The sequence below is a fragment of the Acomys russatus genome, chromosome 21, assembly GCF_903995435.1.
Source record: "Acomys russatus chromosome 21, mAcoRus1.1, whole genome shotgun sequence".
Taxonomy (NCBI): domain Eukaryota; kingdom Metazoa; phylum Chordata; class Mammalia; order Rodentia; family Muridae; genus Acomys; species Acomys russatus.
Window position 1 is genome coordinate 28,157,942 of NC_067157.1, and position 288,358 is coordinate 28,446,299.

Sequence of the window (288,358 nt, forward strand, 5' to 3'; positions counted from 1 at the left end):
TGCATGTCTGCTTTGCGCCCCGGGCACTGTTTCAGTGACTAGGAAAATGCTGATGAGCAAAGCACTTGCTCTATTAACATTTACAGTCTCAAGGGAGAGGCAGGAAACAAGCAAATGTGCATATTTAGAAATGTGGTAAGCCCCAGCAGGAAAGGGGATAGGTATGTGGGCCTTTGGGTACTACTTAATTTGGGGTAGCTAAGGAAAGCTTCCTAAAGAAGTGTTGGGGTACCGGAATGGTGTGAATAGAAAAACAAACAAACTCTCAACCAGGAGGAAAAGAGAATTGTATGACCCTGTGGTGGGAGCCAAGTGACAACCAGCTGGGCTGAAGCACAGTACGCAAAGCAGGGGGCGGAGTAGCTGGAGACGGAGAATGCAAGGTAGGCTCAACCCTAGCACACTTGAGGTTTACTGGGCTTTCTATACAGTCTAGCTTAGCTGCTCTAAAATATGTAACAGGCCCTTAGCACAGCTGAACCCATACACCTGCCAAAAAAAAAAAAAAAAACAAAAACAAAAACCAAAACCAGGAACAAGGACCAAATACATCAAAGACCTGGTCAATAGTTAAAGGATCCGAGAAAGTTCCTAAATGGCCTCACCTTGCTTTCTGGCATCTGTAAGAGCTTCTTGTTAAGTGTGTGTGTGTGTGTGTGTGTGTGTGTGTGTGTGTGTGTGTGTGTGTGTATTTTCTCTTTGGCCTTAAGAGCATCCATGCGTTCTCTGCTGGACCTAACCTCACAGCAGGAAGGGCCCAATGGTGGGCATCTTTTGGACCACTCGACAGATGATTTTATGCAGAGTTGGAGTTTATATGGTCTACTGTAAAGTTTTGTGTAAAAGAGAATGCTTTGGCCACTTTAGTTTGGATGAAGTAAGAAACTCCTGGTGGGTTCTCAGGAAAAAATAAATAAATGACATCAGCAAGATGGCTCAGTGAATACAAACAACTATGTGGGTTTGTGCTCCCAGTACCTATGTAAGAGTGAAAGGAGAAAACCAACTCTGCAAACTCATCCTCTGAACTCCACACGTGTGCTGTGGCATGCAACGTCTTCCCCCCTCCAATCCCCCAACCCCCACCCCAATGTGAGCACACACACACACACACACACACACACACACACACACACACACACACACCACATCACATTTAAAAATGAGTGTCATTTGATAAGTACTAGGAAGGAGAAACCCAGAAAAGCATGACAACATATCAGGGTCCTTTTTGTTTGTTTTGTTTTGTTTTTCAAGACAGGGTTTCTCTGTGTAGCCTTGGCTGACCAGGACTCACTTTGTAGACCAGGCTGGCCTTGAACTCACAGAGATCCGCCTGCTCTGCCTTTCAAGTGCTGAGATTAAAAGCATGCACCAGCAGCCCTGCTGGCTCAGGGTGTTGTTTTAAAAGCAATATTCAAGGAAGCTTCTTGGGTCAAAAATTGTCAATGTCCAAAAAGTGGGAGCAACATAAAATGCCCCCTTAAATAAATTGCCATACAAATGTGCTCTAACACAAGATGAATAATGTATATATTATTCATTCTAAAAAAAGGAAGAAAATTGTAATACAAGGTACAACATGAATGAGCATTATGCTAAATTAGTGGTTGTGGGTCACGACCCCCAAAAACCATGGGAAAACACAGACATGTATATTACTATTCGTAACAGTAGCATAATTACAGTAGTGAAGTAGCAAGAAAAACCATTTTGTGGTTGAGGGGGTCACCACAACATGAGGAACTGTATTAAAGTAGCTTTAGAAAGGTTGAGAATCGCTGTGCTAAATGAAACAGAAACAACAGGATAAACATGTGACCTCACATGTGATTTCTACACCGGCTACAGCCCTAGAGACAGAAGTGGGGTGGTAGCTTAGGGACTGGAAGGAAAGTGATGGAGAGATGGGGTATTCCTGGGTAGCACATGCAGCGATAGCTTGGGATGAAGAACAGAGGACAGTGCAGGTTGTATTGACAGTGTGAACACCACTAACTGCGCACACTCACCTCCAAAAATTGGCTAAAACATTAACTCTTATCATATATTTACTACTCTTTGTATCTAAGTAAATAATATAATGCCTATTATATATGCATTCCATGTCTGAAATTACAGAAAATGGGGAAAAAAAATCTCTTTACTTTTTGGATTTTTATTCCTGTGAACCCAAAATTTTTCTAATGAGCAACACCCCCCTCCCCCCTTTTTTATTTAAAGATAATTTTCTAAACTTTAGGTTTTGGTGGCAATGGTATCATGTGTATATAAAAGAAGCAGCTTAGGTATTCCAAAACAATTAACCAGGTTGGGGGGGGGACGAGCAAAGGAAAGCAGTTATGCAGTACCCGGTCCGAATGAAAGGGGGGTGGGGGTGGGGCTGGAGTGTATTTTCCCGTTGGCCTGCAATCTGCACCCTTACATGTGTTTACCTTGAGTCTTCCACTCAGTGCTAAGTCTCCATAGCACTAGGCATTCGCAGTTCTACACAGCTTTGCAGGGTAGCAACAGAAAATAAGGCCACCTCTCCTCCCAACCGTCAAACGGTTCTCGGCTTTTGCTGTCATGTTCAGTAACGAAACCAAACACGATATTGTGTGCTTAATGTGCAGTTCAATGTAACGTGTTTCCCTGTTTTGAAAGTAGAGCATTCCAGACCCCCAGATGCACTTGGTCCCAGGGGCCTTTAATCTCCAGTCCCATTTCTCTTCCTTCACTCTGACCACGCCACAAGCTAGGAGTGAGGAAAAGTAGGGACACAAAAGACTGCTGAAGTAGCCGCGACGCTAGTATGACAGTCTGTATAAAAATGGCCCTCCTAGGCCCATAGAGAGTGGACTATTAGGAGGTGTGGCCTTGTGGAGGAGGTGTGGCCTTGTGGAGGAGGTGTGGCTTTGTCGGAGGAGGTGTGGCTTTATCGGGAGAAGACGTTTAACTAGAGGGTGGACTTAGGTCTCAGAAGCTCAAGCCAAGCCTGGTGGCTCAGTTTTCCTTCCTGCTGCCTGGCAATAGGCAGCTCCCTCTCCATCACCACTCCACCATGCTTCCTGCCATGACCATAATGGACTAAACCTCTGGAACCGTAAGCCAGCCTCGATTAAATGTTTGCCTTTATAAGAGTTGCCGTGGTCAGGGTGTATCTACACAGCGATAGAAACCCTAAGACAGGCAGTAAGCCCTGCTGGGTGTGGGCAGGCTCTCCACGTTGACTCTTTCTCTGATGGGCTGATCTGAAAAAGCGGTTTCTTGCTAGCACATCCAGGCCCAGAAAGACAAACGGAAGTGGATGGGCTAGTAGGTCTAAGACACAAATGACAACAAGGAAAAGGGATCCCTACACTTTGCTGTAAGGAACGCAGTGATGGGGTTGCAAGCATTTGAAATGTCTGAAGTAGCCTCAAAAAAATAAAATAAAAAATAAACAAATAAATAAATAAAACTAGAAATGGAACCACCGTATCAATCAGCTACAGCACTCCTAGGCATTTGCCCTAAGGTGTCTTTATTTTATTGTGGAGACACTTGGACATCCATGTTTATTCACAATAGCTAAGAAATGGAATCAGCATAGACGTCCAAACAGCGGCAAATGGACAATGAAAACTGTCATACATGTACAGAATGGAATTTTATACTTCTATAAGGGAAAAATAAAATTTACAAGCAAACTGATGGAACTGAGGGAGAAAAAAAAAAAGATACTGCTTGAGATAATCCAGGCCCCAGAAGTCACACACTGCATGTTCTTTCTCATATGTGGACTTTATCTTTGAATCTTTAGATTGCTGGGTTTAGCTGGGAGTACCTGTAGAAGCTAGGAACTAATAACGGGGTCCTGCTGGGGGATTAGAGAAATATAAAAAGAGCTGGGATAGAAGAACTCAGCTACGTGAAGGCTAAAAGGAGAATTATGACGCTCAAAACGGCAGAGGAGGAAGGACAGACATCACTAACACTAAAGATGTTCGAAGAGGTGCCGCACACCTGTAATCCCAGTACTCCAGGAGGCAGAGGCAGGTGGATCTCTGTGAGTGGTGACTCCAGGACAGCCGAGGCTACACAGTGAAACCCTGTCTTGAAACAACAACAACAACAAAAACCAAAACAAAACCAAAAAAATGCACCGAAGGCTCATGGAAGAAGGGGCACTAAGATTGTCAGAGTCAGCAGCTGGGGAACACTCCTACAAGATTGTGTCTTCTGGATGTCACTGGTGTTAGGATTCTGCTTCAGTCCCCTACCTATGATGTCATTATTTACCTACCATGAGGGCGTGGCCCTGCCCAGGGCCATATAAAAGGACAAATCATCCACATGGCCCCCTTTCTCTCTTCCTCTATTCTGTCTCTTCCCTCTAACCTTCCTCTCCTCCTTCTCCTCCTTCTTCTTCCTTTCTCTGTCTCTCTCTCTCTCTGGGGTACCCCAGCCCCTTTCCTTCTCCCTCCATGCTCATTTAATAAACTCCTCTACAACATAATATCTGCTGCCTGGTACCTTGTATTGATACCTATTACCTGGTATCATTGTCTTGTTCTTATATATAACAACAGGCCTGTTGTGCTCATGAGCCCACAGTAACTATGGTTGTCTGCACAAGATAAGAGTGAGGTTCCATGGCCTGGGAGTCTTGCATATACCTCCTCCAAGCTAAGGAGATGTTAACAGTTGGTGACTGCTGGCCCCATTTGGGCTGAGCACGCCTGTAGAATTCTTCACACCCATGCACATTTGGGTAGCACTAACTTTTGACACAGTGGGACAGTTTAAAATCCAGAGAAGGAGGAGGAGTAGGGAGAGAAGGACATTAAGTTGGCAGGCTTTTAGGAGGGGATCTAGGAGGAGTTGTAGAGGAGTGTCAGCGTAAATATCAAATGCATTATATATATATAAAATTATAAATTAATAAATAATGAAAATGCATGAATATAAAAAGAACAGAAATAAAGACAATCTATAAATAATATTTTTTAAAATCCTGGGCCTAATGTGGTGCCTTTAATTCTAACACTTGGGAAGTAGAGGCAGACAAATCTCTCTATGAATTTGAAGCCAGCCTGGTTTACATAGAAGGTTCCAGACTAGCCAGGGAGACAATAAATAAACAAACAAACAAATAATAAATAAATAAATAAAATCCTATTACCATGAATTCTTCTCATATTCAATAGAATATTAATATTTTTGTTTTTAAAGGGATTGAACTGGGTCACGCAATTTAAAAATATGCAATTTAAAGCTATCATTGCCCAACCATACATATTTATGCAGTTTAGTAAATACCTAAATTTTTTTAAATACATAAAACTAATCATCTTACTAAAAAACCAAACCCAATAATTTTTTTTGCTAGCTTAACAAATTAATCAAGGTTTGACTATATAAGTAAGAAGAAAATATTGTATTGGTGAAAACATAAAACATGATTAAATCTTGCGTAGCTGGAACATCTTAAGTGAACCACTTTGCTAAATTGAATTTTCAGCTTGAGCAGCAACCCCCCCCCCCTTTCCTGTCTCAATGCTTGTCATTAGGTAACTGCCTTAAATTATTTTTTGGAATTAAACAGTATTTATGTAAAATCAAATTAATTTATAATATCTTCTGTACAGGTATGGATTGTGGGAAGCTTGGTGTGTGAGAACTGTAGGAGCTGTCAGCTGGCCCTCAGGCTTGGGGCTGCACTACACTCCTCTGGGCTTGGAGACGTCTACGCCACGTGGAAAAGGGAAGCACCCAGATAGAGGAAGACATTGCTGCTGAGCAGCTATGGCTCATCAAGAGCTGAACTCCATCCAGATCTTGCTTTGTGCATGTGTGCAGGGACCAAGCTTGGAACTGGGACCTGAGTCTCACCATCTTGGGTGATGCCCATACTGAATCATGGTGTGCCTGGGCATCATCTGTGGGCTTTTCTTGTGCAGCTTCGTGCACTAGCCAGGTATGTTAGTTCTACACCAAGGGATTTGGGGCAGAAAATACTGTGGCCTACAAGCGTCTTTCATAACATGCCACGGGTAGACTGGGTAGCAGAGCCATTCTTGAAGGCTGATAGGAATAGGAAGAGAGTCTATAATTCTGAAGGAAGGCCAACCCTGAGTCCCTGACCTGCTCAGAGGAAGTGGTTGAAAGAAAGAGTTCTATAGGGAGGCAAAGCAGCAGGCTTGGGTTCTCATTTATGCCAGGACTTTTCAGCTTATTCCATAAACAACAACAACAACAACTTTTGGGCGGAATGATACCATATAAACAGAAGTGAAGAATCTATTGACCGAAAGCCTACACAAGACAATGACTACAAGGATTTTAGAGGCTTTAACTTTATCACCACAGACACTGAAACTCCCTACACTTACTCTATGAGTGTACCAGGTCTGGAGAAGAACAGAAGTGAGCAACCCCAGCATGACTGATACTCAAAGCGGGAAGCAAGTGTGCTAGGACTGAGTATGTGAGCCAACTTCTTATTGATGTCTTCAAATTCAACAGGCTCAAGGGTTAGGCTTGCTTGTATGTGAGGTACTTGGAATTGTGCCTGCCCTCAGCAGAACCCCTTTCCCCAGAAAGTAGCCAACTCAATCAACTAGGGCTTCTAACCTTGGGATTTTAAGTAGAAAATACTAGAGAGTCACTATTAATCGTGGAGACAGAAATGCTTGTGTTGGTTTATTGACCAGGTATGGCATGTCTATGCTTAGTGAAGTGCTAACACACTTCTGCCTGACAAGAGATAGCCAACAACAAAGCAAAGGACTTTTTTTTTTTTTTTTTTTTACCTTCCTACTACTCACATTCTGGTAGGAGATAGACAAATAAATACATGCTATAGTTAATTGATTAGAAGCTATATGTCTTTTCAGTTGTGATCTCTGGAAGGTGAATGTGTCTCATGGCATCTATCTGAGAAGGAGTCATGAGAATCATTTTCCCATGAGATCTTAGTTACAGATGCTTAGAACCACAGATACAAATCATGTGCACTGTTGATACGAATAAGTAGAGCTTAAGTTCTGTTGAAAACATCCTTAAAAGATGCTACTCTTATCTGGCTCAAAGAGGAAAGTGGTTATGTAGGCAAAACAGGATCAGAGATAGAGCAAGGCCGCACACGTTTTGTACTAGAAATAAAAGGATCTTCCTCGGAGCAGGACCACAATCTCATACTTACAGCTTTCTAGGTTCTAGGACAGGAAGATGCCCACAAGCAAATGAAGCTGTGTTGCATTTTTTGTTACTGAAATACTGTGTGGAAAATGCATTGATATTGACAACTGAGAGTAAATCGGGAAATTAAGCTCTAAATGTGAAGCTTTGTTTCCTTCTTTTCTATTCTTTTTTTGGGGGTGGGGGTTGAGACATGGTTTCTCTGTGTAGCCCTAGCTGTACTGGAAATAGTGCTATATACCAGGCTGTTCTGGAACGTATAGAGATCCACCTCCCTCTGCCTCCTAAGTGTTGAAGGTATACACCACCACCACTAGTCTAGATGTTTTAATTATAACTGAATAGATATATGTTGTTTCTATTTTCCTTCTTATGTGTATGAAAGATGCATGAGTTGTGGGTTTGGGGTTGATTGTTTTTTTTGTTTTAAGTTTTTCTTTTGTTTTGGACTAAGTCTATGTATTTTCAATGAAGAAAACATAAAAAGTCTAAGTGATGAGAGATGTCAATACTATTTGTCAGAGTTTCATTTCATGAAGGTTGTGTAAAATAACAGCACAGTCTCGACTGATAAAATCTCAGTGTTGATGAAATTCAGGAGCCAGCTCCTGCCAGGACTGAGTTTCACAAAGGAAAGCAAACAGGTGGAGGGAGAGAGGGGAATGGGTGGGCTGTAGTGGTCAAAGAAGCCCTCCCTGGTCGAGAGCTTTGAAACTAGAAATAGCTCAGAAGGGAGCCTGCTGGCATGCAGGGAAGAAGTTCTCTACGCAGGACAAGAGTCGAACACAAAGGTGCTCCCTAGAGAACACTGGTAGAGTAAGAAAGCTGGCGAGCTTACGGGAGCTGGACTCAGCTAAGAGGGAGAGGGCCAATGGTCGGCTCCTGGAGACTTTGGGAGACCTTGGATTTTTACATTCAGTGTGATGAAAAGTCATTGTGAATTTTTAAAAATTTTAAACATTTGTATGTGTATATGTATGTGTGTGTGTGTAGCATGTGCGTGCTGGAGCCCATGGAGGTCAGACAAACCATTGTGTCCTCTAGAACTGGAGTTACACGCAGTTGAGCTGTTCTGAGTACCCAGGGAGGACCTGAGCCAGGTTCCCTGCAGGAGTAGTAAGTGCCCTTAGCTGTCGAGCCATCTCTCCAGCCTGATTGTCTTTCTTGGTTTTTTGTTTGTTTGTTTGGTTGGTTGGTTTTGTTTTTCCAGACAGGGTTTCTCTGTACACAGAGACAGCCTTGCCTGTCCTGGATTCACTTTGTAGACCAGGCTGGCCTTGAACTCACAGAGATGGGCCTGCTTCTTCCTCAAGTATTTTTGTATAATGAATACTCCATAAAAAAAATTCTAGGTGGCAACTTAAGAAGCTATTATAATGATTCATAGCACTTGGTATTATAGTATTAGTATTGGTGCAGTGATTAGATTTTTTTTGTGTTTGATTAGATTTTTTTGTTTTTGTTTTTGTTTCTCTGTGTGGCCCTGGCTGTCCTGGACTTACTTGTAGGCCAGGCTGGCCTTGAACTCAGAGATCCACCTGCCTCTGCCTCCCGAGCGCTGTGATTAAAGGTGTGCGCCACCACCACCTTGATTAGATTTTTAATGGCTTTTTTAATATAAAATTTTGGGGAGTAAGGCTGTGTGGTGGTAGTGCATGCTTTTAATTCCAGCACTTGGAAGGCAGAGGCAAGTGGAACTTTGTGAGTTCAAGGTCAGCCTGGTCTGTAAAGTAAGTCCAGGACAGCCAGGCCTATTACATAAAGAAACTCTGTCTGGGTGGAGGGGAATTCTTAGGGTTAGTGGTATATGAGAAAAAGAAATAATCAGCCATGGCTCCAAGGTGAAGTAGTGAGGTAGGCAAGGCTCCATGAGATCATTCTGTGAAGCGCGTTGGGAAGATGATTAACAGACTGAAAATTTAGGTACCTAAGGGAAAAAGTAAATATGGGTCCTGTGTAAACTCTGGCGTGATGGCAGTGTCTTGGGCTACATAAATTTACTTAGATGGCAGCAGACTGTAGACAGGACGTGAATTCATCAGACAGAACAAAATCATAGACAATGGACAAAGAAGCTATAAAAGATGGAAGCGGCCAGTGATTTGGGGACAATTCAGGAGGATTTAGATTTTTAAAAAAAGTTTTGAAAAAATGTTTTGGGCTAGAGAGATGGCACAGAGGTTAAGAGTACTGGCTGCTGTTCCAGAGGTCCTGAGTTCAATTTCCCGAACCACATGGTGGCTCACAACCATCAATAATTATATCTGGTGCCCTCTTCTAGTGTGTAGGTGTACATGGAGGCAGAACGCTGTATACATAGTAAATAAATACATCTTTAAAAAGGTTTTAAGATTATATTAACTCTGCCAATATTTCTGAGAAATCAATTAAGATGGGATCTGAGGGCTGACCTTTGGCTTAAGCAGCAAAAGCATCAGTGAAATATTTGACAGGAGCCGTGTCAGCAGGCTAGCTGTCAATTCATGAGAGAATGAAAGGTAAAGATGAGCCGGACACAAGAGAGAGAGAGAGAGAGAGAGAGAGAGAGAGAGAGAGAGAGAGAGAGAGAGAGAGAGAGAGAGCGAGCCCATAGGTAACTAACTTAGAAAGATGAGCAGGAAGGACATGGAAGGCTAACACATTTTTCCTTTCTCCATTTAAGAAAATTGGAACCTTCCTGAGGAGCCTTGAGTTGTGGTTGATGATGCACAAGAGCCAGTAAAGAAAAGGAACTGAAAAGAGCAGGGAATGGTGGCAGATGCCTGTAACACTTGGGAGCTGAAGACAGGGAGGTCAAGATTTCAAGGCTAGTCTGGCCTGTGTAAGCAGTTTAAAGCCAGCCTGGGGTACCTAAGAGCTCTTCTCAAACATCAACAGCAGCAGCAATCCATTAAAAGGAGAGATGGTATTCCACAAACATGTGGAAAACTCACACAGGAACCTTGGGAAGCTTGTGGACACGGCCCCGATTTGATGCAGAGACTTACTGCTGAATAAGCTCACCCTTGTTCTTTCTGAATCCTGGCTGGCTGGTTCAACTCAACTGATCTGGCTCCAACTCCTCTGTAAGCTGAATGATTCAAACTGCCTTCTCTCAGCTTCTGACTGAATTACTCTGCTTGGCCTCAAACTATAATGATCTGTTCCAATCTTCTGGCTCATTCTTTCTTTACCTGTGTCTATTTTATTCTCTCTTCATCCTCTCCCAGTAAAACTGTTAAACTGTCAACTGCCTTCTCTCTCTCTCTCTCTCTCTCTCTCTCTCTCTCTCTCTCTCTCTCTCTCTCTCTCTCTCCTGCTGCTGCTCCCTTTTAAGTAATCTCTCCTTCCTCTCTGTTCTTATGACATTTGGGCATATACTATTCAAATCTCAATCTGATTTATCACTTTCAAACATGGCTCCTTGTACCAACTAACTTTACCTTCATTGTTTGGGAGTAAAAGAGTGTAGTATGGGTGTCCCTGTATTCCAGCCAGAGTAGCCCATGTTGCTGGATTAAAATCCCTCTATATAGAATATTGAACACAGAGCCTTGTAGACCTGAGGAACTACTGAAACAACTTTAGTTCCCCCCCCCCCTCTCTCTCTCTCTCTCTCTCCATTGCCCTGTAAGTAGCTTCCCTTTCCTCTCTCTTCTCATGAGTGTTGGGCACATCCTATTTTGTCAAATCTTCGCTGATGAGTCACTTTCTTTTTATGGCACTCAATTAGACATCACTTTCAAATGTGGGTACTTCTTTCTACAAACTAACTTTACCTTCATTGTTTGGCATTAAAGGCACATGTACCACCATACCTGGACCTAAACTTTTCTTTACCTGAAACTTGCTCTATAGCAGACTGGTCTTGAACTCAGATCTGCTTGCCTCTGTCTCCTGGATTAAAGGGATATTTGTATTCCAGCTGGATCACACAGACCTAGAAGGGCTTTGCCAGAACAGCCATGTTCTGAATTAAAGTTTCCTCTCCACTGCTGCATTCAAGGAATACATCTTAACATCAAGAATAGAAATTGCCTCAGGGTAAAAGGAGAGAAAATTCCAAGAAAATGGAAATAAAAGGCGAGCTGGTGTAGCCATTTTAAGATCTGACAAAACAGACATCAAGGCAAGCTAATCAGGAGAGATAGGGAAGAGTGCTATGTACTCACCAAAGGAAAAATCCACCAAGAGGCTATTGAAGTTCTTAGCATCTATGGACCAAATACAAGGGCACCAAGTTCATAAAAGTAACCTACAGGCTGGAGAGATGGCTCAGCCCTTAAAGTCTAGGCTCACAACCGAAAATATAAAAGTAACCTACTACAGCCTAAATCATATATTGCCCCTAACACAGTGACAGTAGATTTCAATATTCACACTCACCAACAGACAGGCTACCCCAACAAAAACCACACAGAGAAATGCTGGAGCTAAGGCACATCTAACACAAAATAGGTCTAGCAGATATTTACAGAGCATTTCATTAAAACATAAACTACTATAACTTCTTAGCAGCCGATGGAGCTTTCCAAACCTAAACATGCAACTCAGACACAAAGCAAATCCTAACAGATTTTAAAAAATGGAAATAATATCCTGCATCCTATCTGAGCACCACAGATTAAAGCTGGATATCAACAACAATAGAAAAAACAAAAAGCTTACAAATGCATGGAAACTCAACAACTCAGTACTGAATGAAAAATGACTTGACACCACAGCTGAAAACCCTAGGGAAAAAAGAAATAACACTCAGAAGGAATAGACACACACACACACACACACACACACACACACACACACACACACACAAAATCAAATCAATAAATAAAAACAAATGAACATTAAAAATAAACCAATACAAAGAATCAATAGAACAAAGAGTTGTTCCTTTGAGAAAATGATTGACAACCCCTTAGCCAAATTAACTAAAAGGTAGAGAGAGAAGATCCAATATAAAAAAAAAATTAAAGACAAAGGGGGCACATAACAAGAGACATAGAAAAACAAAACAAAACAAAACAAGAGAACCATAAGGACATACATTAAAAACGTGTACTCCACCAAATTGGAAATTCTGAAAAAAAGGAATAATTTTCTCTATAATCACCTACAAAAGTCAAATTAAAATCACACAATCAATTTTAAAAGACCTATAACCACTAGTAAAATGCCATCAGTAGTTTAAAGTCTCTCAACAAAACCAAAATGCCCAGGGCCTGAGGTTTTAGGACAGAATAATACCAGACATTCAAAGAAGAGTTAACACCAATATTCCTTAAACCATTCCACAAACTAGAACTATAAGGAACATTGCCCAATTCTTTTTACTAGGGCACAGTTACCCTGAAAACTAAACAACATAAAGATTCAACAAGGAGAATTACATACCAACATTCTTATGAACATAGATGCAAGCACTCTTAATAAAATACTTGCAAACCAAATCCAATAACACATCAGAAAGATCATCCACCGTGATCAAGCAGGCTTCATCCCAGAGATGCAGAGATGGTTCAACATATATAAATCAATAAATGTTATTTACCATATAACAGAATAAAAGACAAAAGCCACATAATCATCTTATTAGATGGAGAAAGGGGCTTTGACAAAATCCAACACCCCTTCATGATAAAAGCCCAGAAAACCTATAGATGCAAGGGACAGACCTCAACATAATCAAGCAATTTACTGCAAGCCCACAGCCAACATCAACCTAAATGGAGAGAAACTCAAAACAGCTTCACTAAAATCAGTAACAAGACAAGGTTGTCCACTCTCGCCATACGTATTCAATATAGTGCTTGAAGTCCTAGCTAGAGCAATAAGAAAAGTGTAGGGGCGGGCGGGCAGATTCCAAATACTAAGGGAAGAAGTGAAAGTATCTGCAATTGCAGATGATATGATTGGGTACATAAGTAACGCTAAAAAGTCCCAGGAAACTCCTACAGCTAAAAAACAAACAAGCCTTTAAGCATAGTATCAGGATACAAAATTAACAAAGAAAAAATCAGTAGCTTTTCTATATACAAATGATAAACAGACTAAGAGAGAAAACAGGGAAATAATGCCCTGCTCAATAGCCTCAAAAAATATCTTGGTGTAACTCTAACCAAGCACATGAAAGACTTGTATGATAAAAACATTAAGCCACTGAAAAAACTTGAAGAAGCTATCAGAAGTTGGAAAGGTCTCCCATGCTCATGGATCAGTAGGACTAATAGAGGAAAAATAGCTAACATCAGATATAATCTATGGAATCAATGTAATCCCAGAGTAAAAAAAAAAAATCCAACATGATTCTTCATAGAAATTGAAAAGACAACTTTCAGCTTTATGTAGAAACACACACACACACACACACACACACACACACACACACACACACACACCAAAATAGCTCGGGAAATCTTTAATAATAAAAGACCTGCTGCATGTATCACCATCCTAGACCTATACAGAACTATCGGAGGAAAAAAAAAACAGCATATATTGGCACAGAAAATGGGCACATTGATCAATGGAACAGAACAGAAAACCCAAGCTGGGCATGGTGACACACACCTTTAATCCTAGCACTTGGGAGGCAGAGGCAAGCGGATTGCTGTGAGTTCAAGGCCCACCTGATCTACAAAGTGAGTCCAGGACAGCCAAGGCCACACCAAGAACCCTGTCTCAAAAAACAAAAAAAAAAAAAAAAAAAAAAAAGAAAGAAAAAAAAAAAAACCCAGAAATAAGTCTATACAACTATGGGCCCCTGATTTTCAGTAAAGAAGCCATAAATACACACTGGGAAAAGAGACCGCATCTTCAATAAATGGTGCTAAGCAAATTGTTTGCATGTGGAAGGCAAATAGATCGACACTTGTCACCCTGGACAAAACTCATCTCCAAATATATCAAAGGCCTCATCATAAACCAAATACACTGAACTTGATGGAAGAGAGAGGTGGGGGGATAGTTTTGAAGTCATTGGCACAGGATACAATGTCCTTAATAGACTGCCTTATATTAGCACAGGTATAAAAATCAACAGTTAATAAATGGACCTCAGAAACCTGAAATTTTTCTGTATATCAAGAACACTGGGCCAGGCGTGGTGGCACATGCTTTTAATCCTGGCACTCAGGAGGCAGAGGCAGGTGGATCACTGTGAGTTTGAGGCCAGCCTGGTCCACAAAATGAGTCCAGGACAGTCAAGGCCACACGGAGAGACTTTGTCTCAAAAAAAAAAAAAAAAAAAAGAGAAGAACCAACCAAATAAAAAAAAATTAAAAACAAAAACAAAAACAAAAACAAGAACACTGTCATTTGGACAAAGCAGCAGGCTACAGAATAGAAAACATTTTTACCAAACTACACGACAAATAGAAACAAACAACCCAATTTAAAAATGGGGTACAGACCAAAACAGAGAAGCCCTGAAAGAGAAAACACAAATGGCCGAGAAGTACTTAAACAAATGTTCAACATCCTTAGTCATCTGGGAAGTGCAAACCAAAACTACTTTGAAATTCATCATCTGCCAGTCAGCATGGCCAAGATCAATACAACAAATGGCAGCTTATGTTGGTGGAGACCGGAAGTAAGAACCCTCACCCACTGCCGGTGGGAGTGCAAACCCGTATGGCCACTATGGAAATGAGTGTGGCTGTGGGAGTTCCGCTGGAAGCTGAGAATCAATCTACATCAAGAACCAGTTCAACCACTCTTGGGAATATACTCAAAGGATGCTGCATCCTACTCCAGAAACACTCGCCCAACCATGTTCATTGATGCCCTATTCATAAACAGCCAGACTTTGGAAAGCACCTAGATGTCTGTCATTGGAGGGATGGACAGATGCAATGTGGTACATTTGCATTATTATTCAACTGTTGGAAAATGAGATCATGTAATGCACAGGTAAGTGCTTTGGTTGGAGCTGGGGGGTGGGGGGAACATCCTGGGTGACGTAAACCAGACCCAGAAATAGAAAGAGTATATGCATGTATTCACTTATATTCACTTAATAAGCTATTGATAAGCAATCTATAATCCATATAACCACAGAGACTGGGTACAGAGTAAGTACTAATGTAGAGGAATTGATCTCCCTAGGAAGGGAAAATGAATAGATATTTATGGATGGGCAGGATGAGGGTGGCTGGAATGGGAAGATCAAAAGGTTAGGGCTAGGGGCCAGAAGAGGAAGGTGAGGGAGGGAGGATGGAGCGGCACAACTAAAACTAAGAGTCATTTGAGGTGTACTATGGGCACCTACTACTCTAGAAGCTTTGTGTATGTATACACACACACACACACACACACACACACACACACACACACACACATATATTAATCACCAAATAATGGGAAAGACAAAAGTTCCAACTGGACATCTCTCATCACCCAATGAAGCTTCCAGTAGCACAAATAGGTCACATCTAATCCAGTTGTTGGCTAAAGGTTTTCCATGGGAACCCCCAAACAACCCAGCCTATTGCCAAAGCTGTTGTTTGCTCTCCACAAACTGATAGTAAGGCCCTATTACTGAAGGCAATATGTACGTAACTCATTGAATGTGCAGAAGGTGAGCTGCTGCCTGCACAGAGCCTTCACTCCTACACACTAATGGTCCTGATACTTGAAGTTACTCTTCATGCTACTGGAGGAAGGTAAACACCAACCCTGCTACAATCTCTTTGATCTACAATGGTCACCCGCCTGCAAGATATACTGGTGCAATAGTGACACAAAGCTTGTAGAAGTAACCAACCAATATTTGATTTGATTTAAGGCCCCCTCCATGAGTTGGAACCCATAACTGACACTGCTTGTGTGACCAGGAACCTGAGACTAGATGGACAAGCGGAGTAGGGAAAAACCAAATACTACTCTTCTGCTAAAGGAAGGTAGCAAAAAAAAAAAAAAAAAAAAAAAAAAAAAAATTTACTTTCAAAGACATTCTGCTATATTCATTGACTAGTTCCTTGATCAGTCATCATCAGAGAAATTTCCTGCAGCAGATGGGAGCAAATATAGAGGACCCATAACCAGGAAATATGCAAAGAGTGAAAAGGCCTTAGAAAAGTCTCTGCTCTAAATGGAGTATCTTCATCAGATCTCTTCCCTGGGGCAAAGGGAGTTCTGCAGAAAAGAAGGCAGAAAGATTGTAAGAGCCAGAAGGTATGGAGGACACCAAGGAAACAAAGCCTTCTAAATACAACAGGGCTGGTGGACATACGAACTCACATTGACTGTGGTAGCATGCAGAAGACCTGCATAGTAGTGTGCCAGATGGGGTCCCAGCCCTGGGAAAAGTAGACACAAATCTCTATCCTTCATCCAGAAGCTGTCTTCAATTAACAAACACTTGCAAATGAAAAATTAGGGTGTTTTTTTTCCAACAGAGTCTTCACTGTGGATATGAACCACTCTTAAGGAAAGGCCCCATGCCCAGGAGTAGATGGCCAAGACAAAGCAAAGCCAATGGTATCTTTGTAAGTTCTTTGTCTCATAATGTGTCTTAGTGTTCTATTGTTGTGAAGAGACACCATGACCATGATAACTCTTATCAAAGAAAGATTTTAATCAAGGCCTGTTAATAGATTCAGATGTTTAGTCCATTATCCTCATGGTGGGGAGCATTGGTAGTGTGCAGGCAGACATGATGGATGAGAATTCTACATCTGAATTTGCAGGCAGTTGGAGAAGAGAGGCACTGAGTCTGGCTTGAATATTTGAAACTCTAGCATCCATCTCTAGGAACGTTCTTTCTCCAACAAAGCCACACCCCCTAATCCCTATGAAGTAGTGCCACTCCCTGAAGATTAAGCATTCAAATATATGAGTCTATGGGGGCCATTCTGTTTAAACCAACACATGTTTGTCACAGCTTTATTTTAAACCTTAAGGTCCTTTGAATATATACGATGGTCTCTGATTTTGTGCCTTTATAGGATTTGTATGTGTGTGAAAATATATATCTCTATACCTATATGTGTTTCTTGTGCTTTTTCTTTGACTCTTTTACTTATGTTTGTTTTGTCCTATTCCAATTTGCTTTATCTTATTTTTCTTTACATCGTTGGATGTCTGTGGTTTTCTAGAGAGAGATAGAAAGGGTTTGAATCCAAATGAGAGGGGAGGTGAGGAAGAAGTTCAGCAAAGTTAAGGCGTGGGAAACCATAATCAGAATGTATTCTATGAAGAAAAGTCTATCTTTGATGAAAGGGAGAGAAATAAATTAGAAAATCACCCCCTATTCAGAAGCAGCCTTTCTCACACTAGGCTTGGATAATGGTTCATGTCTCTGTGCAAGCTGGAAAAAGGTTCTCCTGGATCTGCTCGTAGCTGTCACTCATGCTTCTGTGTGCAGCTCTCATGTGCTCACCACTGCGTCATAGCCCTGAGTAGGATGTCAAGAACCTCCCACATACAGGTGGTGGGGGATAGTGCTGTATTCACCTTGTTTCTTTCTTTCTTCCTCTCTCTGTCTCTGTCTCCTTCCTTCCTTCTTTATGTCATTCCTTTCTTACTATTTATGGTAGTTTGCATAGAAATGGCCCCCATAGACTCAAGTGCTTGAATGTTGGGCTCATAGTGAGTGGCCCTATTAAATAAATGGTAAGGCCTTTTTGGAGTAGGTGTGGCCTTGTTGGAGGAAGTGTGGAAGTGGTCTTTGTGGTCTCATATGTTCACAGTCTCCTGCTGCCTGTGGATCCAGATGTAGAACTCTCAGCTCCCTCTCCAGCACCATGTCTGCCTGCATGCTGCCATGCTTCTCACCTTTGAACTGTAAGCCAGCCTCCAAGGAAATGTTTTACTGTATAAGAGTTGCGGTGGTCATAGTGTCTCTTCACATCAAAGAAACCCCTAATTAAGACACTATTCTTGCAAATTAATGTGTTTTGTTTTTTAATCTAAGATTGATTTAATGCATCTGTGAACTTTGACAATAAAGAAGACCTAAACACCATGACAGTCGAGCCTCTCATACATACTGGTAGTACACAAGAGTTAACGATTACAGTAAAAAACATCGGCCTGCCTGAGAATCAGTCTAATCCACATATGAGTGAGTCCACACAGCTGGAAGTGTATTCTTAGTAGCTCTAAAGTGTGGCCCAGAGGTCTATTCTATTCTGTGCCACACACTTTGAGAATAGAGACACCTAAATGTGGGGAGGAGAATGTGGACACTTTCTGTAAAGGGCTCCATTGCAAATCCCTTGAGCTTTGAGGACTAAAGTTTTGCCATAGCTCTACCTCTACTGTAATGAATGGCATGGTGCACATTACCACAGACAGACATCGCTCAAAGAAGCAGACCTGTGATTCAATAAAGCTTCTCTTATGGCCATTCCTTCTCAATCATTAAAAAATTAAGTAACAATTAGCAGATTTCAGGCTATTCAAATATTGGACTCATATGCCATATTCTAGCCTCCGAGGTTACCATTTGATTTTCCCTGCCCACAGTCTATTGTACTTTTTCATAAATGCACCTCCACCTAGGGCAAATGGTAGAAAGACAGCCCTGCTCCCCATTCCTCGCAGACATTATGTAGCTATGGGTCACGATCTTCCAACCAAATGGTAGGCACATAATTCATGGTAGGTCATTTATGAGTTCTCTCCCAGGTGTCTTCTCTTAAGGCTTCATGCTATCACTTCCTCCCACGGTGGTATTCGTAATGTCTGCTCCCTAGCCACTGGAGACTATCAGCATCATCCCTTTACAGAGAATCATTTCCCCAATAGTGGTTTGCGTACATTTGAAGTGTTATATGTGTAACCTATGCCAGCTTATTCACTACCACCAACTCCAAGTTGGTACTCTAAAAAAAAAAATCAATCTGGACCCATGATTTTCTTTCCCACTACTACAGTGTGAAGCCATCATAGCGGAAGGCGATAAGATGGCATCAGTGAAAGAAAGACTTCCTGAGCCTGACGTGGCAGCCTGGCAAGTTCTGGCAATCTAGAGAGTTTTCCCAGATCCTGGCTCCTAAAGTGTGCCATGCTGCTCCCAAAGAAGACTTCAGCAGCACACTGTAGCCAGCAGCACCCAGTGACCAGCAGCTGGCCCTAGAGTGCAGAGCAGATAATGTTGTCACAGGATAGCCTAGTGCAATGTTCTCATCCTTCCTATTTTAATACAATTCTCCACGTTGCTGTGACTCCCCCGCTCCCGCGGCCTCCTATCCCCTGCCCCCTCCTTCCCCACCCCCCTCCCCACCCCCAGTCCCTCACCTCCTGCTCCCACCCCCCACCCCTGCCTCACATAAGAGTAGAGACCTACAGGTTGAGAACCGCTGCTCTAGTGAGACACGGTGACTCGTTGTCCTGACTTGGTAGATTTGCAGCAAATTCTACTGGTTTGGCATCATGATGAGTCCTAGGCATTTTAAAAAGGGAATCCCAATCGTTCTAATTTACCAATAAAGACTCAGGAGCCAGATGCTAGAGTGAAAACCTGCTAGGTCAGAGAGGCAGAGAAAGCACCTAGCTGACCATCCTACTCAGCTCACATGCCAGTGGAAAAAGCTCAACAGACTCACTAGCTCAGCTGACAGCCCAGGAGGAAAAGGCCAAAAATCCCAAGGCCAAAGACTTGCTAGCTCAAAGCTCAAAAGGCCAAAAGGAGCCAAGAAGATGAGGAGCTAAAGAGCTAAAAGCTAAAAGCTCCTTCTACTTCTACACGCTGTCTTATATACCCTTCAACTCAAAGGCCCTCCCATTCTTTAATTCCTGTCAGCTGGTTTCTTGCTCTGCCTCTTGACCTAGAGTAAACTTATATTAAGTCCTATGTACAGAAAGCTCTTGGATTAAAGGTATGTGCTAGGACTGGCTGAACCACACCTCAATCACCTCTTTACAATAAACAGAAAGTTCTTGGATTAAAGGTGTGTGTTAGGGCTCAGCCACAAGAAACAAAAGGCAGGTTTTTTACAGTTCACAATCTCAGGGATCACAACAGGATAAAATGTCCTGCAGCACCTAGGCTCCAGTCAGTCATGCCATGCCCATTTCCCCCAGCAGTCGGGCCATGGAGCTCTGCCTCACACATGTCCACTGCACAAGACAGTATTCCCCAGAAAGCTGATATTTCTGTATTCTTTAGAGTTCCTTTCTTACTGCAAATCTCTTGTGATGTTAATCCTTTAACAGAGTAATTCAGTGTGTGCAGGTGTGTCTGCCTCATGGTGGCAAGCATTCCACACCTGTGCAGTTCGGAGACCACCCTCAGGCGTTGGTGTTCACCTACCGCTCTGTTTGAGACACAATCTGTGTGTTGTTTGTCTATTGTCAACACTGGGCTAGGTGACCCATAATCTTCCAGGGATTCTCCTACCTGCTTCCTCGGTAGGAGAACTTTTACATGGATTCTAGGCACTCAAGCCCAGGTCCTTATGCTTGTGAGCTTAAATGAAACCCCAATAAACACTAGGAGCTGATACGGATGCAAACACACAAGAGTCTTTTAATTTTCAGCTTAAGCTGGGCCCACACTATCACTGACGCAGCGGATCAGGTGTGACGCTGAGTACAAGTAGGAAAGAACTTTTTATAGATTGTAGTGAGAAAGCAGGTAAGTGGGTTTCTAGCTCGGCAGGCGTCCTATTGATTATCTCTTAAACCAATTGATATTCATCTGCTACAAGTCCAGTATCAAAGCGTGAATAATTAACCTCCAAGGAATAACTCTTGAGAGACTGGGGGAATGTCTGAACTTTTAGTACTCTCCTGTTTTCCAGATGATTGGTTATTCTATAGCTCTGTGCGAAGTATATCTTTGTGGGTTTTTCTAGATCCAGAGTTCAAGAGTAGGTCACCCAGATACAGAAATGAAAATTTTAAGCAAAATGGAGTTACTTTGGTCGATCACTTTCATGCACTGAGCCATCTTCATCCTAGAATTAACAAGGTTTTATATTGAATTTTCCTTACTCAACCATCTATGTAGTTTTCATATCTTATTTCAATTCACACTTACATAATTATATTTATCTCCCAAAGGAGTGTACTGATTCCCTCTTTCAAACCAACCGTGTGTGAGAAACCAACACTTTACATTAGAAGGTATTTAATATTTGCACAGCTAATGGGGTTGAAATTATATGCCCTCCAATTTTTTAAATGCTTTCTATTTTTCACTAGGTTCCCATTATCCTAATGTCTACATCATGTTTTGTTTTAGCAACCAGCTGCCTGGCTCCTCTGGGCATCACTTGATTGTTACCTGGATACACAAAGTGCCTGGAAGCAGTAAGCTACGTTCTTTATAAATGAAAAGTTCTGGACGCAAATCTGATTCCATGTGACAATCCTCAGCTTCCTATGGCCTACACTTACAAAAGGCCCTCAACTACTTTCAGACTTTTCTCCTATATCTTTTAAAACTGCGAGCTCTCTCTACATATGTGTATGTACATGTGTGTGTGCTGATATGTATCTCTATGAACATAGTCATGCACACTTCATTAATATTTTAGAACCACTTAAGGAAAGAGGAATATGCCATGCTCCTTTCCACACAGACATGTCAGGATGCAGAGCTTCTGAACCAGAGCAATGTCTCATCTTAACAGTATAGTTAGTTTATTTACAAACAACAGGAAATTTAACAGTCGTTGTGTTATATGCCATATGCCAACATTTAAATTCTCCCCCTTCCCCCTAGTCCAGGATCTCATAAGAACAGAATTGCATTTAATTATATTGCTTTCACTTTCTTTAATCTGGAGGGGTTTCTCAGCCTCTGTGCCCCATACCTTTGATATTTTGGTATAATATGGGGCAGTTGTCTTCTAAAGTGTTCTTCAAGTTTGAGTATGTCCAATGTCTCCTTATCAGAAGATGCACGTTATGCATTATGTGACATTGTTGCCACAGAAATGATACAGTTTGTTCCTTAGAGCTGTGCACCATAAGGGATGAGAGTGTCAGGCTGTGTTGGGATTGTTCATGTTGACTTTGAACTCTTACTTAAAGGTGTGTCTGCCTCTCTATCTCTGGAAAGTCATCACCGCCTTCCTTTGAGTTAGTAAGGCATATGGGGAAATATTTGGTAGTGTATACTTATTATTCTGATCTTACCCTTTCTCAATAGCATCTTTACCTCTTCCTTCTAGGCAATAAGAAACCCAGTTCCCCCAAATATCAATATATTTACTCACCGGGATCTCATAACATAACAATACATTATCAGAAATGTCACCCTAATGCCACCCACTAGTCACCAGGTAAGGTTGAAGTCTTCTCTAGTTCCTTCTTCCCATCCTCCTGAAATTGCTCTCCATTCTACTGAAAATATAGAGCATTGTACCTAAAGTTCATTAAGCTATGTTTCATGTTATTATTGTTTTGATGCATATTTAAATATTATTTTTTCCTCCCACAAATAGTATTATATTATGTAAATCACTTCTAACTTTACACTTTTTGGTTAATTATGTTTCATAGAAATCTTGTGAGGTTCATATAGATCTCATTGTTTTTTATAGCATCACAATTTCCCATTGCCATTATGTGGATGTATAATAGTGCACTCAACCCATTTTTTATTTGAAGGCTTTTACTCATTTCAATATTCTGCAAATAAGATAATGTTTTAATAAGTATTGCACGTATAAAGTTTTAGTTTTGGAGTATGTCTTCAGGATAAATTCCTAAAATGTCATTTCAGTACTAAAGCACAAATGAATAAGTAGTTTTTAAAGGTGTAGCTGAGGCTTCTATTACAAAGTTAGCACTATATTGAATTCTCATGAGCACTATATGAATATCTGAGGCTAACGTTTGAAGCAAGTTTTTTCCCATACTGAGAAATCTAGCTTATAGAATAATGTAAAGGAAGGAAGGAAGGATTGGGAGAACGGATTGGGAGGTTGTGTTTAATGTGGTAATTTTCAACCATTAATTCCCACTGTACATTGTGAGAAGTAAGTAGAACACCAAGAAAGTTCAAAAACAGTTCAGCATATTTACTGAGACACACATGTGACATTTCAAACTGGAATGGAAAGTGTACGTGTGTGTGTGTGTGTGTGTGTGTGTGTGTGTGTGTGTGTGTTTGTGTGTGTGTCTGTGTTTAGCAAATGTTAATAGGCAAATGGTTTATTGTTTTCTCTAAAGGGAGGTGGGGCCCCAGATACCAATTGTACAACGGGCAATTCAGATCAGTTCCGATGGAAATAGCTGAAGAGCTTAGGCCAAATTAAGAAATGCCTTCTTTAAAACACAGCCTGGGACTAGAAGTAGTAGTGCATGCTTTAATCCCATCATGCAGAAGGCGGGATGGAGGAGGGGCTTGTGGTGTTCTACGCCTAGCTATTCATCATGGGTGGCTTCTGGAGGAGAGAGTCGAATTTCTTCAAGAATGCAGGCCTTGAGAGTTTACTAAAAATACAGCTGATATAAAGAAAGATAGATTAATGGTGAACTTCAAACTCCAGGCCTGCAAAAGCACATACACATTCAAGGAAAGTCATGTCATAACCGAAGATGGAGACAGAAATTATAACTATGGCAGCAAACACAATGGGATCTTAGATGTTTTAATCCTCTTAAATAATAAACGGGTTGAAACAAAGATAAGACTAGATTAGGAAGTTTCTAAAATAGGCAAAATCTAACTTTAGAGTAATAGTAAAATATACTTTTAGGTTTTTAGGGTAGAAGGACGACACTTAGTATTTGAAGGGAGACTGAAAAAATAAAGGTACATGCGATAATCTGTAGAAAAATAAAGCAGTAGTAAATTAATGTTACATATTTTTAAAGTATGTGGAAATGGAAGAGACAGAAAAAGGAAAAGGCAAAGGACAAAGGAAACAAACAAATAAACCCCTATGTGTTTATAGAGTTAGCGCTAATCACTGTGTTGATGGTTTTAAATGCTAATAGAATAAGCACTTCATTTAAAAAGCAGAAAAGGTCAGACACAAGGAAGAAAGACTGATTATATGCTGTCTATAAAGGAAAACACTACACACTTCCAGGAGAGGGTGTGCTATGCACATATAACCAGGTACAAAGCCAGAGGAACAACACTACCACCAAATAAAGGTCACATGACAAAGAGTATTAGAAAAGATAAAGGCTAGCTCATCTTGAAAACAGGAGGAGGATGATGACAAAAATACATACACCTAGCATTCAAGAAGCTAAAGTAGGAGACTCATACAGTCAAAGTCATTGTGGGCTACACGGTTAAAAAAATTCTTTTGAAAAAAACTGCAAAATGAAAAGAATAAATAAACCTCGACTGCATATGTAAGGCTGGAAATCTGTAGAGCTCAATCTGATTGGGTGAAGAGAACAATGAAAACTGACTCAGATACTCTTGTCTTAACACTGAAAAATCAATAGTTCAAGGCCAGCCTTAACTACAGTAGTGAAATTTGATAATTAGATAAAATGAGCAAATCACGAAAGACACAAAGTACCAAGTCTCACTCAAGAATAATCAAGTATTAAAAAAAACTTAGCCAGAATGCAGAAGGCTATTATTGACAGACTCTCCCTGACTCGTATTTACAGAGCACTGTAGCAAACCAGTACCAAACCATGTTCTTTTCCAGTGTCCACAGAACATGTCCCACATTCTCAGCTCCAGATGAAGGCACTGGGTTTAAATAGATTGGAAACACATATACCAACCCACTTTCCTTATTAGTCAGTGGTTTTGCTTTCTGCTCTTTCAGTTACCCACAGCCAACCACAGTCTAAAGTTATCAGATGGAAAGGTTCAGAAGTAAGAAATCTGTAAATGTTAAATCACATACTGTTCTGGGTGCTATAATAAAATATCCCACTGTCCAGCTCCATCTGCCCTGAAGATGAAGCAGCCTCAGTCCAGTGTGTCCGCATCACATATGCTATGTACATGTTGGTCACTTAGTGGTTCTCTCTGCTTCCTGATCAACTTTCACAGTATCACAATTCTTGTGTTTAAACAATTCTCATGTTATTGAATAAGGGCTCAGAAGTGCAAGAATAGCAAGGCCGGCAACTCAGATATGCCTGAGAGTCCAGAACTGTTGCTTCTAAGTGAAAAGGAGAGTGCTCTTGACTTACTAAAGGAGAAAAATAAATTGTATGCTAGGGTTGCTGAGCCCTGCGGTAAATTTAAATTCTTTTCATGTGCAATTGTGAAGAAAAAAGGGAAATCTGTGCTAGTTTTGCCAGAGGTCATGGCCACATAGCTTGATAAACATTGAGAGCAAAGCTGCATGATAGAGGTCAGCACTGTCTGTGGATTCATGCAGCTACTTGCCGAGAACACTTCATGGAATTAAAGAAGAGAAAACATTATCTGCAGTAGGCATGGGAGTACAGACCTGTAATCCTAGCCCTTGGGAAGTGAGACAGTAAGATCAAGAGTTCAAGACCCCTTTAGCTACAGAGTAAAAATTTGGTAATTAGATAAGGTGAAGAAATTCCATGAAAGACAGAAGGTACCAAGCACAGGGGAGTTAGGCATGCAGCACATGCCTTTCATCCCAGCCCTAGGAAAGCAGGGGGCAGTCTCTGTGAGACTGAAGCCATCCTTGAATATGTAATGAGACCCTGTCTCAAGTAAGTTAGTTACTTAAGTAAGTAGGTAAATAAGTAAGTAAGTGAAAGACTGGGGAGAGAATTTAGTGCTTAAAGTTTTTGCTGCACAAGAAACAAATGTCAGAACTGGATTTTGAAGCCCAGAACCAATGCAAACAGCCAACAGACATGGTGCTTTGCCTGTAGCTCCAGCACTGGGAATTACAGAGACAGGGTCCCAAGACTGAGTTGGCTAGCTAGACTTACTGTATCAGGAAGCTGGGGTTTAACTGAGAGACTCTGACTCAAACAATAAGATGGAGAGAGACCACAGAAGACACCATTGTCAACCTAGGACCTGCACACACACACACACACACACACACGCACACAGGTGTGTACACATATACACTTATGAACACACACAGGAACACCTAAAGATGCAAATATACATGCATGCATTATATACATTAAAAAGCACTAAATAGATAATCTAAACAGCACTGTATGTGTAAACAAATTGAATGTGTGATTTTAAATTTTCCAAAAACAACTGTCTGGATTCAGTAGCTGAGGCTACTGTAACTACTATAAAATATTCCTGAGCAACAAGGAATTTAACAGATTTTAATGGATGGAACTATTAACAGACATATATTAGGCTGGGCGTGGTGGTGCACTTCTTTAATCACAGCACTTGGGAAGCAGAAGCAGGAGGATCACTGTGAGTTCAAGGCCAGCCTGGTCTACAAAGTGAGTCTAGGACAGCCAAGGCCACACAGAGAAACCCTGTCTCGAAAAACCAAAAAAAACCAAACAAACAAACAAATCAAAACAAAAAAATACATACATTATATTCCAGCTAGTTGTAAATCAACTCATGAGAAAGCAACCTGTTATAAATCACAGAGAAATAAAGATGTATTTGAAATGAGCAAAAATGTAAATACAACTTACACAATACAGCCAGAGCAAGAGCAGGTCTGCCTTTACGTAACCATGCTAGAAAGGAATACACCACCAGGAAGCTAGACTAATGATTCATCTGAACTTTTTTTTTTTAAGTCAACTAGCATGAAAAGAAAAGGAAAGATAAGAGTAGATGTCCATTACATAGAAATGGTCAAACTACCAGAAAAATTAGACAACTAACAGCCCCTTGAAAATAGGAATGTAATTTGTAAACTGCTATTTAACCTGAGTAAGAAAAAGAAATCTCACACACACACACAAATAAATAAATAAATAACTAGATTACTAAAAACAAAAAATCCAAAAATAGAAGAAGAACTCTCCACAAAACCAACAGATTTCAAAAGAACCATAATGAAATATTATGATCTTTATTTTTAATTTAATAATTAGACAAAATGAGCAAATTTCATAGAAGAAGCAAAGTAACAAATTACTTAAGAGTAAATACAAATTCTAGGTAGCACTATATATCTTAACATATTGGATGTGTGACTTGAATCTTTCCACAAAGCTAGGCATGGTGGTGTACTCCTGTAATCCCAGCACTCAGGGAGGCAGAGGCAGGTGGATCATTGTGAGTTCCAGCTCAGCTTCAGAAATTGGTGTACCTTCTACTATATGAGAGAGAATCCAATTAGTTTTTTTTATAAACTGGACTTGCTTATTTAGGAGATATTTGTTATTCTTTTTTCCCAAACAATTGCTACAAGCTATTTTTTCAATCTTCATTAATTACCCATAATAAGGTAATTTCAGCATTAGTATAAGGTATTATAGTTTCTGCTGGGTCTGTTCCTGATGATTTACAAAGTCTTATTCTTCTTTTTATAATTAGATCAGAAACCTTTTCTTTTCTTTTCTTTTTTTCCCTCCAAGGCAAGGTTTCTCTGTGTAGCCTTGGCTGTCCTGGACTTACTTTGTAGACCAGGCTGGCCCATTTCAACATAAGTTTTTAGCATTTTATTCTGTGTGCTGAGAGGATCCATTCTAAAACATTGTATTTCCTCTGCATAATGAGTCCAATAGGGGAGTGAGTAGAAAGCAAGATAACTAGAATGTAGTTTGGGATCCAGGTGGTCCACATGTGCATCCTGCAGTTTTTGCTCTACCTTTCTCCACTTCAGCTGTCAGTCATCTAGGACAATTTAAGTTTGAATCACCTTGTAAAGTTTGAAACAAATCACTCAGCTCCTCCATAATTAATCCAATAGTAGGCTGCAATCAGTTGCTATCTCCCATTAAGTGTTTGTAACTGATTCTTCTGATCTGTACCTTTTGTGGTTGAATCTTTTGTTGACCTTTTCAAATCCTAGATAATTGATAGAATCTCCTCTCTGTATTTTTTTGGTGGAGCAATCTCTAAACCCCAACTAGTTGAAATCTTTTTTTGATTCATTAAACATTCTCTTTAATGTATTTGCATCAGAATCAGCCAACAAGATATAATCCATATAATGGTAATAATTTGTCAATGCAACTGGATAATAAAAATGCATACGACTTAGAAGATGAATAGGTGATATAATTATTATGCCAAAAATGGTGAAGAAACTGTAATAAAAAAATTAGGATAATTTATTTTAATAATAAGAGCATGGCAGGATATTACATCAATATGATAAAAATCAATAAAATATATTTCAGTAAGAACACTGGACAGTAGTTTAAAAAATATTATTCAGAGTTGGTACAGTGGTGAGTGCCTTTAATCCTAGCACATGGGTGGTGAGGGCAGGAAAAATGAGAGTTCAAAGCCAGTGAAAGGTACATGAAACCCTATCTTCCTCCCTACAAGAGATGATTGAGAATACAGGTCAATGTTTATTAGAATACTGGCAATTACCAGCAAATATGAGGCCCTGGGTTCAAATAGCAATACTACAAATATTAAATAAATAAATACTATTACAATAGTAGAAATATTAAAATATACCCAACAAAATAGTGCAGAAATTTTACAGACTGAAGAATATGAAATGGAAACTATCTAAATCTTTGGAAAGAAAAACATGGGGATGTGCTGAAAGGCCAAAACTTACTCACCTCAGTATTCATCTACAGATTCAGCTCTGGAACAGCTCAAGAGTTTCTGAAAACAAAATACGATGAGCTAGTTCTAAAACTTAATTAAAAGTTTGGACATGCAGACTAGTGGAAAGAACAGTCAATAGCATGTATGTGGCCCCAAGGTTAGATTTCCTAATAAACAAGACAAAATTCAGATAGCAATGCAAAGATGTCCAGTAGCCAAAATGATTTTGAAGCAGAACATTGGCAAGGTTTCATTTCAGGTTTCTTTCTTTAGTAACTATGTGAAGTAAGAGGAATTGGGCTGGGGTGGGGTGAGTAGCTGTGTGGATTGGTGGGATCGGGAAGCATGTGTAGAAGAAAGCCCATCATGTTTTCAAGCATGTTTTTCTATCATATTCTCAGAGTGGCCCAGCTGAGAAGAAAATATTTCAAGAAATAGTATTGGGGAGAAGGAATATCCATGTGAAACCAAAAATGAGGTTTCATCTCTACCTTGCTTTTAATAGAGAAGTTGACTTAAAATGGATCATCGGCGCCAGGTGTGGTGGCACACACCTTTAATCCCAGCACTCAAGAGGCAGAGGCAGGTAGATCGCTGTGAGCTTGAGGCCAGCTTGGTCCACAAAGAGAATCCAGAACAGCCAAGGCTACACAGAGAAACCCTATATAAAACACACACACACACACACACACACACACACACACACACACACACACACACACAAACCTACCAAACAAAAAAACCACAAAAGAAAAAACAGATCACGGGAGCATGAACCATAACAGCACTGAAGGAACACATGAGTTCTCAAGATCTTGAGGCGGTCAAAGATAGCATTCACAAGACAGAAAAACTCAGTAGCCAAAGCCACAGAACTGTGTCCCGGCTTGGTCTGGTGGTTTGTATTCTAATATTAACAATTTTGCTCCTGGAGGAGTCACTCACGTACCCACAAACGTTGCTATGTAACCTCACCTCCAAATAATCCCTGTCTGACCATTAAAATGCCTACACCTGGGCAGGGCAAAGGAGAGGCAGGTGGAGCTAAGGTTCTCAGGCTTGGAGGAGAGAAAGATTACAGGAGAGGGGGGGACAGACGAGGGGCAAGAGGGGCAGAACTGCCTTGCGTTAACATGGAGAGAAACATGTAACCAGGAGGAGCCTGCTCTGAGTATCAGTGATGGAGCGAAAACAGCCCTGATGAGAAACATGTGCAAGTATTTTGGGATTATGGATAGGAAATAACCAGGTAGGAATTATTAGAGCAATTGACATGGGATGTGGGGCTGGGAGGTAAGAAGGTGGTTTAGGGGTTAATACCTGCCCAGCCCCAGGTGAAATAAGGCTTATTTAAAATCTATTAGATGTCTGTGTCTTTTGTTGATAATGTAGCGGGATAGAAAACAACCACCGCAATAATTATATGGTTAATTAATAGTTATTCTGGAAGACTTAGACTTCATCAATGTTAAAACTATTTCTCATCTCCTTATTGATAAAAATAACAAAGTGCCAAAAAAAAAAAAAAAAAAAAAGATGAAAATAAATCAACTTGTGTGCTCTGAGGAGTAAAAGAAAAACAAGGAAACCAGACAGAAAAATCAAAATCGGAGAAAGTTGGGCCCAGGGGTCCCACTCAAACTAAGGCACCAACAAGGACAATACAGGCGGTAAACTTTAAACCCCTGCCCAGATCTAGCCAATGGTCAGAACATTCTCCACAGTTGAGTGGAGAGTGGGATATGACTTTCTCACGTACTCTGGTGCCTCACATTTGACCATGTCCCCTGGAGGGGGAGACCTGGTGGCACTCAGAGGAAGGACAGCACGTTACCAAGAAGAGACTTGATACCCTATGAGCATATACAGGGGGAGGGAATCCCCCTCAGGAACAGTCATAGGGGAGGGGAGTAAGGGGAAAATGGGAGGGAGGGAAGAATGGGAGGATACAAGGGATGGGATAAACATTGAGATGTAACAAGAATAAATTAATAAAAAAAAAAGTAAAAAAAGATTTGGAGAAGGGACTGAACCAGGGTGAGATCACTACTGTCTACCGTGCCTGTGGTTATTTGAAGTTCTTCTCAAACATAGACACACTTATAGAGTAGTGGGAGGGGCAGAGTCCCCCAGAAAACCCTGATGTTATTGGGGTCTCAGCTACTTTTCTATTGCCATTACAAACCACCAGGAAGGAGGTTTATTAAGGAACACACTTAACTTAGAGGCTCATGGTACCAGAGGGCTAGAGTCCATAACCATCTTATCAGGGGACACGGTAGGAGGCAGGAAGGCATGGCACTAGAGCAGTAGCTAAGACCTTACATCCTGACCCAGAAACATGAGGGTCAAAGCCTGCCAGTGACACACTTCCTCCAACAAGGTCTCCCCATTCAATACTTCCCAAACAGTTCGTCCAACTGGGGGCCACACTCTCAAATGTATGAGGCCACCGAGGCCATTTTCTTTCAAGCCATCAGACTCAGGCAGGAAGAGAAAGAAGAAGAGCCGTGCAAGGGAAAGAACCGGGAAGGAAGTCAACTAATTCTGTTTATGGACACTTAAAGAACTGCTGTCAGCCCTCAGAGTCATGGCACAGACCAAAAGCTGCAAAGCAAAAGCCCGGTGAAATCAACTGAGACACCACTCAAAGAAAGCACAAAAACATTAGCATCTGACCCCACCCCACCGAGGTTAAATGCCTACTAAAAAGAAAGGCCAGTATTCTCAGGATGGTAACAAAATCCCAAATCTACAACCTGAGAGTCACAATGTCCAAGATATAAACCCAAACTACTCATAAAAATCAGCAGAGGAGTATGTGATCCACTTTCAGGGGAAAAGACAATTAATAGACCCTGACCCTGGGGCTCTCATACAATAATACAAGACACTCACCATAGATCTGTAACTCTCACTGAGGTGAAGATGAACATGGTGAGATGAGTAAAAGGAGGACATTTTCATTACAGAAGTTGATCACATTTAAAAAGGACATAAGTGTTATAATTAAAAGCATATAGAAACTAGAGGTATGAGATAATGGTATAGTGCGTAGTTGTTAGCATTGCTGAAGCCCTAGATTGAATTCCTAGAATGCCCCCCTAAAACATGTTAAAAAATTATATATACACACACACATATATACATATATACATACATACGTATGTGTATATACATACATGCATATATACATATGTGTGTATATGTATGTATATATACATACATACATATATATATATACACAAAAATCTCACTGGATAGGTCAAAATCAGAGTACAGGTGGCAGAAAAAAAGTTAGTAGACTTTAATTTAGATAAATAGGAAGTTAAAGAGAAAGAGAAAGGTACATTTTATTTTTTAAAAGAGAAGGAAAAGAGGCTGAGGAAATAGCTCAGTAGATAAAAGCACGTGCTATGTGTGGCTCCTGAATGAGAACAGCCCCATAGGCTCATATATTGGTATCCTTGGTCCCCAGATTATGGAACTGTTTGGGAAGGGTTTGGGGGCGTGGCCTTGTTGGAGGAGGTTTTTCAATGGGGATGGATTTTGAGGTTTCAAAAGCCTACTCTTTCCCACTCACCTCTCTCTGCTTCTTTCTGTGCTTCATGCTTTGTAGACCAGGAGGTAAGCTCTCAGCTGCTACCTTGACGCCATGTCTGCCTGCCTGCTGCCATGCTCCCATAACCATAACCCTAACCGTCTGAGACTGTGAGGCCCCAGTTAACTCTTCTATAAGCTGACTTGGTCATGATGTCTTGTCACTGCCACTGAAAAGTAACTAAGATACCATGTAAGCACAAAAACCTGAGTTAGACTCCCCAGAACACATGGACGGCTGTATGCACAGCCTGAAAGTCTGTCAGAGACAGGAGATCTCTAGAAGTTCATGGAGCAGCGAAGCTGGTGTACACAGTGGGAGCATAACAAAGAGACCTTGTCTCAGACAAAATACAAGTAGAGGACTGACACCTGAGGTGTCCCTGACCTCTACACGGACACTCCCACTCACTCACACACATTAATGTGCACACACAGAGATTTTTTTATTTAAATTTTAAAAATGGGGAGAGAGATGGCTCAGTGGCTAAAGTGCTTGCTGTGCACTCAGGAGGACCTTTAGATTTCTAGCACCCAAGGACATGGTAGCGCCCATCTGTAATGCAGTGCTCGAGGATGAAGGCATGCAGGTAGTCTGCATGGCGATCTCCAGATTCAGCAAGAAATGCTTTCCAAGAATAAATAAAGGTGATGATTGTGATGATGATGGTGGTAGTTGTTGTTGTTGGTGATGATGATGATGATAGTGGTGGTGGTGATGATGATGATGATGACGATGATGTTAAGGGGCCACAGAAGAAGGCATTGCAATGTCAAATCTGACCTCTACACATGCCCTCATAAGTAAGCACATCTGCACACACAGGTGTGTGCACACATACCAAGCATGCCAAATGATCCATGACAAAAAGAAATGATGGCGCCTTGGAGACCTGTGAGGAAACAGCGAAAAGCTAATGGACATGGACATGTAATTAGAACCCAAGAAGGTTATGAAAGATGGAGTTGGAAAAAAAGCAAATAATGATTTTTTAAAATGTTATCAATTTTGTGAAGGACATAAATTAACACATTCAAGAAGCTCAGAGAATCCAAACAAGATAAATTTAAAGAAGAACTATGTCTAGACATATGATAATCAAATTGATAAAAGGCCATTTTGTCCCATCAGATAGGGCCATTAAAATGACACATCCATACAGAACAGCAATGATTTACGTGCCTGCAGACCTGTCATTAGGAAACACTGGAGCCGGATGACATGGACCAGCATCTGTAAAGTGATGAATGGAAAAATTAATACCAGCCGGCTTTCTATGACCAACTAAACACTCAGTATTTAAAATAAGATAGACTTTCAAATAAACACAGTGTAAAAGTATTCACTGCTGTCAGCCCTGAACTGTAAGACGTGCTAAAAGAGATGATCTGTAGACCAAAGTAAGTGACTCTATAAGGAGATCTGAATTTAAGAATCAAATAGCAAACACCAAAAATAATAAAGAGAAAAGTAAAAAGCTTTTTTCTTCTTCTTGGGTATTGTGGAATATTTTTTAGTTCTTTTAAAAGACATTACTCATTTGTGTGTGTGTGTGTGTGTGTGTGTGTGTGTGTGTGTGTGTGTGTGTGTGTAGTTCACTGCAGGAGTTGGTTCTCTCCTTCACCATATGGGTCCTGGGAATTAAAGCCATGTGCCTTTATTCACTGAACCATCTCCCATCCTTTTATAAGTTTTTATTTATTAACAAATAAACATACTTTGCACATATTAGGTCTTCTATAACTAAACTACATCACAAGATTCTAAAATTTATGTCCCACCCCCACCGCCAAATGCTAGGGACTCTAAGCATTTTAATATGCATATGACCTTTTAAGCCAAGAGCTATGGCACAATTATGGGTTGTTTTCACTATATGTATTGGTAGCACATAGAACATAAAAAAGACGTGCAGGAAGTAGCCTGTTGGAAAGCTTTCCTGTTTTTATATAGAATAGCTGTTATAGTTTGGATATGAAATATCCTGTATCTCGGGGCTTGGTTCCCAGCTGTCAATGTTGTCTGGGAGGTGGGTGTGGTTTTCTAGAGGAAGAAAGTCACTGTGCTTTGTCCTTAGGGGCTGTCCAGGTCTCCTCTTCCCTCCCCCCACCCCACACCTCCCTTGTTGCTTTCTTTTCTTCAGGAGGTGAGCAGCTTCAGCCACAGGCTCCTGACGCCATGATACTCTGGTACCTACCTCCCTCGGGGTCCAGAATCAACAGATCTGGAGGCTGTAGACCGAGACATTGAAAACAAGAGCCACAGTAAAACACTCCTGCTCTTAACTGTTTTACCAGGGAACTTGTCATAGACGAGAAATCCAACATGGTAGTTAACACAGTATCAATTTTATGCAGTAAAAATAAATTTTAAAACTTCATATGCGATAATCCCTAAATATGTGATCTGAAAAAGTGTATGTCACATGTTTTATCAAGGCTTGATGGTACATGCATGTAATCCTAGTGCTCAAAAGGCTGAGGCAAGAGGATTGCCTTGAGTTCAAGGCCAGTCAGGGTTACAGAGTGGGACCATGTCTCAAAATGGGGGCGGGGGAGATGTGTGTGGGTATCTTAAAATCAATAGAGGTGTTAAAATGAGATTGTAAGAAATGTTGAAATAATCCAAAAATGGGTTTTAAAGAAAGAGAGAAGGGAACAAGAAAATGAGGCAGAAAACAAATAATAAACTGTCTTTAAAAACCCAACCATATGAAAAATGATTGTTAACTGATAGGTGAAGCCTAAACACCAGTTAATTTTATCACGGGGTCAGATTAAGATACCACTAGGTGGAGCCGGCCGTGGTGGCACATGCCTTTAATCTCACCACTTGGGAGGCAGAGGCAGGTGGATCTTTGTGAGTTCGAGGACAGCCTGGTCTACAAGTAAGTCCATGACAGCCAAGGCTACACAGAGAAACTCTGTCTCGAAAAAACTAGAAAAAAAAAAAAAAGAAAGAAAGAAAAAAGAAAAAGTAACCCTTAGGTGATCTATTTAAATATAAAACACAATCATATTAAAAATAAATAGAAGGAAGGACATGCTATTCAAATAATAAGCAAAGCATGGGCACCTGATATGGTTCTAGGAGGTGGTTACATGGGCCACAGTAGGAGAAAGTTCCAGGGTCTTCCCCAGTGTTGCATGGAACCTGCTACAATAATGACCTTCTATGCAAGATGTGCCCAGTAGTGCGATACTGGCTTGAGCGTCATGGGATTAAATACTGTTTTCTAATGGAATCTGACACCTGCTCCACAGGAAGCTCATGCCTCACGCTGTAACCCTCGTCAGAAGCCCATGGTTCAGGAGGTCATAGGTTCTATGGGATAGCCTATTTCTTTTGGTTTTTTCGAGACAGGGTTTCTCTGTCTTAGCCTTGGCTGTTCTCAATTTGCTTTGTAGACCAGGCTGACCTTGAACTCAAAGATCCTCCTGCCTCTGCCTCTGGAGCGCTGGGATTAAAGGCGTGCGCCACCATGCCCGGCTCGAGAGCCTGTTTCTATTGGTTTCCTAAAAAGATATGTTATTGACCCGCCTTCTAAATATTTATGTTTACATTATACACTAATAAATAGTAGTGCTACTCTCAACTTTCATCTGAGAAGTTTCGTTCTGCAGCGGGCAGCAGTTAACAGGTCAAAACCAGTAATGAGCACTTAATCAATCCACAATTGGTTGAGCGGGCGTTTTTTATCCCCACCAAACATCCAGGGAACATCATGGAAAAGCAGAGCCGAAAGAATGTGAAAGCTGGAAGAGAGTGGAGAGGCCTGTGAAATGCTGCCTTCTGGACATGGACGTGGATGCTGCACCAACAAACAGCAGCTCTGTACAGACAAGATCAATCAACGTTCCAGCAGGCGGCGCTAATTGGACTCAATGGGCTATGAAGAAGGAGGGAGGGGAGAACATGGAAGCGAAGCGAGAGGACCACGTTGCGGGGAGATGGGAGGTAGCTGGGAGTGGACACATAAAGACACGTTATGTACATGTATGAAATTAACAATATTTTTTTAAAGCAAAGAATAGCTAAAAGAATGTGGAAATGGTTCTACAGATACGAGAAGATAATCTTCAAGGAAAACTATCAGCAACTACGAAGGGCATTTCATAATGGCAAAGGGGGCAATTACTTGGAAACAAATAAATGTGTGTGCCCATAATGACAGAACTTTAAAGCATATCATCGCAGAAAAACTCACTCAGTAGCAACACTCAGTAATAAAAATTGTTCAGATGGCGGATAAACATATAAAATGCTCACAATCATTAGCTGTTGTGGAAAAGCAAACTAACGTACCACCATGGTGCTACCGAACACTCACAGGATGGCTAAACTGATGGAGACTGATCACGCAAAGCATTAAGAAGACATGGCAGTTAGAATGTTCATGTAAGGCGCTGCAGCCACAATAACGAGTAATTTTGTGTTCTCTTAGAAAATATACAGTGACTATATAACCAAACAATTCCACTCCTAGATTTTTGGCTACAAGAAATAAAATCAAACACCTACACAATGGTTGCATGTGAATTAGTATAGATGTTTTATCAAGTCCCCAAATCTTAAGCTGAAACAGATGGTTAAAACCAAGCCAATGGATAAGACAATTAAGGTATGTTTATTAAAACATGGAACTCTTGAATCATAAGGAGTGAATGACTGATATTTGCACAACATATGAATCTCAAGAGACATTATGCTGAGTAGATTTAAGCACTCAGACACAAAAAAAGTATTTGCCATATGATCGTTTTTATGTGGAATTTTAGAATAGGTAAAACTAACTTAAATCGACAGAAAGCACATTTGTGGTTGCCTGCCAGGAAGTAAGACAAGATGGAATTTTCTATACGTTAGAAATGTTGCATTTCCTGTTTGGGGTGCTGGCTACGTGAGTATGTACATTTGTCAAAACTCATGAAAATATAGAATTGAGCACACTTGTCTTATGTAAGTCAGCCTCCATAAAGTTGAGCCAAGCATGAAAAGGTAGGTTAGTTAAGTTAGAATTTGGTTCTTATGAACTCTGTCACTTTTATTTATTTTTTTTAAAGAAGAAAGGAAGCAAGCATAATTCTTTTTCCCTCCTCCTTGGCCCACCCTAAATTAATTTGAATCTATTGTATAGTAAGCAGAAAATATAAGGCAGGGCTTGCTGGTGGCACACACCTTTAATCCCAGCTCTTGGGAGACAGAGGCAGGCAGATCACTGTAAGTTCAAGGCCAGCCTGGGCTACAAAGCAAGTCCAGGACAGCCAAGGCTACACAGAGAAACCCTGTCTCGAAAAACAAAAAAACAAAACAAACACTGTAAATTTAAATAATCTTCAAAGGGATAATTAATCACATGTATCATTCTGTAGACTGTTCTACAATACTGTCATATTAAGTTGATTTTATATATAATGTCTTAGGGTTACTGTTGCTGTGATGAAACACCAAAGCAAGCTGGGGAGGACAGGGTTAACTTGGCTTACACTTCCACAGGGCTGTTCATCATTGAAGAAAGTCAGGACAGGAACTCAAGCAGGGCTGGCACCTGGAGGCAGGAGCTGATGCAGAGGCCATGGAGGCTGCTGCTTAGTGTCTTCTTATATATTTCATGCCTGGAAAAACCACAATTTCTTAGATAGTCTCAAAACTCCATACAACTCATGTCACCATAAAAATAGCTTTGCCTGTGCTGACCATCACGGATTAGGCTATTGGTGTTACAGACATTCCTTTGTCCATGCTATTCAGTCTTACCACGGTCACCTTGCCTTTGGTCATTCAGTGCTGCCACCTGGCTCCTGCTACTTCAGAGCCCAGTAAAACCCACTGCATTTAATTCATCCAATGGATCAGCAGCTTCTCCAACCCTAATATCTGGCACAGAAGAAGGCAGACAAAAAAATCTCTTGAACTGTGGCAATGACCCTCTCACCACTTTGTGTCTTATAGGATTAGTGGCAGGCCTTCCCACTGTGGAAGATTAGGTTTTACACAGAATACCACTCTAGCATTGTAATTTCCCAGAACTTTAAAATCCCTTCATCGTCACTAAGCCAGGGGATCTCACGAATCTCCAGTTCCTTTTCAGTAGGTCATCTTTTCTCAAATGCTTCTGTCAAACATAAGCAAACTTTTGACGAACATGCTTAATTGTGTAAGCTTCTATATTAAATCTATAGTCTCCAGTTAGTGGGCGTATGTCAATAAACTCAGCCTGATCCAGTTTTATGTTCCTTCCACTATTATTCCACACCCTTAAAAATCCATTCCCACACATGTTCCCTAGACTTCTCCTTGAACGAGTTAGCAAACTCATTAAGACTTTAGCAGTGTAGCTCACCTCCACTTTCTATTCTCCTGTAAGTCTGGCTATAGGTCTAAAGCCAGCTTTTGGTGGGTCCCAAGGGACATGAGTATTATCTTGTCTGGCTTCAGAGAAAGTCTCTGCTGGTGTAGTCCACAATGAAGGGTTAATTTCCGCAGTCAAATGTAGAAAGGGCAATATTTCAGGTGGTGGGAGTGGAAGTGCATCTGCTGAAGGTGGAGAGACTATTTCTAACAGTGAAATAAGCCCTTGAGAATCTGAGGGTTCGAAGTTCTGGGCTTCAGTAGGGTCCTCCCACACACCTCCATCCCAAGTCACAGGATCCCACTCTTCACCAGTTAATGCCCTCGCTTTATCTGCCAACACCCTCTGAGGCTGGGACTTGAAATTTCACTGTAATTCAGCCCACCTTTTTTTTTTTTTCAGCCCACCTTATAATGAGGGCTTCATCTTGATATTCTGCAACTTGAGCTCTGTGACTGCTGAAGAGAAGATTCTCTACCAGGGCACCCTTAGAAACCCTTAGACTGCTTATATCCATCTGGATCCGGTCAGTTTTGTTGCTAAGCTCATTGGTGTCCTTCGCTGCGTTCTCAGATGCTAGAAGGGGGTTAATGTATTGCAGAGCTCACTCTTTTCCTTTGTCAGTTCATCCAGTGATGGTAGGAGCAGCCAACCATCATCTTCTGTTTCCTTGTTTTTCCCACAAACTATCAAAAGTTTTCCTAAGACAGAGTCACCAAATCTGTTACCTCTCACAATTGGTGAATCAGGATAATCAAGCGCATTTGTCTCCTGAAGTTTGTAAAATAGTTCACCCCATGGGCTTTCAGTACTCTCCGGCCTTTAGTAACTGGAACAGGCTTCAGTAACAACTGTAGGCATTGGCAAATTGGAAAGCCTATTCCAGATATACTTAAGCAACTTTTGTTGCTCTAGAGCCACTTCTGGTTCCAAAATCTGTATTAGTGAGTGTTCTCTAGAGCAGAGGCTCTCAACCTATAGGTCATGATCCCTTTGGGGGTTGAATGACTCTTTCACAGGGAATGCATCAGATACTCTGCATATCAAATATTTACATTATGATTCATAGCAGCAGTAAAACTCCAGTTATGACATATCAATGACAATAATTTTATGGTTAGGGGGTCACCACAACATGAGGACCTGTATTAAAGGGTCACAGCATGAGGAATGTTGAGAACCACTGCTATAGAGGTACAGAACTTATAAAATGAATATATATGGTATTTATTATATATACTTGTGTTTATTATATAGTAATTATCATATTATGCATATATATATATATGGTATTATTAGAATGGCTTACAGGCTGTGGTTTAGCTAGTCCAACAATGGCTGTCTTACTAACAGAAGGTCAGTAGTTGAAGCTGGAAACCTCAGCTAGTCTTCAGTATACTCAAAAATGCTAGGGAAGTACGCTCTAATGCCCTGAAGCAATGGACTTTCCAGTGAGAGCGAGAGCATGAGCAAGCAGGCAATGAGAGCTAGCTTCTTTCTTGCAAATCTTTTATGTATGCTGCCAGCAGAGATGTGGCCCAGATTAAAGGCGCCTATAGACCAAAGGTGTATCCTACCTCATAAGATCCAGATTAAAAGTGGGGCTCTCACTTCAAATATTTTAACTAAAAAAAATCCCTCCTAGGTATACCCAGTCACTTGGGCTTTAGTTAATTCCAGATGTAACCAAGAACAGCCATCACCACGTGTGTGTCGTGTGTGTGTGTGTGTGTGTGTGTGTGTGTGTGTGTGTGTGTGTAATCGCAATATACAATAATAATTAAGGAAAGATTAAGAAAGAAGAGGGCATGAATTTGAGGTGAGGGACATGGGAGGAGTTCAAAGAGGAAGAAGTGGGAAAACAATATAAATGCAATACTCACATATGAGATTTCCAAGAGAAATATTCTTTTTAGAATGTAATCTCAAGACACTTAACACAAGCAGTGCAATACCCTGGGTTCAATCCCGAGCATCGCCAAAATAACTAAATAAATGAATATTATATCAATGTATAAGAATAAACGACTTTAAAAAGAAGAGCTTTAATCTCACTTCCCACCCACAATTTAAAAAAAGAAAGAAAGAAAGAAATGGATTAGAAATTATAAAAAATGCGATGCTGGATGACAAAGGAAAGCGAGAAGAAGCTGTGTTTCTCTCTCTTCCTTTCCACCTTATTATGCTTCCTAATTTGAAAAGGCATAAATCTGCATAGACTCATAGCTATCTTTAATTTTACACAAAAGGAAACATTTACATTTGCAAGAAGGAAATTTACATTGCTTTATAGCTCTACTCTCTTATGGTCCGTTTCTTTAAGGGTCTTTCAATATTAATATAGCAGTATCTATGTATACAGGAAGTGTCTGATATAAGGATGTTTTATGTTTAATATTCCATCACATCCACATGCCCCAGTTTGTTTAACTAATCCCTTATCTTTGGAAACTCTGCTCGCTCTATTTTCTTCCAAACAATTGCTCCATCTTACACGTCAGCCTACAACTCTTTCACACTTTCATCCATGCTGAACATTATCCAAAGCCACACTATAAACTTGAAAGAAATAAAGCTCGATATAAAAATACAATTCAAGAAATTCAACTACCAACTGATGAGAACTTACTTTTTTTTTCCCCACTTAAAAAAAAAAAATCTCAGCCCAGTTCTATACTAGGTGAGTTAGCTTAATGCAGCGGCACTCTGCCTTCAACCTAACAACGCGAACCGGAAGTTAAAGGTGTGAGCACACTATCAGCAAAGGGAGAAGGTGAGAGAGGGAGGCTCCTGCCACTGGAGGGGCTGAGGCAGGAGAACCACCACCGGTTCAGAGCAGCTAGTGCTATCTTTCAGGAAGCCGTCTGAAAAACAACAAATAGAGAAAAGAATTTTAAAAATAATGTCTATTCTAAAACTCACGTTTTAGAAGAGCTGCACACAATTAGGCTGGGAGCAGAATGGCCTCCAGAGTACAGGCTATTTCTACTTGGATTTTGGAATTATAATAGCTACTGTTTGTTGCTGTTTAGTATATCCTGGGCAAGCAGCTGGTAGACTTCCGGTATATTCTCTAATTTAATCACCATAACAATCAGAGGTAGATGTGTTTCCTGGGCGTTTTATAGAAGACCAAACCTGTGTGAGATAGATTGCTCAACACTGCAGTTCCCCCCACAGCTCTTCCGTGGATGAGTCGATTATTAATTCTTGTAATGCTCCTGTGAAGTGAGCGGTCTGGCGGCCACCCTTCCGGGTGACACAATTAAGATACACAGGGCTTACATTCTCTGCTCAAGGTCACACCACCGGGGGGGGGGGGGGGGGGGCGGGGCGGGCTGACGGAACACGAATACAGACCCAGGGCGTTCTACTCAGAGCCCAAGTCGGTTGCATTGGTTGATTGGCCTTGGGAGGGAAATGGGCTGCAGACAAAGGAAAGAGCTGCAGAAGCCTGGCTGGCGGTGAAGGGTGGACTGGAGGGGCGGAGACTCAGAAGCACAGGAGAACACATCTGTGGGCGAGAATGGGATAAAGTGAATGGCTAATTGAATGCTTCAATCACGGCCCTCCTAACCTTCCCCTCTCTGAAGCATTTCACTCTTTTTAGTCAGAACTCTTAGCCAAGCCTTTATTTCTTTTCCTTTTGATTATTCTAGAGGCCTGCTTCTGGATGCTTCTGTTGGGAATGCGACCGTTCCTGTGTAACACGGACTTGAGGAAGGATGCCGCTAACACGTTCTGAATTTCAAAAAGTACTTCTCCCTTCCTCGATAGTGCACCAATCAAAGGAGACTAAAACAGTGGTTATCAAGCAGGTTGCAAGAGAAAACGCACCGAGCCACCCTCTAGTTTTTCCCCACTTGCACGGAGAGAGAAGTCCAACTGATACATTTCAACTGCCCTGCCATTTTTTTTCCCCTGCAGCATTGCCACTGATTGTCTGCTCCTGTAATTCCCTGCCATTGTAGCAGGCCGTGTCGCCTCCGCTGATTTTTCCTTCCTTCTCGAATCGGCCTTTCCATTCCCCTTGAACGGCGTCTCCTTCTTTGATGCCTTTAGATGCTCATCTACCCCAGGTTTACTCATCATCTTCTAAGTCTCCCCTCGTTCTTAGAATCTTTCCGATGTCAGACTGCAAAAAATAAGAGGACTTTGTCTCTTTCATTTACCGCGTTTCCATTTAGTACGTTGCTAAGCTTGCAGTAGCCTGATGGCTCTGGGCTATGACTTGCTTCTGAGAAGGTCACCTGGGTCAGATCTACCTACTTCCTTTTTCTCTGCAGACCTACAACGTCATGCTGTCTCTTTAGCTCTGATCTGGGCTTTGGTCCTTGACTGGTTTCATGCCTAACCAACTCTTGAACTATGGTACTTTCAACTGCTTTGTGGTTAATTTTCACAGAGCCAAATCTAGCCAATAGCAGCCTGTGTTAGTAGTTCCTAATTTTTTTTTTACATATTTCATTATACTGGGGTTCTTTAGACAATATTGACACCTTGCTCCTATTCACCCCAGGCATTATATGTTATTGGTATGGGATAACATGTTGAACATTGGGACATTATATTTATTTTATTTTATTTGCGTCTCAAAGACAGGACCTTGCTGTGTAGCCCAGGCTGGTCTAGACCAGGTATTTGTTTTGTTTTGTTCGTTTGTTTTTGAGACAGGGTTTCTCTGTGTAGCTGTGGCTATTCTGGAACTCACTTTGTAAACCAGGCTGGCCTCAAACTCATATAGCCTCTGTCTCCCCAGGGCTGGGATTAAAGGTGTGTACTAAGCTGGGCGGTGGTGGTGCACGCCTTTAATCCCAGCCCTTGGGAGGCAGAGGTAGGTGGATCGCTGTGAGTTCGAGGCCAGCCTGGTCTACAAAGCGAGTCCAGAACAGCCAAGGCTACACAGAGAAACCCTGTCTCGAAAAACCAAAAAAATAAAAAATAAAAGTGTACACCACCACACCTGACTTAACTAGGTGATTCTAGTTTTTATATATAGCAGACAATTTCAGACATGCAGTCTTCCCCAAGCATAGTGTTTCTAATAGCAAATGTGACAAATCAAGAAAGCGCTATTCTACAGTGCAGCTATCCACGACAACCTGTTTTTATACAGAATCCTAGGTCTTTCCTTAGACTTCAATCAGGTGCTTCTAGGAAATATCCTTTCTCATATGTCCCTAGAACAAAAAGAGCTTATGCTTGGGGTGGGCCTTCTTGACCGACTGCCACTGCTTGCCTTCCAGTACTTTAAATAGCACTTGTTGTACATTCCCCTGCCTCTAAAAGACAGTTTTTACAGGTTCTGTGCAGATTTTTTTCTTCTCAATATCAACATAGCCAAAACTGAATGTGCCACTGGAAGGCTTTATTCTTCTCTGCCTCTCACAGGTGAACACCACCTCCATCCATACAAACCCTTGAGCCAAGTTAGCACTTCAGACTTCCCCAGACCTCACAGCCATGCTCTTACCAAACTGATGGCATCACTGACTTCCTCTGCTTTGCAGACTACAGTGTTAGTTCAAACATGCCGACTTCCGCAAGCATAGTATTTCAAATAACATAACTGATCTTCCTTTGCCAAGATCTGTTTTCTCTAATGCATAAACTTTCTAAGATGCAAATATGGTCTAGTTGCTCCTTGTTTTTAAGTCTTTGAGTGGCAGCATTTGCTTTCAGGATAAAATGGAAACTTCTCGTCCTTTGTGGGTTTTGCTTCCAGGCTTCTCTCTTGGCACCATTTCCCCTCCATGTGAATCTCCTGGGACCTGGGTTTAAAAGGCTGAAATCAAACCATCGTTGAGCTAAACTTGAACAAGCCCAGGGTGATTCTGTTGTCTCATGAGTTTGAGAAACAGTCCTCAGACGCTCCTACTGCACCTCAGAGAGCCTTTGGGCATGCCAGATAGCTACACTGCAGGGAAGCAGCCGCAATGATGGGCTGGGCCCTTCTGCCAGCCTTACTGCTCAGCTCTCTCAAGAGCCCCTTCTAGAGTACGGTTTTTAGCTCCTGGCATGCCTAGCTTTTGGACTCTTCTTTTCTATTTGTGAATGGAAAAAACAAAAAACCAAAACCGGGCATGGTGGCTCACCTTTAATCCTAGGACTTGGGAGGCAGAGGCAGGCAGATCCCTGTTCCAGGCCAACCAGGTCTACAAAGCGAGCCTAGGACTGACAAGACAACACAGAGAAATTCTGTCTCGAAAACCTTAAATAAAAATAAAATAAAATAAAAAGGAAGAAAGTAAAGCAAAGAAAAGAAAAGGAAAGAAAGTACGAAAGAAAACAAAAACAAAAAAGCAACGCTTTGTAGTCATGCCTCTTCTGGATCTACAACTCCCCCACACCCACCTTATCTTTTTTTCCCTCTGGAATCTGAATTCCTTGCTGAGAGCCACAGGGTGCTTTTCTTTTCTTTCTTTTTTTTTTTTTTTTCTTTTCTTTTCTTTCTTCCCCCCACCCCAGGGTGTTTTTCTTTTGTTTTTGTTTCGTTTTCTTTTTAGACAGAGTCTCAAGTAGCCCAGGTTGGCCTCCAACTCTCCACATAGTCTAATCTATCCATAAACTCCTAATCCTCCGGCCTTACCTCCCAAGGCCTGGGATTACAGGCGCATGTTATCACAACCATCTTTCCTTCCCTCGTGATCCTCATATCCCAGTATGTTGGTTATTAGAATAAATGTTTGTTGATTGAATTGCTAGAAGGCAAAGATGGAGGAGACCATTATTAGGTAAGCAAAAGAAAACAGGCAACTAGGTGGCCAAAGGCATAGGCAGAGTAAATACCACAGACCACTGCAGGCATTTAAATCTAAGGCTTAAGGTTCTATGCCAGTTATTTAAAATGCGAGTAGATATCCAGAAAACATAAGCACAGGACCAGTCAGTTTAAATACAAGCAGTTGGTGTATGCTGATAGAGACAGAAAAGGAATTTATTAAGAGGGTGTTGCTTAGGCCCCAGAAGTACTAGGAACATCAAAACGTCAAGCTTCAGAAACAGGCAGGGATGCAACTAGAAATTACAAGCTTGGCTAAACAAAGGACAGTGGTTCTCAACCTTTCTACTACCACAATCCCTTAATACGGCTCCTCACGTTGTGGTGACATCCCCAGCAACAAAAGTGTTTTGTTATTACTTCATAACTATAATTTTCTGGAGCCGGAGCCAGAGCTAGGCTCGGTGGCGTAATCCCAGCACTCGGGAGGCAGAGGCCAGCTGATCTTTGTGAGTTCGAGGCCGGCCTGGTCTACAAAGTGAGTCCTGGACAGCCAAGGCTACAGAGAGAAACCCTGCCCCGAAAAACAAAACAAAAAGAATGTAGCCCAGCAGTAGTGGCACCTCTTTAAATCCCAGCTCTCGGGGAGGCTGTGGCAGGCAGATCTCTGAGTTGGAGGCCATCATGGTCTGCAGAGTGACAGCCAGGGCTACACATAGAAAAACCCTGTCTTCAAAATTCAAGGGAATAAAAATTGTAAGTATGTGATATCCAGGACATCCGATATGTAACCCCAAAGGGGGGCGGGACCCACAGGTGGAGAAACACTGCTCTCACTCCTCAGAACAGGGTGTTGCCAATAGCACTGCTGATGCCACCAGACCAGGTGTCCCACTCACCTGCTTGATTTGTCTTACTCACTCTCTCCAGGTCACACCCCGGCCTGGTTCAGGTGGGTGTGCTGAGGGCTGGCTGTATGTGATTCTACAACGCGCCATTCCAGGGTTCTGAGCATTGTCCTGCATCCACAGAGCCAAGAATCAGCTTTCAGTGAATTTTATAAATAAAGGCAAAAAATGGTCGTGGAGCACCATTAAGAACCATCTCTAATATTATATGGCATTATGTTGTAACCTTATCAGAATAGTGAAATTAACTAAGGTCTTGGTATCCAAACAAGAAATCAGAGTAAGTATATAATTTCTAGGCGATCACAAAGACAATTATGAACAAACTATTGGGTTCTGTTGACTCCTGAGGAGAGTGTCAGCATTCAGTACATACTAAGACATCAGGGACAAAGAAGAAACGTGGCATAGTAGTCCTTGGGGTTTTTCAAATATGGAGAATGAAAAAGGAAATTCCAAATACTGGAGCTAGAGCGGACAGGCTTGCAGCTTCAAGTTAGGACTCCGGCACCAAGGCTTTGCCATCATGGGAGAGACAGAATAGAAGCAAAAAAAAAAAAAACTGTGTGAAAATAAGAGCAAGTTCCGAGTACCTGCCTTATGTGTGGAAAAGAGTCGGGGATATGCTGGGTATGGTGGCACATGCCTTTAATCCCAGCACTCGGGAGGCAGGCGGATTGCTGTGCATTTGAGGCCAGCCTGGTCTACAAAAAGGAGTCTAGGACAGCCAAGGCTACACAGAGAAACTCTGTCTCGAAAAAAAAAAAGAGTCGGGGATAAGCAGTTCACATAAAATGCCAATCCTCTGTTCTTGACTTAAAGAGAAATCTTTCTGCTAATAAGAAAAAAAAGTATATAATTAACATTTTCAAGCCATATTAAAAATGCAAAAGCGAAAAAGATGAAACACCACTTGACCAAGAAGTAGGCACTGACAGACCAGATGCTTCTTCTAAGCACCCTGTATTCATGTGGGCAGACAATGCCAGAGTGAGGTGCTTCCTCCAGCAGAGGCTCCAAGGCAGGAGGATGGACAAAGAATTTCTGTCATAGTCTTGTTTATTCAAGCAATTTTAAATGTATTTAATAGAATAAAAAATAAAGGCGTAGTTGGGTTTCATAGTTTTTCACATTGTTTTCAAAAACAAAAGGAAAAAAAGAACCCAAACCAAAAACCTCTCTAAGTTTGAAAGTTTTTTAAGGGAATAGGGAAAGGAATAACTATCAACAGTAATGATATTGAAAATATGGCCTGGGAGGAAGTCCCTTTCTGTCAGAGGTCTAGTGCAGGGAAATGGGGTGGAAGAGGGAGGAAGGGTGGGACGGGAAGATACAAGTGAGGGGATAACATTAGGAATGGAATCTGAATAAAATATAATAAATTAAAAAATATATAGAAATCCACTCTTTTATAATCATTGTGTGTGTGTTTGCACGCGAAATGCGCGCGCAGGTACACACCTGTGTGGCTCTGTCTATCTGTCTGTCTGTGTTTGTTTGTGGAGGAGGGACAGAGAGAGAGAGAGAGAAAGCACTTAATTGGAGCTCCCTACACAAAGGATTTTGTTCCTCTCAGAAGCCATGGATTGAAATTAAATAAATTTAAAAATAAGTAAAATAGATAGTAGATAGATAGATAGATAGATAGATAGAAAGAAAGAGACAGACAGACAGACAGACAGACAGACAGCACAGGGCCAGGTATGGGATATCTCCTGTAGAGTCATTTCTCTTAGTTGCCCACCAGAAGTTGATAGCAAGACCCCATACACATTGGCCACAGTACAAGACAAGTCAAGTTAATATTGACCAGGAAGCTTCCTCCCTGGCAGCCAGTTATCATAATACTGGAAGATGCTATGTGGGCTGCTGGGGAGCCAGGAAGGCCATCAACAGTCTTACCCAGCTGTGAACCCTGTGTTACAAAAGGAAACAAGTACTCTCTGATTGTATTGAAGGCCAGCTCCAGAGTAGAAGACACAGTATAAACCTGGCCATGAATACATGGTTGGGGGGTTTATAGGCTCCAAGGGTGACCTTTCTACTGTTCTTCTCCTTAGTAGACATGGTACCAAACTGTTATCTAAATATGAATCCCTAGAGTCAAATTAATGAAACTTCAAAACCTCATTAGAGGTTGGGTGTGGTAGCACACCCTTTTAATCTCACCATTTGGGAGGCAGAGGCAGGAGGATCTCTGTGAGTTCAAGGCCAGCTTGATCTACAAAGCTAGTCCAAGACAGCCAAGGCTACACAGAGAAACCCTGTCTCAGGGGAAGAAAAAAGATCTCATTAGAGAACTTCCTTTCTTTGTACAATGAAGAGTGGCTAATGCAGAAACACACAATTGGTCCAAGGGCACAGAATAAATGTCAATGGTATTATTTTGCTACAAACGAGACATCTGCAACACTCAACAATAACACCATTAGGCTCAGGCACCATCACAGAAGGTCTGTAAGAGCCAGAGGATGGAGTGAAACTGTCTTCTGGACGTGAGGGAGCCATGACACTCATGAACTCACAGGGTCAAGCGAGTCAACATTTTGGTGTGGAGGGGGAAGAGGTTTGTGAGCCTCCACCCTTACCTGAGGAACTATGGACTGATGGTGGCTTCAGGGTCAGTTTTCATTAAGGATGTGGCTCTTTGTAGATGGACCATACGTGGTGGGTGGCATCATGCTCAGAAGTACATTGACAAACTGAGCTTGATGACTTATTAAAAGAAGAAGACACAAAGTTGAGATGGATACAAAAGTGGAGGTGGATCTGGGAAGAGTCAGGAGAGGGAGTAGGAAGTGATGGAGTACACAAAATATATTGTATGAAATTCTCAGGAGATAAAAATTCTTAATTTTATTAAAACATTTTTTTAAACTTTCAGTGAAGTGGTTTAGTTCTAGGCAGCAGCCGCTTGCTCACTGCTGGGGAAGACAATGATGTCAGCACCTTGCCTTTTGTCACCTGCCCCTCTCAATTTCCCACGTTGATGACCTTTTTTTTAAAAGATATTATCAACATTTACTGTTGTGATTCGTCCTATTTTCGAGTATTCTTTAGAGAAATAATGACTCAGCACTGATCCTTCTACTACTGCGTATCCAATGTCCATTTTTGTTGTTTGCATTTTTCCGGGGTACTGGGGATTGAATCTAAGGCCTTGCATATGCCAGACAAGAATGTTCCCTCTGTATCCCCAGGTCATATTAAAAAAAATTTTTTTTTCCATTTAATTCATTTCTTAATCCACTGAATGCTGGCAGAAACTTTCCTTTTCTCTGCAAGAAACTCAGTGTGTCTTATTCCCAGGGGGTCTTTCTTGTTTGACTATGTTCTTTTCTCATGCCTGTGGGAAAAAATTCTTGGTTCTAATTTTTAAGTTCAGAATTCTTTTCATATTTTATCATGTCTGACATTGGTAGTGCTGGAGAGAAGCGTGAGATGCCAAACCTTTTCTCTTTGAGGTGGTTATTTTTCTTCCTAGATGTTGAACTAATTCATTTTTATATTCCTAAGGCCAGTAAGTAGATCAGTAGATCAAAGACAACCTGGTGTTTAACATTTCATATCTAATTTTTATTGCAATTTTATGTTTGATTATTGCTCTCATGATTCTGGTAGTTCTGAGAAACTGTCTTCTGGAACTTTGAAAAGCTAGACAGTATAATGTGTCACGAAAACTGCCAGATGGCTTTTCTCACTCTTATCTTGGCTTCTAGGTCTATTGCCTTTGATTTTAATTCTTTGTTATAGTCAACCAAAACTAGTAACTGCTCTTGGACACCTTGGAGACATCCTATGTATTTAAATGTCTCTGTGAAGCTGGTGATGTAAAAAAAAGTGACGGGAGCAGAAATTCTTTTTCCTCAAAGGAGGAATGTGCTCAGTGGAAACTTGTAGTGAGAGCTGCACAAAGTAAGGAGGGTAGACCAGTTGTACTGCCAGCAAAATTACTTTCCTACAAGTCTTCTTCCTGCTTTGCTTTACTGACAGATGGATGATAAAGTCTGAACAGAACTTCCTTTATAAAATGGATAGATGAAGTAGAGTAGAGGCTGTGAAGTGAAAATACTTATTGTGGAGAATAAAGGGGAGTTTGGTAGGTACAATGCATGTTGGATGAGGCCATGTAATGACACCAAGATGATACTGTACCTTAGGAAAGATATGAGGTGGGCAGCCAGTGATGAAATACGTGGTGATGTTATGTTAGAAGCAATACAGATTCTCAGGGTCTTGAAGTCATTGTTTCTAACCCCTAGACCTTTGACATGTGAATGTTAGTATGAAGAAGCAGAGTAACTAGAAATTCTAGAGGACCATGGTAGGGCAGCTTGGCAGAAGGATGGTTTGTGGGAGTTTGTGACTTGTGGAAATATGTTTATCTGGTGATTTTGGTTAAGAAGTCTCTTTCTCACCCATGAACCACACAACTAGATACCATTTGAGATAGGCCTAAGTTTTTGCCTAATGCTGCCTATTAAGTGTTGGGTACTTTCCCTTGGATTACATTTCTTAACTTTAATGTGAAAATGTCACAGACATGAGGACAAGTCATAGAGGCTTTGCTTGACTAAGTTTCTGAGACCTCTGACTGTCCAGCATGATCTCTAGACATCCAGAACAGCTGTTGAGACTTTTCTTGACAAGATTCCAAAGATCTCCGGCTGATCACCACTGCCTTTAAATATTATGTATGGTCCAGGTGTAATTTTGCCTTAAAATTACTTTGAAATATGCTTTTTCTTCTAAAACCGTCTTTCTCTCCATTTCTCACTTTGAGAAATAGAGCCCTAATGACATTCACACAGGGAAAACTTTTTCTCACAGAGACTGTTGAAAGAAGATATCACTCAAAGGTTTGAGACAATGAGAGTTCTTGGCTCTCACTGTGTGCAGTCAGACAGAAACAGCTCGGTAGAAAGTTACAACCTTCACATAAGAGTACCTGGCTAGATACTGTTAGCTGTAGAAAAGTTTCTTTAGAATTTTCTTTGAAAGCAATAGAAGATCGCTTTGAATGTCATGCTTTACAGATGTTTTACAATAAAGGCCCCCTTGGCAGTTAGCCTTGGCTTAGATAGTACACTTGCTAGTTTGGGACTAGGAGTAAGTCAAGTTTTTTGTTTTTATTTTTGTTTGTTTGTTTGTTTTTAGAGAGCAATACAGCTCAAGCTATATTGCTATGACAATCATGTAAACACAATGGCTTTAGCCCAGGGAAATTTATGATAAAGCTTTCCCAAGTGTTGTTTAAGAAATAATAATCAAGTCATGCTGACCATTGCTTGGAAATTGATTGGTTTTTGCTATATGCTTTATTGTAGGTTATACAGAACTGTTTGTATTTCCTTGTTAGACTGTTCTCTTGCTTCTTTGGTTTTTAAGTGTTCTATTGGTTGTAAAAGATGAGAAAAATCATGATATAATCTATAATAAAAACAATTAAGCTTCACTTTAAATAAAGTACCGCGGTTGGCCCAAGGAGTAACAAAGAACTAGTAACAGCAAGCAACACAGAGAGACAGAAAAGTAAAGTTCTCCTGGGCTTTAAGACCTTTCAGTTTTGTACCACATATGCCTGGGTCTAGTATTTCCTTTTTCCTCCATTCTTCAACCTCTCAAAAGCTCGTTGCTATAGCTAGTTGTTCCCCAACAGTTGGGTTTCCATTAACTAGCTGTTTATTGCCTGCTCAATTCTTCCTACCATGGACCCACCAAGACTTTCTCTTCTTTCCTCTTCACTGTTTCCTGGAGCTGGTCTGTGGGATGGAAAGATCGCAATGTTTACACAGCAGTATTTCTCATATGATGGCCTGTTGTTTTCCAGATACAGCAGTGTGTTAGTATGATTTTTTAAAATAACTGTCCCGTTGGTGATGGAGTGAAAAATACTACTCCATTCTTCAACAGAGTGCCCAAGTTTGCCTGTGCTACCCACAGCTTATAATGGAAACCTGCTCTTGTTCTCTGAGCCTCCCCCCCCCCCCCCTTTAATTTACTGTGCTGCCAAGATGCTTTTAATTGCTAGTAGTTCTACACACATGCACACGCCAGGGGAATAAGCCTTGGTTGGAATGAGCTACTCTGATGGAGAGAAACAAGTCAGCAATTTTAGATCCTCTTTGGGCTCAGATGGCATTCACTAAAATATTAGGAGGTTAATTTAGATAAGTGATGTCAAGATCATGCATGCAGAGCTGGTATAGTGTCTGCCAGCATACAAATGTTTCAACCTTTTCAAGATATCTTTTTTCTCAACTACTTGCCTATATTCAAATGGTGAGAAATGTCCCATAATTATTTGAATTGCTCTCTTTTCTTGTAAAATGAAATCTATTGTAATCATAGGAGGCACACATCTCTTTATACACATGTACATCATGTGTTGATTGTACGCCCCGCCACACCCTATTCCTTCTATTCTTTGTTTTCTAAACCTTCTCTCCTCTAGTTTTCCCCCCCAGGCAACTTCGTGTCTACTTTTATTTAAAATACACCACAAATCAGAGAAAACATGTGATGTTTGGCTTTCCGAGACTGACCTGGTTTGTTTAATATGATTACTTCCTCAGATGAGGAGATGTGATGAGAGCCATTCCCAAGCCTTTCTAGCTCTTTCTGAACTCTCGCTGCCTGGTTCAACTCAGTTGTTCTGGTCCAAACTCCTCTCCAAACTGACTGATTCAAATTGAGTTCTCTTGATTTCTGACTGAATTGCTCTGCCTAGCCTCGAACTAATTCTGGCAAACGATCTTCTGGCTCCTTCTCAATCTCTGGCTCATTCTGTCTCCACCTGTGTCTACCTTGTTCTCTCTACAACCTGTCTCCAAAAAACTGTCCCAGGAAGAAACTCTTGGCAAAAACCCCTCCTTTCCCCCTATGCTGCTCGTAAGTAACTCTCTTTCCTGTCCTGTTCTTGTGAGAGCTGGGTGTATCCTTTCTTTGGCTCATTATGTCAAATACTTCTATGATTCTTCACTTTGTCTCCCCCTCAATTAGATGTCACTTTCTAACGTGGCTGCTTCTTTCTATAAGATAACCTTACCTTCATTATTTGGGATTAAAGATGTGCGCTAAGGGCATGCCTGTATTCCAGTCAGATTATATGATAATTCAGAGGTTGTCTGCATTCTTGTGGGACCACACAGATCTGAAAGGTCTTTGGATGTGCTCCTTTGACAGAGCAGCCATGTTATTTGATCAAAATTCCTCTATAATGTCTAGTTGCCTTCATTTTCCTGTTAGTGACATAACTTGATGCTTCTTTATGGATGAAAAAAGTTCCACTGTGTCTATGTACCACATTTTCCTTACCTCTTCTTCTGTGGCTAAATACTTAGATTGGTTCTGTGACATAATTGTTGTGAATGCTGTTGAAGTAAAAAATTGATGTGCAAGTGTCTCTCTGCTGTGTTGATATGTAGCCCTTTGGGGAAATGAATATAAAGGAGGTATAGCTGGGCCACAAGGTAAACCTTCTTCAGTTTCTTGAGAAGCTTCCATACATATCTATAAAGGCCAGAGTAGTTCCAGTGCATACAAGTTCCCTTTTGTCCACATCAAACTCAATGCTTGCTGTTTTCAACAGATTCAGGTAGGATCTTTAATGACATCACTAGCTAATAGGTTGCTAAAGATAACAGTAGCAAATACCCTCTGGGTACATATTTGGGTTCTCCAGGTCACCTAACCAGTTCCAATTACCTTCTAGATATTAGCCGCCTGTCAGGTCCCGCTTACTATCACACTTGAACGTTTGTTTACTATGGATAAAGTCAAGAGGAATGTGACATGTTTCCTACACTTTACTTCTACTACAGATGGATATAGGTAAGACACACAGAGGATGGCAAGAGTTTTTTCCTTGGTCAGTTTTAAACATTGGCATCACTCTCTGGAGACCCATGACTCTCTTGGTTTAAGACTGATTGCTTTAGATGCTAGAAGCACAAGGCAAATGAGGTTGGCCAAGGTCAGCATGCAGGTAACCATGCCTGCTTGTTTAGAGAAAATCACAGTCTATTCCAAACAACATGTTTATACATTTGTATGGGTTTGACACTTGGGAGTGTGAGTAGGACTTTGGAGGAAAGAAAAATCAATTAACAGAGTAATAATCAAGAGTGATTGGATGTTCTTTATTGTTTGAAATTACACACAGCTTTCTTCAGTTTTATTATCAAATTGGGGTGCAACTTGTAGCAAGATTCCTGCTCACTCTCCACGTCTAACATTTTCTCACTGCAGTTAGTATATGAGCCTAGCCGAAGACTCTAGGCTGAGTAGCCTTGAGAGCTGTGGGCCAAGAATTATCTTAGTATTGTCCCAGGGAGTCACTTTGAAACTTTGTAGCTATGCTGAACACTCTCTTTCTATAAATAAAGCTTGTCATCCAATTTTCCTCTGTCCAGCTTTTGAGTTTCTTATGCTTTTAAAAATCATATTAAAATTAATTGTAGAATGCCTAATTCATTTCCCTGGATTAAATTTAAAAATTAAAAAAAAAAAAAAAAAAGAAGAGTATGTAGTGAAATGTCTTTCACCTTTGGCCCCAATTATCCAGTGTTCTTCATTGGTGACAAATAATGTTACCAGTCTCTTTTCTAGTACTCAGAAACTTTTCTTATGCCAATGTGTCTCAATTTGCAAGTTGTAAATGTCTGAGAGTCCCTAAGATGTCCTGAGTATGTTCACGAAATCAAAATGACTTTCATTATGATACAAAACATCATTGGCCATTTTCACTCAGATTTTTTCTGGTGACATAAAGGTAGTAGTGACAAGTCTTTGAAGTGATCGAGGGTATAGCTTCCGTTTTTCTCCCTGCCACACACCCCAGAGAAGGATATGTTGCAATTTCACTACAGAATATCCTTGATGAAACAGGAAATATTAATGATTCTACTGCATTTTCACATAGTGTCTTCTGGGCATTTTGCCTGGTGCTAGAGGTAGCACACAGACAACACAATGGAGCAAGTCTGTGACTCAGGGAAATATATCTGCACGACTTGTGACTAAGTGAACCATCCACGGGTCACCATTTCTACTCAAGTAACCTGTGGCTACTTAGATGTCTGAAAAATATTTTTAAGTGAACAAAATAAACTTGTTATTTAAAAAATAATGTAAATACCTGTGACAATATTTTAGTTTTTAAGTAAAAATTAAAATTTTGTAAACCTTACATGCACCGCTATATATTCAACTGCTTTTCAATGTCTAACTTATTTTTTTTATTAAGTTGATGGAGACACAACAAAATGGATTCTTCATCTTGTGAGTGATTTGTGCTGATACTAGGAAGTGCTGAAAACCAGGAAGGACAAATATTTTCTAGATGAATAGTGCAAGTTCTTAATACCCCACCAAACTTTAAAAAGCTCTTCAAAGTGTAAGACAAACGGTGGATTTTTAAGGACCCAAGGGAATGGATCATACACGAGAGAGTATGGAGAGAACTTTGATGTGGTTTCAGAAACCACACTATAGCTACTCTTTAAGAGACTATAGCTGTCAAGTTATAGGGTGATGGAAATAAGGAGCATCCTCGATTAGCTGAAAAGATGTTTGGGATTCCCTGTTTTGCAGCATCCTATCTCTCTTCATGTATTTCAACCAGAATAACATAGGAAAGAGAACAAACTCAAAGGCACTTCTGATAGACAAGCATGCTGGGAGCGTTTTCAAGTCCACATTGGTCCTCTGTGTTTCATCCTTTGACAACTATCTTCTGATTTTGTTTGTGCCCATTTGCTGATGGGCAGGTTCGTTTCCGTGTTTCATTTTGCAGTCTTTTTCTATGTTCTTGATGTTTGCCCCATCTGATACAGGACTGGAACAGGTTCTCCCGCTCTGTAGGCCGCCTGGTCACTCTGCTGATGGCTTCCATTGCAGTCACATCTCTGGCTGGCTTCTTGTTCAGGTCCTGGATCGAGTTCATTTGCTTGATTGTATTTTCTCTCAGATTGTTCTTATTGGTAAGCTTGAAAATTTCACTTGCCGGCAAATTTCAGCATCTTTGAATTCAGTAGTTGAGAAGTTATGACCTCTAGAGGCTTTGTGCAGTTTTAGTTTTTCATATTTCTGGGCTATATCTGTGCGTCTGTTGGTTTTACCCTTCTGGTTTTACTTGGGTAACTAACTGTATTAAGCATCCAACTCTTAAGACTGTGACCTTCACTCATTACCCCTCTTGAGAGGTGAGCGCCCCCTGCTGTTAGTTGGGCTTTCTGCTCCCACCGCGCACACACCAGAGAGCAGTGGGGCTAGAGCTGGGTTTAGCTTGACTTCTTGATACTTCCCCACTGTTTTATCACCGCCTTCATAAATTTCTGGAGCTCTTCTTCTTCATCTCTTTGGAATAGAATCCATATATATACCCCCGTGTGTGTGTGTGTTTGTATAGTATTACATATATATATAAATATATGTATGTATATATGTGTATATATCCATCTCATATGGAGACAGCTTCCCCCTCCAAGTTCTTTATACAGAGCCAAGCTTCAATTTCTTGTTTAGTAAATAACATGAAAGATGACTCATACAACAATTTTTGTACAGTTATCCTGTCATCAAAAGACAAATAAATGTGAAAGTTATGCACCTGTTGCCCTCAACTGTCTGTGTCTCTATTCCTGCAATGTATTCTCCTTTGAAAACACAAAGCAGACTGCAGCTGCTCTTTGTTGCACCTGACTTTTGTGAGCAGTGCACCTTCAGAAGTGTGCCATGTCAGTGTGTGAGTGTGTGTATGTGTGTGTTAAAGAGTGGTACTGAATTCAGGGCCCATGATTGCTCTGCATTTGCTCTATCACTGAGCTATATCCTCGGTCCAAAAGTTTTTCTTCCTTATAGGCAATAATCCTACATGGGATAATTTATCTTCATGTTGTCTGTAAGGTCCATAGGATAGATGTATAGATGCTAGCCAAAAACTAAGTGCATTTGTAAATCATTATATATGTTGAAAGGCTAAAATATCATGCCTTGTTTTGTTTTGTTTTGTTTTCAGAAAATTAAGGACTATTATGGTCTTATAAAAATAGTCCACATCAATATCATAGGCAGGTTGTGGTCTTATGGAATTGACTAGTAAGTATATGTTTACATGTATGCAATTTACATGTTTGGAAGAAAAAAACTGAAGGTAAAAATAAAATTAAGCCATAAATTATGTTATATAAAATATATTGTTGACTGCCCTGTATCACAAGTGTGATTTGGGAGAAGTTATAAGTTTGAAGTGCTTGTATGGCTTCTAATTGAAGCACCATCTGAGGCAACCAGCACTGGCCATACCTAAGAATATAAGGTCCTAGTGTTCTCAAACTCCAGGTTCACAGTGGGCAGCAGAAAGGTGACACACTGCAGAAGATTTCAGAGCTGGTGGAGATGGCTTCCAGACAGTCTACTTCAGAGAAGCAGGAGCAACCCTTAAGTTCTTGTGTGGATGTTGGAGGACAGTGGCCCTTATTGTCCATTCCAGAAAATCTCACATAGTTGCTTGAAAGGAAAGGAAATTCTCTTTTTATTTCCACAGAGCTTCTGTGATGCTCTGTAACTGCTCGCTTTGTGGTGACAAGGTACTACATTTAACTTCCTAAGGAGAATGATGTTACATATCTTTAAAAAAATTGATTTATTTATTACACATGCAGTGTTTTGACCACATGTATGATTGCAAGCCAGAAGAGGGCATGAGATGGTTGTGAGCCACCATGTGGTTGCTGGGAAGTGAACTCAGGACCTTTGGAAGAATAGACAGTGCTCTTAGCCTCTGAGCCACGTCTCCAGCCCAAAGTTATCTATCTTATTTAACGCCTTACCCTTGGGACATAATCTAGTACCTGACATATAGAGGTTTCTCATAAATATGTGCTGAATTATTGAATAAGTAGAAGGACAGTTTGAGCTAGTATATGGGTTCTGCATATCTGACAATATTTATCTTAAAAACCTCATATCTCTTAGCAACGACTTTAAACAGTACTGTGATCATATTATTTGCTTTATTGGTTTATATGAAGTTTTAACAATTAAAACATTGTATTTCTGGTTCGGATGTATTATAGGTGAAAGAGTATAGACTGCTTCAGTTTCTTCTTTGATGACCTCCATGCTACTTGCCTTACTGGTCACCTAGTAACACCTTTGCCCAAGAGAAAGCGCAGTCTTCAAGTAGAAGTAGGATACATCATCTGAGAATATTAGCAGTCAATAAATTGGTATAATATTCATAGTATTCCTCAGTGAAAGTTAAACAGTATTCTTTTTCTGTAGGATGCCCAAATTCTATTTCTTTTCCTTGGTCTCTGAATTCCCTTAAGTCAGTGGTTCTCCACCTTCCTAATGCCACAACCCTTTAATATACTTCCTCATGTTGTAGTGACCTCCAACCACAAAATTTTTCCGTTGCTGCTTCATAACATAACAGTTTTCTACTGTTATGAATCATAATATAAATATCTGTGTTTTCTGGTGGTCTTAGGCAACCCTTTTGAAAGGGTCATTGGATGCCCTAAGGGGGTTGTGATCCACAGTTTGAGAGTTGCTGCCTTAAACTAACCAAAAAAAAAAAAAAAAAAAAAAAAGATATGAGGTCATTCATCGCAATATTTTTGTTTGTTTGTTTTTTCAAAACAAGGTTTCTCTATGTATCCTTGCTTGGTCTGGACTCTCTTTGTAGACCAGGCTAGCCTTGAACTCACAGAGATCTACTACCTACCTCTGCCTCTGGAGTGCTGGAATTAAAGGCGTGCACCACCATACCCAGCTTCATCACAATATTTTAATTATGAAAAATTTAGTTGTTTATAACTGAACATGTATGTTCAGTTATAAAAAGCAATGCAAAAGTAAGGAGAATTCCCTTCAGCATCAAGAAGCTATCTTGCTAACTTTTCTCTGTGGCCAGTTCCTTTATTTACTCTCACTACCATTTTAACAAAAATGCACCACTCTACCTTTTGTGTCCCCCTTTACTCTATCTTGATGTATAATCATACCCTTGAGGTTTGTTGAGCATGGTGGGGCACACCTTTAATCCCAGCACTTCAGGAGGCTGAGACAGGCTGATCTCTGTGAGCTCAAGGCCAGTTTGGTCTACAAAGTGAGTCCCCAGGACAGCCAACGCTGTTACACAGAGCAACCGCGTCTCAAAAAACCAAACCAACCAAACAACCAAACAACAACAAAACAAAATGAGCCTCTTGAGGTTGACCTTGGCTTTTGTCATTCCTTCTGGCAATAGTGACTCATGTACGTTGATTCTTGACGTATTTGTTGAATGCCTTGATATCTTTCACAGGGTCTTGGAAAAAACGAACTGTCTTGTGAAAGAACTACAGATAGGGTTGGGTGGCAAGACAGAGAGCAGTTCTAGACCTAAGAGCAGATAGCTCCAGGAGATAGCCAGAGGGGAAAAGGATATTCAATATTATAATTGGCAGGAATGGTGTTTTTCCAGTTACTAGGTGGGCTTAGAACAGGAATCTAAACTTTAGGGGACACCTTGTCAATACTTTGATTGCACCTCTGTGAGGTCCTCTCAGGGACATAGTTTATCTGTCCTCAGAGCTCTGGCCGCATAGGCAGTGAGATAAACGGGTTGCTATAAACACATGCCTGCGTACCTGCTCAGAAGACATTAGGAACAACAACAGCAAAAGAAAGCCTGTTGCATCACGAAGAGTTTTACTTTATAAGGAAAGATAGAAAAAAAGCAGAATTTATCAGAACAGGACTTGATGAGCCACCACACTCAAGGGAGCACTGAATGATGAAATGTTAGAGTCAAAAGCAAACAGCATTCAGGGGCTTGGCTTGTGTATTTTGAAGACATCTACCCACATATGCCCTGGCCACTGAGTCCAAGAATCAGACTGCTCCAATGGAGGCAAATTGGCCTCATTTTAATTACCCTAAAATTCTTTGTTGAGAATCCCAAGAAAGGACAGGCCCCAGGACACTTTGGAACAAGAAATATAGCTCCCTAAAGGGGAAGAGTTATGCTGTTAATGGGGGAGGGTGAGTAATAGGTTTAGCACATGAAAAGAAACCTACCCTGCAAAGGGCGTGAGGGAAGAAATGCAAAGATCTAAGCACAGAGCTTAGCTTCCTTCACTAAATAGGAACCATAAACATTCAGGACCTAAAAGCCCCACCTAGGCAGTAAGACTCAAAAACTCTGTTTCCTGAAGTTAAAAAGAGGAGTCTCAGCTTCTTGACAGGGAGAGTGGAGTGTGGGGTGGGAACTGGGGTAGGGAGCGGGAGAGTTCCCAGCACTCCAGGGGACAAGCCTAAGTCATTGTTGATACCTAGATGGATGTAATTAACATTATCAGAGTAATAGGACTTTACAGATACCCTAATCCTCCCTGGCTTTACATGTCAACTCTAGAGCTCTTGCGATATTTGGCCAATTCCTGTCTCTACCCGCTGAACTAGTAATACTCAGGCATCCCCAGTGCACTGGTACAGTTGTGGTGGGCTTTGTTTTGTTTGTGGTGCTGGGGTCCAACTGTGTATCTCAAGTGTGCTAAGCTGGCATTCTACCCTGAGCGGCACCCCCAGCCCCGGATTAGTTTCTGAGGTCAGGCTTCTCTGCCATCTTTCGGTTGGAGAGCGCCATCCCTCAGTCCACCCTATCAGAGGAAGGTGTCACTTCTGGCCCTGAACATCATTGACGGCTACAGTTAACTTCCTCTTCATTCTGTTCAACTCTGCAAGTATTTATTGAGCTCCATTATGTGCAATGAACTGTATTAAGTGCTTTGATAGATTAAAAAATGAATAGATAAGATGGAGTTCCTGACCTTAGGGTATTTTATTATCTCAAAAGAGAGACAAATGTTACAAGGACCAGATACAATACAGAGCAGGATTTGACAAGCGCTGAAATAGCTACCGAACAGACGAAAGCTTAATATTTCAAGTGTAGTTAACTGGGATTTTCCTGGCAGAGGTACGATGTGTGCCTTGCCTAATCACAGATGCTAACAGGACCATAAACATTTTGTTTGTTTCTGTTTCCCTGATGCCTGGCACAGTCCTTTGTTTTTAATCTCTACAATTAAAAATTAGCTTAAAATTTGTTTAAACCGTGATAAAACGCCACATAAATCTTTCCATTTTAACCATTTAACAGCAGTCTAGTGGCAGAAAAGGCATTCATAGTACTCTGCACCATTGGTTTATTGAAAGTTTTGTTCTTGCAAACTGAAAAGTCTTACCCATTAAATAATATATCTGTATGCTCCCTCCTCATAGGCCCTGCAATTGCCTCTCTGCTCCCGATCTCTAAGTATCTTCCAATTTTACTATTTTGCTGAGTAGAACCAAATTCTATTTGCCCTTTTCTGATTGGCTCATCTCACTTAGCATGGTATCTTAAAGGATTGTCTGAATTGTAGCATTTGTTCAAATCCCCCTCCTCTTTCAGGGTAGGTTATATTACATGTATATGTATATACATGTGCATTCTGTGTGTGTGTGTGTGTGTGGGTGGGTGGGTGGGTGCGTGTGTGTGTGTGTGTGTGTGTGTGTGTGTGTGTGTGTGTGTGTGTGTGTGTATTCCTCCCCACAACACACTCATACACATAGCCTTCTGTTAATAGATATTTGGGTAGATTGTTTTCATCCTTTGGCTATTAGAGATAGGAACATTTTCGTTTAGGTTTCTAGAAATACGAAACAGGAATGATGTACAAGTACCTGACTGAATGAGTTAAGACCTCTGTTTGTGGCATTGCCAGAAATCAAACTTTATAAGACATAGGAAATGCTCTACCATTGCGCTGCACTCTCAGCTGAGATAGGACAGAGGAAATACAGAAAACATAGCAGTGGTGGGTGGCAACACACTGGCTTACTTGGTGTAGACAGGTTCTGTGGTGTTCTGGCTTGAGATGGAAAGGTCTGAAGGACACTGAGGAGCATAACAAGATGACAAGTTTCTTCTAGTTGGGAAGGTTCATTTAAGAGCTGGGGCAGGTAAATGAGGAGCATCACTGAGGAGTATAAATTGTAGCAAAAAGTGTAGCTATAAATATAAGGTCATAATTTTGGCTGGAGACAAAGTAGGGCAGTGACAGAGGAAATAGTAAAAGGGGGAGGAAGGGTGGGGAGACATTATAGAGGAACACTCAATGGGATTTGTTGACCAACTGGATGTGGGGGACAGGAAGAGGAAGTCATTGTTAAACCCATGCCTGAGAGCTCAGTGGCATTGTAAACAGGGATGAAAAATGTGGACAGAAAAAACAAGCAGAAACTAGCTACCATGTGTTGACCTCACACTTATTACCTCATGTGAGCTGATAGTATGCCAGGAATGTAAGGATTCCTGTAAACGGGAGGAAACTCAACTTACATAGATGGTTATGACCTAATATCTATTTAGGAGCTAGGACAATGGACTGAGCCTCTGAACTATAAACTGGCCCCAATTAAACTCTTTATAAGAGTTACTGTGATCACGGTGTCTCTTCACAGCAAAAGGAACTCTAATAACTAAGACAGAAGTTTATACCAGAGACTGGTATATTGCTATGAAAGGTTGGGCCATGTTTATGGCTGGAGGAATGTGGATTTGGGAACTTTGGATTAGAAAAGCAGCTGAAGTCGTAGTCAGAATGTAATGGGTCATACTAGTAGGAACATGGAAGACAGTGGGCGCTGAAGGTGATTTGAACAGTGGGCCTGGCTTGGTAGGCTTCAGAGGAGAAGAATATTAGTATGCAGCCTAGAGACCCTTCTTGTGATGTTTTAGCAGAGAACATGGCTGCTTCCTGCCCTTGCCTCTGGGAAAAAAAAAAAATTGCCTGAGGCTAAATTGAAGAATTTTTGGATTAATAACTTTAGTAGAGCACATTTAAGAACAACCTAGCATCGACTATGTTGAATGACTATTGTTGGCCAGTCTTATGCGGATTTGTAATGAAAAAGAGCAAGCTGAGCAAGAAACACACACGCGCTCGCACGCACACACATACACAATTGGAGGAAAAAAAGGAGCACGAGGAAGTGAAAACAGATTAAGGAAAAGCCTGATGCTAAATGGAATAAAAGGAGTGATGAGCTCAGAGCAAGACCCCCACCCAGCTAAGTTTCCAAATTACGAAAAGGAATTAAAGAAACGTGACAAGAAATAAAAGAAAAGTTTAGGGCCAGGCATGGTGGTGCACACCATTAATCTCAGCACTCAGAAGGCAGAGGCTGTTAGACTTCTGGGTTCCAGACCAGCCTGGTTCACAGATCGAGTTTCAGAATAGCCAGGCTTAGGCAGTGAGGGAAACCATCAAAACCAGAGAGCTGGTGAGGATGTAATTGAACAAGGGGGGACCACGTTCCAGGCTCAGAAAAGCAACAGACCTTGGCAGCTTTGGCCACGTGGTTCTGGCTTTAGAGTCAAGGATAGAAGAAGGGGTCATGGAAGGAAGGCTGCTGAGGCCAGGCATGCAGGTGTCCCTGCTTGAAAGCCTAGAGAGGCCATTGTGTGATGCTGTGAGGGTGATGCCTGGATTGCCTTGGAGAGACCTCAGAGTGTTAGAGATGGCAGAGCTGTTGGATACCTGCTAAAAAAAAAGCTGCTAACAGGGAGTGGAAACAGCCCAAGAAGTGTGTTGCAGTCAACAAAAGACGAATGGAGTTGGAAATTTGAAAGGCATTTTACTTTCAGACCTCAAGATGCAGAGTTGGGAGTTTGACCAGGTGGCTTTGGGTCTTGTTTTGGTCCAGTGTTTCCTCACCTTGCTGCATCTCCTCCTTTTTGGAATAGTAATATATATTCTATGCCATTGTATGCATTGCATGCTGAGACTATGTGATTTTGATTTTCCAGGTAATTACAGTTAAGCGATTGCGTGCATCTCAGAAGAGACTTTGAATTTTGGACTTTTATGCAGGGCTCATATTGGTAGAGTGTGGGTGCTTTTGAGGTTGGAGTGAACGCATTTTTCGTTGTGACCTGGCTACAAGAAGCCTACAGGGGCTAGGGAGTGGAATGTGGTGGTTTGAGTGAAAACGGCCCTCAGAGGCTCATAGGATGTGGCACTAGGACGATGTGTGGCCTTGTTGGAGTAGAGTAGGTATGTCGCTGGGGCCAGGATTTGAGGTTTCAGATGCTCAAGGCAGGCCCAATGTCATTCCCTTTTCCTGCTGCCTGTGGATCCAGATGTAGAACTCTCAGCTCTTTCTCCAGCACCATGTCTGCCTGCACGCCGCCACGTGTCCTGCCATGATGACAATGGACTAAGCCTCTGAAATCCAAGCCAGTCGCAATGAAATGTTTTCCTTTATAAGAGTTGCCGTGGTCATGGTGTCTCTTCACAGCAATCGAAACCCTGGCTAAGGGAATGTCTTAGTTCCTGTTTTTGTTGTGACACAGATGCCTGAATAAAGCAACCTAAAGAAGGCAGGGAGGCAGCGAGATGGCTCAGTGAGTAAAGAAGGCAGGGAGGCAGCGAGATGGCTCAGTGAGTAAAGGTCCTTGTCAGGCTAAGTCTGAGGGTCTGAGTTCGATCCCTGGAACCTGAGCGAGTGTAGAATGAGAAAAACTGACCCCTGACCTCCCCTTCCCGTACACATACACCATGGTACACACACCCCTGTCATCTATACCCACAGTAATAAACAGACAAATAAACCCACTTTCAAAATGTTTTAAAAGGAAAGTCAGGTTTGCTTTGGCTCACGGTGAGAGAGAATGCAGCCCACCCTGGCAGAAATGTCATGGTAGCAGGATGAGGAAGCAGCAGGTCACATCGAAGCTAAAACCAGGAAGCAGAGGACAAGAAATGGCAGCTTCCGGTTCTAGTGCTCCTTTGACACAGTCCAGGACACCAGCGCCTGGAATGGTGCTACCCACATTTAAAGTGTGTGTGTGTGAGGCGGGGGGTCCCTACCTTAATTAACCAGGACTACAAACTTCCTCAGGGAAATACCCAGACATCTATTTCCACAGCAGATCTAGAATCTCTCAGGTTGTCAGCAAATATGAGTTACTACAGAGTAATTATACAAGGGTCAGAGCTCGGTTTCACAAGCACACTGTAGTAGGTCACAGTTCTTCCAAGAGACAGCAAGGAGGCGGCATGGATGGCCTCCAGAGGACTGATGGATAGGTAGATATAAGGCCAGAAAGGTTTCGTAGAAAATGAGTTCATGTGACTCTGAAGAAGTTGCACAAAAGACCAGTGCTATGTGTCTCAGAATGAGAAAAAGATGTCAGGACCAGGGAGGTCAGAGGTGGAATGTGGCCTGATGAGGGGTGGAGTGGTGATGGTGTAAGTTTTGGAGGGCAAAGATCAAAAATCCTGGAATTCTATTGTTTGAGAACAAGAGAAGACTCATGCATCCTGTCAGAGAGGAAGAGAGAGAGACGGACAGACAGAAACAGAGACAGAGAGACAGAGAGGGAGGGAGGGAGGGAGGGAGAGAGAGAGAGAGAGGAGAGAGAGAGGAGAGAGGAGAGAGAGAGAGAGAGAGAGAGAGAGAGGAGAGAGAGAGAGGAGAGAGAGAGAGAGAGAGAGAGAGAGAGAGAGAGAGAGAGAGAGAGAGAGAGAGCGAGAGAGAGAGAAACCAATCTGTTCTACCTGAGTCTCCTGATGTAGATAACTTGTGGGTCTTCTAACTCATGGAGCCTCTTCTCTGAAAATACCCTCGCAGAAACGCTCAGAACTAATTCTTTACAACTCCCTGAGAAATTGCTCAGTCCAGTCAGAATGCTAATTTAAATACCAAACACATATTCATCCGATGACAAGATGACAAGGGAAAGAGGGGCTGGGCCTATGAAACAAGAGAACACTAGAATAGCAAATTGACAGAGAAGCTGCAATGAAAGTCAGGTATAAAAGGGAGTCAACATCTCCAAAATCCTAAGTAGGAAGTGGACTGTGGTCAGTGGGTTTAATGTGTAGGATGTTGCAAGGGACTTTCCACAGAAGGAAGCACATGCAGAAATCTCCACGGTATTAAAAATGAGTAATAAGTAGGGAAACGAAGAAAGTAAGTGTGAACTACTTGTTCAAAAATCCTGGGGGTGGGCAGCCAGATGGCTCAGTGGTAACAAAAAATGGCTGCTGTGCAAGCCTGGACACCTGAGTTCAATCCCAAGAACCCACATAAAGGTGGACTAAGAAAGCCAACTCCACAAAGTTATCCTCTGACCTACATTGACACACCCAAGGAACAGACAAATGGGTGGACAGATAGATGGATAGGCAGACAGATGATGGACAGACAGACAGACAGATGTATGTTTTGATGGAGAGGAGAGATGGTTCTGTTCTTCAGAGCACTTGTTACTCGTGCAGAGGACGAGCACCTGTAACTCCAGCTCCAGGGGATCTGACATTTTCTTCTGACACATGGTGCACCTATATACATGCAGACGAAACATTCATACAAGTAGAATAACTAAATCTAAAAACAATAATAATTTAAAGGGTGTTGGAAGAAAAAAAAAGCGGGGGTGGGGAGTGGGAAAAGGAAGAGATTATGGTTCGGAGTTTGAAAGGATGTAGAAATGATGAAAAGTTTTTCTTCCTGTTTAAGACTTGGAAGGGAAAAAAATGGCTTTGGGCTATGAAAAAAATTCTGGAGAATAACAGCGTGGAAATTTTGAAAGGAGGATGAAAATCTATGGGTTAGAGAGAGGGAGTATTGGCGTTTTTACTGCTAGGATAGAACACTATGGCCAAAGCAACTTGGAGGGGAAAGGGTTTATTTCTGCTTGTATCACTGAAGGAAGTCAGTACAGGACAGGACCACAAACAGGGCAGAAACCTAGAGGCAGGTCCTGATGCAGAGGTCATAGAGGGGTGCTGCTAACTGCTTGCTCCTTGTGGCTTTCCAAGCCTCCTTCCTTGTAACACAGTGGCCCACCAGCCCAGGTGTGATACCACTCACAATGAGCTGGGTCTTCTCATATCAGATCATCAATCAAGAAAATGTATCATAATCTTACTCACAGGCCAATCTGGTATGTGTGTTACAGAGAGCATTTTCCTTTCTTTTTCTTTCTTTCTTTCTAGACAGAGTTTCTCTGTGTGTAGCCCTGGCTGTCCTGGAATCACTCTGTAGACCAGTCTGGCCTCGAACTCAGAGATCTGCCTGCCTCTGCCTCCCAAATGCTGGGATTAAAGATGTGTGCCACCACTGCCCAGTGGGGAGCATTTTCTTAATTGACGTTCCCTCTTCCAAAATGGTGGTTGTATCAAGTTGACATAAAGCTAGTCAGCACCGAGGATATGAAGCAAAAGCACATTAAAAGCATAGCATTGGTAAGAAATAAGAATACTGTTTCTCTGGGGATAAGAGAGAGTTTAGAAGTTAGAGAGAAATGTTAGAAGTATTTGATGAGGGAAAGAGGGGGGGCATCTAGTGAAGTGAGGGGACCCTCATTTGAAGGCTGATTTGGAGCTTTAAACTCCTTAACAGGGAGTCAACTAGGGCCAGATGGGCAGGTCTTCCTGCTTTACTGGCAGTTTCTCTGCATTAGTGACATTTCAATCCTAAGGACACTGACCAGGAGCCAGTGTGTGTTTGTTCTTTTAAAGCAGAGTGCGTTCATCCTTTTCTGAAACTCCAGAGTCATCTGTGATTGGGTTTGGGTATTTCAACATAGTGTTACACACACACACACACACACACACACACACACACACAGAGAGAGAGAGAGAGAGAGAGAGAGAGAGAGAGAGAGAGAGAGTTTTGCTGTATTTATGTCGCAAAGTCAGCATTTTCAAATACCAGATAAAGGAATTAGCAACTGGAACCAAGCCTCAGTTATCTTCTTAAGAAAGATAATGTGGGAATGTTTAAAACAAATATTTAGTTAAAAACCTGAACAGGCCCAGAGAGTATAAAGATATAATATAAATGCTAAATAAAGATAATCTATTCTGAACAGCAGGCTCCTTTGAAACAGGGCCTATGGATTCCATCAGTGCTCAGTTTACATGCTTTTAGAAACTTGCAGGATGTTCTTGCACATGAAGACTCCTATGGCATGATACCCAAGGCCTGGTGACCAGTGAGAAAGGAATAAGCAAGAGGATGATATAATAGTATGTATTGCAGTGTTCTTTTTTTTTTTTAATTTATTTTTTTATTGAAAAATAAAATCATTCATATTAGATCTCAATTGCTATCCCACTCTGTGCATCCTCCCATTCCTCCCTCCCTCCCGCTTTCACCCCATTCCCCTTCCCTATGACTGTGACTGATGGCGACCTCCTCCCCTTGAATATGATGCTAGGGTATCAAGTTTTTTCTTGGTAGTCTGCTATTCTTCCTTCGAGTGCCATCGGGCCTCCCTATCAAAGGGACATGGCCAAATAAGGGGCACCAGAGTTCGTGTGAAAGTCAGTCCCCCATCTCCACTTAACTGTGGAAAATATTCTGTCCCTTGGCTAGGTCTGGGTAGGGGTTTGATGATGACTGCACGTATTGTCCTTGGTTGGTACCATAGATCAAGCAGAACCCCTGGGCCCAGATCTGCCCATCATAGTGTTCTTCTTGTAGGTTTCTAGGACCCTCTGGATCCATCTTTTTCCCTATCTCCTATATTTCTTTCACCTTAGGATGTCCTCACCACTATCCCATTTTCCTGGTAAGTGAAGACTTTCATGAGACGTACCCCTTGGCCTAGTGTCCAGATATAAGTGAGTATATACTATTTGAGTCTCTCTGCTTCTGGGTTAGCTCACTCATTATGATAATTTCTATTTCAATCCATTTGTCCACAAATTTTGGAAATTCCTTGTTTTTAATAGCTGAGTAGTATTCCATAGTGTAAATGTACCACAGTTTCTTTATCCATTCTTCTACTGAGGGACATTTAGGCTGTTTCCATGTTCTGGCTATTATGAATAAAGCTGTTATGAACATGGTTGAGCATATGTCCCTGTTGTATGCTGAAGCATCTTCTGGGTATATTCCAAGGAATGGAATAGCTAGGTCTTGAGGAAGCCCTATTCCCAGTTTTTTGAGATAGTGCCAGATAGCTTTCCAAAGTGGCTGCATTAGACTGCATTCCCACCAGCAATGAAGGAGTGTTCCTCTTTCTCCATATCCTCCCCAGCATGTAGTGTCGCTAGAATTTTGATCTTGGCCATTCTGATGGGAGTAAGATGGAATCTCAGAGTTGTTTTGATTTGCATTTCTCTGATGACTAAAGATGTTGAGCATTTCTTTAAGTGTTTGTCAGACATTTGATATTCCTCTGTTGAGAATTCTCTGTTTAATTCTGAGCCCCATTTCTCAATTGGATTACTTGGTTTGGTGGTGTTTAATTTCTTGAGTTCTTTATATATTTTGGATATTAGACCTTTGTCAGATGTAGGGTTATTGTGCAGTGTTCTTTTAATTGCTTAACTGGTGTTAATTGCACACTCAGTAACAAAGTGACTGAGACTTCAGTTTGGCTCCTGGCTCCTGAGGTTTCACTTCCAGATGGTCAGCACACTACAAGAACAAATACACAAAGAACTTCAACAAGTACTTCTCAAATAAAAACGCACAGTCAACAGCTTTAAAAAAAAAAAAAAAAGCCAGAATTCAGCACCACTAATCATTTGTTTGATGGAATTAATGTGGAAGTAAGCAAGCTGCTCCTACACTCAAGTTAGGAAAACCATTAGCCAAAACTGAAAGGGCAGTGTAGGCCAGGATGTGGAGCATGTCCCCGCACACCAGGGAAATGTCACCTAGTAAGGTCATCACAGAAAACAGCATGGAAGTGGGGGAAAAGGTGAAATTAACCACACATGATCTACCCATGCTACAACTCAGCGTGTAGCCAAAAAAAAAAAAAAAAAAAAAAAAAAAAGTGAAGACAGTATGTGAAGGAGATTGATTACTCACTCTATTTTTTCTTTCTTTTTTTTGTTTGTTTGTTTGTTTTTGTTTTATTTTGGTTTGGTTTGGTTTTTCGAGACAGGGTTTCTCTGTGTAGCCTTGGCCATCCTGGACTCAGTTTGTAGACCAGGCTGGCCTCGAACTCAGAGCGATCTGCCTGCCTCTGCCTCCCGAGTGCTGGGATTAAAGGCGTGCGTCACCACGCCCAGCTCCAGTGTTTATTGTAGTACTGTTCATAATAGTTGACTTGTAGAATCAACTTGTATCCATCCACCAATAACCAGGTAAAGAAAATGTGATATGTGTGTATAGAATGCTATGCAGCCTTAGAAACTGGGAACTTGTTTTACTTGAGACAGTGTCATGATCTGAAGTTAAACCAACACAGAAAGATAAATATCAACTGTTCTTTTAGCAAAAAACTTCACATAAAAGCAGGGTTGAATTGTGATCTTCAGAGGGAGTGCTGGAGATTGGGCAGCTGCAGGTTAGTGAATACAGTGTTTCAGTTCAGACCAGGAGATCGTGGACAAGTGTGTGAAGTGATGGATACATTAATTAGCTTGACTCAATCACTCCACATTGATAAACATGCTAGAACAACTCATTGTGTTAGACAGCTTTTCATCTGTGACAAAACACCTGAGAAAACAGCTTCAGGGAGTAAATCTGTGTTGACTCACAGTTTCTGAGGGTTCAGCCTTCTCTCTCTCTCTCTCTCTCTCTCTCTCTCTCTCTCTCTCTCTCTCTCTCTCTCTCTCTTTCCTTCCTTCCTTCCATGCATCCATGTGTCTGTCTTTCTTTATTTTTTTCCCTGAGGACTAGTTTTATTGCTCTGGGAGTGAGATGAGGTAGAGTACAGGAGTGGTAGAAGAAGCTGCTGCCCTCAGGGTAGGCAGGACCCAGAGAAACAGAGAGGAAGAGGCAGGCGTAAGATGTTCCCTTCAAAGACATCTCCTCCTAAGCCACTTATGCCTGTCATGACTGCACCCTACAGTTTCCTTCACTTCCTTGAAGTCCATTCAACTGTGGATCCATAAAAGGATTAAATCATTGATCAGGTCAAACACAGGTATCCTGATCCAGTCACATCCCCAGTCCCTTTCCTCTGCACATTGCACATTACACTTCAGCACACAAGCCTTCAGGAGACTTTTCATAGTCAAAACACACACACACACACACACACACACACACACACACACACACACACAATATTTCCCAAAATCTGGTAAATATGACAAAAATGAGCAAGTCTCTAACATTTATTCATTACAACTGAATACTGAGAACTTTTTCTTGCATTATTCATAAAATTTCTGTAACACCCTCCTCGGTCGGCTAGGGATTGCCAATCATTTCATTATACAAACATAGAAAGGGGAGCAAAGGGGGGCTAGAGAGATGGCTCAGTGGTTAACAGTGCCGCCTGTTCTTCCAAAGGTCCTGAGTTCAATTCCTAGCAACCACAGGGTGGTTCACAACCATCTGTAACATCACGTGATGTGATGCCCTCCTCTGGCCTGCGCGTGTGCATGCAGGCAGAACATTGTATACATAATAATAAAGAAATAAATCTTAAAAAAAAAAAAAAAAGAAAAGAAAGAAAGAAAGAACGGAGAGCAAAGGTGGTACATAACTGGTCTACACTTCTTATTTAAAACAGGACCTTGCTATGTGGCCTCTGCAATGGTTTCAGTCTTGTGATTTTCTTGGCTGCACTTTGTTGTTGCCTTGGGATTACAGCTGTGTACCATAGTTGTTAGTGGTTTTTGTTTTTGTTTTTTGTTTTGGTTTTTTGAGGGAGAGGCGGACAGTTTTATTGATGACCATCAGAAGATCAGGTATGTGGGTGGGACAAGACCGGAGCTCAAGCTTTATGCTTTTCCTCTGGCCTTGTGGGTGCAAATTTCTCCTGTAGTTTCTTCCATGTGCTCTTATTCATCTCTTGAAACTCTTCCAAAGTGCCTGTGGACAGGAGTAGCTTGTATTCTTCCACAGACAGGTCACTGCAACTGGTGTCTCTGGGTCGACGGTACTTGTGTTTGAGTGCAGTCGTGCTGAGCTTTCATACACCTGATCACAGGCCTTGGCTTCTGCAATCTGGGTGTTCTCTCCCTCCTGAAAGGCTTGTGCTACCCGCTGCCGTAGGCGAGTGTCCAAGTCCTGGCCCTGTTTGCTCTTGTGCACTGGCCATTCCTCACTTAGCCTAAGGAAACGAAGGTAGCAAAGGTAGCTGGGAGCAGCCATCTTGGGCACCGCTTGGCCCGCCCCCAGGGAAGCTCTTGTTAGTATATTCCTCTGTCTGTGAGTGTTTTACCATTTGTAAGGCCTATTGACTACCGTCGTCTCTGGTAGCTATGGCTAAGTGTGGCTGGCGACTGTGAGCACTCTCTAGTGACTCCAGGTTACCCTCTCCATTCAGTTCTCGGATGAAATGCTAACTCCTGATCCAATCACCCGTGGCCAGGAAGCCAGGGCAAAAAGCAAAGATAATTCTGAATCAGATCACTAAGGGGATAATTGCAGACTACTGCCACTGATGGGTTCTGAAATCTGGCTTGTTCTCACTAATATTGCTTAGTACCCCGGCTTTGAGAGGTTTCCTTTTTAAAGTTTCCTTTTTAGTTTATTTATGTATTATCTTTACTTTTAGCAGAGCCAGGGATTGGCCAAATCCTTTGTGTGTGGCAGGCAACAGCTATTCCTCTAAGATACTTGAATTTGGCTTTGTTTACAGACAGACTCAACAGAGGCCAGACAGGTCTTGATTGAGCTATTGGTCCTTGTGACCCAAGTGCTGGGACATCTAGCATGCTCTCAGAATTTCAATGTTATTTCAGGGTCACAAGCTCTGTGCTAATAGCATATGCGCATGTGTCACAGAACCGGAATCCAGATTGGAATTAAAGTCTGTGGGAGCTGGGCAGGTGTGGTGGCAGTGCACACCTTTACTCCCAGCACTCAGGAGGCAGAGGCAGGCAGATCTCTGTGAGCTCAAGGCCAGCCTGGTCTACAAAGTGAGTCCATGACAGCCGAGGCTACACAGAGAAACCCTGTCTTGAAAAACCAAACAAAAAACAACAAACAAACAAACAAAACCATGCAGAACATATAAACTATTTCTGGAGGGCTCTCCTATGCTATGTTGGCTTTACAGAAGCTTTCGTTTTGAACACGGGCCTTGTGCAAGATGCCAGGAAATGTCACCCACAATACTGAGGCGCAGACTTGAGATGGCTGTATGTTTTGATTGTACTTACAATACTTTTTGCAAAGACTTTTTTTTTTTTTTTTGAGACAGGGTTTCACCGTGCATCCCTGGCTGTCCTGGACTCACTATGTAGACCAGGCTGGCCTCGAACTCATAGGGATTCGCCTGCCTCTGCCTCCCAAGTTCTGGGATTAAAGGCGTGTACCACCACGCCCTGCTTTCTTTTTTGTTTTTTGAGACAGGGTTTCTTTGTATAATAGCCTTGGCTATCCTGGACTCATTATGTAGACCAGGCCTGCCTCTGCCTCCCAAGTGCTGGAATTAAAGGCATGTACCACCACACCCAGGGAAAACAAGGACTTTTAATATTTTACTATTATCATCCCTCAGCATGTAAGTATCAAATTAGTATATCTTTGGATTGTGTCTTGTTAGAATGTTTGATTTTTTTTTTGTTTGTTTGTTTTCTGAGAGAGGGTTTCTCTGTGTGGCCTTGACTGTCCTGTACTCACTTTGTAGACCAGGTTGGCCTCGAATTCACAGTGATCCACCTTTCTCTGCCTCCCAAGTGCTGGGATTAATGGCGTGCACCACCACGCCCGGCTAGAATGTTTGATTTTTTTTTTTTTGGTTTTTTGAGACAGGGTCCCTCTGTGTAGCCTTGGCCATCCTGGACTCACTTTATAGACCAGGCTGGCCTCGAACTCACAGTGATCCGCCTGCCTCTGCCTCCCGAGTGCTGGGATTAAAGGCGTACGCCACCACACCCGGCTGAATGTTTGATTTTTAAGAGCTGCTATTTGCATTGTTGACTTGAATTTCATTAAGAATATTGCAAAGTAAAATTTTGTTTGGAATTAGGACAAATTTATTAAAAATGTCTGAAATGGCCCTAAACATATTTCTATCATTTTGCAGTACACATTTATGTGAAAAGATATTCTCAGTATTGGTGATTATGTAATCAAAATGTCAATAAACTCTGGAAAATTATGAAGTTGCCCTATGTCCCGCAATATTAAATATTCAGTTGAGATTTAATTCTTGATGTGGCAATGAACATGCACATTCACCTCACTAGTGTGCAGATCTGCTTTCATCTTTATAAATGGTATGGCTATAATACCAAAGAATTGTTTTTAAAACAAAATTCTATAATTTGTTATAAGTAAATGCTTGATTTGTATATCTATTTTACATACACATGGACCCCAGTTCCTGTAAAATATTTTGGAGCAAAAATGGGTTGCAAGCGGGGAAAGTCTAAGAGGAAGATCAAACTGAGTTGTTATAAATATCAGTAGAAAGAATCTGCCTGAAACCAATATTTACTTCCTTGGACTAACATAAAGCACACAGTTACCTAGGCAAAAAAAAAAAAAAAAAAAAAAAATCAATTATCTAATCACTCGATGCATACTTACAAGTAAGACAAACCAGTAAACCCCAGAATTTTTAGCAAGTTTTCTAGAAATATTCAATGAGTGGTGACCAATCACACATATTACATGAGGCCCTGGGCTAGGAAAAGCAGTCTGTGGATATAAAACAGATGACTCTAACTAGCTGTAGGGAAATGGAATCTCTGACCTTTGTCTCATTAGCACAGGCTTAAGCCCACGGAGTAAGCTCTCCAATGACCAGGTTCTGGTACCTGGAAGGTACATGATTCTTCACTCGTGACTTAAAGCACTCCCTGGGTTCCATGTCATTTGTACTAAAACGTGACGCGTTCCTGTTATTTAGGGAGGGGCAGAAGGACATGAGTTTTCAAGAGGCTCAAAATAGTCTTTTTCGATTGTCAAACTCAGGAGAGAAAGGAAGCCTCCAAAATGTGGATGGCCTGTTCCTTGTTTCCCAGTGGTGGTGGCCCAAGTGGGACAGTGCACAAGCACACTGGACCCCATTCTTAAGCATCTTTAAACTGTGTTGGGGTGGGGGCTTAGCTCATGGAGGAGGCTGTCTACCACAGGCCTGTGTTCAGAAGGCAGGACGTGCCTAGTGGTAGGGACAGGGAGTGAGTGCTTCTAACCTGGACGTCCATGCCCAGTGTGAGTTACAGGGTAGACCGTCAGGTGTTCTGAATGGCCTTCGCCTGGGACCTGTTGAGAAGCCTCAAATTGTTGTTGAAGAGTGACTGCTGTAATTTGTTGAAAATATTTTCCATGTAAAATTACCTTGGGTTCAGTATATCTAGGAATCTATATTTATATTTGGTATAAAAAATACAGAGACAAATAAGGGACCGAGGTAATCCCCTTGTTTGGGATGTCAGGAAGTGGTAGGCCTACATCTGAAAATCAGGTTTGGTATTCACACATTCTGAGATGTGGTGTGGTCGGATAAGCAAGAGGTGGAGAAGATTAAGTGATGCTGGCCAGAGCATAAAGTGTTCTCCAGAGAAAGGTAGGCGAACCTCTGAATGCAGGTAAAGAAGCTTCTGTATAATATGCTAATATTGCTTTTCTGAAGAACAAATGCTCCAGTGTCAATGTACTGACTACAATACTGTTATTTATTTATTTATTTATTTTTTTATTGATTGTTTTAGTTTTGGGTTTTTAAGACAAGGTTTCTCTGTGTAACATCCCTGGCTGTCCTGGATTCACTTTGTAGACCAGGCTGGCCTTGAACTCATAGCAATCCACCTGCCTCTGCCTCCCAAGTGCTGGGATTAAAGGTGTGTGCCACCATGCCCAGATCCTACAATACTGATTTCTATGAATAAAATTGGTATTTAGATTCTAATGGCATCTCTGTCTGTGATGGTGGCATTTAAGGATTTTTTTTTTTTTTTTTTTTCTGAGACAGGGTTTCTCTGTGTAGCTCTGGCTGTCCTCAAACTCGCTCTGCAGAGCAGGCTGGCCTCGAACTCATAGTAATCCACCTGCCTCTGCCTCCCAAGTGCTGGGATTAAAGACGTGTACCATCACCACACAGCTAGGAAATTTAAAAAATTTTTAATTTTATTATTTTGGCAGGGGAGGGAGGAGCAGTTTTTAAATTCCTTATTCTTGTGGGTCTTAAGGATCTTCACTATCTCCACTATCCTGGGCCACATTTTAGCATCATCTCCAGATGAAGTTTCTCACAGTGACTTCCGGAGCAAAGATACAGTGTCTGCCATCCCTGTTTCTGTTAGGCAGCCCTCACCAGTGCAGGTTCCCATTCCAGGCCTGCTCTCTCAACCCATGGATTTAATAGGCCTTCTCTGATTGGTTTTTCCTTCATAGACTCTTCTAGGATAACGGAGCATTAAACATCCTGGATGTGTGTCCTTCCTTGTTGCTATGGGTGCTCCTCAATTCTCGCTGCCACTGTATTTACTACAGTAACTTAGTTGCACACAAAGTTACTTTTGGGCACCTCTCCATCTCAGGCACTTTGCAGGAAGTAGAGGGTGGGCGTGATTGCAAACACCTACTGTCCCTACACTTAGGAAACTGAGGTAGTGGGACTGCTGGGAAACTAAGGCCAGCCTGGGTTTCCATATAGGATCCTATACCAAAAACCAAACTGAAAACCTAATTAAACAAACAAACAAAGAAAGGGCTATAGAATCGATGTCTATGAAAACATAGACACAATAAATATAGAAATATCACCTAACATTAGCTAGTGAATGACTTCATGATGCCGGTTTAGAAAGAAGAATTTGAAATCAATTTTTATTTTCTTGGGGCAAGGTCTTAGGTTAAGACAAAAACTCAGGGTCCCCTTTTTCTTTCTCTTGTAGTCTGCCTTGGGCCGTTTCACTTTTTTGTTATTGAAGAGTTGGGAAGAAAAGGGCTGAAGCGGAAATTCCTGTCTGCTAATGAAGCTGTCCTGGCAAGGCCTTCAAGCAGGTTGGACATAATGACAGGAATCAGTCGTCAGGTGGTGGTCTGAGATTCTGAACAGCTCTCATTGACAGGACCTTCCGCGCTGCACCCCCCCGCCCCCCAACCAGTGGTTGTTTAACACGGGAAGCTTATATTTATGTACTCTTTTAAGCTCTTCAGCGTTAGTTAGCGCCGGTGTTCGGAAGCACATGTTAAGCCACGTGCCTCCGTTTGGGGGTCTTGAAAGCTGGTCTCTCCAGTAGTGGCAGCAGTACATGGCGGTCCTGCTTCTTGATGGCCACCTCACGGGCCCCAAGAAAGAATTTAAGAGTTTATTTTCTGAAACTAGTTCAAGGAACATTCCTTGAGTGAAAGAAAAAAAAAATTTCAATCAAGAATAATCTTACTTACATTTTAGAGGAAGACTTTTTAATACGAAATTTCCATCTGTGGTATATTTAAATTCTAGGCCTCAGGCAACAATCGCAGAGACAGGCCCCTGTACCCTTTAGTAGACGCAAAACAAACAGTACACACTGGAGGCGGAGCTTTCCTTTACTTCCCCACAGCTTTCCCTTTCCTCCCTGCAAAGTTCAGGCAAGGCTTGCTTCACCATCACAGGAATCACACGTTACTGTTATCTTTCTTTTGACAGCAAACTCTCCTATTGGTATCAACACATTCACTGTAACTTTAACTACTTTGAATTGTTTTGTCTACCCTCCAGCCTTGTAGAAAAGGGGAGACGGTAAACTCCCCCAAAGCCAGCTTGCAGTCTGTAAGCAGAGAACTGTCAATATCCAAATACAACGCTAGCTTGATCCAGATTTGACGCGCTGACAAAGGCAGGGTTTGCTATTTAGGAAAGCTCAGCCATCTTGATTGAGTACATTAAGCGGGCGGTCTCCACTTATTGCCTAGGCACTTTACCAGGGATTTCTAAGTTGAGGTAGAACTCCCAGCATCCCTTACAACAGAGGCCTAACCCGCCGAAGCTGTCAATATAAATCTCATTTAGGATGCGGAAAGAACGCGCAAGTTTCAGACTTTATTAAGCATTCTTCCAGTCCCGAAAAGGGCAAATTAAACTCCGTACACGCTTAGAACTTTATTTCCTTCCCCTCCCCCCCCTTGACCTGTGGCATGTATCCAGCCCCCCGGGTAGCAATGGTGTGAGACCAGGGCCCACTCTTTAATGGCTGAATGCACACATTTAGCCAGCACATGGTGGATTCGCTGCTCTGAGAATTGCCTTAGAAAAAAAGTAAAGTGCAAAAGCAGACAAAGAAACCTATAACCTTCTCAGTCTTTCACATTTGTTGGGGCCGTTCTTTGAACCGGCTCGGAACCAGCGACGAGGATCGCGAAGGGATGCACCTGAAGCAGATGTCTGCGGGCGGCCGCCTCGGCCGAGCCGCTCAATTGCTGCTTTCCAGCGGCGAAGGCGCAGCGGCAGTAACAGGGAAGCCAGCGCGAGCCTCCCCGGCAGCCGCGGCGGCGGCGGCGGCACCGGCACCAGCGCAGTTTCCCCTCTCCCCAGCCCTGACTCTACGCGCACATGCGCACTGCGCCCGCAGCCCTGGACCATTTGTCAGGACTACTCGTGAGACGGAGAAAAAAAAAAAGAGAAAATTTGGGGGTAAGAAGCGGTTGATCGGATCTAATCTCTAATTAATCCGCAGATCGGCCCGTGCCTAAGCCATTCGTTGGCTTTTTTTCTGGGTGAGGATGAAAGTTCTGAGATCTAGAGAGGGAAGGAAGCGCACCCTCGTCTTGGGAAAGAGATCAGGGGAGGGGAAGGAGAGAAGGGGTTTCTCCCCCACTTCTCTGCGCCTCTGGGAAAGAGGAGAAAACTTAATCCCGGGGAAAAAAAGTGGGCAAGTGACTCGGAAGCTGCTGGAGGGGGAGTCTGTGGGCATCTCACTCTGAAGTAGTGAGTGCGAGTGCGAAAGAGGAACAAAAGAGAGAGAAAAGAGAAAGGAAAAAATGGGGGGAGGAGAGACTTGTATTTTTTCCTCCTTTGCGCGCACACGGGGAAGGGTGTGGGGGGCCGTGCGGAAGGGAGCGGGCCGAGGCGACCGCGTCGGGCCGTCGCCGGCGCGCAGGCGGCGGGATGCGTGTGGGCCCCCTCCCCCGCGCCGCCCCCCCTCCTGAGCTTGTCACTTTGGTCGCTTTTTTGACACCGGGCGCGGGGTGGCGGCGCTGGGGGGAGCGCGGCGCCGCGGGGCTGCGTGTCCGGGGCGGCGCTGGGTGAAACGCGGCGGAGCCGCAGCCTCCCCGGGGGGCGCCGAGAGCGGTCGGCCGGAGGCAAAGGCGGGGGTGGGGGGACCGGCTTCGGGAGGGGACCGTGGGTACGATCGCGGTCGCGACTCGGTGCGGCGGCGGGAGGAGGCGAGCTCCGGCGCGCCGCCCCTGCGGCCCCCTCCGCCCGTGTGGCCTTTGTGCCGGGCGCGCACCGGGAGAGCGAGCGAGCGCGAGAAGTCTAAGTACGGGAGACCGAGGCAGTGGGAAAAGAGGCCGGGCCACTTTGCTTCCCGGCTCGGCTGCAGAGAACGGACTGGTTGAATGTGGCAGAGGCGCGTCTCGCCGGCGCGGCCGTGTGTGTATGTGTGTATGTGTGTGTGTGTGTCGGTGTGTGTGAGTGTGAGCGCGCGCGGAGAGGCCTCCGCGACTCGCACCGCGCACACGCACCCTCACACGCACGCACACCCGAGCCGCGGCGGGGCCGGCGGCCGAGAGTTTGCGTGTGCTCTCCCCGCTCGCCGCCGCCGACTGTGGGAGAATTTCCTAGAGATCGCCTCCAATTTCCGCCATTTTGGGAAAGTTGCACGGAAAAAAAAAAAAAAAAAGAAAGAAAGAAAGAAAGAAAGAAAGAAAGAAAGAAAGCCTCCGCTTGAATTTTTTTCCCCCTTCTGCCCGCGGCAGGAAAGCGCTTTTAGGAAGCGCGGCGGCGCGGGCCCCACACTGCCGTTCCCCCGGGGAGGAGGGCGCGGGCCGGGCCGGGCACCCGCGCCGTCGCGGCGTTCTTCTCCGCGCAGCGCCGCCGGTGCGGGCGCGGGCGTGCGAGCCGAGGCGGCGGCGAGGCTGCGGCGGGGGCCGCGGTGCCTTCAACTTGTTTACGGGCGCCCCGGGGTAGCGGAGGCCGGCGGCCCGGGTCCGCTTCGCGCCGCGTGCGGGCGCCGTTCTGCGCTCATGGGCTGCTGTCTGGTCCACGCTCGCGTCCTGGGCCCGGCGGGGCCGGCCTCGCGCCGCGGCGGCGGCGGCGGCGGCGGCGGGGCGGGGGAAGTAGAGGCCGGCGGGGGTGGGGATCGGGAAGCGCAGGAGCGGAGGCATCCGCCGCGCGCCCCGCCAGCCAGCAGCCGACCGGAGGAGGAGGCAAACTTGAGAGCGGCGAGGCGAGGGGCGCGCTGGCGGAGGGAAAACTTTAATCAGCTCCTCAAGGGGGGAAAAATAGAGAGAAAGGGAGAGAAAATCCAAAAGACAAGAACGGTGGCGGCGGGGGATGGTGGTTCTGAGATCCGAACCCCGCGATCCGATCCGATCACGGCCCACCGTGCGGCCGTGAGAGAAAGTTGACCAGCGGGACGGCTTTCTCCGCGCCGGGCCCGCGTCCGGTTGAAGTGTCTGTCCATCTGCGCTCCGAGAGAACCCGGGTGGGAGACCCAGCCGCACTGCCGGGTCGCGTGGGTCAGGGCTCTTGCCCCACCCTTCCACGGGGACACGAAGGTAAACGTCGCTTCGGTTTCCCTTCTCTGTCCTTCTACAGCCACCGCCCAGCTTCCTTTTCCTTCTCTTTCCTCGCTGATTTTTTTTGGGGGGGGGCCCGAAAAACGGAGTCTCTTTCCTTATGCAACTTCCTCGGGCGCCGTTTGCACGGCCTCCCCCCCCCCCCCCCCCCCCCCCCCCGCCTTCTGCATCCCTTGGCCCGCTCCTTTGCCACCTTGGGGATACCGCCAGAAACATACATTTAAGATCACCCAAAGTGCCCAGGAACAAAAATAGATTTTAAAAAATTGTTCTAAGTTAAGGAAACTGAGACGAGAGAAATAAGAACCCGGTTTGAGTGTGTGTAAGGGAGGGGAGGGTGCGTCGCTTGGGATGAGTGCGTTGAATTTTCATTTCGATTTTCATAGATGGTTGGTTATGATGTCTTTATTGGCGTGATGGGCCCGGGAGGTTCTGTACTGGCTACCTCGATGGCGTGGATTTTTGCGCAAGTTTTTAGAAAAACACTGACTCGAGTAAAGAGCATTTCTCCGGAAAGTTTCAAGTGCAGCAAAATAGCGAGCCTGCAAAACTGGCCAAGGGGGGACCTCTAGTGGTTAAACGCGTCTCAAGTTCGCGAAGCAGAGAGCAAAGTTTGGCCTTTACTTGTAGCTACGTAGTCCATTTAGACGTGGAAGTAATTAGAGGACCTGAGTTAGCAGCCAGATGTGAGAAAGGATGCTGCTGAGAAAAAAGAAGTTTTGTACATTAGAAACAACGAAGTTTGAACTTTCGGGCCTGTGATTTCTACCCTTGCTTACATTAAAAAAGCAAAGACAATAAATACCTTTTATTCTGAGATTTGAGATTGGCACTCCTTAGATTAAAAACAAAAATGTTTTATATTTACCATCGTCTGTATCTTTCACCGCTTTGTTTTGTTTTCCTCTAAGGAGTCATAGCAGGTAGCTTAACTTGGAGTGATAAGGAGAAATCAAAATGAAATACATGCTTAAAACTTTGCAAAAACTGAAAAACTTTTGAAATTTGCTTTTTATATGTGCCGGTCATTTTGTTCTCTGATACATATAATTTCAGGCTAACAATTCATTCATTAACCGACAAACTATACTCATAAAATACATAGTATCTTTTTATTATAAGAGTAACTTTGATTCACTGAGTAAAAAGTTACTTTGGGATACTTTGTATAACTTATTATTTAAAACACTTATATGTGTATATATATATGTTACATAACTTTTCCAGTGTGTATTCTGTAATGAATCTTGAATTTTAAAGATTAAAAATTGGAGAATTTAAGTTTGTGTCAAATCATTCTTGTAACTGCCACCTGTCTGTCACACAGTGAAAGAGACAGGGACCACCAATGTAGGCCCCGCGTTGAGCTTACTATATCTTCCTGCCTCAGTATTCCTAGTGCTTTCATACCAGTACAATGCGAGATTTTTTTTTTAATTGCATGCATTTAGACTATGGGGATGATGTCAACGATTAGAATTAATTTCACCTCACGCAAAACTGGTTAATTTTATTTTAATGCACAGAGCGGTGTCGTGTGGGATGATGGGTGCTGAGTTTGAATTGTAGATTATGGGTGTGGAGGGTTTGTGAGAGGGCTTTGAATTTCCCCCCTTCCCCCCCCCCCCCGCCTCTTTTCCTCTTTTAAAATCAAAGCTAGATCCTTAATAGAAGTCTTGGGGGTACGCAGCAGTTCTGAGGCCCACCAGACAGTTCTTTTACGGCCGCCTCGAGGTAAGAGTTGCTTTTTGCTACAGATTGCTTGCATATACTAGAAATACTGGACATTGCGTTTGGAAATCAAGGAGAGTGTGTGACAGGGTTGGGGGGGGCGCGGGGGAGGGATGAACAAAAAAGCCAATCTAAGTTTGAAGTTACCGCTTTAAATGTATGAACAAGTAAACAGCAAGAGTGCTAGAAAAATGAATGAAACACTAGGCAAAAGTGAGGTTGTCTTGTGGTGCGTGTTTGGTGTGGGTGCATGAGGAGGCCAGAAAGCAACTTGAGTTGTTACAGTTAGTGCCTTTCCTGTATTGCTCTCCACTTTTTTTTTTTTTTTTTTTAAACCTGGTCTGGCACTGAATCTGGCTCACTGATTGGCTAGTTTGTTTGGCCAATGAGCTCCAGAGCTCCCTATGTTGCTACCCTCCCCCAAGTGCTCAGGTTACAGATGAGAGTGCACCTGGCTTTTATCTGAGTGCCACCGAGGATCTGAACTCAGGCCTTCATGCTTTTGTGGCTGTCATTTTATTGTCTGAACCTGCTTCCCCCCCCCCCCCCCCCGCCTCTCCCCCACCTCCGTGTTACTGGATTCTTTCTTGGTGTTGGTGGGCGGGGTTTGAAACACGGTTTCTCTGTGTAGCCTGTAGACCAGGTTGGCCTTAAAACTCACAGAGATTCACCTGTCTCTGCCTCAGGAATGTTGGGTTTAAAGATGTGTGCCACTACTACCTAGCCATTTATTGCATTCTTAATTAGCGTTTCAGCTACTAAAAGCAATTTATTTTTTCTTTTGAATTGAAAAAGTGGAAAAACCAGAACAAAATGGTTGTGAATTAACCTTATATAGATACCCGTAGGACGGTAGGGTAGAGATGGGAACACCGTCTTTGCAGTCTGAGCTACAATTTTGTTGCTAAAATTTATGACGCCCCGGGGGTGGGGTTAATTAATTAGCATATAATTAACATTTAAATGTCTCCTATGGGTTAAACCCAGGAAGGCCTTCTTATGCTAGATACCATATTTTAGGGATATTGCATAGACTTTTTGGAAAAAAAACTGTATGGGGAGATATAGAGAAATGCTGTCTAATAAGATCTTTTTTTGGTCACCTTGGAGGGTTCTGGTTTACCCCAGTAAACAATCCAGGCACTCCCTTTAGAATCCAGGCCATCCTTTTAATCGGGGAAGCCACAGCTCAGGTAGAATATCCAAATATTCTTTCGGCTGCTTCTGCTGTTTCCACTCTTAGTCTTCCTCCTCCACTCTCATTGGCTCTTCTGCCTCCTCTGTCTTGAGTAGTAAAGAGTTTGCTAATTTGTGTTTGGCAGAAACAAAAGGAAATGAAAGTTAACTTTTATTTTCCAATTTACTTATTATTAGTATTCGTCTATGCACACACCACATTCCGTGTGTGTCAGTTAGAGGACATCTTTGCTGTTATTTCCACCTTTACATGGGTTCTAGGCACTGAAGTCAGGCTCTCAGGGCTCAGTGACATGTGCCATTACCCACTGAGCCATCTCCCTGCCCTAAGCCTTCCTTTCATTTGTTTGTTTGTTTGTCTGTTTTTCAAGACAGGGTTTCTCTGTGTGGCCTTGGCTATCCTGGATTGGCTTTGCAGACCAGGCTGGCCTCGAACTCACAGAGATCCACCTTTGCCTTGCAAGCGCTGAGATTACAGGCGTGTGCCGCCTTGCCCAGCTTAAAGGCTTCCTTTTATGAGCAGAACTAATTCTCTTCCTTGGATCAGGTGTGCATTACCAATGATGCTGGGTAATGGTCAGAACAAAAGTGTTTATAAGCGGTAGCTTGTTGTCATTTTCTGTCTGTGGATTTTCTGAAGCAGTTCAGTCAGTAGAATTCATATATGTAGTTCTTGTAAGTGTGTATGTGGTGTGATACTGCAGAGACAGTGGGCAAGGGCAGCTCCAAGGCCATGCAAACAGGAGCATGATTCCGAGGAGAGTGAGTGCTTTCTGTGGTGCTGAATTCCAGACACTGTTTGTTAGTCTTCGTTTGAAGAGCCATTGTGGCTGTGCATAGCAAGCTGGAGTAGGAGGCTGAAAACCCAAGTCTGTAATCTGATACCTCATCCTGTATGGGTTCCTGGGTCACCTTCAGCCTGGATTTCCCATCTGAAAAAACGGGAACAGCAACATTTGCTTTTTTTGGAAGGGAAGTTTCAAATAAAGTAAGATTTTGGAAATTATAAAGAGGTATTCCAAGTGTGTGGTGGTCATTTTTCCCCTCCCAACATTGCCAGGCTTTATGAAGAAGACCAGTAAAGTTGTTTGGGGCAGAGCATGGTGATCCTTTTTTTTTTCTTCCCTCGAGACAGGGTTTCTCTGTGTACTCTTGGCTGTCCTGGACTCACTTTGTAGACCCAGCTGACCTTGAACTCATAGAGATCTGCCTGCCCTTGCCTCCCAGAGTGCTGGGATTACAGGCACGCGCCACCTCGCCGGCTTTATGGTATGATAGCATATATACTTGTCAAAAATTTCTAGCAATGTCTTGCTTTTACTTTACTTTTCTCTTTTGTTTTCTTTCTTTTTCTTTTTTCTAGCTCTAGCCTGGAACTTACTATGTAGACCAGGCTGACCTGGAACTCACAGAGCTCCTCCCACATTTGCCTCAGGAGCGCTGGCATTGAAGATGCATGCCATCATCGCCAGCCTTCTCTGTCTTTCCTTCTCTGTTATTGTTTTTCTGTTTGTTTGTTTCTATTTTTTTAGGTTTATTTATTGACTACTCTATGCATAAGTGCTTCCACCTGCATGTGCGTCTGTGCAGCACAGTTGTGCTTGGTACCCGCCAACATCAGAAGAAGGTGTTGGATCCCCTAGGGCTGGAATTATCGATGGTTGCAAGCTGCCAAGTGGGTGATAGGAGTTGAACTCAGTTCTCTGCAAAAGCAACAAGTAGTCTTAACCACTAAGCCAACCGTCCAGCTCAATTCTCTTTTCTTTTTAAGAAAAGATATATTGGCTTCCGAATGGAAGACCAGCACTCTATCATGCTAGTTCTTGAGTAAACTCCATGTTTATTGTTTTGACTTTTCAATTTTATGCATGTGGATGTTTCCCCTATATGTATGTCTGTGTACCACTTGTGCCTAGGGAGGCCAATAGAGATCTTAGACTCAGAGATCTTAGACTCCCGTGGATCTGGAGTTTACAGACTGTTGTGAGCCACCATCTAGCTGCTGACGATGGAACCTGGGTCCTCTGCAGGAGCAGCAAGCGCTCTTGACCACTGAACCATCTCTCTTTTCTTTTAGGACTTATGTCCTGTCATAGATAAGATGCTTATGATTTATGGTAGATAGGTCAGGGTAGAAAATTTGTAAGAGAAGTAACTTAATATGATACGTGACAGCAGAACCCATAGGTCATGGAGCTTTCCCTCAAGCACCGTTTTGGCTTCTTAAGGAGTTGTTACTGAGTTCTAACAGTGTGGAAATCTGAAAGGCTACCTTTAGTTCCCATGGAGCTTTCAGGATCTTTAGCCTAGGAGGAGAGATAACGGGCAGCTCTGCCAATTGTAGCAACCGCTGGAGTCAGTTCTAGTGTATATATATAGTAATTGTGTAACAGTTGCACTTTGTGCCCTGGAAGGGAACACATGCTGTAGGGTGACCAGCAGAGTCAGGAGACATGAACTTGGGTGCTGGCTGATAGTGTTGAATGTTATACACAAGAGTAAATATGTCATTTCTATTAGTCTCCAGAAATGAGTAACCAGGCTGAGAAACACCTGAACTGTACCTCTAGTAAAGGCAATCGATTCTCTTTGACCGGCTCACAAGGTGACCTGCTGAAGATCTGCTCTGCCGTCATTCCTATTTGTTAGTTTTGGGTGGACTCAGTGCCTCCCTAGGATTTGGGGCTTTTTAAAATATAGGTGAAGATACTGTATTTAAAATCATTACGTGTTCGCATGTGTGCATATGTGTATATGATGTTCTGAAGTTCAAGGGCTCTGTAGAAGGAATACTTTCTAATGTTGCTTTTTTTGCTCCATTTTCCGGCAGAGATATTCTTATGGGTTGTCTCTTTACAATGTTATATTATCTCAGTGAGGGCTGGAGAGAGGGCTCAGTGGTTAAGAGCACTGACTGCTCTTTCTGAGGTCCTGAGTTCAATTCCCAGCAACCACATGGTGGCTCACAACCATCTACAATGTGATCTAATGCCCTCTTCTGGCCTGCAGGTGTACATGCAGGCAGAACATTGTACATAATAAATAAATAAATCTTTAAAAAAAATTATTTCAGTGATATGTGAGGATTCGAGCCAGTGATCGATTGTTCGAGGTCGAGGAAGTCCCATTGAGGAGACAGGTAGTTTTGGAGGAAGGAAAAGGAGGTGTCAAAGGAACTTGGCTGAGCTTGGGTGGTCATGGAGAGAGAAGTGGATTTGGGGACCATGGAGGTGGATCTGTGGATAAAGAAAGGCACTTGCTGCCAAGTGTAATGACCTGAGTCCGAGAACTGACCCCAGGTTACCTTCCGGTCTCCACAGGAGCGCCACGGCATGTGTGCTTCTACACAAATGCTCACACACACATGGACATACAGTGTGAGTGAGAAATAAACACGTATTTAAATGGAAAAAGTGGATTTGGAAGTAGGAGCTTTGGAGGTTATAAAGACTGCGTGTACATTGTATGTAATATGGTAAATGCTTTCCCTGTTATCTTTCTTTCTCCTATATACCATAAATGTTGTGTGTTCACTCAGCTCATTTGTGGAGCATTCACTATGATTGGCATGGAACTTAGCATGGAGTCAGCGAATGTTAAGTCTATAAAGTGGCGGAACGGCAGCCGTTAGCCTCAGTGCTTTCCTAATCTAGAGAGATAAGCTGTACGCATATTGTGGTGCACAAAACAAAGCCATGATTGAGTGTGAGTGGATGGCAGAGATAAAGTCACAGGTACATGGTATGCGACTGCTAACCATGCTGCTGTCCTAGAGATGGGGCAGAGGTCTGCCCTGTAAATCTGTTTCTTGAGATTCTACCATGACGTTCTCTGCTACCTCCCCTAATCCTGAACATTCTGTATTATGACTTCTGCTTTGGAGACAGTGTTTCAGCGTGTAGTGCAAGGCAGCTTCAAACCCAGATGTAGCCCAGGTTGGCCTTGAACTCATAGTAGTCCTTTGTCAGCCCCCGGTGAGCACTCCCATTTCCACTGGTTACTTTTCTTTCAAAGTAAGCCAGTCCAAAGAGATACTTAGTAACTTGTCCAAATTCATCTCATACCGTGGAGGACCAGAGAAAAGGGTAGCATAAGCTTAGAACTGTTTTGTTACCTTTCAATTTAGATTTCTGATTTTTTTCTTCATTTTAAAAAGTTTTTATTTATTTATTTATTTACTTATTTACTTATTTACTTACTTATTTATTTATTTATTTATTTATTTATTTAAGACACGGTGTCTCTCTCTAGTTCTGAATGTCCTGGATCTCACTCTATATACCAGGTTGCCCTTGAACTCAGAGATGTAGCTGCCTCTGTGCTACCACCACAAGCTTTATTTTTTTTTATCCCACCTTTATTTTTAAATTGAGGGTTGATTAAAAAAAAATTCTACTTACTGGGTTCTGCTGAAAGTCCTCTGTCTTGAAATGACATAAAGTGTTAGTAAAAGAGTCAAGAGCATTAGCAAGAATCTTCAATCCCTTTGCGCACGCCTTTAATCCCAGCACTCGAGAGGCAGAGGCAGGCGGATCGCTGTGAGTTCGAAGCCAGCCTGGTCTACAAAGTGAGTCCAGGATGGCCAAGGCTACACAGAGAAACCCTGTCTTGAAAAACCAAAAAAAAGAAAAAAGAAAAAAGAAAAAAAGTGGTCGCTAGGTTGACTGACCCAGACTCAAGAGACAGTGGAATTATCTCAACAGTCAGAATTGTAAAAGAAGAATCTTAAGGGACACACACACACACACACACACACACACGGTGGGGGCGGGAGAAAGAGAAAATATATACATATATCAGATTGGTGTCGTGGTGGTGATGTAGTGCCATGGAATAAAATGAAAATGCCACCTGGGCTGGGACTATCTCAACAGCAGTGCTTTATAATTACTGGTGTTACATTCTGATCGGGAGGCCGCGTGTGTGGTGAGGGGAACAGAAGAGTCTCTGGGCTTGTTCAGTGAGTCTGTTTGTGTTGAGTGTTCCTCATCAAACAAGTCTTCAGTGTGCCTCAAAGTTGCCATCACATGTGTTGATTATGGGTTAATGCATTGTTCAAGTTCAGTCTGCTCTCCCCCTGTACACACACACACACACACACACACACACAACACACACACACAACACACACACATGCACACACGCACTGTGTGCTAGCTGAGCACTAAGTAGGGCCATACTTTTATATTGTATATAGTTGTGTGCAATCAAACTCTTCTGTTTCTGGAGTGTTTTGAATAAGGTTGTTTAGCCTGCAAAGTCAGCAGAGTATCTCCCCCATCTGTTTCACCATCGACTCCTGTGTAGTGAATTGGAAGCTCTGCATGGCTAGTTGCTCCTGGGTGTTAAATACTCTGAATGATTCACCCTGTTGGTACGGTCTTACTTGGTGTATACAGCTTAGCTGTTCAATCTGTTGATAGGGAGGCTGGCTACAAATGGTTATCGAGATAAGCCTGGAGGCATGACTTCTGTGAGGGGGGGGGGGTTGGGAATCTGGTCAAATCTAATTTATTACATGCAAAAGAGAAACAGAGTGTAAATGCTTCCATTTTAGCTCCATGTTCTATAAAAAACATGAAGCAGAATTAGGAGATACTACTCTTAGCACTTAAAAAAAAATGAAATAAAAAGAACAAGACACTACTTTTAGCTCTCTCTTTTAAATTTAAGTTCATGCATATGTAGTGAAAGCATGGAAGTATCTGTGTCGCACAGGTTCTGGTTCCTTTTCTGGCCCTTGGATCTTTCTAATGGGTGTAGAATTTCCGTTATTACACTGCTAGTATAATGTGCTGAGGAGCGGATGGCACTAAGAACACTTTCTTTTTGCTCTGAGGTAGTTTCTGTACATGGAACGTGAGCTCAAGAGCATTTGGGAACTTATTAAACAGACATTAATGTCACTCAGTGCAATTTCAGTTTCTCTGTGCATTTTTTTTTCTTGAAAGACATTTTTCATTTTCTGTTCCTCCTTTGGAGGAAGTAAATAGGTTAGGCCACAGAATCTCAAACATTTCACCTTCTGACAGGAACAAACAGAGGGGCAGGAAGTTGAGATTTTTGTAGTCCTTGGTGACTACTGCTTTTGCGTACAGGCTTCAGGACAGCACAGACAGCAAGTCACAGGAGACACTGTTATGCTGTAAATAAGGCAGCTCTCACTAGATACAGCCAGTAGGGCAGGTAGGGAGAGAGCCATAAGACCTAAGGATGGAATTTGTATGTAGGTATGACCTGCCTCCTGGGTTTCTGTCGCTCAGGACCAGCGGGGAATAGAAGACTGATTGCCCCAAAGATTGGTTCTGGATCATCCTTAGGTTTCTCACATCATAATAATGTAGAGTTTTGCTGCTCGCAATATGTGAACCTGGGCCCTCAGGGCAGAACTTATTATCTCTCCACTATAGATCCCAATTCCAATATGTGTGCAGCTCAATTCTTATCAGCCCGGGCAAGCAGAACATCAGAGCTTGTGTCTGCCGAGCTCAATTTGAAAGGGAAATTCTCCTTTGTAGCAATATGTGTTTGTTGAGAGATGCTTCAAGTGTGGGGTTGCATCTCTCTTATGCTTATTGAATAAGCCCATTTAAGAGGTTTGAGTTTAACTTCTTTTGATGTGTTCTTCACTGTCGCTTAAGTGAGGGGAGTTTCTTGGACTGCCAATGCTATGCTTCTGCCAAGTAGCAGGATAAGTACTCAGCAGCCGAGTTGTCAGCTGGGAATTCTCTCTGGAGAACACAACGTGGATAGATAAGTGAATTTCTTTCCCTGGTTTCTTGTCTGCTCAGCACTCTCTCCCCCAGTCGGTTGTACTTCTACCCCTCTTCGGCTTAAATGAAGGACCTTACATATATGCAACAAGCACTACAGCTCCACTTTCCTTTTTGATCACTCGTGTGTGTGTGTGTGTGTGTGTGTGTGTGTGTGTGTGTGTGTATGTGTATGCATGCATGCGCGCACAGGAGCATAAAGGAGCCTGCAAACTCCCTTGGGTATGTTTACTCAAACACCTTACACTTTGTATTTGAGAGAAGGCCTCACTTTCCTGGAACTTTCAGCCAGGAGGATAAGCATTGAAGTAGTCAGCACACTCAGGAGATTCGCTTTCTCTGCCTCCACGCCACCATTGCTGGATTTCAGCATGCCCCTTTGTGCTTTCTGTGTGAGTTCTGGGGATCTGAACCAGGGTCCTCACGGTCACCAGGCAGCACTGTAGCAACAGATCTATCTCCCCAGCCCTGGGTCACTCACTTGATAAACTTACCTACCTACCATGAAGGATTTTAAAAATTAGCAAATCAAATTCTCCTTAAAAGCTTTAAGAAAATAATTAAATATGCATTGGTGTTTTGTTTACATGTATATCTGTGAGAGAGTGTCAGATCTCCTGGTATTGGAGTTACAGACAGTTGCGAGCTGCCGTGTGGGTGCTGGGAATTGAACTGTGGTCCTTTGTAAGAGCAGCCCATGCTCATAACCATTGAGCCATTTCTCCAGCACCACTTAAAAGCTTTCTTATCTGTAGATGATCAGGACGCAGTGTAAGCATTACGGTCAGAATGCAGATGCTGGCCTCCAGCCTCTTCTCTTGACACCTCCCTGTGCACGATGCGCACGTCCCAGGGCTCAAAGCAGAGACTTTCCTATAGTCCTAGAAGCCCTCTCTGGGAAGGGCCCCTTCTTTCTCTCTCGTTCCCCAATATCTTCTCTCTGCAGTGCACACACACAGAGCTTTCTACACAGAGCCTTTCTACTTGCTCTCTGGGAAGCAGGTCTTGCAACCCCTGTTGTTGGCATGTGAAGAATTTTTAATATTTTTCTAAGCACAAGTATTGCAGGAAGGTCGCTAGTGGTCCCATTCATGGTAGTTGTTCAGAATTGAGGTTTTCATTATATCTGTTTACTTTTGAGTTATTAAAATGTTCTTTTGTGTGTGTGTGAAAGAATTTGGCAAAACTGTATTACTGACCTATCTGGGAGACCTTACAAACTTCAAATTTGAGATGTAATCTATTTGTTCATGAAATCTCAACAGTCTTGACATTGTTAGTAACTGCCCTCAGCCCATGTCTCTGGACTCCTGAATAATTACAGAGGGATTCATAACCCCGCCTTGGCACAGGTACTCCTGCCCTGTGCTGCTTATAACACGTACGAGCGTTGGACTTGGGGGGAGGAGCATAGGTATCACTGAATACATTGTTTTTCTTTCTTCTGGATGACCATCATCAGTGCAAAGCATCCCAACTTGTATACAGTAAGAAAATGAAGTTCTTACGTCCCTGGGAAGCAGGTGTTCCCATCTATTTTGTAGCTGTGGGTGAGGAGGGATTGGTACCCTGCCTAAGATGCTGCCTAGAAGTAAACTGTGAGGTTGATGTTTAATCCATTGTGGCTCCTGGCCCTTTGCTTTTCCACTCGTATTTGACGCTTACCTTTCTGTTGTGGTAAATAAAAACTATCGGGTACTGTCAAGCTAGCTGCTGTTGACAACATCCTTTGAACACCACGAAATGTTGAAGAGTCCCTTTTGCGTCCCTATGCCCGGATTCCTCTAACGTTTTCTGTTAGGTTCTTTGACTGTCTATTGAGGACACTGTGCACTTTGTGGTTTGGGGTATGAGAAATGTCCCAATAAGGGGGATATCAGAGATATAGATGGCCACTGAGACCTTTAAGAAAGTCTTATGATGCAGGAATTAAATCTTTCTTGGGATCACTTTCTCAAGACTGGACTTACAGGACTGTAGGGCTGGGGCTGGTCCCAGTCCTAGACCCCACAGATTTCAGCACACGATGCAAGTTGGGAGCTGGATCAGGAGGCAGCATCCTAGCAGAGGAGACCAGTCTGAAGATAATTAATCTGTATCCTATAGAACTGCGTTCCACACTGGGGGTCCTGTGGAACTCCATGTACTGTGATAAGGCCCCCAAGGCTGAGCATCTGTGGAGGACACTGGCTGAGAGAACACTGTATATGTGGCCACAAGACTCCCACTGTAAGCTTTGCTTCTCCCAACGACTGCTGGAGGTTTCTCTTTTGTTTTGTTTTTTATTTAAATCACAAAATATTTTAACATGTGAAGTGTTATCATCATAAATGGCTTCCTAACATGTGTTTGGAGGGAACAGACTTTGGGACATGTCACCCGGCCTTTAATCTAGTCTTGTTTAAATATAGCCAGACCAGTGCCAAGTTGGCATGAGCAGTCATGAGGCTTGTTCTGAGAAGAGTGGACCCCCGCATTGTCCCCACCCCCTTGGCATATTCTTCTTTATCATGGTGGAAGAACTGCTTTGGGAAGAGACCAGTGGTTCTCAACCTTCCTAATGCTGTAACCCTTTAATACAGTTCCTCATGTTGTGGTGACCCCCAACCATGAAACTATTTTCATTGCTACATCATAACTGTAATTTACTACTGCTATGAATCAAAATGTAAATATATGTGTTTTCTGATGGTCTTGGGTGACCCCTGTGAAAAGGTCATTTGGCCCCAAAAGGTCTCAACCCACAGAATGAGAGCCACTGTTCTATAGTGTAAATCTGAGGAACTCTTAACAATGAAAGAGCTACTTTAAGACAACTTTTATATGGGAATTTCATATATGGATACTTCATTTACATTATTTCCCCTTCTTCCAACTCCTCTCATGTTCCCCCTACTCCCTCTCAAATTGATGATCTTTTTCTTTAGCTATTATTGTTATACAGACATAATATATACGCACACATTTAAATATATATACACAAAATTTTTTGAGTTCATTTAGTGTTGTTCATCTATATATGCTCTTAGGGCTGACTTCTTCATATTGGATTACCAATTAGGAGGCTCCTCCCTAGGGAAGACTTATTCTCTTTTGAGCAGTCATTAATTGCCTATAGTTCTTACTCTAGGGATGACTGCTTGCAAGGTTGCCCCTCTCCACATTGGCATGTTAACTGGTGCTGTCATTTTTCATGCTGATGTAGTTCAGGCAGTCATATTGTTGTGATTTCATGGCTGTAGCTTCCCTGTCATATGTAAAAGAAGGAATCGCACAGCAGACTTCCAGGTGCTCTGGCTCTTACAATCTTTCTGCCCTTTTCTATGATGTTCCCTGAGCCTCAGTGTAAAGGTTGTGTTCTATCAGCTGGTGCTGGGCACCACCCAGTCATATCTTCTGCATTTGACCAGTCCTATAATGGCCTCTGTTGGAAAAGAACTCCTTTTAGTGTAGTAATCTTGGCGTGTTCTAATGTAGGTTTCCCGTGAACACAAGTGTTTGCTGTTGAAATAAATTGGGTGGGGTGGGCAGTTTGGTTGCTTTTAGTTTTCTCTTAACACAGGTGCTCATACTGTAGCCCAGGTTGCCCTGGAGCTCACCATGTAGCTCAGGCTGGCCAGGGACTCATATAGCATTCCTCCCACCTCGGTGTCCCTAGTGCTTAAATTGCAATCCTGAGCCACATCTGACTGGCTGCTTAATTTCTAAGATCGCTGAACGATTCTCATATTCTTTCAAAAATCGTATAAACTAAAGAGTTAACAATAAGCGTATTGACTGTTTTCTTGGTGTGATTAAAAACCGTGGTTTCTAAGGTATTCCCTTACTTGCCTAATCTTCATTGTTAAATAAGAAAGGTTTATTACTCTCCACATTTCACAGATGGGGAAATTGAGACTCTGGTTTGTGTTGAGGCATTGTCAGACTTTGCAGATGAAGTGAAGAGGTGGGGATGAAATCAGAGAGGCGGAGGCCCGGGAGGAGAATGGGTGAGGTGTGGCTGGAGAAAAGCAGTGAACTTTGAGTTTCGTCTGTGGAGGGATGACAAGGTGGGCAGGAGGCTCAACACTTTGATACGCAGCTCTGATAAGTGAGCATTGCAAACTGGTTCGGTTGACTTTGCTAAAGAATGACTTTTTTTTTCCCCCTTTCTCTTTTTTGTGATTGGGTCTCACTGTGTAGTAGCCCTGTCTATCCTAGAACCTTTGTAAACCAGGTTGGCCTTGAACTCCCAAAGAGGCCTCTGCCTCCCCAGGGCTAACAGCACCCCACCCAGCAAGAATGTTGATTTCTGTAAGGAAAACAAAAACCACCTTCTTGAGCTAATCTTAACAAAGCATTGGAATCCTACCTCTGAGTGTGGCTTTTTCTCCCATTGTGTTGTTACACTTTTGTTACAATTTTACTCAATTGTTATGCAATTGTCTTTTTTTTTTTTTTTTTTTTATTCATGGTAATTATTTCTGCTCCTGATTCACTCTCCACAGAAGCTATTGAGGTATGTTGTCTTCTTAACCAAAGCCTAAGAAGAGAAGTCCACCAACACCAAGCTGTGCTAGCTCAGGCCTCCCCCGTGAGTCACACACCTTTAATCATGTCCTCTGAATGCTAATGTGATTCTGCTTTGTTGCAGCGCTTGCCCCCATTGTATAACCATCCTGGGCTCACAACCTTAACACCTTGGTACCTCCATTTTGACATTGCATCTGTTAAATGAAAAGCTAGAAAGTGCAGCTTCAAAGAAAGCAACTGTAAAGTGATTGGGGCTATTTAACTGGTCTTTTTGTGTTTCTTTGTTTTGTGGCCCTAGGAACTGAATCCAGGGCATGCATAACTTTATGAAAGCTTTATACTGTGAGACTTCACCCTATGCCTTGTTTTAGTTATAACAACTTTGGTTTTTGGTGTGTGTGTGTGTGTGTGTGTGTGTGTGTGTGTGTGTGTGTGTGTGTGTGTTCACATGCATACCTGTGGGCTCACACTATATGTGTGGAGGCCAGAGGTTGACACTGAATGTCTTTTTTGGTCATTCTCAAGGTCTCTTATTTGAGGACCCAGCTTGCTCTGCTATATTCTAACTAGCCAGTTTGCTCTGGGGTTCCCCTGTCTCCATTTGCTGAGCGTAAGGATCAAAGGTGAAGCATCAGGCCTGCCTGGCATTTATGTGGATGTCATGGATCTCAACTCTGGGCCTCACTCCTTCATGGCAAAGCATTTTTTTCTATGTCCTCACCTCACCCCCCCCCCCCCCATCTCGTCTCTTTGCTCTTTATGAGCACCAACTCTCCGTTTTTTAAATGCTTTGAACAGGAATGGCCAGACCCCACACAGTGCTGTACGACGTGAGCCTACCGTTTCCTCCATGCTCCCTGCTTCTGCTGGCCCAGACCTTGGGTGGGAGTCAGGCCACTCTTTGCTTTGCGCCCGAGCCTCTCTGTTTGTGTTTTGAAGACTGTTATCTTCTCTATCTCATCTCTTTCTTCAGCGTCTTGCTCCAGGCGCCGAGCACCAGAAGAGCTTCTGCCCCTCAAAGCCTCTCTGTTATCTGCTCATGGCAGAAGGCAAACAAGCGGCTTGAAAGAAGAACCACGAAGCAGAGCACCCAGCTCTGCCTCTGTCTAGTCAACGTGGCATGAGCGGATCATGACCTTTGTGAGGGGGAGGTCCCAAGCCACCTTCAGCTCTCAAACTTGGGAAAAAAAAATTACTGTAGCACAAAAGTTCTGTAAAATCACCAAAGTCGAAGAGAAATAATCTCGCCAGACCCTAACTATGAACTGAACTTGTTGAGTGATCTTCAGCACTAACTGAAATAGATTTGCACATCGTTTCTACTGATCTCCTCTTGGAAGGTTTAGTCGCCCTGTTCACACAGTGAGTCTGAGTCACTGTGTTTGACATTTCAGCCTTCAATTGATCTGAAACTTCCATCGTGTGGCCATTTTCATATTCCCTTTATTCTGTCAGCAGCTCTAGACTCAATTAGCACTTAATTTCGCTTGTTTGAGTTCTTTAAAAGAGAAAGTTTTTTTTAAAAAGTCATTTTATTTGCAGTGTTCATAGCAGTCGGTGTAAGCTCTGTGACTGAGGGCATACCTGGACCTTGGCCAGGCCTGGCGATGTGCTCCTGCCCCTCGGCTTATGGCAGAAATGATTCAGAATCACGACTCTGAGGAAGGCTAGACTAGGAAATGTCACCAGAACGTTAGTCAGGTGGTGCTCAGGAGTGGTAGGGCCTGAAAGCGCTGGGTCTGAAGATGCACATGGTCTTTGTGAAGGAGTGCGCCCTGCACGTCTCTCTCCTGTCTGCCATGCTGGTCCGCTTGCACTTAGAGTTAACGCCTGTCTCTCAGGAACATACCTAACAGTTCCTCAGGCCTAGTTTTCCCTTAGCGACATCTACACCATAGTTTCTCTTGTGAAGACATGCCTTTTAAAATACACCTTTAAATAAGCATGAAGCAGGATTTACCATTTATATATTATACGTATACCACAATTTTTGAACATATTGTTTTAACTTCACAGGGCTAATTTCCTCTTAGCAACCCCTAGACTATAGTATTTCTTGTTCATGTCAGTAGCAGATATTTTCATGGGATATGCCTTTTATAATACACTTTTAAATAAGCGTAAAGCAGGATTTAATACTTGTATACTATATTAAATAATAAATTCTGAATGTATTGTTTTAACATTAGTAGATACACAGAGAAAACTCAACAGCTGTGTTTGAGCGCCATTATGTTTTTTTGCACAGCTAGACTTCCCAGTTTCTGACAGGTCCTTCTAAAAAAGTTTAATCCATATTTCCTTTTGTTTTACCCAAATGGTTGCATACCCTTTTTACACTTGGCTTAAAAGTAGTATAGTACATCTTAAATAATTTCTATGTCAAAAATTAAGAGTCTCCTCTCTGACTCTCTCTGTGGCATTTTATTCCATAGCATAGAATTGTTGTCACTCTCTCTGCCCACGATGAACCTATGGGTTGTTAACAGGTTTCATACACACGGAAGTATCTAAGAGGACCATTTTCTGGTAGACTTGCTGACTTGGGGATAAGGTCTGGGTTATTAGCTCATAGTAGTTTTAACTTGCAATGACCGTGAGAGGATTTTCTAGCCCTGAGTTATATCCTCAGCCCCTTAACATGGTGTTTTTGAATATAAGCTACTAACTGGTAGCTGGGCATGGTGGTGTACACCTTTAATCCCAGCAGAAGCAGAGGTAGGTGGATCGCTGTGAGTTTTAAGCCAGCCTGGTCTATAAAGCAAGTCCAGGACAGCCAAGGCTATACATAGAAACCCTGTCCCTACCCCAACCTCACACATACCCCTACCCCAAGTCCCTAATCCCCCACCTGCTAAAGATGCTAACTGGTGACAGCATTTGCGTACCTAGAAGTGCTGTATGTGGCCTTGGTTTTAATCTTAGCACACACATTACTCCCAAAATAAACAAACAAACAAAAATTTGGTTTTATTAACATCTAGTAGAATAGTTTTATTAGCATTTAGTGGGAAAGGTTTATTACAGGGAGCTACCAGAGACTTGTTTACATGAGAAATTGAGGTGGTACATTCAACAGACAGAGGATCTCAAGGGAGGGTCAGGTTGCACAGCTTTGGTTTGGAGACAAGGAAGGGGTAGAGAACAGAGAGAGTCGGGAGGGAATTCTGAACGCAGGGCCACATGTCATTTAGTTTGCTGCATCGTCCTACCATAAGAAACTTAGGTCAAGAAGGTTGTAATATAAGTGAGTAAAAGCTGAAATGGGTTGTTTTACAAAAGGGGACTTGGGGAGTACAAAGTGTAATATTGGTGCCAGCAGTAATAATCCCCTCCTTCAGCAAGTGCCATCAAATTTTAATGAGACGTCTGTAGTAGTCTCTGGCAAGGGCATGCTGCCCAACAATGGCCCTCGATTATAGCCGCGGTCAGCCAGGTCATATATACTTTTAGGGATCAAAAGCTTCACTGGTATATTTGTTGGCCCTCTGAACCCCTGAACTGCTCCATTAGTGGCTGGAAAGCACGAGAAATAACTGATTAGGGAGAAAATACTGCATCTTTCCTGGTAGCACAGGTCATGATGTACCTCTATATATTTCCTTAGGAAATCTCAGCATTGTTTACCAAGAGACTGAGACTGGCGTTGTTTTTTTTTTTTTTTTTTTGCACAAGAAGATGTTGTTTGTAGTTTCTCTCTCTCTCTCTCTCTCTATGTGTGTGTGTGTGTGTGTACGTATGCATTTGTGTCCTGTGTGTGTGTGTGTGTGTGTGTGTACGTATGCATTTGTGTCCTGTGTGTGTGTGTGTGTGTGTGTGTGTATGTGTGTACGTATGCATTTGTGTCCTGTGTATGTGTGTGTGTGTGTGTATGTGTGTGTATGCATTTGTGTCCTGTGTGTGTGTGTGTGTGTGTATGTGTGTACGTATGCATTTGTGTCCTGTGTGTGTGTGTGTGTATGTGTGTGTGTATGCATTTGTGTCCTGTGTGTGTGTGTGTGTGTGTGTGTGTGTGTGTGTATGCATTTGTGTCCCCTGTAGATAAGGTTTGCCTTGCTCATAGAATTGAGGAATAGTATCAGGTAGCAAATAAATACTCAAAGCCTTCCCTGGAGCTGCAAAGGGGACTTTCATCTCAGGGACAAGAAGTGAAGGCCTTGTGTTTTTGTGTGCACATGTGCACGGGGAGGATGAAACAAGAACGACTTGCTGTCATGAAGTAAACAGCTTTTCCTAACAGCCTCTTGCCTGCTGCTCCTCCTGATTAGTAGGTGGTGGGTGGGAAAGCTGGTAATCTCTTGTAGCTATTCAGACTTCTTGTGACAAAGTAGCCAGTAGCATCAACATTAAATGATGGGGAAGGCGGTGTAGTAAAAATATCTTTTACGCCGGGCGTGGTGGGGCACGCCTTTAATCCCAGCACTCGGGAGGCAGAGGCAGGCGGATCACTGTGAGTTCGAGGCCAGCCTGGTCTACAAAGTGAGTCCAGGATGGCCAAGGCTACACAGAGAAACCCTGTCTCGAAAAAAAACCCAAAAAAAAAAAATATATATGTATATATATATATCTTTTATCATAATAGTTTAGACAACATATCCACAGCCCCTGGAGTGAAAGGTATGGCTGGAGAGAGTGTTTCCTAGTGTTGCTGGGTCCTTCCCGGCTGAGTTCAGTGTGTAACACTGATGTTGTATGAGTCAGAAGCACACTCGGGCATTTCATACAGTGAACAGTTAGTTACCACAGCTGTCGGGCGTAATGCCAGCTTTCAGATTTCTCCTAGATGCAGGGGGCTGTATTGTTGTGAAGTTTGTACTTGCATGGCTTTTAGGAAGGGGAAGGCCAAACATCCTGATTACATACTGTTTACTCAGCAGGGGACCAGGTTCTTTCACAGAAAACACAACTCTTCTATGACTTTAAAGGGAGCCACTGCCATTGTGAACTCAGTTCTGAGGGAGATTCATTCACAATTTAAGTACAAGTCTGTCCTGGCTTGTTTTTTGTTTTTTTGTTTTTTTCTTTAAATATTTATTTATTGGTATACAGTGCTCATTAAATCACATTATAGATGGTTGTGAGCCACCATGTGGTTGCTGGGAGTTGAACTCAGGACCTCTGGAAGAGCAGTCAGTGCTCTTAACTGCTGAGCCATCTCTCCAGCCCCCTTTGGTTTTGTTTTGATTGTCAACGTGACACAAGTTATCTGAGAAGAGGGACCTCAGTTAAGAAGTCATCATCAGATGGCTTGGAGAGAATTTTCATGATTAGCAATTGCTGCTGCTGGAGCTGTATCACCCCCAGGCCTGTGGTCCTAGGTAGCATAAGAAAGCAGGCCGTGAGGAGCACACCAGGAAGCAGCACTCTTCCAAGGCCTCTGCTTCAGTTCCTGCCTCTGCGGTCCTGTGCAGACTTCCCTCCGTGACAGAGTGTGACTTGAGAGTTGTGAGACGAAGTGAACACTCCTTTTCCTGGGTTGTTTCTGCTCGGTGTTTTATTACAGCAGTAGAAACCCTCAACAAAGTCTTAACTCATTGTTAACTTTAATTAAAGAAAAAAAATTTTTTCCTCACATAATTCTCCCTGATCTTCATGTCCTAGCTTCTGTTCTGAGAATTAAGTAATAGTGAGACCTGGTTCTTGTGACTCACCACGTACAGTCTGAAATGCCTTTTGGTTGATATTTGATATAAAGCAATGAGGGGATGAAAGAATATTGCCACATCTGGAAATTCTCAAAGGAAGACAGTCCCATTCAAAGAAGCATAGAGTTCTTACTGTCGAGAAATGCATATGGCATATATTAAAAAATTAACATGAAAAGTTTTGAGCTTGGCATGGTGGTGCAAGCATGTAGTCTCAGCAATGGGGAGGCTGAGGCAGGAGGATAAAATCAAGGCCAGCCTGGGCTTCATTGCAAGTTTTGGATAATTTATTACATAGCAAGATTCTGTCTAAAGAAAAAACAAAACACCTTGAAAGAATTCTAAGCTTGAGTCACTAAAACTCTCATCCACATCTGGACAGTTCCTAGCATAATGCCAGTTTTATTTGGCCACTTGATTTCATTGACTATTTTAAGACAAATTTCTCACATGTCTTTTCACCTGTCCATTTTAGTTTGTTTCACTGAAATATAAGGAAGAACTCCCCGTTAAGAAGAACATACTCCCTGGTGTGGTGGAATAGACCTGGGAATCCTAGCACATAGGAAGTGGAGACATAAAGGTTATGAGTTCGAGGCCAGAATAATTATGAGACAAAACAAAATAAAAAAAACAGGCCAGAGGTAGCTCAGTACAATCAAATCTTGTGTCCTGAGGTCAACCCTCAGAACCCACTTGGTGGAAGGAGAGAACTGACTCCCTGTAAGTTGCTACATGATCTCCATATATGCACTGTGGCATGTCTGTGCCCCAACAGATTACATACACAAAATAAATAAACAAACAAATGTAAGATAGAAAGAAAGCAAAACAAAAATATGTATTATTGTCTATCATCCCACCTTTAAAAAAAGAATAGCAGCATTCCTCTGATACTTCTGTCCAGTAATTGTTTGTTTAATTGTGATCTGTAAGTTGCTGTCTTATGATTGGTTACCATGTGTTGGTAACCAATATGCTTTGATATAAGTTCCTTCCTTGCTCAGCTCTCTGCTTATGAGCTCCTTCCCCTGCTTATGAGCTCCTCCCACTGCCTATGAGCTCCTCCCACTGCCTATGAGCTCCTCCCACTGCCTATGAGTTCCTCCTCCTGCTTATGAGCACCTCCCTCTTTCTTCTTTATGGGGAGAAGTAAATTACTGTTCTGGACAGCAGTGATTTTCAGACTTTTTTTTTGTCTCAAATCTCATTAATGATTGAAAACTCAAGCAGGTATTTTTTTTTCTAATATCCTATGTATGCTGATATTACTGTGTTAAAATAGATTATTTGAGTACTTAAAAATAATGGTAGTCCCTACCCAGATCTAGCCAATGGTCAGAACATACTCCACAGTTGAGTGGAGAGTGGGATATGATTTTCTCACGTACTCTGGTGCCTCACATTTGACCATGTCCCCTGGAGGGGGTGACCTGGTGGCACTCAGAGGAAGGACAGCAGATTACCAAGAAGAGACTTGATACCCTATGAGCATGTACAGGGGGAGGTAATCCCCCTCAGGAACAGTCATAGGGGAGGGGAATAAGGGGAAAATGGGAGGGAGGGAAGAGTGGGAGGATACAAGGGATGGGATAACCATTGAGATGTAACAAGAATAAATTAATAAAAAAATAATGGTAGGAAACTCTGTATGATAATATACATAAACACAATTTTTATGAAGGATAACAGTAACTATAAATAATAGTAATAGATGAGGGAGGATGGTGTAGTTTTACACTTCTGCAAATCTTTCTAATGTCTGTCTTTACAAGAGATAGCTGGATTCTCACAGTCATTTCTGCCTTTAGTCTATTTCAGTCTGTTGTTTTGGCTGCAGTGTATGAAGACAGTCTGGTTTCGTGTAGATTCAGGGTTAGAAAAGAGAGGACTGTTTTGCTTGCCTCTCAGTCATAGTGGAAATCTTTGATGTCGCAGCAAAACTCCACAAAGAGTAGTTGATCTTAAAGGTTGCTGTGCAGTTTGTATCCCTGTGACTGAGGGAGGTTTCACCGTGTTTTCAGCTTCATTGATCTGAGAGTTGGAATGGGTCCTTCTTTTGGGCTGAGTGTTGTAACATTATACCTTAGTCATTTGGAGAACATTTTCCAATGAGCCACGTAAATCTCCCTTTTCTGTATCCTTGGCTTGGTCTTGGCTAATGGGAAGCTGTTGGGGTCATAGTAGATGTTTTAACTGAGTCAAGCAAACTTGATTTCTTTCCGAAAATAATCACACATACACACACACACACACACACACACACAGATTTGTTGTGTTAGCAGAGCAGACATGTAACTCATAGGTTAAAATAATGGACTCAGTTTCCCAATTATCAAAGTGGTATCTTTTAAATTCACATTTTTTTTTGTAATTCCCTTATCTTTGGTTCCACTTTCTGAGATTATAGTTACCTGAGGGCTCAGTTACTTGGTCAACAGCTGCTCACAAATATTAAATGGAACTTTTCAGAAGCAAACAATCCATGGATTTTAAATGTCCTGAGTAGCATGAGATCTTAGCCTGCCCTACCTAACTCTGCTTAGAGGTTAGTCATTGCCGGGCATGGTGGCGCATGCCTGTAATCCTGGCACTCAGGAGACAGAGGCAGGTGAATCACTGTGAGTGAGTTCAAGGGCAGCCTGGTCTACAAAGTGAGTCCAGGGCAGCCAAGATAAGATAGAGAAACCCTGTCTTGAAGAAAAACAAAAACAAACAAACAAAAAGAGAACTGAGTCACCCCCTGGTCCAGTGTGAGTCCATACTGCATATGCTACCGCCTTCCCACTTAGGAGCTTGGTGACTATCTCAGGTACCACATTGACTGCCCAGGTTCACAATGTTTGTATTCAAGTTAACCTCATTGTACTTAACCTTGGCCCAACTGCAAGAGCAGTGATGCCGGAGGCTTGTATATGCCAAAGAGGGGCTAGTGTTTCAGTGAGGAGGTAAAAATTCTCACCGAGGATAGAAAATCATGACGAGTCCCTGACTCTTGTTCTTACCTTTTTGCAGTGTCTAGTTTATAAATTAAACTTTATTGTAGGTATGTATGCTTAGGAGAAAATGTGCAGAGCTGGTAGGTAGTGTAGTTCAGTGGTACACAATGCATGCTTCTCATAGCTTGGCTGCAGTTTTGGACACCACAAAGTAGAACAGAAATGGAGTATCCATAGGGTTTGGAGGGCCCTCAGACCTGCTAGCCAGGGCTCTTCCAGGGCCTCTACCTCAGCCTCATCGTTGGTACTTTTGAAGCCGCTGTTTTTAGATAGATGAATCAAGAAAATAATGGAGTTAAATGAAAGGGAAGTAGTGATCACTAAATCAAGTTGATGCATGTGAAATATTTACACTCTCTTTCCCTTCTTCCAGGTTAAAAAAATCAATCATGACTGAGTCTGCATCTAGCACAAGTGGTCAAGAGTTTGATGTGTTCAGTGTTATGGACTGGAAGGATGGGGTTGGTACCTTACCAGGAAGTGATTTAAAGGTAGGCTTCCTTCGTCATTCATATACATATGAATGATTCATATATCATTACATATATTGTATATCATACATATATCATGACATATGTGTATATGTATATAATATATTAAATATATACATATATCATATTTTAAGTATATATTTTATTTATTTATTTATTTATTTATTGTGTGTATCCTCATGTGAGCTTATTTTACAGTGAGTACATACGTGAAATAATTCAAGGCATTAAATATAGTGTTCTGGCTTTATACAGTATATTGTCTACTATAGCATATTTGTAAGTAACTTGAAATAGTGATGAACTATCAGATTTCATCACTTGGGTTAGGGGACTGAAGAATATTTTTAGGATGTCCTTAGTATGAGAAAATAAATCAATAGTGTTGAGGAGGGTCATCTATCTGTTTTGGGGCTCTTATGATGATGACTAATATATATGGAAATGCCACACGTAGCATTTCCAGGTCTAGCTTTTTTGGTATTTTAGTAATGGCTTTGTAGCTTTGAATGGATAACCACATTCCCCAGTTCTTAGTTTTCTTATATAGAAACTGGTTGAAATTATATGAAAAATTTGAGTCAGTAGGACTATTCACTGCATATCAATTATTTATATTATGAATATAAATTTTTGTACAAACATTTGTTCAACAGCAGGCTCTTCTTGAAAGTCAGACTGTTATATAAAGGGTGCTATTCATGGGGTTCACTTTGTTCATTGTATATGTGCTAGCCCACTGTGTGCCTGCACTCTCTGTAGGGTTCAGTCTATCCACTGTATATGTGCTAGCCCACTGTGTGTCTCCTACCCTAATGATCCCACATCAGGACCACCTCTGCTGCTCCATGAGAGACCGTTGTGCAAGTGTCCACCTGCATTTCTAATTTGGTTTTGCTGTGATCCTGTCTCTGGGACCTTGAACCTATCTGTAGCCTGTGGCCTTTTAGACTCTGTGTTTGTACTCTGTCATTCAGATGTTTGGACTTCCTGTCTCTCTAACAGGCTGTCACTTGGCCGATCTCTACAATACTTGATGTTCTGTGCTGCCTCAAATAGAAAATTTTTGCTCCTAACTTAGGCTTCTTGAAATCTAATCCTTGGGATGGCTACTTGACAGATATCTTAGCCAAGTTCCCGCCCTCTCTTTTCCTCAAGGGTACAATTTAAACACCTGCTGCTGTTGGAGAAATGTTTGAGATTCGGTTGACTTAAGTTTACTATAAGTCAAAGTGCCAGTGTGCTAGTTCAAGGAAACAAACTACTGCAGAGAGGCTTAGTGAAATTTGGAGAAACTATTCTTTTTTAAATGGGTACCAAAATATAGTTAGAGGCATTTAATTCTGGTATTCTTTTATAATATAGGGTAATTAGAGTCTAAAGTAATAAATGGTGTCCTTTAAAATAACTAAAAAATAGTTCAAAGGTTCTTAACATGTAGAAATGAAATGTCTGGGGAGGTAGGCTTGCTAGTCCCCCATCTGAACATTATGTATAATATATGTGTATGGAAATAGCATATGGTGCTCATAAGCATGCATGCATATTATGTATCCACTTAAAATTATCAAAAAGAATAAATGTTTTCAGTTTTACTGTTGTGTGATGACAATTCATGGAATCAATTAATTCTTCTGGGTCAAGATAGCTCTGCAGTAAAGTAAGTAAATACAAGAACGACTAGGAATTGAATTGCTCTGACATTCTTCAAGTGCTGTCTGCATGACGTATGATGGACATAGAAGGCTGAGATTTTTTTGAACAACAGCAACAAAAACCTGTTTCTCAAGCTCTGATAATGTCAACTATAGGTTAGCCATGGGAACACTGTCAAGTTGTTTAACCTCAGGGACTGGTGAGGAGGGTCAGCAGTTAGAGTGAGTTCTGCTTTTGCAGGGGACTGCAGTGTGGCTGGCGGCCCACAACTACCTGTAGAGCCAGTTCCAGGGGATCCTCTGGATCCTAAGGATACTTGCACTCACAGCCCCCTCTTCCACTCTGGCAACATACACATGATTAGTAATCAAATAAATCTTATGAATGTTTCTTTAAAATCCTTACAAGTTGGAAGCTTTATCTGGAAAAAAAAATTCGGGTTTTTAGGATCCATAAGACTCACATCTGTAAAAGGGGATGATAGTTGACAAAAGAATGCAAACTAATACTTCAGTTGTGCATTTTCTGACTTTGCAATATATTAGGAAAACTGTCTTTTTCTCTTATTTCATATGATCATTTTTGTGCATTCCCACTCTATAATGCTTTTTAGATGTCAGGTACATGATAATATTTATAACTTTCTTGTAGTTAGTTTTTGGTCATAAAGTGGTGTTCCCATACCTGAGAAATCTGGATTGCTTTAAAGTTTTCTAAGCAATGGATTTTAGAAATTACCCTATTATTTTTATTAAGATAATCAGGTAATTAAGTCATTTAGGGTATTACAGTCAGGGTTATTTGACATGACTTTTATATTCATGTAATTACTGGGGTAATTGCCTTGTGTCCAATCGACTTCATGGGTGGTAGACAGTTTGATACCTTACTTTAGCAAATAATTTGAAGAACGGGGTGTTGACTTAGTGGAAGAGCACAGAGGAACTAAATCCGTCCCCACAGTACCCGTGTACAAAGAGGCCAGTTGGAGGAGAGGGCAGAGGCAGGAGGATTTCTGAAACTTTCTGGCCATCAGTGTAACTTTAGGTTTAGAGAGAGCCTTTCTCAAGGAAATGATAAAGTGGAGAGTGACAGTTCAGAACATAAACCTTCTCCTTGCCTCTGTAGTGTATGGATGGTGTGCACGCCAGCATGTGTGTGCACACATATACACCTCTCTGTCTTTCTGTGTCTCTTACACACACAAGATATATTATTTATAACCCTTTTAATGTGAGATTCGTAGTCTATCTGTTGTGTAACAGTTTCCGCTGAGACTTAAACAATCCACCCTGCTCCTTAAGCAAAACAAACAAACAAACAACTTAAAATAGCTTCAGGAAGTCCCTGAAACCAAACAGATTCACTAGGTTCCCTCCCTGCCGGAGTGAGCAGTAAAAGCTGAGAGTCCCTCGCAGTAGAGGAATGTCAGGCTGCAGAGAAGACTCCCATGCCAGCTGAGCTGCAAAAAATCAAGACAAGCGGAGCTTCTTGGAAGAATCAGAAGCCCCAGAGCTGCCTGGAAGATATTTAGACCAACTGAGGCACCAGGAAAGTGCACTCTCCAACCTGCTGAGCTGCCCGCAGGCTGTGCAGTATGCTCCAGGTTCCCGGTCTTGTGAGCTTGTCGCTTGTGATGGGTGGGCTTTGGGGATTCAGCTGTCTTTGAAACCTTTTTGTTCTTGTAAGTAACCCCAGTTTTTTTTAATGTGCTCACCAGCTTGAGCTGCGGTAGTAGCTGTGCTTTGGTCTGTCGTGGGCTCCCTCTCTCGGCTGAATAGACACATACATGTGTTGTGACTCCCCAGGAAAAGTTTTGTCACACAATACCATCTCATTGATTATATTATGTAGCATTTCTTACACCAAAATCTCGGTTGTTTGAGAGGTTGGAAAATTTAGGTTTTTAGTAAACTAAAATATTAACACTTGGAATAATTCATTAACTTTGCTTCCTCATGTCATGCTGGGTATTTTGCGTTGCCCAGGCTGCTGCTTTTTCATGGTTTGCGTCTGTTTAGAGGCACATGAGTTTCCTAACAGTTGGTACCTAAGTCCTTCCAGCTGAACTTCATCTAGCTGATACAGGTTGGCCTCCTACGGATGGATTAACTTCCCATTGTGGGAACAGGTTTTACATTCTGTAGACTTTGCCACCTGCAAGAGCTCTCTCTTCTAACAGCCTCGTGGTCACTGACTAACGGCATTGCCATTTTCTTGGTTAGACTTATTGAGCAGTTGCCGATGACCTTCATAGCCAAGTTGGAGTTCCTGGAGTGTTCTGTGTTTGAGCCCCTGAAGGGTTTTTGTTTTTGTTTTTGTTTTTGTTTTTGTACCCATTTTTCTCTGGCCTCATGTCCTTTTGCCTCAGTGCCTTTTTGTTTCCGCCCCATCTCCTATCTTGCGCACATTTTTCTGTCCTTGTCACCAGAGCACTTGTCATATGCTCTGCCCTTTAAAAAAAAAAAAAAAAAAAAAAAAAAAAAAAAAAACCTGGGCTAATTAACCATAGTTCTTTGAAATAAAGCACAAACATCTTTTTGGGTGAAGAAGTGAGAGAAATAGGAAATTAACCCTTTGAGAGTTATGTATTTTGTCCTTTCACTTAGCTCCTTCTGTCTATAGTTAGTTAGTTAGTTAGTTATTGCAGCTCTGGAGCTGAGGAGACTGCTATGGTGATTCTCTTAACCCTGGCACACTGCTGCATAAGACAGGGCATGTCCAAATCAACAGAGGGAGAGGTGGAAACTTCCTTCAGTTGGAGGGACCTGGAAACCTTTAAAAACTCAGGTACTCTCTGAGCTGAAAATGCTCTCTGTGAAGGCTTCTGGGAAGGTGCTGGGGGAGGGAGCAGGAGCCAGGTTTTCAGAGGCGTGGTCACTGAAAACCCTGGCAAAGTGTTCAAGAGATAGCAAGTGGCCACTGCTCCTCTCGGAAAGGTCAGAAAGGCCGTGCTCACTACCAAGCCCAAACTAGCTTAAGAGGTTTTTCCTAATTTTGTTCTTTGAAAATGCATATAAGCTTTAGTAGAGTGAGGCCTCTGGGTTTGCCATGGCAGAGCCGCTGACTAAGTCCTGAGTACTTTCCTTACCTGAATTTCGAATGGCATCTGAAATATTTCTCCAGAGAGAGTTAGTCTGTGGCGTCGTCCCTCAGTAAAATGCAGGTGCTCGCCTGAGGGCGACAACATCTTCTCTAGCACCTTATCAGAGGGCAGGACCTTCAGCAGCAAGGCAGAAGCCAGCTGCAACATCCAGCAGCCTCTTTTTAATGCATGGCTTTGCCTTGTCACTATTAATGTGTAAAACAGTTTAGTGACCAAACACCTTCCCCTTTAGAACACATTGATTATTGGGATTTAGCTTTCAGCATTTCAGTAACAAAATGGGAATTAGGACCTCAATAGAGTCTTTTTGTGACCTATTACTAAAGAGACCCCCCAAAGCGGGAAAAGGGCTCCTGCCCCTACGAGCAAAAATAAAGAGCAGAGTTGTCAATTAAAGGTGACTCAGGCTAAGCCAGATAAACAAAAACGTCACCACCCTACAGATGTCTGAGGACTAATTCTTTAATTACTGACCTGATGTATTCATATGTAGAAAACAATGCCAGGCCAGCTTTATATTTGTCTCACTTAATGAATTGCTTTTTTAAAGTTTATAATTCTGTATTTTCAGCTGAGAAATTTTAATGTCATTCCAAAGCCTGGTGTTGAGTCTTATCTTTTTGCGTAGAATGGGACAGATACTCTGAATGCACTTTGAGGGCTTTGAACCCTGAGCTGAGGGACTGTAGGGAGAGTGATGGGCTCTGAATGCCTCTGAGGGCGTGGTGAAGCCTGACGCCCAGCTCGCAAGTGTGTGCACATAGCTTCATCTTACACCTGTCGTGGGCATCAGTCCTTAAAGTCCTTCCTTGGTGTCTGGCTTTGGGCTGTTCACTGTGTCCCCAAGTGACGCTGCATGTCTAGTTTGTCTCGAGACTGTCGACTGAGGCCTGGATGTCAGCAGAAGACAGTTAGGACTGAATGCGTTGGTAGAGACGCTACCTTTTAACTTTAACAGCACTTGAGCCGAACCCTTCCAAAAGTGTCAGGCCTGCACTTGTCACCCAGAGGTGCTCTCTCTGTTGTCCCTTCTGGGGTGTGTAGGATGCAGGCTGCTTTGCAGCCTAGCAGCCATTAGGCAACTTTCTGTCTGCTTCTAAATGCCTCATGCTGTTTCTCACTTCCTACATTGGTCAAATAAGAATGCATTAGTGAGGCTAGTGAGGAGTGAAAGCAGAATTACTCATCCTAAGTGAATCACTTGCGCCTATTTAAAAGAAGATCTGAGCTCAATTGATTTTTGCATCACATTCTTTAATCTCATTTAATAATGATAATGGCAGCTTGTTTTATCCACTCTTGCCCAGTAGATGGTACTGTCAGCCTTATTTTGAAGAGTTGTTCATTCTCTTTTCTTTTTTCTTTTTTTTAAACTTTAAGGGTTTTTTTAAGTTGTTATTTTTTAGTTCTTGTCCATGATATTAACTTTTATCATTTTCTAAACTGACACGGAGACTAGTTACGCTACACGCATTGCCTGTGAATTTGTATCCAAAATACATAATAGGGAGAGAACGTTCTCGAATTCCTGAACTATTCCAAGTCATTCTGTCTAGAAAGTATTCGATAGTCTCAGACAGTGAGTGTGGGGAGTATATGTGATGGAGTAAACGATCTGAGGCGTTTTATCATCCTTTCATGGTTGAGCTTCCCACCCCTTCATCTCCTGCTAGCACCTGTGGCTCCTGGCTGTCGTTCTGTCTTCTGGTGACTACAGCGAGTGAAGAAAACTCTTCGGTCCATGAATTCTTGACTCCCAGACTCCGGGAGAGCAGGGTCCCTGCCATGGTACAGAGGCTGCGTGTCAGCCTTCAACACAAGTGCAAGTGGACAGAGTGAGAGGAAGCTTGTCGGGCCAGGGATGAGCGTGCCATGACGTTAGAGGGCCCGTCCTCTTCGGTGGCGAGATGGCAAGTGCCGTAGAGTTGTTCAGTTGGAGAATTTCTGAGAGTGATAGAAGAAAATGGAAGTTGTGGCACCGGCGAGGAAACAGCTCATGGTGTATGCATTTTCATCTTGGGCTATAAGGAGAAAGGTGACAGGCCGTTATGTCCTTCTCTGTGGACTAGGTCAGCTTTAGTGAGATGAATCTATTTCTTGGGCGGGGGGAAAAGAGAATTTCCCTTTAGTGGCTTTGCTAAATAAATAATACTATTAAATAAATAAAAATCTTAGTAAACATGTGTCTGAGATGCCAAGTAGAAGTACCGGGCCACTTTGTACATGCACAGATGTGATGACACCAACCTGCTGCCTCGTTCTCCTTTTCCTCAGTCCAAAGTTCATAAAGCGAAAGGGCTTGTTGTTTTTAAAAAGTTCATCCAAGACATGATTGTCCAACTCTTGGAACGTGATTAATTTGCTTAAAGTCCATGTGTCAGCCGTGAAATAAATAACGCCCCAAGGAGTTTTGTTGTAAATTTCTGCTTTGTCTCCCCATGTTGTTGCCAGTTTCGGGTGAATGAGTTCGGCGCTTTGGAAGTCATCACAGATGAAAGCGACATGGAAAGTGTTAAGAAAGCCACGGCCACCACCACTTGGATGGTCCCGACTGCGCAAGAGGGTAAGGGCCCACCCACCCGCCGATTGTTTCTTCTTACTGGGTGCTCTGAAGTCAGACTTTTATAGCAGGCCAGACTTTAAAAGCCCTGGATTGCTTTTGTGTCTCATATCCCTACATACGGTTTTTGCTTTTTGTAATGAAACAGACAGCATCAAGCTTCTATATTTTAAAATAATTAAAAACTGTCTTATTATTTCTAATGCCAGATCTGTAATAGTGCAAAGATAGCTGCAAATTATCAAGTAAACCCAAGTTGCTAATGGCTGTGTTAGGTGATTTAGCCCCCCCCAAAAAAAAAAACCTGGCACTTTTTTGTTCTCATCTACTCCAATGGTTGTAACTAACACATATATGCTGATGACTCCAAAAATCTATCTTCAGCCCCGACCTCTCCCCCGAGCTCCAGGCCCGTATTTCCACCTGCCTACTGGACATCTCCACCCGGATGTCCCACAGGTACCTCAAACTCCACATGTCTGAAATGCAATTCATTTCCTTTTTTTCTTCCTCCCTTCCCCTAACCCTGCTCTTTTCTCTGTAACCCACATTTCGGTTGCCTACAGCACCATCTACCTGGTGCATCATCAAGGCATCTAGGAGTCAGTCATCCTGAGCCTTTCCTCCCGTCCCCTATTCCCTAATGCTCTTGATTTTGATTTTCCATTCCCTAAATAAGTCTGAGATCTGGCCTTTCCTATTAATTAACTCTCACTGAAACTACGGCAGAAGTCTCCTAAGTAACCGCACCCCGCACCGCCCCCGCTTCTAACTCACCCCTTTCCAATTTATCCTGCACTCTGAAGTCAGTGGGACTTGTGTAGACTGCTCACCTGCTACTTGGCTCGTTTCTCTTTGCCTTTGGTGGCCTAGCAAAGCCGTCAGAGACCCTGGTGACTTGCACCCACCTGGCTTGCTTTGTCTCCTAACACTGTCTCTTTCTCTGTGTGCTGTTCTCTGGTCCTGCAAGCGGCATGGACCTCCATGCCATCTTTCCAGATCATCCTGTGTCTCTGCTTCATGCCTTTGTTCATGCTCTGTGTTCTGTTTTGTTGGTTGGTTGTCTTCTGATTTAAATGCCATTTCTTTCTTTGTCTATTTTTCTTTGGTCTTGAAAACCCTGTTGAGGTGCTGTGTCAGACACTCCTTCCTGACCTGACCCTGGCTGAATGAATCACTTCTTCCTCTGCAGTCCCAGGACTGGCTTGCACTTCTGTGACTGCATGCATCTCTCACCCGACTCTAAGCACTGGGTTTCTTTCTTGTATGGCTTCTCTCCTAGACTGTAAGCTGGCTTGGGTGAGGTCTGCACTGACACAATCAGTGTCCAGCATAAATTGGTGCCTAATAAGTGTTTGCTGAATGATTCAGGCAGAAGGAAATGCGAGTACCTAAATGATTTGGGTAATTATGATCCAGGAGATCAATTACATCAAAATTACATGTTACACTGGGCAGTGGTGGCACACGCCTTTAATCCCAGTGCTTGGGAGGCAGAGACAGGGGAATCTTTGAGCGAGCCTGATCTACAGAGTGAGTTCCAGGACAGCCAAGGCTACACAGAGAAACCCTGCCCTGCCCCCCAAAAAAACCCTAAATAAATAAATAAATAAAAATTACATATTTTCATTTAGTCAATTAAATAAAAATCACTCATCAGCCAGACAGTGGTGGCACACGCCTTTAATCCCAGCACTCGAAGGCAAAGGCAAGGGAATCACTGTGAGTTCAAGGCTAGCCTAGTCTACAAAGACTCCAGGAAAGCCAAAGCTACACAGAGAAACCCTGTCTCAAAAAACCAAAAATAAATAAATAAATAAAATCACTCATCAAAATGTTATAAGCATGAAGTAAAATACATTACCTTTTTTATTCACCTATAGATTGGGACTGCTAGATCAATAGTATTATCTGGAATTCAGTACCTAATTTCAGTTCTTTTCATCCTATTTTGAACTCTGTAGAGAAAACCAAGGTCTCATGTGAATTTTCTGTTTATCTTTTTTAGAGATTTGTTGCTCTTGAGATAGGGTCTCACTATGTAGGCTAAGCATGCTGCAAACTCATAGAAATCTGCCTGCCTTTGCCTCCCAAAGGCTGGAATTAAAGATGAGAACCTCCACACCTGGCTCTTTTTCAAGTTTTTTGTTTTTTGGTTTTTTGTTTGTTTGCTTGTTTAATAGAACTGATTTCCTGCTAAACTTAGCCCCTAACCCCCAAGTTTATAATCCAATCACTGGTTCATTCAACAAACATTCTTTCTTGTGTTGCTAACAAAATTAGTAGAACATTTTAAGTATGCTTTGGAGTGCCTTCTGACATGGTTTTAATTTCTTTTTCTTCTTCTTTTTTTTCTTCTTCCATATTCTAGTCTTTCCAGAGAAGCCTGGGGTACCATTTAGGTTGAAGGATCAAACAAAAGTAGATGGGCTTCAGTTTTGTGAGAACTGTTGCCAGTACGGCAACGGAGACGAGTGTCTCTCTGGAGGAAAGTACTGCAGTCAGAACTGCGCTCGGCACGTCAAAGACAAGTAGGTTCCTTTCCGTTCTGTCCATGAAATGGGCCAGAGATGCCCAGGTCATACCATCTGAGGAGACTAAATGTTCCCCTCTCGTACCTGCATTTTAAACTTTCTCTCTGGTAACAGATGGCTCTTGACCCCTCCGCTGGACGAAGTGCCTTCTGCCATACCTGGTCCATTACAGGAGACCTATTCTGTCTCTGAAGTTGGTCACTGTTACCATTCATTTGATTGCTTCCAATGAAGAGTGCTCAGATATCTCTGACCTATGCACACGTTTGCGTCATACTGATATTTATGACAACACGCTTGCTTATATTTTCTGAGTCCTTAGCTAACTCTGTTAAAACAACACATAAGGAACAAAGGTCCCCCCGATAACATGGGCAGCCTACTCCTTGGAAATGTCCATAGTAGATGATGTAATAAACCCTCATAGGATAACTACAGTGGACATACAGTAAGTGATGTGCAACCTACCCATCTGGGGACTAGGTATCAAAATGCAGCTTAGTTAGAAGGGAAAAAAATGCATTTCTTGAATATAATAAATATAAGACAAAATAAATGACTTGACATTAATTTTTAAAATTTTATTTAATTTTTAAAAGCTTTTATGTGTATGGATGTTTTGCCTACATATATGTCTATGCACCACATGCATTTCTCTTGGAACTGTAGTTATAGGCAGTTGTGAGCCACCTGAGTTGCTGGGAATTAAACCTAGGTTGTCTGCAAGAGCAGCCAGTGCTCTTAGCCACTGCACCATCTCTCTGGCCTCTTGACTTGTATTTTAGTGGAAAGTCCCATATATCACAATCAGTATAGACATTGCTAGTATTTTGTATTAGCAAACTGATTCTTTACAAATTTATAATCGGTCTTTTCTACTAGACTTGCCAATCTTAAAATTGCTAAGATCTTGGTTTCAAATTGCCCTGGAAACATATATCTCTAAGTAATTAATTATCTTATTATTATGGCAGACAAGTATTTATAAACTCATTAGAATCCATGTCATATATATTGCTAGCTTCCTTTTGAAATTAGTATATGAAATAATTTCCAGTTTCTACCTACATAGATCTATAAAACATGATTTTAAATGTCCCCTGTATGTACGCTATCCTAACGCCTGTGGACTTCTCTTTGTAATTAAATGTTTCTGTTGCAGAGTAATTTTTTAAAGTAATTTCTGTATCAATAATCAACATGTAGATGTTTGATAGGTATTCTTTCCTGTCACTCTCTTGGGGTTATAAACACAACAGAGATCAGAAAGAAGAAAGAGATGGAGGCGAAGATGAAGAAGAGGATCCCAAGTGTAGCCGGAAGAAAAAACCAAAGTTATCCCTGAAAGCTGACTCCAAGGAGGATGGAGAAGAGAGAGATGATGAAATGGTTAGTAGCCCTGATGTACCCTTTCAGAAGCATGGACAGGCTTCTTGTGCTGCCCTCTAGTCTTCAGGTCTGTCCTGGAGTCCGTTGCTTGAATGAGTTAGGTGGTGCTAGTGCAGGGAGCACTTCCGCCGGGAGATTCCCTCCCACTGTATCCCTTATTATCACCATCTGAAAATAAGAACAATGTGCATCAGTATCCGCCCTTCAGGATTCAGAAGCTGGACATCCTGGAATTGATTACTGGGACGAGAGGTAACAATCAAACCTTATGTTTTGTGGATGAATTTCAAATTCTCTTACCAGCCAAATGCCAGTCCCATTTTGGTAATTGCAGATAGATCACATAAACTATGTGAGTGGCGAGCAAATGACATGTAGCTATGAAGTGTATCTTGGAGGGGGGGAAAAAAAAATTCAGAACGTGCTAACTGAAACATCACTGCTTTCACCCTGAAGTAGGTATATTGGTAGTTTTACAGGCTCAGAGAACTTTGAGGTTCTGAAGCATCTTAACTAAGATCAGTATTGAGCAGTTGTTATCTGCTAGATGCTGTTCCATGGACTGGGAATACGGGCATGAGTAAGACTTGTAGCTGGAATAAGGTCCTTCTTCCTGAAGGCATTGTGTTCTGGCTAAGGATGCATGACAAGCAAGCAGAGAGGACGAGAGAGATAGCAGTTTATCCCTGGTGCTATGTTGGCATTTTAAGTGGTGAGAGCATCAGGATTGGCTGACTAGCTTAAGTTGGGTATTTGGGGAGGGCTGAAAAAAAAAAAAAAGACAGGAGCACTGAGATGCAAAGGGTAAGGAGGAGCCAGCAGTGTGCGTTTAGCTCTCTGCAAGACACGACATCTGAGAGAGAACATGTAAAGCGAGAGCAGTTGTGGCGCATTTTGTTGAGCGGATACACAAAAGCCACTGAGGTACATGGAGGATTAGGGCAGAGTGAGGAAGCTGAGGTCAGTGTGATTTGGGTCAGGTCAACTTTATGGCTTCCTGAGTGTAGTGGGAAGACACTGGGAAGTTCAAGGCAGCGGGATGCTGTGGCTTGATTGGTTCATGGCATGGCCAGGTTGCTTTCATTTGCATATGCAAGAGTAGAGTCAAGAAAACCAGTTAGATATGCTTACCGTGTGCTAGGTGAGAAGGCCATGCAACATAGAAGCTAGGTGATTGTTGTTAGAGTTAGGCGGGGTTGCAAGGATATACAAGAAAAGGGAAGACTCAGGGAAATATCATGAATCATTGATGTCTGGATTGAGCAAATACCTGGAATATGAAGGCAAGGGCGGAAGGAGGAAAGTCCAGCAGGCCTTTGGGTGTACAGAGTTTGTTATACTTGTTACCTACACATCTGAAAATCATTAAGTAGCCACACACAGATATAGGGCTCAGGGAAAGGATGCTAGAGGTGACAGTGAGATTATTCTGGGGAGATGGCTGTCAGTAAAATGCTTGTCTTGTGAACATAAGGACTTGAGTTCAGATGTCCAGAGCCTGTATAAAAGGCTAGGCTCAGCCAGGTGCAGTGGCGCATGCCTTTAATTCCAGCACTCAGGGAGACAGAGGCAGAGGCAGAGGCAGGTGGTCGCTGAGTTCGAGGCCAGCCTGGTCTACAAAGTGAGTCCACGACAGCCAAGGCTAACACAGAAAAACCCTGTGGGGGTGGGGGTGAGGGTGGGGGGGGGATGACTAGGATCACTAGCATCTGCTTCTAATCCTAGTCCTGAGCACGTGGAGACATGAGGGCCCTTGGAGCTCACTGACCTGAAGGCAGCCGCTAGGAGACCCTGTCTCACAGGAAGTTGGAAAAAGAGCTTGAGGAATGACACCCAGGGCTGTCCTCTGAGCTCGATATCACTCCATGTCCTTCATACCCATCGCCACACACAGAAATGCCCTTAAAACCTACGGGCCAGAGAGGAGCAGAGGTTGACTGGCTGTAGACCCCAGCAGACAGCCTTCGAAAGGGACCACCAATGTCTGAGGAGCAGCCTGACACAAGTCACAGGGCTACGTGATGGATGCCTTAATTCAACACCAGCATCATTGCTTCAAGTGTTAGGAAGTGAAACTGAAACAAAGTTCAGTAGCTAAAAGCCATTGACAGACCTCTAAGTTTTCCTCCAGACCAATTTCATGAACTTGTGAAGTCAAAACTTCCCTTTCTTGTTGTAGGAGAACAAACAAGATGGAAGGATCCTGCGCGGTTCGCAGAGAGCCAGAAGAAAAAGACGCGGGGATTCAACTGTCTTAAAGCAGGGTGAGCTGATGGTGACGTCAAAGTTCTGTCTACTCAGGGGCAGTGGATGTACTTTGTCAGAGCAGTTTCTTTAGTGCTCTCCACACTGTCGAAATACTCCCTGGAGTTTCCCTTTGATGCTATTTTCCCAACATACACGAAGGCTTGGTGGGGGAGGGGGCAGCAGCGTAGAAAAGAGAGCTAGCTAATGACCACACGTGTATGGAATAACTTCTTTTATTTACTGGCATATCCATCTAGACGGCAGCTCCTGCTTTTCTACCCCTTTGCCAAAACCCGTGTTCTTGCTTATTTTCCAAGATGTTAGATGTCTTACCATGCTCTTTCAAAGCACACCCTCCCCACGTGGTCCCCCTACCCCCTTTCTCCTTAAAGTCACCTCTTACTCTCTTGGGGAATCCAGTTCTCGGACCTTCTTTCTTGCTGTTTGGTTGAATAAACTCTCTCCTTTTGGGGGGGAACCTTGCGTCTCCCCACATAAGCTCCTCTTAGCTTTACTCCACATAGCCCAATGCACCTGCCTGGCCAGGCCTTTAATGAGGTCAGTTGAGGTCACCTTAATCTGTACAGGCCAGCTACCAACCTACACATGTCTACTCTTCCATGTCAGGGCTGTGAACACAGTGACCCAGGCATTCCTTCGCTGTGCTTGGAGGCACTTCTTGCTGGTTCTCCATTAAGCTCCCAGAAGGAGTTGGAGAGCTTCCCACCTGTCTCTACCTCACAGCAGACCTCCTGTGTCTTTTGAGAAGGTTTGTTTGTTTGTGTGGTGAAGGGAGTAAATTAAACCTGCTGGTTACTTCTCATGAAATGGCCTCTTCCTCAGCCTTTCTCTTCTTTCCTCTTCATACCTGCTCAAGGCGAAGCTCCAAACCATCTTGGAGACCTTGTCCTTTCAGTCGGCACCCCCTCCCCCAAAAGCTCAGCTTTCCTTCCTTTGTGAACTTCTAACGTGCTTTGCACATCCCAGTTGATTCACAAATGCTTGCAGTGCTGCTGGTCAACCCGCGGCAACCTTTCCTTCGTCCCAGCACTTTGTGACGTTTAATCCAAAGCCTTCGGGTTCATATCACATATGCATTTTCTTTGTACTCCGTGAATGTGACTTTCACCACATCGATTTTCCTTTTCACTTCAAAGCATCAGCAGATATTTGCTAAGCACCCAGTCGCTATCCTGTTCTCAGCCTTCTACATCTAGATGCCATCAGAACAAACAACACGCTTGAACATATTGTTTCTGTAAGATTTTTACTTCCCGTAGCTTCTCTGGCACTCCTGCTGGACCTCTCATGTATTGCAAGTTCTTTGACTTTCTTCTGTTTCATCGGACAGATATTTATACCACAGTTCACTTCCCACTTCTTGTTTCTCTGGAAGAGGGACCAGAGAAAGAGAGAAGTGTCAGCCCTGGAAAGGGAAGAGCCAGAAATTGTGGTTGTGGGAGAGAGAGAGAGAGAGAGAGAGAGAGAGAGAGAGAGAGAGAGAGAGAGAGAGAGAGAGAGAGAGAGATACATCCTGAAACAGTTCATTCATTTCTTAGCTTTGGAAAGTCCATCATTTGGTTTCCTGTCTTTCAGGTTTGCCTCCTAAAGGCAAGAAAACTTGGTGCTGGGCGTCCTACCTGGAGGAGGAGAAAGCTGTGGCAGTGCCTGCGAAGCTTTTCAAAGAGGTATGAGTCCTAGAAGCACTGCGTATAAAAGAGCAGGGCTGCGCATTGCATCCCAAGCCCTAAGGATCTGTAGGCATGGCGATCGTTCACAGTTGGCGCTGGTCCTGTTGATGATGTCATGTTGCTGTCACTTTGCATTGCAGCACCAGTCCTTTCCGTACAACAAAAACGGGTTCAAAGTTGGCATGAAGCTAGAAGGCGTGGACCCTGAGCATCAGGCAGTGTACTGTGTCCTCACCGTGGCCGAGGTGAGCTTTGCCTTCTCTTTGTTTGGAAAGGAAAATGATGGCCATGGGACCTTAATGATGAGAAAAAAATACCCTTGGCTGCGAGCCTACTTCCTGTGCGGCACTTACATGCTTAGCAAGTAAAAAGCTTAGCATGCGTTCCATATTATGTCTCAGGGTGGTAGGCCTGGGGCTTGAAATGATGTCTGTCTGATTCTATAGCCTTTGCCATATTGTGTATTCCTTGACAAAAGGAACTGAGCAGCAAATATATATGTATACACACATACACATATATACATACATACATACATACATACTTTTAGTATTTTAGAATGTCTCTGTGAATATTTCAATAAAAAAATAAGCCAAATATTATGCATACACATACAATGTGTCCATTATCTAATCGAAAACACTTAAATTTTCTTTTTCCTCCTGTGGTAGCCTCATTTCTCCTTCCTTTGAACCAGGGTTATGGATAGGTCTTTTGAGTAAGATGTAGTTTTAGTTATTGTAGAGCTATTTTAGTGACCATGCTTGTACGAAGCTTGAAGCAAATAGAATGCACTGACTGTGTATGGTGATCACAGGGAGCAGTAACTAGCTACCTGGGGCACACCCCAGGCCTACACCATGTGCCTAGTGCTGACTGACTATCTGTAGACTGGATCAGGATCTTGGGAGGGAACAGCAGCTGTGGTGGGTGTTGTTGTGAGAGATGAAGCCATGGTGTCCTTGACCTGAGTGTTTATGGGGAGGATCTGCAGAGTGGATTGAGTCTGAAGATTCAGCCAATCCAAATTGCTTTAAAGAGATTTATCTGTGAAGAAAATGAGTTGGCGGGGACAGTGGGGGTGGGGGGCATGCTAACTCCTGTGTTTATGGCTTTGTGGTTCTGAAGAGGGAACCCAGAGCTTCACACATCACTAAGCAACCAGTTTATTACCAAGCTACATACCTAGCCCGACTCTTGTTTTTCTTCGGAAGTTTATTTTACTTATTGTAGATTTTTCATTATAAGAGCTGTTTGCCCTTTGTAACAATTTCAGAGTCTTAGAGTACTGGTCTCTGTCCCCTCTCCCTCTTGTCAAAGCCCAGAGAGCACCCTTATCACTTACTGCTTGCATCATGGTGCCTACTCTGCACATCGAATTGTATATAGACATTTTTCTCCTCTACATGTAAATGTTACATTGTGCATAATCCGCCACTTGCTTCTGTGACATATATATATATATACACACACACATTTACTTTTTTACCATTTGGGTATTGTTGAAAGATCTTGTGGTGAAAGTGTATCTTGTCCATCTAGGCCAAGGAATGTTGTAAAAGTCACACCACCAACAGACCTCAATGCGAGAGATTCATTGGGAAGGGGGCACAAAATGTCTGCCTCTGAGAGGGGCTGGAAAACAGACAATGACAGACCAGACCATGATGGTGCCAGCTTTGTGGGAGTATGGGGCATGTGCATAGGGAACATATGGTGGTGGCGACAAGGGAAATGTGTTGCATTGGCTGTTAGTGACAACCACAGGGTGTTGGCACTGAGTCATTGAAGGCCGGGAGGAACCTGGCTCTGGAAAGCATAGGTTGACTAACACTTGTCCCATGGAATTGCTTTGGTTCACTGCTTGCCTGTTGATGTCAATTGAATGGGCATCTACACCTCTAAAGCAGGAGGATGGTGAATTTGAAGCTACAATCTGCATAACGGTAGCCTGTCCCCACCTCCTGACATCATGAACTATGTTGTTCTTGAATGAACAGCCGTCCATGTCTTCTTCTCTGGCTTGTTTGTGCTTATGCGGGTCTGTAAGAGCCAACCCTGGAACTCCCAAATGAAAAGTTTCTGATACATATTACTGCTGTGTGGCAGGGCAGGGCAGAGGTTCCTCCGGCTCCTGTTCTTGCTGAGGCTATTTTAGGTTTAACTGGATTTCCTTCATTTTCTCAGTTCTTAAATTTCACCAAGGATGTGTGAGAATTTGTTCACCTAAGACTGAATAACAGTTTGGTCTCTGTTTTAATCTGCTCCCTGCCCTAGAGAGGGCAGAAGAGCAGATGGGGTCCTGATACCCCAAGGGCCTTGGGGGTTTACTCTAGGGAGCAAGTCCCTCCCTGCACTTGAACAGGAAGATGGGATAAAGGCTGGGGTCCTGAGCACAGCAGTCTCACCTGTTTGAAGCAGACAGGATGACCTTCTTGACACAGGTGTTGAAGGATTGTCGAAGGAGTGGAGTTGACTGAGTTGGTGGCTTTGGGGCATGGCAAGGCAGAAGAGATTGGCGTGAGTAAGGAGAAAGTAAGTTAGGTGGCTCCTTAGGAACACCCTTGTGATGGAGACGGGCAGCATTCTGTCATAGTTGAATTTCTTTTTCTTTCTTTCTTTTTTTAAACAACCATTGTCCTGCTGCCTCAGTTTCCCTGGTGCTGGGATTGCCAGCAGGGTGGTTAGTTGACTCTTGTGCCTCTATTCTTACTTAAGGTTATTCTGTCCCTCAGTTTAGCTCTTGGGAAACCATTGTTCCCACAGGAAATGTAGGCCCAGGAGGGAGCCTGTGGGCACAGTACTTGGGTCTGCCACACAGGCTTTTTTTTATTTGATTACTCCTTGTTTACTATTGTTCTGTTAAAACTGAGCATCAGCAAACACAAACAAAGCTCCCCTAAGCCTCCCTCAGTGTTCCTCCGTTAGGTGCAGCACAGCATTCTGGGAACTTAGAGGTTAGTGAAGGAAATCACCATCAGAAAACATGGTACTAAACAGACAGTGCGTAGGGTGCTTCTTCAGAGAGGAAAGTCCCAAAAGGAAGGCCCTGCCAGTTCCTGCTGGGAACCTGGGTCTTGGGTCCCATTGTTGCCTTTATGTAATCACATCTCTACAAGCACCAGGTATGTTATTTTGTGTTAGAAATAAATTTTAACAAGCAAGTGAGTTCACAGGTATAGAGTTTATGAATAATGAGAAATGATTCCCCACCCCGCAAACCCTACAACCCTGGCTTCCCAGAAGCATTCACTAGGCTAGGTGTAGGTGCACGCATAAAAGCTTGGGGAAAGGTGTATTGGCCTAGGCTTTCCTCCTAGGCTTGGACCTTCAGTGCAGACGTTGAAAGGCATGCCAGTCCCTGGTGGGAACCAGTTCCGTAGGAGAATGCAGAGAAGTCATCAGCTGGGGCTCAGGCTCCTTTTTGGTTCTTTGAGACAGGGATTCTCCTATGTAGCTTTGCCTGCCTCGGCCTCCCAGAGTGCTGGGATTCCAGGAGTGTATCACCACCTGGCTGGCCTCAGGGTCTTTTTTTTGTTTTGTTTTTTTTTAAAGATTTATTTATTTATTTATTTATTATGTATACAGTGCTCTGCTTGCATGTACTCCTGCAAGCCAGAAGAGGGCGCTATAGTTATGAGCCACCATGTGGTTGCTGGGAATTGAACTCAGGACCTTTAGAAGAGCAGGCGGCACTCTTAACCACTGAGCCATCTCTCCAGCCCCTTGGCCTCAGGGTTTTAAGGAGAGGGGACATGCTAGAAGTACAGGCATGAGGAGGGCGAGCAAGGTGAGATATAGCGCCACCCTGCGGCCCAAGCCTTGGGGGAGCAGCTGCAGGAGTCGGCTGTGGACTAGGAGAAGCCTTGAGGCAAGGAGGAGCTTGCTAGGGGTCTCTCGGAGGCTGAGGATTTAGGAATTGTTTACTAGAGTACAAGCTCAGAGTACTGTGACCTCAAGAGACTAGAGGTTATAAATGACCCAAGGGAACAGAGACAGCTGCCTGCAAGGCAGGGTAGGCAGGAGACGCTGAGCTCCCTCTGGGCATGAGGTGGTGGAGGTGGGAGGAGCTCCCAGTGTTCTGAGACATTGCATTTGCCAGAGACCCCTAGCACTCTAGTGTCACCTATAGGACTCTAGATTCTGGGAAGAGTAGGCATAACTGTGAACTTGTATATGTTATATACTGATGCATTTTAATTAAAATATAACATGTGGGACATTATTCCCTTTCTTTGATCCTTTCTGTTCCTGCTTCCCAGATGTCAATATTTTGTCATATTCTTAAGAGTTTAATTATGAGTGTATGTGTGTATAAATATGTGCATAAATGTCTATTCATTTTTAGAAGGAGATATATAACATATATGTAAGTGCACACACAATTTTCCCAAAGACTGACTCTCGCCTTGTATAATTTTGTCTGCCACTTGAATTTTAATAGAAAGCATTAAGGAGCCCCTTCAATGACGATAACTACAGTTACTTCACTCTTTGAGGGGGTTGTCACATTGCTAGCTGTGCACGCAGCCCCCAGCTTCTTCCTCATGAGAGGCAAGCTCCTTACTGACAAGGCCATCTTCTTAACCTCCCTAAGGACATGTCATACCTGATACATAAGCTAATTTACTCTGGTGTTATATGTGTGTGTGTGTGTGTGTGTGTGTGTGTGTGTGTGTGTGTGTGTGTGTGTGTGTTTTAACTCACTCAACCTGCATACCTATTTCAGGTTTGTGGATATAGGATAAAGCTTCACTTTGATGGATATTCTGATTGCTATGACTTCTGGGTAAATGCAGATGCTCTGGACATCCACCCAGTAGGGTGGTGTGAGAAAACTGGCCATAAACTCCACCCTCCAAAAGGTACTGCTACTTTCTGTTCATACTTTAAATTCAGTCAAATCTTACTTTCTTAGATGCTAACTTGGAATTTTTAGAAATTACTCTTTATGATGATTAATTCAAGCTTACTGTTCATGGTGTAAAACATGTTTCTTTTTTTAAAAGATTCAAATAAAGAGAATAAACTATTTTCATGTACTTATTTACATATAATAAAGCCTGATTAATAATTCTTGACTATAAGCAACCTTTACATAAGATCAGTTTTATCTGTATATATGTGAATATGTAAACATATACATATAACCGTCAAAAAAAACCTATTTGAGACATTAGTTTTACTGCTATTTTATTTATTATATAAAATAGTCTTGATGGTGCACACCTGTAATCCTAGTACTGTGGAGGCTACGGGAGGAGAATACTTGGCCAAGATTACAGTAGGTAGACTTTATCTCAGGGCGAGAGGATGAGATGAGGGAGAGAGGAGGGAGAAAGAATCCTGAGGAACTGTATCTTGAACTCACAGGTTTTGACGTTTTAGAGATTGCAGAAGGAAATATAGTACTGAAATTTACCATGCACAGATGTTGGACGATAATTATTGTTAATTTTGAGACGTGAAGCCCTGTCTCAGTGAAGAGCTTGTGACCAGCTCCTCACTGTTCTCACTGGGCCCTGAGTGCTAACAGACACACAGCCGTACCCAGTGCAGTTCTTCATACTATGGTCTGCCGGGGTTTGTTTTTTGTTTTTTTTTTTTTTTAACCTGTTTTATAATTATTTTTTAAAATTCCCAGAAAAACAGACATTATCGTTTTCAGCCCATCCCCTATGTATTTGATATTAGTTCCTTCTTTTGAACTTTTTCAGGATGTCAAAATTCAGTTTGATACCACAGAGGCCCCTGCACAAGCCAGGCAAGAGTTCTACCTCTGAGCTACGCTCCAGCCCCAAAAGTTATATTAGAGTGGGCTACGATCACTTTGTTCTAAAGACAGTGTGGTATTTGGAGAAATTTGATAAAAGACCTTTTAGAAATTCATTTCTTTTAAGAAAATGCTGACCGATGAATTCGGAAAGTTAGACAAGGACTTGATCTTACTGTAGTTTGCCAAAACCCTTTGTGAATATTACATTATCTTTTTTTTTTTTTTAAGAGCTAAAATAATTTTTTTTTTTAATATTTTTTTCCAACTTCTTATTTGAGGAATGAGATTACTCCAGTTCACTACTCTACTTCTGAGGAGTTGCAACAGTGTGTGATGGAGATAGCTTGACAGTACAAAGCATACCAGGCTCAAAATCCGTTTCCTTCCTTATTCTCCTTCTGTATATCCATGACCACATCCACTTAGAATTGAAAAAAATAATAACAAACTTTGCTGAAGATAAACACCCCTTGCACCTAAAAATACGTAGTTATAAATTATGGGTTAAATTTTATGTATTGAAAAAAATCATTTGGGCGCTTGATTTGAACATGTTTTCCAGCTGTTGTGTAATGAGGCGAGGGTGTGTGTCGAGGGGCACGGTGACTGGCCGTGCCGAGGTGTACCCCCTGAGCAATTACATGCCGCACAACAGATCTGATATAAAGAAAGTTTATTGGGGGCAGGGTGAGGAAAACGGGGAGGAGTTATAGATCCTCCAGGAAGAGAGGTAGAGGTGGATGACTGGTCATGTGGACAGACAGACGGGGACAAAGCCATGAGAGCTGGGGAGGCCAGCAGGTCCTTTTATCCCCACGCACAAACCAGATGCACTTGGCGCTGGAGGCCAATTGATGATGTAAGATGTTGCTAGGACCCTGAAGGCAGGCCAGCTGAATTGCTTGTATACTTACTCCAACTACAGGCAAAGTGGGGTGGGAATTAACTGCTGATGCTTTGTGCTTTTCCTAAGTCTGTCCACGTGTGCTTTCACTCTAGGGTATAAAGAAGAAGAGTTTAATTGGCAGTCCTACCTTAAGACATGCAAAGCCCAGGCTGCTCCGAAGTCGTTATTTGAAAACCAGAACATAGTAAGTGCATCCAAAGTACTTTTCTTTTCAGAACGAGTGATTTCTTTTTTTTTTTTTAAGTGTCTCATAGGATAAATCACAAGCGATAACAAGGAACTATAATAAATTTTATTGCCTTGGTAAGTAGTGTTCTCCTACCTTAATTAAACTTTAAAATTAGCTTAAATTTATCATAAATAAATATCTATTTTATAGACACATTATGGTTGTCTTATTGAATGATAGAAGACAGCATAATATAAAGTCCAGGTGTGACTTAACAATTAAGATGCATAAAAATTAAATCGGCAGGAATATTACACTGTCGCCGTCTTTAATTAGGAAGCGCTGTTTGGATGGGAGTCACGAGGTGTGATGGATGCAGCCCTGTTTGAGTTTGCGGCCGGGAGCTCACCAGGGACTCCACCATGTCTTTACTCAGCTCACACCTTGGTTTGCGGTAGTTTTTGTAGCAAAAGCAAAGGCAGACGTGTGTGCATTTTCTGTTTCTCTGCTGTCTTTCTGCTTTCATTCCATGTTCCTCCCGTGGCGCATCCCAGGGGGCCGGATGCATTACACTCCTCCTTTCCCAAGATATGATCTAACTTGAGCAGGAGCAAACAAAATGTCACCGTCACCCTTATAGCTGACAAAGACTGGATGGAAGGGCATCTATGACCTTTCACTGCAGACAAACGGGCCTCTTGATTCCGAGTCCTGGAAGCAAAGTTTTTTTTGTTTTGTTTTGTTTTTTGTTTTCTTTTCTAAACCCCCTTTACCCCTGCAACACCAGGGAGCCCTGGACCCTCAGCAGACACGCGAGCACACGCCTGGCTCTCTAATAGGAGTGCCTCCTGGCCTCATCCTTTAGGTAGTAGGGAGTAAAGCCCATAGAGAAGCAGCAGCACCACTCTCAGATGGGACAAGTGATCAGCAAGGAGGAAACTTCCATCTGGGCAGAGACGGCAGGCAGCTGCTCTGAGGGAACCACTCTAATGAAGAAACGTGCTGAAGAAATTGAGCAGAAAGGAGTTGAATTAAAGAATTAAAGGGGAGGGGGCGGGAGAATGTGGTCAGCCTATTTTATTATCTCTTAATTGGGCAGACAGCTTAGTCACTGGAACGTAAATACTGCCCTGTCAGTATATATTCTCTGACCAGACATTTCCCTGGAGGAAGGTCGGTTGGGTGGGATCTCAGCAGCTTGCCGGCTTTGCCCTGCGGCTGCTCCTCTGATGGTGACTCACAGCACATTGTGATACTCTCATTGTGGACATGGTTAGTACACAGCCTAGTCTTAGGCTGTGCTTTGGCGTTTTTTTTTTTTTTTTTTTTTTTTTTTTTTTTCTGTTTCTAGATTCTCTGCCTCAGAATGGTCAGATATTCATGCTCATAAGTGATAATATAATTTCAGGGTTCGAGTCTATGGTGTAAGCGTTCCGTACATTATTTTCCACGTGCCTGTTTCATTCGCTCAGGACTGAACAGTATTTTCAGATACATCTCTATATTCTTGCAACCATAGCTATATAATTTTCTTTTAATCTTTTACCATAAGATAAAAGGTAACACTTGTTTGCTTATCGCGTCAGAAAAGTGCCTGTATGCTTCAGTTTAAAACGAGGAGTTTTTATTGGAGGGTAGAAATGACTTACATTGTTTCTTGGCTGTCGCTATGGCTATTCAGGTATCCTACTGTGAGATCAACAACATTGCCCCACAAAAGACTGTGAAGCTTGCTTACACATTGCTGTCCCTCAAGCATTAACTTGGGGGACTTTTACTGTTTTCGCTGTAAATCCAGATGACTGATAATCTATGGATTTCCTTAAAATACTTACTATTCCTAGTGTCTGTGTATATTAACAGCCAGCTCCTCTGCAGCCCCTGTGCATAAAACTGTCTGTAGGGGTAAGCCAATATTATAAAAGCTTGAAACTTTTCACATATGAAGGTGACCTACTTTCTGTCAAGTACTTGAGAGATCTTCGCAGAGGCAGAAGCGAATTTGTACCGACTCCACATTTTTTTTTAGATCAATTAAGTGCATCTTTTGTGTGAAATCATTTTCATCGTCCAGTCTGTAATCAAGGGAAAGAAGGCCAAACAGTCAGCCACGTGGTGAATAAAACCCTCCTGCCTAGTATAGGTAAAACACATGCTGAAATTAATTCATTTTACACTCTGCAAGTGTTTTTGGTCCGAGGCTCAGTTAATTGAATGTAACTAGAGAGCTTTGTTTTTATGAAAGGCCACCCCACTGTGAGGCAGCCTTAGCATTTTAAAATTAGGTGAAGACAGCCAAGGATGCCTGTCCTTGAAGCAGGGTGCCACACGCAGGTCTCAGTGTTGGGGAGTGTGTGCTCATCTCTGATTAGAGCTGTGTGTGTTCCACAGACAGCGATCCCCTCAGGCTTCCGAGTTGGGATGAAGCTTGAGGCGGCAGACAAAAAGAGCCCTTCCTTCATCTGCGTTGCTACGGTGACAGATATGGTGGACAATCGTTTCCTGGTACATTTTGACAACTGGGATGAGAGCTATGACTACTGGTAAGACAGTTTCCATTAATACATGCTTTTGAAAATTTAATGCTTATCTAGGGAAAAGTAAATATGCAGTTCAGAGTAAGAGGTGATATAAGGTTTATAACAAAACAATAAAGCTCTAACTATATGTAGTGACTGGTATTAGCTCTTGGGAGGTGAGGCAGGAGGACCCAGAAGTTCAGGGTCATCCTCTGCTGCCTAGGGAGTTTTGACAGCAAGTAGAATTATATAGGAGCCTGTCTCGAAAACATTACAATGATGAGGCTGAAGAGCTGGCATCGTGGGTGGAGCGTGGGTTGCTCTTCCAAATGACCTGGGTTGACAACAGCACTCAAATGGCAAATCTGACCACTTTTATCTCCAGTTCTGGGGATCCAACACCCTCTTCTGGCACTGGTGAGCACTGTACACATGGTACACAAAAACATCCATGCAGGCAAATTACCTAGACACAGAAAATTAAAGTAATATAAATAAAGTAAAACAAAGTCAAGATTAAATCAATATGTTCTGCTCCATGTTTTTCCTATTTCAGATTTTTAGGTTTTTGCTCGTCACATGTTGTGTTTCTAATGCAGTATATTTCTAATTAACATCCTTTCAGATAACTCAGGATTTGTATTTAACTTGACTTCCTAACGTAATTTGTAGCCCTGCATTCCCAACACATGCCTACAATGTACATGCCTGCACAGGCTCACGTTCCTCTTCCTCTTGAGTGTCTTGTATAACTTTTGGGGAATTTATATTACTCATCTCTTCATATGTTTATAGTCAGCTGATTGAGTCATTCAGATAGCTGAATAAAGATGATACCAGTTAAGGAATATGTTTTTTTAATCCTTATCATTTTTAGATATGCTATATACAGCAGTGAGGAAACTATAGAATAATGAAATTGTTGTACTAGAGCGCTGAGTTTACATGCATCCAAGTGATGCTAAGGGTCAAACCCAGGTCGCTGGGCATGCTGGGCATGCTGGGCATGTGCTCCACCCCTAGGCTGCAGCCTCAGCCTAACATTATACTTTGATTACGCAACTGATGACTAGGATTGATTTTCCTGGTGAAAACCATCTCTGAAGCATTTCTGTCTTGAGGACATATGAAATAAGAGTGTTTAAGAGACATGTCAGCTGTAATACAGGCAGCATTACCAAGCCAATACTAACTAATGTAAACACAGCCACCTTTCTTACATGTCTCCTCCAATATATGTTACGTATATTTATATTTATTGAGGGGAGTGCAAATGGAGATCACAGAACAATGTTTAGGAATTGTTTCTCTCCTCCCGCCATGGGAGTCCCAGGGCTTGGGTTGTGCTCAGGCCGTCAGGGTTAGTGGCAAGCACCCTTACCCATTATATTTCACGTTTTGGTCCGTATATTCAGTAGATCCGCCAATGATTCTCTTTTATCCTCAAACTGAATTTTTAGGTATCAGCTTCTCTTAAATCATTTAAGAAGCGCGGTCACTGAACTTAAGTTTGTGTGTTTGTGTGTGTGTGTGTGTGTGTGTGTGTGTGTGTGTGTGAGTGTGCGTGCGCGGTTACATTTGGGGGCTAGAACTTAAAGTCAGCGTCTCCCTCCATCACTTCATTGTGATTTCTGGAGTCTTTCACTGCACTTTAGCGCTTGCTAACTCAGCTAGTCTAACTAGCCATCTTTCCTAGAGGATCCCCTACTGGCCTCTTGCGTGCTGGGTTACTGGCTCGGTGCCACATGCACCTGGCTTTATGTGGGTGCTGGGGTTCCAAACTCTGGACTTCATGTCTGTGCAGCAGTTGCTCTATCTCCAGAGCCGTCTCTCTGGCCCCTACAAAAGAGAACCGTGCTCTGTCTTTTATTTGATTTGTAAAAATGAGTTAGTGTTTATTTGTATGACCATATAAGTACAATAGTGGTTTTGTTGTCGTTGTTATTGTCATTTTCAATTTTTGCTGTTTGTGTTGTTGTTTATTTGCTTTTTGAAACAAGGTCTCTTTGTATAGCTTTCCTAAATTTCACTTTGTAGACCAGGGTGGCCTCAAACTTACAGAAATCAACCTGCCTTTGCCTCCCAGTGCTGAGATAAAGGCTTAGCCACCATGGCCAGGACATCACAGTGTTTCAGAGCCATAGTTACTTCTTCAATATGACATTTCCTCTGTATTTGGATTTTTGGAAGAAAGTAAGGACTGTGGGTAGCTTTGGCACAGGCACTTTCTTTGTTGTAGGTACCTTGGTGAATAAATAGGACCCTGGTTCCTTTCTGAGGAAGAGCTACAAAGGGAAATCTGCTCTCCTAGAACTGATTTTGCACATCTTAAAAGCATAAATTAATGCCCTTATTTTCAGACTGGAATGTTCTTTGAGGATTATTTATATTTCTATTGACATGAAGTCATATTTTGTTAATTGTCAGAAAAAGAAATTGTGTTCCCTTCCTCAGTGTGCAACTAAGGCACATTAAAACTTGCTTAAGTGTGCTAGAATGCCTATCTCCATTTCTCTAGTCTTCCAATTATGGATTTTTTCTGCATAAATTAGTTTGCTGTGTAATTGAGGTTATATTTTTTTTTTCTTTTTCAATTTAAAATAGTTTTGAAATGATAGTGTCCCCCCCCCCCCTTAACTTCTATAGGGAAGCTCCATTCCATTTTACGCAGAGGGGATGAGAAACATTCATCTGTCTACAGCAGGATAACATAGGTTTACTTGTAATAAAGTATTTCCTCCTCCTAAAGAGGAACATGATGAAAATGATTGCAGGACCAAAGAGGGGATACGATATATGATATATGATAAATGAAGTAGCTTTACCTCTGGGTGTCCTGATGATTGTTAGGCTTACAAGTGATGTTCAGTATCACAGAATATTGAAACTACATCAAAGATGCAGAAAGGAGAGTGAGGACTGTTTGTTACCGGGCACCCAGTGGAGGTTGTTATGAAATAGAATGATGTGGTGAGGGGTGCCACGGAGGGCCTGTGCCAAGGTATGCCCCTGAGGGTTTATGTCACACAACAGCTCTTGTGTAAGGGGGAAGAGGAGTGAGGGCCTGGAGAAAGGATAGAGGCAGACGAGGCAGAGCCATGAGGACAGAGAGAAGGACCAAAAGGGAGAGGGGTGTGTGTGTGTGTGTGTGTGTGTGTGTGTGTGTGTGTGTGTGTGTGTGTGTCTGTATCTGTGTCTGTGCCTGTGTGTGGGGTGGGGGGGGGCGGGGCAGGGGTCCTTTAATCTGTCAGCTCACACCTGGCAGTGGTAGGTGATGACATAAGATGTTGCTAGGTTTCTGAGGTCAGGCCAGCTCAATCACCTGCGTGCTAGCAGGCGGCCACTCAGACACAGCTTATAGCAAATCAAAAGGTCTTTATTCCAGTTAGCTAGGACTACCCTCAGATATTCTGACCCAAGTGTAACACCTACTGTTTAGGAGCTGGAGGGGGAGGTTCTGCACAAGCAGGAGGTTTAAATTAAGCAGCTAGCTGGAAGGAGAGGTGGAGAGGTCTGTGAAGCAGGCAGTTTGGCAGAAGCTAAGCTAAGTTAGCTGAGGCATCTTGACCTTGGGTTCCTAGAAGAGAATTTGGTTGTTTTCCATGGGATTCTCCACAAAGGGGATCAAATTCTAGTTAAATCTTAAATGGCCTTAGCAAGAATACAAATGGAGGAACCTCTGCCCTGTCTTGCTTTGTCACAGGGACCTTGGGAGTACTGTACCTCACACCCTATTGCATACGTAGGCCTTTTTTCCTCTTACCTTCCTCCTGCTTGACATTGGGCTCCAGGGACAGAGCCTATAATAAGACTAGTCGTCTCTTCTTTCCTCCCAGGCACTGAGAAAAAAATTTTCCCTGTAAGAAATGGTTATTTTCATGTGACCTTGTCTTTGGGGATTCAGGACAACATGACAGCAGGACTGAGCATGTTTAGCACAGAGCCCTGAGTGGGTGGAACTGCAGCCTCAGCCACTTTGGTTTTATTCTGGTGTGGTATCAGTCAGGGCAGAAGTCTGCGGAAAGAGAAGCGTCAAGTTAGTGACTTAGAAGAAACCTCTTTCCCCAGCTATTAGAAGTAAACTACAAGCTGCTCTTAGAGGTGGATCTCTTTCACGCTCGTGAGTTGAGAATAGTAAAAGGTTTGTTTCTCCCTAATGTAATATTGGTGTACTGGTAACATGGTTCCTAGAGTGGGCATCAAAGGCGACAGGCTTTTTATGGCTGAGTTTAGTTGGAGGTGCACTGGGTGTCGGTGGTGACAGGAGGACATAAAGTGAATGGGAACTAGAAAGTCCTGGGGGCCTGGGGTCTCAGGAAGGAGAGAAACGTGTCCCCAGTCATTGGTGGTTAGTGCTCAAATGTTTCCTTAGCACCAGCTGTTGCTGTCTTCTGTGGCGTAAAAGATCCTCTCCACCTCACTGGAAGGCGCATGGGGAAAGGCTTCTCAGAGAGTTTACACCAGTTTGCAGATGGCTGAGGAGGTGACTATAGGGGACACTCAGTAGAAAAGCTTAGCGCTGAAGGCATAGGGTTTTTGCTGGGAAACGCCGAGGTGACCTTCTAGGGAGGAAGGTCTCAAACCACTGTGAGGGAGGAGAGTGGAAATATCTGACACTGCATTATTGGTCACAGTCATCACTTCTCCTCTCAGCCTGGAGAAAAAGAAGAAACAAAAGTTTGACCCCAGAGTGACTACATGGCATCACTTTGAGCTTCGCCAAGTTAGTGTGTTATCAAGAGATTCTAAGCAAAAAACACAGCGATTAACGTGAGTTAGGGATGGAAGGGAAAAACAATGAAGTCTGGAGCTTATCAGTAAAGCAGGGAGTTAATAGATAGTGGGTGGCCATGCAGCAGGTGCTGGTTTAGGAAACTGGCAATCATGCCATGGGATGAGGCAGTGGAAGAGGTCGGCGTCATATCTTACAGGACTGCAACCACTGCTGCTTGAAAAATACATTAGTCCTTACCTTACACGTCCTTGTTTGCTCCTCTACACAGCTTGCCTTGGCTGTGGCATGGTAGTACATACTTGGAATCTCATGGGAGGTGGAGGCCAGAAGATCAGGGGGCGAGAGTTGTTTTCAGCTACACAGCAAGTTTGAGGCTAGTCTAAGCTAAACAAATAAATGACCATTGCCAACAGAACTCATCTCTTTCTTTTCAACCCTAGGGGGCTGGGCCCTCACTCAGCCTGTTTGTGTTTCTATAGCATACTCATTATGGCTAAAGCATAAATAATGAGGGGTTTTTGGTGTGTGTGTGTGCGTGCGTACATGCGTGCGTGCGTGCGTGTGTGTGTGTGTGTGTGAATTGTTAGTCTTAGAACATAGTAGTCTTGATTCAAATGGATCATAGGAGACTTCATGATTAATTTTTACCTACTTAAATGTAGTTCCCCCACAATTTTACATAAAAACACAAGTGATCAAGATTAAGAGGTAAGTAGAAGGTGCTTTGCTGTGAGTTATTCCTTCTTCCTCTTTTGTTATATTTCTACCTTTCTTAAAGGCACCACATTGTCAGTAAAAGTCCATAACCAAAATGATTAAGAAAAGCTGAGGTATCCAAATAACTGTACTAATATAATTGTAACAGTACATTATAAGGAGTTATATATTAAAAGTCTTTCATGAAAATAGATGAACTTGACATTGCCTAGCTGTTTATGGGTATAGCTGTTCTGTCTGCCTGTGTGCCTGTGTATCTAGTGAGTGCAATGCTTGCTAATACCAGAAGAGGGCATAAGATTCCCCCAGGAACCGGAAGGAGTTTCAGATGATTGTGATCTACCAGGTAGGTTTCTGGGACTCGAAAGCCAGGACTCTGGAAGAGCACCAGTGAATGCTCTTACTGCTGAGCCACCTCTCCATCCTGAAGTTAAAGTATTTTCTCTTGAGAAAGCTCTGAGAAAAATCACCTTTGCCTAGTGGTTTCTTATCTCAGCATGTGTCACTGCTGACAATGTGTGCTTCAGGAACTGCTGCTTCAAGTAATTGGAACCTGGCTTCTTTATAGCGAAACTTAGTCTATTAACATGCTGTGTACTGATGTTATCCAAAGTGGAGTATACTGTGCTGGAATATTCCTTGACATTCTATGTGTATCTGGACCCCAGTTTCAGGTCTGGTCTGATCTGGTGTATCTCTGCCTGTCTCTGTCTCCCTCCCCTCTCTGCCTGCTCTCTCTTTTTTTCTCTCTTCTCTCTCTCTCTCTGCCCTTCTGCCTCGTGTGTGTGTGTGTGTGTGTGTGTGTGTGTGTGTGTGTGTGTGTGTGTGTGTGTGTGTGTGTGTGTGTTTCAGGGTAACTGCTATCCTTGAGCACAGGTGGGGAACGGTTGTAACCGTTTTTTTGTCTGTTTGTTTTTAAGAACAATGCTGTGGTGTGCCTGTAGGCCTCTTGTCATTTTCCCTTGCAACTACAGTCTGTCTCCATATTGTATATTTGCCCGGCTCCATCCCAGTGCAGGTTGAATCCTCTTCCTGGCTACTGTGACCGAGCCTGGCCATCCATTGCACACAGCTAGAGACAAGGCTACCACATGCTGAATACTGTGACGTAACCCTTGTGGCTGCCAATGTGAAGGAAGGTCAGCTGGGTCCTCAGTCCTTGCATCTCCTGTCTACTCCTCCAGACTAGTACATTTCCCTCTGGTTTTCTCCTCTCTCAGACATTTTACACCCTAATTCTGGCCCCTTTCAAAGCAGATATTTGCTTTCTTATTTAACTGAGAAAAAAAGCAGAAGAGACTTCTGCTTTCTGCGCTTCACTTGCCTCACCTTCCTCATCTTCATGCAGGTGACCAGCTCAGCTGCTCTCTGGCCCTCCTGCTCACCCCCACCCCCCACCTGCCCCACTTCCCCACCCGCCCAACCTGGCCCCCAACCCCTCACCCTTGTGACTTCAATTCTATTTCTCTCTTCTTCATGGTGCACATTGTGCACTCTGATGAATTCCTTTTACCAGTGCACACATGAAAGAAGAGAAGTTTGTTTTAACCCCTGATGTATCCTTAGCATATAGGATGCCCCCCATCACAGGGTCTGCTCAGCTTCTGTTTCTTTCCTGACAATTGTTTACTTGTCTAGTTAAAAAGTAATAACAATTTTTATTTTCAAGTAATTTAAGAATCACTTAGAAAATAGAAAATTTCCACATACACTCCACCCCACGTCATTCAGTTTTCCAACAAGCAGCAAGGCCGACCTTCCCTTTTGCTCTCTGATGCCTCATTTCACTGAGTCCATTTGTACCTGAGCTTCTTAAATAAATGTGCTTTCTGTGTCATTGTCCACACCATCTCTTCTTTCGTTCTCTCCTAGCCCCATTTTGTTCTCACTTGGGTGTTGTACTCTCATCACTGATGCTAGAGACCTTTCTCTTGACAGGCCCCATGACTAGCCCTTGCTTCTCCTTTGGACTGTAGCTCCATTGAATCCAGTTGTTACGTCACTTACTAGTCATCTGATGCAGACTTCCCCCACCGCATATGCACCCCCCACCCCAGATTGTCTCAGGTCTGCTCATGGATTAAGAATCGTCCCAAATGCTCATAACTCTGAAATGGATACTTTGGGCCCTGATCTTCTTTCCGTGTGAACTCTATCTAGACTTTTGTGTCCACAGTTTATTTGACATCCCATCTTGTTTGCCTAACCCTAACCCTGCCGAACATGCCCATAGCAGGAGCTCTCTCTCTCATTCAGCACCTGAAATGTCAGAGCCACCGATGCTAGCTAGCAGTCTCTCCTGGCCCAGGAAATGGCAGCTACATTCACGGTGCCAGAAACTTGTAGTGTCCTGGCTTCTTCAGTTCACTCAAGTCCTGTGTTAAATGTACCCACAAGTGCTCTTAGGTCTCTGCTTAAAAGGTTCATCTAAACCTGACCACGGGCTGTTTTCACGCCCTGTGGACCAGGCTACTGTGATCACTTTGCGTTGCCTTCTAACTGGCTCTTGTTGTGGAATATCAGATTATGCTTTGCATAATAGTTAAAAATAAGCACATTAAGGCATACATTGAACTAAGCTACTTCTCTGAACAATACCCTCCACAATGTTTCACTTCACTCTTGACCAACACACTATGCTTTGTTATGTACCAAATAGCGCCGCTCCGCCCCTCCCACCTCTGACATAAAGTTCCATTCTCTGTTTCCTTCAGTCCGTTCTGTCCTATTCCTGACACAGCACTGCTAGGATCCCCCTTCAGAACATTTGGGCTCATTGTCTCTCCCCAGAATAATTTCCTTTCTGTGTCTGAGTGGCTTACTTCTCTCACTCATCACACCCTTCAAGGCTCAAATCTTGCCCCTTGAGAGGCTGCCTTGGCTGCGCTGTAGAGAGCGACACCTTTCCCCTCTCACTCAGCCTATGCCTTTACTCTATCTGTTTCCCTTTGCGCTAACCAGAGCTCACAGATGTAATCAGCCCCATGATAGTTACATTAGCACTAAACATACACATGCTTAAAATAAGTTATTTTCCCGTAACAATTCTCTAATATTTACATTGTACTAAGCTACTGTTAGTCATCTAGGGGTGGTTTAAAGTACCCCTGGGGACGCACATACAGAATATGCAAATGCCATAAGGCACTTGAGCATCTCTGCATTTGTTGTCTTCAGGGGTCCCGGGCTCCAGTCCCTTCCAGATAGAGGGAACGGTTATCTCATTTCTATGGTCTCTTTCTACAATGCTGCACAGGCCACAGAGGCAAGAAACTTACACTTACTTTACTATGGCGGTTTCCTCAGGGTCTGCCCAGTGCCAGCCAGGCATACCACTTTTTAGCATATTATCTTCACTTGCTACTTAAAAGAACCAGTGAGCAGATAAATGGGTGAAATATATTACATGTTGAGGTGAGGAATTCACAGAACACGTGTGCTTAGGAGCAAGGAGTCAAAGCACCAGCTTTGTGTGCTGATGGGGAGACTCTGGGAAAACATAAGCTCAGTCCTAGTAAAGATGACAAGCAGGAGAAAGCAACAGAGGGAAGACGTGCCTAGTTTTATTCTCTGCAGTTCTACAGGGTAACAGAAATAGCACCCCGTTACTATTTATGTCTGTGTTTATTTCCACTGGGCCTTTTGATAGTTTAAGGTATCTATAAGAAGTATCTGGTGTCTATAACTGCGTGTATAATATGTATATTTAGGAAGCCCCTACAGCAGTAAGCTCCCAGGTGGCATTTTAAAGTTGTTAGTGCTAGTTAACCCTTTCTGCTGCACTACCCCTTACGTCTGCCCTGCCCCCATCTGCACCCCGTTCCTTCTCCATTGTCCCCCCCCCCCCCCCCCGCCGCCCTTCACTCCATATGTGTTCTGTCCTTGAACACTGCCTGTCCTATGGCCCCTTACTAGTTTTCCTGATTTCCGTTGGTACTCTAGCATGCTGTTTCTTGACAGTAGTCTTGCACATTTGCCTTAAAGATGCTAAGGTAATTCTAACTTTCCTTTTACATAGGTTTTTTTATTTTTATTTTTATGTGGTGTTTGTATTTGATGCTCTCTTTGTACTTTTTCTACATTTGAAGGTTTAGACTTTAACAACTTTTTTTTTGATGTGTGTGAAAATAAAACTTTAGTCTCAAACCCATATGATATTTATCTAGCTAAAATGCACTATATATGTGTGAAAACTTCCTTACATACACTTTATATGAAGAATGAAAGATCCTGTAGCATTTTTCAATTTGGATAGATTGTAATAGGTAGAACTCCTGGACGTGTTCCTAACCACTAATTAATTTTCCTCTTAAAAACTTCTGACAGCATTTGCCTATCTCTCTAGTAACTACAGCCTATATAACCTGCAGGTGTGAATCATCCAGTCCACACATCCACCCAGTGGGTTGGTGCAAAGAACATAGGAGAACCTTGATTACGCCACCAGGTTTGGATTTATAATGTGTCTAATGTTTTTTGTATACTAGAAGAGTTGGCCATGTTTTTGTAAAAAGAATAGCTACTTGAGGTCGGGTGTGCCCTAGAGCCCCTGTCAGAGGCACTCAGCTCAGCTGTAGTACGGAAGTGGCTGCAGGGATAAGTAAGCACATACTGTGAGTGTGGCAGTTACACTCTAGGAAGCCGAGCAAGCTCCTAGTCTTTTCTAGAAGAGAAGCCTATAGCCTGACTAATTTTCATTGCTAGTTTGAAGATGGAAGAGACATAAGTCACAAAGAGTTAAAACTTCTAGGGCTCAAAACCTGGCACCCCCTGGAAGACATCTTATGCAGAGTTGGTTCTCTGGCAGCACGGCCATCTAGCCTGCTGTGGGGAGTCTCGCTATTTCCCAGTTTAATATCAATTCTGTCATACATACGCACTGTTGTTCCTGTCGTAACCAGAGTCTGGTAAATAAATGGTGAACTAGTGGTTAGCAGGTTTCTAAATGTGTGCCTGGGAAAGGGTGGTGTGTGGTGTTATTGTTAACTTCATCTGTGAGGCCCAATCCTTTCATAGACTTTCACAATCGAATGAAAGAAAGGGAAAAAATGCTTTGGGTTTTTTCCTTTTTTTTTTCCACCACAAGCTTTTAAAAGAACAGAATTGCATGTGAAAATGACCAAATATCATAGTATGTTTTTAATGGTACTGAACTAATGATAAATTTGGTATCATGTAAGTTTTACCACAGTAAAAGAATGTGAAAGCGAAAATAACAATAAGTCAAATTATGAGCCTGGTTTTCCATTCCTATGCTCATGACATAGCCAAAATGAATAACAAAAGTAAGTGTTTTGGGATTATGCATGGAAAGTAGCACCATAGAAATTATTAGAAGCAGATGGAATGGGATGGAGACTGGAAGTTACTGGAGGATGGCTTAGGAGGTAATATCTGCCTTGCCCCGGGTAAAGGCGCATTTAAAATACATACATCTGTAAGCATATGCAGAACTGTGTATTCTTTTCTATTTCTGTGTTAGTGTGTGTTACAAACCAAAACAAAATTTTGACTGATACCATTGGCCTTGATTCAAATCTCAAACTATAGGCTTCATTTGTGTTTGTAGCTGCTTCTCAGCTGGATAGAAACCCAACTTCCATTATAACTAATACATACACAGATTTTCCTAAGTCCCCTTCCTGTGACAAAGTTTGCACCTCCTAGGCCACCATTATGCCTACCTGATGGATTTGGAACTTGGGGTGTTATTTTTACAAGTTCTCTTAAGAATAAATCTGTGATTTGAGCATGTTTCTTTATTCAGCCTAACAAAAGGAGAGGTTATCTGAAATAGTTCATCAATAATACCTATAAACCCTTTGTATTTTTATTTCAGTACCTTAATAAAGATACTAAAAAATAAATAAATAAAAAGATATTTTATGTAATCTCATCTAAGAAGCAATAGAGTCAGAATAAATGACCAGAAAAGAACTAATCACTAGGAGTAATAGTGCCTTCAAGTTCTTCTATGGCCCTGGACACTCTTTCCAGGGGTAGGCTGCTGGCATTTCTTTCCCTGGGTAGGCTGCTGGCATTTCATGATTTTTGTATGACAGTTTCTTATTCTCATTTTCATTACGCCCTCATAGGATTTCATATTTTTCTTTATTTCTTAGGATACTCACATGTGAAACACTTTTCCTGGGATAAATATTTAGAAGAAACCAACTCTTTACCTGCTCCTGCGAGAGCATTCAAAGTGGTGAGAGAATGTGCTCTGCTCTGTTTGACTGCTGCATGTCAATGATGCTGTTTATTCACGCATATTTGTGAAGCTGCTCGGCTGGCTTAGCAGTAACGAGAAGAAAGCAGCGGGCCAAAGAAGATGCTTTCAGAGTTTTTCAACTTTGATTTTTGTTGTTTTCTTTTTCAAGACAGGGTTTCTCTGTGTAATAGCCCTGGCTATCCTAGACTCACTCTGTAGACCAGGCTGGCCTTGAACTCACAGTGATCTGCCTGCCTCTGCATTCCAAGTGCTGGGATTAAAGGTGTTCGTCACCATGCCCGGCTGTTTTTCAATTTTGAGAGTCAAGCTTGTTACCATGATTTCTTTCCTTTTTTTTTTTTTTTTCCTTTTCTTCTCCCCTCCTTATCCTCCCCAAGACAGGGATTCCCTGTGTAGCCTTGGCTGTCCTGGACTTCCCTTTGTAGACCAGGTTGGCCTCGAACTCACAGAGATCCGCCCGCCTCTGCCACCCTGAGTGCTGGGATTAAAGGTGTGTGCCACCACGCCTGGCTTACTGTGATTTATATGGATGTACATGTGTCAGGGAAGGAGGCATGTGGGCCGGTGCAGACACGCCTTGAATGTTGGTCCTCAGATACGGTTCATCTTGGTTTTTGAGACAAGGTGTGTTTCTTGGCTTGAAACTTGACAAGTAGGTTAGGTTGGCTGGTGTGAGCCACACGAACCTGCTTGTCTCTGCCTCTCCAGCTGGGGTTTACAAGGGTGCACCACCATGCTTTTTGTTGTTGTTGTTTTGTTTTGTTTCTTTGTTTTAAACCATACTCACTTTTTTCATGTGGCCTCTAGGGAGCAAACTGGCAAGATGAGCACTCCATCAACTGAACTATCTCCCCAGCTCCTCAGATAAATTACCTTATACTTTGTACTTTCTCAAGAATTTAAGGGGAAACTAAATATATTAAATAACTCAGTAAGCCTCAGGCATTGGGTACTTGTCACCCTAGCAGTTGAGAAGTGACCGAGGAGCATGATTCAAGGCCAGCCCCGGCCACGTGTACAGATCCGGCTTCAAAACCAAAATCAGATGTTTTTAAACATGACTTTGTCCTCTGGAGGCCATCTTGCTCTTTAGATGATACTTTAATACTGAAATTGCTAGTGTTTTTAATCGTAGACTTAATTAACAAGAATAGTTTAAAATACAGGTAGAAAGAACCTAGTGTATTTTTAAAGAGGAAACTCATAACAAGTGGAGAAGAACCTTGCGAAAGAATTTTTATTATTTCACCTGACGGATATTTTAAACAATAAGATGGGGGTGGGGGTGGCAGTGGATTTGTGGTATTTGCTACCTCTTCTCTCCCCTTCCAACGTGTAGGCTTTTAGCCTGGATGTGGTGATAGTAGAGGGTCAGCTTACACATCTGGTATTTCATGAGAGGTAGAACTAAGGCTTTTCCAGCGTGGCCGTCAAGAATCCCTGCAGCAATTCTTTTGCTTCTCCCATTATTTTATCTAATTCATCAGCACTATATGGAAAAGTCTCCTTGTCTTCCTCAGCCTGTGGCTTTCTCCAAGGTGGTTTCCTCTGGGTGTTGGGCTTTCTTTCCTGGAAAAGCTGTTCCATCTTGTTCAGTCAGATTACTCATTTGTTTTGTTGTTGTTGTTGTTTTCTAACTTTAGTATTCAATATCAAGATGAAATGGTTATAACTTTTACACTGTAGAAATCTCGGGCTTGGGATTTGGCTCAAGGAATAAGATTATTTGCCATTGAAGAGGGGCTGTGTTCAAATCCCCAGCACTCAATAGGATTCTGGGCATGGCTGTGTGCAACCTTGATATTGAAAGGCAAGACAGGTAAATTCGGGGAGCCTGGGAGACAACCACCCTAGCCAAAATAGATCAACCAGCTCTAATTTTAATGAGAAAATTTGTCTAAAAAATAAGATGGAGAGTGATAGAGCAAAACACTCTGTGTGTGGTTATAAATGTGCGCGCACTGGCACGTGCCCCATGCAACATACAAATGCGCACACACAATTTAGTGATCTTTAAGAATAATTGTCTATGATATGATCACTGGGAATTATAATAATACAAGTAACATTTGAAATGTGCTTGAAGTCAACATGTTAATCTGTAGGCGCTTAGATGAAAATTGAAGTGGAAAAATTATCCATTTTATTGAAAACGGTTGCTTATTATGACTAAATTGGGAGTTTCTTTAATTTACTTAGTTTGATAAATAAGCATTAAAAGCCTTCTCTAGAAATAAACTTTAAAAAAAATGGGCCATAGCCACTTCTCAGTACTCCACCTCTGCGTCTTCGAACTCATACAGTATTGCTTCCCTCTTATCACCGACTACGATGTGTTATACAAGTGATGATCTCAAGTGTAGATGCTAACGCAGGAGAACAAATTTCAAAGACATTACAGACCCACTTTGCCTTAACTTAAAGAAAATGGCGACATTATCACAAGTTCACCTGGGTTCATAATACTTAACATTTTGAATATCTTCTGCTGTGTTTAGAAAAGATAAAATTAAGGCTAAGACCTTTCAGCAATGCTCATTTGTTTTAAATTATCTTTTCTCCCCTCTCCTCTTAACACTTCTAGATGGTTCATCTGTTTTTCCATATTTTTAAAAAACAAATTTCATGCCATAGCACCTCAACCAATAAGGACAATGTCGAGGCTTCACTGGCTGGTCACATGGCTGCGGTGCCTTTGCCTCTGCCTTCTGTCTGCTCTTGAGCGAGGCTGTCCTTTTGTGTTTGTTTTGATTGAAAAGTGTCACCCGGTGCCTATCTGAGAGCAGGTGACCTGAACAATTCAACTGCTGTTTGTCGTTATTCCTCAGCCTGCTCTTCCTCACTGTGTGACAACTTTCTCCTATGGCAGAAACCTCCACACGGATTCCAGAAGAAAATGAAGCTTGAAGCTGTAGACAGAAGAAACCCCCTGTTTATCAGAGTAGCGACTGTAGCAGACACAGACGACCACCGGATAAAAGTAAGTGCTGTCTGCTCTGTTTTGCTTACCTTGGAAACTACTAGACAGTGAACTTAAGCGCTGCAATTAAATTACTAAAGACATAGGAATAGGCAAAGTGGCTTTGCATCCATCCAAGTTTTTTTAATTGCCCCAAGATATTTTCCCTTTAGTTATGAACGGTAGCTTAATATTTTGAATATCTACTGGAGAAAGTAGACACAACATTTTAAGGTGACATTCACTTCAGAAGTAAAGTAGCTGTGTGGTGGTGGTACACGTCTTTTAGTCCCAGCACTCTGGAGGCAGCGGCAGGCAGATCTCTGAGTGTAAGGGCAGCTTGGTCTACAGAGTAAGTTCCAGGACAGCCAGGGCTACACAGAGAAACCCTATCTCAAAAAAAACAAAACAAACAAACAAAAAAAGAAACTGAAAATATAAAATAAAAATAAAAGCACCATGGTCCAATAGTACACACTTTTTAAGAGAGTAACTTCTTCTCGTTGACTCTATTAGACATTGTTTATAAAGTATTAACAAAAATGAACAGCTTTAGAGGTAAAATCAGGTTTTTACGAGGATTACTAGACATCAAATACTTCTTCTAAGTTCAGTCAGTGTCTGAACCATTTGGCTGGTTCCAGCCACATGTGGCATGTCAGTACAGTGGTTATGATACTACATCCAAAGCCCTCATGAGCAGCTTCACCACTCTTTTCTGTCTCTAGTCAGAACAGTGCCTGTCCTACTGTCTTCCTAGGACCATTTAACATTCTCCAAGAATGGCAAGTGGTCATCACCCCATGGCTTCTTAAGTTCTCAGTGCACTAATGCTGTAGTAGCTGTGGTGTGAGCCATGTGTGTCATTGTCACCATATGGATGAGGCTAGGGCACAGGCAGATTAGATGAAGTACTTTATTCATTACTAGCAAGGAATGAATCAGTTCCATGCTGCAGGGATTGGAACTGTGTGCACATTTTCCCAAGCTTTTTTTTTTTGTTGTTGTTGTTGTTTTTGTTTTTTTGAGACAAGGTTTCTTTGTGTAGCCTTGACTATGCTGGATTCACTTTGTAGACCAGGCTGGCCTCGAACTCACAGCAATCCTCCTGCCTCTGCCTCCCAAGTGCTAGGATTAAAGGCATGTGCCACCATCGCCCAGCTCTATCATTAGCTATTTCTTATCAAATATATAATTTGTTTTTATTTTATGTGCATTGGTGATTTGCCTGCAAATATATCTGCACGAGGGTGTCACTTTCCCTGGAGCTGGAGTTACAGACAGGTGTGAACTGCCGAGAGGGTGCTGGGAATTGAACCCTAGGTCTCTGGAAGAGCAGCCAGTGCCCTTAGCCACTGAGCTATCTCTCTAGCCCGTATTAACTATGTCGAATGAGATAATTTATAAGATAATAAAACTTAAAATAACATGAAATGTTATACAAACTGTTATTGCTATACAATAGAAACTTTAATGGCTAACTCAGTATGTTTAAGAGCCAATCAGTCCAGCCAGGAACGTAGTACTACCTGTAATTCCAGCACTCGAGAGGCAGAAGCAAGGAGACTCCCAAGTTTCAGGCCTGTGCCTCTGTGCCATTGCTCCAGCCCCCAATTCTCTATCAGTTAACATGGCCTATATTTTCATGTTGGGTCTCACCTGTCAGGTGATCCTGCATGGCTGTTCACATTAAGAAAAAGGTACCATCCATAAAGTGTTTTTGTGAGTGGTCTTAGAGTTGTATTCCTTTGTCTTCAGGGGATATCTTCAAAGATTCCTAGTGGATGCCCACAACCACACCAAAATCCCATATACACTGTAGTTTCACCTATACATATATACATACTGTCATAAATTATAATGTATGCACTAGATATAGAGAGCAACAGCAACAGTAATCGGACAGCTGTAGCAAAATATTATAAAATGTTGTATGAAACAGTCTCTTTTCATCACAATATGGAATGTTCTCTTTGGCATTTTCACACCATAGTTGGCTGCAGGCAACCGAAGCTATAGAATAGTGGTACTCCTCTGTGGGTTGCGACCTTGCATATCAGATATTTACATTACAAATCATAATGGTAGTAAAATTACAATTATGAAGTAGCAACAAAACAGTGTTATGATGGGAGGTCACTACAACATGAGAAACTGTGTTAGAGAGTCCCAGCATTCGGAGGATTGAGAGCCGCTGCTATAGAAGGTGAAGTCTTGGGTAGGGAGGGGAGAGTGGTACATGGCTGGTAGGTTGTGCGGAAGCACAGGAGATCAAGACGCTAGCTGTCTTAGTTTGGAGTGCATTGCTGCGAAGAGACACCATGACTATGGCAACATTTACAAAGGCAGCCATTCACCCGAGGCTGGCTTAGAGTTCAGGGTGTTAGTCCATTGTCATCACAGTGAGAAGCGTGGCTAGAGAAGGAGCTGAGAGGTCGACATCCAGCTCAGCGGGCAGCAGGAAGAGAAGATGACACTGGGCCTGGCTTGGGCTTCTGAAACCTCAAAGCTTGCCCTCATAGTGACACACTTCCTCCAACGAGGCCACACCTCCTAACAGTGCCATTCCCCATGGTCAAGCACTAAAACACACGAATCTGTGGTGGGGGATGGGGAGAGGGGGGATGGGGGGAGTGCGCAATACCTATTCAAACCACCACGCCAGCCTTCCCACCAGGGAAGCCTCCTTTGTTAGCATCCAGTTCCTTCCTCTGGGGAAGGCAGAACCTAGGAAGTCATATATTAGAGTTCAGGATGTTTCTGTTTCCTAGAAAGCAACATTCTGCTCCTTTGGAGGGATGCTGAAAGGGATCTGGCCTGATGTCTTTCCTGACTACCTTGGGGAAGAAGGGAACCCTCCATCTTCTGGTCCTGAGCCCCCTTTTAGGACCTACACTTCCACCATTCATTTCTTCACTTGCTTTTGTCCTATAAGCACAGGAGTGATTGTCCCTACATGGTGGTGCCTTTGTAATATGATTTTAATATCAGAGAATAGAAGTGGATATATGTGTGTGTGTGTGTGTGTGTGTGTGTGTGTGTGTGCTTTTCTGAGTTGCCTTTCAGATTCATAAAAAGTCTAACCAAATCTTTCCTTTAAAGAAAAAGCATATTTCATAAAAGTACTACTAACTATTTTAATCTTATAATTATCAGTAACATATAGGATGTTTTGGTAGAGACTCCAAATTATACTTCCAGGCGAAAAGTGTATCCATTTCCCTAAACTGCAGTTTTAAGTAGCAAAATTGTCTGCTCTGTACTTTAATCCATAATAGCATCTAATTTCCTTAGAAATTTAATAAAAAATTCAGCATTATTACTGATTTGTTCTTAATGTATTGCCTTAGTTACTTTGCTATTGCTGTAAAGAGACACCATGATCAAGGCAGCTTCTGGGAAAAAAAAAAACATTTAATTGGGGGCTTGCTTACAGTTTCAGAGAGTTAGGCCATCACTGTCATGGAGTGGGGAACAGGGCAGCAGGCAAGCATGGTGCTGGTGCAGTAGCTGAGGGTTTACATTTTATCCTCAAGTGGAAGGTGGCCATGAGAGCTTGCCAGAGAGCCTGGCACAGGCTTTTGAAACCTCAAAGCCCACCCCCATTAACATACCTAACCCAACAAGGCCACACTTTCTACTTCCTCCCCAAACAGTTTCACACACTAAGGCTGGACCAAGAATTCACACAAATGAGCCTACAGGGGCCGTTCTCATCAAATCAGCACACGTATGACTAAATCTATAATGGGCTAGCATCGTTCTCATACTTCTCTTGTGGTATATAACTTTTGCATGCTATATGCTTACCTCATGCCCTATTGTTCCTCTTTGGAATTTAGTTTTTTGAGTCTTTGACAGTTTCATTTATGTATATAATTAATTTTATTGACTTTAACCCCCTGGCAGCCTTTGTCATCCCACTCCTTCCGAAGCCTTCGTCCCCAGCAGGCCTTCTTCTGTTGTCATGGCTTTTGTGGCCCGTGACCCCCCTGAGTTTAAATAGTGTTTCCTGCATGAACATAGGTGCAAAGCTATTTACTGTAACGTGGGCTCTGTGACTGATGAATGTGACACTCCTTCCCCCGGCCTCCTACGCTCTGGTGATGGGCACAGTCTTAGCAATTTTCCGCAGCTACAGTGAGTTCATAAATACAATCGATATGTCATATACAGAAAACACTTTTGTTTCTTTGAAACACACCTCCTCACTGTTGTAGCTTTTCTACTTCTTCTGCCCCATGTTCTTCAGTGTTCCCTAAACCTTGGAGTGGGTTATAGAGATGGTTGGTTCATTTAGGACCTACCATTTGAGCATGTCTGACGGCTGAGGGCAGTCCTAACCTATGGCTATCCACATGAGTACGTAGAAACACGTTGACCACATGTTCAATTAGCAAATGCTAGTAAGGGATGCCTTCCCTGGGCGTGGAAGTGCAGGGTGTGTGTGTCGGGGGGGAGACCACCAGCTCTTGATCACATGTACAGTCGTAGGCATGAATTCCCTTCTTGGGACCAGGACTTGAATTCAAGAAGAAAATATTTGGTTACACCCATGACGTTCATGGTCCTGCTGTAACAATGGGATGGGCTCAGACACACACCCTTCCTCTTCTTCTCAATGTTCACAGGTAATCATGGGGTTCTTCCAGGAAGGACAGCCAGTCACCTTGTGAGCGTCACCCTAACTTCACACAGATAGATAAACCTCGGAACACGAGGCTGTTTGTATGTAGTAGTAGAAGTGAGTTACGTGAACATAGAGTCCAGTGTAAAAGAAAAAGAATCGGGAAAAGTTAACATCACAAACATCAAAGCTTCAAGTCTGGAGCAAAACAAAAGTAACTTTCTATGGTTAGCTGAAGACTAGAGGGTTTAATGTAAAATTTAATGTATAAGTCATCCTTACTCGTGTGGTGGCATTGATGCCTTAACTCTCTGTTTTCAGCAAATTATGAATGTCATTCTCAGTGCTACTTTGACATATTTTTGATCAAAGGAAACGTAGCATTGAGAGCTTACTAACCTGAGGTGATGCTTCATATTCTTTGTATGTGAATAAGTGACTTTATTTCTGATTCTTGGCCTGGCTCTTTCTAATTATCTGCTTATTAGCTAGGCGACTATCTCCGTGAGCTCTGTCTATCGCCCTCTTCAGCATGGTAGGTACTATGATTGCCAGGACAGGTACTCTTTAGGGCTTTAATTCTAGGAAACCTGATTTGTAGGGTTGAGAAACTGCATTCCTTTGAGCCCACAGACACACGCCTCCATTTTAATTGTTGCACTACTTTCCCTATTAACAACACGTTACTGAAACAGCAAGTCAAAGACAGTGAGTTTTAAATGTTGATTGCTTTTGCCAAATAGCTCTCCAAGTAGTATGGTCGCTGTCAATGGTCTATGGGGAATTCCCTTAAAGCTTCTGCATCCAGCACCAGGGCTCAACAACATGTGGATATGTGGGGCAGGCCGATGAGAGAATTGCATCTTGTACTTTTAATTTTCAAGTTCTCCATTGCCAATAAATTGTCTGCCCTTTCACATGTTCACCAGCAGCTTACGTGTATTTTCTTGATGACGAGCCATTTCTGTCTACTCACCATCTTTCTGTTGCAGTTTTCACCTTTTCTTTTTAATGGATTGTGGTTAAGAAGGAAGAGAGGGTTTTGTCATGTGTATAATAAGGGGCTTAGGGGGGAGGTCTTTCGTCCTGCTTATGGAGAGATTTGCCATCTGAAACTTTACACTTTTATGTAATTAAATGATCAGTATTGTCTCTTATGGGTTTAGTTTGCTCTCTTGCTGTGAGTATTCTGTGTACACTCATGCATGCTTTTAGAATATTTATTATCTTGTAAAGATTGAAAGATTCATACACTTCAGGAGAGTCAAAATGGCAAACAATCTAAAAATAAAATATGTGAAGTACCTCAGCATACACTTTCATTGTAAAAGGTAATATTGTGTGTGTGTGTGTGCATATATGTGCATGTGATGTTTGTACACCTAAAGACAGGTGGATGATACCTAGTAACGGTCACTAAAAGACTACTGCTCTTTACTTTGATGACCAGTAAAAATGCCAACTGTGACCACTTTATAATGTATCTTGAGGGATACTCTGGTTAGTTATAAGAAAAGCTATTTGGGGGCTGGAGAGATGGCTCAGTGGTTAAGAGCACTAGGTGTTCCTCTGGAAGAAACAGGTTTAACCCCCACCCTCACATGGAGGCTCACAACTGCCTGTAACTACGGCCTTGGGGGATTCGGTGCCTTCCCCTGGATTCTACAGACATCAACCATGCATGTGCTGCACAGACATACATGCAGCAGGCAAAGCACTCACCCACATACATAAAATAAAAATAAGTACATTTTATAAAAAATAGAGATACTATTTTGAGTGGTATGGCTCAGAGATTTGTTTCTAGCAGGATACTATACTTTTTTTTTAAAAAAATCTTACTTTATATTTACCTCAAAGGTCTTCCTTTCCACTCTTCCCATCCCTCCCCCCCTCCCCCAATTCCTTGATATTTTAATTCCCCTCAGCAGTGTTTGTGAGTGTCTCCGTTGCTTGTTTGAAGCTGTTGGGCATGGTTCCTAGTCTGCGTTTAAGGATACATACAATGGGCCTGTAGACTGCTGCCTCAGAGGCATCTTTGGCAAGACAGTCGCTGCAGTTCAGCGATAGTTTCAAAAGCAGTTTCTCCTCTCTGGTTGTGAGGGGATTACCTTAAATAATTGAAGTGACTTATTGGGCATTAAATATGCTGCGTAAACAAGAAGGAAGGACAAAGGCTCATGCTGTGGATTGAAGCGTTACAGTAGCAATTGCTGTGACTCTGTGTTCTTCTGTTATGCAGGTTCACTTTGATGGCTGGAGCAGTTGCTATGACTACTGGGTAGATGCAGATTCTCCAGACATTCACCCCGTGGGCTGGTGCTCCAAAACCGGGCACCCTCTTCAGGCTCCCCTAAGTAAGATGCCCTTAAATAGCATGATCAGTGTTTTCCTTTCCTTCAGCAGTGCTTAATGTATCTCCTTTCTGTTGTTTTTTTTTTTTTTTCTTTCTCTATTTCTTTGTATATTTCTTTTAATTGTCAACAGCACACACACACACACACACACACACACATGCACACACACACGCACACAAATTTTAAATGGAAAAAAAAATCACATTGCCTAAAGGAGTAAAGTATGCTATTTTGAGTTTTATTTTAAAGTAAACATAGCCTTTTAAAATTAGCACTAGTTTCTCCAGGATAATCTGTCAGACTATTAAAATGTCGCTGTCAAATTTAGTATTTTAACAGTGACCTTATGCTGTAGCCTTGAAAATGTTATCACTGGCAGAAACTGGGAAAAGTATAAAAGAAGACTACCCTCTGCCTTATGATTTATATTACATGGGAATCTATAGCTTGCACAATAAAGATTTCAATTTGATTAAATAAAAAGCACACAGAGTAGGGGAGAAAAAAAAGTGCCATGATCTCATTTTTAAAAGAATATATACCTTATATGAGAAAATATGAGAAACACAGTATACTATAATCAGATGTCTTTTTAAAAATAATGAATGTTCTTTCCCGATATAGTGAATAGCTTTACTTATACAAGCTATATACAGACTGATGGTGCTCAGCAACACACATGTATATTTCTAGTTGCAGAGTGTCTAAAACAAAAAAAAAGCTGGAAACAGGTATCAGTGAAATAAACCGGGGCACATAGTTTGTGCAGATAATACCACAACGAATATTAATACTGTAAAACACGAAAGACAAATTCAAAACCAGAGGAGACTTTCACATTTGTGTTGTACCTTTTATGAAGCAAAATGAAAATTCTAAACTTGATGTAATTGTGCATCAAGATGCCGGAGCCACACCTCGAGGGGGGGGTGAGGCATTCATCTGCACCGGAGGATGAGAGAGAATCGAAAGTGTAGAAGAGCTGCTGGCATTTTAACGCTTACGATGCATCCCAGCCCTTCCCGCTTCGCTGGCTCAGATGGTTCCAACACGGCGCTTGTATTGCTTAGTCTACAACCCACTGTCTGAAGCTTCCACATGGACCGTTACTGAGCAATAACAGCTGTTTCCAATGCTCCCATCAATGCAGATGTAAACATCTCTACTTCCTGACATCTTAAAAGAAAGCTAGATCAAAATTCACCACTCCAGTATTAAAGAAAAAGAAACTCGGCCAGAATGAGCTATGGAAAAATCTTTTAAAATAGGGATGTTTAAAGCATTTTAATTTCTACAAGACCTACTTGTTTTTCTATAGGTGTCCATTGTTTCAGAAACGGAGTTTTGCTTTCCTTTACCTTGGTCTTATCCTAGATGTTTAAATCTTTAGCTTTTTTTTTTTTTTTTTCTCTCTCTCAGCTTTCTTCTAATCTTTTACCTTCTCTTTTTATTACTTTTGTTGTAGGTCCTGCAGAATTAATGGAGCCATCAGAAACTGGGGGCTGTCCAACTCTCGGCTGCAAGGGGATTGGTCATTTCAAAAAGTCGAGATACCTAGGCACTCAGAGGTATGTTTACCATAGGACTTTCCTGCATGGTTGTATGGAGGGTGCCTCTCTCTGAATGTAGAAGATGATTTCCTTCTATAGGAAACAGATGTGGACTGATTTTATATTCAGGGCCATAAGAAATGTGGTTACCATGGAGACTGTGTAAAAATGAAGAATATATCTAAACTTAAGTCTTCCTGAGAGAACATGCATTCGCTGTTTAAAATAGATTTACTTTAGTTATAGGCTTTTTTGTTTTTTGTAGCTTGGTTAGTTTTACAGATCCGTGGCTTCTAAAATAGTTATTTGGGGTTCACCATTAATAATGAGACGAGGACAGGCCCTGTTGAAATTACTTAGCAGAATATAAAGTGGTTGGGTGATTCTATAGTTTAAATGAAAAAAGATAGGATATTGCAGACAAACATTAAAAAACCATACCATCAAAGGATTTAATGGCCAAAAAAGTGATTCTTCCCCTCCCCCCACTATTTTTTCTTACTTGCAAGTAACTTAAAAAACCGAGGGCCAGGGGTGGTGGCGCATGCCTTTAATCCCAGCACTTGGGAGGCAGAGTCAGGTGGATCACTGTGTGTTCGAGGCCAGCCTGGTCTACAAAGTGAGTCTAGGACAGCCAGTCTAGGACACAGAGAGACCCTGTCTCAAGGAAAAAAAAAAGAAAGAAAGAAACCGAAAGTATAATTAAAACTTGGCATTCAGGTGATTTGGAGACCTTCATAGATATTTTACTTACAAATTTTTATAATTTAGGGGATATTTTTAAGGGACAAAAGCATTGCCCTTTTTTTTTTTCTTTCTTTCTTCCTTTTTTTTTTCCTATTTAATTTATTATTTTAATGGTAGAATTCTTGTGACAGCAAAACAAAGGACCTTTGGTTCATCTACATCGCTACTCCACAGTCCCATGATGTTCATTAGACTGAAGGCAGTTTTCTCAACCTGTGAAAGAAAAGAACAAGGAAACTTTTAAGTTGGGTAAATACTGACGTGCTGTTGGCTGCAGTTGGCTATTTAAATTCTGGTTTTGGCTCTAGAAGGAAACGCGCCGTACAGCACTGTGCACACAGCACTACACCTAGGCTCGCTGCCATGCCAGTGGGTCCAAGTAGCAAAGTCTGTGGCTACAAAGCCTGTACTGCCAACCACGTCACATCACCTGGCCGCTCCTCACGACGGCTTTTGCCCTTAGGCTCCTTGAGCCCGGCTGCTCCCACATCTTAGTGGTTGTCGTTGAGGGATGTCTTGATGGATTGAGTATGACGGGTAGTATTGTGCTTGTCACTAGAAGGCATAATTCATGGGAAGATTCACAGAGCAACTGATGCAGAACTGTGGTAAGGGAGTGTTCAGAGTCCCTGGGACCGTGCTGGAGAACTGCCCGTTTTCTTGAAGGACTGGGAGAATAGAGTTTATAGCTGAAAAGACAAGGCTTGACCAAAAAGCCAGACTGATTTTCTTGTGCATGCAGGCCATAGCTCCTGCAATCTTTGTCTTGTGCAGAGGTGGAATAAAGCTAGGCAAACTAATGGCCGAGTCCAGGTGCTACTGTTCACCCTTCCCAGCCTGTACACAGGTTTTCTACCCCCCCCCCCCCCCAATGAGCAGGCTGTATAATTTACAATGCTCAACACTGCCTCCTTGGCAGGACATTAATCCTTAGCAAGCCCAGCCCGTTTTCCATCTCATCAATACGCTTGTGGACTAGCTCACTGCATCATACATATTTCCTGAAAGGTTCATTTCACTGGCAATTATTTCTGTCCTTGCTAAGAATGCTGTGCTTAGGAAAACATAATGAGAAAATTCTCTTTGGATTAATTTACTGAGAAACTGAATAAATCAAAACATGCATTCTTTCCATAGATAACAAAGAAAGTTGCTCTTTCGGTGCAGATAGTTTTACAAGCACATAAGCAAAACACTGTAGTTTGGCTAGCATTTGCTTGTTACTATCTCTAAAGATTCTGTAAAGAGCAGAGTACGCACTCGGTAACATGGTTTGAGGATGCAAGCTTTCTTTGATATTGAAATGTGATCAGTGAAAGTTGGGGGTGCGATGTGGTATTCTCCTCTCTAGAAATGTTGAGTAGCTAGCTTGCTTGGTTCTGGCTCCTCAGGAGGAAGTTAAGTATGAGCTGCACATCGGCATTAGTTTGTGGCTTCACTCACTTGGCTTACTTAGAGGTCAGAGAATGGGAAAGATCCACTTGGGGTTAAGAGAGCTGAAGTTACACAAAAGTAGACATTCTGTATACTTATTGCCTTCAGAAGTACATCTTTGATATATAAAATTTGGTCTTTCAGAAATCAAACAGGAGGGTTTTATTTCTACCATTCAGTAAGGAATGTTTTTGAATTCCATGGAGTGTCTTACAAATTAGTAGCCGCGCCTGCTCAGCTGCATCTGGTTTTCCTTCCACCTCGCTCGCACACGCCGTTGAATGCCTGCTTTGGGCCAGCTGGCTTCGGTGGCTGCACAGAAGAGGGCCCCACATGGAAGGCGGTGGGAGTGAGTAGTGCTCGTGGACGGAAGCATTAGCTATGTCTGGAGAAAATAGAGCCCTGTCAAGCAGCTGTTGTGCAGCTTCTCATATCGCTGTTTATCTTTGCTGATTTTTCCCCTTGCACGGTGGAGGATAGATGACCTCCTTTATAAGGAAATAATAATGTGAGAGCAGCCGGGCTGGAGGAGCCTAAGGGTAAATGCCATCACGATGAGCGGCCAGGTGACGTGACATGGTTGGCACTACAGGCTTAGCTGCTGCGGACATTCCTTCTTGGACCAAAGGATATGCCAGTGAGCCCCGGTGCAGTGCTTTATGGTGGGTGTCCCTCCTTTGCAAGGTGGCGATTATGGTGATGGTGATGTCATAGCCGCTGCTCTAAGGACTCATGTATATGACAGCAAGTCTATGAATCAAGCAGCACTTCTAGATGAAGAGGGAAAATCTGCACGGTTGAGTACGTGCCCTGAATGGTACATTGCTAGAAACAGATCTCAGTGCAGCTCAGATTGGCCTCCTGTCTGCTCCTTTCTCTCCAGCCCTTATGCAGAGCAGTTACATGGTACAGCCTGTCTTGTGTGCTTGTCAGCATTGTGTGTGAGAGTAACTATATGATGTTTAAACCGGATATGTTGCCTAATTGTTTAAGTGCAGATATTTATAATTAAAGGGGGTTTTAATTTATAATTAAAGGGGTAGCTGTAGACAAGGCAGCCCTTTCTACTTACCAGCTCAACCAGAAATGCCATCAGGAAAACAGCCTCCTGAGGGGCTTGGGAACAAATATTTGTCAAGTATGTAATAATTTGCTAATATTTGCACCATGTAATAAAGTCATTTTAGGAAAGGGTCTGATGGGATTTATATTGCTCTTTCCTGAAATGAAACCTGAAGAAGAAAAGGGGTAAAAGAGGGAGAGAGAGTGAATACGAGTGAGAGAAACTGAACACCCATGATGGAATACAATGAATCAAACCTTACTAAAATTTGATTGTTAAAAACCTTAGTACATGAAAAACTAGAACTTTTTATGTATGAGGCGGATGAGAATCTGCTTTTTCCATAGAGGTTAATAAACTCTGATGAGTTTTCAAAGTTCATGTACATTTTTAAACATTACTAAGTTGGAACTGCACCCACATGGGGGAGCTCATGCCTCTGGTCTCTGTAGACACCTGCACTCACATGTACATATCCCAGCACACACAATTACACACACACATTAAAAATAAATGTTCTTCAAAAGCTTAGTAGCGTAACAGAAGGGCAGTTAAACAGGACACTCAGTGATCCTGCGGATGATACAAATCTTGTGTCTCTTTTGTTCCTTTGAACAACAGATGTGGTAGTTATCTGGTCCTTAAAAGCATAGGTAGTATGAGCTTGGCTACCAGATAGGGAAAACTCGTATCTTTAGCTTTGCTTGCCTTGAGAAGCATCCAATAAGCCCCTGGAATTTTGAAACAGTGTTTCACCTCTCTCTGCCAGGGTCTTTGTTTGTAACATAGGTGATGAGAGCATTCACAGGAGTGTTGTGATGAAAGAACCAGTTGGTGTAAAGGACGTGGAACCCTGCCTAGCACAGAGAAACTTACAACACATAGAGCTGTGTGCGATGTAAGCGGCACTCTACCAGTGTCCGGCGCCACCCCGCCCCAAGCCTCAGTTTTTTTTATCTGTCAAGCAAGTGCTCTCTTGGAACTGCTTCCAAGTTTGAGCACATGAAGGCTAGGGAAGGAGATTGTTTACCTGGGTGAGGCATGCTCACTTTTGTTGGCATCTCCCTTTTGAAACGAAACCTCGGCCTCAGAAACGGTGCTTGCTCTCTTCACTGTGCTTGGATGAGGCCACACAGCGCTTTGCCAGGCACCCTGGCTCCACCTGAAGCATTTCTCCTTCTGACATTGCTGTAGTGCTCTGCTGTGTTTTGTCACATCCCCTTTCTAGTCATCCGCTCCCACCTCAGGCCTTCCTCTCCACCCTGCGCAGGTGTAAGAAAGAGGGTCCCGCAGGGTTGGAGGGCAGAGGGAGGCTTGGCGTATGTCTGTGACTGACCACACATGGCTCCCTTGGCAGAGCAGATTTTCTCACTCATTAGGGCATTTTCTCAGAAGGCTGGATTGTTTTTCTTTCAACTGAAAGGTTGAAAGAGCAAATACAATCTATTTTCAAAAGGGGAAAAAGAGGCATGTAGACAGCGAGGCTCATGACCAGCAGCCGCCTTTCTCTGAGCTGACCTCAAGTTTTTTATTTAGTCAACAACAAAAGCAAAGGGCTGTTTTCATAGAGCTTGAACGCAATTGTCTGCTTTGTAACTAGTGTAGCACTGGGGACCTGGATCATCCAAAATTCCTTTATTGGGTTTCCATTGTTTGAAGCTGGCAGTGTGTTCTTCAACCCTCATGCCTTCCAAAGCAAATACACACACATGTAGTTCACTGGTTGTTAAGTCAGGAACTCATGGGTGAATGAAACTGAACTGTGGGGACACTGCCGCTGGAGTAGTACCATGCTGACTGTCAAAAGAAACCAAAGCATCATCATTGGATTTTTCTTTTATTGACCAAAAAATTGAAGTACATAAATTCAATGAAAAACACATACTACAGGGAACAGTGTAGAATGACATCAGAGATGCCTGAGATCTGAGGCTGGGAGAACTTAATTCCTTAGTCAGAGCGGAGACTCAGGAGCTTTGCTCAGGATGAGCCGGTTAGCTGTAATTTTTGATGGTGTGAGAGCGAATCATTGAAGATGATAAGTTGTAAGGTGACCTTCAGTCATCTGAATAGGACTTCAGTGGACATTCATACCCTCCTTGAATCAAAGCTCAGCATTAAGAAGGGTGTGGTGCCTTAAGGTAGCTACATTGTACCACAGCGTGCTTGCTTCCTCTGCAGGTACAAAGTACAAGGATGGCTGAAGAACTAAACACCCGGGTGATGCTGCCTTCTGGGCTTTCTATCTTGAGGAATGGAGCCCAGACAGGTCAGGCTTTGTGTTTGTGGCCACCATAAAATTGAGGAATGCGTTGAACCCTAAAGTAGTAGACAGGCTAAGATGAGTGGTACATGTGTGTTGCCCAGCAACCTAATCCTATTCAGATAATTTCTGAGGGGTTATGTTGTTCCGGGTCCTGCATCCTGCCTGCACCTGGCTAGCTGCCTTCCAACTAAAGCACCAGTGGCCTCACTCAAAGTCTCTGTTCACGTTAGGCAGAACTAGCTTTGGTCATTTGTACGCATGAGCTCTTGACTAGCTAAGGCTTTCCAAGCAGGACCCCATGCAAAGTTTGAATGACGAGCGGTCAGGTCTTCCTTCATGATTGCGTGTTATCAAATGAGGGGATTTATTTTGCTGAGCTATTTCATTGCTGTGTGACCTCAGGCAAACATTTTTATAACTTGTCTGATAATAAACTTTCCATAATTACTGGTTTGTTCCAAATTTACTTTCGACTAGTCATTCTTATCTCAGAAGGAAAGAAAAATAGTAATAATAATAAGGGTGTCTCTTTTGCCTCAAGTTCTTCAAACACAAACCAACAAGCCAGTCTAGATTCCTGAGTATCACAGACCATTTCTTGGTCTGCAGGAATTGTGGGATGGCTGAAGATGGCTCTCAGTTAACCCTTCCTTCATCTCCGTCACATGCACCCAAGTCAATTCCTGTCACTTCCCCTATTTAGAGATTTCCCAAAGGCATTAAACTGAACCCAAGATAAAGCTTTTATCTACAAGTGTGGTCTACCGAGCCATGTGTGATACTGCCCCTCCTGTGTCTCCTGCTTCCTGACATCTCAGCTTCCAGCCAAGCTAGGCTCGCTCTCCCTCCTGCCTGTTGCATTGCTTCCTGTGAAGTATAGGAAGTAAATGTGGGCTACTTTGTCCTGACCTTTAGGGACTTGCTCTCCTGCTAGGGAAGCCCTTCTCCGCTGCCCGTCAGAGCAACCTCATCCTCCCCTATGCTGTGCTCCCCGCTGCCCATCAGAGCATCCTCATATCCTCCCCTATGCTGTAGTCTTACCTTCTTTACAGAAGCCTTTCTAGTGTAAAGTTCATAATTTCTTTGTGTGATTAGGCATTGCCCACTTTCCCCTAGATGATTACTCATTGAACCAGAGTTTTCACCTCCTCATTTTTTTATTATATTTCCAAAGCCTAGAAAGAAGCTAATACAATACTTGCTGATAATGAGAAAATTGAAGACAGGGATTACTTAACCATTTTAAACCCTACTGTGTCATATAAAATGTCTCTTTTTATAGACTGTTGGGCAGATTAAAACTGTATTATAAGCACAGCACGGTGCTTAATATATTGTATGTGCTCCACAAAGACCTGTGTTGATTGTGTTCTGGGTTTGTTGTTGTTGGATTGACATGATATAAAATCATGTCAGCGTGTGATTGTGTGTTGTCACTTTTGCTTACGAGGTATCTGTGATGAATTTTATGTCACTCTTAGAGTTACCAGGGGCATTTCAGACTCTTTTCTTCTTTCCCAGGCGAGCAGCAACTCAGCTTCTCTTGTTGAAAATACATACGTACTGTCTAGAAAATTCCCTTGGGTGTTTGTTAATATTTCCACTATCATAGAAATGGAAGAAAACAACACCCAAGACACCACCAATATAGTGTACCTAATGTCCAAACCATTTCCAGGCTTAAGGCCTCTCAGAGCAGCGGGGCAAGATAGGCAGTCAATGGGAGAGCGTGATGTATGTTGGAAACCTGGTACCCAGATGTTGTAGGGATAGAAACGCCAAGGCCCAGGCCAGGCATCTGCTAGCTAATGCCAAGTCAGCACTTAGTGATTGAGGTTTCCTCTGCCCAGGTAACAGGAGTTGTTACTACATGGGACCTCAGAGTGTAACCTCTAAGTGCAAGTAGAAAAGGCTGGGGACATTGAAGGTTACTAAGTATGACAGGGGAAATTAAATAGCTATGACTGTCCCCAGCACGGGTATTTCTTGTGCCTGGTTATTCTCAGAGATACCCGTAGGCCTTACCCACAAAAATAGAGGAAGGTTCCTCTGACTGTCACTCAGATCAAAGACTATAGCAAGTTGTTTCTCAAAATCAAGTGCAGATACGTCCACTATCAGAATGAACCTGAATTATCTGGAAAGATGCACCTTGTTGCTGTGTGCTTAGTCATATATTTACGCACGCACATATATAACACACTTGGTTCAGTTTTGGAATCAGGCATTTAGTAGCATACAGTTTTAATCAATATAATTATGATCTAATGGGAATGCGTTTTTCTCTTTTCTTACTGTCAGTGGTGCCAACTGCCCCTATTCAGAAATCAACTTGAATAAGGACCGCATCTTCCCAGACCGCCTAAGTGGTGAGATGCCTCCATCCAGCCCATCGTTTCCAAGGAGTAAAAGGACAGACACTAACGAAAGCACATCATCTCCTGCGACCAGGTAACTAAAGTGAGCACCCTTCCTGAGGAAGTTGTTGTCCTGTATGCTTTACATTTTGTGGCCATGTTTTCTTATGGCAGAAATGTGTCTGATTTGGCCCAATTGGGGGTGCGCCCCCCAGAATTGTAGCACTTGGGAGGTGGGGACAGGATAACCGGGAGATCAGGACATTAACTACACAGTGTAAGGTTAGCCTGACCTACAGGAGACCATGCCTCAAAAGCCAAACAGAAAAGCACTTGATTTGCTCTGAAACAACATGGAGACCCATACTTGGATGCACTCTTTTGTCGGTCCTAACATACTGTAGCAAGAGGTCAAAGAATCTTTCCATCTTCTGACGGTCCTAGAACCCTTACCCGAGCTTGGCTGTGATAGTGTGGACCAAGCTGCAGGTGAGGCTGAAGCCAGGGACTTGCTTAGTTCTAGATAAGGCTGAGCAACATAGTGAAGTTTCATGTCACATGAGTAAACAAACCAGTTCAACCCTGGGCTGAGTGTGACTCGGGCTGGAAGCTGTCTCCAAAGGAGATAGGAGAGGCTCTACTTTTTCTGATATGCTTCCCTCTTTTAAGAAAATGTGAGCCAGGTGTGGTGGCACACGCCTTTAATCCCAGCACTTACGAGGCAGAGGCAGATGGATCGCTGTGAGTTCAAGGCCAGCCTGGTCTACAAAGCGAATCCAGGACAGCCAAGGCTATACAGAGAAGCCCTGTCTAAAAAAACAAAAAACAAAAACAAAAAAAAAAAAAGCGAAACTGTTTTAAAAACTCATAATGCTAGGTTTTGAATTGTGTGTGCATGCATTATAATAGTTCCAACGAGTCTCATTTGATTATGAGAGAAATGGCCACCTAGGTCTGACCTTCACAGCTACAGTAATCTTCTTCTCCAGGAGTCAGTGGTGGCCGAGTGCACTCTTGTAGTGTAGACAGGACTGACTGGAGCCTTCACAGAGCCAGAAACCTTGTTCTTAAGAGTGACTTTGTCTTAACTGGCATTTCTATCACTGTGGTAGAACATCATAGACCAAAATCAACTTGGGGGCAAAGAGGTTTATTTCCGTTTTCAGTTCCACACCACAGCTCATTGCTGAGGGAGGTCAGGGCAGGAACTTGAACAGAGGTGGAACCTGCAGTCAGGAGCTGACGCAGAGGCCATGGCGGAATGATCATTACTGGCTTGCTCAGCTCAGGTGCCCAGCGGTAGCACCACCCACAGTGATCTGGGCCCTCCCCTCCCACATCAGTTATCAATCAAGAAGATGTGCCACGAGCTTGCCCATGGGCCAATCTGACGCAGGGGCATTTTCTCAATTGAGGTTTCCTTTCCCCAAATGACTCTTACTTGTATCATAAAAACTAGGAGTTGTAGGCTGCTCAGAATCCTTTTGCTTTCATTATATCTCTTCAGTTGTCCCACCCTGCCTCAACTTTGGCCAAAGACTTGGTTTTACTATGTAAGGCCTGAGAAAGAGATACAAGGCAATCTTTTACAACTAGCTGTAGAAGAGTCCATATTTCTTCTAGTTCCTTCCCAGATAACAAATAATAACTTGGTTCCATTTTGAAAAAATGAGCCATATACCAAGAGGTTAGAATAATAATGATTATGAGGAAGTGGGTGGGGGTGGTGATTCTGTGTGGAAAGTGCATGCTGCATAAGGATGAAGATCTGACCATGGGTCCCTGCTATTCATATGTTCGGTGTACATGCCTAACCCAGTGCTAAAGGTGGTGACGGGTAGATCCTATGAGCGCCTGGTCAGCCAGTCTAGCAGAAGTGGCAAGCTCCAAGCTCAGTAAGAGGCCCTGTCTCAAAAAATAATAATAAATAAATAAAAATAAAAATAGTGATAGAAGAAGCGAGCCACAATTTATCTCTGCCTTCTATATGTGCACACATGGGTCAGAGAACCCTGCCCAAACACACACATACATACACACTTACACACACACATCACTACACATATACACAAAGGTAAAAAAATGATCTTGGGAATTATAAACCTTTTTTTTTTAATTAAACAAAAAGTCATTGGAATATAAGCATATAATCTAATATTCATTCAATGCTCATGTCATCCTTGGTAGGGAAAAAACTTTTCTGAAAAATAAATAGACGAAAATACTTTCCAAAACACATTTAGTAAGTACTTATTGGTGCCCTGCCAGGGTTTATAGAAGTATGGTTCTTGTTTCTTCTAGACAATTTCACAAATGGTATTTTCCTGAGTAAGTAGTCAGTAATTTAAAATCCTTTTCCTGGTTAATGCTTTCCTAGTTAGGGTTCAGAAGACACAGACCAATAAAGAACATTGAAAAGTTGGATGTAGAAAGTTGAAGAGCTAAACATTCTCAGATTTGCCCCTCTCTCTACCCAGCTGTACTCTTGGCTCTGTGCTCTCTCCTCCATGAAAAGTGATACAACAGAGAAAAACAACAACAGAAAGACACAGGAACCTCTCGCACCAGTGTCTCGGATCCTCGGCATACCGTGCATGTGCCCTCTCATCTTTCACTTCTCTCTCTGACTCTTTGATAGTTAGTGAGGATGATAAAGGGAGAAAGTGTAATTGAAAAGCTCTCCGGGCAGTAACTAGTAAGCACTAAGCCCTTTCTACTGCTGCGACCCCTTAATACAGTTCCCCATGTTGTGGTGATCCCCAACCATAAAATGATTTTCATTGCTACTTCATAACTGTAACTTTGCTACATATCTGATCTATGACGCCCATGAAAGGGTCATTCCATCCTCAAGAGGGTCATGACCCCCCACAGGTTGAAAACCACTTGTCTTATTGGTGGTTTTAAATGGATGTTTCTGAAAGAGAAAAGGTCACTTACTTCTTTGTCTGTTTCTTGGGTGGCTTGAGCATCCCTTATCCAAAAACACTTGGGATCAAGCTGTTTCAAATTTGGAATTAAAAAAAAAAAAAAAAATGTATCTGCCTGGACTTAACAAGTTGGGCATTTCTAATCTGAAGTGCTCCAAGAAACACTTACCAAACTTTGGCTTTGGACACTAGATTTGGGGATTAGAAACATTCAACCCAAGAAAATATTTTTTAAAAAAGAAACATTCAGTCCATGTTTCCTTTGTTTCCTAAGAGGAAGAGCATAACTTGTCATCTTGTGTAATATTCCTGACCTACGTGGAATAGATTTCTCAAAGAGGGTGGTTTTCATCATTGTCCATGCTCACTTCTTCCTGTGATCACTGCTCACCTCACCTGTTTAGCAAATCTCCTGTATATGGGTTTTTAATTTGTCAAAATGTAGCCACCCTTCTCTACTTCTTAGGGAATTGGTAACCCAAGAGGCAAGCTATGAGGTGGGTTTAATTGCAGATGGCTTATTTGGGAGGTGAAGAAGCCTGGGTGCGGGGCAGGAGTGACGCAGGAGAGGCGATCAGAGGCAGGTTACCTGTCACACCATTGACTGCTGTGGGCGCCATGGCTTAGACCTGCTGGGAATGAATAGTCTGGGAAGTGTGTAAACACCTCAGAGCCAGCCACGCGTGTGGGGGCAGGGGAGCAGAGCTAGTCACAGCGCCAGTTTCCTTCTGAGTCCTCCAGATCTATGTCTGAAGAGGTAGCCAGCAGCCTGGGACGTGCACGGGCTATGTGCTGCTGGGAGCTTCTGTGCCATCTCAGGACCCATTTATCTGTCCCAAGTGCCATGCAGTCCCCTCAAGTGATGTGATTTTTGAATACGTGTGTGTGTGTGTGTGTGTGTGTGTGTGTGTGTGTGTGTGTGTTATTTTAATAAAACTTGGGGCTCTACCTTTCATTTGCATGGAATCATTTGCAGTGCTTATTTAAAACGGAGCTCTTGAATCAAAACATGGAAGGTACATCCCAGAAATCCCGCTTGACAAACACCCCTAGGTCACTAGAGCAAATGGTTTCTGTGTTGGACTTAGGGGATGACTATTGCTTGCAAGTACCCATTGGAAGGGAACATGAAGTAGTCTCCTTCATCAAGTCTGTCTGCACGTGCTGGTATGTTCACCTAAATTAGATGCTATCTCTATTAAAGAATCCCTTAGTGTTCTAAGCCCCATACTGTCTAAACCTGCTTAGATATAATCACAGAAGCACAGTAAAGCATCTTTAAAATGCCTAGCAATTATTTGTACAACTTGTAAGGCAAGTGCCCACTGCTAAACTTAATTTAATGAAACAATTCAGACAGTGCAGTTCATTATAGGCTCTTAAGATGGCGGTTCAGTTGTAGGGCCCATCCTTCTATTCTGAGAATTATAGAGTGCTTGGTGTAACAGTAGCTGCCATCAATCTAATTTATGTTTTTCACATGAATTTAATTTTACAGTCATACCAAAAGCCCATCTATACCCTATTAAACCGATGGGGAAATGGGATAACATCAAGCATGATGGAGTGTGTGTGTGTGTGTGTGTGTGTGTGCGTGTGTGTGTGTGTGTGTGTGCGCGCGCGCGCGCGCGCGCGCACTTCATGGTGGCACACGCCTTTAATCCCAGCACTCAGGAGGCAAAGGCAGGCAAATTGCTGTGAGTTCAAGGCTAGCCTGGTCTACAAAGCTACTCCAGGACAGCTAAGTCTAACACAGAGAAAAAAAGAAAGGCTCACACCAGCAGAGTAGAGTTAATTAAAGCCAAACTTTTAAATGCTTACAGAAATTAATGAGCAGTCTTAGGGAACTCCAGTTTTCTGGTCCTGGGGCCCTGGTGTGGACTGGAGAGCTATCTCTCTGAACAGTCAATTTTTCATCTTCTAAAGACCCCCTCCTCCCATCAGTGGGCTTCCAGGAACAAATTAGGAGCTGTGGAATGTCTCAGGTCTCCCAGCTCTTGGGAATCTGAGTCTGGAATGGGTAGCTGTTGTGTGCTCCAGAGAGCAGCTCGGTTTGAGTTAAATCACTCGCAGTTCTGATACCAACCGCTGTGGCACCAAGGCAGCCATTCAGAGTGTGAGAGAAAGATGAGCAAAGTGTGAGAGAAAGATGAGTAAAGTGTGCGAGAGAGATGACTGTTATAGTTAGAGGCCTGTGAGGTTGTCGGAGCAATATTGTAACAGGTCTTATTTCCTCTCTTGGGTACCATTAATTCCTCCTCAAGAGGCTTTCCCGTTTGGAGCAGAAGAGCATCTGTTCTCTTTTCTACAGCAAGCCAACACTGAGGACTTGGCTCCTCCGGGAGAGCCCCCTTTACCCAGTAGAACTTTCAGTTCATGAGGAGGTCGACTAATTAATTGTCCAGTGTGTTTTTCTTGAGCCTTTTCCTTTGGTGTCTTAATGATACCCTCCTGATACACTTGCTATAGTCCTTTTATTATGTTCCTTTGCTGACATGTGCTCTACATGTTAAATTATAGTTTTATAGGGTTATTGGCCAGATGCTTCATTTTTAGTAACTAGGTAAAGAAGAAACCATGGTTACCTCTCCCGGAACTTGTTTGTGGAGTCGTGATTAATTATAACGATCACTAAGCAATTATCAAAGGAATTAAACTTTAAAAATTCCTTGTTCCAATGTGGACCCATAAGCAGAAGAAGTTAATCCACTGTTTCAGTCACCACCTGTTCAGAACCCCTTTCAAGGCATTTCCTCTCTGGTCTAAGTCTTGTCAAATTTCTACATTTGTACAAGACGTGTTGAGGTCAGCTTAATAACCTGAGATTTTTTTCATCTTTGACATTTTATCTATGAATGACTTTAACCCAGATTTTTTTTTTTAAGTTCTAGTGGGTCATACAAAGACATAAGTAACATCTTGGCACTCAAAACAATGAAACCTACAGTTTCTGTAGGTGCTTACCCCGCAGGCATGTTTCTACCTACATATCGCACCTCCTGTGTTTCCCTGTGCTGGATTTAGAGAAGTGACTAAAAATAACACATCCCTGAATGGAGGTAAAATAACTTTTTTCCCCCAGTGTCATTCTCAGTAGGCTTGGGTTGGCTTAAACATAACTGATCAGGAATTATTTTTAAGTTTAAAAAAAAGTCAACACTCTGGAGGAGAAGAGCTGTGTGCCTTCAACTGCCACCTGTTTTTCTAGGCACTCCATCGTCCCATGTTTGTTTCACTAATATTTACCACAGGCAAAATTTGAGTAAGATAGTAAGCCATCTAAAATGTGACTCATAATTACAGGGAAAGAGGTGGCTGACTCACAGGGAAATCTGCTTCACCAGAGAAGCAGCTTCTTCTGCCTTAATTAAAGTTGAGCCGCTTTCCTGAGTAAGCTTTTGCTGTGGCGGAGTTCAGTTTAAGCTAAGGAAATCTGACAATCAACTAATTCTGGAAAATTCTAAGACCTCTCCCAAGAGATATTGCTTGCTCGGGGAACTCTTTGGGCTTCTTTTAATATTTCTTGTTTTGCCCTGAATACCAGAGTTGCTGGGTTACCTTCCCGGCCTGTATCTTTATTGTTTGTTTTCAAGCTATGGCTGCCCTGGTCTCATATGTAAGCCAGGGTGGCCTTGAACTCACAGAGATACAGCTGCCTCTGCCTCCCATTTAAAGGCTTGCCACTACAATCACCCCATCCCCTGTCTTGATTTTAGCCCACTCAGCCAGTCAAGACCTGGCTCATAACCCAAGCTGTCTAGCTATTTGGCTATAAAACCTATTACTTCAAGGTCTGCCATTATGCTTAAAGAAAGCAACTCACCTAAACAGGGAATTTAACCTAACCTAGAAGGGGACAGTAGGTAGGGAAGCTGTCATTGTTCAGGCTCCCACTTGTGTGCCTAGCCCTATGCTGGGCACTAAGTATGTTCTAGTCACTCTTCAAAAAGTCACACTCATATTGGCCATCCCTATTCTGTCAATGGTGTGACTGAGACTTTGGGACATTAAGTTACTAGCTGCTAATGTCTGTGCAAAACTAGTTAGTAGCAGAGCTGAAATCACACCTAGGAAGCTCCGCTTCCGCCTGAGGACACACACACACACACACACACACAGCTTTGTAACCACAGCTTGTGCCTCCTGCTTAAATAAGAGTAATGAGGAAGGAGACATCTGGTCGGGAAGCTTTTGTGCTGAGTGACACTGTAATAAAATACCTCGTTAGTAGGTTTTGGAGGGGTGTGTTTTTTTTACTTTTCATTGGTTCTTTGTGAATTTCGCATCCTGCATCCCAATCCCACTCGTCCCCCCTCGCTCCCCTCGTGCCCGCCCTCCACTCTTGCAACCTCTCCCCCAAGCAGAGGAAAAAAACCTTGTAGAAGCTGTAGTGTGTCACACTGTGTCCCACTGTAAACCCCTTTGCCCACCCTTCTTTGCTTGCAAGTATTCATTGCAATGACTCATTGGTCTGGTATGTAGCCTGTGGCTTCTGCTACTCTGCCAATACAGGAACTTCATGGGGACTCCTCTCGGATTCTGTTCTTTCCTACCTTTGTCCATCTCGTGGAGATCCTGTAGTTTTGGATCTATAGGACTGGCCCCTTTGTGCACTCCAGCAGTTCATAGATGGATAGATGGCCTAGATCTGGCCAGCCTGCAGGCTCTCTGGCTCTCATGCCCTCAGGGCTGGCTCACCCCACAACCAGGGCCAACTCTACCCTGTTACCCACACAAGGTACAAGGAGCGTTGCAGCCAGAGAGATACAAGGCCAGTTCTCCCACTCGTGTGACCGAGGCGGCCTCACCCGCTACTCACACCAGCCCGTTCCTCGCCACCCTCGAGTCTCCAGTTCTAACTCTCTGCACTGTGCCCATATGCCTCTCTCTCTCTTCTATCTCTTCATCACTTACGTGCTCCTCTTAGTTACAGCAGGGGTCTTTGTATCTGGGGGTGTTTCAATAGTGGTCTCAGGAGGGCTATGACCCACTTGGGCATTATTGTGCCAAGAAAGGGTCACCTTGGACATGGTCTGCACCTCCGCCCCATGGTGCTCATCTGGTGGTTGTCTCAGGCAGGCTCCTCAACAGGCCTGCCCAAGTGGCCCCATGTGAGGGTCACCTGTGTGGGGTTCATTCTAGTCTGGGCCCGTGGTCAGGCAGGGATCTTCTAGTCTCTAGCTTGCTCTCTGCCCTGGGAGCCCATCCAGGCCTGTGCAGTGCCAGACTGGTGATGTCTCAGGTTAGCTCCTTGTCAGGGCCCTCTGATGCTGGGCTGGTGGTCATCTCAGGCTTAAGTCTGTCAAGAGCGTATCTTGTCTTTTGTGACAGAAATTATCGCAATATTATCCCAGAAATTTCAAACCATAGCATGAGCACATTTGTGTGTCCCTGGACTACGACTGCACAGGTGGACATACCCGAGTCCTGATTCCTTCCCACAGCCTGCCTTAGGGTCCACAAGACTCCACCTGTGTCTGAGCTAGTGTGCCAGGCATTCCACTCCTCTCATCTGCCCATTCTGTGCCACAGACGCAGGAGGAAAGAACTTTCTGCCAGGGAAGCTGAACTTCTAGAATAAGGATTTCATCTCTGAATATGGGAAGAAACCTGTCGGTACCAGCAATTAGGATAGAGAGATTTCTCCTCACAGAGGAGAGGAATAATGGCTCCCCAACTGAGAAAACTTTTTTTTTTTTATTTTAAATAAAATGTAGGATAAATAGGAACATATAGGCAGAGCGTTCGTTCATTCCCAGCTTTCTCAAGGAAAGGCAAGTTGAGAGTGTCTGATGTGAAACGCAGCCTTTGCCATCATGGTACAGGAGCAGGTAGGTTATTTGGGGAAAACCCAAGTGTAAACAAACATTTAAGAATTTTGGTTCTAATTATAAATTCAGGAAGACCTGGTTCTGTACCCAACCCTCTAAATGTGGACTTGATGTCTTTATGTCCCAGTGCATAGAACACCAGACCTTGCCCCAGGGCGTGCCATAGACCAACCAACCTATCAACCGCACAGCTCAGCCCATGTGTAGCTTGTAGTGTTCTTACAAATGCTGAACGGCCCCTTACTCGTGCCTGGATGGGCTATAGCGTCTGTTCACCTCAGTGGTTCTATCTGCGCATCTGCTTCACTGCGCATGCTCTGGTAGACGATATGTGGCTCCTCCTCCCTCCCACTCTAGCTAAAGGAAACACCATGTGGAACACAAGAGGGCCTGCCACGCCTTTATCCTCAACCTGCCCTTCCTTGAGAAAAGCTGGGAATGAGTGTTCTGCCTACGTGTTCCTAATTATCCTACATTTTATTTAAAATTAAAAAAAAAAATGTTTTCTTAATTGAAAAACCATTATTCTTTTCCTCTATAAGGTGAGAAATCTCTCTATCCTAATTGCGGGTACCCTGACAGGTTTCTTCCCATATTCAGAGATAAAGTCCCTATTCTAGAATTTAAGGTTTATATGATTCTTACTTATGAAAAGTCATGAGTTACATTTGGGAATTGAAAATTGATCATGTTTCCATGAAGAAAAGCAAGTAATATATATTTTGTTTTTTTGGAAGTACATTTTGGCAGATTTGGGTATAAAGGAACTTTTGGCTCCAACATGTTATTTCTCTTTTCTATCTTTGATCTTTTTAGAAAGAGGTGTTTTCCTTACCTTTCAAGACATAAATAATTGACATTGTATTTGGACATAGACTACAAAAGGGTTTTTCTAATGTTTAAGTAGTTTGTTGTGGTGGTTTGGTATGGCTTAGTTTGATGTTTCAAGACAGGCTTTCTCTGTATAGCCCTGGCTGTCCTGGAACTCACTCTGTAGACCAGGTTGGCCTCAGATATCCCCCTGCCTCTGTCTTCTGAGTCCCAGGATTAAAGGCATGCACATATTAACACAGTTTACTTTGAGGAGTAATTATGCTTTATTAAAACCACAAGAGGGTAACTTTGGTTATCAGTGGATATTCCTGGCCATGAAAATGCACAAACACAGAAAAGTCCAAGATTTAACTTTTCACCATTTGTCTCACTTTCTTTTTCACTTCCAAAAAACAAAACAGCAACAACAACAACAAAAACTCAACAACAACAATAAAAAAAAAAAAACCAAAAAACAATCAGTTATTCATTTAACTTCCTAGGAAAGGCACAAGAACTAGTCAGGATTCATTTCTTTGTCTCTGAGAAATATTAATTTTAAATTATTTCACATAGTGTGTGACTTTTTAAAAAATAATAATAGTATAGACACCAACAAGCTACTTTCCTTTTTTTTTTTTTCACTAGTCACAATATTAGGATAGACTTTGTAGACACAAAGAGTGTTATTTCTGGCTTAGTACAAACAAGCCTAGAAATTTGTGAGTCAGTTGACTTTGACATGTTGTAATTAGAAGGTATGGCATTATTGGGTCTTGTTTTGTGGGTGTTTTGTTTTGCTTTTGCTTATTTTTGTGGTACCAGGGATTATGGTACTTGTACATGCCAGCCAAGCATGCCATGGCTTAGCTGTGTTCGCCTTCTTTTTGAGTTTTTGTGTGTTCTGTTTGGAGGCTAGGGTCTCACTAAGCAGACCTAAGCTGTCTTTGAACTCTCTCTACAATGTAAATCTCCTGTGTTGGCCTCCTGAGTAGCTAGAATTACAGGCCTGTGTATTCTCCATAGAAACTCTTCTGTTTCTATGGAGAAAACAAGGTTTTTCCATCGATGTCTCAGGTAGTGTCCTTTGTCAACCATCAGTTCTCATGTGTGGAGTAAGAGCCTTTAACTGTTGAACTGGAGTGGTCCTTGATTAAACAGGTGCAGGGTGCTCTGAGGGGAGGCGGATTGGATTCCTCTTCCTTTGGAGTTCTCTGAATTTCTTGAGAAAATGTTTATCTCATAATAACTGATCCCTCCTCATTATCAAATAAGGGCTAGTCTTCAAATAAGAGCTACTTTGATTTAATACAAAGTAAGCCAGAAAAAAAAGCTGGGGACCAAATGAGATTCCACAGGTGCTCCTGAACATTTGTTGCATGCTTTCTGTGACGGTTTTGTTGCATGACTACACGGCAGTGTCTAATGGAGAATAGGTGCCTTTGGAATTAAAACTAAGAATTCCTTTTGTGTTAGACTGATCTGTTTAATTGTATTTACCTTGTTCTTGAGCCTTACCAGTATGGCCCTGGTCAGAATATTATAAAGCTCTATACTGTGCAGCCAGATACCATACCCTATAACACGGTAGAGTGTGCTTTAGCACAACCTTCAGAATGGAATACGATACGTTGAAAATTTTTATAGTCCATAATCTATGTTTTTAGAAGTATATGTACTGTGCTTCTTATTTTAAAAGGACCAGTTTTCATCCTTGACTTTAGGGTCAGAGTTCCACATTAAAGTTTTAATAAATTGTTTCCATTTTAGAGTACTCGAGACCTGTTTATTTCAGAATTGATTCACTCCTGCTCAAAAAGAAGTGTGAATTCACTTCAGGGGAATTGACCCTTGTCAAGCTAGGAAAAGCTTTGCAGCATTAGGATGCCTGCAGTGGGCCAGGCTCAGCTTCAACCCCAAGTCTCAGGGCTGAGGACTGCGGGGTGACTTAATTACATGACTGTGGTTGGAATACTGAGTAGCTGCCTTTCCCAGCGTCTTTCATCTTCATGGCACTGTCACCACTAAAAATCTTCCCAGACAGCAGCCAGCAAGCATCATGTGGAAAGTGGGCGTTCGTTTGTGTTGCCGGTGCGAGCCGCTTTGTGGTAGAACTTTTAAATATGTTGCGGTGCCGTCCTTCAGTCTTTAAGAAAAACACTTGCTAAGATGCAGCCCTGAAACGTTTCACAGCTCTCCTGTTGTAAAATACTGACACAGCTGTTTTTCTCAGGGACCAGCATGCTGATGACACCAAAGAAGATTCTGAAGAGAAAAGAGAAAATGAAGTGAGGACATCAGCTGAAGCCAAAGGTAGCCATAGCATTATCCCGCCATTGCTGGTTATTACCATAAACATTCAAGAGCCAAAAACTACACTGTAGCCCAAAGATATGGTTCCCTGGCAGAGCAGTGCCTAGAATACACAAGGCAATGGGCTTGACTCTCCACACCACAAAATAAGTTAAGAGTAAATAGAAACAACTGGAAAACAAAAATCACATCCATTTTACTGAAGATAAACTTGGTTTGCTTTTCCCCTCGTGGAAAACAAGAGAAGTGTGTTGCCCAGGATCCAGGTAGTGAGGAACTGGCAATGACACAGACTCATCTGGAGTCTGGAGTCGTAGTGTCTCTCATGCGTTGGTCCGGCATCAGATGTAAGGTTTGCAAAGGTGTTCTCTTTGATTCTTGCCACACATTTTCTTTAGTCTTGCCGGCTTCACTTGCTTCAGAGGTGTTTTGAAATCTAAACAGAATATCGCCTTGTTGTGACAGCACGAAATGAAAAGAAAATCCCTTGGCCAAGTTTTTGTTGGGCTCAATTGTTTTTCTTACACCTTCGTTTAAAAGATGATGGTTTAAGCAGTGAGGGCATACGGCTCTTATTCATCACATACATTAAACCTATAATTTATTTATAGCTGAGTTACTGTTTATTTTTCTTATGAAGATGCCAGTCTGGGCATCGCAGTGTTGGTTGTTCTTGTAGACTTTCTCATGTAGGCTTTCTTGTTTAGACAATTTTAGGCTGAGGATGGAAACTAATGACTGTTTGCCTGCAATGATTGCCTGACTGAGAACAGTAGTCACATTGAAATCTGTGCCCAGGGTGATGCTCAGCATGGTTTATGGCACTTGCTCTAGCACCGCATACAGATCCTACGGTTGACCAGGCATAGTCTCTGCTCCTGCATGGCTCTGGCCATGGCACTGGGGCCTCCGGGTGCTTCTGATCCTTGCTTATCCAGAAGAACAGTGCAGTATGTGTCCATAAACTTGCAAGGAAGATTAATAAAAGCAATAACATTTTTCTTTGCTTAGAAAATGCCTGTCCCACGATAAGCCCTACAGGAATGTTTGATTGTCTACAGTGTTACTTTCAATTTATAAACAAAAGAAATACTTAACTTGTGGAGGTTGTGTTATCTTAGCTGTTTGGATATCTTATACAACAAATTCCTTTTCTCTGTAAGCCATTGGTCCATCAGAAGCCAAGAGCCGGGCTGACATCGGGCCTCGGCTCCCATGTGCTACCTGCACTGTCTCACTTCCCCTTGTGGAAGCCCAGCGTGCTCCTAAGATGCCTGCATGGAAATGCATTAGTAGACGGGGAGCTCTAGGTGGTGATGCTGCCACAGTGGAGTCATCTCTTGTGTCACTTAAGGCTTAGTCAGATCTGTAATAAAACTTCCTAGGCTTTCCATTTATTGAGGATGTGACAGTTTGGTGAATACTTTCAGCTAACTTGGTGATCCATTATTTTTATCTGCTGAACCAATTTTGATGACTGCCCCACCCTACCCCAAACATTATCTATTTAATGGAGAATTTCAGACCTGCTCACATTTGATATTCTAGTACCATTACATTTTATCTAGTTTACTTCTAAATTTATTTTTATGTTTTCTTCATTTGAAATATATGAGGTTTTTTTGGGAGGTTAATTAATTTATTTTTATTTCATGTGCATTGGTGTTTTGTCTGCATATATGTCTGTGTAAGGGTGTTGGAACTCCTGGAACTGGATACAGACAATTGTGAGCTGCCTTGTGGGTGCTGGGAATTGGAAGAACAACCAGTGTTCTTAGCCATTGACCCATCTCTCTAACCCCAGAATCATGAATTTTGTGTAATAATTCCTCAAAGAAAGACTGTTAGAATCCATGTGTAATTATTTATTTTTCTAAGTCAACTATTGTTTTTCTTTTTCCTTCTTTGTTTTTAGTTATTTGTCTGAAAACCCACACTTGAATATGTTTGTGTTTCTTGGTTTTGTTTTGATTTTTTTGAGACAGGGTTTCTCTGTGTAGCCTTGGCTGTCCTAGACTCACTCTGTAGAACAGGCTGGCCTCGAACTCACAGTGATCCGCCTGCCTCTGCCTCCCCGAGTGCTGGAATTAAAGGCGTGTGCCACCGTGCCACCCCACCCGGCCTGTTTCTTGTTTTTTTAATTGGGGGAGAGAGCTTCACAACGGAAGTTACTTTTAGAATTTCCTCTGTTATGTTCTTAGGCAAGGCTGGCCCTATTGCAGTGTTGGCCTTCCCATTGACTTTGGAATGTCAGGGTTTTGTGGTGTTGAAAACATTTTGATTAAGACTATTCTACAAATTAATGTTTAAGAAAGTTTTTGTTGACTTTCAATTAGCGTGTAGTTTGGTAGTCTTGTTCTGTGTTCTCTGCTTACCACACAGTAGTTGTGTGACTCTCTTTTCCTAGTTCCAGGGACCTGCAGTCTCCTCGTCAGATCTGGAGACATTGGGATGACTCAGATCCTAGTTGCTGGGTGTCTTTCTCCCTCTCAGTCCTTAATGTAGACACAGCCTGTTGTCTCAGACTCAGCTCTGCGAGGAGACCCTGAGAGTGTTGAGAGGGAAGCTCATGAGAGAAGCAGATTTGGGTGGAAGGAGGAGGCAGGTCTGATAGGGAGCGCGGAAGGGGATACCCTGGGTGGTTTAAGTTAATCCAAGTTCAGCAGTGGGCATTGATGGCTCCTCAACTCTGGATTGCAAAGGGATGTTAGATATTTCTCTCCTCTCTGTACAAAACACTTAACGAAGGACATTAGGAAATGAAGGATTTATTCTTGTTCCTAGTGTCATAGCATGGGACTCATGGTGACCCTGGTCTTTGCTGTGACTGCAGGAGCTTATAGAAGGAAGTGCTAGATTGAGACAGACTTGGAAGTGGAGGGAAACTGCCGAAACCAGGCTGGGCTGTAACCACCAAGATATGTCTGTATGCCCTATGTTTGCCACCTAGACCACCCCATGTTCCAGAATAACACCACACACTGGGACCAAGGGCTCAAGACATGAGCCTGTGGGAGACATCCCACATCCAAACCCTGGCTGTACATCTGTGGACAGAGCAGCTCCCTTTGTCTTGTATGTTTCCTATAGAGGGAGTCCCCTCTTTACTCAACAGGTAGGAGAGCTCTCGCCTTTATCCTGAAGGTGAAGCAAGTGCCTATACATCTAGCCAGAACTTTACGCTTGGTTCTTCCTTTAAGAAAAAAATCAAACAGAAAAAAAATCAAATCAAATCAGATCAGGATTACTCCCTGCGTGTGAGATTAGGCCAGCTGAATTTAGTCCAGAATTTTGGTTTTTGAAAATTGAACCTGACTCTTAAATCCAATATTTTTCCCATGATTTTTGCATGTAAATTAACAAGTACTCCTGGCTTTTTGTTTGTTTTGGGGGGTTTGTTTCGTTTGGTTTTTGTTTTGTTGTCTAACGTTCAGATCTTTTTTTAGGTTGAAAAGGATTCCTTTTGTTATAGTTTTCATTATCCCTCCTCTCCATCTGTCTGTGTGTCTCTTCCCTGACTAGCAGTCTGTCTTGTGTTAAGAGCTGAGCCTTGACACTGGCCCAATTTAACAGCTAATTTGTTGTCAGCATTGCACCAGGCGGCTAAGCACACTGGGCCGGCTGGGTAAGTGGGCGACTCTTACAATGTCCTACATGGGCCATGGTTTTTGTTGCTAGCCTGTTTCTTACCTGGCAGAGTCCCTGTTTCTCCTCGGAGCCTATGGAGATCATTAAACTCTACTCTCTGTAGGTTACTGCTCTGCAGTGTTCCTGCCCTGTCTGTTCCTTATGATGGAGTATCCATACCCAGTGCATCCTAGCTTTCTGCCTCTGGGGGTGAGAGAGGCAGCCTGCGGTCAGCACTCACCAGGAACCTGCACAGCAGCAGCCCCACTCCTCCCAGTACCAGTGAGATTTAGGCTGCCCAGGCCCACAGTGGTTATTTTGTTTGGAGTCTTAGGACACACTGATTGTTGGGAAAAAAAAAAAAAAGTCAGGGGTGTGGTGGTGATTTCTTCTTAGGTTGTGGAGGGGAGGGGGACTGTCTTTCCTGTCAATTCAGAACAGTTTGTGTAATTTTAACCTCTTTCTGCGCTGTTTTAAACTTGGCCTTTGGAAAACTGACTATAATTTGTTCCTTTTTTTCTTATCTCCTTTATCTGATAAGATAAATAATCATGGGAAAGTCCACACAATAGGAATTCTGTAAACTGACCTTTCCACTGACATCCTTATGTCCCGTGGAAGGTACAGTTCTCTTTCCTCTCCTGCGAGCATCCTCTTTCTCATGCAGTGCTCCGGTGCAGAAGCACCTACGTTGGTTCCATAATTGGTTACTGTAACTAGTGCTGCAGTGGACACCGATGTACAAGTATCTCTGGTGTGTCCGCGTGGCGTCCTTCGGGTAGTTCCCAACAATGGAGGAGCTGGGTCATAGTTCTTTAAGAAACCTGCCTACTGTGTCTGTAAGGTTGGACTGACCCCCACCACATGGTTTGAGGACTTCCTTTTGTCCACACTGCGCCTGGATTTGTCCTTTCTTTTCTTTTCTTTTCTTTTTTTTTTTTAAGTAATTTATTTAACTTTAATTTATTTAACTTTAATTTATTTAACTTTAATTTATGTTCATTGGTGTGAGGGTGTCAGATCTTGGAGTTACAGACAGTTGTGAACTGCCATGTGTGTGCTAGGAATTGAACCCAGTTCCTTTGGAAGAGTAGGCAGTGCTCTTAACCACTGAGCCATCTCTCCAGCCCTCTTTTTTTTCTTAATGACTGACACTCTGAGTGAACTACATGAAATCTCAATGTATTTTGATTTGTATCTTTGTGATGCCTAGTGAGGTTGAGACTTTTTTTTTTCATGTTTATATTTCTTCCTTTGTGAATTGTCTGTTCATTTAATTTACACATTCATTATTTGGACTTTTGTCTTTCTTGTTACCCAGAGTTTGTTTTTGTTTTTGTTTTTGTTTTGGGAGGTGGGGTGTTTTTTGTTGTTGTTATTTGTATAATCTCGATTCTATCATTCTGTGGGTTACCTGTTCACTATTGTAATAGTTTCTTATCTCCTTTAAAAAATGTTGATGCCTATGTAATGGCAATATGAAAAATATAACTTGTATTAAACCAACCCTGGGACAAGTCAGGAGAAGCAACTGCCTGGGAACAGAGTGGCCACAGCTGTAGATTCACAGCTGTTGCCATTTATACCATCTTAAGTAGAGGAGGACAGGCAGAATTTCTGAAGAACAGAGAGAGCTCTTCTCTGAGGCACAGTTATCTAGAGCACTGGGCCACCACTGAGCAAACATAATAGATGTCAATAGTGTGTGCAAACTGGAGGTAAACATCAGTAAACTATCATTACTCAATGAGTGTGACACTGTCCACCTCCCTATGGCATTATCCAGTGGAATGCATGCAGACACAGATATTCTTTTTTTTTTTTCCCCCCCATTTATCAGTTGTTCGGGAAGAACCTACCCCTGTGGTACAGCAGTCTCAGCAGATCCAGCAAGTGCAGCAGGCTCCGCCTTCTCAGCTGCCTCAGCAGGGACAGCAGCCTCAGCCGACTCCCCAGGTTCAACAGACTCAACAGGCCCAGCCACCACAGCACCCTCAGCATCCCCAGCACCTCCAGCAGGCCCCGCAGACCCAGCAGCCTCTGCCGGTTCAAGTGGCTCAGCCGACTCAGCCAACTCCGCAGGCCCAGCAGGCACAGCGGCGGTCAGCTGTCTTTCTCTCCTTTAAGCCCCCAATTCCTTGCCTGCCCTTGCGCTGGGAACAGCAAAGCAAGCTCCTTCCAACCGTCGCTGGCATCCCTGCTAGCAGAGTTTCCAAATGGAGCACAGATGAGGTATGTTTGCTTTCATTACTGTATTCTGTTAACATATTTTGTCTACAGGACCGTCTGCAAGGATATTGGCATCATGAGCTGTAACTGCATTCACTGTGGGTAGTGTGTAGTCTTTCAGGGCTTTTTACCCCCCTGCAAGAAAATATCTATTTTGAGGGAACTGCATACGCTATATGGTTCATATATTTTTTTAACTTGCTGTCTTTGGATCCCAACTTTTTTTTTTTTAACTTGGAATTTTGATATTATTTTTGACAGGTGTCAGAATTCATTCAGAGTTTGCCTGGGTGTGAAGAGCACGGCAAGGTGTTTAAGGATGAAGTAAGTATGTTCTACTGTATTGCAATATGTTTCTTAATGAGATCAAAGCACAGAGATGCATCACTGGGGAAATGTGCTAAATTAACAGTCAGGAAGAGATGAGTTCTATCAAAGTAGACATTTGGTGTGTAGCTGCATTACAAGCAGCATTAACCACGTGAATTAAAATGTCTTATAGAAGATGAGCTCCAAAGGAAAGCCTGTGCAAAGAATTTCACCATCACACACAGCAGCACTAGACTCATTATAGAACTCCCCACAAAACTCAATAGCATGCTCTTGTATAGTTAATAGCACTGAAATGAATCAGTGTTTAGAACAGTGAGGTTTTTCCTCATTATTTTAATTCCAGATAACAGCCTAACAGGGTCAATACTAACTCCATGTGGTGCTCAGGGGAAAGGCTGCTGCTGTAGTCTCAGTTAATCTGTGTAAGGACAGGAATTTACCACTGTCTACTTTGAGATTACCTTTTAAAAAGTATTCATTTATTTCAAATTAGTGTACAAAATAACAGGTTTCCTTATGGCATCTCTTGTAAGCTATTTTTGGCCAATGCCTCCCCACACGGGGTTTTCCCCCATGTCCTCGATCACTTCCCTCCTGTCCCATTCTGTCCTCAGCATTTCTCCTTCAGCTTTCACGTCACATGGAGTCTATCCCGTTTCCCAAACTGCTGCCTTAATAACTCTTCAGATTAGAAGCCAGGATTGTATATGAGAGAACATGCCATATTCAGCTTTCTGAGACGGGTGACTTTACTTAATATGCTAATTTCCAGTCCCAACCTTTTTTTTTTTCCTGAAAATTTTTATAGTCTTATCTTTCTCTGTGGCTGAATAAGGTTTCATTGTGTATATGGCCAATGTTTTTATTTTCCATTAAGCTGTGGATGGACACATAGACAGATGGCATTTCCTTGCTATTATCAATAAAGCAGGAATAAATATGGACTTGCAAGGATGTAGAGTCCTTTTATATACCGAGGAGTGTCCTAGCTGGCTCCTATGGATATTATAGTTTTAGTTCTGTGAGAAGCTTCCACAGTGACGTTCAATATGGCAGCACCAGTTTTCCCTCTTGCCGGCGGTGGGCAAGGCTTCCTCTTTCCCTACACCACGTCCAGGCTTTGCTTCCTCAATAAAGAACCTATGTGGAAGGCAGAGGGCAGCGTGAGACAGAACCCTTCTCATGAGGGTCCCAGGAAAGAAGCTCGTGTTGCTAAGCTTCCCCAGAGAGCCACTTCAATAACTCCTTTTTTTTTTTTTCCTATATTTAGTGGAAATGAGGAAGATGTCTTTTAAAAAAAAAAAAAAGCTACTTACTTATAAGCCTGTACGTCATTAGTTCAGGAATTGAGGGTCGTGGTACCTTGCTGGGGTTACCATGTCACAGCACAGCACAGTAGCTGAAAGACTAGAAAGCAGCCTTCTTATGCCTATTCTAGCATCTCCTGCAGTTTTTACATAGTTCTCTTTCTGTTTTCCTGTAGCTTAGCTGACCAGTGTGACCTTACCCTAGCCAGTCACTACTGACAGCTGCAATGACCCTATTCGAGATAAGCTCCAGCTCTGAACAACCAGGGCTTAGGAATTCAACAAAAGGGCCTAGAAAGATGGCTTAGTGGCTAACAGGTTGGTTCCTAGCACCTACGTGGAGGCACACAACTGTTTATAACTCCAGTTCAGGGGATCAGACACCCTCTACTATCCTCCACAGGCACTGCACACGTGTGCTCAGGCGTCCATTCAGGCAAAACACCAATACACATAAAATAAAAATAATTTTTTTTAAAGAACTTGCAGCCAGGCTTGGTGGTGCACACCTTTAATCCCAGCATTACAGAGGCAGAGGCAGAGGCAGGTCGATCTCTTTGAGTTCAAGGCAAGCCTAGACTACATAATGAGTTCCAAGACAGCCAGGACTATGTAGAGAAACTCTGTCTCACAAAACAACAACAACAGGAATGAGAAGAATTTGCAGGAGGCACAGTTTAGTCTCCATCAATCATTCATTGTGGTCAGAGCCTTCTAATTACTCTGAGGCAGAAAGCGAAGTGTGTTTCATTTCTTTGTTCAAACTGGGGAAATTGAAGGAGAAATTAATTAATGTGTCTTTAGACCATGCAAGTCCCTAAATGCTTTTAAACGCCTAAAGTCATTAAAAAAAAAAAAGGTTCATTTATCACCCCAATAAGCCAAATTTCATTTTCATCATGTTGAGGCTTTGAGCTTCAGAATGCCCTATCTGGTTACTAAGTGTTCCATCTTAGAAGGGGCCCAGAACAGAGACAATTTACACAATTACCCCAATAATAGAAGAAACAGCTTATAGTCTGTGATGTTTAATATTGGTCTCAAATTCCTCCCAACCACACTGTTTGTTTCTTTTCTGTATATAGAGGCTAATCATGGCCTTGCCAAGAAATAAACACTGTCTTTCTCACTTTTTTCCTTCATGGTAGAAGGCTGAATTTGTTAGGTGTTCATATATAACTGGTTCTTTGCCCAGATTATTTTATCTCCAAAGCATTATTATCTTCTGTAACTAAAAACCCCTAAATATTCTTCTTGACTCAGTACCTAGTCCAGGGGAACCTAAGAAGGTTTGGGGATAGAGAAAATGCTCACCAGGTATAGTGCCTGCAGCATAACCATACAGACCTGTGGACCCCACCCAGCACATAGAAATCCAGGTGTGGCAGCAAATGTCTGCAACACCAGCACTGAGGAGTCTCTGGTGGAGCTCTGGGATTCCCTGGCTAGTCAGCTGGGCTGCAGTGGCAAGCTTCAGGCTCAGTAGAAACCCTGTCTCACAGAATGAGGTGGAGAGCTATAAAGGTAGACGTTCAAAATTAAACTCTGGCCTCCTACAAATACAACGCATGTGCACGTGCGCGCACACACACACACACACACACACACACACACACACACACGCACGCACGCACGCACGCGTACACACACACACAGTTAACTGATAAGGATTTTGTTTCCTGTGGACTGAGGTTTCAGACAATGGAGTTTAACTCTGTTGGGCATGTGGTTTTAGAAAATAAAGACCCATAGGTTGGGATCATTGTGTTCATGAGCTTCTGTATGTGCCTTGTTAGAATTGCTCTGTAGAAGTCAACTGAACACAGCATTTAGCTGTGAATATTCCCACAACACTGCCTCTGGTTAATCCACATTCCTCTTTTTTTGTCCCCTCCCCCTCCCCCCTTTATTCCAGCAAATTGATGGAGAAGCATTTTTACTCATGACCCAGACAGACATTGTTAAAATTATGAGCATTAAGCTGGGCCCAGCTCTCAAAATTTTCAACTCTATTCTGATGTTCAAAGCTGCGGAGAAGAATTCCCACAACGAACTGTGAAGACGGTGAATTCTGACACCGCCAGCTTCTGCTTTGTAGCTCATTATGTTTTTTCAAAGCACAAGGACGCCTCTAGCTCATGAGTGAGACGTCTCCGGAACTCACAAGAGCAACACTACGGGATCCCACCTGTCCCTCCAGACTGCCCCACATCCCTAGGAAATGCTCAAGCTTCTTGCTGGCTGCTGTCCAGCAACAGTCATCTTTTGGTTCTGCCCGCTGAGCTAAACTTACCTTTGTAAATCTTTTGGAGGGGGGTGGTGGCGAAAGGGAGGCTTCATTATTTATGGACGGGGTGGGGCGAAATAAGAACTTTGGGCATTTTGTAAACATTGTTGGATTCTCTTTCATGTACACTTTCTTTTTTTCCAGTACTTTCAGAAACCTTTTTATACAACTGAATTTCAACTGAAACCAAATCCGTTGAAACCTGGCTAAGTTTAGCCTGGGACTAGTGTCAGTCATGGTCGTCACCCTGTGCCAATATTTGGAATTGCAGCATTAGCCAAGTGTAACTTTATGAGTCATAATATTGCCTAACTGTGTGTCATCTTTGTTGGGACTGAAGAATTGTAAATACTACCTTTCTTTGAATCCATGTTTTTACTTTTGCACGCATCATGAATTGTTAAACAAATCACTTCTCACCAGCATCTTTACTGTTATTACCAAAAAAAAAAAAAAAATGTATATAAAAGAATGGAATTGAAAAATAAAATATATAAACTTACTTAGAATTGAATGAGGCAGTGTATCTGAGCGGAATCAGCTTTGTACATCGTGGTGCCCATGTGTTCCCAGCAGTCGACATTGGAGGATTTTGTGGTTATACCCAGGGCAAGTTGGTGAGGAACTTGATGTTTGAGGCTATTGTGTGCATCTCTGTAAGTGACATGGAAGTACCGGTGCTTTACAGAAAAGGACTCACTCTGTTGCTGGAAACGCTAATTCTTCAAGAGTTCCATCCGTCCCACAGGTCCTCCAGACCCGGAGCATTTCCTCAGAACGAGCTGAGAGGCACTGCGTGGCTCTCTCTGCACGGACCTGCTGTGACAGACTCACTCCAGCAGACACAAAATTCTCCGTGCTCACGGGTCAGGAGAGTGGTTCCCCAGCCATGTTTCAGGAACCTCCAATGTAGAAAGATTCCTTTTCCTATGGAATATTTTGCCTTGATTTCTAAGCATCTGGATGCACTTTAATGAAAGCCCTTGGTTATTTATAAACCCATACCTGGCAGTGTTTCTTTTGTAAGCATGCACTTCTAAGGGGAAGGTAAATTATTTTGTCAGTCTTTTGATGTGCTTTCTAATTCCAGGATTAGACGTTTATTCCAGGACTGCTTTAAAAATAGGAAGTTCGGTAGCATGCTGTTGGAACTCTGGGGCAAGTCCCGCCTCTTTCCATGAACTCTTTAATGTTTTTCTGATGTAGGACTTCCTTTGATGTGCCATAGTATGAACTTATTATCAGCCCTTTGCATTTGTCATGATTCAAGGTAAAACAGGGTCCGTGACATCTGCAGCGTCCAATTCATTTCTTTGCATGAATCTGCTAAATAAGCTTTTTATTGTTACTTTTTTCCCTTTTTTTTTGTTGTGTTCAGTATTTGTACATTTTAACTTGCACTTGTTACATGTGATATGAATGAAATAAAATGTTAATTACAGATCCCTTTTACATATGTATAATTTTTAAGGAGGTTATTAAATGGGAGATGTAGGGGAAAAAACATGAATAATATCACATCTGACAAAAGTTAAGAATTGGTTGTATTTTAGTACTAGAACACAATACACCTATGTGCATTTGCAAGACCCTGGGTTTGATCTGTTCCACTACAAAACATCAACAACAAAGAGACAGTAACAAAGTTACAGACATCTTAGGACTGGGGAGATGCCTCCTTCCCTCATGAGCCTATCACAGTAGCTGGAGGCCTTGAGTTTAGATCCCCAGCCCCCATGTAAAACCTACACGTCTGTAACTCCAGTGCATGGGGGGCAAAGGAAATGGATCCCCATAGCTCATAGGCCAGGAAGCCTATCTGAATGTCTGAGCTCCAGGTGAGGTGAGAAGCCATGCCTCAAAGAAAATAAGGCAGTGAGGCTGGAGAAATGGCTCAGAGGTTAAAAGTATTTACTGCTCAACTTTCAGCACCTATGTGGCAGCTCACAGCCATTCTGTAACTCCAGAATGTTCCAGGGCATCCAATCTGGCCTCCATAGGCATTAGGCACATAACATGATGCACAGACATACATGCAGGCAAATATTCACCAATGCTTTTTCTTTTTTTAAGAGGAAGTGGAGTCAGAAGAGTATTAATACAGGAAGACACGGTGATACAGGAAATGGGCCACTGTCCCACATATAAACAAGTACACAAACCACAAAGAAAAGGTGTGTGTGTGACAGGGGCACAATCCAGTAATCTGATTGTAAATTTGAATTTTTAAAAAAAGATTTATTTATTTATTACTGTGTATATAGTGCTCTGCCTGCACGTACACCTGTAGGCCAGAAGAGGGCATCAGATCACGTTTTAGATGGCTGTGAGCCACCATGTGGTTGCTGGGAATTGAACTCAGGACCTCTAGAGAAAAGCAGTCAGTGCCCTTAACCTCAGAGCCATCTCTCCAGCCCAAGTTTGAATATATTTGTCAGTGTACTTAGATAGTAGGGTAAGTTTTAAAAGAAAGTCAAGAATCAACATATTTAACTCTAGTAGTTTTCATCAGCATTGAGAATGTTTGTCTTTCTAATTTATAGTGAATGCTGTAATGAAAGAGATTTTTAAATCTTAGTAAAAATTCCACTCCCAAGCAGGAGGCCATTCTCTTGGAGAAAAGGGGACGCATTGAACGTTCTTGGGTGACACAGGATTCACTGTCCATCAAGCAGGTGATCTTTTTCACTGGTCTATCGCTGGGACGTGACCTAGTTTGATGTAAGGAGAAATCAGGGAGGGCTGATGTAAGGGATTCCTGGAGTAATAGAAGCAGGCTTAGGATGAGACAACATGGAAGGATGCGTGTGTGGGATACATAGGGACTGTCTGTGGCATCCTGAAAGACTTAAAACACCAGGTCAGCTGTCTGCAGGCCCCTGCCTGCAGATGCCATAGACGGCATCTCATCTTCCGCATTCAGAGGACTCACATCCCAAAGATACCAGCGTGTATGAGTCAAGCAAAGTGTGGTGTTTCCCAAGTGGTGGTACCAAACCAGGCTCAGAGGAACATGCCTGATATAGGAATGACTCCGGCCAAGCCAACACTTGTTCTTTTCAAGTTTAGATCTCAGCTGGCTCACAGCCCCACCCTGCGCCCAGGCACCTTGCATAGCTTCCCACAGAGATGGTAGACTATAGGGAAAGTAAGCAACTGATAAATCCAGATTTAAGGCAGACTGCGAAGTTTTTTAAAGGTAAGCGAGTTTGTAAGGAAATTACTGTATTGTAGTACAAAAAAAAAAAATTAAAATTGTAGGCATTTTCTAAGAGCTCAATTGATGAAATAGCTCAGAAAATGCTTATCCAATTGTGTTGCACGTTGAAATCTCTACAATATCCAGATGGCAGCGCCCCCCCCCATACACATCACACTACCTTTCAGAATCAGAAAATAACAAGGTATTTTGATAATATAAGGGATACCTTAAGCTGTTTTTCTACAGTTTTTCCTCGTGGACTCCTTCAGAAAACAGAGTGTCCTGTTGGACCCCAGAAGTACTGTCTCACCATGGTTAGGAATGAACTAACACATTTCCAGTGTGACGACTGAGTCTGTAGGGGAAGGAACCATGGGAGAAAAACATGCGTGCTGACCCTGTGCCACCAAGATGGCCTACCAAGGAGGCGGCCTCAACATTGCATCTGTCCTTGCACTCAGTATTGATGGAAGGAAACCAAAACACGTCAGACCAGGCTGGCCATCTGGGGTAAGGAAAGTAAGGAGTATACACTTCTTTTTAAATATTCAATTTCGTGATGTTTCCAATCAACATTCTAACCAAAGAGACTAAAGAGGCAGGCCAGCTCACGGGCTTTCAGCCCATTACTTTCTAGTCATCACACTGAGTTAAATTCGGGGTCAGGCCCTAAGGGAGAAGATTTTTTAACTCAATGTCTTTTATGTCAGGTAAAACCGACACTCTTGAACGTGTAACCTTGGCCATCGAACTCCTATGAACTCAGATCAAATTCAGAGCCTTTAAGTAGTACTTTATTACTTCACAAAGATCTTAGATATCTAAGTTAAAGACGCAGACATAAAAAAAAAATCCATTGACACTTGAGACTGTGATTTTTCTAACCCCCACCTCCTAAGGCAACTCTAAATCAATATGCAGTTGTTTGCGAAGCATCCGCGGCACTGGAGGTCTAATTCAGAAGCTCTTAAGTGATCGGAGCTTGAGATCTGATTTCCTTTTCTTTCAAAGAGGGAAACGGGGGACTCTGTACATTAAAGATCAGCGTCTCTAGGAAGTTGAGGGTTTGGGACAGTCTTCTCGGACACTCAATCCCAAATACACGAAAAGCAGCCACCAGAGCAGCCAGGGCCGTGACGCAGTCATCCAGCTTCGTAAGCTTCTCTTGGTCCAGATACAAAGAAAACTCACAGGCGCCGCCGATGTGGAAAGGGTTTTTAACTTCCAGCGCCGGCGTGGACACGTGCACCTAAAAGAGAGGAATGACGTCACTGCCCGCTGACGTGTAAAGCAGCTGAAGGATAAAGCCTGCCTGAGCATCGAACGATATTACAGCAAATGATCTAGTTACAGTGTAGCGCAGTCGTAAATACGACAAAACTGCGTAAATGGACCACTCACGTTATAAATAAATTATATGAAGGTATAAAATGAATGGCCGTAAACATACTGCATACCTGCTCACTCACAATGACAAAAAGGCTGGGATCATCCCCAAAAACATCCGGGTGGAATAAACATGTGGCAGTCATCTTCATATCTGTCAAAGCAAGTGTGTCCAAGTTAAAAAAAAAAAGGGGGGGGGGTGGCTTTGAAACTTTGTAAGAAAAGCTGCTGATGAAGTGTTGGGTTTGCTTCTAATTAAATGATCATTACCTTCCACTGTGAAGAGCAAGTCTTAGATGAGCTTTTTTTTTTTTTTTTGGCATGTGTATGTGTGGTCTGTGTACATATGTGTAATGCATGTTTACATGTGTGGGCACATGTGTGCGTGTGTGGGTGTGCATGCAAGTCTGTGTGGAGACCCAGAGTTGACATCAAGTGTTTTCCTTTATTGCCTCTGTTTTATTTATGGAAGCGGGGTCTCCTGCTGCGCTCAGCACTTGCACACTCAGCTAGTCCAGTCAGCAGCTCACCTCTCAAGGGCTGGGCTTACAGATGCCCACCCTATCTGCCCAGCTTGTGCTGGGTTCTGGGGTGCAGAGCTCATTCATACTTGCACAGCCAACACTTTACTCAGATCATCTCCCCAGCCCTCACAACCATTTTTTAACCAAGATTTCCTAATGAACACTTCACTACTTAAGGTTATCCTCTAGGCGGTGGCTAGCAGAGGCAAGAGTTCTGTGCTGTGTTCATTCGTTTGCCAGGATGGTTCTACTGTGTTTGGCCTTGTGGTGTGTACTATAAAATTAAATGGTATTAGTGCCTTTAATATAACTTTATAATAATGACTCTACTTTTTTTTTTTTTTTTTTTTTTTTTTTTTTTGCCTAGGCCCTCATCTGGAAAAGGATTTCCTGTCTCATTGAATTTCACTTATTGCAATGAAGTGCTTCTGTCTGCAGTTGCAGAAATGGCTGAGACCTCACCCTACCCCCACCCTTCCCCCACCCCTCCACCCCCACCACCCCACCCCTGGGGCTTACTGACACTTCAGCACACCTTTGTCTGTATAGCGTTTTTTCTTTTGTCTCACTGCAGTGCTGGATTGTCCACCTCTGAAAAGGCAGTCAGTATATTTTCCGAGTAGGATTCCAGAATATGCCTGTTCTCTTATAAATATCTGTCTTTGTAAGAATTTGGACTTCTCTGAACATCTGGTGGAAGAAAGAAAAACATACGCCAGGTCACAAGAGAAGATTGTTGGCTTTCATGGTGTAAGGAAGTGGACAGTTTGTTGGTATCGTGATGAGCTTTCACTGGTGACCTCGGATAGATCCCTGAGTTTTTAGCAGCCTCGTGAGAGGACGCAGGAAAGGGAGGAAAAGAATGGAAGTTAGAAGCCAACAGCAACACGAATAATGGACACAGGACTAACACTCTGGAGCTGGGTGGTGATGGCACACACCTTTAACCCCAGCACTCGGGAGGCAGAGGCAAATGGATCTCTGAGTTTGAGGCCAGCCTCTTTTACAGAGTGAGCTCCAGGACAGCCAGGGCTACACAGAGAAATCCTGTCTTGGAAAACAAACAAAAAGCAACTTATTTTTACGGAATTGGATGGTTTCCAAATCTAGAGTTAAAAATAAGGTAAAATACAAATTAGAACCTTAGATGAAAAATTTGCTAACTGAAGATCACAAGGTCATCTCTCAAAGTATTCCATCCCTACTGCCCCTCCCCTTCTTTGGTGACAGAACGAGGTCATCAGACCACCACTCATCTACACCAACATGAATTAATTTTGTCACCACTGTCCCTAAAATTGTAGCATTAAATAGTGTTTTCTATGGAGCTTCATGGCTCCTTAGATATGTGGGTAAATCATAAATTGACCAAGGATTGGGTCTGGAAGTTAAGGCATTCGAAGCTGGAACGCACAATCTTGGCAAAGCACAGTGGCTCTGGTCAGGCAGCTTACAGTGGAGCGATGAGTCTTGGGAGAGGCTCTCAATGCACAGGCAGGAGGTCAGATGTGAAGAGGGCCAACTGGCCACTTCCCTGGGCCCAGGCCCTGGGTGTTTTGGTTTTTGGTTTTTATTTTGAGATAACTTCAAGTTGATATTAAAGTTTAAATAGAGTTTACAGATACCCTTCATGGAGACCCACGTGACAATAAGCTGTAGACATGATGCCTCTTTGCCTTTTAAGTTTTCTATGTGCACTTCCTAAGTACAAAGATACTTAAAATTGGGAAATCTAATTTGCTGTCTAGTCCAGATTTGCCAGTAATTTCATTCATATTCTTTCTAGATCCTAGTCATTCACAAGATGTAAATACCATGTCTCAAACTGGGTCTCTTGCTTGAAACAGCTGTTGGGTTTCTTGGGCGTTTTTATTTAAAAAGTGGCCCATCGCTATGTATAGCCTCCCTCTCTGTTGTGTAATGTTTCCTTAGGGCGACTGCATTAGGGGTAAGAATGCTTGCATTTCTCACAGGATCAGGAACACATATGGGAATTTGGCTTTTGTTTGTTTGTTTGGATTTTTGTTGTTGCTTGTTTTTTGATACAGGCTTTCTTTGTATAGCCTTGTCTGTACTAGAAATACTTGTATAGACTAGGCTGGCCTGGAACTCACAGAGCTTCACCTGCCTCTGCCTCTCAAGTGTCAAGGCCTGTTCCACCAATCCTTGAAGCAACTGATTTGACAGACTGTAGAGTGGCTTTTGGAAGCCTGGGCTACTAATAGGACTATATTAGCTGGGCCGGGATGAGGCTCGGCAGAGCAGTCTACATTCCACACAGGTATCCATTACGTGGTACTAGTTCTGCATAGCCAGGACTCATGAGTCCAGAAATCTGTCGCAGCGCCGGAGAATCGCTGCTCACTGCATGGGTGTTACCTAGAGATTGGAGTCGACTGGTTTTCCTTTACAGGGTGCTACATTTTGCACTGTCAATCAGTTAAGAACCGGCTGTTCCTCCTGGCCTTGCAGACTTGATCATTTATCTGGGCAAGTTTATTTTGGGCTTTGCCCTTGACTGGGTAAAAAAGAATCCGAGGGGTGATTCTTAACAATGCAAGGATGTCTGGGTGTCACGTGAGCGCTCTGCGCACCAGGCCCAAACTCTGATAAACCCTAGCGTTTCAACCCTCAGTCACGTAGCAGTAGCAGCGGCACTCTTCAAGACATTGGGAAGTCTAGCTCCAAATCTGGGAGCTTCTTCCTATATCCCCGACTTCTTCCACAATCCTGTCCAAAAAGCAAGAGCTGGCCATCAACCCCAAACTGTAGGCAAGTGCTGCTCGCCCCGACCTGTCTGTGTGGCCACCTTGTGTGGCTCTGTACAGCAAACGCCTTCCCAACCCCTCGCCTCCCATCCCCACCCTCCACCTCCCAGACAAGGATCCCAGTCCAAGGAAGCCTGGAACTAAGGCCTGTAAGCAGTGACGTCATCAATTTTGGTCCTCAGCTTTAACCATGCTGTCGGTGAGAAGCCCAGGCCCATGGTGTCCCTACTCCACCAGAGCAGAGGCAAACCTCAAGATTCTTTACGAAACTTTCCCCCACGCTTTATCAGCTTTGTTCTCAGGTATTTCTGTGACGGTCTGGTTTGGTTTGGTTTGGTTTGGGTGTTTGGCTTGGTTTGGTTTGGTTTGGTTTGGTTTGGTTTGGTTTGGTTTTGAGTCAAGGTCTCACTATGTGGCTCAAGTTGGTCTTCAGCTCCCTAGCTCAAAGTTTCTCCTGCCTCATCTTTGGAGTGGCTTATACCCTGGTTGGTTTTTCTCAACTTGGTCTAAACCTGGACTTGTCTGAGAAGATGAAAACACATTTGAGAAAAATGCCTCTATCCGACTGGCCCATAGGCAAGCCAGTGGAAGGCAGTGTGTTGGTAAGCATGGGAAGGCCCCGCTCACTGTGGGCACTACCTCCCCCACCCCTACCCCACCCCCACTCCACCCCCACCCCCGAGAAGGTGGTTCCTGTGCTATATAAGAAACCAAACTGAGCGAGCCAATGAGCAGTGTACTTCCATGGCCTCTGTTCCAGTTCCTGCGTCTGGGTTCCATATTCCAGGTGACAGACTGTGATGTGAAAGTGTATGCTGAATAAACCCTTTCTTCCCCAAGTGGCCTTTGGTTATGGTGTTGTATCATAGAAATAGAAACTCTAACTCAGACACTTTATGAAATCACTTGATATTATAAAAGAAATAGAAAGACGTTACTTGGGAAGTGTCCGGAGCACAGTCTTAACTGTCTAAGTGCATGCAAGGTGCAATTATTCACGTGACCAAATGCCCTGAAGTATAGAGCCTCTGAGACTTTCCCCCAAGCACGTCTTCTGCAGGAAACCCTGGTCCTAAAGACGGCAGGGCTGGTTATTTTGTCGTCTGCAGTTCTGACCCAACCACCACACCCTTCTGAGACTCACAGCCACCGTCTTGCTCTGCTGTCTGGTCACTACTCCAGTGGAAGGGGGAGGGACGGATGGAGCAGGGAAGGACCTCAATGCCAAGGACAGGGAAATCTTCTGAGTGAGCAGCTTGCCTGGTAAGGGCACTTGAGGAACGGAAACATTTGAAGTATGTCCTTGAGAGGTGTTCGGCCACCAATCATCTTTCTTCTTATTTCCAAAGTCTGGCTCATCCTCTTGTCAGTTTCTCTCCAGTCCTTGTCTGTTTTCATAGACTCTGGAACCAGTTTATATGTCCATCCACCTACGAATCTAAATAAACAGGCTCTTCCTGCCCCCGAATATTTACAAGGCAGTTGACTATTTCATGCAAACCCGGCTCTCTGAGAGCTTGGAGCTTCTGAGCCATCTTTCCATTTCCTAATCTGTGTCTTGACGAATTTGAAAGAGTTACATTAGCTCCTACTTACCCGGTCACATGGAGCCAGATTATCCTGAAATTTCACAATTTACTAGAGTGTTATTTCTATGTGTTTAACTCTTAGAAGACAAGAAAAGACTTAAATTAAGGTTTTGTTTATTTTGTATGTATATGTATGTTTGTGTGTGTATGTGTGTAGGGGTACATGTGTCTGTGTGTAAGGAGGAGTACATGTGTGTATATATGGAGGGGTACGTGTGTGTGGAGGGGCACACATGTATGTACATGAGTGTGGAGGCCAGAGGTTAATATTAAATATCATTTTTGATCATTTTCCATATATATATATATATATATATATATATATATATATATATATATATATATATATATATATATTTGAGACAAGGGCTGTCTCTGAACCTGCAGCTCACTAAGCATCTGGACTGGCTCACTGGAAGGCCCAGGAGTCTTCTCAGCCTTACCTCCCCATCAGTGAACTGGGACTTATGTCACCATATCTACATGAACACTGAAACTAACTCAGATCCACATTTATGCTATAAACACTTTACTCACTGTGCTATCTACCCAGCTCTGTATTTGTGTGTGTGTGTGTGTGTGTATGTGTGTGTGTGTGTGTGTGTGTGTGTGTGTGTGTGTGTGCCTTTTTATAGTTGCTGGACTATGCCAGGCCACAGAAATTCAAATTCACAACTGGTTTTTGATGTGTCAGTCTTGTTCATTAGATACTGGGTTGGTTGGAAACAGCTACAGAATTATCTCATGTACCCCTTGATAACAATGCTAAGACAGTCGGCTTTGAGGGGGGGGGAGGGAAACTTTCTATAGAAGTTCATTTTGAGGAGCTCAGTTGATGACACTTGGATGAAATTTGAGCAACAGTCTAGCTCATCGGGATGCAAAACAAACATGCTACCCATAAACGAGGAAGGCAATATTGAGGAGCAAGAGTGCTCTGCCATTCAAGTGTTACCCACGGTAAGGAGCTACATGCCCACCCTCTGCCTATGGGCTTGAGGTGACCAGCCAGACACAGACCAAGTGAATTCCTAGAGAAATACAATTCATCACAACAGCTTAACATAAGAAGACTTCTCCAATCTTAATGTAAATTTCCTTAGAAGATAAACATCTTTCCACAAAGAAAAAGTTAAGGGGCTTGGTTAGAGCTAAATTCTACTTAACATTTTAAAGTGGAGTGCTCTAAATTTATGCAAAATTTGCCAGAAAATTAAGAAAAAATGATAACACCTCCAGCCGTTCTCCAGTGCCTTCCTGATGTGACTCTCAAACCAGAAAACCTAACTTGGGCTTATTGCTGAAATGCAACATTCATTTGACATTGCAAAGGAGCTATGAACCTGAAAAGACATGTGATTGATTTCCATATACCATCTCATACGTTATCACGCTGAGATCCCAATTTGAGAGCCACTATTATGGACAGGTTTGAGACATAAAAGAGAAATGTAATGTGTTAAAAGCTCAATAATTTACTTGGCCTGTCCAAATATACATAAACGTTATATAGTGTATGAGACAGTTTGAGATGAAAAAAACACGATCATTCCAAATGATACTGAAAAGCATTATGTGTAGTTCCACATCCTTCTTATGATTTACAGAAAAATATTCATCAAAGTAAAGCAATAAACTGAAAACAACTATACTTATTGAACAAAAAAAATCTCAAGCTAACATCATTTTTGAATGGTGAACTTTTTAAAAAGAATTCTCCCTAAGGTCTGAGATATGTCAAATACACTGTGTCATATTCTATTCAGCTCTCTGCTGAGACAGGGAAAGAAAAACAGGTACAAGAGAGATGGTTCAGTGGGTAAAGGTACCTGCCAACAGTTTATCAGGCTGAGATCAATGCCAGAATCCACATACTGGAAGGAGAGAACCAGCTCCCACAAGTTCTACTCAGACTTACACACCACACAGACAAACACACACACACACACACACACACACACACACACACACACACAGATACACAGGTACACACACACATACATACCACATACACACATCCATACACATATCACACACACATGCTTACACACACAGATACACAAGTACACACATATACACAGACGCCAACACACACACACACACACACACACAAATGTAATAAAAATTAAAAGAAAGCGGAGTGTGGTGGCGCACGCCTTTAATCCCAGCACTCAGGAGGCAGAGGCAGGTGAATCGCTATGAGTTCGAGGCCAGCCTGGTCTACAAAGCAAGTCCAGGACAGCCAAGGCTACACAGAGAGACCCTGCATTGAAAAACCAAAAACCAAACAAACAAACACACAAACAAAATAACAACCCCCCCCAAAAAACAACAAAAACAAATTAAAAGAAAAATAAGTTATAAAACCCAGAGATAGAAAAGAATTGTCTTTGTTCCTAGGTGACAGTATCATTTAAGAAAATACAAAAGCACGCCCACTATGATTGAGAGGGGTTTTCTGAGTTGCTGAAAACAAAGTCAATATACCTCATGTACCAACAATCAAAAAATATAGTTTGTTTTTGAGAGGGTTTTACCATGTAGGCCAGGCTGGCCCCCAACTTTCACTTCTCCTACCCCACCCTGTTAAATGCTAAGATTAGAGGTATGTGCCATCTCACTCAGCTAGAAAATATTTTTACTATTTCAAAAATAATAATAAATTACCTTTAATGTATTTAGAAATACATCTAAGAAATGACAGCAAGATTTTTTTAAAACAAGATATGTTTAAAGACAATTATAGTTACAAATAAATGTATGGGTTGACCATTTACAGGTAGAAAGATTCAGCTTGTAAGAAGTCATCATTTTCCAAAAGGAGCTAGAAATCTAACAACATTCCTATTAATACACAAACCATCTGGAGCTGGCGACATGGCTCAGCAGTTAAAAGCACTTACTGCTCTTTCAGAGGACCAGAGTTTGGGTCTAGAAGCCATGTCTGGTGGCTCACAGCTGCCTGTAAAACATACACACACACACACACAGAGACACACAAATAGATATATACACACTAATAAAAAATTTTTAAATTCAAGCATACAACTCTTCTGGAAAAGAATGATAAGATTAATAATAATAATAATACAATAATAAGTGTGCAAGGTATCTAGATGTTTCACAGCTGTGCAATCAATGAATGCAGTCCTTGTAGCAGAGGTAGATGCTAGAGCAATGGAGTACAACATACTTTCAGACTCAGAACCAGAGAAGCAACACAGACCCACCATAGGCCCCTGGGAAGGAGAAGGGTTATCACATACAAAAGTATATGACTTCATTTTGCCCCAAAAGGAAAAAGGATTCTTCATGGTTCAAGAGCTTTAATGATAAAGGCAAATTTCTTTTTAAAAATTAAAGGAAATTTAAGAATATTTTTATCACTTCAAGGTGTGAAAAGATTTCCTAAAGCATTGACTCAAAAGAGAAATGACTGATAACCGTATTGTGTTAAAATGAGAACACAAGCACAAGGAAAGGCACACACTGAGAGAAGATATTTACAGAGGATATAGTTTATAAAGTAGTAAAATACACACAAAAGATATATATTTGTGATTCTTGCAAATAAAAAAGTTAACAGAAAAATGGTCAAAGACACGAACAGGAATTTTATGGAGAAGTAAATGTGAACCTTTTATAAACATACGAAGATATGCTCAATTCATAAATAATTGTAATGAAAATCTTGACTAATAAAACACCAATTTGTTTTAATAGGCTTGAGAGTGAAAGAGATCCAATAATAAGTATTGCTGGCAGAGTCAAACGTCCACAGTTATTTACAGAAACAATTTAGCTCTGCCTTGCAAAGTTGCATATTTGCATAAGCTATAAGTCGGAAGTTCCATGCTAAGCAGAAGTCTTTGACAAAACCTCCTGCATATGAACCAAAGCAGTGTGTCCCAACAGCCAAGATCAGACACCAGTCAGATGATGGTGGACAGGAGAGCAGCCAGATACAGTGGGGTTCCTTGTCACATGAGATCACTAAGCCTGTGGAAAAATAAATGCATGCATCCTTGAACTCAACAGCCTGGTTGGATCCCAGAGACATTACAGCACGCGGAAACAGGAAGTTATCCAAGTCAATCATACTCATGACTTCACAGCTCAGAAGTAAGCCATATGGAAGAGTAGGTTTCATTTTGTGCATAGAGGACAAAAATCATTGTCTTAAAAAGCTCATAAGTGATAACATAAAATTCCAAGGCAGGGTCACTTCCAGATGCCATGATGTTGGCCGTGGGAGTGTTGGGGGAGAGAGGTGAAACGCAAGCCCACCCATTGGTACCTGCAGTGATGCAGCTGTCAGCTAAATGTCACTCCTGGCATCCATCTTGTCTCACAGATTGTGTATATGCCACACACTGAATATTATTTTATATTATCTCAAATGAATAGGAAGTATTTTTAATAAAAAGAAAATGTCATATTTCTTAAAAAGAAAAACAAACTCTAAATTTGAGTTATATAAATAGCTTGCCACTATTGAAATATAATGGAGTTTTGTTGTTGCTGAAGTTGACATTTATAATCAGCCATATGTACGGTGTACTTACCCATTATGACATCCCTTACCTCTTATAACACTGAGATATCTAGGTAGCTCCTATTTGATCTACTAATGGGACTAGCAATGATTAGGGTTTGTGTATTAGATGGATTGCATTTACTTATTAGAGGAGTGCATCAGAATTTTAAGTTTTCAATATTTTTACCCTTTGAATGATTTATCCATTATTAGATGTATTATTAATTTATATTATTAGAGCTTGAAGGAACTTGGAAATTGGTTAGTCAATTTCCTTGGGAATTGAGCCCATGGAGATCCTCCAAGACAAAGTGACTTTTCCAACACAGGGACAGCCAGAGGATGCTTCCGCGAGTGTAGACTTGCCCCTCTTGTTCCCAAGGCACATTCCCTAGTGGTGAACACTGGGCAGAGGGGGTGCAGGGATGAGCCCCATCTGACCCTTACTGGGCTGTGCTCGAGGCGTCTTTCATAAAGAATATGTGGGCTGTGCTCTCACACGAATGGAGGAAAAGGGGAGAGGAAGGAGGGAGGAAGGCTGAAGACACCACTCCTGCCCAGAGACACAGGGAAGGGCACTACAGGACGGTGGCCTCAAGGGAACCAAGAGTGCCAGTTAGAGGCAGACACCCTAGGTCCTCCGTTACCACATCGGCACTTGTAGAGTGGCCTCTGCAACACCTGAAGTTTCGGCTGGAATGCCACAGTCCAGTTGGAGCTGAGTGGAGTCTAAGATGGTGGCTGCGACAGGAACAAGAGGATAAATATGTCCAGATAAGGTGTCAACGGATGGACTGAGCCTGCTTTTAGAAAAGGAAGATACAGGAGGCTTAAAAAGTATAATTAAAACCTTTTCTTCTTCCCAGAGGTGAACAGACTTGAATTGGGTTTTACCGAACATAATTCAGCAGTCTGAATGATTCTGCAAAGAAAGTGTCTTGTTATAAGCCAAGTGTGGTGTCACACACCTGTCATCCCAGCACTTGGAACATAGAGGCAGAAGGGTGGGAGTTGGAAGTCATCTTCAGCCATATAATGAGTTCAAGGCTAACCTGGGCTGCCTGAGACTCGGCATCAACAACTAGCAAGGTGGGGCTGAAGAGACAGCTGAGCAGTCAAGAGAAATAGTTGGTGTTATAAAAGACCTAAGTTCGATTCCCAGCATCCATATGGTGGCTCACAAGTCTAAGTAACTTCAACACCAGCTTATCCAACGCCTCCCCTGGGCTCCAAGGGCCCAGGTGTGTATAGACAGGCGTGCATAGGTGTGTAAGCAGTGCATAGATGAACAAGCAGGCATAACACCTATACACACACACCTTCTAAAAATGCTAAGCATCTTACTTTACAATTTTCATCCCCCTTTAAATATATGATAAAAATTCCACATCAATAGCACTGTGTCAAATGAAGTCTGCTACTATGGTGTTCTCTGCTGAGAGTCACTCTCTTATTCTCTCTTATTTTTTTTCCAATGTGAAATAGACTTGAGAAACCCAACACGGAAGGCACTGGGCACTTGTGGCTTCAGATCAGCTTAAATGTGGTCTAGTGCTTTTGAAGGTCGTGCTGGCGATGCTAGATTTCAAAGGTTTCATCTGCAAGGACCGAATGTGGACTCTATCACGGACTTTAAAATGATTCCACATTGAAATGACAATGTGGTGACTGCAGTTGGAACCGGAAAAGATCCTATTAGCAGCATCAGTTCCAGGTGCTTCTTTTTGCCTTTTTAAATGTGGCCCCTAGAGAACTAGAAATTACCTGTATGGTTCATGCTGTATTTCTATTGGAGAATGCCGTGTTGGAGGCTGGGGGCATTGTTCAAGCCAAATTCCAGTCGTGCCTGTTTTTATTTCTGTTGGCAGTAAGTAGAATTTGGAAATTATGTCTTCCCTATTGAATCTGACCAGCCCCTGGGCTTAGCATGCAGGCCTGCATCTCAGGCGGTCAGCAAGAACAAGCAGTTTGCTCTGTACAGTCTCTCCCAGTGTTTCCGAGCTGACTTGTAAAACTTTCCAGCATTAGTAAATTATCTGCCTGCTGATGGTAATATTTGCGCTCTATCTGGAATACAGTTAACTGTCACCATTTCTCTTCATTTTCTGCTGTCTAGTTTGGTTTTGAACCAAGAGAGGAACATCTGTGGAAGCGGATATAAAAATAATGAGTATTTATGCAATTAATCACCGTGTGTCAGCTGCAGTGCGAAACAAATAGCAACGGGCCGAGAAACAGCCAAAGGGGCTCTGTAAGGATTCCTGGGCAGGCTTTGGCACAGCTTGCAACCCACTTTATTTCTAGGCCAAACAAAGTAACACAAAATAGCACTTCACAACTTTAAACACGGGAGGTGCCTAAACACTGAATAAACAGGAAAGTGCTTTGAAGAGAGAGCTGAATGGTAAATATAGTGCTGGGAACTGAACAAATGGTAGTTAATTTTCTTTTCTATTCAGCAAAAATGTGGAAAGCTTTGAGATACAAGGGCACCATTAAAAACATTTATTAAATTCCTATGTCACTATTTCCCTTATCATATAGGTTAAAAAAAGAAAAAAAAAAGTCCAAATTCCCAAGTTCACCTCCCTCAAGAAACTACAAAAATGGTTGACAGACCATTTCACACCCTAATGGGAAAAATGTTCATTTTATTTCTTCCATGTTTCAGACTCTGAGAAGTGTCCTTAAAATTAAGGTCACACTGGAAAACAACCTGTACCTAGACTGAAGGCTGAGAAAGAGTTCCAATGTTTTAGGAAGGGAAATGAAAAGTGCATGTGCTTATATAAATCAAACCATTTTTTCCCCATTTTTAAGAGCAGTTTTGTTACAGCGCGTGGCGATGTTTTTCACAGCTCTCCCTCCCCGGATACCAAACAAAGGCTGAGACTGTGGGGGAAGGCAGCTGGACCAGCCAGCTCCTCAGGAATGCATGGGTCACTCCAGGAGGGACAGAGAAGTCACAGAGAAGCAAGGCTGAAGCAGAAGTTCCCAGTGCTCTTTACACTGGCTATAATTGCCCCAACTTATAGGAGGTTGAGAATACTACTAGCTAAAAGGAGTTTTCAAAAGTAAGAAGAAAAACATGTGAAAGATGTGAAAATCAAAACAGTACTCAAATGTTTCTTTTGTTCTTCTTTTCTTTTCCTTTCTTTCTTTTTTGGATGGGGATTGAACCCAGATACTTGCATATGAACACACACACACACACACACACACACACACACACACACACACACACACACACTGAATAATTAAAGATAATAAAGCTGGGAGTGGTGGTGTACACCTTAAATTCAAGGACTCAAGAGGCAAAGACAGGCAGAACTCTATGAATTCAAGGCCAGCCTTATCTACATAGCAAATTCCAGGCCAGCCAAGGCTACATAGTAAAGATCTTGCCTCAAAAAATAAAAAAATAAAAAATAAAATAAAATGAACAAATCTTTTCTTTAAGAGTGTGTTTATATCCCAGTGGTTTGTTGGGGTGTTTAGAAGAGGCCCATAGGGTCTCCAGGTGATCTTTTGAGTAAAAAGACACCTGAAAAAGAGTAAAATTCCATATGTAACATTGTATGGGCCTCCAAGAACCAGTGTCCCTGTGCATACCAGCTACCACCATCCCCCTTGGTGGATGAGAGCAACACAAACAGGACTCTTCCCTCTAGCCCTCTCCAAACTATTGCAGCAGCTTCCATAGGGGCAAGGCAGCATTGGTCATGGTGTTCCTTGGGCTGGCTGGTGCTTAGAAGCTGCTTCTGGCCCAGGGCTCCCACTTCTATGAAGTGCCCCTCCTCTAGACTGTAGCTCTATGAGAAGTTACGTGTACTGGGACCAGTCTTGGGACTAGTACATCAGGAGAAGTAGCTCACCATCCACTGGAAATTAAAAAAAAAGCCTTTACATTAAACATGGGTGATGAACATTCAGTACCAAATATTGAGTAGCAAATGCAATGTTGGGTGTCACGTGACCAAGAGTAGAAGAGAAAACGTCAGCAACTTAACGTAATCACTGAAGCTAAATCATCTGGTTTGAGAATCTATAGCATTTTTATTAATTGGCTGTCTTAGCTAGGGTTTCTATTGCTCTGATGAAACTCTGTGATCAAAAGCAAGTTGAGGAGGAAAAGGTTAGTTGCTTTACACTTCCACCGCACTGTTTATCACTGAAGGATGTCAGGACAGGAACTCAAACACAGCAGGAACCTGGAGGCAGGAGCTGATGCAGAGGTCATGGAGGAGTGCTGCTCACTGGCTTGCTTAGCCTGTTTTCTTATAGAACCCAGGACCAGCAGCCCAGGGATGGCACCATGAACAATGGTTGGACGCTCCCCTTTGATCACTAATTGAGAAAAGGCTTACAGCTGAATCTCATGGGGGCAGATCCTCCACTGAGGCTCCTTCCTCTCTGATGGTTTTAGCTTGTGTGTCAAGTTGACATAAGGCTAGCCAGCACATTCACTAAGAAATATACAGTTAAAACACAATAAAGAAAAGGAAACTAAACAGAATTGTTAAAGAGTGTGAACAAGCTGGTAACATGGATCACTGAGCAAGAGTGTTTATTGTCCAAGCCTGGTGGCCTGAGTCCACTCCCCACATCCTTCATGAAGTTTGGAAGGACAGAATTGACTCCACAAAGTTGTCCTCCAACCTCCACACATGCACCACAGCATGCATATGAACACATACATTATACATACGCACCAATAATTAATTAAAAAGGGGGAGGAAACATAGTTTCCAATGCATGGAACTGTAAATTACTTGGTTCTGAATTATCTGGATGCACTCAATGACTGTTAGCAGGCTACCATTGCCCTCTGCTCAGCCTTTCTCTTGTTTTATTTCTTTGACACCGAAAGTCAAATGCTTAAGAAGTGTTGGCATAGCTGCCGTACTGACTGCAAGACCAGGCAAGCAGCAACATGGTGTCTAAAGGTTGGAAAGGCATTTTTGTCGTTGTTGTTTTGTTTTGTTTTTCAAGATAGAGTTTCTCTCTGTAGCCTGGATGTCCTGGAACTTTCTTTGTAGACAAGGCTGGCTTCGAACTCACAGAGATCCACCTGCCTTTGTCTCCCCAGTGCTGGGATTAAAGGCGTGTGCCACCACACCTGTCTAGAAAGGCATTTTTTAAAATGTCAAAAATACCCAGCTTCTTGAGGGAGTGGTCTGGAGGTGTAGCTTAGAATCCTGGCAAGGCAAGAGAGCCCTGAAATGCAGTGAGTGGGCATGTTCTTAGTGGGCGTGTTCTTAGTGGGGCAGTCAGAGGTGCTTAGGCACCATGATGTGATGCACAGGTAGATCATTGGCACTGCTCTTCCTTTGAACACTGTAGCCAAGCAGCAGAGTTTGTGCCGAGCTAAACCAAGAGACTATGGAAGGTGAGAACGGGGAGCAAAAACTCCATAGCCCTGTTTAGAGCCACACTTCTGATCATCTGGATTATCTGCAGAAGGCCGTGTGATGGGACAAAGAAACCCACCTCTGTTGCTTGAGGTACCTTCTGTTCTTGTGCAAGAAAACAACTCAAATCAAACCGAGCCCTTCTCTTCCCACATCCCTTCCTCTAAGCGGACCAATGCCGCATCCCTGCCTTAGACTGTGTGGGTGGCCTCATGCTTCTTGCCTGCACCAACATTTTGCATTGCTACGGTATATGAAACAGTTTTTGTTTTCTGTAGTATGGAAATATTATGCCAGTCAAGGAACTTTTTAAATATGAGGATTACCCAACAATACTGAAGTCCAAGCATCTTTGATGTTCATACCTTAGGAGAGTTATTAGAAGGTCAAAGTGGCAACTGAAAGTAATTTAGGCAATCAGTTCTAAAATCCATGACATAAATCCAGCATATTGAGATTCTGCCAACTTTCACACTCACATTCATACATTTTTTTTTATCACCACAGGAGCTAGAAAATATATATAGAAATACATGGATCCTGTGTGCCATCGTTTAAAAGCTTATGACTTTATAGAACACAAAATCACAAACAGAGAGGCTCCAGACTTTAAGGAAACAGCAGTTTACAATTCTGTTTGAAAAGGGGAGCTAAGCAAACACTTCCAATGGGATTTCTTTCCCAGGAAAAATGTTGTCTCCTCAGATGTAAACAATGGCCAATCTCCTTCTTAGCTTAGATGGCATGAAGGTGTAAAAAAAAAAAAAAAACAACAACAAAAAAAACCAACTCTGTTTAATTACAAAATAAACCTTAGCTTTGAAAATGTCAAATCCATATTCTTTTCAAAACAACACCTTAGAAAAGTACATGCCGTGATGTGAGTACCACCAAGGGTCCAGCAGAGAAGGTTTACACAGCATTGCACCTCTGAACAGTTCTAAGGTTTTGACAAGGGACAGACAATGTACAACATACAAAGAGGACTCAGTGGGGTTATATGATATGAACTAAAGAAAAGTCTCAGTAGAGACTCGTGCCTCTCAGTGTGGCCTCTGATCCCAGGAGACGTTCATTTTAGTGCCAGGAACAATTGTTCTTCATTCACCTTCCTCAGTCACCGGTTCCAACGTGTGTCAGTGTGGCGTCAACCATGGGAAAAGTAGAGAAATGGAACTGAATTTATTTATTTTTAATTCATTTATGAAGGAACTTCACTTTCAGTGTAGCAAAACAATTTGGGGGGGGCAATTAATTTATGCACAATTGTTTTTTTGTTTGTTTGGTTTGGTTTGGAGTTGGCCTCGAACTCACAGTGATCCACCTGCTTCTGCCTCCCGAGTTATGCACAATTCTTAAGCAGCAGTGTCCTTGAAGTTAAAACCTCCCATCTTGGAGAAAACCTTAGCCCATGCCATGTTAAAGAAGAGATAAAACAACGGGATGTTTTAAAACAGAACATCTACATGGAAGTGAAACCACAGGATGCTCTAAGGAGAGGTGAAACATTTCATATTGCAGGCAAGCTCATCAAGACAGGAAGCAAACAACTCAAAATAACTCAGGAAGTCCCTGAAACTGGTCAGATTCACTACGCCCCCTTCCTTCTCAAGGGTATATATACAGTAAAAATGTGCCCAGAGACACTCTGGGATAAGCCTAGCTACCTGGGAGAAACAGCGACCAGCTGAGCTGCCCAGAAAACCTCAGGTGAGCTGAGCTACCAGGAAGAGGCTCAGACCTACTGAGCTGCCTGGAATGGACATCATCTAACCTCACTGAGCTGCCTGCAAGTTGTGCAATAAGCACCAGGTCTCCAGCTTTGGTGAATTGTCACCTATGTTGCGGTGATGGGCTTTGGTGATGCTGCTGTCTTTGAGTCATTTCTGCTCCTGTAAGTAGACCAATAAAACTCGTTGGCTCAACAAGTTAGACATCGATGGTATCCATACTTAGTCTGTTACTAGGTTCTTGTCTGGGTGAAATGTTTGTCAACATCTCTCCAGAAATAATGTCACACAGCAGCAATAATGGAATTTTGTTCTTTTCTAGAGTGACATATGTGAAACATTTTTTAAAATTATATATATACACACACATATATATACATACATAATATATATACATATATATATTATGATTTCAATTTATTTTCTCTCTTTTACAAAAGTCAGTGTCTGGTTCTATAGCTCAAACTAGGCTTGAATTTTCTGCCCTTCTGCTTGAGCCTCCTAAATTCTGGGATTAAGAGTGGGTGCTTCTATAGCCACTGTGGGTTTAGTTAAATCTGGAATTGTGCGAGCACATTTTCGAAAACTTTGTCTCATGAAATTCAGGGTACCGTTCAGGGTCTTGTCATTTTGTCAAAGGAGATGGATAATTAATACTATCTTAACTGACTCAGCACATGAAAGTCTCATTTACAGTTTCAATAGAGTATTTAAGCAACACACCTCTGTCTGAAACTTTGCATGGTGTGTGAAGCTGAAATGAATGGTTCACAAAACATGTTAAATGTAAGTCAATGAATTGGAGCTCATAGAAGAACACTGTTCGAACTGATGTGATCAAATTATTTACTCTATTAATAATACATAAATACATCAGATTTTAAAAATATAATATTTACACCATATACAGTCTAAAATATAAATGTGTAAAGAATTGGGATTTACAATATTCCTGTAGATTAAAGTGGAAAAATGTAATTGAGAGGGCAAGAGATTTGGCTCCTATGTTTGATAATTTGTACAGAGTTCCTAAGAAGTTCAGTCTATTATTGTAGCTAGCAGTTGGTAATTTAATCAAGGATATGGTTTTCTGAGGACATCTGGGCCTCTGAGTTGGTTAAAGAACACTTATTAAGACTCACGCAGCCTCCCCTTGGTGGAGAAAGAGTTTGCCTTTGCCTTGTCCTCAGCTTGAAGCTACTCACAGCTTCTGGACCAGCTGGTGAGGGAAGCCATTAGAGCTCTGTGCCCATGCTTACGGATAACTGCTTCCCAGGAACCTTGGGACTGGTGACCACCTAACTTATGCAGTGTTAACATTAGAATATTTCTAGGCCTAGGAGCACAGTTCAGTGGAAGGACATTTGCCTGACATTCCCCAGACCCTGGTTTCAATGTCTAGGACTCAAAAAATCAGTGAATAAGTTAACATTAAGGACCCAACTTTCTGGCCTGGGAGTGGTGGTGCACGCCTTTAATCCCAGCACTCAGGAGGCAGAGGCAGGTGGATTGCTGTGAGTTCGAGGCCAGCCTGGTCTATAAAGAGAGCTCCAGACAGCCAAGGCTACACAGAGAAACCCTGTCTCGAAAAACCGGAAAAAATAAAATAAAATAAAATAAAAGAATCCAACTTTCTGTAATAGTATGACCATCACAACATGAGATGCAAGTGGGTGTGGTGGTGGAGGCCTATAATCCCAGCACTTGAGAAATGAAGGCAGGAGGATCAGAAATTCAGGGCCATCTTTGGCTATAGAAGGAATCTGAAGCAAGTTTGACCTCCTGAGACATTCCAAAAACTAAGAATAAAAGAGAATCATAAGTACATTATAAAAAGAGAGAAAGAGAACTAATTCAAGAGGCTAGAGCTTCAGAAAAATATCAGTTTCTGGAGTTGGGCCAGGCAGTGGCTGGACATTCCCTCAATCTCTGCTCTGTCTTTGTTCTTGCACATCTTGTAGGCAAGGTGAATATTGAGATGACGTTTTTGTGAGTGGGTTGGTGCGCCCTTCCTCTACTAGAAAACTTGTCTAGTTAGACAGTGTCTTCTTTAGTCTCTATGGACCCTGCTACTCAAAGTCTCTGCTAGGGTCCCGCTCATATCCCTCCTGGAGCCTACCCAGACTTAGGTCTCCAGCTTGTCACAGAGTTTCTTTGAAGGCTGTGAAGAAAATGGTCATGAAATGTTTACTAACATCTTGGTATTTGAATGATTACTGATATCTCTTTAAGAAACATTGGGTCGCTCGTGCAAACCACTGCTTTTATTGGTAGCTTTTAAAGGGTATCTCACTTTGTATTCATGGGAGTATTTATTGCCATATCGTTAATCAGCCATAGTTGTTAGGGTGTTTAGGACTCAGGCTTACTTTTATCTGCACAATTTTAATTCCGTTCGCTCTTACGTCAGCAAGAGACTTCCTTGTCTGGCCTCTTCGGTGTCCAAATTTACACTTATTTCTCAGCACTTGTTCATCATCTTCTATGGGTCTTCGAACATATTTAAAGCGGTCTTTGAGGGCTCGTTTCCATAAAAACTGTGTAAAATAACAAAGTAGGCAGGCAGTCCGTAAAGAGCGTCACATAATCCTATAGAACAATGCAATCTCTGTATGTCACCGCTAAGGCTGAAACTATTTTCATCGAATTATAATGGAAGCAGTGCATCTGTCCTTAGATTTATCCTAAAAACAATTCTTTGATGTCGCTGTTCAAATTATCGTCCCTTAGTTAGAGCTAAGGAAGCAAAACACAAAAACAAAACAAAAAGCCGAACAAAACAAATGTTCTTCATCTCCTTGTGAGCAAATGGAACCACCAAGAAAACATTAGACAAAGGTTTGGCATTTGGCTGCTGCCATTCCTGGTTTCATGGCTCAAGCCCCAGCCTTCCTTGACCTTCAGAAAGTTCTCTAGCCTAGGTTAGGAAGATGGAGATTCCAGTACTGAACCTAGTGTGCACTTAACCAAGTAACTTTCAATAAGCAACCCTTTTATCCTAAGGTCTTCAGCTACTAGGTGGAACAGCATGATCTTTCCCACCAAATGCAGTGTGTGTGTGTGTGTGTGTGTGTGTGTGTGTGTGTCCTTATGCATGCATGTATGCAGGTGCATATGCAAGTGTGCATCACATGTGTGCAAATGCATATAGACACAAGAGGTCAACCTTGGGTGTCATCTTACAAGAGCCACCCACCTTGGTCTCTCACTGGCCTGGCCTTAATAGCTAGGCTGGGCTGGCTAGCCGCTTAGTTTCAGGGGTCTGCTTGTTCCTCCATTTCCAGCACCGGGATCATAAACATGCATGCATCACCATGCTATTTACATGGATATGGGCTACCAAACTTGACTTCACATGCTTATGAGAGAGAGAGACAGAGAGAGAGAAAGACAGAGACAGAGAGACAGAGAGAGAGACAGAGAGAGAGAGAGCATGCACACTCCTAAATTGTGTTTTTAATAATGCCAGGTGGTAGTGGCTCAGGCCTTTAATTCCAGCCCTTGGGAGGGAAAGGCAGGTCGATGTGAGTTTGAAGCCAGCTTGGTCTACAGAGTCTGTTTCAGGACAGCCAAGGCTACACAGATAAATCCTTTTTCTAAAAACCAGAGAGGAGAGGGAGGGAGGGAGAGAGGGAGGGAGGGAGAAAGCTGTATCCAGTGGAAGCTATATAGCCATCGACTGCTAGTGTATCATTAAATGGACAACTTCTTCAGCCTTGCTTCACACATTTCTCAGGCAGAAGAGGACAAGTTAAATATAATTGTCCATGGGAGCGTTCTGTCTCTGAGTCGTGGGCACCTGCTATGTGCTCCGCACCTTGAGTTACTTACGGAACACTAGGTCGTAGGTAGACTCAGTGGCAAATATCCGAGCTGTAGAATAACCATTGCCCCTCTGCCACAGTCTCCAGCTAAAGACGTGAAAATCCTACACAGGCACAGCTTTGCTAACCATTGTGACAGAAAGATGCTGACAAGGACACACGGGACAGAAAGAGAGAAGTTATGGCAGAGAGGTAAGAGAGAAGACAGAGATACAGCAAAGAAAAGATGTAGAAGCCAAGGGACGGGGAAGGCGCACACACACACACACACACACAAACACACACACACAGAGTGGGGGGGAGGCCCACAAGTCCTCAACTCTACACAAAGAACTGCAAGAAGCTAAGAAACGTTGAGACTAGGAGAACTAGTCTTCTCTAGGAAAGAGAATATCAATTGGTTATTCAATACCAAATGGACAGCCCTGAAAACATATACAGACTGAGCACGTTATATTTAGGAATATATAGTCATATCTTCATTTATGTATATGAACATGCCTATAACGGCTCAGAGGTTAAGAGCAGTGCCTGCTTCTCTGAAGGTCCTTAGTTCAATTCCCAGCAACCACATGAGGGCTCACAACTATCTACAACGAAATCTGGTGCCCTCTTCTGGTCTGCAGGTGTTACATGCAGGCAGAACATTGTATACATAATCAATCAATCAATCAATCAATCAATCAATCTTTAAAAAAACAAGAAAAAGATCATGTGAAAGGAGGAGTATAAAAAAGTGTTTGGAGGAAGGAAAGGAAAGGGATAAATGACACAATTATATTATAATCTTAAAGATAAAAGAAAAAAATTAAGAAAATGAAAAAAAAAAAAAAAAAAAAACAGAGCCAGAGGGGAAAGTGCAAAGCTCTTATTTCAAATGGGTTGAGATGAATGGAATGGTGGAGCCACGGAGTCACTTACAAAGCCACATCCGTCCTCATCCAGGAAAGGGTGGGCCTGCAGCAGAGCATTGACCACGTCATTGTACTGCTGGGTCGTGGGATACCTGTTCACCACAGGACATAAGATGGAGTTCATCTCCAGCAGCCCCCAATTAAGATGAACCCAAAGCACACACAGACTTGTTCTACGCTTTCTCTTGCTGTGGTGTCTGTCTGTCCTCCTCCTCCTTCTCTCTCTCTCTCTCTCTCTCTCTCTCTCTCTCTCTCTCTCTCTCTCTCTCTCTCTCTCTCTCTCTCTCTCTCTCTGTGTTTACACATGTGCAGTTACGGACGACTGCAGTTAGCACTGTTCCCCACAATCCCTCTTGTTTGTTGGCACATGGGCGAAGTTAGACAATGGGTACCAGTGAGTACCAAGCATCCACCTGTCTATTCCTCCCCAGAGCTATAATTACAAGCATATGCGGTCATGCCTATTTTTTATATGGGTTTTTAAGGGGGGCTATGCAGCAAATATACAACCAACTGAGGCAATAACCCTAGTCCCTTTTTGAAATCTGTGCATATTGAACTTTTATTTGCTATGTTGTCCATAAGCCAAGGTGACTTGGTTCCTAATAAACTCTATTCTTCCCTGAGCACAGATCCCTTCTCCACTCAGCAGATCCTGTTACTCACAGCGAGCCCCCCAGGTACTTAGTCACATCAGCCTGCAGAAATTCGATGATCCTGATCCTCATGCTGTGATCAGGACTCTTGTGCTCTGCCAGCATGCACTTGACATCATAGGGAAACTCCGGTAAGACGTAAGACTTAGTCCATTGTAATGCTTTGTGCCTTGCTAGAGCATGCTTTTCATTTCGTCTGTGGAATAAAAACACAAAGAGTGAACTTTGGTTTCGAATCTATACGTGATACATGAGTTCTCTACCCTCTGAAAACCTATGCTATAAACCACTTCCCCGACACTTAAATATACCATATAAGTACTTCTGGTCCTAGAAGAAGTGTCATAATCACATAGGTTTTAATTTTAAGCCCGACGTTGGAGAATATTACTCCATATATCTTGAAGATCCAAATTGTAATGAGCACCTAAATATTGAAGGAAATATTTAGCAGACAGAAGTGATTAAACAATTGTGCTGAGCAAGTGAAGCCAAAATAAATTAGTCTTAGCTCCCAGTTAAGAAAAAATCTCATCTACACTGCTGCTGTGTGTAACAAAATATAAGACGCACCTAACTCAGTTGGTCCTTAGCTAGCTCAGCAGGAGAAAGCTGGTCTCTACACCAAAATAAGACTGGGTGTTCTTTCTCCAATTGGAACAAGATTCTATGGAAGGTGACAGGAAACTATACCGAGATGAAGTCAGGCATCTGCTGCCAGAAGTGACAGGCAACCAAATGGATTGTGATGGTGGCTGGCAAGAATCTGCTGAACATAAATTTACTAAAATTAAGTGTCTGTACCCTTGAAATTGGTGGATTTTATGCCACGTAAGTTAAGCATCAATAAGACTGCTAGTACGGTTGAGCTTCAGAACACTAAAACCTTGAATCAGAGGCCGATCCTTACATCTATACAAAGATGGCTCCAAAATGATATTTAGTAACTACTACCAATCGAAGACAGTAGGCAGCTGCCAGCCTAGTTCACTAACAGGATAAAATGGAATGTGAGTGAGGGGACAGTGGCAAGCCAAGGACAAGACACCAGAGGCATTTCCTAGCCTAGTCTGAGTAGGTTAAGTCTCTGAGCATGGTTGAGTTTAGTCGTTCAAACAAAATTCGGCGTCATTTCCAAAAGCCAGCTCTAGCATTGCAAGCCATCCTCTATCGGAATGTAACGTGCTGTGATGGAAAGTGGGGACTCAGGAACCAGGAGAAGGTGTTTTAATCTCTTTTTATGGTAAGCTGCCTTGCATGTCCTCCCTTTGGCATTCTCTGGAGCCATGGTGAAAAATATCTGGCTGCAATAAGCACACCGAGAACTTTATACTGAACTCAACATAGCAAGAGGCAACTTCTACCTCAGCTCAAACTGTTTTTCAGTATGTTTCTCATTTCACTCACCCACTCTGCCAATGTGTATGGGGAGTCTCCCATGCCAGATGCCCTTATGGCACCCCGATCTCTCCCCAGGACCTTGATTCTCCTGTGACCAGATTCGTCCTCTCTCGTGTACAGAGACTGCAGGGTAGAACGTGTACAGACACGTTTCGAGGACTTGTCTTTATGCTGCCCCAGAGTCTTAGAAGGCTGATGGATGTAAGCAAGCCAGTGTTAAACTGTGCTTCAGTACAGTTCAGCACCCATCTGTTTCTCCAGTGAATTTTTTAGTAGCGAAAATAACTACAAACTCTCTATAGCCTGCTCAGATGGCTCATCCCCCTCCATCATCAGATAGCTTCAATATTCCAGTGGAATCAAATAGAACTTAGTTCTTTTTTTGTTTTTGTTTTGTTTTGTCTTTTTGTAGCACCTATTTCTTTCCCGTATGTGTCTTGTCCTCTACATTAGGGTAGGGCCCACAAGGCATGAGATTGTTCTATCAAATACTCAGAACGCATCATGACCACGTAGGATCGACGAAAGATAATAATAACAGTCCATCATCCTCCAACCCGACAGATTAGGCAAATCAAGGGCATCACATTTTTCTTTCCTTTACATCCAAACACAGATTTGAAGTGGATATAATCTAAGCAATGCAAATGAATACAAGTTCAAATGAGTATTAGGCAAGAAGAGCGACTCTCAAAAGTTAACAAATATATCCGAAGTCGGAAGCAGAGAACTGCAACCACACTATCTATAAAATTGTATTTGCATTGTATGAAAAAGATATGTGCTGTGATGTTACAATTACTCCTGGTATTTTTTAACAAACCAGAGTTTAGCATGGCATCAGCATGCTGCCCTGAACTAAGTACAATGGTAGAAAGGAATTCCGGGTCAAAAGACACTAATATTTCTCTTCTGACTTCAACGTCAGGGCTCTCTGACAAGGTTATTGCCACAAATGGCAGCTCTGTTTTCAATCCTGGGTATAAGATACCTGCCCCCAAGCCATTTACAACACATTAATGGGACCCCATTCTGATATCATACTGTTCACTAACTGCTCAGTTCATACATTGATGAGAATATGTATTCACAATAAAAATTACAATAAAGCCAGCATTTTGGTAAACTACAGTATCATTATTACAGTCTCAAATTTGTTTTGGATACTGACAAATTATAATTGTATATATTTATGAGATTTAGAGTGATACGATGGTATACCTATGGAATATTTATACAAAGTGGAATTATTGAGTCAAGCAGACTAACCTACCCAAAGTCCCCACTTCTTATCAGTAATTTTGCCCGCTCAACTGAAACATTGCACTTGTAAATTGTGCACTAATTTGTGTGTGTGTGTGTGTGTGTGTGTATCCATTATTTTTTTTTCAGTGATGAGATGGGAGTTCTCATAAAAGGCTCATCAATTTTCAACCTTTGTCTATGTGTAATAAGAATGAAAAATCATTCAGAGCTTTCCAAGAACAGACTAACTATAGTTTAATGGGGTTCACATAGAGCAATAATGCTATTTCTGTGAAGAGTGAGTCGGTGGAGGAAAAGCCTTCACAGAAAGTGCTGAGCATCTGGAGAGAGCAGAAGAGACCCAGCTGTTACAGGAGGGCAGGAACTCCTTCTCTGATTAGTGCAGACCCATCACTTAGCAAGGTTGATGGATGGAGATTTTGTTAGAAGAAGGAGAAGAGTGAAAAGAAAGCATTTGCATCCACCTCCCCATTTACACTCCAAACAGTGTCTCAAGCAGGCACTCTTTAAATTCTTCTTCTTCTTTTTTATTTTATTTTTTAAATTTTTTGAGACAGGGTTTCTCTGTGTAGCCTTGATTATCCTGAACTCGCTTTCTAGACCAGGCTGGCCTCAAACTCACAGTGATCTGCCTGCCTCTGCCTCCTAAATGCTGGGTTTAAAGGCATGCACCACCACTGCCCGGCAAAAGATTTATTTATTTATTATTTGTACAGCATTTTGCCCACATGTGTGCCTGCATACCAGAAAAGAGAACCAGATCTCATTATAGATGGTTATGAGCCACCATGTGGTTACTGGGAATTGATCTCAGGAACCTTTGGAAGACCAGACATGGGTTCTTAACCTCTGAGCCATCTCTCCAGCCCCTTAGATTCTTTTAGTTTCTTCCCAGTCCTGGTTTTGAGAATGCCCCTGTCATCAATTCCCCCTTCTTTTCTGAAGATTTATTTGTGTGTGTGTGTACCATGTGTGTGTGTATGTGGGGGTATCCAAGAGGCCTTAAGAAGGCTTTGTATTCTCTGAAGCTGGAGTTTCAAATCGTGAACTGCTCAATGGAGGTATTGGGGAGCCAACTGTGGTCCTCTGGGAAAACAATAAGTGCTGTTAACTGCTAAGCCATTTCTCGATCTCCCAATGTTCTCTTTCCCACGTTGTCAACAACTTTACAGTTTACCTCTCATTCAACACATCCAAAATAATTTATGATCTTAAAAAAAAAAAAAGTCTAGTAGGTGAAGACTTTCATGGGACATGCCCCTTGGGCTAGTGTTCAGATATAAGTGATAGATACCATTTGAGTGGAGAGTGGGGACTGACTTTCACATAAACTCTGGCGCCCTATATTTGACCACGTCTCCTGGATGGGGAGACCTGGTGGCACTCAGAGGAAGGATAGCAGGCTACCAAGAAGAGACTTGATACCCTATGAGAATATACAGAGGGAAGATGTCCCCCTCAGTCACAGTCATAGGGGAGGGGAGTAAGGGGAAAATGGGAGGGAGAAATGGGAGGATACAAGGGATGGGATAACCATTGAGATGTAACAAGAATAAATTAATAAAATATATATTAAAAAGAGACTAGATTCTCATTTGTGTCTCCCTCCTCCCCAGATTCTATATATTGAATCACTAATCTTTATGTGCTGTGGCTCTACGCAAGTGACTTGAGGTGGATAGGGTCAGGGAGGTTGAGTGAGACTTAGCCTCCTTTTAAGAAGAGACACAGGAAGTGGTGCTTTTCTTTCTCAGGGGCATGTGAGGATCCAGAGTGGAGGTGGCTCTCTTAGTCAAGGCTACTATTGTTGTGATAAACTTCTATAACCAACAGCAACTTGGAAGGAAAGGGTTTTGTCTTACAAACACAGATTCAGGGTCCATTGAGGGAAGCCGGGACAGGAACTCAAGCCTGACAGGAACCTGGAGGCAAGAGCTGATACAGAGGCCATGAGGGGGTGCTGCTGACTAGCTTGTTCCTCATGACTTGCTCAACCTGCTTTCTTACAGAACCCAGGACTACCAGCCTAGGGGTGATACTACCCAAAATGAGCTGGGCCTTCCAACATCAATCACTAATTTTGAAAAGTGCTCTCCAAGCTTGTGTGCCAATAGCCTGATCTTCTGGACTTATTTTCTCAATTGAGGTTTCCTCCTCTTACCTGACTATAGCTTGTGTGAAGTTGACCTAGAACTAGCCAACGCAGTGGCCATCTGTGGGGCAGGAAAAGGGGCGGGGTTCTTATCAGGGAAAGAACTGCTCACCACTGGGATCTTAAATTCAAGACTATAAAATCAGAATATTCATTTGTGTCATACTGGACTTGTGGTAACTGTTGTAGCTAACACAAAGTCCCAGTCCCTTGTTGGTTTTACCATAGGTCTTCAACTTAGCAAGTGGAGCCTTGACACATTTCATCTTTCTTCCTCGTCCACAGGTGTCACGAAAATTTCCTGCAGTGAATCTCTTGTATTATCTACTTCTCACGATGGTCTATGCTCCCCCAGTAATCTGGGCTTCGATCATGCAGCTTCAAGTGTCTACAAGCAGAGATCTGCTTTTATAATAGCAAGGTATGAGCCTTACCAGGTGTCAGCACCTTAGCCCTCCCTCCCACCCCCCCTTCCAAGCTTAGCTTAAGACCTTTCTTGAGTGGATGCTCCTCTCACTCTGGTCTCCCTACTGTGTGCTTCCTCGGCTGAATTAACAACACTGCCTGCTCCAGCACCAGCCATGTGGACTTGTAACTCTTCCTGATTTCTGTGTTGCGTAACAGAACTCCTTGCAAATCAAAGACTTTTAAAAACCATCCTTTTCTTTTCTAGGTGCATGGGGAATTATCACACTGAGAGCTGAGGAAGTCCCTCTCCAGTACTAAAGCCCAGGCCCCTGAGGTCTAAGAGGTTTTAACAAGAGCCTGGAAAATAACAATAGTGTTTTGTGAACCTCCCAGTTCATCTCATAGGGACTCACAGGTAAATCTCAATCTCTTTCTTTCTCTCTGTCTTTCTCTCTGTCTGTCTGTCTGTCTGTCTGTCTCTCTCTCTCTCTCTCTCTCTCTCTCTCTCTCTCTGTGTGTGTGTGTGTGTGTGTCATGTACGCTTTTGACTGTTGTCCAATCCTTTCTATAGACTGTTTTTGGAAAGTGAGAGACGAGAGCAGCTCTCTACTCATTATGGCTCAAATGTAAGAGTGTAAGTAAATTCACTTTAATATTTTAGGCCATTTTTTCCTCTGTGCAGGTGAGCCGCCAGGCCCAGAGCCAGGTGTTTGCTACAGGAAGGTTCTGTTCCCGTTATGTTGCATGGATTATGATAACGGTGTTCTGGGAAGATATAAGAACATGTGAAGGGGAGAGACATTAAACATAAAGTGATGGGAGAGATGTGTATAGCAATGCAAGCCTGTAAGTCCAGGACTCGAGAGAGAATGGCAGAAGGATTACGGACATCTTTTCCCTGCAGAGCAAATTTTAGGCCTGCATGGGCCCTGTCTACAAACAAACAAACAAACAAACAACAAAACAAAACAATAACAAACCCCAAAAGCAACCAACCAAACAAAAACCGCAAAAGCAAAACCCTACCATTACAGATAGAAAGCCATTCATTCTAATAAAGTTGCAGCTGATACAAAAAATTCACATCTTGCAAAAAGCAGAATTCTGATACATTAGAACAAGCCACACGGGTGACTGGGTGACTAGGAAGCCACCAGCGTGTCAATGACAAGAAGTGTCAGAGCACCGCCACCGAGGCAGGGCTCCTCCTACATCGGAGATGAGAAGGAAGGCAAAGTTCATGCTCTCGGAGGACTGAACTGAGTGGATGACTGGGTCCCACAGAGTGCTCTGATTTTAAACTCCAATTCATGTCCTCCTCTCGGCCCTTGAGCTGGAGTTCTCTCAGAGCCCTCACATTTGTGGAAAACCCCAAGGGCTGGTTACTGACCAGATCTTCATGACTGTGGGGGCAAGATGGAATATTGCAGAGTGGGAGCCAACCTCTCTTTGAAGATCAGTCTTCTTTTTTTTTTTTTTTTTTGGTTTTTCTAGACAGGGTTTCTCTGTGTAGCCATGCCCACCCTGGACTCACTTTGTAGACCAGGTGGCCTCGAACTCACAGTGATCTGCCTGCCTCTGCCTCCCGAGTGCTGGGATTAAAGGCATGCGCCACCACACCCGGCTTGATCAGTCTTCTTTATACTCATTGGCTGCCAACTTCTCTGTCTGTGGCTGTTAGGTAAAAACCTTCGGAGTGCATCATTAAACTTAGCAGATCACTGGCTTCCACCAGGCCTACAGCCGAGACTGTTAAGAAGCCTAAAACCTGCAGATGAAATCGTCTTGCCCTGCTGTAGCTCATCTAATTGTGGGTTTCTTTGTTCCCTTACTACAGTTTCCATCATAACATCTTCCACAGTGGGCAGGTCACTCAGAGTCACCTGGATCTACGCTCCTGGCTGCAGTCACTCATAGTGGACTCAGAACAACCTATCGTTTGTTTTATTTGCCAGTTAATTTATTCTTAATTTGGACCTGGAGCAGGGGCAGGGTCTATCTGTGTGGCTCAGTTACAGTAGCCTGTAACTCACTATACAGCCCAGAAAGTGCATAAAATACTTGTTGCTGTATGTGGTGAACATCTGTTGACACTGCAAAGGTATGACAAGTCTCAGGGACTCACCTCCCGTGGTTCTTGGCCAACAGAGCAGAGGACAGGTGCATATAGAAGCTATATGCTAATCACAAGGCTGGGATGTAGCACAGTCGCCATACTTGATTAGCATGTGCGAGGTTTGGGTTTTATTCACCGGCATTGCCTAGAACCCTCACTGTACCTTTAGCCAGAACCTGTACCAAACAGCTCTAACCAGGCTGGTACACTTTATCGACCCTTCCCTTCATTGTATTCTGGTGTAGAATGCGCACACAGCTGTGTTGCTGCCTCTTGCCGGAAACACCCATGTGAAAATGACTGCAACTGTGATATCAGAAACATCAAGGGCCTGTTGATATTGGCTTGGCAGAGGCAGAAGATCATTCTACCCTGTCTCACAAGCAGTTGTCAGACCAGGAGAAAAGCCATTAAAGTAATTCCTAAATATGCATGAAACCATGACTAACTTGCGATTATGCCCCAAGGCGGTAGGGAGAGTATGTGCATGCCGCACTTTAAAGTTCAAGCAAAGAGTTCTTTAAAGTAGCATAGGAAACCTCGGTTTATCTGATCCCCTGCAGTAGAGGGCACTAAAAAAGAAACAGTTTTTAAGTGGGTAGATTGAAAAAAAGAAAAGAATTCCACTGCAGAGGAAACCATTCGCAACACCTAATGAACCTTATATTGGGAAAGGTATCTAACCGTTCAGTAACAAGCGCAGAACCAACCGCCTGCCACCCATGCATGAGAGGTCCGCTGCACCAGAGTGTTCCAGCCTCTGGGACACACGCCTTAATTTAACTGCAACCAAAGACTTTTCCAGAGTGAAAGTCAGGTGCCTTTGAAGCCTCTACGGATCTGTGTTTTCCCTTTTTTTTTTTTTTTTTTAAATCTGTAAATAAGTCCCCCACGGAAAACATCAACTCCCCAAGACCAGAAGTGTCTCTGTGTGATCTGGTGCCAAGTGCCAAGTGTGTAGACATGTCCCCACTAAGCCCTCAGGGATATCACATGGTGTGTCCATGTAGTTACAGAAATAATTTGGGGTGGGGGCAGTGGAAGGAAACTGAGCCCCTGAACCAGCACTCTATTCCCACTTCTTGCGAGCAGCTGGCTTCATGAAAGTCTAGTGGGCAAACACCTTTGAATTTATTGCCTGTTATGACTGAATGGGAAAGAGGCCCCCAGGTTGTTTTTAAAGATCAGCATATTTGGATTGATTGCATCAAAAGGCCTGAAAACAAATCGTTGCTATTCAAGCATACACACTGTCTCCCAAAAGTTCATTGTCTCTCTTCGGTTCGCATTCATCATTTCAGTTTTGAAAGTCTGATTGGATTTCAAGATGCCAGAGGCTGAGATAAAATAAAATTCCGTTTACAAAAATAAAAGGATGTGGCCATTATCTCTGTGGTGTTTATAGTCTGAAGAGGGGATGTAGACTTTAATAAACCAAGGTTATTGTCCACTTTTGTAAGTAGAGCAAGAATTACGAAGAAGGTACTGTTCCTAGGAAGACTGAACCTGAACGGTCTGGATGTCCCTGGAGGATGGTTAAATAGTTTTAAAGTAATGGGTCTCAACTTGTGGGTCATGACCCTTTCACAGGGGTCTCCTAAGACCATCAGAAAACATGGATATTTACATTATGATTCATAACAGCAGCAAAATTACAGTTATGAAGTAGCAATGAAAATAGTTGCATGGTTGTGTGTGCCGGGGGGGGGGGGGGGAGGTTCACCACAACATGAGGATCTGTGTTAAAGCATTAAGAAGGTTAGAACTACTGTTTTAAAACATGGCAGATTTTAGGCAGGCAGGGAGGAAGGTGAGGGGACCACACAGCCTAATGTAAAAGACATACAAGAGGCCCTTGATACATAACTATCAAACGAATATGATAGCAGAGGGACAGAAGAAAAAAGATAGAGGATACTTCTAATTATTTTAGATTACAAGGATGGTGTTGTCGCCCAGTCTATATAACCAGAGTGGTCTTATCCTGCCTCACTGAGCCAGTTACCTAGTGGAAAGCATTTGACCACCCAGGAAGGACCTGTTAGTTTCCCTTTCCTGGATTTTTGAATGACTGGGTCAGTTGGCGTTGCAGATCTGACCTATTTTCAGAGAGAATTTCATGGGAATTGGTGCTGGGTGAGGCAGTACAGAGGGAGCAGAGCATCCATAATTGGCAGAAAAATGCATCCTTCTTAGAAAAAGCAGGCAGGCGGGAAGCAGAGAAGAAGGGAGGGATACCGAAGCCCCGGAGAGTTTAGGAATTCTGCCTCTGCTGATGTTGTTTGTTGTTTTTCTTACAATAAGCCCATTTATCTTTACTTTTCTTGGACTCAAACGTGCTTAAAGGTAGTTGAGATCACATTATGCGTGTGTGTATACATATATATATACACACACTTGTATGTGTGTATACAACACACATGCATATGTGTATACACATACACACCACACACACATATTATTTGAGGTTCTTTTCTAGAGAGATAGGTAATAGGTCATCTAATATACAAGCCCACAGATGAAATGTTGTGGGCATATATAATCTGGTTTCTAGCCTTTCCTTTCTCTTAGCTTCTAATACAGTCTTGTTTTCACTTCCTCCACTTGGTAGGCGTGATAAAGGATGACAAACACAAGGGTCATCATTCCTGTCTTACAACAGAGGACCAGAGAGGAGACAGTGGTGAGAAGGTGGGTACCACCGGGCACTTACCCTCACCCCCATGTCCCTCCTCGCTCCAACTGTGACAGAAGCAACACCAGCAGCTTCGTATAAGGAAGGGGAGTTGGAACCCCACGGATGCTTCTGTGTATCGGGAGTCACAGCAAAGGAAAGGAGCAAATGATGCAGCCTTGAAACCAGATGTGCATTTTCTGAACGATTGTTTGAACCAGGAATGCCTAGGGGCCTGGTTTTCTGCCTAGGATTTCCCTGTCGTACCCAGACTTTCATTTTAGGTTTAGTTTTGAGGTAGGATTCACTAAGTTTCCCAGGGTGACCTTGAACTAGTGTTCTTCCTGCTTCACTCTCCCAGGTAGCTGCTGTTATAAGCCTGTGCCCCCAAGCTCCTGCCTCCACTCCACCCCCTACTTCAAATAAAGGCAGCTGGGCTGTAACACAGAGACTATTTAAAAACGATAGGAAAACTATTTAGAAGCTGCTTGACTTCTCAGATCCACAGTTTTACTCATTCATAAAAAAAGAGAAAGTGTCTTTGTGGACTGTGCCAGGGAAACTAAATCAGATCATGTAAAGGGTTTCTAAACACACACAGACATACACACACACGCATACACAAACACACACAGACATACACAGACACAAACACTCAGACACACACATAGACATACACACACAGACACATCCACACACACACACACATAAACACACACAGACACACACACACACACAAACACACACAGACACAGACATACAGAGACACACACAGATACACACACACAGACACATACAGACACAAACACACAGACATACACAGACACACACAGACCCAGACACAAACACACACACAGACACAAACACACACACACACACAGACACAGGCACATATACACACACACAGACACACACATACACAAGCATAGCCTTGGTTGGTTGGTTTGAATATTTTTTCACACTTGAAATGTTTTACACCACAGGGACTCTTTACCATGCATGGTGGCCGCATGGAGCTCTTGTCTGGGTAACTGTAAAAGGCTAGAGGAGGATGCTCTTACCTATTACCCCTTTTCAGTTTTGTCAGAGCACTGGAATCCTCATGTAGTCCTTTAGGTCCATAGCACCACTCCCCACCCCACCCACCTTGGTGCAATGGAATCCAGACACTGAAATATCCCAGTGTCAGATCCAGGGTAGGAAATTGGAGGAACTGCTTAGGAGGACAGTACCCTCCTCCCACACCTCTGGAATGGTCAACTTAAAGCATGCTACAGAATGGAGAGCAAAAAACAAAGATTGCACTCAATTCAAGCTCTACAGGACATTATCAACAAATTACACGTGTAGATTATTATGGGTGAATATACTTTTCCCCACCTAAGAATAAACACCTGAGAGAAGTGTGTAGCACCATCAGAACAGTCTACCCAGTATTGCCATAAAAGCTTAACTTTAGGACAGTGAACACGTTATAAATTGCAGTGTATTTAAATATATGAAATCTCATTTTAAAAAATTAAGACAAACATCTTTCGACTTTAAAATCTTATACAGCTGGAATCTCACCTCTGCTTCAGCACTCTCGGGTCAATGAGTCTATTATCAACGTTCTTCGCTGGATGCAAAGACGTCTGGTCCCCGTAGCTGCTGTGACTGGAATTTTGTCCATGCCTGTAGCAAAGTGGAAGAGCCGTGCAATGGTCATGGGATGTTAAATAGGAGCAGAAACCATGGATCTCATGATGTTAGAAGGGGAGGGCTCAGTCCATCTTCTTCCTAATCCAAGCTTGCAGGAGACTCATGGCTAAGACTATGCCAGTTCACCTTGCTGTCTTCATCAGTCTGGCAACATTCATACGTGTGTGTGTGTGTGTGTGTGTGTGTGTGTGTGTGTGTGTGTGTGAGAGAGAGAGAGAGAGAGAGAGAGAGAGAGAGAGAGAGAGAGAGAGAGAGAGAGAGAGAGAGAGAGAGAGAGAGAGAGAGAGAGAGAGAGAGAGAGAGAGAGAGAGAGAGAGAGAGATTGGTGTTTGCTGATTACTCTGGGCTGGCTGGACAGTGGCCCCAGGTGTCTGCCTTTCTCCATCTCCCCAGTGGCTTGCAATTGTGTGCCACTTCACCTGCCTCTTCATGTGGGTACTGAGTAGTGAACTGGCATCTTTATGCCTACACAGCAAGCACTTCATAGCTGAGCCATCTCCATCTCCTCAGATCCCAATCTGGCATGTTTGTAAATGGTGTTGAGAGAAAATTTTCCTTTATGAAGTAGTCTGCTTTTCCTAGAGTGCTTAACTGTGTCAGATCTCAACTACCTACTATTTTCAAGGGAATGTTTTTATCACCACAAAGATCTTTTCATCACTGGGTGTGGTGGTGCATGCCTTTAATCCCAGCACTCAGGAATCAGAGGCAGGTAGATCGATGTGAGTTCAAGGCCAGCCTGGTCTACAAAGGGAGTCCAGGACAGCCAAGGCTACACAGAGAAACCCTGTCTGGAAAAACAAAAACAGAAACAAAAGAAAACAAAACAAAATCTTTTCATCTATACTCCATTTATTTCCAGTGAGGAAACCCAGAATCTCAGAATAGAAGGCAGCTTGCTCACGGCCACAGGCTACACAATAATAGTGTCAGAATCTGTACCTATTGTCTCCAACTTCCTAGTCAGTGACTTTTCTGCCAGATCCAATGAAAACACCTGCAAGCCTTTATCTCTCAGTCCTAACTAATTATAGACTCTTAAGAACGGGCCCACATAATAATTGATTCTCCATTGCATCTTCCAGTTGAGCAGGCTTAAAGTAAAAATAATAGTCAAGTAAATGGCCCAGGTTGTATGAGTAGCAAATATAACAAGGACCTAAAAATCACATGTTTAGTTGCATAACTGTAGGGCTACATCAAGTTACCTGTCTTTATAAAGCAGTTACTACAAGTATTTGATTCGATGGTATGTATTCATATCTGCTCACTGTCATCCTCAACTGACCACATTCAAGTGATAATATGCAAATATAACCAACAAGCACATTGTGACTTCACACCAGAATACTGTTACCTAAATACAAGGCTACACAGATCCTTACGGGAAGTTGGGAACTTGCTGAACAGAGCAGTAAACTCAACAGTCATACCTCTCTGGGCTACTGTATGCCTAGTCTTGGCTACACTTGAAGCTAGCTGTCATATCCTGGTTAAGAAAGCTTTATATGGCACACACCTTTAATCCCAGCACTTGGGAGGAAGAGGCAGGCAGATCTCTGAGTTTGAGGCTAGCCTGGTCTACGTAAGTGAGTTCTGGGACAGTTGGCACTACACAAAGAAACCCTGTATCAGAAAAACAAAACAAAACAACAAAAACCTAAAAAGCTTCATAATTAACAAGGACTATGTTGGTCTGATGAGGGCAGATTTGCCCCAAGGTTGTAGTGTTTCATAGTGTGAATTCAAGCAGTTAGGAGTGCAATTACTTTGCCGGTGTGCAGATGAAGATATAAGGCATCCAGCATGGAACAAAATTCGCTCAAGTCAGCGATAAAACCAAGAACGAAGGCCCCAAGCTCTTGGCAGTCCAACCAGTGCCAGGGTGCTACCGAGCAGATAAGTGACTTGCAGGCTGCCAGCTTTCTTCTGGGCTGTGCCCAGGGCAAATTAAGATTCCAGTTAACAGGGAGGGACTTCCAGCTCAGAAGTTCTAGCCACCCTAAAATAACTTTGCCCTCTCTTTGAAGCTCACCCCTCCCCTTGGCTAGAGAGAATTAAAAGGTTACAGTGGGAACTTCACAGAAAGCCCCAGAGCCACGACCATGCGGCAACCATCCATGGAAGGAACCCTTCAAAGCAATCACGTGGAGGAGTTTCCAGTCTGGCCTCATTTGTAATTGTTGCTGTTATTATTTTTTTGAAGACAACATCAAGCCCTGTAGCCAAGATCAGCCTCAACTTCACAGTAATCCTTCTGCCTCAACCTCTCACATAGTGGAATTACAAGTTAACCATGCCAAACTCTTTATCCCAATTTAAGACTATCCCTTCATGGCTACCTGCCCCAAATAATCCAATAATCCAAATATTCTAGAAATCAAATTACATAAGCCAAGCCTCTCTAACATTATATTGTTTATGAAGAAAAAGAGAAATATTTATAATTTCAGGCCTAATTCTAGGGAAGACATTAAAAAAAAAAATGATACCAGCACATCTTTTCTTTCTTTTTCTTTTTCTTTTCTTTTCTTTCTTTCTTTCTTTTTCTTTCTTTCTTTTTTTTTTTATAAGAAGAGTAGTTGGTCAATAGCAAATTTTTACCTTAAATGTCTTCCCAAGTCTCAAATTCGGAGCCATTAAATCAGAGTACCTGAAAGGCTCTTGAGGCACAGATGTGCAGAACATTTTAATTGGTAAACCGCATTATCATCCCTTTAGACTGCAAAGTCAAAGATAAAAGCAAACCCACGAACAAAGCCACCCTCCCACCCTCTGACACTGGTGACTTTTCTACATGATTTCTGTCACAGGACCCCTTATTTTATGGTTAATTTTCAAAGAATCATGAAACTTAATTGTGGCAGAGGGGCTAGCAAATTCCATTGTGAGGGCCTTGAGAAGAGAGAATAAATGTGTCACCACAGAGAGACCTAAACAAATAAACACACACAGAAACAAGTACCTTGGGACAAGGCAAAGGGGCAGCCACAGGCCCCCTTAGTAGCCCATTTACAGCTGTCCATCTTATTTCCATACTTAACTCACATATTTCTACTGTTAGTTTCATACCGCGTCACGCATGAACTTCCTGCCTGCAGGATTGCCTTCACAACCACGGTCTGTGTTCAATGAACAGTAGGAATAAAAACAGCAAATCCTGACACAACTCTTCATAAGAATTAGCCAACTATTAGAAAGCCTGTGCACACCACCTAGCTGAAAAAAAGGCCACAGTTTTGAAACTGCTGTGATTCCTAGCTACAAGGCAACAGCCATGCAAAACCAGGGACTGGAAACCAAGCCGCCGTTCACCCTCACACTCACTCAGGGACCGCTTGGGCCAGGGTCAGCAGGGACATCCCTCTGGGGCCTCCAATGGGCTTCGGCCCTTGATTGCTTTCCTTGTATTTTTTAATGAAGTCCATCAGAACAGCCTGGTGTCCAATTTTCTTCACCAGTTGTTGTACCATCCGGTCGTTAAGTGCCAGGAGTGCAGCCCCACTGACTTCTTCTTCTAGGGAAAAGAAAATCAGCTTTCATATCACACATTCTAGGAAAACGTGGGCACCAGAGAAAGATAAACCTAGCTCTGGCACTGAAAGGATCATGTAAGCTTGAGATGGCAGTTACAGAATTATCTGTCAAGGTCCTGATAACTTCCAATTGATGCCTGCCACTAAGAACTTACCAGAACAGGGAGCCCCAATAAAAACCTTTCTTGTTTGTACATGAATACCCTTCTGGAGACCAGTTTTAACAGCTCAATGGAATAGAAGGTCTTGGGGGGGGGCTATTTTAATAATATCTGCCAGTTTGATATTTAACCCTGGCACAGCCCACGCTGTATAAAACACATGCAATTATGTAAGACAAAAGAAACACACAAAGTCTGTATCAAATGTAACTCCCAGGAGTTGGCAATTGCCTAGAAATAGTATTCTCTTCAGAGGATGCTGAGAAACTGGAAACTGCCCCATTTGTGGGAAGGCGATAAGCTCTCCATCAGAACAACGCCTCTTCCACAACAGGCAGACACTAAGCAACAAAAGCGGCTCTCACAACAGAGGGCACCTGCACAGCCGCATGGCTCGAATAAAATCCCCTGAAAGTGTAAACAACTCACCTTGAAACCTGGGGACTAGCTCACCCAAGTTCTTCTCCACCAACCACATGCAGACCTGGTCAACTGACCACTTTTCCATTGCTGGATTCTTGTCAATACACCTGTGGAAGGAAAAGTGGGGCTAGCTTGCCTTCCTTCCTTCCTTCCTTCCTTCCTTCCTTCCTTCCTTCCTTCCTTCCTCCCTGATTGTTGGTCTTTGGTCTTTGATTAGTTTTTTAAACAGTCAGCTTTCTACTTTTACTACACCACTTAGCTTTTTAAAAAGTTTTTACAATGCACACTTAAAAGTTGCTAATAAAACAAATAATTCCTTTAAAGGTGTATTTTATCCTATTGTCTAGTCTTTATCTCTTCACCTTCTCCTACTTTATTTCCACAGGCATCCCTCAGCTGAACTAACAGACAGCCGGAGCATACAATGGCACCCAGTCCTGTACCATTAACACCCAGGTTTCTTCACAAAGAACAGAAAGGTGTGAAATCATCAGGAAGTGGTTGACATTTACAGAGGGGTGGGCAGGGGAGAAAGGGAGGAGGGATCAGATGGAAACCTGACTGAGACATATGAGTAAACCAGGATGGCTTAACCCCTTGTGCTCCCAGCTAGGAGTGGGGACGTCCCACCATCCTTGCAGCTCTGGTTAGCCGATGAAGTTGGAGGCAACTTTCTCAGGGGAAAATGACCTTATGCATCCTTCTCCCATCCTTCCAGGGTTACTTCTATGTATTGCAGTATGCTCTCAGATGGTACCAAACACCGTTGTTCCTGGTAAAGCTATCTGTGTGTGGTGTATACTAAAGATACATATTTAGTATATATATATATATATATATATATATATATATATATATTTACTAAATATACACAAATATATATTTGTTTGGGCAGATTCAAAATTAGGAAATAATTGAAGAGGTTAATGTCGTCACAGTGAAAGCAGCAAACACAGACTTTGCAAGGCATGTCCTTAACTATTCACTAATTTTACACACAACCAACCTCAGTTAGCAGCATCCACAATTTTGCAGTTTCCTCCAGGAAGCTTTTTTCCTGTCTTTCTAATTTAACCCAGGAGAGGTCTAAAGATGTGACAGAAACAAAAAAAACAATTATAAAATATTTTAATCTTTCAGCATTCTTTTCTTTCCTTCTTTTTTTTATTTATTTACTTTTTTTTTTTTTTTTTTTTTTTTGAGACAGGGTTTCTCTGTGTAACCAGAGCCCTGGCTGTCCTGGACTCACTTTGTAGACCAGGCTAGTCTTGAACCCACAGAGATCCACCTGCCTCCGCCTTCCGAGTGCTGGAATTAAAGGCATGCACCTGGGTCAACATTATTTTTAATGTTGACTTTTATTCCATACGATATATCATTTTGCTGTGTGATACCAGTTATTCTGTAAAGACAAAGAAAAAAGATCCCCTTGGTGGAATTGGAATTATAGGTGTGTGTGTGTTTCTGTGTGTGTCTGTGTGTGTCTGTGTGTGGGTCTGTGTGTGTGAGTGTGTCTGTGTGTGTGTGTCTGTGTCTGTATGTGAGTATGTGTGTGTGAGTGTGTCTGTGTGTTTGTGTCTGTGTCTGTATGTGAGTATGTGTGTGTGAGTGTGTGTGTCTGTTTTCAATTTCTGCATTTGTGATTTTAAATAAGTTATAGTTACCAACATCAGAGAAAGAATTGTGGGTAGAGAACAGATGCCCCTGTCATTCAGCCTGAGAGCAACAGCCTTCAAAAGCAAATTCCTAGAAAACAAGAAACTTCAAAGTAATGGGCCGCATACTCCTCAGTATCCACACATGCCGACTGGAAAAACCGAAAACAAGGGTTAAACACAGAAGAACACCTTCTGGATTTCAACAGTGGGTTTAATTTCCTTCAAAAACAGTAGCCACAGAACTCCTCCCCCAGGCTAAGCAGCTATCGCAGGGTGTGAAAAGTCATTATTTGCAAGACTCTGGTGTAAATTAAAAATCACACCTTTATGTCACACTTCTGGCTTCCTTGTGGGGAGTAAGAGAAAAAAAACTTGAAAAGTAGGAAAGAGAAAGAGAGAGAGAGAGAAGAGGACTAACCTCTAAAAACAAAGCTTCCGTGGTATGCAGAGAAGAGGATCTGCCCTGCAGTCAGCCAGTGATGAGAGAAGGAAATAGGAAAGAAAAACAATATTTTGACCCACAGGTTCTTTTTGGGGGGTATGTGTGTGGTTTGTTTGTTTGTTTGTTTGTTTATTTGTTTTTTAGTTGGGAAAAAGCTTTCTCCAGTTTGCTTCTGGTAAAAACGCAATTTTCAGATGATGAATTCAGACAAGCATAAGAAAATAAAAATTGGTAGTTTTTCACTCTGCTCTTTCTGAATACTAAATATTACTTTTGCCTAGCTGATTCAACATTGTTATGAAGAAGAAAACCCTCCACATCCAATGAGGGAAAAAAATGCATCAAGTAGCTTCATGTTGAGTTTCTGAAACCTTGAAAATATGTCAAAAGGCAGGGCAAATCCTAGCTCTAAATACCTTATAAAATAACAGGAAAATAAACAAGAAAAATGGGCACTGTGTGTGAGCACACCAGCCAGCAATGCTAATTGGATCAAGTTTGGCTTCCACGAAATAAATTTGTATTAAATATTAAAGGGGTGCATCCATCTAATTAAAGCTGTAAAAAGGTAAGACTTGAGGTAAAGCACCCTACATAGGAGGGAATTTTATTTAATAAATTTGTTAAACTCCAAGGAAGATAATGGGACAGACTGCTGTGAGCATGATTTAGAATTTCTAATATAACACTAAAGTATTAGCCACAAAGGAACAGTTTTTTTTTTTATATTTTAATAAAATATTAAAAGACTTTTGTTTCTTCTCCGGTTCCCCACACCCCTTTTCCATTTTTCATTTTCATTTTCCCGAAGTCTAAAAGCTGAGACATGAAGACTCCTAGGAGCTTTGCTGACAGACAGCACGTGAGCTCATCTGGACTAGCCCCTCATCCCATTGTACAATGAGCTTCTAACTTTATGGACAGAGAACAAGCCATTCTGAAACAGAAGTATCCCAGGCTACAGCTGTCATCATACGGTCCAGTGTCCAGGCCATTGTGTACAGTAGCAGTCTTGGTAGCATCTGAGGTGAAAGCATCATGTGCTCAGTGGAGATCAGTGTCTTGTCTATTTAGACTGGTGCTCATCCCACCCATCACTAGGAGGGAGGGACCGCAAACTGGAATAATCAAGTACGATGCCTTGCTTACGTTAGTTATCACGACGTTTGCTCCAGACAGCCCAGATCTGGGTCGGCAGCCTTACCAGAAAAACAAGACAGGTGTTATCAGACAAACAACTACAGAGGGCCAATCAGGGTGGGTAGCATCTGGGAAGTGGGAAAAGCTCAACCAGGAGTGTAGTGACAGCCGCGGAAGAGCTGGGAATGGTGGGACCTCTGTAAGTGGACGGGCTGTGCTTCTGGAATGCAAACCCCATGCCAGACACTGTAGTTTGGAGCTCTGAGCTGAGTTTGTAGATAGGCCCAAGCCCGGGAGTGCTACTGATTGAGTGTCCCATGCTTTCAAAAAATTACTTAGGCAGCAAAGTCAGAAAACTGCAAGAAAGGAGTCAATTTTCTGTCATGTTTGAAAGCACGATTTAAAAAAAGAGAGAGAGAGAGACTTGAACTCTTATGAAAATAATATTTCATTTTCCACATTAATTTTTGCAAGAAATACATCAACGCTGACAAAGCTGACAGATACCAAGTAAGACACATTCCACTCAAGGAGGCTGTCCATGAGGTGTGTGAACTGGCTGGGTTTGAACTTAAGAGTCTATGGCTCAAGTTGGTGAGACAGAGCAGCAGCTCACTTGCACAGTCTGCGCAAGCCATCGGGTGAAATCTCCAGCCGCCACACAAAAGAATTTATTGACTGTGTAATTAGACAGTCTTGACTGTGCAAACAACTTGCATCCTTTATCTCCAGCAGATCACCTCAGAGAGATCTATAACTTACCCTGTGAGACTGAGGAAGAAGAGAAGGAGTAGGGCCCAAGGGGAGTCAGTTCATTTTATGTCTTTATTATTTATGTGTACGTGTGTGGGGGGTGTGGGGGGGTGTGGGGGGTGTGAGCAGGTGCCACAGCACACAGTGCAGGTCACAGCAGGGCTCTGTGATGCGACTGTGTCCTTCTGTGTTTACATGGGTCCCAGGGTTTGACCCCAGCTTATTAGAGTTGCCCTTAACTTTTATATTCTTATAGTTACCAAGAAGCACTCTGGGAGATTTAACTAAGACCAAGGATAAGAGCAGCCGTAAGCCCAGTCACTCGTCCTTCGTAGGTTTGCAGTCACAAACACCTGGGTCACTTGGCCTTTGAATCGAACTTGTTTCATTCCTCCATCTGGTCACTTTATGATCAAAGCTCAGGGGTCAGGATGGTGGAGAGTTAACTTCAAATTGCTGTTCGTAGCTATCAGTTCTGCCAGAATTCATTTATAAATTCCAAATGAGAACTATGTGTTTTACTTTCTAGGGTTCTAGTGTTCATTAAAAAAAAAGAAAAAAAGAAAGAAAGAAAGGCCGGGCGTGGTGGCGCACGCCTTTAATCCCAGCACTCGGGAGGCAGAGGCAGGCGAATCACTATGAGTTCGAGGCCAGCCTGGTCTACAAAGTGAGTCTGGGATAGTCAAGGCTACACAGAGAAACCCTGTCTCAAAAAACCATTAAAAAAAAAAAAAAAGAAAGAAAGAAAGAAAGAAAGAAAAGGCTGAAACACCTCACAGAAGGAGTTTAGCTTCTAAAAATGTGTCCTATAATTCTAACAATGACATGAGTCCTGTATTGTTTTAGACATTTTCAAGCCTGATTACACCCTCTCATATCATTCTGAAACCCTTCTTCTAATAAGACTCCTGCTAATTTGCTTGTTCCTCCCGCGCCCCCCCCCCCACCTAGTTGAATCATGATTGCTGGCGGTGGGGGGCCGTTATTTACTGGAACAGTGGCTAAACTGCTTAAAGCGATGATGCCTTTCCCCCAACACCCACCAGAACCATTTAGAAAATTATGTTCCTAAGCTCCATTTTCCAGCCCAACTCTATGCTTTTCAATTTTTTTCTCATCATGGTCTACATAAGAAACTGAACAATATCCTTTGCCAGCCTTCTGTGTGCTGAAGTGCTGAGCACACAGGCATGAAGATGAACGACACAGTTGTCAGCCTGTTAGAGCTTCAGGCTTTCCCTGCTCTGAAAAGTCTTTATCAGGTGGCTTCATCAAACACAACTCATCTTATTTGCTTTACCAAGCCAGTAAAAGTTTATCTTGGGCACAGTGGGTTAAAATGTCATTGTACAGTCATGAGTCCTGAGTTCAGTGTGCTATACACATATGAAAGTCAGGCGTGGTAGTAAACTCCTATAACCCCAGCAATGGAAGGTGTGGCAGTAGCGACAGGTAGACGCCATATTAGCCAGTGAGTCCACACAAAATAGTGAGCTTAGGAACATGGGAAGGGTACGTGAGAGTTCAAGTCATCCCTCTAGCTATATATGTCAATATCCAGGGAACAACAAAAAATAAACAGATACCAATCTTCCATACAAGCTGCTAAGTGGGTCACATCACAGGCACTCATATCGGGAAAAACTCTCCAGGTGATGCTACTATACGTTAGAGTTCAGAACGGCTGGTGTTAAGCAAGCCAGATAGAGCGTAGACATTCAAAAACTTTGCTGAGGAAGTACCTACCAGCTGTATTCAGTCAAACAGAAGGAGGGGCTCCTGGGGCCTTTCAGAAGGCAATGTGAGCAATAGTGCTACATAAGGGCATTGCTCAGGGAGGCGGGGTCACTGGGTTCGCAGTCCTCCTCCCATCCTCTCTGTCCAAGGTGGACTCTAAGCTCATTGCTACTGGGGAGCAAAGTTGTAGCACGGAAACTGGAAATAATTCTGGTTGTTTCTGATTTTGTCTTAAGCGAAAACCAGAGCCCCGAGGGAAATTTAAGTGCTTGTCCGTCTTAGAGACTATTATGACCGGGAAGCTCTCTGAAGGAGGAATGCCTTGGCCTCCGCTTAGTGCTTCAAAGGAGGAACATTCCAGATCTTGAGTCTGCACCAAGAGGGAGTCCTAGAGGCCTTGGTTAAGTTTCTTGTGCCTTGGGTTCAACGCAGATGGGGTCCTGGTATTGAGGTGGGGAAGTGGCTACAGGCTCCCACCTCTATTCAAGTAGCTATCAATAATTGATACCCACTTGTAAAGGAAAAAAAAATTAGTTCTCTTCAGTGGAGTCTCATACTTTATGGATAGGCCTCTTGGCAGCAGTAGATGGCCAATGCAAAGTGAACTCGCTGGCATTTTAATAGACTTTAATAGACTTTTTGTTTCATATTGTGTTTTGATCTTTGTTTCATATTGTGTTTTGATTTTTTGCTTATATATTTTGGTTTCTGTTTTTGTGGGATTTTGTGTGTGTGTGTGTGTGAGTTTCTTGGGTGTTTGTTTTTTAAAGAGAGAGAAAGGACATGGAGTTGGGCAGATGGGGATGGGGGAAGGAGCTGGGAGGAGTAGGAGGAGGTAATATTGTATTTAAAATCCTTTTAAATAATAACAATAGTAATAATAGTAATAATAATAATAATAATTTTCTTTTTCCTCCTCCTCTTCTTCCTCCTCTTCCTCCTCCTCCTCTTCCTCTTCCTCTTCTTCTTCTTCTTCTTCTTCTTCTTCTTCTTCTTCTTCTTCTTCTTCTTCTTCTTCCTCTTCTTCTGGCCTAAAAGTGGCCCACATGTAGTAGTGAGGTTCAGTAGGGATGATGTGTCTTATGACTGAACACTATGTGCCCGATAACAAAAAGCCAGATTGTTTCTATCTGCATGACAAGTTCACGCCATGGAGTGCAAGGTGTGGCACTAGGCAATAAGAAGAGGGAAATCCCAGAGGGTAAAGCTCCTTGGTCTTCTCATTACTCGAGTCAAACAGACTCCAAACTCCTTACTAAATCGCTTTGCGATGATAAAAGATTTATGACTTGCATTTCCATGTTTTTGGAATGAGATGTATACCTGTGTGTTGACGTGTCTTTAAAAAATTAAGTCATGAAGTCTTAGGAGAAATTGGAGGTGACATAGTAGGAATTAGGTGCACCATAACATCATGTTATGCTTCTATGATGGCATTCATCATGTAGAAATAAAATCAGTTATAGATCTGACTTCCCCACTAAGCTGAGTTCTTGCAGGGCAAGTACTGTCTGTTATCCAGCAATTGGATTCTCAGTCAGTACAGCTGTGCCTAGCACCGAAGACAGCATCAACAAATGACCAGCTAATGGACTGCACAGAGAGGAGCTGGAAGCTCAGAGCAGATGAGGAGTCTGCACAGCTCAGCCAGTGACAACTTTATGGTCATCAAGTGTCTTAACTGCAGACTCTGGAATGTGGGCAAGATTCACAACTGGGGAATCCTCTTTTGTCTAGTCACAGTTCATAAGGTAATCATGTACATCTGCAAGTGCTATCAGATGTTTACAATACATGCAATGTGTGATATTGCATCTTTCTTGTATAGCATGAGTTTCACAGAACAATGCTGATGGTCAAATCACTAAAGAAAAAGTGCAGATTTATTTCCATAGAACTTTGTAAGGGGTCCTGTACTCTAATGTGACTACTTTGAACCCATCAGGAGATATTCTATTGGGAGGAGAATGTCTCTCTGTCTCTCTGTCTCTGTCTCTGTCTGTCTGTCTGTCTGTCTGTCTGTCTGTCTGTCTGTCTGTCTCTCTCTCTCTCTCTCTCTGTGTGTGTTTGTAGTTAACTTCAGATTTTTTAAAGACAGATCTTTCCTTCTCTGGTGTAGAATTTTTCCAATAAAGCTGGGCTGCCTGCCTCGGGCCTCCTTTGATCTGGGCTTGCCAAGCCTGGGACAACAAGTATACCAGGCCAACATTTTTTGGGGGGCAGAAGGCAGGGGGATCGGGTCCTCATGTGTTCAAGGCAAGTACTTTTCTGGCTGAGCTATGTTCTAGGTCTTATTCTGGAAATCTTTCACTCAAAACATTTGCACCACCATTTCAAGAGTTTTTGTACCACAACTTTAAGAGCTCTTGCACCACAACTATTAAGAGGTACATCATAAACATGGCAGGCTGTGGCTACCCCAGAACAGCTAAAACAAAGAGCCTTTGTCTAACTGCCCAGATCATGCTCAAGAGGTGACTGGCTGATGCACTCAGGACCAGAGGGGTCCCTAATAAATATTTGTTGAGTAAACACTGCGATATGTGGTCTTCTGGCCTAGTTGAAGAAGTCTTACTAACATCTTGTGGTTAAAGGAAAGAAGTCCAGGTTGGGTGCCAGCACACAGGAATTTTATACAAATTAGCTGAGTGCTGAAAACATCTGAAGCACATTAAATTGAATTGGAGGAAAGCTCTTCAATGTCTTCTTCATCAACTCAGCCATTTTAAGTTTCATTCGATAGCATTAGCAATGGCTTAAATAAGAGAATAAAGACCTTGGGGTGGGAGAGAAAGTTGTGGTTGGAATGTATTGTATGAGAATAATAAAGAGAGGGAGAGGGATGGGGGTGGAGGGAGAGAGAGAACAAAAATCTCAAAGGCCTTATAAGTATTGAATATGACTATGTGCATTTATTTTATTTCTGCTTATCAAAATAGTATTTTCAGTGTAGAAAGTGTAGTATATAGGGGAACATATTTAAACCCTACAATATATCTGTTTTAACAAAGTAAAGACTACAATGCATATTTATATTCATACTTTCCTTGGGTCACTTTTCTTCATAGCAAAAACTAAGGCAAAGAAGTGGTCAAGGAAAGATATTCTAACACCCTCTGACTTTCATACTTGCCCACATAGGCATGCATATACACGTGCACACACAAATGCCACAGATAAACACATCAGCAGCAGCAGCAGCAGTGACCCCCTTGTTCATAGGAGGCTCATAAGTGGTCCAAATACCATACAGGTAAAATAATTATAATTTTTTATTCATTTATTTGGTTTCATATGGCTTTTTGGAAAGAATGTTTCACAGAATTGTCCTCTGTGGTTGTACACAGTGGAGCCTTCTGACCTATGAGAATTTCTCTGGCTGTAGTGTCCAGCTTTGTAGCCAAGGCCCCATGTGGTAGCTGAGCATGGCCACTACTGCCCCAGAAAGAACAGAGGGTAAACTTTTGGGTTATTAAAGCTTTAATTACAAGGAATGAGTAACAGGACCCATCACTGTCTACTTGCAACCTGTCAGGCTTGTGAGATGTATAGGACCGTTGAGCAACAGAGGCCAGGAGCTGAGGAATAAGCTCCAAATGGAAATCTTAGCCATTAACTGATAGTATTTGATGTATTTATGATATTTGTGCCTCAAAGTGTAGGGGAGAACACACAGGTGTGAGTCCTACGAAGACTGCAGATGTCCCCAAGCAGGACCAAGTTGAGGCATCTACAATTGGGCAGGCTAACCCACTCACCCTCTACTGATGTCTCTTCCTGCTTTTTTTTCCACAACTCTTCTGGTATTTCTTTGCATCCAGTCCTCTAGGGATCACATTCTTAGGATACCAAACTCGAGAGTGCAACCAGTGCCAAAGCCATCCCATACCATCTGGATAACTGAAAGGGGCTATGTTACAAAAGCAAACAGTTGAGGAAGTCAAGTAATGGAGACAGACAACTGAAGTTCAGATCTTGGTCACCACCATACCAGTGTGTGTGACTTTCTGTAAAAGAGAAAACTAAGAACTTCACCCTCAAAGAGCATATGTTGATGTTTCAGTTGATTGTGCATTTCAGCAATGATGTGGAGTAAAGAGGTCCTGTTGACATGGTCTGCTCTGTGCTGAACCATGACAATGCTCACCAACCACTGAGGCATCCAATCAGTGCCAGAGTTGTCTTGCTTTTTAAATAAATACATGTGTGTACACATGCATGAGGAGGCTGGGTGACAGCCATAGGTATCATCCTCAAGAATTCTGCCTGCCTCCTTAGAGGCATGTTCTCTCATTGGCCTACAACTCATCAGTTAGGTTAGACTGTCTGGTGAGTGAGCTCCAGAGAGCATTCTGGTCCTGCCCACTGCTATGATCACCAGGCTACCATGCAGGCTTTTAATGTGGGTGTTGGGGATTGAACTCAGGTCCATATGCTTGCAAAGCAGGTGCCTTAGCCAATTGAGCTGTAATCTTAGTCCCTAGAGTGTTTTTGAGTACTCCTTCGGTAGGCATTCTTGATTAAATCACAGCAAAGCTACTTGTGTCACTGGGGAAACCACAAGGGCTTAGCAGCTATCCTCCAGGGACAAAGGGCAGCCAAATTCTCTGAGACTCAGACAGACTGAAGTGCATGCATGTGGTGGCCCATACGTCCTTTAGTCACTGGGCAGTAGGGCATGTTGTGTGTACCCAGGGTTCTCCTTCCTTCCCTTTCTGAATGTTTTGGTTTCAAAAGCCAAAAAAAGGAAAATAAACATGAAGAGAACTCTATCAAACACAACGAATCATAACTATAGAAAACCAGAAGTGGCCTCAGGTGGTACTTCTGCTGTACCACATACTGCCGAGCTAACACAGATGCAGGATGAGGATGGGCGTGTGTGTTGGAATCTTTTATAAATTGCAAAACCTAATTTTCACTCTGTATCTGAGGAAAGAAAGCAGACAAGCGAGGGGCAAAAATGAAGAATCAAAAATCTTTCTGTCCCCCTGACTTTTTTGAAAGATGCCAACACCTGCAACCAAGACTGATTGATTGCTAAATACCCAAGTGGGTCCACGTTGAGTAAACAAGGCAATTTGCCTTCCGGTAACACTCAGGACTCACCTTTTCTACAAGGGCCTAGGAGCCACCACAGCACAAGAAATTATTCTTAGTCAGCTCTTGCCAAGAACAGAGATCACACAGGCTGGCTAGGAGATGTGATTGGCCCTGTGAACGCTGCTGGGAAATGGTCCTTGAGAATACTTGTCATTTGGGTACAAAGTCCTTGAAAATTAGACAACCTTAGCTCTCCGTCTTGATTGCTAATGATCATTCAGGATTTAAATTTCGAGCTAAAAATGGAAAGGCTTTGATTTAAATTTCAGATTAACATTGTCCCCCCAGCAATCTGGCAATGTGAATGAAAAGCAAACGAGGCCATCAAGGGTCCCGCGCTGCATAGAAAAATAAATGTCAAGCATCTGGTTGAATTTCTATTCAACAGCTACGTCTTCTGAAGGAATTGCTTTTAAAAATCAAGATTGGCTGGATGGTGACATTTGGCCTTTGGCATACCCTGGGGAAAATTTAAAGTTAAAAAAGGTAAACCATAGAACCACTTAATATCTGCCACCACAGAAGCTAACTCACTCAACACAAGATGAATCCAATGTTCAAGATGCATATAAATTTTATTTTATAGTTCAATTTTATACATCATTAGTCTCTAATACAAGCTAATTGCTTTTATAGTAAAGTACATGTTATTTTCTTGGAAAATGTAGGTTGGGCAAATGAGAAGTATTAGCAGGAAAGGCACATAGTGCAAGGAGAGCTGATTCCCTCAGGCCGTCCTTTGATCAGCACCTGCATCTCATGGTAAGCACCTGTCCACACACATAAACACACAATAAATAAATGCAAACAAAGATACAAGTAAAACATAAGGATTGGGAGTTCTGGTATACCTCAGTAGCAGACCACTTGCCCGCAATGTATGACACTAGGTTCTGTTTCTAATACTGAATCATCATCATCATCATCATCAACAATGAAATAATGAGTAGGTTTTTAAAAATATCTTTCCAAATGCCTTAAAACACGAATACTACTGCTAGTTTTTTATAAGCACCTTCCATTATTGTTCAATAGGGTTTTTGTTGTTTTGTTTTGTTAGCAGGGGAGGAGTGGGGAACTAAAACTTATTTATTTATTTATTTATTTATTTATTTATTTATAGTTTGATATAATTATAGGCATGTCCCTCGCTATGATTTGGCTGTGCTTTGTCCTCACCAGCATTCATACTGAAACACAATTCTCATCTCGGCAGTACGGCAAGGTGGAGTCTTTATGAGATGTGTCAAGCAGGTGGGCACTTTTCTCCTGGAGTGAGATCTGGCCCTTAGCAGCTCTGCTTTGGTCCCCGAGGACAGTACTTGGACAGCAAGACTGCCTATTGTTTGTTTTATTTTTGTTTTCTGAGACAGCGTTTCTCTGTGGAGCCGTAGCTGACCTGGACTCACTCTGTAGACCCGGCTCCCGAGAAACAACACTTGAGTTGGTCCTTGTAAAGCGCGCGCGGTGAGACCACTGAACTGGACGTCCGAGGGCAGAAAACGAGTTTACTGGGGGGACAAACTTGTCAGTCTGTTTCACAAGAGCAGACAGCAGCAGCTTGAAGGGAAAGCAAGCAGATTTTGTCTGAGTCAGCAGGGCGGGGGCCTCTTTGAGCTGGTGCACGCTGGCTATTGGGGCTAATTGGGAACTAGACACCCTTTGCCCTCGGCAGCTGATGCGGGAGTGCAGAAGTGGACGTTTTCCTGACAAGCTGAAACTCAAGGCGTCAAGAGGTTTCTGAGGAATGCTGTTCAGGTTTCTGTAAGGATCCTTTTGTTTACCCAGTATGAACGTGGCCTGGGTTGGGGGCCTGGCCATCATCTTAGGGCTTTGCCAGCCACACTGCCATTGGGGGCCCACTTAGTGACTTAAAGGCCTCTAGACATCACAGACAAATACACACACAGCTCAAAGAAATAGAACGATCTAAACAGAAATCAAGAAAATCTTTTGTCCTCATGTTTCCCCATTTGCTAATTTCCTTACCTCACAGGCAACTATTTTATTCCATATGATAAAACCAATATACACTCTCGTTTTGTTGACAGTAGTAAACCAAATACGTAGCCAGTGCTTTATCAAGGTTTAGAAATACATCCTTCTCAGACCACAGAGCACCTTTACTCTTTGCTACAGTTGAGAGGTGCATTGTGTGAGCAGAGCTTCACGAACCAGCGCCTGGGATCCACAAGGTTTGTTTCTGTTTGGAGCAGTTGAACTTAGGGTCTCATGTACAGTAAGAAATAACTCTATTACTGACCATATCCCTAGCCCTTTTTTCTTTTTCTTTTCTTTTCTTTCTTTCTTTCTTTTTTTTTTTTTTAATTTTAAGGCAAGGCCTTATTAATTTTCTCTGGCTGGCCGAGAATTCTCTTTAACCTAGGTAGTTTTTTGAACTTGTGTACTGTTTGCCGCAGCCTCCCAAGCCACTGGATTAGACAGGCCTCTACTGCCAGGCCCAGCACTAGGCTGCAGTTCTTCCCTCCCTCCCTCCTCTTTCTTATTGTTTTGAAGCAGAGTCTCGTGGAACCCAGGCTAGACTTACCCTTGCTTTATTGCAGAGGGTGACCTCGAGTTCCTTACCCTCTTGCTCCCATCCACTGAATGCTGGGTTCTAAGTACACACTTTACTAATAAGGGCAATGCAGCACGCTGGTATTTGTCATTTAGCTCAAGGAAGAGAAACTGTAAAATGAATTCCACAGACCACAACTGCCGGATCAAAATTAAATCTACTAGTCATTTTGGCAGACATTTTGGAAGAATCCTCTAAATTGCCTTCCCAGCATTTTTATTTATTTATTTATGTTGCTATCAGAATTATGGAAAAGTAGCTCATCATCTTTATCCTTCCCTGTGGTTGAAGGTTTTCAAACTTTGGGATTGAAGTTTTTTGTTTTTTTTTTTAAATGTACTTTGCAAAGATTTAGTTGTTTCAATATAATTAAAGTAATGTGCTCATATATTCAACACCTGCTCCTATTTATTTTTGTGTAAAGTCACACGTCTCTATTAGCTTGTGTGGTTATTTCTTTTCAAGATCAAAGAAACTTTTGTTCTTGTGAAGTTTTTGTTTGTTTTTTTCTGAGACAGGGTGCTGTCTCGGACTTGCCTGTAGACCAGGCTGGCCTTGAACTCACAGAGATTCTCCTGCCTCTGTCTCCTGAGTGTTGGGATTAAAGGTGTGTGCCACCACACCCAGCTTTCAAAGAAACTTCTTTAAAAGTAACTTTTAAAAAGTTTAAGTGTTAGCCGGGTATGGTGGCACACACCTTTAGTCCCAGCACTTCGGAGACAGAGGCAGGAGAATCTCTGTGAGTTCGAGGCCAGCCTGGCCTACAAAGCAAGTCCAGGGTAGCCAAGGCTACATGGAGAGACTCTGCCTCTAAAAACCAAAACCAAAACCAAACAAACAAACAAAAACAACACCACCAACAGAAAGTTGAAGTGGTGCATGCCTTTAATCTTAGCACTTGGGAGGCAGAGGCAGGAGAATCTCTGTGAGTTCAAGACCAGCCTGGTCTACAGAGCACGTCCAGGATAGCCAAGGCTACAGAGAGAAACCTTGTCTCAACAAACAAACAAACAAAAGCAAAAAAAAAAAAAAAAAACAGAAAAAGTTTAAGTGTTAAACAATAAACTGGAAACTCGGAGGTGCACAAATGATGGCTTTTTCATGCCCATACTTGTATGCCTGTGAATACGCGAATGTCCCTGCATGCTTGTGTCTGCTTCTCCACAAGGCTGTCTGCACAATCACAGTCTCCACGGCCACAGTCTCCACGACAGACCCGGGAAGGCAGGTGACTGTCCCGAAGCTCAACCTAGACCAGTGCTTGCAGGTTTGTCCTGCCACCCGTTGGCCTGTCCCCAGGTGCCTATTAGACCTTCCAGTCGCTCACTGTGAAGAAGTGACAGGGTAAAAACTAGTTTTGCCTTAAAAGGAAATAATCATTTATTTTTATAAGCTATTTGAAATAAAAATTGAATTTTAAGGAAGAATGGGGAAATGATAGGACTTTCAATTGACAAACCAAATTTCAATTTTGGCTTTATCATAAGCATATGGAAATAGTTAAGACTTTTTTTTTTTTTTTCAGTTTAATAAGCTTGCTGCTGGAAAAAGTATAAATACATATATTCTTCTATGTATATACCTCTGCCTAGCAACACTGTGTAAAATGCCATAAAATGCAGCTTTATGCAAGCTATATTACTTGCCTATAAATGTAATCATATTGCTTTCTGGCAGAACTAGCCCATATTGTATACAGTTATCTGTGCTTTCTACAAACCAATTCCAATTTTTTTTTTGTGTTGAATTTGAAAACAATAATTTGATTTTCCACTGTGCTCAAACACATGCTGAACTTTGAATTTAATATTGTCCTCTTTAAACGATGCAAGTTTTCTTTTGAATTTCTGTCCACTGACCTGAAATCTAGACCTTTGAGTCGAAGATCTCTGTTGGACTGAAAAAAAAAAAATTAGCAGACCACAAAAAAAAAAAAAAAAGATAGGGAAGATTTTCTACCTGGACCATAACCTTAGGTTCACAAAACTTCACCAAAACTGTTAAAAAAAAGCTCTGAGGATCAAGGGCTGGAAACAAAAAGACTTTGGAATTGGACGTGAATTGGTTGCTTCCTAGAAGCAAAGGAGTTACTTCTTCATTTTTTCAAATTTATCTTTTAAAAAATTATTCACTTTACATCCCAATTGTAGCCCCCTCCCTCATCTCCTCCTAGTCCTACCCTCTCTCCCTCTCTCCTCCCCTCCTCCTCCCTTCCCCTAGTCCTTAGAGAGAGGAGCCCTTCTCCCCTATCAACTGACCCCAGCCTATCAAGTCTCATCAGGACTGCCTGCAGCCTCTTCATCTGTGGCCTGGTAAGGCACCACTTCTTGACACTTAGGCACATCTGAAATACAGAGGCAATTTTACTACATTAAAATTACGTAGTAAAAGCTATTTTTTTCAGTTCACATTTAAGAATATTCGTACTCGCCGGGCACAAGCCTTTAATCCCAGAGGCAGGAGAATCGCTGTTTGTTTGAGGCCAGCCTGGTCTACAAAGTGAGTCCAGGAAAGCAAAGGCTACACACAGAGAAACCCTGTCTTGAAAAACAAACAAAAAGGCCCAAAAAAACAAAGCAAAGAAAAAAAAAATGTTCATACGCAATAAGAATAACGTGAGTGTCTTCTGTGTTCCAAGCACTATAAGAATGAGTTACAGGCAATATGCATTCAGTAACCTAGTCAGTGGTATGATTGTGTTCGTCTGATAGTTGAGCTGTAGAGATGTAACCAACTTTAGACCCAATAAATCAGCCTTCTGATATTGAACACAAAGGTCAAACTTATATTAACAGTTATCTAAACAATTACTACACTAAATGATAAAACTTCAAAAATACTCAAAGTAATAAGATAACGCTACTATATATTTAAAATACATTAATATTATGTTTCCAAACTTTTATGTGTAAATTACATATAAATTTAATTTAGTGGTGGCACATGCCTTTAATCCCAGCACTGGGGAGGCAGAGGCAGGTGGATTACTGTGAGTTCAAGGCCAGCCTGGTCTACAAAGTCAGTCCAGGACAGCCACGGCTACACAAAGAAACCCTGTCACAAAAACCAACCAACCAAAAAAAAAAAAAAAAAAAAAAAAAAAAAAAAAAAAAAAAAAAAAAAACCCAAAACAAACAAAACAAATTTTATTTGGACTTCGAACCACTTTTATTTGAGTTGCTTTTGGTTTTGTTGTGGCTGTTTTGTTTGCTTGTTTGATTTTTCTTTTTTCCCCTATTGTTCATGTACACGTATGCACATTTTTGTATGCATGGGCTCATGTGCATGGGTGTGAGGACACAAGAGAGCACACTCATGTAGAGGAGGAAGGTAGATGTCAGTCATCATATTCACTCTTCTTCCATCTTATTCAACTAAGTTGGGTCTCTCACTCAAACCCAAAGCTCACCAAAACGGCCTATCTCAGTCGCCCAGGTTAGACTAACCCTAGCTATATAGGCAACTTGATCCAGGGGATATGCTGTGTCTGTCTTCCAAGGCTGGAATTGCAGGCAGCCCGACATTTACATGAGTTTTTGGGAGTCTATATTCTATATAATCTATATTTTAAATATGCCTCATGCTTTAGCCGGCATGTTTAAGATAAACAATGTCTCCTCAGCCTGTTTTGTTTTTTTTGTTTTTTTTTTTTTTTTTTAGAACGAGTTGCATATATCCCAGCTCACGTCAGTCTTACTATTAAGTTGAAGATGACCTTGAATTCCTGTTCCTCCTGCCTCTGTCCTCCAAGTGCTAGCATTATAGTTATGTGCCACCAAAACTTTTTAGCTTTATAATTATGTTGTAGGACTTTCAGTTAAATACAGTGGAATATTCACGTATGTTAATCTGTAAAAACAGTCTGTATTATTTTCTTGTAACAGCTTGAGCCTCAGGCCACTTTCTCTACCCTTGGCTAAGAGAAAAGCATAAAAATATTTTTTAAAAAATTAATACTCATTATTATTGCTAGTAGTATTACAAAGTGAGTGCTTTGGTTACTTTTTACTTTTTCATTTCTTTAGGTGAAGATATTACTGTAATTGCATAATCAATAACTTTAGCCTGTTTCCTCATAAATTTTGGTTACATTTTGTGCTTTTTCTTTCCATTGCAGTACTATTATTGAAAGAATTTCTTCTCGTTCACCGTATACAAACACAAATAAAAATTCACTGCGAACAGACTAGCCTTCTTATCACATTACAACTAGTCAAATATTGCCTGATTTTATTTAGCCTTGCTAATAGAAAAAAAGAACCTCAAAAATATTTTTAAAACATTACATAATTTGATAAAGCATTGCCAGCTGAGGCATTTCTTCTCCAAATCATATTTATATTAAGTACAGATTTGATTTCTACCAGTGAAGAAGACAAAGAATCTTAAGAAGTGCCACCTCCTTCTATTTCAGGAGAGCGCTGGAGGTGGGGTAAGAGAGGGAAAGAGAAAGAGAGCACTTCAGTGAGTGACCCCCAGTCAGGAGGTGGAAGTTACCGCACCACAGCCCACGCCACTTTCCAGAGTGAGAACCATACACTCACATCTGTAGGACAGAAAAAGAGGAAATTTCACTATGAGCCTCTCTGTCTTTCTATGCAGGCCTGAGAAAACATGACACACCCCTAGACACATTCAGGGTAGGTTGCTTGGATGTTACACTAGGTCCAAGTTCCTCTTAATCAAGGGCTGAGAAATGAGATGAGGAAAACAGAAGGACAGGTGACACGGGATCAGTGGGTCAAATACGACAAAACTTCATTTAAAAATTTTTATAAAGACACCATTTGGCAGAAATTCAAAACGTTCCAGGGTCAGAACGACTTGAAATCAAAATGTGTGTTCAAGGTTGCTCCTGGTGCTTGGAATTGCATTCTTCTTATCAGCTGCACCCTTCACATTAGCCAGCCATTTAATAATTCGAGGTTGAGCTCTGGCTACCCACCATGAGGCCCCGGACCTCCTTTGCATTAGGAATAAAAATCCAATGGGACTCCTGCTGAGCGTGCTTGCCTTGACTGCTAATTGCAGCTACTGGAGAACAGCATGTTAGCCTTGCCGAAGTATTTTGAACTGTGTGGTCATTGATACCCACACACCCAGTTCTCATACCATGGACAGCTGGAATCTTACAAACAGGTATCTTGCAGATTCCTTCTTTATTAAGCTATTTGCACTAACCCAATAAAAAGGCATAGTACAGGGAGCCCAGCCTCTCTCTTGGCATATGACTTGTCAGCTCTGTCATAGCACACTCCCCTCTGTGTTGAGACCCGCTCCTTTTGGGGAGCATAACTATATATATATATATATATTTGTTTCAGGCCCACCAGCCCCATCCTCTCCGCTCATTGCTGGTGTAAAGGAATCTCTCTAGACTAGGTCAGGTCGGCCATGAACTATGTTTATGATCAGCATACCCTACGACCTTATTAATCAACAAAAACTACCCAACGACAAGCCCAGCTGCCCCCAGTGGCCCCCAACTGCCAGGCAAACTTACAAGGTTAGCTAGAACTTCTTGTTAGCAAAATTACTTGAGTCGGAGCTTACCACCCGGTTCCACCCTCTGCCCCACTGTATGAGCTAATTGTGGTTTTCACCTTTAAATATGCAACACAATTTTCCCTCAAGGATGCGGTTCAGATCCCGAACCGGCCGCCTCCCTGAGCTCAGAAAAGAAAACCTTCATTTTAAGCTTTTGTGTCTGAATTGAGGTTTTTCAGCTTCCACCCTGAACAGGACATCAGAAGGACAGAGAGAGACCACACTCCTTAAATTTTCTCTGTCTGTCCCTGGCTTTGGGAGCTGCCCCCTGCCCAAAATAGCATTTTGGTTAGCTAACACTAAAGAAAACTGTAGAATTTTTCTACTGCCACAGGGGTACCTCTACCACTGATACCACCTTACATAACAAACAACAAAAACAGTGTCTCAAAAATGTAGTAAAATATCCCCAGGGTCAAAAAGGAGCATATAGAGTAAGGCTGAGCGCTCAGAGATGGCAAAATGTCTGACGGACATGAGCCGTGCAACAAATGCCTCCCTTCTGTGCATTCAGCCTTGGAAGACTGTCAGTCCAGATGCTCTACACTCCCCTTGCTACATAGTAGAACAGGAAGTGAGCTCAGGAACAGCTGGAGCCCATCTCTTCTGTGGTCTCCCTCCGATCCTGTTCTGCTCACTACACAAACTTCCATTTAATTCTGCTTTCTTCCCCAAAGTTTTTTTTTTTTTTTTTTTTACTTTTTGACTTACTACCCTCCCTGTCCAAAATTGTAAAATTAAACCCATATTAGTGACACACAAGAAAATGTTAAAATTTTTGAAAATCTGTATTTTAATGTAAAAACAACTTTGAAAAAAAATTTTTTTTTAAAGACAGGGTCCCATGTAACAGAGGCTAGTCTTGGGTTCTTGGGTTTATTTATGTAGCTGAGGTTGACCTGAACTTCTGATCCTCCTGCCTCTACATCTGTCCTAAGTGCTGGGGTCACATGACTTCCACCACCAGGCCCTGTGTTATGAGATGTTGGAGGTTCAAACTGTGACTTTGTGTGTGCTGGGCAAGCACTCAATCAGCTGATCTCATCTCCAGCTCTGAAAACTTTTCTTAGAGCTGGAATAAAGAGCATCCTTAAGAAATGGGATAGATGTTACTATTCTTTCCCTACATTCTCAATAGTGAACATACTTATTAACTTACAAAATGAGCCCTCCAGGAAAATAAAGCTACTTAAGAAATTGGCACATACTTTAATCAAATCTAGTTATACGCTTTGATGTAAGTATGCCTCTGAAAATATAGTTAAAACTCAACCCTGCCTTTATCCCAACAGCCATAGCAAATAAAGCAGGGCCTTTCCTTTCCTGAAAAGTATAAATATTGGGAGCTGGAGAGATGGCTCAGAGGTTAAGAGCACTGAGTGCTCTTCCAAAGGTCCTGTGTTCAGTTCCCAGGAACCACATGGTGGCTCACAACCATCTACAATGGGATTTGGTGCCCTCTTCTGGTATGTAGGCATATATGCAGGCAGAACACTGCATACATAATAATAAATAAATCTTTAAGAAAAAAAAAGTGTAAATATTAGCCATTTGATTTTCCAGCCTCTTCTGTTAATACGAGTTTTCCACATAACTGCATCCAAAGAAGATACATTTCTCTGTATCACGGGGCTTAACTCTTAGCTGTAGAGCTTCAGAAAGCGCATTCACCAACTTTAGTTCAGGCTCTGTGGGCCAGATCATTCCTGTTTCAACTACTCTGCACAGCTGCTGTGTACAAGAGCCCCCACAGGCAGCGTGCTTGTAAATAGTTGTAGACATATTTAAATAAAACTTTATTTATAAAAACAGGCACTTCAGCTGGGTACAGTGGCACACTCCTGTAATCCCAGCACTCAGGGATGCAGAGGCAGGCAGATGTCTATGAGTTCGAGGCCACCCTGGTCTTGAAGGTCTCAGGTCATTGTATAAATGTAATTCCATCTTGTGGCCAGGCTGGAATTCCATTCTTTTGGAGTTTTGTAAACAAATTCCTGGAAAAACCATAGCCCTTGGGCAACCAGTCAGAGATGGCCAGGACACCTGGCCTGAAGAAGATAAGGTTGCTTAGCTACTAGTTTGAAGAGCCCGTAACTCCTGACCAGAGTCACTAGCCTCAAGAACACCTACCAGATTGGGCTGGTTTGGGCTAGTTCAGAGAGCCCCGAGCCCTGAATCAGAGCACTAACCAATCCCAGATACACTCGTACCCTTGCTCCTGATCTGTGCCAATAGAAGTAAAGATTACCTAACCTACCTTAGAACTTCCCTTGATTACCTATTTTTAAAAAAAGCCTGCATGCTCAATTCAGGGGCTTTGCCATCTTGCTTTGCATAGATGAGGAAGACCCCAGTGCACTAGATCTCTGCAGAATAAAGGCTCTTTGCTTTTGCATATGACTTTGGACTCATGGTGGTTTTGGGGTCCTTGAGATCTGAGCTTAACAGTCTACAAAGGGAGTTCGGGACAGACAAGGCTACACAGAGGAAACCCTTGTCTTGAAAAAACAAAACAAAACAAAACAACAAAAACCCAAAAGCAAATAAACAAAACAAAACCAACCAAACGAAAAACCCCAGGTATTTGGCCAGATTTGGTCCAGTTACAACATAATTTGTGAACTCCTTAATCATATAGGTGATGAGTCTTTTCTTCTAAAGGAGAAGGGAAAGAAAGGAAAAACCACCTCTCCTAACTGAGTAAAGAAGATGTTTTGAACAGTGATGAAGGCTGAAAGGAAAACAAAACAATGTGATTGACAATGACTTGAAAACGGAGCTCAGGTTTTCCAGGTTTGCAGAAAAAGCCTCTTTAACTACAGGAGCAGGTAGCCACATAAAGGCCCCGGCTGCAAGCTGAGTATCTAGTTGTGACCCATGTGGGAATCCATGCCAAATTCTGCCATGTCAGAAATCCTGTGGTTAGGCTGTATGCTGTGACCTTCGAGTTGCTGACCTTTACCTCACCACGGGGTCTTGTGTTGTAGGCTATCCTTGGACTATTTACCTTTGAAAGAAGTAAAGAAGTCTCAACTTGGAACCACCCAAGAGGATCTAGGAAGTTCTTACAAGGAACTACTCAGAGAACTAGGAAGTTCTACAGAGAGCGATTTAGGCTATTGTATTCTTGCCCGGGGGCTAGGGTGAATGAGATTAAAATAAATCCTATTGACTTTGCTCTATATATGTTCCTGCTAGTCGGCAATAAAGTGAATCTTGATCAGAAATTTCCTGACTTGATTCGTTATTTCTCGCGTCTCTGTATCCTACTTTCAATCCCCACTCCCTCTTTCAGGTGAACCCTGATTCAATTTTTCCCGCGGGTTGGGACCCCACAGACTCAGAGCTGCTCTGTCTAAGGCAGAAGCCTGGCATAGGAGATCCACTGCCAAGGCTGAGAGTGGAAGGGGCGGGGGAGGGGTGGGAGGGGTGGGAGGCGGGTTGGAATTGTGTACCTTCAGCTCCGGAGACAAGGTAAGCTTAGCTGGCTGAGTTTGCGTCCTTTGATGGCGCAGTCATTGCTGGCATCGTTGTCATGCTGTCTGCTGTGACACTAGTTGCACTCCTGTTAGCCGAGGTGTCAGGGATTCACGATTCAAAGGCATCTGCTAGCTGCTCTTCATTGGTTCCAAACAGGTAAGGTTGTTCTACACGTTCCAGAATCCTCCACTTGCTTAATGGCTTCCCCCACGTAAACGGATCGATGCTTGCCAGTCATGTCTGTCCCTGCATACTTTGATGTCCTGGTGACCTGGGTGGATAGGTAAAGCGGGCTTTTTTTAAAAATTTATTTTTATTTTATGTATATAAGTGACTGAACTGCGTGTACACCTACATGCCAGAAGAGGGCATTAGAGGGTATAGATGGTTGTGAGTCGCCATATGATTGCTGGGAATTGAACTCAGGACCTCTGGAAGAGCAGACAGTGCTCTTAACTACTGAGCCATCTCTCCAGCCTCCCGGCCCCCCGCCCCCCGTAAAGTGAGCTTTTAAAGACCTATTTTCTCCATTTCCTTAAAATTTCTAATCCGAGGATGGTGCTCTCTTCTACAAGTCTTTTTGAGGTCCACCAGGCTTTGTTAAGTCCTTCAGATCTCTCTGAACAAGATGGCCCCTGTGTCTCCAAACCCTACCTCCCAAGGTGTGACCCTTCCTCTCTCAGGAGAAGACAAAGGACGAAGCAGAGATGTGGAGAACACTAGTATGGGAAGATGCACACACATGTCAGAGCTTCTGCACTTTACATGGTGCTCACTTACTCTTTAGCCTTCTCTGTCAGCTGCTTTATTGCTATGATAAAAAACACCATAATCAAAATGTGTAAAAAAAAAAAAAAAAGTAAAATATATGAAAACGTATGTGAGGAAGGGAATATTTTGGCTTTGGCTTACATTTCTGGAGAGTAAGAGTTCATCATAGTGTGGAGACTTGGCAGCAAGTGGCAGGCATGGAGGCAGGAGCATGGTGCCATGGGTGCACTCGGAGAACCTCAAGCACAAAGCAGGGAGAATGACCCTGCCTTAGAGGTTGGCTTTGAACCCTCAAAGCCCACCTCCAGTGACTTGCCTTCTCCAGCAAGGCTGTGCCCCCCCCCCAAGTCTCCCCAAATATCACCACCAACAGAGAAACAAGGGAGTGTTCAAATGCTGCTTACTATTTAAACCGCCACAGCCTTCTTGGAAGATGGAGAGTTACCTACATTTTCACGTGAAGAAACAGGCACAGAGTGGTTTCTCATGCTGCTCAGGGCAGAGCTGGGATTTGACTGAGATTTTACACAATTCTGGACTCTTGCAAGTAGAGGAATTCCCAACTGATAGTTGCTCTTAGTCCTTTTAGAAATATAAGACCCCATGGATCTTCATAATTTCTCCCTAGGTCCAACACTTAAGGAGAACAAGGCCTCCAGCCACTGTGACACACACATGTGCGTGTGTATCCATGGGTGTACACATATACCCATGTCACAAATCTGCCATTAGGTGTATAAGAAAAAGCTTGAATTTATCTCCTGATACTTAAATGCTTTCTCTTTTTTACATAATTTCATGAATATTTGCTTTCTGAAGCTTGGCTTTGAATTTGTTTATGATGTTAGATGAAAAGGGTAGGTAACCATTAAATCCTCATTAGATAAATGACTAATAAAAATTTAATTAGTTTGCACATACAAAATAAAGGAAAGACTTCAGCTAATGGTTCCCTTCCTGCGTAGGGAAGATTGGTAAACTTGTTCCTCCTAAGTTAGAAGTGTATTTTAATTGGACTGTATAATTTAGTTTTATTAGATGATTTGATTTAGAGGAAAATATTTTGTGCCTTTGACAGAGATGAATAAAACTACTATCCACTTGAAAGGTAATTTATAGCTTCACTGGCCTCGTAAGACGTGCCATTATTGAGTATAAGTGATTTGCATCCATGTCAGGCAGCCCTTCCATTAGGATGTGGCACAGTGCAGTAGCTGGGCGTGGCCACACAGGTCATGTTGACTGGGTTTGGTTCCTGCCTCCTCATTTTGTACCCTTGGAATCTCAGGCAGAGAACTTAGAAGTTCTGTGTTCTTTCACCTTTAGGATAGCACAATAGAACACACATTAGGAGTCATTGCAGTGAACCTCTGCAAGACCGTGTTGTAGTGTTGTACGGCTGTGTAGAACAAAGCTGAGGATTGGCCCCTGGCTCTTACTGAGCCCCACCTAAGTAGATATCAGCTATTTCCACTTCTGGGATGGTTTCATGGCCAAGTTTCAGTTGTTTATTTGACATAAACTAGAATCATGTGGGGAAAGATTCTCAGGGAGGGTTGTCTGTTGGGGTGGGCCTGTGGGCAGATCTGGGATCTGCAGAGGACTGGGGTGGATTGTTTTCATTGATATGGAAAAACCGCCCTTGCTTTTCTGACCTCTAGGCTTTCACTCTCACTGGCTAGTTCATCTACTCTGCTGTTGCTGCTTGGATTCCTTTGTTGATATCAGATTCTTCTCGGTCACAAAATGGACCGAGGACTAGTAGGTCTTCAGGAATCCCCCAGGGATATCACTGTTGGACCAGATCATGTAAGCCAATCTACTAAATACCCTTCGACTACATATTCATCCTGTGTTTGGTTCCTCTACACCAATACAACTTTCCAGGTGTGTTTTGAGGCATCACCAGTGGAAAGAGTGTTCTCACGTGATTGGGGATTACTGACATGACTGAAAGGTTCTGTCTCATAGCTGGGCGCTGTAAACTCCCGCTCAGGATGATCTCTTCATAGCATTTCTCAGGTCCATTGGAATTCAATATATTTTGGTCATAGACTCATGATGGTTCAGAGGGAAAGGTTCCACAGAACTTTGGGAATTCTAGTCTAAGCCATCAACATCTTCTATGACAATAAAAGTTGTGTGGAAAGTGCGAGACCCCTTTAACGGTTGTAAGGTGTTTCTGCTGCCAGAGACAAAGCAGAAAATGCATCAGGATTGGAAGTATTAGAAAAACCATACAAGGACCATTATCATGAAATAGGAGAACAAGGTAATTTTTAGCGTCCCACTTGGATATTTTCTCACAACTTCCAATTGACCGTGTTTGGAACTCCTATTTTTCCAGATACCACATACCGGGAATGAGAGAAAGTGCATCTTCCAACTTCTCCGTGAGCCTCTCAAGTCAATACTCAGCTCACAGGGCTTGAAGAGAGGAGCCACACAGGTGGAAGGTCCCTCAGTCACTAGAGAACGGATGCTACTGGACTCTGTCTATTATAGGAAGCCATTCCCCGAGGATATATTGACGGCCACACTTCAGGAAGGAAAAGCTCTCATTACACTTAAGATTCTCAGCCTTCCTTGGGGCAGAACCATAAGAAAGGCTCAATATAAACAATGAAATTCTCGTCTTATGGGTAGTGCTTTGTGTATAGAGGGAAAGAGTGAAGTTATACGAGAGGCCAGATGGGGCAGACACTTGAACTTTATTCCAGCCTCCCTGACATCTAGAGGTGAAGAAAAATGCTATCTGAAACACAGTTTTCTTTTTTAAAAAATTATATTCATTTTTTGCATATACTTTTATATTATTACACATGAATAAAATAAACTACATGCAGCAGGAAGAACCACGAAACAATCAAGAATTATATACATGGTACATTCATAGTGATTTGGCTATTTGTATTTGGCAAACTTGAAGAAAACATCTTTCCTGTCTTGGTGAGTCTAAAATTCTGAATGAAAACTGCTTCCTTCTCTATATGAAAAATCACTTGTTTTGTTTTGTTTTGTTTTCCTCTTATTTATATGAATGTTGATGAAGTAAGATGTGAGCACACTGCAAGGTAAACTTCAATGGCTTCCAATTTTGTCATTATCTTGTGTAGCAGAGCCAGTCCTAGGGCATGTAGATCCACCTGCAAGTGGGGTTGGTGGGCAACTCCCCTGGACCCCACAGCCATTTTCCCAGAACCCAAGTTCTTAGTGACAGGAAACAAAGCCAGTCTTAGAAGAATTAGCAGAAGGAAAGTAGCTCACAGAATCACTGGTAATCCTAGAGAACCAAGACAAATAAGGTATCAGACACTATTAAATATCATGACACACACAAAATGTTTTAAATACATATTTATATTTTATTTTGTAGATTTAAATTTGAAACTATATTAGTAGGTTACACAATCATAAAATAAAACAAAATCTTGAAAAGCCTTTCATTAAAAAAAAACCTGACAATAAAAGGAAACAAAAGTTGGTGACACAGTCATAAAAATGGAATTAGTTCAAGTGGATTTAAAAGACACTCTTTTGAATCTACATTATTATTAAACAAGTCTAGAAAACAAAAAAAGCAAAAGAGATTATAACCTCCTCTCAGTAATTATGCATCTGGCAGCAGTACGGTGTGTTTTGTTTGTTATTTAGATTATTGTGTATTAAATGGATAATTATGTTGATGTAGGAAAATGAGATATTAGTTGCACAAAGAGTAGACCAATGTGAGATTGGGAAGGCTAAGTACAATCCTTCTGCTAATAATTTTTAATTGGAAATACTATTGTGAGTTTAATGTAGTGTTTTAACTATCTTATTTATTTATTTTTATTTTTTTTATTAATTTATTCTTGTTACATCTCAATGTTTATCCCATCCCTTGTATCCTCCCATTCCTTCCTCCCTCCCATTTTCCCCTTACTCCCCTCCTCTATGACTGTGCCTGAGGGGGACCTCCTCCCCCTTTATATGCTTGTTTTAACTATTTTAAAAAGGCATGGAACTAAGAGCACATTCAGAATTTATTTCAGGACTTCTGAATACCGTTTCCAAAGGAATGACACCCCTGGAGAAATGACCGATGGCTGGGCCTAAGGCAAGACAAAGGAATGACACCCCTGGAGAAATGACCAACGGCTGGGCCTAAGGCCAGACACGGATGAAGAGGCCCTGAGACATGCTAGGACTTCAGACACTGAAGGAGTTATCACAGGTCCTTATTGGAATGCCTCAGGGACTCAAGAGCCAATTTGAAATGGTTTCCAGGGAACAGAGATGGTGCCAGTTAAGAATTAGAATGGATGATAGCCATAGTGAATCAAAACACATGTATATTCAAAACCAAGAACTTGAACCTCAACTGTGGGACCTGTACTGGGTGGTTTTGTGTGTCAACTTGACACAAGCTAGAGTCATCAGAGACAAAGGGAGCCTCAGTTGAGGAAGTGCCTCCATGAGGTCCAGTTGTAAGGCATTTTCTAATTAGTGACTGATGTGGAAGGGTCCAGCCTATGGGGTGGGGCCCTCCCTGGGCTGGTGTTCCTCAGGTCTGTAGAAAAGCGGGCTGAGCAAGCCATGGGGAGCAAACAAGTAAGCAGCACCCTCCATGTCCTCTGCATCAGCTCCTGCCTGCAGGTTCCTGCCCTGTTTGAGTTCTGTCCTGACTTCCTTTGGTGATGAACAGCAATGTGGAAGTATAAGCTGAGTAAGCTGAATAGGCTCAGTAAAACTTGGTCTTTGGTCCTGGTGTTTTGTCCTAGCAAGTTTTTCTTAACTAAGACAAGACAAACACTGGATGATATTCAGTGGTTAGTATTTATTTTATTTTTTGTTTTGTTGTATGGACTTTTTTAGTGGTTAGTATTTATTGTCAACTTGACACAACCTACACTCATCTGGTAAGTGGGACCCTCAACTGAAGAACTGACCAGATCAGATTAGCCTGTCTGTGAGAGATTGTCTGGATTGATGACTCACCTTATGAGGCAGGTGAGTTTTGCCTGGGTAAGAAAGCCAACTATGCATGCTCCAGTGAGCAGCATTCGCCCCCACAGCTTCTACTTCAGTTCTTGCTTAAACTCCTGCCCTGACTTCCCTCAGCAATGAACTATGACCTGGAAGTATAAGCCATTTCCTCCCTGAAGTTGCTTTTGGTCGTGCCTTTTATCTTAGAAATAAAAAGCAAACCAGGACAGCAACTATAATGTCTAAAACTGGTAAATAAGAAAAGCAGCAGCAACAAACCTCAACCAGGTATTCGTCCTGCCTCCCAGGTTTGGAGGCTCTAGAGTGTGGACCAGGAGAGACCCTCCCTGTTCTTGGGTATGTGGGAAATGTAGCCATGGCCACAGTATGTGTTGGAGCAAACAAGTGATCAGGCCTTGAATCCAAGCACTGAATGCAACAAGGCCAGGCTTTTTATAACAACCCTCTTGGGAGAACCAGCTCTCACCAGACCTATATTCTGAGGGCTCACCCAACAACCTAAAGACCCCCATGGAAATTCACCTCTGAAACTTCCACCACCAGCACCTCTCTGTAGACAAATCACAAGACTTTTCAGGGGGCACAAAACCCAAGTCAAATTTTCAGTATTTTTATGTCTTGACTTAGTTTTTGACCCATATATCCATCCTAGGCCGAGGGAGATGTGCTATGGTTATTTATTTCTGTCTTTATCTACTGTTTCTCTTATGAATATTGCTCTTATAGCTTTTGATTCATAATTTCCTTATCTAGTGTGCAATACACTCACAGCATTTTATATTGCTCTTCACTGTGTTACAAGTGTTGGCAATATTTCTACCTTGCTGGTATTAGTATCGACACACGTGGCTTTTTTTTAGTAATATTCATCTCATATACTTTTTTTTTCCATCTCATATACTTTTGGTCACTCTGTCGTGAACTGCTACAGATCATTGTATCTCAAGTGCTTTTTATGATCCAATCTGAAAAGTTGAAAGTGTTTGGCTGTAACCACTGTCAAACATACACTGCAACCACTAGCCCTAGTAGTGATCACTAGTGTCCACTTCAAAACAGAATTTGCTCTTGCTCCGTTGCTTTGGTACCTCTCATACCGTACCTCACTCTCTCCTTTTCTCCTACTTGACCAGTACCACTGAAAGTTACAAACTATGCAGAAATAAAACCACTTTAAAGAGTTTGGGAACCCAGATCATTAACAAAAAATAAAAGGTATTTGGAGTCTGAGAAACTAAGAGGAAGTTGCTGCAGGATATTTGATCACTTTCTGAACCTCAAGATTGTGTTGTTTATTGAAAAAACTTGTTCCTAGTTATGGTGTGGCTCACCTAGCACACACTTTTAATCCAAGACAGGATTAAATAAAGGTAACCTTAGGTCGAGAGGTAGAGCAAACAGCCAGTTGATAGGGAATGAACATAGGGAAGAAAAAAAAAAAAAAAAAAACCAGAGAATTAAAAGGAAGTGAGGAGGATGAATAAGGAGTCGCACAGGAAGTATAAGGGAGGAACGCCTCGCTTGTGGGTTTTTGAGACTACGCGGGGAAGGAGGAGGCCCTTTTCCTTCTGGGACATTAGCTGAGCAGGAATGCCAGCTGGGTGCTTCTCTGTCTCTCTGCGCTAGAAGCTTTCACTCTGACTGGTGGTAAAATCGAACAATTGAGATTTTGTTAAAAGCAACTGCTTGCTGCCACACTGGGGGGATATTCATCCAAGCTGCCCATGTAGCTTTCTGTGCCTTCCTCAGCGGGTCTATAACGTGGGTCCCGGAGGGCCCCCATCATACAAAGAAATGGAAGGGATATAGTCAAAGTGTGACAGTGTCTCACACTGGGGGAGATTCACATATTCACACTGACCCAGACACTAGGCAGAGACCCAGAGTGATAAGTCAGCCTCCCCTGGAGACGGGGAATTGAGAGAGAGAAACCTTTGGAGAAATGACCCCAGCTCCATTTATAAGCTGCTTGGCTTAGGTTCCTCCAAAAAACCTTAATAACAAATCCTGTCCAAGAAATTTTAAATTGATATCAGCTGGCTAGCAGGACTACATTTGATTAAAACCAGCCCTTGGGGTCTACATACTTTATGAGACTCTGTATCGGTTTTTAAAAACAGGGTAGGATCCCTGTTTGGAAAAGAGAGACAAAAGAACTTCTCTACGGCTCCTGATGCATAAACCCACCCTTCCAGAGTACCCCTTCCCTTCTGGAACAGTTTTCAGAATGCAGCAGGCATATGGGAGGTGCCTCGGCTGCCTGGGGATTGATCAGCTTTCCCAGGAGACAAGGGGAAGTGGGTGGAGCCTAGGTACAGCATGGTTTAAACTCAAAGACTTTTTGTCGATGTAAACCTCGTGTTGCTCACTCTACGTATACATTTTCCATAGCAAGGACATCCTTTAGTACTGGCAGCTTTTCTGTCAACTTTGTTCTCATTTTTTCCTTGAATACACCCTAGGCCCAATTTCTGAAAAACAATGATGTCTGGAGCCTTGCAAAGCACAAGGAATAGGAGGCACACAGCAGGCTGGTAGAAGCAACTGCATTCACTAAATAAGATCTCCCCTTCTGCAACTTTGCTAGGAGGAGAAACCTCTTACAGCGTCAAATTCACTCATTTAAGTGTGCAGTACAGCACTTTTTTTTTTTATGTTCAGAATTGGGAAACTCTTAAGTTTTATTTCAAAACACTTGCATTATTAAAAAAACAAACAAACAACTGCAGTTTTTTTCCTCTTTCTCTCTCCCCATAACCTCATTACCTCTCTAATAAACTACTGCTTTACCTTTTTCCTCTTTGGACTTAGATATTCTGGAAAAGCCATTCAACTGACAGAACATGTGACCCTTTTGTTCCTGGCTTCTTGCCCTTAGCATAACGTTTTCAAGGTCCGAGCACACTGCGGCAGGCGTCACTGCTTCAGTCTTGTGTCTCCTCACACAATGCCCTGTCAGTCACTTCCTGACAGACGTTTGGGTTTTTCCTTCCTTTTGGTCCCTGTGAACACTGCTCCTATAAACATGGATATGTTTTTAACGTAGACACATTTTCATTTATCTTGGGCATATAATCAGGTTTTGGATAGCGTGTAACATGATAACTCTGTGTTTAACCTTTTGAGGAAATGTCAAACAGCTCTCTAGAGCAGCTGAGGCCTTTTCCATCCCCAGCCACAGTGGATATGGGCTCCGGTTTCTCACCATCCTGGCCAACACTTGTCTATGTCCATCTTTTTGATGAAGGACAGAGTGAGTGCACAGTGGAATCCTATTCTCCTTCTGATTTGCGTCTTCACTACGATCATAATTCGAGGCAGCCTCTCCCCACCTGTTGCCCATCAGTCTATCTTCTCTGGAGATATGTCTATTCAAATATTTTGCCTATTTTCAAATTACATTATTTATCTTTTTTTATACGTTAATTACCCATAAAGCTTGAATGCTAAACTTTCAACTATCTTGACAGTCATTTTTGAAATCCAAGTATTACTAATTTTGATGAAATTCGAAGAAATATTTTTCTTCCTTTGGTTACGAATGTTTCGGATGTTAAAACCAAAACAACAGTTGTGTAACACAATTAGATTGTTAGCTTCACTGAAGATGTGTTTGGGCATATCTTTCATATGCCTTACCAAATCTCAAGCTCATTTCTACTGGTTGTCTTAACATCCTCTGTCTATAATCTTGCTTTGTGGTCCTCAGAAGCATTATTTTAATTAAATGTGTGCAGAACGTTTGTGTAGAAAAGGGGATTCCACTGGTCTTGGGTGTCTTGTGTTTGAGTTTGCATCACTCTTGGATGAAGGCAGATTAATCAATGCAAGGACTCTCCTTCCGCCCGGATCCAGACTTCTTCCTGAAAACTCGGCTCATGTGTATGACTTTGCAATCTCGCCTAATTTTCCGTGCCTCATGGCCAGAAAGACTCAGCGATGCCCTTGCCAGCAACTCCTGAACTTCAGGGACATGAGACAGGGTTTGACTAGCATTGTAGACTGGGGAGGCCTGGATGCACAGAGATCTGCCTGGCTCTGCTGCCCCAAAGCTGGGATTCAAGCAAGGCGTGCAGCACCACCACTGGCCAGCTTCCAAACCTTTGACAGTAGACTTTTGTAACTTTCTCAGCAGCAGAAAAGTCTCTCTTCTTCTGTCTGTTAGACTATTGAAATAATGGACGACAAGGAAGTAGACTTTCCCAGGAATCTCATGCTGAGGGAAGGAAAAGCAGAAGACTGGTGTCTCCCAGAGGAGGGGGAGCTTTCACAGGTCCCGCAACTTTCCAGACCACTTTGCAGAACAGAGTCAGGGCTATGAAGAGAGCCAGATGGGTCAGTGATGGCTGGACCACACCAAACCAGGGCTGCTTCGTTATGCACACCTCATGCCCTTTATTTATACCTAAGTTTTATGTCAGTTTTTGAAAGCTGAACTTGGGGGGGGTTGTCCCTGGACCCCATTTATTCCTGTCACCAATGTGGCCACTTTGAACAAATCTCCATTCTCTGCTTTTCACTGTTACATCTCTTTAACAGTGGCACAGTAACTGGGCTCAGCTTAAGGCTGGCCATGTTTGCACCCCGAATCCTCTGTTAACACTTTCATATTTAAGAACTATCACTCTGGGGGTGGGGAGATGACTCAGGGCATGAAGCTGTCCTTCTAGAAATCTGAGGACCATAGTTTGGTTCAGCAGGAGTCACAGAGAAACCTACCTAGTCATGACTGCTCAGGAGCCGGAGACATGGAAACCCCAGTGGAAGCTGGCCAACTAGAGTAGCCGCTAGGTTCAATCAAATGGCCTTGCTTCAATAAAATGGCAAATGATCGAGGAAGACACCCAGGTGGACGTGCATCCACACATGCATGCATAACACACACACACCATTGCTGAATAAAAAAAAAAAATCTCTTTCTCTTCATTTCTTGAAGTTCTGCTGTCTGCCTATTCTTCTGCCTCCCCTCTCTGGTATCCTCCCTTCTTTTCTCAGGATATTTGTTCAAACCCAGCTGGACTCAGAAGCCTTTGTGGTTATTTAGGACCTGGAACTGTGGGCTTGAGCTTGGGCCACAGCTCAGCGGGTAGGTTGTGTTGACAGCCTGAGACTCACTCTTAGCACCAGAGCAAAGCAGAATGCCCCTTCCTTCGTTTCCCATGCCCTTCTGTGTTCTGAGCTGATTCCCAGGAGAAAAGGGGAGTATACAAAAAGCTCGTAACAGTTCCCATATTAAATGCATACTTTGAAGTCATTAGTCTCCTTGAACTGTGATACCCAGCTACAAGCCACAGGAAACTCACTGGTTCTCAGCAGCCTGTATTCATTTCCCTGAGAGTATTAAACATCCACTATGTTTTAGATCTCTTGGTACAGTGTGGTTTTGAGTTTCTAGTGACAATATTTCATTGCACTTTGATATATGCACTTACCGACATGCTACTCTAAGAATATTTTTCGACATAGTGACTTATCTTCTGATGCATAGCAGCATATGAAAATGTTAGCCCTAGAAATTAGAAAGCATGTGAAGACAAACCTGCACAGAACCAGGAAACATTTAAGGGTATGTTCCTGCTAGTCCAGTGCTAGTAAGAGCTGTTTTAATTCAATAAAATATAATAACTTACTGAATGTGCTCAGATAAAATTCTGCACAAGGCCTGCATATAAATTATCTCTTCTATGGCAGTTTTAAAATTTGCACATTATTCATTCTTTTCATGCATGAGCAAAGCACATATCAGACGACAAGTCTCAGTTTATATGTTGCATTTGCAGGGTGAATCTAGCTTACTTCTGTGGGTACCACACCCATGCCCGGCAATGTTCATGCAATACCTGTTATGGTTGTCAGAGAGTGAGTTTTCTCACCATCTGATAACATGCCTCTGGTTGAGGAGACTGGAGGAGAGCTGCTGGTACGTTCTGGAAAAGGTTTTGTCTATGAGACAAAAACAACAAAATGGTATATGGGAAGAATAAATCTTTCCTTCTTGCCTGACGTGGGTACATCTCTAGGATGGAAACAGCCAGTCCAGTTTCTAAACATGAGAACAGGCAAGTGCACCCAGCAGATAAGTTAAAGATAGGCAGAGAGGACTGGATTCTTGGTTTCAGTTATAGACTCTTCCTCCTCCACCTCCGCCTCCTCTCCCTCCTCCTTCCCCGCTCCTCTTCTCTTCCTCCTCTTCCTCCTCCTCTTCCTTCTTCTTTGGTTTTTTCGAGACAAGAGTTTCTCTGTGTAGCCTTGGGTGTCCTGGAACTCACTCTGTAGACCAGGTTGGCCTTGAACTCAGAGATCCCCTGCTGCTTCTGCCTCCCAAGTGCTGGGATTAAAGGTGTGTGCCACCATTGCCAGGCCCATTTGTGGACCTCTCACACTTTAGGAATCAGATCCTTTCAACAATGTCTTCTGCAGCTGTAAACTGCAGCATTCTAATATGGAACAATTAGAATTCTAAACTATTTAGAGGCTTTTAACTGTTTCACTCTAAGGCTCCTCTGTGTAACTGTACACCAGAAGACCCAGGAGGCCTCTGTCCTGATCTTGACTGAGTTTGCCTGGGTTTCTCATAGATTCTCTGCATACTCCCTTCTTGGAAACAAATGTCCTTGCTTACAGATTGGTCTATCTCATGCTGCTTCGAAGGTAGTGGAGTCTTTGTCCCCAATGTGTCTGCTCACGATTTTCAGTTTCGTCTGTATGCATTTCTTTCCCAGTTGGTTCCTGGAAACAGATGTTGTTGCCCAGGCTCTTTCCCCCATTGAAATAAATGCAACAGGACTGCAATAAAAACACAAGGCGTTCATTGGTTTCAAATTATTTTAAACAGCAAAACCAGATGTCCCAGCTGATCCAGATCCCATTAAATAGATGAGTTCAATTTTCTGTCATTATGTAAGACATCGACTCTTGTGAAATGGCATGGGATGAAGGTATTTCAGAAATACTCGAAAATTGGCATCTCACGTTCTTTAGGGAGTAGCTGCTCTGTAATAATTATCTGAGTCTTTTGTCCTTGCTGTGGGTTCTCCTGTGATAGCGATGCGACTCTATCTGGAATTGGGATCTCTAGGAGGTAAATAAAACCCTGGTGGAGGGCCCCAATCTGATGGGGTGGTGGTCTTAGACGAACGGGAAGGTTTCCCCCTTTTTCTACAATATGAGGACACAGAAAGTAGAAGTCCTCAAGCCAGGAAGACTGTCCTCGACTGAGACCACGTTGACACCAGCTTGGACTTGACTCTTCAAACTTGCGAACTGTGAGCAAAGACATATGTAGGTTTTTAAGCCATCCAGTCTCTAGTATTTAGCTTGTGGTTTCCATGAAGACCTGTCCCTATGTCTAAGTCTCTTAGTCTCAACAACCACATTGACCTGGTTAATAGCAGTTTATGGATAGTGGAGAAGTTGTTTTCATTCATCGATTTAAAAAAGAAGTGAGAACAGTTTAACTGCTGATAGATGAGAAAAAATAGTGAGTTGTTGTCTATAATTGCCTCATCTCAATGACTGCTGTCTCTGTTTCTCAACATCAACTTTGTGCCCACATATATCTGGAGCTGTTCTTATCTTACTCAGCATATTACCGAATTCTTGAGTTAAATTTTTTTTTTGTTTTATTGACATTACACACAAGGAAAAATGTAGGTATTTTATGAATATAAATCAATGAATTTTAAAGTAAATATACACAACCCACAAACTAGCAAGGATACCTTTGAAACCAGGCCCCACCACCCACCACTGATCACCCCCAGGCTGTCTTGCATTCCCATAGATGATTTTTTTCCTCTTAGCTGGTGATTGTTGCAGTGTATGCTGGTTGTTCATGTTACACCTGTTCTTGTACAGTGCCATGTAGTAGCTTCTTTTTTTTTTTTTAAATTGGGAGTATTCTATTGACAAAATGTATGATATGTTGATTTTTAATTTCTATTTGTAAGGCGTTTTAAGCATTATGAATAAAGTTGTTTTGAAAACGCGTGCGCGCGCACACACACACACACACACTCACACACACACGCGCTTTAAACAAAATAAACCTTGACAGACTGTCTTTCTCTCCTAATTCCAGTTCATAATCTATTTGCATTTATGTAATTAGTGACTTGGCAATCTAGCTTGGGTAATTGTCATCAAGCCATTTATTCTTTTTGATTTTCATTTGTTTTCTGTCTTCTTTGGAGTGAATTATCTGGTTAAAAACTTTACCAAGGTGAAACTGGCATTCTTATCATACAGAATTTGATAATATTGATGCATGAACAGACCTGTAAAACTACCACCACAACTGAGATAATAAAAAATACACACACACACACACACACACACACACACCAGTCCCAAACCACCTACTGTCTATGATGTACTTTGGTTTTTGGTAGAATAGCATTCATTTTCTAGAACTTTTACATAAATGTAATCTTTGAACTGCTTTCTCTCTTTTTTCTCTCCTCCCCTCTCTCCCTCTCTCCTTCATCCCTTTCTTCTTTCTTTCATTTTCTCTCCTTTTGTCTCTTTCCTTCTTTTTATTTTAGTGCTGAGGAGGGTTGAAACCAGACTTTGAAGGCAATAGTCAAATGCTCTATGAATGATCTGCCTTCAATCCAAGTGTTCTTTTTTTAAAATAAATATTCTGGTTGAATTCTCCAACTTAATTTGTATCATTCTTTTGTTTTGTTTTCTTTTTTTAAATATTTTTTACTTTTACAGATACATTTATATTATTACACATATAAACAGTAAACTACATACAACAAGAAGACCATGAAACAATCAGGAATTATATAAATGTTACATTCATAGTGTTTTGGCTATTTGTATTTGGCAGCCTTGAAGAAAACATCTTTCCTGTCTTGGTGCATCTAAAATTCTGAATGTAAATCAGTATCTTTTATATCCCATCTCAACCTAAAAACATCTATCTAGACCTAAAAACAACTTAACCCCTAAACAACTAAGCTTAATTGTAAAACTAAACTATCTGGTCTTCAACCCCATCAGAGACTTGAGAAGGAATAAAATTAATTATCTGAGTAGATGTGAAGTGCAAGTGAGTAGCTTCCAAAATGAGAAAATGACAGAGACAATTTGCTGCCTGGACACCCAGTCACCCAAAACTCTCTATAATGTTGGAGCATCATCTTCAGCCTTCTGGCCCAGTATAACTGGCAGACATATTTGTGAGGCAGAAACTGTTGAAGAATTGCTTACCCTGTCTTGGCAGAGTTTCGCCATCGGCTCTGACTATATCCAAGCTTGTCCACTTTAATGCAAACTTCTGTCTGTGGCAGAAATGAGGACATTTTGCCCAGTGGCTGGTTTGCTACATTTGAAGCCAGCTCCACAAGGAGGTTTCTTGATGTTCATCATCTTCTCTGAGGTAGGTTGGATGTTGCTGGGAGTTAGCCTGTCTTATTGTTAAAGGATCCTTAAGATCATAAAAAAAAAAAAAAAATCTTTAAATGCCGTATTTTGTAAGTCTCTGAGGTTTTTGAAAATCTTATCTAATTATTTTACCATATCTATTGAATTATATCCATCTGTTAAACCTAGGATGTATATGCTTTTAATATAAATAGACTAGTAATTGATATGACCATGAGTTGATCAACTAACAATTTACTTGAATTACTTAATTATCCTAAACAGTCTGCAATAGCACCTTCAAGGTATTGGAAGTAAATGTGTATTATAATTGAGTTGTATGGGCGCAATACCTCATATTAGAGTAGAAATATATTTAATATGTGTGAAGAATAATTCAAGTTTCTTTTACCAGCGACTCTTTATTGGCTATTTCTTTGTTCCAATTCACAGATTTGGTGTGTGTGTGTGTGTGTGTGTGTGTGTGTGTGTGTGTGTGTGTGTGGCTATTTAATTATTTTCTTTCTCCAAATAAAGTGAATTTGGCAAAAGTTTATTTTTCTGTATTTTTTTATTTTAATGTTTATGTGTATGGGTTTTTTTTTTTTTTTCTTCACTGCCCTCAGAGTCCAGAGGGTGTCAAATCAACAGAGTTACAGTCTCTTGTGAGCTGTCATGTGGGTTCTGGCAATTGAATCCAGTCCCCTGTAAGAGCAGCCAGTGTTCTTAACCACCAAGCCATCTCTCCAGTCCCAGCAAATGTTTATTGATTAACTAAATATTAAGGTCAGTTTTTCATTCTTTGAAAGCAAGCAAATTTCCTCTACTTATTCATAGCTAAGAATTTGCCATTAATTTTAAGGTGTTTTTAAAGATTTATTTATTTATTTTTATGTATACAGTGCTCAGTCTGCATGTACATCAATAGGCCAGAAGAGGGTATCCAATCACATTATAGATGGTTGTGAGCCACCATGTGGTTATTGGGAATTGAACCCAGGACCTCTGGAAGAACAGTCAGTGCTCTTAACCTCTGAGCCATCTCTCCAGCCCAATTTTAAAGGATTTTAAATCGATAAATAGCTACATACATTCTGAAGTACAATGTGATATTTTAAAATCCCGTAGATAGTGGAATGATGAAGTCAGGCTACCTAACATATCAGTGATGCCAGATGTTTATTATTTTATTCTATTAGCTGTTTTATGATGTGTAATACATTATCAGCAACTATAGATGGCATACAACCTGATAGATCAGTAGAGGCCATTTCTCTCCTCTTACCTGATTGACCTTTATGCTGTAGCCGACTTCTTTCTTTGCCACATTCACATCTCACATCTCTGGTACCCACCATTCCACTCCCTACCTCTGTAAATCTGATTTGTCAGATTCTATACATAAGTGAGAGCGTGAAGCATTTTTCCATCTGTGTCTGTTTTGTTTTCTTCTACTTAGTGAAATGTCATCTGGCTCCATCGTGTCATTGCACCATTGCTTTTTAAAGATAGAATAGTATTTCATATATTTTCTCTGTCTTACACACACACACACACACACACACACACACACACACACACACATATATATATATATATATTTAATAATTCATGTATCTGTTTCCAGGTGCTTGTGGTTTAAAAAAAAAATCTCTCTAACTCTCATGCTGCAGTAAGCATAGCAGTGTGAACTTCTCCAAGAACTGGCTCCAAATTCTTTAGACATGGACACCCAAGTGGAGCTTTGATGTCACGTTTCTGAGGCACCCCAACATTGCTTTGCCAAAATGGATGCGCTAATTCACAAGAGCAAATAGATTTTTGATTGAAATTTTATACTAGACAATAATTCTCTTAAAAATCCATCGGTAAACAGGTGAACAAAACATTTACATATTTTACTAGTTAGTCTACAAATAATTGATAGAAAGATACATGATAAAATATTAAAAGATGAGTACATTAAATATTATCAAAGGAAATATTCAGACTGAACTTAAAGACACTAAGCAAGAATGATATCAAATAATCACAGCATAGATGAAAGAGTAAATCTTTTAGCACAGGAATTCCACAGTTGTATCCCTTATGTATATTGGAAACTAGATTTGTTTAGACCAATGCAATTCTAGTTTCAGGGAATCTGACGTGTATACCAGAAAAATAGCTTCCTACAGTAAGGAGGAATATGGCAGCTAAGGTTGTCTAGAGAAGAAACAATGCCATGTGCAGTCAGCCTTCGGCACTTATGGACTGTAGGTCCGCCAGGCGCCTACAGGTGTCCGGGAGGATGAAACCTTCTAGGGAATGAAGTTTGTGATCCATCCACAGTGAACACAGACCTTTTTCCTTGTCAGCATTCCCTAAACAATAACATTTAACAGGGTTTCATGTCATTTACATGATATTACATGTTATAAAAATTAGAAATGACTGTAAATATATGGGAGAATGCACAGATTATATAAAAATGTCACCATTTAAAAAAAATCAACCTACTAGTATCTGTGACTTTAGTATTCTCAGGGAATCCCAGAATGCATTTAGGCACAGCTATATCTATCAGAGTAGAATATGATTTCTTTCGAGGGGTAGGCTGGTAAGATAGTGCCCCTCCTTGTGGTGGGTTTACACACATATCACACACACACACACACACACACACACACACACACACACGCAAGCACATAATTAGTATATGTATATAGGTGTGCTATATTTGTATAGAACAACACAATTCTATTTTCATGGAATCTGATGCGTATACCAGCAGAAATAGTTTCCTACAGTAAGGAGGAATATATTTCCAAAGGTTGTCCAGAAAATAGAAGCAGTTTTATGTGCAGTTATCATGAAAACCAGGGACTCGAACTCACATCCTCATGCTGTGAACCATGTCCCCAGACCTGAGTTGATTTCCTTAATAATTCTGAAGCAAGTGATTCAGACACAAAAGTTAGTCCATGATGCTTTCTGTGTCTTTATAAACCTGAAACTATCTCCTTTTTATTTTTCTAAAAAAAATTATTTTTAAAAAGTATTTTAAATTATGTACCTATGTGTGGGTCTGTGTGGGTGCATGCATGCACATGCTGATGTGCACGCAGGGGAGGTTATTGGTGCCAGATCTTCATGGAGCTGGGGTTATGGTGGGTTATGACCTGCCAGACATGGGTGTTTAGAACTGAACTCAGGTCCTCTGTGAGAGCAGTACTCACCAAGACAACCCCCTTTCTCTTCACATGACAATCTCTTCTAGGGATACTAGGTTTATGAAGTAAGCAGCAAGAATTTGTTTACGTGGTTAAAAGCAGATGAAAATGTGTTCATTTGCAAATATAAGACATATGCTCTAAAAGTCACTTCCTCAGAGCCTTCCTTCCCCAAACACTTCCATGTTCTCTATCTGAACATACAGACACATCAACCCCCAGACCTAGAGTATTCATTGTAATGGCTAAAATCACTCCTCTGCGTGACTGACTTATGCAGCCAGCACGTCACTAACAGGTCTAGCCACCCATCCTGTTGTTATTAATAAAATGACACTTTAGAAAGGTTTCATGGGAACATTTCTTTAAGTATCCTTATGAATATATCTTTTAAAAATTACTACAAGTGGCCCTGCTGAGTCAAAGGTTGTATATTGACAAAAAAATATTGGTTGATAATGAGAAAATGATCTTTTCCAAACCAAATTTCTAGGACCCTGGAGAAAGTTCAGTTGATAAAGTGCTTACCTTAAAAGCACTGACCTGAGTTTAATGCCTGATACAGGATATTTGATCGCACTGTGAACTGTGCAAACTAGAAAAACCTGTTTCTAATTGTGGTGTGACTCAGCCCTAACACACACCTTTAATTGAAGCACTTTCTGTAAACAAGATTAAATAAAATTGACCGTAGGTCAAGAGGCAGAGCAAGTAACCAGCTCACAGGAAGTGAACATGGGAAAAAAGATGGGAGAGTGAAAGGAAGTCCAAAGCATGGATAGAGAGAGACACAGGAAGTAGAAAGGAGGGACAATCAGCTTGAAGAGTTCCTAAGACATCATGGAGAATGGGGATTTTTCCTTCTAGGACATCAGGTGAGTTGGAAGGTCAGCTGAGTGCTTTCTCTGACTCTCTCAGCTAACAGGCTTTCACCCCAGCAGCTGGCTCCTGAGTCTTTATTGGTAACTTCTAGCATTTTGGATTTTGTTTAAAAGCAGCGGATCCCCAAAATCCTCACTGAAGATAACAAACCTCTATATTATATTCTGGGGAGGTGGATGTAGGCAGAACCCCAAGTCAAGCATACTTGGTGAGTCTCACCACGCATGCGCATGCGCGCGCGCGCACACACACACACACACACACACACACACACACACACACACACACACATACACAGCAGGCCAAATTGCTTTCAAATGGCTTGATAACCACTCTTGGTGGTGTTCTGTATGAATCCCCATTTCTCTTCAATCTCCCTAAAACCATGTACTATCAAACCATCCCATCTTACAAATTAGATTTGATTATTGTCTTTTCTCCTTGGGTTTTTCAGTCTGTGAGTAGATATATTTTCTCAATATTCTGCCTATTTTCTGGTAGGTGCTTTGTTCCCACAGCTTCTTGGTTTTCAGACTCTCCAGACATAATCGGAAAGTAACCTTCAGCCTGCCCCATGTAATGCAAAATGTCCTCACTGATTTACGTTTACTTTTCATCTGGCAGAATTTAAAACTTTCTACACAGGCAAAGGTTATTACTTAACCTTTTCTTGGTGGTTTACTGAGGTTTTTGTTTGGTCTTAGGAAGTCTTGCTCTTTATAAGGTCATGAACAATTCTCTGGTTCTGTTATGCTTAATGTTTTGGTTGCCTGTAGTTTGTTCCTCTGGAAGAGTAAGGAAAAAGACCAGTTATATTTGTTTTTTTTTTTAAACAGCTGGCCATTATTCCATTTTTATTTTTAAGATATCCATATTTTCTCTGTTTGAAATGCCACCTTTTCATATGTTCAATATATTTGTGCAAATAATGATTTATCAATGTACATTGAATAGATTAAATTAAGGGGAAGTTAAGATCAACTACTTTCTACAAATTCTCTTAAAGTTGGGAACCAGATTGGAGAAGGCACAAGTGCCTTGTTTTAAATGATTTCCTTTATAAGTTATGTCTTTATAGCGCCCTGGGTGAAGAGCTCTTCAGAAATGGACCCACTGATTCTAATTTATGAAAATAATAAATAAATAGCTAAAAATCTCTTAAACTACAGGAAGACAATTGGCCACTGAGGAGGAAATAGCTCTTCAACCGGTAATCAAATATTGCCAAGCTTTGTGAAAAGACTGATCCAATGTAAGATGAGAGCAGCTTTTATTTCTTTAGTTGGTATAGAGAACGGGGCCTCTACTTTTAATTATGGCCACTCCTCTGTGGTTGATTAGCATAGTGGTCTAGAGGGTGAGAGGGCTGTGCTGGTTAGTTTTTTGATAACCCGAGACAAGCTAAAGTTATCTGGGAAGAAGGAACCTCAACTGAGAAAAATGCTTCCATCAGAGTGGTCTGTGGGCCAGTCTGCATGGCATTTTTCTGCTAATGATTAAAGTGAGAGGATCTAGCCCACTGAGGATGCTGCCAGACCTGGGCAGGTGATCTTGGGTTGTAGAAAAAGCAAGCTGAGCAAGCTGTGGAGAGCTAGCTTGTACAAGCTTTCTTCCATGGCTCCTCCTCTGCTTCCACTTGAGTTCCTAACCCGGAGTTACCTGTGCGATGAACTGTGACCAGGATGCACAAGTTGAACAAACCCTTTTCTCTCCAAGTCGCTTTTGGTCGTAGCGTTTATCTCAAGGACAGCCATCTAACACAAGCGTCCTCATTCTTAGCTTCTATTCTTACCTGGACTTTTTTTTTTTTTTTTTTTTTTTTTTTTTAACTTAAAAGTATTTCTATATCAAAGTAGGAAGAAAAGGAAATGATGTCCACTTATCCACCATTGAAACAGAACAACTGTTAATTTTTAAAGCCCCCTTTCCCCTTTTAGAGAGTAGTTCACACTTACACACATCAATACACATTTCTCACACATGCAGACATTGTTTTTTATCACTACGAAGCTATAACACTCTCGAACAAAACCCACAGACTCCTTGGTAATGTAAAATTACAGCATAAAATCAAACCCAATGTCCAAGAAAGCTTTTTTTCTTATATCAGAATTCAGCCAAATTTTGCCCCTTTCATTTGGATTTTTATGTCTTCTATTGAGATTTAGTTTATATAAAAAGCATATATTTAGTGGTGTGTGTGTGTGTGTGTGTGTGTGTGTGTGTGTGTGTGTTTCTGACATTGAGCCCACAGCCTTACTCATGCTAAGCACAGGCTCTATCATTCAACTCCATTTCCAGGCTTAATGTGTATAACTTAATGAGTTTGGACATATGTATGTACATGAGGAACCATCACTACACTCATGCTAACCTAGTTTCTACCTAAGTTTCCTGTAATTTTTGTGTGTGTGTATGTATGTGCGAGTTCATGTGAGTCCATGTATGTGTGTATATATGTTTGTGAGTTCATGTGAGTGCATGTGTGTATGTGTGTGAGTTCATGTGTATGTATGTGCATGTTAAGAACACTAAGCATGAGGGGAAATAGAAGGATCCAGAGGGTCCTAGAAACCTACAAGAAGAACATTATGATGGGCAGATCTGGGCCTAGGGGTCCTGCTCAAACTATGGCACCAGCCAAGGACAATACGTGCAGTAAACTTTGAACCCCTACACAGATCTAGCCTAAGGACAGGACATTCTCCACAATTGAGTGGAGAATGGGGTCTGACTTTCACATGAACTCTGGTGCCCCATATTTGACCACGTCCCCTGGATGGGGAGGCCTGGTGGCACTCAGAGGAAGGATAGCAGGCTACCAAGGAGAGACTTGATACCCTATGAGCATATACAGGGGGAGGAGGTCCCCCTCAGTCACATTATAGGTGAGAGGAGTAAGGGGAAAATGGGAAGGAGGAAGGAATGGGAGGATACAAGTGATGGGATAACAATTGAGATGTAATATGAATAAATTAAAAAATATATTTTAAAAAGTATATAAAAAAGAACACTAAGCATGAAATAGAACATCAAATTTCTATTTTCAGAATGCTTTGTTGGTTGTCGGTGCGATGTTGTACAGTGTGTCTCTAGAATTTACACAACTGAAGCTTTATACTCTCTTAATAAGATCTTGTTAACCCACTTCCCTGTTCTAAATGTATTCCTATGGTATACTCACCTCTGGGTCCCCTTATTTGATTTGTGATGTATTATTTTTCACTCACTGCTTCTGCTTTTTTAAATTCCTTGGACAGCCTACCACCGTCTTCCTTTTCTTTCCCTGTTTACAGGAGCCAGCCCATCACAGAGTCTAATCAGCCCCATAGTGAGTCACTCTACTTTGTGAGAACTTGCAGACGCGGGTCTCCCTGTGGCCTTCTGCCTCTCATTTATATCCCTGGCCAAGGTGATGGAACAACCCTCATGCCCTGGCCCCCTTTCCTTCTTCCTGCCTCCCCCCATCTCATTATTCAGCCTTTCTTCCAGCTGCCTTCTCAGTTCTGTTTCTTAGTCCTCTTATGTGTTCTCACACACCTCTGCTCAGATCTCAACAATCACCCTGAAAGCATCAAAATATCGCTTGTACGGGCAACCTCCGGCTAGCCTTTGACCCCAGCCTACTGTATGAGTTCTCCTTCATCTTTCTGGTGCTTCATCAAGCTTCCGCCTTTGGTATTGCTCCTCCAATTCAAATTTAGTGCATTCCATATTTAATTCTGTGCCCGTGCAGCCACATTTTATTCTCATATTTTGGCAAAATGTCTTGGATTGTAGCTCCCTGGTACATGCGTCGCAGATTCCAAGCTGACTGGACAATGAGATGTTGATTATATCCTCAGGTCTCCAGTTCTGACTCCTTTCTCTGTTCTCAGCATCAAGATTTAACAACCATTTCTATAGTCATCAAGAGCCTGTGCTGTCCTATAGTTATAAAGTGTGCAATGTGTACTTCAGTGTAACTGTATGCATAAAAATGGCCATAAGAGAACCAAGCACAGCGGAAATCAGCTTGTGTCAAAGAAGGATCACTTCCTGCTTGTTTGATTCTACTGCACCAAATTATTCACTTTTATGTAAATTTCAGGACCAACCAATGCACACCACTGTAGATATTTAATTAGGGTTAGGTGTAGGCTGCCCATTTAATTAGGTTAGGCACATGCTGCTGCTGAGATAGGGAAGGCAGCCTGCATTTTCCAAAAGAACACGAAGACTTGCTCATGCCGTCCACTTCCTGGAAAGTTGCCAGTTGGAGCTCCTCATTTGGTATAAAGTGGTTTCAGCTTTGGAACTGGAAGGCTACTTCTTCGTGCTGTTTTTCTTTTTTGAGTAGGAATAGAACGATAAACACCTGCTGGGCATCTAGAGGTTTGCCAGACTCCTCTTACAAAGCAAATGGGGAATCAAGACAGCCCAGATTGGTTCTCCTGGCAGGACCACTGCAGGCGTGCTTCCACGTGATAGGCCTATCTCTGTAGCCACGGAGATGCAGCTAGCTATGCTGCATTGAAAACTTGTCTCTCACAAATCAAAGCATGTGATTTTTATGCATAGGTGGCACAACATTATTTATACATAGGTGGATTTTTTCTTTTTGCCCCTTTTAAATCGTCCATTGTATTGTAGTCATGTTAATGGCTCAGAGAGCCAGTCAGAAAGGCAGTAACAGTAAGCAGTGGGCATGTGTGCTTGCTGTGTGAGTCGTAGCAGCAGACGGATCTAAAGCTGTCTCATTATTCACACAGCACACCACATCAGCACTAACGTTCTTTATTTTTGTCATGGTATCCATTGATTTGGGCCGGTCTACACCTTGTTGACCTGAGTTTCTTGGTTCCACACTAATCAGTGTCATCATCTGTTGCTGAATTTCACACTCACTGCTCAACTTCTCACCTGGTGGATTCTTCCTTTGGTTTTTATACCTTTGGTGTTAGGTACCCTGGGCACACTTCTTTGCATCAGGACCCTGGACTGCTCTGACATCCTCTATTCCTTGTGGTCCTTTGTGGATGGGAGAATCAGACATGTGGCTTAGTACAATGAGGCCTTCCTGCATCTGCTCCCTGCCCCCTGCCTCCCCGTTGGTACTCTGCAGAGGGAATTTGTTTGTGCCAGTTTTTCTGTTGGAAATCCTCCAGGGGCTCTTAATTGTCTTTAGGATAAAACACAAGCTTCTTAGCATGGAATTAAAATGGATTTACATGATCTAGTCTTCGACTTTGGCCACTTTTTCAAGGCTAGCTTAGGTTTCTGTGGAACGGACCATCTCACAGAACCCAAACAATGGGCACTCCCATTGGTCCTGGAGCATTTGCATACAGACTGTCATCTGGCTAGGTCAGGGTCCTTATGAAAACCCTCTTTGACATACAGGAATTTCTTTCCATACCTACATTCACACAAGGTATAAATCACACATGAATACATATGTCCATACACACAGAAACACACACACCACAGATGCTTGGACTTGCTCTTCATTCTAAAGTTAATTTCTATAACTAGGGAAAGTTTTCCAGCATAAAAGAGATACACCAATCTTAAAGAGATGCATGCAGGCTGGGCTCACTCCTGTGGTCCCAACATTTGGGCAGTTGAGGCAGCAGGATTGCCATGAGTGTGAGGCCAGATTGGACCACAGAGCTAGAACTTGTCTTAAAAACAAAGCCAAACTGAAACACCACCACAAAGGAAATGTTGAATAGAAGAGTAAGACAAATATACCTCTACCTACACCTATAAACGTTGTACATATAGCTATCAAATGATGGAGATAATACAGATTAAACAATTGGTAGATGCTATACTGTTTTAAATATATGGGTGATAATTAATATTGATTGGCAGACTGATGAGATTTAGAGTCACCTGCTTCTCAGGAGAGTCACCTCTGGCATGCTTCTCAGGAATTTCCTAATTAGGTTAATTGAGGTGGGAAGACTCATTCTTGCTGTGGATGACCCCATGCCACAGACTTGGGTCCCAGACTAAATAAAGGAAGGAGAGAGGTGAGGATCCATACTCCATGCTCTCTGCTTCCTGACTGTGGACACAATGTGATCGGCTGACTCATGTGACTCCCTGCCATAATGTACCTACACTCTTCCTTCTTTCCTTCGGTTGTTTATGAAGAAAGCAACTAACATGATATATATAGTATGGCTATATTTAAATATATGAGCATTTAAAAATATGTGCCTTTATGTTATGTCTGAGCATAAAGGGTAGTGAAGCATTGGAGGCCAGGTACAACCTTGGCTCCTGAGGGATGTCCTTGGTTCTGAAGGTCTGTTCATCCACAGACTGGCAGGTCAGCATCTTCAATGGCTGCTTTTAGACTTTTGCACTCAGAGGAGGATGCTGAAATGAGAACCAAATTAATAAAAAAAAAAAAAAAAAAAAAAAACCCTCAAAATACCAGGCCTAGGGAAATGCTCACAAAAAGGAATTGTAAATAAAATTAACAACCACCCACTAATACAGAGAGAAGACAGATGTGTCCAAGTGTAATTAAAAGTAAAGGTAATTTTATTTTTGAGACTCCTAACCCCTGGCTCATGATTCATGTGGCCCAGGCTTCAAAACACAAAACAAAACAAAAATATCTAGACTCCTCATAATGTGTAGATTCTTAATAGAAAGAAATTTGATAAAACATAATCTACCAGGGAAATAATCACCAGGCACATTGAAAAGCAAATATCAGACTGTTTCAGAGAAACACACCCCAGTCTAATCTCAAAGGCTGGAATGTTCTAGGAGAGCATACAAAGCAGACCAGGCACAAGTGAACGAAGCATAATACACCGATCGGCTGAAATGGTAAGAAAACAATAGGACACCATGAGAGTATCACTGTACGAGTGCAAGGACCTGAGTTCAACTCCAGGAACCCATGTAAAAGCTGGATGCAGTAGTGAGAGTGTCTGTAATCCCAGGACTCCTACAGGGCAATGCGAGGCTCAGCCGGGAGAATCCCCAGGTGGCTGGAGGCCAACTAACCCAAGGAATCCAGCAGAGAAACAACAGAGAGATGGTGTCTTAGACAAGGTGCAAGACAAACATTAATACCCAAGGTTGTCCTCCGGCCCCCACAAGTAATTCAATGGCATGTGTGTACTTGAACCTCCCTCTCTCTTAAAACAACATAAACTTTGTTAAAAAGTGAACAGATGCCCTAAAAGAGATCAAGACAGGACGGAATAAAGGATAGTGAATAGATGGGTTGGAGAAACCACACATAGATACACACACATAGTCACAGACACACAGGGACACAAATCTACAGACACACATGTACAGACAGAAACACACAGACAGAAAGGCAAAACAGACAGATAGATATACAGACACAGACACACAGACACATACATATGCAGGGGGAGAGAGAGAGAGACAGAGAGAGAGAGACAGAGAGAGTCAGAGACAGAGAGACAGAGAGAGAGACAGAGAGAGAGAGACAGAGACATAGAGAAACACAGAGAGACAGAGACAGAGAGAGACAGACAAAGAGACAGAGACAGAGAGACAGAGAGACAGAGAAAAGAAAGAACGAACTCTGAAATTGTATGGGAAACAGCCCGATAGGTGATAGAGTCCAGGGTACAGACAAGAGTACTCTAGGGCTCACCTTCACTGCTTCCTGCTTTGGGTGCTGTCAGGGCTTCACACAAAGCCCCGCGCTACAGCAGTTAGCTTGGAGCCAGGAGACAAGATATGAGGAGGAAAACCTGGGTGGAGGATGGAGGTTAGAAGCAGAGAAGAGCTCGCCGTTGTTGAGTCACCTGATTAATTTGGAAACCCCACCTCCAGAATTGTCTTATAGCAGGTGGGTATCTATCCTGTAAAGCACATATAGAGGCATTTCTATTACATGACACCTAAAGCCTTTTCTGTCCCAGTGACAGTTTAACAAAGCCATCTATTTTGCAGATAAAAGATGGCTGGTACCAGAGGAGTGCATCAACTGTTCGCTGGAGTTGTTGAGGTAAACCAAAGCCAATTTCTCACCCTGGAGATGACAGCAGAGGAACATTTACATTTATTGATTTGCAGCTTTTTTGGGCTGAGAACAAGTGTGAAGACACATTTACACTTAGAGCCACCAGAAATGGCGGGCCTTGAGGATGTTTGATGGCAGATGTGAGTTATTAAAGGCAATGCTTTCGAAATGTGAGTTTCGTGTCATAGTAAAAACGATCGAGTACCTTGGCTGCCTATACCTATCCTTACAACAGATTTTATTTTATTTGACCCTTAAAGCAAATCAATAGGATACTGACCATATTTTATGGATGAAATAAGTTTTTTTTTTCATTCTTACCTTCTCCACAAAACAGGATTTACCCCTAGAAAAGAGTCTTTCTTTGAAAAAATTTCCCTCTGCCAACTTTGCCAATATTTAGAATTATTTTTGGATGCCTTGCTTCATTGCACGAGTCTTCTTCCTTAGCTCCCACTGCTTTTTCCCTTCCTTTAAACAAATGTTTAGGGCATGTTCTTTACTCCAATGTCTTCATCTAGACATTTCTCCTTCTAGAACCCTCCTGCACAACCTCTGTTCCTTTTTGTCTTGCTCTCTACCATAGTTTACATTGGTGTCAGTTTACACACGTGTACTTATTGGTATTTGTCTTTTTAATCTCTATTCAATGTATTGTTGCATATTTCTAAAGTTAAATCCTAGCCCTTGCTCTTGGCAGGCAAGCACCCTGTCTCTGAGCTATAGCTTCACCCCCTTGTTTTGAAAAGAGAAAATATTTATGTTTTTCATAGTAAGCAGACTGCCTAGCATTTTGAAGGCTTCATCTTTTCCTTTTCTTTGTTTGTTTGTTTGTTTGTTTGTTTCTTTCTTTCTTTCTTTCTTATCCAGCAAACATAAATGAGAAAAATCAAATAATTACAAAAAGTATGAAGCTAAAAAGAAACTAAGGTGTTAATTTAGGGAGAATATGAAAAATTTTAAAAACTTGGTAGCTTTAGATGGCTTAAAATCTAGTAAGAAGTACGACATACACAGGAAAGAAATTGCAACAGGACAAGCAGGAGTTCTAGAAGCCACAGCAGACAACAGTGGGGCTCTAAAGTCATAGTGTCTTCAGCTCCAATGCCAGCCAGTAGCTTCTGCCTGTGGGCTGCGAGCGGGCTGATTTAATTAAAATAAAAGTTGAAGCAAATTCTCAATACTTAACCAATGTTGGCCTTGAATTCAATCCCAAGTAGCTGGGATTACAGATTTGTGCCACGGTGTCTGGTTCCCAGAACTACTCTGAGTGGCCCAGTAAGAACGTTCTAAAGAGAGAAGAGGCATAGTAGAGTTGTCCAGAGACACAGAACAAATAGGCTTTGTGCATCTGCCATCCCTTGGTCTATCATAGATCTATCTATTCACCCATCTATCCATCTATCTAGATATCATCGTCTGCCTACCTACTTACTTATATCTAATCTGTGTATCATCTCTCTCATATATATGATATATATCATCCATAAATATATCATCAATTGACCTATCTATATGTTCTATAGATCTGTTCATAGATTCATTCACCAATAGATCTATTTATCGACCTACGTTTCTGTACCTATAACTTAACTATCTACCCGTTACCTATATGGAAGGAGTTGATTTCAGGAGTTTGCTTGCATGGTTATGGAAGCTGATATGTCCGGAATTTGAAGGTCAGACTATGAAAAGGCTGGATTAGGAGGGATCCAATGCTATAGTCTTATTCCCAAGACCGTCTGTACGTGCATCCGTGCTCTTCGGCTGACTATCCTCTCACTTAAAGCCATCAGCAGACTGGCTGAGGTCCACCCACATCATATGCCCCTCAGCCTTAGTGATTGAGATGGCAACGGTGCCTAAAATAGACCTTCCCTTCAACACTAAGATCAGTATTTAAATACATACCCAAGCCTAGCCAAGTAACAAAATAAATCAATAAGTCTGACCCTGGGTAGTCGGATATCAGTTTCTCAGACATGCATGGGGAAGTGAGGATGGGCGCTGGTGTGGATGGTTAGGAAGGTCCACACTGCTGCTTTTGCTGAGTAATAAATGGGAAAGGATCGAATGTTGAGTGGCAGTAGCTATACAGACAGAACTGGCGATGGGTCAGAGAACAAGTTTCCCAGAGCAAGAGTCAGACTTGTGCGCAGAGGTGTGGGCTGTGATTGCAATCCTATGAATGACTCTGACCTCATTAATAAATGCCCGTTGCACAGCGATTTCATGTTGTCTCACATGGTGTTTGGGCAACGTTTCTCCTGTTAACGACCTCGTACCCTGCTGTAATCTCTTTTTCAGTAGCGTCAACTGTGACACACTGTCAGGGGAGGGGGGGGGGAGCCCTGCTAATGTTCACTTTGAACGCAACGTTTCACATAGAATAAAAGATAAAGCCACATGGTTCACAGGTCAGATGGTGAAGATGTTACTGCTGAGATCAACTTCAATGTGAGAGGGGCTTGACCTGCTTTAAGCACACACCTGCTGCCTCATGGTCCCAGGGTTAGACACTGTGTGCCTCCATGTGAAGTGAAGAGATACAAAACACAGTTTGTTGATTCTATTTACTACATATTGGTCTACTTGCATGTTACGTTAGCCCCCAGAAAGTGGCGAGGAGATGTATTTTTATCTACAGCTTTAACTCATCCTTGTTTTTTTTCCTCTGAATTATCTGCCAAGCACTATATGTTCATTTAAGGAATAAATAATAAGATTTAACAAATAGATTCTTCAGAAATGGTGGAGGGGCTCACAAAGCCACCTAAATTCCTGCAGAAATGGAGTATGCTTGTACTGGCCAAGCATGATGCTTGTAACAGAAGATCTGATATATTCCAGTTTTGTTTTGGTTCAGGATTTATTACTTAGTAGACTGTGTGATACGGGTTTAACCTATCTATGCTGGTTTAATTTCTATTATCTCAAAAAAATATTTGCAATGCTTCTTTTACCCAGACTACAGGACGGGAAAGAGGATTAAATAAAACAGTGTTATGTAATATAATCTTTAGGCTATACAAATAAATGTGCATGCATTAAGCCAGGTTCTAAACAGAGAGGGAAACAACTGCAATCTGGAATTTTGAGCACAGCTTCTCTGTTGCTGACCAGAGGCAGAGTCGTTTCTCGGGAACCTTAGTCTTCCCTTGCAAGGCCTTCAACTGGCTGATGGGGTCTGCATACAAGTACGAGAACAGGGAGCAGAATTGCTTGAAATTTAATGGCTTAGATGACAGTCATGTCTTGTTTAAAAAAACACCTTCACAACAACACACAAACTAGCACTTGGCCAAGTAATGAGCACGCGGTGGGTGCAATTGCCTAGTCGGGTGGTGCATAAAACTAATTCTAACAATACATCATAAAGATTAATATTTAAACTTTTGAGTTAGGGTACCTGGATTTTGCTCTACCTCTGCCCCTGGGGAATGGAAAAGAGCCCTTGGCTAAGCACAGAATCCTGCCGATGATTCAGCCTCCTCATCTGTTAAGGGATATGCATATTGTGTGTAGAATAAATGGGCAGTAAACAGTGACCATCACTAGCTACAGTTAAGGACTGTTACTATTATCTTGATTTATTGCAGTGTGTCCGCACATGCATGCCACAGCTCTTACTTATGTGGAGGTCAGAGGACAATTTGTGGGAGAAGTCAGTTATCTCATCTACCATGTGAGTCCTGTGAGGATCAAACTCATGTCATAAAACCGTAGGCAATTGACCTTTTAAAGATGGTTGTTGACCCCCCACTGCTTGGGTTTATGTTATAGCTTGAGAAAGAATGTAAAAATTAGCCATCTGCCAGTTACAAAACCATGCTGACTTCCAGGCAGTATCTTTGTGGTGGGTTTGGAACATCATGCAGAGTTACTCATTAAGTCTTTGCTGTAATCTCAGAAGGTTATAGTTCCTGCATCTGAACATGTCAGCATTATCTAAAAGCAATCTGTTGATCAGTGATTTTTATTAATACCCCAACTCCAGTGATTTTGCCATTTCAAACTCTCACTCATTTTCTTTTCCTTGCAGAATTATTTGATCAACGGTGGGTTTTCCTTTGGGCACATAATTGCATATTTAATGATTTCCCAATTCCATTAGCATAACTGCATGTGGGAGAATCCTTTGGGTTCTTATTGTCTCTATTCTTGGTCTCTTTAGATAAGAGTCAGTTTGGCTTAGGAAGTGCAAATAGGAATGAAAACAAAAAAGAAATTAAAAGTTGTAAAGGTTAAATGACCTATACTATTAGAGCTAATCTAATGCTTACTTGTTCCAAAACAAAATGTGCACACGGGTTTACTCAGTCCTGAGTAAGGAGCCGGCATTGCTCCTAATGATGAGGAGAGATGGTTGTCTCTGCTGGGGAGACTCTCCCAGTGGCTGGATTCATACTTCATGGTGGGGCCCATTTCACACTTAGAAACTTAATGTCATTGGCTACTCATATGGTTTAGTTTTGAAGCAGGACTCTTAATTATCCAACTCAGAAATGATTGCAGAATATTTTAGAATATCCACTTATTAATTTTCTTTGGAGTTTCTATCCCCCAAAAGAAGAATTTAGATCTTAACTCTTCTGCATCAGAAAGCCTAGGAAGGCTTGGAAGATATTTAAAGTGTGTTCAGTTTGAATAAAGGGAACAAAAGCATTGTACTAACTTTTAAAATCAGAGTTTCATAATTTTAAAGTAATTGCCTGCTTTCAACAATTCTTTTTCTTCTTTCATTTCAATTTGAATTACCCAAAGGATGGGCTGAATTTGCATACTGGTCTGTGAAGGGCTTTGAGCCTTCTCTGCAACTGAGAAATCTCTTCCTAGACTGAAGGAGCCTTTTAAAAGAGACTCTTTAGACGACAAAGTTTCCTGTTAGTAGTCACTTTGTATGTGTTAAAAGAAAATCGACTCTGCTTAGAGTTAATCCTGTTTTTCTCTACAAGCCGTTTATGCTCTTCAAAAAAGAGAATTAATATTTAGTTACCAGGGTAATGCCTTGTTGCTCCTTTTTTACATATTGTTTGGCATTCAACTAAAGAAGATACTAATCATTATGAGCACAGACTTATTAACATTTCTAATTTTAAGGATTTCTTTTGATGTTTGCAATGACTTTTTTTTCTGATATGAGTGCTCAAAATTACACAACACCTCCATTTTTGTTTTTTTGGAAGTTTTGTATAAAGTACCCCGAATGTTGCCAACTTTTCCCCTTGGGAGTAAATTTCCCTTCCAACAGCCAACGACCCATTCAATACAGCCCAACTACCCATCTGGAGTGTCCACAGGTAATTAATACCTTGCTATAGATCTGTCCAACTTTTATTATTTTTTGTGCATGAAGAATGTTTAATTTTTCACAAATTGTTCTGTGCCACCAAATCTTTTCAGCATTCGTCAACATAAGACCTGACCCAAGCTGAACTAGTAGCAAGTATTTTGAGTCACATCAAGAAGCTTCAGAAGTAAAACCCACCTTCATCACGGAATGCCGTTGCTGGGTGGCTTAGAAACAGACTGGGCATCTGGACACCTTCTCACTGCTTCCCTGGGGCTAGAAGGCTGAGGAAACACTGTGGGATCTCTCTTACAAGGGCAACAGTGCCACCCCCGGGCTTGGCCCTCTTTTCCCAATCATCCTCCAAAGGACCATTTTCCAGTGTAAGCACATACAGGCTTAGCTTTCGAGGTATGACAGAGAGAATGCCGCGCAGAGGAAGGAAACGACTGATCCCATGCGTAAAGGAGTATACTAAACCTACAGTGTAAGCCACAGGCTATTCTTCCTCTTTCCGGTCTCTGAAAGAGTTTGTCAATATATTTCTAATTGTCCATAGACTTTTCGGTTGAAGTAGCGATGAGCCATCTGGAAATGGTGCTTCGAGCTCTGGGCTCACTGCTGGGGCTCCATTTCCACAGTGTGGCCACAGTTGTGTGTTCTTGTAGGCTGCTCAGTCTCTTCCACTCTCTCCTCTAAAGGCAACTAAAATGATTTCTATCATATATTTTCTGTGTTTTTAGACACACATGCTAACATGACCAAAATAACCTATGATGTTTACAGATTCACAAAGATTAAATTTTATAAACGTGATCAAAATAACACAAAAAGAAGCACATGAGAAGTTCAAGAAATTATTTATGAGGTGACAGGGGCTATGCACAGGGCTGGCTTCAGCAACTCAAGATCTGCACAGCTTCAAAAGGTTTACAAGGAACCACTCTTGGTTTAAAACTCTGTTGAACTGAAATTCTGAACTCTCTCTCTCTCTCTCTCTCTCTCTCTCTCTCTCTCTCTCTCTCTCTCTCTCTCTGTGTGTGTGTGTCACTGTGGCAACCAGAAGGTGGTAGATGCTTAGATATGTTGCTTTCTCACTCTCACCCTTATTTCTTCAAAACTGGGGCTCTCCCTGACCCTGGAGTAAGCCTGGAGGACAGCAGTTCCCAACAGTCATCCTGTCTTTGCCCAGCACCCCCAGCTCTTGGGTTACAGGTGTGTGTACCGCTATGTGCGATGTTTTATGTGGATGCTGATTGTGTGGCCAGGACTCTTACCCACAGAGGTATCTCTCTAGCCTCTTTAAAAAAGTAATAAGCATTCTCATATTTGTATTTTGTTCTTGTCTTTGCAAATTAAGCAGTTGGCTTTATTCTGAGCATGGGAGTGGTAGATTTGGAGTTTTCTTTTTTCTTTTCCATCTTTTTTCCTTGTTTTTAATAACTAGAAGGTATTTATTAGTTGGAACAACAAATACTCTCCTAAGACTTTATTAAAAATATCAGTCAAAGATTCTTTTAAGAGAAAAATTAGAATGTCGACCAAGGAGACCCAGGTTTACCATTTAATAATGATGAAGAGGGTTTAATATTTATAGGTAGATTGTACGATGTGAGAAATACTGAAAATTTACCTGTGAAAACTATAGTATTTTACTACAAAATTAATTTATAGATTGGTTGCTAATCATTATATCTGTAAGTTAGAATTTTTTTTTTTTTAAAGCATCTTGGGTTACAATAGGTAATGGGACAATGCTTATTCAATTTAATCATCCAAGTCAACAGTCTAGATGAGTGTATTGAGTTTGTCCTGAAAGGGCTCAGTCTGTCCTGTTGAAGACAGCTATTAGAAGATGAAGACCTATAAGATGAAGTCAGTTGTTAAGGTACCAGTTAAAACCCACATTTTCCATATCTATCAAGACACATGCATGCAGACAACCATGAGCCAAACAACACTTGAAAATAGCATTTCTAAAGGTGACGTTGTCTACGATGTATTTCCCAGAGGCGTCTTCCATACCTTATTCTACATTTGCTCTCTGAGCAAACATAGTTTTGTTTAGCATTTTCTTTGGTTGGTTGGGTTTCTTTACTTTAGATCTGTGTTAGTCCTGACAGATGAAAAAGTGGAGCGAATGCCATCCGTGTCCTAGAGGATTGGAGGAAGCATCTCTTCTAAGAAAGGGAAGACAATCTCAGGGCTTTGAGTCTGATGAACACTCAGGAGATTCAAGAGGCCCTGATCAATGCATCTTAACTTCCTTGACCTAGCAAGTTCAGAAACCAACACACGTTAACTTACTATGTGTCACAATGTGGGAAGTGCCCTGGAGGGAAACCTGATTTGGGAGCTAACCTAGGAGAGTCATCCACTTTGGCAAAATTCCAAGACCAAATTTTGATGATGTCTAATGTCCCATTGGGCCTCATATAGGACACAAGTGAAATAGATAGAGAGGCTTGTGGGTGGACTCTAGTTTAGACTCTGAGACACGGGATTTTTAAGGTTTTCTTTACCACAAAGCTGACCTTGATATAGAGGCAAATCAAGATGTTCAATGACATCGCCACCTAAGTACAGGTAAACAGTTCTCAGCTACTTGGAAGAGCAGGTTAGGCACCTACTTTCCATGTGAGAAACACCAAGACTAGTAGTAGAGTACCAGAAATTTACTGAAACAATGGGTCTGTATTATTCAACTTAAAACTATTTAAAATTTATGTGTAGGGGTGTGGTGCCTGCCTGTGTGGCTGGGTTCCATTGGCATGGCTAGCAGCTGTGGAAGGCAGAAGAAGGCATCAGATCCGTGAAAATGGAGTTACAGACTCCATTGTGAGCTACCAAGTGGGTGCTGGAAATGGAACCCAGGTCTTCTCCAAGAGTCTCCAGTGCTCCTAACCTCTGAGCCATCTATCTAGCCCCAAGCTCATACCACTCTTTGTGTGATTATCCTTAATTCTCATGGACCACATATGACTGTTCTTTGTATTTTAAGGATAAAAAACAAACAAACAAACAAACAAACAGAAATTTGGAGACTTTAAGTGACATCACAAAGTTAGTAACCAGCGACTGAATATTTATGATAAGCCTCGGCACCTACTGCAGCTCTTTCTGCTATAATTTTCCCCCTAGTGTAGCGGTTCTCAAGCTGTGGGTCGTGACCTCTTTACCAAAGGTCTATCTACAAAAACCGAAACCAAACAAAAACAAAACCCCCCAAATTTACATTATCATTCACATCAGTAGCAAAATTGCAGTTATGAAGTAGCAACGCAAATAATATTATGGGGGGGGTGTCTCTGTGATGAACTGTATGACAGGGTCCCTGGTGGGAGCGCAGTCTTCTCCAGGTTAATTGAGTAGGGAGTGGAACGTTTACAAAATTAAGTCAAAAGCAGAAGAATGCATCAAGAGTACCTACCACTCATATTTGACATGTTCTGAAAAGTCAGGCAATATCATTCCTGGGATGTGAGATGATAAGAGTACACGAGTGATAAGAGCTAAAATCTTAGACTTTCGGTTCAGCATCTGGACCCAACTTCATTCCACAGGGCTGTGGTGTGAGTAGGTTGTTGCCAGATCAGAGTCCTGTAATTAGTGCCAGGCTTGGCATGAAAATAAGAAAGAAAGAAAGAAAAAGAAAGAAAAGCTCAGAATGGTAGCTATGGATGTTGACTTTATTGTTGTTGTTTTGGTATATGTTGGAGACTGAAAGTTAAGTGTTGGGAAGGCATGGTTAACCGAAGGAGCCCAACAGACACAGGTATGGTGTGAAGTTCCCCAGTCACAGCTCTCAGTCTCCAAGCAGAGGCGTTGAAGAGCAGCAAAAAGCCTGCAAGTCCTCAAGAAGGAGGAGCCCCCCAGCACGCTGCCCAGGAAAAGCAGGAGACAGGAGGGATTTGGAGTCCTCTCCACTGCTGTTCCGTTTGTCCTTGACAGTCCACTGCCAAGCCTGAGCCAAGGGAGGTGAAAATCTCTACTGAACACTCAGGTTCAGGAAGCAACCACATAATAACATGAGAGGAGAGAAAGAAAATTCTGTCCAATTTGCAAAATTGCAGGTAATTCTGTTACTCAATTAAGATAATGCCTGTTGTTCAGTTCAGGCTCCTGTCCTAAATTCAACCCGCCAAATGGGCTTCAGATGCATAGACAAATAAGAGTGGTGATCTCGCAGTTTCCTTATTCTTATATTAGGGATGATCTGAGAATTATCTGGTAAGGCTTTCCATTCCATGAGTTTTAATTTTCTCAAACAATATAAGTCATCACTAATGACAACTGCCTTCATATTTGATGAGTACTGTAGCACCAGTAACAGGAATGCAATCTCAATAAAACTTGCATCACCTTCTAAGAGCATTTCATTCCTAGTGAACTTCAGGCCTCTTTATGGGAGGAATTACTATTCATGGAAATCTTGTACATGCTTTTTTCATCATTAACCAAAGGAATAATTTGATTTCTGGTATTTTTCTTATCAATACCTTTGGGTTAATCACAATACTTAAATTCTTTTTATTAAAAAAGGCAAAGTACAGTATACCACATCATTATAAAGTTGTAATATACTGTGCACATATATGATGCTGGTTCTGAGCTAGGAAGCATAATTTCCTGGACATTGTAGGTTTTATATTTCTATTTTGGTGCTGTAAATTTTCCTGGCAATATGTTGTGCACTGCTATTGAATCAAAAAAAGACTGTAATGTGCTCTAGGCAGATAATTTAGTGTCCATAAATTCCTATGCCCTACAATTGTGTATTGTGTATCTCAAATGCTTAAGGATCTGAGCTATTCTGCAAGAATAATAAACTGAAGGCTCATTGAAAATGCATATTTATTAGTGCTGATGTAATTTTCTCTACTTCATTGACTCGCTTGGTGCTCCAACATAAGACACTCAGTAGTCTCAGAAATATATTAGATTTATCAGACGTACATAGACACAAAAATAAGCTAGCTAAGATTCCTTGGAGATTAAGAAGCAACACTGTGTTGGTGCTAACTGCCCTCTAAGTCACTAGCTAGATGGTCTGTGGCTGTGTTTTTGCAGTCAAAGTGACATTGGGAAGGAGTGAATAAGAAATGTCAAGTTGAACCAGGCACAGTCTTGGCACCATCTCCTCATCTCCTTCCTTCACAGAGCATCTTGAATTCAGCCAGAACTGTAACATATTTAGGACTGGGAAGTAATTTGGTAACCATGTAAATGTTATGGAAGACACATTTTAGGAGAAGAAGCAAGGCCAGAAGCAAAGGCAGATGGGACCTGTCCATGGCAACTTCCCAAGATGTGGCTGTGGCCAGTTCGAACTGTGGCATTTTAGAGGAGCTGGACAGCCTATACACACACTGTGTCCAGTTGTCAGGGACATAGAGAAAGGAGAAGGTCTAAAGTGTTGAGAATAAAATTTATGGGACTGCTTTTCATTTTTAGAGTCTCTGTCTTGATTCATCTTTCTGATCCTGGTTTGAAAACAGCACAGCAGGAGAAAGCATGTAAAGAAGAGATATTGCCATGAAGATACCTTTCCTTTTGTGAGGTCTAGGCATGACCATAGATTGGCTTGCCTACATAGGGCATCTAAGCCTATGCTTTTTTTTCTTTCCTACTGAGGATTAAAATTTAATAAGCAAGTAATTCGGTCTTTAGTCAAGGAAAATGATCAGGGGGTTTATACCCAACATGAGAGAAGCCATAGCGTTTGCTTTTTTTTGCTTAGCTTAGCATTTATCTTATTTGAGATTCCTACCTTTCCTCCATCTGTATATTTAAATAAGGCACTACAAATAGGATACATTTTAACTAAAGCCCCCAAATAATAGGTATCAGGTCCTGAAATGAAAATGAAATTAACCTCATGCGAAATGCTGAGGAAGTATTTGAGAATTAAGTGCACACTAAACAAGTGATTAAATTTATTTTTATTTTATGTATGTATGTGTGTGCCCTCGTGTGTGTGTGTGTGTGTGTGTGTGTGTGTGTGTGTGTGTGTGTGTGTGTGTGTGTGTGTGTAACATGAATCTAGGTGCCCACAAACACCAAAAGGAAGTGCTCGATCCCTTTGAACTAGAGTCACAGGTGGTTGTAAACGGCCCGATGTGGGTGCTGAGAACGCGGGTCATCTGCAAGAGCAGCAAGTTCTCTCAACTTCTGATCCCAGCTCTTCAGCCCCTTGAGTTCAGAGTTTGAACTTACACCAACTTCAAACATAAGGGTCAAGGGCAAGAAATTAGAGGAGTGAGGTCTCCCTTCTTTCTCTAAGGAGAGAGAAGTGATACCTGACTTCTTGCTCAGCTTAGTAAAAAGGGGGGTGGGGTTCCTCAAAGAGAGAGAGAGACAGAGAGACAGAGACTGAGAGACAGAGAGACAGAGAGCCTGGGTGCTAGAGTCATGGCTGAGGAAGCTGGACTGTCCTGTGCAGAATCAAGATGGCTGTACCAAGATACTTCTGTGAGCTCACAGTTTGTCAAGGAAAGGATAGATAATAAAGGGCTTTCCATGGCCAGAGGACAGTCATGTTGACAGAAGAGAAAGAAAGAATGGCCAAAGTGGAGTGTACTGGCCCAGTTTTGTCTTATCCTTGTGGAATGTAGGATGGGTCACATATCCTTGTATATAGACCACCAGAGCATTAGGAACCACGCATGACAATTGGGACAATTAGAACTGGTTCCACTTTCCGCTGTAGAGTCATATGTGCTGGGCACAAGTACATCTCTATTGAGAAGAGGAGCCTGCCAGAAACACCCATCACTCCCCGAGAGCATGCTCCCTCACCTAGACCTCAAACCTGAGGGGATGAAACACTGTTAACAAAGATGGGAGAAGGAGAAGGAGACAGAGAGAACCGTCCATAGCTTACAAATACCGTTTTTTTTATGTGGGTTGCAGCAGAAGGGGGAAGATATATCTTTCCACAAATACGTTGTTGATTGATACATTGGCAGGATATTCAGGGTGCAAGTTGAGGCTCTGCTTTGTCTTAACATGAAGGCATGGGCATGTCAAGCATTTATCAGGAATGGAGAACAGCATCCATTAAAGAAACTGTACAGGAACTGTGGAGGAAAGAAGTGAGAGAAAGCAGTTCTTAGCTTTTACAGCTTCTCCCAGTCAGAGCTGGGATCTTGCCTTCCTCTAATTACCTCTGTGTCCAGGACCACTTCTGCCCTGAGAAGGAGACTGTGAGGGCAGTTTCTCCTCCCCCCTTTCCTTCCTGTCATTCCCCTCCTCCTTTCCCTCCCCCATCACTACACCCCCTTCTATATTCCTTCAGAAAAGGTTAGACCAAACATGGCATATCATTACAGCAACACAAGGCACTTCCCCTCACTTTAAAGTTGGAAGAGGCAATGTGGTATGAGGGAAAGAGTCTCAAAAGCAGGCCAAAGAGTCAGAGAGAGCCCCTGCTCCAACTGTTAGGCGTCCCACAAGAAGACCAAAGCACACAACACTAACATATGCAGAGGAACTCCGTCAAACCCACGAGGGCACCGTGATTTTCAGTTCACTCTCTGTGAGCCCCTGTGAGCTCAGTTAGTTGATTCTGTGGGCTGTGTTCTGGTGATGTCCTTGACCCCTTCTACGGTCCTTCTTCCCCATCTTCTGAAAGATTTTTCTGAGCTCTGCCTAATGTTTGGCTGTGGGTCTGTGCGTCTGTTTCCATCAGCTGCCGCATGAAGCCTCTCTGATGACAACTGGGCTAGGCACCAATCTATGAGTATAGCAGAATATCATCAGCAATCATTTCATTGGTGCTCTCTCTCTCTCTCTCTCCTCCCCCTCTCCCCATCTCCCTCCTCCCGTCTATCCTAGGTCTCTGAGCTATCCAGCCTCTGGGTCCTGGCCCTTTTGGCAGTGTCAGGGGTTCCTTGTGAGGGGAATTTACATGGAATTCAGCATCAAGCTATTTTTCTGCAATTTGGGCCAGATTTTAAGATTTTTGCTCTGGGTCTGTGCCCTATTCTTCAAATCCATCTTATTTTGTCAAACACTTTAATTATAAGAAGGGAAAGGGGGTGGGGAGTCGGGGAGACCATAAGAGTAAAGTCCCTTCGGCAAGGAAAACTTTTTGGTTGAAGGTAACATCCCAGACAAAGGATAGTTCAAAGTGTCCACCCACCATCTGCACAAAGAGAAGCACCTGACATTCAGAAACTGCCTTGGCTGTGGTCACTGTTGGCTTTTAGGTGAATGTAGTCTGATCTGTCAACAGCTGTGGCTGGCTGGATATGAATGCTGTGACTGAGGCTCACAGGCTGTATAATTGGGTCAGGTCACTACATACTAGCAGGTCAAGACTGGATACAATTTAATATGCACTGAGGTTGGTTTCAGCCAAACTTTTATCACCCAAGGACGGACAGGTTTGGGGCAAATTTTGTGTGAGATATTTCATGGTAAGGCAAGTTGGTCCTTTTTAAAGAATAAGGCATGAACAGATGACAGTCAACTGAAAGAGAGTTAACATAGAAAGTGTGTGAGGCAAGGCCACCTTCACATGGCACCAAGGGGTCACCATTCTCAGCAGCTGTAAGGGTTTCCTCCTGGGTGGCAGTCTACTTAGAGCAATGGTTTAGCATCTATTCCCAAAGCTGTAGCTGCATCAGAATTACCTGCTAAATCCCAGAGAGCTGAGCCTCATCCCAGAATCTGTCATTTGATCCACCTGTGGATCAAGGGGAGACTGTTGGTGGGAGGAACCCTCTTGGAGCATCCTTGTTTTAAAGCATGATTTCTGCTTCCCACCTTTTAAAGACAAAGTTTTGCTGTGTAGCTCATACTAGCCTCAAACTTGTGATCCCCCTACCTCTATTTCCAAGTCAGTGGGATCAGATGTAACTACCAGTACAGCGAGTTAGCAAAGGAACTCTTAACAAGCATTATATGAAGGCTAGTTCTCTGTCGTGTGGGACTGCCCCAGGCATCTTTAGAATGTTTAGCACCATTTTATAGCTGTCACTAGATGCCAGTAACAGCCATGCTTTGTTGAACGTCCCATAGTGGGCACATTTTCCTGGATGGAGAACCACGGGCTACAGGCTGTCTTGGGACTTCTGTCTCTTCCTAGAAAGTGAAATATACAGCTGTGAGCAATTTAGCAGGAAAAGACGGATTTGAAAAGTCTTATCGTTCACTTGGTATGCTCTTTTAATTGCCTCATTTTCTGTATTGCCTTTTACCAATGCCATCTGGCTCTTCATTTCCAGCTGCAAATCTCCTTTCAAAGTTTCCGAGGCGGGGGACGGGGGTGGTGGTGGTGGGGGGGGGGGGAGGCAGGCGGCGGCGGGGCTGGGGGGGGGGGCAGGGGCCTCGGGGCGGGCAGATCTGCAGGTCCATCAGACCATAATATGCACTTTTCTCCAGTCGGCAGCCCCGCCTCGCCCCATCCTGCCATGGGTGCTTTCTGTGGTACCCATTGTCCTTAAGAGTTCTTTCTGAGTTAGAAGAGCCGAAACAGC

The 288,358-nt window shown here is 42.3% G+C and overlaps 2 protein-coding genes and 1 pseudogene across 2 annotated transcripts; 1 reads left to right on the forward strand and 2 right to left on the reverse strand.

Moving 5' to 3' along the window:
- Positions 1-72,004: 72,004 nt before the first annotated feature.
- LOC127205033 (ubiquinol-cytochrome-c reductase complex assembly factor 2-like) lies at positions 72,005-72,384 on the reverse strand (annotated as a pseudogene).
- An 8,092-nt stretch (positions 72,385-80,476) lies between these two features.
- On the forward strand, positions 80,477-181,538 carry L3mbtl3 (L3MBTL histone methyl-lysine binding protein 3). Its single transcript, XM_051164095.1, has 22 exons — positions 80,477-80,895; positions 104,147-104,264; positions 111,478-111,589; positions 111,971-112,045; positions 113,958-114,117; positions 115,380-115,509; positions 117,689-117,773; positions 119,353-119,444; positions 119,588-119,692; positions 124,177-124,312; positions 126,223-126,314; positions 128,691-128,842; positions 138,641-138,717; positions 140,393-140,478; positions 143,372-143,482; positions 150,331-150,445; positions 151,911-152,013; positions 159,807-159,956; positions 171,670-171,749; positions 177,217-177,608; positions 177,867-177,929; positions 181,161-181,538. The coding sequence occupies exons 2-22, from the start codon at positions 104,163-104,165 to the stop codon at positions 181,302-181,304; spliced, it is 2,562 nt and encodes an 853-aa protein (XP_051020052.1). The 5' UTR covers positions 80,477-80,895; positions 104,147-104,162; the 3' UTR covers positions 181,305-181,538.
- A 4,163-nt stretch (positions 181,539-185,701) lies between these two features.
- Positions 185,702-224,056, reverse strand: Samd3 (sterile alpha motif domain containing 3). Its single transcript, XM_051164282.1, is given in 13 exon segments — positions 185,702-185,983; positions 186,192-186,274; positions 187,168-187,221; positions 187,224-187,286; positions 187,289-187,334; positions 190,673-190,812; positions 190,815-190,869; positions 205,049-205,216; positions 207,425-207,509; positions 208,084-208,269; positions 219,660-219,764; positions 223,119-223,308; positions 223,918-224,056. Coding segments are annotated over 13 exon segments (1,536 nt in total). The 5' UTR covers positions 223,997-224,056.
- Between the last annotated feature and the right edge of the window lie 64,302 nt (positions 224,057-288,358).

Coding starts and splice junctions, on each gene's coding strand:
- L3mbtl3 (XM_051164095.1), top strand. CDS start 104,163: ATGACTGAGTCTGCATCTAGCACAAGTGGTCAAGAGTTTGATGTGTTC. Junction 140,479..143,371: donor CTGCGAGAGCATTCAAAGTG/GTGAGAGAATGT, acceptor CTCCTATGGCAG/AAACCTCCACACGGATTCCA. Junction 159,957..171,669: donor ACATCATCTCCTGCGACCAG/GTAACTAAAGTG, acceptor TGTTTTTCTCAG/GGACCAGCATGCTGATGACA.